The sequence below is a fragment of the Chamaea fasciata genome, unplaced genomic scaffold (genome assembly GCF_029207755.1).
Source record: "Chamaea fasciata isolate MVZ Bird 193981 ecotype frontalis unplaced genomic scaffold, bChaFas1.0.hap1 SCAF_23, whole genome shotgun sequence".
NCBI classification, from domain to species: domain Eukaryota; kingdom Metazoa; phylum Chordata; class Aves; order Passeriformes; family Sylviidae; genus Chamaea; species Chamaea fasciata.
The window spans coordinates 5621816-5888552 of record NW_027094108.1 but is presented as its reverse complement, the minus strand read 5'-3'; the positions used below and the strand labels follow the sequence as shown (position 1 = coordinate 5888552).

The 266737-nt window shown below is 53.2% G+C and overlaps 4 protein-coding genes across 5 annotated transcripts; all 4 read right to left on the bottom strand.

Moving 5' to 3' along the window:
• Positions 1-57382: 57382 nt before the first annotated feature.
• EPHB2 (EPH receptor B2) lies at positions 57383-184844 on the bottom strand. Of its 2 annotated transcripts, none has more exons than XM_066203155.1 (16): positions 184760-184844; positions 145562-145626; positions 140692-141376; positions 100748-100903; positions 99434-99769; positions 80026-80150; positions 73856-74018; positions 72675-72783; positions 71552-71619; positions 69380-69502; positions 68776-69023; positions 67918-68133; positions 64454-64603; positions 61013-61206; positions 60060-60215; positions 57383-58687 (listed from the first exon to the last, which is right to left on the bottom strand). In XM_066203155.1, the coding sequence occupies exons 1-16, from the start codon at positions 184842-184844 to the stop codon at positions 58579-58581; spliced, it is 2988 nt and encodes a 995-aa protein (XP_066059252.1). In that variant the 3' UTR covers positions 57383-58578. The 2 variants fall into 2 exon arrangements, with proteins under 2 accessions (XP_066059252.1, XP_066059255.1); XM_066203158.1 differs by having other exon boundaries at positions 71552-71616; positions 184760-184832.
• Positions 184845-209502: 24658 nt separating this feature from the next.
• Positions 209503-212266, bottom strand: C1QB (complement C1q B chain). Its single transcript, XM_066203004.1, has 3 exons — positions 212182-212266; positions 210840-210999; positions 209503-210192 (listed from the first exon to the last, which is right to left on the bottom strand). Exons 2-3 carry the CDS (start codon positions 210997-210999, stop codon positions 209624-209626), a joined length of 729 nt encoding a protein of 242 aa, XP_066059101.1. The 5' UTR covers positions 212182-212266; the 3' UTR covers positions 209503-209623.
• A 915-nt stretch (positions 212267-213181) lies between these two features.
• Positions 213182-215514, bottom strand: C1QC (complement C1q C chain). Its single transcript, XM_066202984.1, has 3 exons — positions 215463-215514; positions 214365-214554; positions 213182-214148 (listed from the first exon to the last, which is right to left on the bottom strand). Exons 2-3 carry the CDS (start codon positions 214543-214545, stop codon positions 213592-213594), a joined length of 738 nt encoding a protein of 245 aa, XP_066059081.1. The 5' UTR covers positions 214546-214554; positions 215463-215514; the 3' UTR covers positions 213182-213591.
• Positions 215515-216621: 1107 nt separating this feature from the next.
• On the bottom strand, positions 216622-218667 carry C1QA (complement C1q A chain). Its single transcript, XM_066203006.1, has 3 exons — positions 218585-218667; positions 217709-217879; positions 216622-217587 (listed from the first exon to the last, which is right to left on the bottom strand). The coding sequence occupies exons 2-3, from the start codon at positions 217869-217871 to the stop codon at positions 217019-217021; spliced, it is 732 nt and encodes a 243-aa protein (XP_066059103.1). The 5' UTR covers positions 217872-217879; positions 218585-218667; the 3' UTR covers positions 216622-217018.
• Positions 218668-266737: the final 48070 nt, after the last annotated feature.

The following is a 266737-nucleotide window of genomic DNA, read 5'->3' as shown; positions in this document are numbered from 1 at the left end:
ACTTGATCTTGGAGGGCTTTTCCAAGCTTAATAATTCCCTGATTCTCTGAGATCCAGCACCATCCGTGGTGCTCCTCCTGCCTTGGCTCACAGGAGTGTGTGGGTTGTCTCCAGGTGAGCACAGGCTGACTGAAGGGACGTGAGTGACAGCAGAAGAGAAGAGCGTTGCTTGTACAAAGCCCAAGGCCCAGGTGACTTGGCAGCAGAAACCTGTCCCCCAGCAGCTCTGGCAGCCAAACACCACGTTTGGTGTCTGTGCTATTCCTCATCCTGTTATCCCAACAAACACACCGGATCCACCAGAGGCCCCAGACAAGGAAACACACGCAACAGAAATCAATCTCACCTAAGACTTACTGAGGGTGAGGCAAGAAAAAGTCTGAAGAAAAAGATCACACTGCAATAAATGTTGATTTCTGGGTCAAAACTACTGCCCCAAAACCTCTTGTCCTTGACAATCACGAGCACCCAGGGAGGGATTGTGAGGACGCAGCAGCTGACACCCTTTCTCTGCTGCATTTGGAACGGGTGTCAGCTGCTGTGTCCTCACAATCCCTGCCTGGGTGCTCTGGATTGGTGTGGAAAATGGATTTTGGACAACAATTTATTGCAGTGTGCCTCACCCACGCACCGCATCCTGGTGTTTGTACGTGTGCATGTGAGGAGGGCGGGGGGGGCAGGATCAGCTTTCTGGGAAGTTAAATTAAAGCAAATCAAACCCTTTTCTGCTTCCTGATGGTTTCTCACGAGTTTTGGTTCACTCACCACTGTTAGTCCAGACTCTCCCCTTGTGGGACAGAACCTTTCTCCTGCATTCCTGCAAAAGCTCCTCGGGGCTACTTTGCATGGCTGGATGGAGAGATTTCCTGCATAAAGAGCTCTGTCCCTCTTCCCTGAACACGGGCTGCCTGTCCCAGCTTGCATGTGAATCTCAGGGAAGATGTATTTCTGCAACTGGTTTCTGTGCAAAGTGAAGGATGAGAAGCCCCAGAGCTCCCCAGGGGTTAGGAAAAGGCCCAGCTGTCTGATCTGCAGGTCCTTGGCAGCACAGGGGGAAGCACTCAGTCCCTAGGGAAAAAAAAAATAAAAAAAGAGGACAGAATTCTCAATTCCAAACTCCTGTCTGCCTTTCTCTGCAGACAGCAAGTGTCTTATGGGAGAGATGGGAGACAAGGACTTGGGGAGCAGGGAGAGAGACAGAGGGCTTGGGAAGGAGGGAAACACTGCCAAAAATCTGTGTCTGCAGGCGGCAGGAAGGGACAAGTTGAGACCTGAGGATAACTCATCATTTTCTGTGGTAAGCTGGCAGGTTGTGAAGGGGCCAAAGGCTGGAAGTCACAGAGCTGGAGGTGTTTAATTGTGCTTCCCAAAGCTCCAGCAGGGCTCAGTTCCCCGGGGAGCTGGGTCTGCTCAGCCCAGGTCAGCAGGGCTTTATGTGTGCCCTCACCACGGTGTCCATCACTGGAGAAAACCTATCTTGGGATTCCAGGATGGCTTGGGATTCCCTGGTGATGAAGTGGGGCCATGGGGATCCATGTCATCCTCCCTCTGCACCCCTGAGCACGTGATTTTGGGCATCTGAACCCTCCTTCCTGCAAGATCCTGCACGTTCTGCTTTGTTTCTTGTGTACAAAAAGCGCAAGGGAGCTGATGGTGGCAGGAGAGTCCCCAGCAGCAGTGTTGTGATTAAATTACAGTGAAATCCAGCAGATTCCTGCTCTCCTGTGCCTTCCTCCCTCCCCTCAGGGTCAGAGGCAACCAATGAGTGGAGTTCAGCTACAGGGACAGACTGTGGCATCCCACCCAAATTTCCTGTCCAGAGGCTCCAACTACGCCTTGTCTCCTCCAGAGAGCAAATTTCTGTGCCCCAGAGGTGGCACTGGGCACAGAGCAATGTCCAAGCAGCAGCCAAGGCCTCCTCCCAGCAGGGCCTCACTAAGGGACATTCCTGGATGAGCCCAGTGGCTCTGTGGCAGGAGGGAGCCCAGGAGGACCTGATGTGGAAAATTCTGCGGAATCACAGAATCCATGGAATGAGAGAGGGGTTTGGGTTGAAAGGACCTTAAAACCTATCTCATCCCACCCCTGCCATGGGCAGGGACACCTTCCACTGTCCCAGACTGCTCCAAGCCACATCCAACCTGGCCTTGGACACTCCCAGGGAACCAGGGGCAGACACAGCTTCTCTGGGCACCCTGTGCCAGGGTCTCCCCCTCCCTTACAGCCAGGAATTCCTTCCCAATATCCAACCTAACCCTTCCCTCTGTCCATTTGACACCATTCCCCCTTTTCCTGTCCCTCCATCCCTTGTCCCCAGTCCCCCTCCAGCTCTCCTGGAGCTCCTTTAGTCTCTGGAAGGGGCTCTGAGCTCTCCCTGGAACTTCTCCAGGCTGAGCACCCCCAGCCCTCCCAGCCTTTCCTCATAGGAGAGGTGTTCCAACTCTCACCTCACATCCCCTTTCCCTCTCTGGACTTACTCCTTACTTATGGAATAACCCCAGAAGCCAGAGCAAGGGGCACAGTGCTCTCTGGAGGAAGAAGAAGAAGCAGCTGTGGGAAGCTCTCAGTGGTGGTAATCAAGAGAGCTGAGCCCCAGTCATCCCAGTTCTGTCACTAAATCCTCCCACAGTGCTGCACAGCACTGAGGAGGCTGGAGGATAGAATCAGAGGATGTCAGTGTTGTCAGTCTGGCTGCGCCCTGGGAATGTCACCTGGAATGTTCCCTGGCATAGCACAGGGTGCCCAGAGCAGCTGTGGCTGCCCCTGGATCCCTGGCAATGTCCAAGGCCAGGCTGGATGGGGCTGGGAGCAATCTGGGATAGTGGAAGGTGTCCCTGCCCATGGCAGGGGATTGGAGTGAGATTAACTTTGACCCTCCTTCCAACCCAAACCAGTCTGGCATTCTGTGATTTTATGATTCTGTGCTCCAGCCCCAAACACCCATTTTCTCCGTGCTGGGTGATTTTTGACACACAGTGATGGTTGAGCACAGTTGGTCACCAACTGCTCACCCAGTTAAACGGGAGCCAACCCTGGCTTTTGTCTCTGTGCTGAGCTTCACCCCTGGAGTGGGAAAACACTGACCTGTCACACGATGGGCTTGAGGCATCTGGAAACTGCATTTTCAGGACAGGTCAGAGCACTCTGATAAAGGCCACCTCAGCCTTTCCCACTGACTCAGATGCTCCTTATTGTGAAACACTTCCCTCTTTCCCAACACCGCAGCCCCAGCCAAGAGGATCATGCAAGAGCCAGGGAAAACACTGAGGAAAAAACAGGGTGTAAGAGTTTGTCTAAACAAGTTCCCATCACAAATCCTGCTCCTTAGTTCAACAACAGTGAAAAATAAAAGACAGAATTTCCTCCAGAGGTGAGATGATGGTGAGACATCCTACTGCTCACCACCACTGTGAGACCAAGGGAGAACAAATCCCTTGAGGACGGATGGGGGGGAGAACAGATCAAAATTCAGCTGTTGCCCAAGACCAGGAGACTCAGAACAATGGCCTGCAGTTTGGAACAGGTGAATATCTCACCCAGCCATCAGTGCTGCCAGCCAGGGCTCAGCACCAGAGAACAGGGAAGACAAATAATTCCTGTTTACAGCAATAAAGAGATCAGTGCTGAGTAGGGAACTGCATCCATTCACACCTGGGCATACCCAAATGCCCCACTAGGGCAAACTGATCGCTCAGGTACAGGTGATTTCTTTCCCAGGCAGCCCAAAAAAGCTGCTCAGAAACATTTTGATGTGCTCTCAATTACTTTTGGAGTCAATTGATGAGGGCTTTGGGTCAGCTGGGAATCTGTGGGAACTTTAACAGCATCACTAATGGCAGCAGAGGGGCTGGAGCATCCACTGGCTGTGAGTGCTGCTGCTCCTCCTGACCCTTTCTGGTCACCGTCCACCTGCATTGTGTTTGCACAGAACTTCAAAATCCGCCCCCCCCCTCCTGTACAGGCCCTTTAAACTTCCATTTAGCCCTGAATATTCCCCCAGACCTCACTGTGTTTCTTGCATCGAGTCAATCCCACCCCTTCCTGCCTCGCACAAATTCTAATATTCATCACAGAGCTCAGGAGTGCCTTATGGCTTAATAAAATCTGTCTCAGTCAAGGGAAAAGATTTAGACAGGAATCAGCTCACTCAGCAGAGGAAACTGTTCTAACAAACTCATCAAGCCATTTCCCATAGGAAACCAGTTCCAAAGGCACGTTGGCAAGCAGCAGCCTAAGACAAATGGAGATCAATTTGCTGGATAAATTGCACGTTGCAGACAAGAGGGTGACATAATTGTGGGTTTTCTTCTTGTGACAGGTGAATTTCAGACCCAGGGCACCTTAGATCGTACAAAATCATTTGTTAAGGAAATAAAGTTTTATGCCAGCTTACCAAACCCTAGACAATGTGCTAAAGGGGGAGGATTTGCTGTTGGATGCCTCAGAGCTGCAAGGAGTTAATTTATTTATAAGTGATGCCTTGGGAAGGCTGACCTGGAACAGACTGGACAGAGCTGGAGAATAAAGTAGGGATTTACTGAATGACCTTTAGGGTACACCTTGGGCAGGACAGGGCCTGGTCAGCTACACCCAAGGTGGGCTAAGAATGGCCACAAAATGGTCGCAAAAATGGCTCACTGGTCACGAGATCTTACATTTTTATAAGTTTTGGTCCTTTTGCATATTGGGATTTAATTGTCCAATTACAGCTTCGGTTTGGGAGGTCCCATCTTTGTTCCTCCCTTCACCCCACCACTGTTTGTGCTTTTGGGTGTGAAAGTTGTCCTTGGTGTGCAGCAGGAAAAGGATTTGCTTTGTCTCTCTGCTCTGTGTAGAGCTGAGTGACACTGACTGTGAGCTCAGAGCTGCACCCATGGGCAGCACAGAATGTGAAAAACATGAAAGCTGAAACTTCAGGCATCATCAGCACCCCCTCTGCAAGGGACTCAATGAGGGTGTGGAAGGTACCTCACCAGTAATTCACTGTGCACACAGTCTGGAGCTGCCCAGCACATCGCAGTGCTGCCCAGGTCTGGGGGGTGAGGGCTGGGAAGGGATGGTCTCGTGGGGAACCTGAGGGAGCTGTGATAGCTGAGAAGCAGAGGTTTTGCCAGCACTGGGTTTCAGCCCATGTTTTTTGGTCGTTTGTAAATTGGTAATCAGTATTAATGTTTACTGGAGCTTTCTGTGAGTGCAGAGGCTGCTGAGCCATCAGAGCACCCTGGGGTTCTGCTCATGGCACAGCCCTGGCTCTGCTGGGCTGCTGCAGCAGCCAGTGCTTCCCATACCTGATTGTCTGTTCACTGGTGAAGCTCAGGAAAATACTGCACTTGGCAGTACCACTGATGATTCTTTGGTTTTACTTTTACAAGGAGTTGCCCAGAAAAGTTGTGGCTGCCTCATCCCTGAAAGTGTCCAAGGCCAGGCTGGATGGGGCTTGGAGCAACGTGGGATAGTGGGAAGTGTCCTTGCCCTTGGCAGGAGGTAGAACTGGATGGGTTTTAAGGTTCCTTCCAACCCAGCCCTTTCTATGTTTCTATGAATGTGTTATTTCCAGCCTTGCTGCCTCTCACATAATCAAACTGTAAGTTTAAGTCACTGCTAGAGGCAGCACAGAAATTCTGTGTAAGTACCTGAAAATCAGGCACTTATCTCAACAAATTTCCCCTGTGGCTTTCTGCTCGTGCTCTGCCGGTGAAATTTTCTATCCCTGTGTTTCCCTGACATGTTTTCATGCACAGCCCCTGCTACTCCAGCTCTTCCCCTGGAGACAGACCTGCAGCCCGGGGGACTCTCATCCCCAAAGGACTGAAGAGGGTTTTTTAGTGGGGAGCTGGGCCCTGCAGCCCTGGCCCTCAGTGCTCCTGCTCTGTCCCTGCTGCCAGGGCTGCTGGCACGGGCACCTGCCCCTGCTTGAGTGGCACTTCAGCCACCAAGTCCCCAACAAAGGCGGGGTCACACGTGGTCACTGTAATTAAGGTCTTTATTTTCCAACACGTTTCCCTGTCAGCCATGCCCCTGAACTTTTGAACTTCCCTGTCACTGGGCTGGGACTCCTGGGGATGTCTTGCTGCCACATTTTTATCCCTCTGTTGTGCCCACTTATCCCCATCACCTTGGTGCTAGTGGATACCCAAACCCTCCAGCTGGTGGCTTTGGGCAGTGAGGTGGAAGCCCTGATCCTGGTGTCACACACAGACACAGACTCCTGGAGCTGTGCCTGTGATTTTCATATTCCTGGGATTACCCTGCATGACACAGGTCCAGTCTAACCCTGCCCTGCATCCATAGGATTAAAGGCCCCTGCACGAGGCTGCCAGAGCTGCACCTGGGCACACCTGGTGTTCCCATTCCAGATTTTTCCCTGCCAGTGACAAGGACGTGGCACTTTGCACTGAACAGGTTGCCCAAGGAAGTTGTGGAACTTCCATCCTTGGAGATAACCAAAAGTCATCTGGAAATGGTCCTGGGCAACTTGGTGGCCCAGCTTTAGCAGGAGACATTGGACTAAAAGACCTCCAGAGATCCAAATGATTTCCAGAGATTCCTCCCTGCCCCAACCATTGTGAGATTCTGTGATTTTCAGCAACCACGAGTGGCCCAGTGCCACACGTGACAAATTCAGCTGCAGAGCTCAACACCACGGGGTGCCTTTGTGCTGCAAGTTTTCTTGGGCTCAAAACACCCTTAGGTAGACTAATAAAATAATAAATACTACCTAGTTTTTAAAAATATACATAAGTTGCAGATGCTGAGAGGAGGTTTAAAGAATATTTTATTCTGTTCTTGCATCCACCCCAAGGGCTCCACTCCTGTCTTGGGAGTTGTGTGGCCATCTGGAGTGTTCCTGCAGGACAGCAGGGTTGGAAGTCAGACTGAAGGGTGTCTACACATATCACTCATCTGTAGACTTCTCAGAGACGACCAGAAATAAAATATCTCCTTCCAAGTCAACAGTTCAGCTCCAGCAGAGTGAGGTGAATCCCCAGATTCTGTTGGGATTCCGCAGTGCTCCACTCCTTCCCTGGACACTTTGTTCTGTGATCTGGTCTCACACTCTGAGCACTGCTGGAGGAGGATACTCTAAGTTCATCCCACCTGAGGCTGCCATCCTCTCTGCAGCCTCCCTCCAGGTGTTCACACCCACTGGGAATACCCCCCTGAGCCTTGAACAGTCCCAGCTCTCCCAGCCTTTTGCCACAAAGAGGCTTCAGTCCCTCCAGCATCTTCATGGCTTTTTGTCGGACTCCCCAACATGTCCATGTCTCCTTTGGGTTTTCCCACGAGCACAGGGGCTGAGCTCTGGAAGGGAAGTTTCTCCCTGGGAACACAGCAGTGCCCTCTGCCATTTCCCCCTCTGAGCACAGATCCAGCACCCCTGGGCTCCCTGCCAGGGCCAGCACTGGCTCCGAGGGGCCTGGCACCACCTGCCCGGGTCCCTGTGGTCACCTGCACTGGGAGTCCTTCCCTCTCCCTCATGGGGTGCATCCTGTGAGCAGTGCATCCATTTGTGCAGTGTAACCCATGAGTTATGTGCCTCGCAGCTCAATGCATCCTGTGAGTAATGCAGCCCACTGCATGCAGTGCATCCTGTGAGTACGGCATCCTGTGAGTACTGCATCCTGTAAGTACTACATCCCACTGTGTTACTATGAGTAATGTCACCTGTTGTGTGCTATGCAATCTCTGAGTGATGCATCTCACTGTGTGCAGTGTATCCTGTGAGTAATGCAGCCCACTGCATGCAGTGTATCCTGTGAGTAATGCACCCCACTCTGTGCAGTGCATTCTGAGTAAGGCACCTCACTGTCTGCAGTGCAACCTCTGAGTAATGCATCTGGCTCTGTGAAATGCATCCCATGAGCAATGCACCTCACTGTGTGAATGCACTCTGAGTAATGCAACTCACTGTGTACAGTAAAAGAAATGCACCTCCCTGGGTGGTCTGCATCCCGAGAGTACTGGCCTTCCTTGTGTACAGTGTATCCTGCGAGTACCAAACCTCCCTGCGTGCATCCTGTGAGTACTGGCCTTCCTTGTGTACAGTGTATCCTGTGAGTACCACACCTCTTTGTGTGCATCCCTAGAGTACCACCTGTGTGCATCCTGTGGGTACCACACCTCCCTGTGTGCACTGTATCCTGTGAGTACCACACCTCGCTCTCTGTGTGCATCCCTTGGGTACCACACCTTGCTGTGTGGATCCCTTGAGTACCACAACTCCTGGATTTATTGTACTCTGTGAATACCACAACTCCTCTGTGTATTGTATCCTGTGAGCACCACACCTCGCTGTGGGCATCCCTTGAGTACCACCTGTGTGCACTGTATCCTGTGAGCACCACACCTCACTGTGGGCATCCCGTAAGTGCCACCTGTGTGCACTGTATCCTGTGAGCACCACACCTCGCTGTGTATCCCTTGAGTACCACCTGTGTGCACTGTATCCTGTGAGCACCACACCTCGCTGTGTGCATCCCTTGAGTACCACCTGTGTGCACTGTATCCTGTGAGCACCACACCTCGCTGTGGGCATCTCTTGAGTACAACTCCTGTGTGCACTGTATCCTGTGAGCACCACACCTCGCTGTGGGCACTCCCTGCCATCCCTCCCGACGGAACGCCATCATTCCCGGCTGCTCCACTGCCGCAGGAGGCTGTGCAACCCGGCCAAGCCGGGCAGGTCCCTCCGCCTCCCTGCGCACCAGGAATCCCCCCGTGCCTCCGCGCAGGGCTGCGGGCCGGGAGGAGGGGAGGTGACTCCGGCAGCTCCTCGCACCATCCAGCCCATCCTCCAGCCCCGGGATGGAGCCGAGGCACCAGCCAAGCCGTGCTCGGAGCCGGCTCCTCCGTGGGATTCCGGCAGACGGAGTCCTCCTGCCTTTGGTGTGACAAGTCCTGCTCCCCCCTTTCATCAGGACGCGCCTGGGTCAGCGCTGTTTCTCCCTGCTCAAAGGCTCCACATCAAAGTCAGCCCGTGGGTTCCTCAGTTTCTTTCATACACCCCACAATGGCCTTGTTAAATCACAGAAACCATCGCGGCTTTTCTCCTTTCTTTCCTTTCTTCCTCTATTATTTTTTGAAATAATCTTTTCAATTGGGGGGAATTGATAAGGGAAGGTGGTTGTTGGGGGAAGGAAATTTCTTCCGTAGCATTTCTTTAGGAGTCTTGCTTATCAAAGCACTGGAAAAGAAGCACCAAGGAAAATGCAAGCAGATGGATGAAATGCTTTTCCTTTGATATATATTTTTGTTCATGTAGCTTTGGAGATGTGCCTTTGATTTTCTCATTCTTCTCCTATTTGCCCCCAATTTGAATCCACAAATTTCAGCTGGGGAACTGGCCAGAATCACCCCAATGACCCATGGAATATCCCTTTCATTTCTCTCGCCTTAAACTCCCACGTTACAGGATCAGAGAAAACGGTTAAACCCCAAATTCCCATATTCGTGCTGGGTCCCTTGAGCCCACAGGAATGTGATACAGCTCCAAGAAGGCCAAATAATCCAGGGGCTCACACTTCTGGTGTGAAATGTGTCAGTAATTTGGGCCAAAAGGGGCACATTGGGTTCTATTAAGTCATCTGGGTGTTGGTCAATAAATCCTGCCAGCTCCCACTCACCCATGACAACCCTGCCCAAATTCTCCAGGGTACCACCTGCTTCCAGGCGGATCTCTCTGGAATTTGCCATCCTTTTTTTTTTTTTTTTTTTAACTTTCTCAGAGTTTTTCTCCATCCTGACATGAAAGTTGAGGTTTTCTCTAGGCTGTTACTGCCACTGCACCTTCCACCACTTCAAGTTTTCAGTCTAAACTTAGCCTGTGAATCCATTTCTATCTTTCCTTGCACGACTACCATCCAATTGCTTAAAACATCTGCTCTCCAGGCAGTCTGAGTTCCCCAAAATATTTACAGAGAGTGATCTGGTCTCCTTCAGATCATTATTTTGCTTCTGGGCGATGTCTTCCAGTCTGCTCCCCTGAGTGTCAGTCCGGTGACAGCCATCCCAAGGGATGTCTCCTGGGTGGGAGATGCACTGGGAATGCTGACGGGCTGGACAGGAATCCTCACCTCCACCGATGCAGATCACAAAAATAGATTTATGTGCAACAAAAAATGTTATCTGCCCTTCCCCCAAAGGGCAGCACAGCCCCAGCTGTGTCAGCAAGAGCACAGCTGGAGGGACAGCGTTGTTCCCACCTGCTCAGCATTCCTGGGGCTGCATCTGGAGGGCTCTGAGCAGCTTGAGGACATTCTGGAGAGGCCAGAAAAGCCTGAAAAGTCCAGTGGAGAGTCACTGAAACATCCTGAAGTACTGAGTGTGTGATGTGGGAGGGGACTGGGGCTGCTTGGCCTGGCTGGGGAAGGTCTGTGGCAAAGGTTTGATCAAAAATCTCTGGCTCTGGGAATTTTCAAAACTCAACTGGACAAGGTAATGAGAAATCACAGAATCAGAGAAAGGCTTGGACTGGAAGGGACCTTAAAGATTATGGAGTTCCAACCCACTTGCCGTGGCACCCCCAGTACAAAGGTTGCTTCAAGCTCTGTCCAACCTGGCCTTGGACACTTTCAGGGATGGGCAACCACAGCTTCTCTGTGCAACCTGCTTTGACTTTGGAGTTAGCCCTGGGGTCAGATCAGGATGTTAAAGGTCCCCAGACAGTTTTCCCTCCTTTCTGTGACTCCAAGAAAGTCAAAGCCAAGGTTCAGGGCACAGTGTGCTCCTCAGCCTCTGCAAATGCCCCTTCCCAGCTCTGGTTCACCACCATCTGTCACCCCGAGTGTGCCTGGCTGGAGGTGTGGCACAGCTCCAAAGCTGCTGTTTCATTCCAGCTGTACAGCCCTGGGCTGCAGGAGGGGAAGGAAGGATTGCACCAACCCTGGTCATTTCTCATCCAAGTTCAGCCAAAGGAAGGCACCAGGTGCTCACCCTCTGGGAACAAGATTCCCTGTTTCCTACAAGATGTGCTGTTTGCATTCCTCTCCTGAACTCTCCCAGCAGTTCCTGCCAAGGTTCCTGTGCCAGCAGGAATTGCCATATCATGCAGAGACTACCCCTAGTTCTGCCTACACACCACACCTTTGCCTGACCCTGTTTTCCCACCTAATAGGAGAGGCCATGCTGGGAAGAACATCCATCTCTTCCTCTGCTTCCAACAGTCACGCCAAAAGAGGGAGCAGATGGACTGATAGCAAAGGTTGGGAGGGGACACGACAAGAATATTCTGTATTTCTGTGCCATCTTGGGTCAGTTCTTGTGTCTGCACACATCAAGCTGCTGCTGGGAGCTCGGGGGTGGGGATCCTCAGAGCGTGTCTGAGGGGTCTGTGTTTAAAATCAGGTATCTCCAAGGTTGTGAGGCACTGCTGGATGTGGCCTGAGAGCAGAACAGTGTGCTCAAGCTTTCAGGGGGTGGGGGGATGTTGTCACCTCCTCTGCTCATCACTAACTGCCTCCAGCGTCCCGGCGTTCCCACCTGCAGGAACACTGCAGGAACACGGCCTCTGGCTCTCCGAGTACAGCCCCAGAGACTGGTCTGAATCCAGACTAGCTCTGTTTGCTCAAATATGCCCTTGAGCAATTGCTCACAACTTGTCTTGGCCGGGGACCAAGCCCTGTGACAGCACATCCTGATCTCCCATCTCATCCCAGCCCAGACCGGTCCCAGCAGCAGAGACACCTCAGTGTGCACAGCCTCCTTCCCTCCCTGCCCAGCACCCACCCCAAACCTCCTGATTGTTATGCCTCCTGATAACCTGCTGGTATCAGAGGAGATCTGGTGTTCTCAGAGGTACACAAAGTATTTCAAAAGTAAAGAACCACTGGAGAAGGGTTTGGCAGGAATTTCCCAGCCCACCCAGACCTTTCTTCTCCAGGGCAGGAGCCAAGCACTGGTTTTCCCATCCTGCTGTGGCTGTTGCGCTCCCACTGTTGTTGCCATTCCCAGTGGGTGCAATTTGCAGAGTCCCTGCAACTGTCAGCAAAGGGATTCCTCAGGCTGATCCCTGCAAGGGCTCCATGCCAGGGTCCATCCCCTCCTGGCACAGGCAGCATGGAGCAAGGCCAGGCACTTTCCTGTCCTCAGGGTCTGTGAAGGAACAAGAGAGCTGGAGAGGGGCTTGGGAAAAGGGCATGTATTGATTGGGCAAGGGGGTAGCAAAGGGGTTACTGCAGCCTCCTTGCAGTTCTTCAGTCCTTCCTGGGCTCCCTGGGGGTTAGTGGGGTCCCTGTGGGAAGGGATGAGTGTGTGCCCCTCAGATGCTCACAGTGCCTGGCCCTCCACAGCTGGCCCGTGGCCATCCCTGCCCTGGCTGGGGCAGGAAGCAGCTGCATCGCTGGGCCTGGGCAGGGAATGCTCTTCCCAAGAGAAAAAGCTGGTATTTCCAAAATTTTCCCCTACACACAGGGAACCTGGTGGAGTTTGCCATGCAAGAGAGCAAAGGAAAAAGTTCAGTCACAAATAAGCAAGACCTAGTGATGCTCCAAGGGCTGGAGTCCCTCCAGAGCCAGGCTGGGAGAACTGGGTGGTTCACCTGGAGAAAAGAAGGCTCCAGGAAGAGCTCAGAGCCCCTTTCAGGAGAGCAGGAGAGGGACTTGGGACAAGGGATGGAGGGACAGGACACAGGGAATGGCTTCCCACTGCCAGAGGGCAGGGATGGATGGGATATTGGGAAGAAATTCCTCCCTGTGAGGGTGGGGAGGCCCTGGCACAGGTTACCCAAAAAAGCTGTGGCTGCCCCATCCTTGGAAATGTCCAAGGTCAGGTTGGACAGGGATTGGAGCGCCCTGGGGTAGTGGAAGGTGTTCCTGCCCATGGCAGGGGGGTAGAACAAAATGAGTTTTAAGGTTCCTTACAATGCAAACCATTCCATGATTCTCTGTTTCTGTGATCCAGGAAAGATAGCTGTGTGGGATGGGAGTCACAGTCGCCTCATGGGGAGTGTGGGGGTGGCACAACCTGCCAGTTGTAAGCACAAACATGGCTTAAATTCTTGCCTGCCTGGATTTAAGACACCCCCCTGAAGCTGGAGTTCTCTGCTGCCAGGGCTTGGCTCTGTGCCTCACTCGAACTGAGCTGAGATGGGGACAGCGCCCAGCGCCTTGTAGAGAAGCCCAGTGGGGAGAATATGTGAAAGAACACCAAAAAGCTGTGTGTGATCCCCAGATCCAGAGCTGCCCTTCCCCAGGACAGGTCCAGCTACAGGGAGGGTGCTCTGATGGGGCTGGTGCAGAGCTCCCTCGTAGGTGCTTTGCTGGCAGGCTGGGGATTGACAGTCCCACTGTGCAGGGGGATACAGGCACACACTCCTGGGATGGGTGAAATGTGAGTATACTCCAGCAAGGCTTGGAAACTTTCAGAAGCAGAGGAGACAGCAGTGGGCTGGCAGCAGGACGGGAGGGTGGAGGGGCTGCTGCCAGAGAAGCTCATGTATATTCCCTTTTCCAGAGCTGGAACACAGGCTCCAGCCCGGCCACCCCTGCTGCTTCAGCAGACACAGGCACAGAGCAGAGGAGGCTCTCCTGCCCTCGGACACCTTCCTGGGGAGAGCACCATCAAAAGCAACTGGATTTTTGTGCTCAAATAGCATTTCCTATCAAAAAGGTTTCCTTGATTATTTCCCAGCAAACTGCAAACCTTTGCAGCAGCCCAAACATCACAGGAGGAGACTGAGGGACTGGCTGTGAGGCCAGCTCAGGGCAGCCCCATCTCCTCGGTGCTGAGCCTAAATTGTTCCTCTCCCAGCACCAGCCCAGAGCACGAGGGAGCACTTGGGAATCATCAAACACCCCCTGCCCTCCATCCATATTCCCGCACCTGATCCAGCTCCTCCACAGCAGTGGGGACAACACAGAGCTGTTTTGTGCTATTTATGTGCCATGTGCCTCAGTTTCCCAATTTCCTGTATGCTGAGGAGCAAGTGGGATAACATCCTTCTGCTCCAGGAGATAATGAGGAATGGGCACACAGGACTCCAGATCTCCAAACAAGGCATAATCAACAACTTTGTTTGGCATCAGGGCTGTGCTCCAAACCTGGGAACAGAAACTCCTCTGCCTTTTAGAGAATCATGGAATTATTAAAGTTGGAAAAGTCCTTTAAGATCCTGGAGTCAAAGCATTCCCCCGGCATGGCCAAGGCCATCACTAGATGATGTCCCCAATGCCACACCCACGTGTTTTTCCACACTCCCCCACTGCCCTGGGCAGCCTGTTCTAATGCCTGACCACCCTTTCTGTGGTGAAATTTTCTCTAATACCCAACCTCATCCCCCCTTCTGCAGCTTCCTGACACCTGCTGAAGATTCCTTGTGGTTTAGAGCCTTTTTATGGAGATCTCTCATCCAAATGAAGAGGAGACAGGAAACAGGATGAGATCTCTCACAGAATCATTTAGGTGGGAAAAGCTCTCCAGGACCATTGAGTCCAACCATTATCCCAGCACTGCCAGGGCCACCACTAAGAAAAGATGACATTCCAGCAACACAGAGTCTTTCTCCTTCCGGAGTATCTCTGCCTTACAGCAAAGCTCTGGTTCTCACTCACTCTGGGACTGGTTTTTGAAGCAGATCTCTGGAAATCTCCAGTGGAGGCACAGCATTAGAGAAACCCAAATTATCCATAGACAGGAGTGCTGGAGAGACACCTGGCAGGGTGAGGCAGAGCAGAAGGGCACAGGTATATCAGTAACAGCTGTGGGAAAAGGCTGGGGAATGGCTGTAAACAAATTTATTCTTCGTTCTCACTGACCATGTCTCCTGAAAGGTTAGGATCATCAAATCTGGAATATCCTGAGCTGGAAAGGAACTCACAAGGATCATCAAGTCAGCCACAATTTGCCTGACTGAGCATCTTGCCTGTTATTAAAGCTCGTTTTTTTTTTTTTTACCCTTATGATTCCCTGTGATGGGTGTAAGGAGCCAGGGACAAGATCCAGCAGCAGTGTATGGAATTGCCAGTCCTATGAGTTGGCAGGAATTAGGGAACTGAGACAGTGTGGGCAGTGGATCAGCCAGTGGAGAGACACACGCAGGAGCAGAGTGAAGGAACGTGGAAGGAGAAGTTACCAGAAGAATTCCCTGGGAAGGACAGAGGATCAGAAAACTTAAAGCCTAACCCAGAAAATGAGGAAAAAAGAATAATTGAGCAAGAAAGAGGGAATGCTCAAAGTAAGGAGAGCCAGGCACGTGCAGTGCTCAGAATACAGGGAAATCATGTTGGCAGGGGTCAATATTCCGGCAGGAGCCTGGGCAGAGCTCTGAGAATTCAGCATTTCTGATTAGAGAGGAGCACGGGCTCATCTCAGGTTTGGCTTTGCAGCTCATCAGCCACGGAGGGAGAGAGGGAAGGGGGGATGAGGAGTCAGGGGTGGGAGCCCATCTCCTGCACTGGGACCGTGGGCATGGCTGGGGAGGAACCACCTTGGCCCAGGAATAGGAGAGCTTCTCACACCTAATGTGCTTGCCCAAGGTCTCTGCGAAGGTGTCAAGGTGAATATCAAATGGTCCTGAGGAGCCCAAGGAATTGGGCTAAGGATGCAGTCGCCATGGCAACAGAGTGGCTTTTGGTCGACGCTATTGAGTGATGTGTCACATTCATAAAGTCACAGCGCTGAGGCTGCGCCTCCCAGGAGCCTTTAAACAACCCAGGATGGAGCAGAGAGAGCCAGGGCTGGGAATGGGAATGGGAATGGGAATGGGAATGGGAATGGGAATGGGACTGGGACTGGGATTGGGACTGGAACTGGGACTGGGACTTTGTCTAGAACTATGGCTGGGGTTGAGGCTGTGACTGCAGCTGAGGCTGGGGCTGGGGCTGGAGTTGGGACTGGAACTGGAACTGGGACAGGGGCTGGAACTGGGGCTGGGGCTGCTGACTCTGATGGTGTTTGTTTCTGGGCAGAGGCGTCCTCAGTTTACCTCCTTCCACATGAAGGCTGGCAATTTCCATTGTTATTCCACACTGTGACATGAGGAGAGGTAGGGAAGTTCAAAAGCCAACAGATGGATCCAAACCACAATGTCCTATTTTACCTTCATGCCATGACCTCGCTCAAGATTAACCTTTAGGAGAAACCTTCCTGAAAACAGCTGAGCAGAGGCATTTTCTTCTGTTAGCAGGAGGTGATAGAATTGTAGAATGTCCTGAAATGGAAGGGATCCACTGGGATCAGAGCCTAACTTCTGACCCTGCACAGACACCCCAAAAATCTCACCCTGTGCCGCAGAGCATTGTCCAAACACTCCTGGAGCTCTGGCAGCCTTGGGGCTGTGCCCATTCCCTGGGGGGCCTGGACAGTGCCCAGCACCCTCTGGGGAAAGAACCTTTCCCTGAGATCCAACCTAAACCCCCCTGAGAGAGCTTCAGGACATTCCCTCAGTCCTGTCACTGTCACCAGAGCAGAGATCAAACCAAGCGTCCTCAGCTACTCCTTACAAGGATTCTCCTACACCCTTCCCCATCCTTGTGGCTTCCTTTGGACACTCTCTAACAGCTGAAACGATACTTTAATGCACTTACCATGTTTATATGTCTCTGAGGATTCAGGTGCTGGTTCCCTGAAGCCCTGGTTTCATTCACTACATATAGTCCAGAGCCTCTCTGAGCTGCAGCAGAGCCCAGCCCTGGACAAGTGAGCAGCCACACCCAGAGATCCTGTGGCACATCCTCCAGCTTCCCTGGATCCCAGCTGGGGAGCTGGTGCTGCTGGGCACAGATCTGGAAATGCAGAATATGTCTACAGCACAGAACTGAGCTGAACTCATCCCAGAGATCTGTTGTCAAGTCTCTGCCCTTTGGATTTTATGTTTTTTTTTTTTTTCCTTGCCCAGTAAATGTCAGATGTAAAACACCTAAACACTCCGAGCAGAACCTCAGGGCATAGTTTTATTCCAGCAGGTGCCACATAAGAGATTTCCCTCCTACGTGTGCCATTACCTGTGGATTTTATGCTCAGTTTCAAAACACATGTATTGATGCTCCTTTTCCAGTTTCAAATGCTCACAGAGAATGAGGGTGGTGGGGGGAGGTACTTCTGTTCTCTCTTTCCCAAATAATTGTAGTGATCCCTCCGGATCCCAGCAGGGATGTAGGATTTGCCCTTTGTCTCTTGGGCAGGTGCTCTCATTGCAGGATACGACACAGCTGTACGTGTTTTATAAGAAGACAGAGGTCTAAGTGTCTAAACATAGGAATAAGTTTCATGCTCCAAATCCCAATTTCACAAGTTGCCCAAGTGCTGCTGTTGGATAGACACGTGAACTCATGTGGAAGAAACTCCACACAACCTGTGTCATTGCCATCTCCAGCGCAGGGCCGTGGACATCCCTGTGCTCAGCACCATCCTTGTCACAAACCCTGCTCTCTGGGCCTGGACTTGTCATTTTCACCTCAGTGTGTGCAGGTCCCCCCAGCTCAGCACTGCAAATTCCATCCCTGGAACTGGGCTGCTGCTCCTCAATTTGGGAAGTGCTGCACACCACAGAGCAGGAGTCCATCGTGAATTTAGCCAGAAGAACGTTGTCATGATGAGGGATGAGCGTGGAGGAAGAAGGAGTTGGACATTAATAACAGTGGACAAGACTTGTCTGCTTTGATGGATGGTTCTAGTACCAGGAAATCAAAACAGATTTAGACTGGACTTGGGATAATTTGCGAATTGGGCCAAAGCAAATGAACCCACGAGCACCTTTTTGTTTCTCTGTGCCCTCAAAACAGCATTGCAGAAACATAAAAACAAACCTCTTTTCCCCACCTGGATCCCAAATCGTTGTTCCAAAAGACAGACCCCCTTTGAACAGGTGTCTGTGGGGTGTTCGTGACAAGGTTTTGATGGGGAGAGCTCCATGGGAGGGCAGGGGTTCCCTGCAGTCTGTGCAGGACCTGCCCTGGAGCAGATGGAGGCTCCTGGCAGGAAGCACAACCTGTGGAGGAGCCAGGCCAGAGCAGAGGAAGAGAATGAGAGAGAAAGGAGCCTCCACATTCCGACTGCAACCCTGTCCTGCACTGCCTGTTCTGTAGTGAAGGGCTTGGGAGGGACCTTTGGTGGCAACAGCAAGGGCAGAACAGGACTTGGAATGAGGTCAGCCAAGGAAAGGAAGGAGGAAAGGTCATTTCCCTGTGTGGGTTAATAATTGTATTTCTGATTCCCACTACCTGAATCAATAAATTAAAAATGTTTTAAATATATATATTTAATGGTTTTATATATAACTTGGCACTAAAATATTTCCCCTAAGCTGAGTCTGTTTAGTCCACAATAATGAGGCTCTGAGCAACGAGATTTAGTGGGGGCCATCCGTCCTTGATGCTATTTGAGGTCCCCTCCAACCCAAACCATTCCATGATCTTCCATCTTTATTTCAACCTACGAGTTTTCTTGTTCCTGATCTTCCAAACCCTCTCCCCTCCTGCTGCAGGGAGCAGGGAGTGAGCAGCTGGGCAGGAGTTCGGCCATTTGCTGGGACCAACACACCAGTGTCCATTCCTTACCGGAGGTGTAAGTCTGCCAACATAAAAATGTTTTCACTAGACTTTGTCAAGTGTTATTTGCTCCTTTCTGCCTGTAGCTGCTCATCAGTGTGTAATTAATTAATTACCACTCCAGCCTGTGGTTCACCCACCACAGGTGTGAGCTGTAACACCCAACTTGGTTTCAGTTCTCTGGTCCCAGAGCTGACCGCGAGGATGACCAGCAGAAAATCCTACACAGCTTTTATTGGAGAATTAAACTTGGAAATGCCAACTTGGCATTTAAATCATAGAATCCCAGGCTGGTTTGGGTTGGAAGGGACATCAAAGCTCATCCTCCTCCACCCCTGCCATGGGCAGGGACACCTTCCCCTGTCCCAGGTTGCTCCAAGCCCCACCCAACCTGGCCAAAATCTAAAGCTGTGAAGATTGCAGTAATATCACATGCAGGAAGTTTTTCTACCACCAAGGCTATTCATTCAAAATCAGTCTTCTAAGAGCACTCTATTAGAGACAAACAATCCTCTTTGCCAACAATAATCTCATCAATGACTTAGTGCTCTTTAAGCTGCTTTTTCCCGAAATACAGCACAAAACGCACACACACACAGACACACACACACACACTTTTTTCGTCCTTGTTGAGCAATTCCCACCTCACACTGGATCTGTGTCATTACCAGGATTTTGGTTTCTAATGTACTCAAGAAACTTCTTTACTCTATTGATTGCAGCTGTGGATTTTTCACTGAGGACCTTAAACCCCTTTATCAATTTTCCGTTCTGTTAAGTGTCTCCTTCTCAGAGATTGTCAGGTATCACCCCCTCCTCCTGTTATTTAGAGCTTTTCTTTTTCAATAGTTCAGCCCATATCCCTGGGAGGTGGGGACTCAAGCAGCAGGAGCTACTGTTGCTGGAAAGAAAAGATGGGCCCCGAGGAAAGCAGAATGTGGGACAGACAGATGGGGCAGGATGGAGGGGGGTGGTTTGACTCAGATACCTTGAGGGTCTGGGAAGAGAGGAAATGGATGGGTGCCTAAGAGATGAGATTGCTCTTGGCAGCATCACAGGCTGGGGAGCGAGGAACTGTGACAAGCAGTTTACAAATGTGAGCCATGGGTGGTCTCCCCTTGGTCTGCAGCTGTGCTCCAGAGCTGCTCTGGCCACTTGGGAGCTCAGCAGTTTATGGGGTTGGTGACATGTTGTCACTTCACTGATCAAGGCAACGCCGGCCGGCCGCAGGGAAGGGAGACAAAACACGGGGAAGGAGGAGAGGGAATGGAGAGAGATGCTCAAGATGCAATAAAATCAGTGTTGGACACAAAGAAAGAAGACAGAAAACCACAAAACACTCATAAAGAGGAGAACTATCCAGAGGTTTAAAGGAAGTAAAGTGAAGCACGAGCAGCATGAGGTGTGAGAGGGTCTGGGAGAAAACACAGCTCCAGTAGTGGTGTCCTTCCCATCCCCCAAACATTCTTCAAATTGGGAATAATGTATGCCCCCATCTAATGAGAGAATGAGGTGAGGAACTCCTGCACAATCCCCTCTGCCCTCGCTGGGTTTCTGGAGCACAGTCCCTTTCCCTGCCTCACAAAGGAATTGTCTTTGCAGCCCATCGTAGACAATGAGAAACCTCAGCCCAAAGCCAGAGGAGCCATTGCAGCGCTCTGTGCAAAATGTGGAACACATCCCTGTGGATCCCAGAGCTCCAATCCCGCTGAATTCCCATACTGAGCTCCAATTCCCATACTGAAAGATGGAATTTATGCTCCAAGGCCAGTGGCTGTCTTCTTCCCTCATGTCTTCTCCTCCTCAGAGCCACAGAATCCCAGACTGGTTTGGGTTGGAAGGCACAGCAAAGCCCTTATCATTCCATCCCCTGCCATGGGCAGGGACACCTTCCACTATCCCAGGTTGCTCCAAAGTTATTTGATCCAACCTGGCCTTGGACACTTCCAGGGATGGGGCAGCCACAGCTTCTCTGAACATTCTTGTGGTGCTCCTCTCTCCTGCACAAATCCCCTTGCTTGGTCAACTTATGTTGCTCACCTTTTCCCACCACTGCCAAGCATCCCTCTGCAATTTTCCTTACAAGAGATTATGAGAGGAGCACCAGCATCTGAACCTGTCAGAGCGGTGGTGAGCCCCTGATCCAGCAAAGCAACCTGTCATAGACAGACACCTCTGGCCAGGAAATCCTGCTTGGAATGTGGCACACCTGGAACCGAGCCAGAAACTGTGGGTCCAGAATTGTTCCTGCTGCCCATTTTGCCTGGTTCTGCACAGCTCCACACACAGTGAGTTATGCAAATAATACCTTCAGCTACTTCTTTTTTTGTGTTTTCAGACCGTTTATCCACAGTTTTAAGCATAAGATTGTGGAAATGGGAAATGGCAAAGTATCATTTGGTTCACGGTACATCTGGATTCTGCACATGTTGCTCCTGTCTCATTTTTTAGGATGAGGACCCACCCCAGATAACAAGGGGCAGGACAAGAGGAAGTGGCCCCAAATTGTGCCAGAGGAGATTCAGATTGGATAACAGGAAAGTTTTTTCCATGGAAAGAGTGGTCAGGCATTGGCACAGGCTGCCCAGGGCTGTAGTGGAGTCACCATCCCTGGGAAGGTGCAAAAAAATTGTAACTGTGGCACCTGGGGACCTTTAATGGTGATCATGGCAGTGCTGGGGCAATGGACTTGATCTTAGAGGGCTTTTCCAACCTCAGTGATCCCATGATTCTGCAAATTCCGGAAGACTGCAAATACAGGGGATAGCTAACCCTCCAGGTGGGAAAACCACACACAGAGAGCTGTATCCCATCCCAACTGGTTGGGTGTGCAGGGGGTTTGGTCTCCTTCTTTGGCTGTTTAGTCCCTAAACCCCTGTGCATTTTTAAAAGTAGGACAAGGAAGAGACTTGTGCAAACAAAAGGTGCATCTGGAGAGAGGGAAGGGAAGAGGAACAAGGAAAACATTCACCCAGTCCATAGGGGGAATAATAAAAAATGTAATTGTCCTTTGCAAGCAGAACTTTCTGGGGTTTCTTTTTTTAGGTCTGTGTTGATTGTTTCAGGTATTTTTGTGTGGATTTTTGGTTGGTTGGTTTGGGGGTTTTTGTTGCTCTTATCCTGGTTTGGGTTTTTTTTAAATTTTTTTTTTTTCCCCAAAACGATGAATCTGACCTTGAAAGAACTTTCAATCATTGAAACCAAAGCTATGGAGCTGTGAAAGGAGCTGCTAACCAAGAGCAAAAAATATTTCCACACGGGTTTTCAAGCAGTTCCTGAGGCTGCTTTTCCAGTGGACTTTGCATCAGCCCTTGTATCCGAACCAGCAGCAATTACCAAGAAGATTAGAAAGTTGCCCATTGGTGTCAGGAACAGCAGTCCCAGAGAAACAGTCTAATTAAGAATCAAATAATCCAGCATTTAGATAAACGCAGAGTAGCTTGATTGGGTCAAACCATCAGAGCTACTGAAGGGAGAAGCGTGTCTTGTTAACCTGGAAAAGTTAATAAAATCCGAGAGCAAGGTGACCCAAGTGCGTGCCATTTCCTTGGATTTTTGAAAAACACTTTTTATGAGGTTCCTCATAAAAGACATAAGGAAAATAAATAGGTATAGGAGACAGGGAAATGAGTCATAATAGCTGATTTCATTAAAAGATACAAATCAAAGAACTGCAATGGAAGTTTGTTCTCCAGAGGAGCAGAGGCAAGAAAAGGGTTTTCTTGGTGGGTTTTTTTCATAGTCTTTAATTAAATATTAAAACCAATGTTAGTTATATTGTCAATGGAAAACATGAATTTAAAATATATGAAATGCCAAACATCCAACTGTCTTTTGTAACAAGGCTGTGAACTGTCCATAACTTTCAAATGGATTTCCTTGGTCCTTTTCCATAAACACCCTAAGAAACTTTTCTATAAATCAAAACCAAAAACAAACCACAGAGATTTTATCTGAGAAAGGATAAGAATAAGGAGGATTTTTTTTTTTTCCAGTCTGCCTGCCAGGTCCAACAACCTGATGTTATTCTGGGCTGGAATATCCCTGCTCAGAAAAAGTTGTGGCAATCACTAAGTTTGATGTCTCCTTCTGGTTTCTGGAGCTCTGAGGAATGAGGACATTAAAAAAGTTCAAAGACACACACACAAAAATGTCCTGGGTACTGTAGTTTCTTGTGGGTTCATCTAAGCTAACAGAATATTCTGAATATTGGGAAAAGAGGAAAGAAGATGTGTGATTATCTGCACTCTGGTCACTTACGGAGAAAAGCAGGATTCAAAGAGGAGCTGGTATGTGAGTGTTTCCTTTTACCTTCACTGAAGATGGTGAGATGTTGAAGCACAGCATCTTTTATGGCAAATAATGAAAGCTCAATGAGTCTGAATTATTTTAGGTATCCCATCCAGGTGGGTGTTGTGCAACTTTTGTTTTTGGAATTCCTGGGGGGGAAAAAAATGCAACAAAACCAAAACAACAGAAAATAATCCCATAATGGTTTGGGTTGGAAGGGACCTTAAAATTCATCCCATTTCCACCCCTGTCATGGGCAGGGGCACATCCCACTATCCCAGAGTGCTCCAAGCTCCATCCAACCTGGCCTTGGACACCTCCAGGGATGGGCAACCACAGCTTCTCCGGGCACCCTGTGCCAGGGCCTCCCCACCCTCACAGCAAAGAACTAGGGAATGACAGATATATCTGAGAAATGTTTCAGTAGAAATTGGGCAAACATGAGGCCCCTGCCTTCTCCATGAAGGTTGTCAGCACTGTGATAACCATTCCCAGGTGTCAGACGTTTCCCGAGACAGGAATAATGACAAATGGTCAATGTATTTTCATATCATATAATAATAGACAAATCCTGGGTTGGAAAGGACCCATGGAGATCTCGTGGTCACCCCATAGCCTGAGCAGGTCTTTAAAGACCCCTCCTGCTGCTCAAGTCTTATCCAGTCATGTTTTGACCTCCCCCAGTGACAGAGATCCCACTGAACCTCTGTGCCAGTGCCTGGCCAGAGTTTGCTTCCCCACTGGTGCTGGCAGGCAGAAATGACAGGGATTTAGAGAAACCAGAGGTTTGTGTGATTGCATGAAGTACCTGCTGCTCCTGCCCCCTTTGCAGTGATGTTTTTACAGCAAGTCTTATGTCTGAACTTCATCTGCAGTGTGACTGACACCAGAATGGTCCCAATATTATTAGTTGATAAAGAGGACTTGAAATACGATAAAGAGACTGGTAACTTCCTCCAGTGATCTCTGGAGAGGTAACACAATTACAGATCCAAACCCATACCAAACCAAGCTTCAGCTGAGAGGGAACCAAGAGAATGGAGCAACCTGGGATCCACCAATGAGCGAACAAAGCCTTCCACAGGTGGCAGATTTTCAGACGTTCTGCTCTTGAGGGATGGACCACAGGAGAGCTGGTGAGACACTGCCCTGCTGCCCTAGCACCAGGAGTCACAGTGCCTGCCACGGTGTTTCTAATCAAGCAGCATGAAGGAGAGGTTTGTCAGATCTCCAGTGACAGTGAGGGAAGGCACAGCTGATAGATCAGACTGATTAAAAGCTTCTTTTTCTCAGGGCACAGCTAATGATGCCGGGCTGCAGCAGTTTGACTGTAGGAATTACACTCAAGATCCCTGCTCGTTGTTTGTGGGGTGGGGATGCCTTGGAGGAGCCTGGAACCACATTGTGATGGTGCTGCATGGACACGTCCAAACCACTTTGAGAGACAGGGATGTAAAGGGACAGGGAGACAGGGACAGTGGGAGGAGAAACCGAGGCACAGAGGGATGAAGAGCTTCCCGTCATCATTCAGGCTTTCAGCTGTGAGCTGAAACCATCCAGGTCTCCAGTGCTCTGCCCACCCAGCTGGGAGAATGGACAACATCCCACCTTTGAAGAAAAATTCCAATTCTCCTAATTCTTTGGCCATGATTCTGGCATTTTAGGGCTTAGATGCCTTTTTTTTGTTTTGTTTTCTTTTTGTTTTTCTTTTTTTTTTTTTTTTTTTTGTGCTAGTTCTGACTGGAAAAGGTGAACATTTCTTATATCCATTCTACATCAAAATACCATTTTCATGGTCATGTTTCTGGTTCTTTGATACTATTCATGGTGACCTGCACTGGAAATAAGAATATAACAGACCATGAAATTGCAAAAGATCGCACAGGATTTCAGAGCTTTGCTAGAAAGCTGAGGAAAATCCTTCCCTGTTCCAAACGAGAAGAGTATGAAAAGATAAAATTTTGAATGATGCTCTAAAGCCAATGGCAATTTAAGGCTAAGAAATCGTATTTCAGAGAGGATGGATGGTTGGAGAGATACCAGAACGATCTCAACACCCCTCCTGTGAGGAAAGGCTGGGAATGCTGGGGATGTCCAGCGTGGAGAAGTTAAAAGACTTTAGAGCCCCTTCCAGAGCCTAAAGTGGCTCCAACAGAGCAGGAGACGGACTTGGAACAAGGGCCTGGAGTTCCAGAACAAGGGAGAATGGCTTCCCACTGCCAGAGGGCAGAGTTAGATGGGATACTGGGGTGAAATCCTTCCCTGTGAGGGTGGGGAGGCCCTGGCAGTCATGAGAGTAGCACACATGAGGGCCTTGTTTTCATGAGGTTTCAATACCTCAGTAGAGTCTCCTGAGCTCCACAAGGCCCCACTGCATCACCCTGGAGCGTTGTTTCCATGAGGTTCCATACCCTCACTATGGTATCTTTGGTTCAGTGAGGCTTCTCTGAGCCACATTAGACCCCTGGTTCTGTTGGGTTCCATGACTTCACAGTGGTCTCCCGGGTTCCAAGAGGCCACGCTGTGTCACATTAGAGGCTTTGTTCCAAGAGATTTCATGGCCTCACCATGTCTCCTGGGTTCCATAAGGCCTCCCTGTGACACAGAAGAGGTTTGGTTCTCTGAATGAGCAGAACCTCACAGCATCTCCTGGGTTCCATGAGCACCCGCTGTGTTCATTTAGAGCCTTGGTTCTGTGCAGTTCCACAGCCTCACTGTGGCTTTGGGTTCCATAAGGCCTCCTCGATGTGTCACTTTAGCATTTTGGTTCCTTGAGATTCCACAGCGTCAGTGTGGTCCCCCTGTGCTCCATGAGGCCCCACAGTATCACTCCAAAACCTCACCACAGTCTCTTGTCTCCTGTGTCATTTGAGCCTTGGTTCCACTGGGTTCCATAACCTCACAGCAGTCTCTCCTGCTGTCCCTGAGTAGTTTCAAATTTCAGCCTCAGTTTTGTTGTTCCATAAACCTCCTTGGGGTTGCCTGGGCCCCTTTAGATCCCTCTGTGTCATGCCAGAGCCTTGGGTCCAAGAGATTCCATGGCCTCAAAATGGTCTCCAGGGCCCCACGAGGCCCTGAGGCTGCCCAGAGAAGCTGTGGCTGCCCCTGGATCCCTGGAAGTGTCCAAGGCCAGGTTGGATGGGGCTTGGAGCAACTTGGGATAGTGAAAGGTGTCCCTGCCCATGGCAGGGGGTGGCACTGGGTGGGCTTTAAGGCCCCTCCAACTCAAACCATTAAATGACTTTAATGACTCTGATTTCCGGGAGGATAGATGGGCAGAACGAGGCCTCAGGCGGTGGCCATGGTGTGGACTGAGGAGATGTTGGTGATGCCTTGGGAAGGCTGACCTGAAACAGAGGCTGGACAGAGCTAGAGAATAAAGTAGGGATTTATTGAATGACCTTTAGGATATACCTTGGGCAGGACAGGGCCTGGCCAGGGCTACACCCAAGGTGGACTAAGAATGGTCACAAAATGACTGACTGGTCACAAGGTCTTACATTTTTATAAGTTTTGGTCCATTTGCATATTGGGGTTTAATTGTCCAATTCCAGCTTCAGGTTGTGAGGTCCCATCCTTCCTGTTCCTCCCTTCAGCCCACCCTTGTTTGTGCTTTTGGGCCTGAAAGTTGTCCTTAGTCTTCAGCAGGAAAAGGATTTGTTTTGCGTCCCTGCTCTGTGCAGAGCTGAGTGACACTGACTGTGAGCTCAGAGCTGCACCCCTGGGCAGCACAGAATGTGAAAAACATGAAAGCTGAAACCTAAGGCATCATTTGTCCCTGAGCACAAAAGCCAAAGCTGAGAAGTGAACCCAAACCCCGTAACTGTTAAAAGTGACACTTGGTGGCCGTGTAAGGAAGACTCAGCCCTGAGGGACACTTTGAGCTTCTCCTGCACAGGACTTTGCAGCAGTCACTGCTCTGAACCCCAGAGAGGGTCATTCTGGAAGGGACCACAGTGGGGTCCTGTGGTCGTCCTACAGCACGTGACCCAGGATTTTTTCAGATGAAAGGCTGGAACAGAGGATGGAAGGCTCACAGATAATGGGAACCTCAGGGATGTTGGAAACCAGTGGATACAGGAAGGTGTCAGCAAGAAGAGTGTGGGGAAATGAAATCCCGAGCTATGGCAGGGGCACAACAGGGCCAGGGGGGAAGGCTGGACAGAGCAGGAAAATTTTAATAGCTGCCTCTGTAGTCCCAGCTCCAATCTAATCATGATTAGTCCCCTGCAGTTATCAAATGCATGGGCATTGATGGGAATTATGGGAGCCTTTAATGTCTCAAAAATGGATTGAAAGGTAATTACTGCTTATATTGGCTCAGGTATTTTAGGTGATGGATTTCTTTGCAGAAGTCAAGTGTAACACTGCTTTAAACCTCATTCCTGTGTGGTTATAAAAGTAGTAAAATTTGAATAAAGTGCGATCTTGAGCTGCCTTTTCTCACTTAAACTTTCAAATTGGGCAAAAGTAGGTCTAGAATGAAGGTCTGGAAGCTTAGAAAGGCAAACTTTGAAATCTAAGGAAATGAATTATTGAGTCTCACTAAGCAGCTCTGGGGTCTGTGAACAGAGAAGGCACAGGTACTTAAAATTCAAAATTCAGAAGGGAGAGAGAGCAGTGAGAAGAGGAATGTTTGAGAGGTTACAAACTGAAAAAGAAAGTTAGAATGACCAAAAACCCACCTCACATAGGAAATTAAAATTAATGATAGTAAATGGCACCTAAGCCATAGAAGCCAAGGGGAGCCGAGAGAAAATTAGGACAGTTGCACACTTGAGACAAAAATAGATCATAAGTTACCTGTTGCCAAGACTGAAAATCTTATTTACCATAACTAACAGCAGCACCAAAGTGATATCAAGGGCATTAACAGAAATCCCAGGGTAAATTAGGGCGGGTGACGAGGCCTGATGTCATCTGAGAGAAGCCACAATTTGGCCTGATTCAAGCGAAAAGTAAAACACTGATTTCTACCTGGACCAGTAACAGCACTGTCTGAACAGCAGATCGAGCCAGGACCATGGATAATGATTATGGAAATCAGGGATGGTGTCTGTAATGGGGTAACAGATAAAACACCTCTGTCAAGAAGAGGGTGAAGCACGGTTCAGACAAGTGTAGGCTCTTAGTTGTAGTCAAAGTTATGGCACAAGAACAGATAAAACCAGGGGAGCAGGGAGAAATGTAGAAAGTACAAGATAATTTAACAAAGCTAAATTGTTTCTGGATAATTTAGCAGCATTTCCTGGTAGGATCAGTGCTGCCATGCATAGGACATACATGAACTAAATCCCTCTCACTTTCTGTGAGATCTTAATGAATTGGCCATGGATTTGGGCTCTGGAGCTGAAAGTGAATAAAAGGAGTCTGCAAGTGTTCCCTCTGAACAGGGAATTACCACAGAAGGGAATGGTGGTGGAATTTGTGGGGGAAAGTCTCCTGGGAGAGATCTCTGCAGAGAAAACTCCTCTTAGGGCAAAGCTGATTGCAAGAGGAAATCTCTTTGGTAAAGACTAAAAATTAGGTCTGAGCTTCATGGCTGGAATGTGACAGCAAACTGGGAAGTGTTTCCAAGACTGGCAGAAGAACCGGATCTCACTCTGAAGTGGGTCACCTTTTGAATGGGATGACATTCAGGAGCACAAAGCAGACTTGTGTCTTAGAGCATCTCAACCAAGGCTGTCTTTTTGGATACTTGCTGTAAAACAGGGGGCCAAGAGTTAAGAAATAAAAATGCATGAATTACAGGCATAAGGAAGGTGGAAAAATTTTAAGCATTTATAGTTTGCATGTGGCTTTTCATTTTTAACACTGGACCAACCAGCTCTGACACTCATTCGAGTCTTCTTGTACAGTTAAAGAATCCCAGAATGGTTTGGGTTGGAGGGACTTTAAAGCCCATCTCATTCCACAGGGAGACACCTTCCACCAGGTTGTTCTGTCCCTGGTGTTCATCATTCCTCCAGGGGGAAATGCTCATGTGACAGACACAACGTGAATCCCATGTATGTATCCGTAGGAACTGAGAGGTGGGTCTGCAGCGATGGCTGGAGGTGGATCATGAGCCAGCCTGGGCTGGAATTAGGAGAATCTTCCCACTTCAAGAGCAAAGTGCACCATGGGTGTCAAGTCAGCATTCACCTAAAATCCAGTGGCCAGTTCATCATGCCCCAGTGGCAAATGTTGGGATCAGAGTCACAGAGAATTTCCCAACTCCCTCAGCAGCTGCAGATGTCCCAGAGCAGTCAGTGAAGCACCTGGTGTTCTTGCAGCACGGTCTTCCATTACATGGCTAAAATATTCTAAGAGCATTGGCCAAGAAGGCCAAGGGCACTCAAACGGTCCCAGCTGTGGGGTGGCAGCAGGACCAGGCAGTGACTGTCCCCTGTGCTGGGCACTGCTGAGGCCCTGCCTCGAATCCTGGGTCAGTTCTGGGCTCCTCATGACAAGAAAGACACTGAGGGACTGGAGCATGTCCAGAGAAGGGAATGGATCTGGGAAAGGGTCTGGAGCACCAGGAGCAGCTGAGGGAGCTTCTGGAGAAAAGGAAGCTCAGGAGGGACCTTGTGGCTCTGCACAGCTCCCTGACAGGAGGGGACAGCCGGGGGGGTCCGGCTCTGCTCCCAGGGAACAGGGACAGGATGAGAGGAAATGGCCTCAAGCTGTACGAGGGGAAGTTTATATGAAATATTAGGGAATTTTTTTCATTGGAAAGGGCTGTCAGGCTCTGGCACAGGCTGCCCAGGGCTGTTCCTGAGTCACCACCCCTGGAAGTGTTCAAAGGGTGCGTGGCACTTGGGGACACCTGGGTTTTGTGGTGGTGCTGGCAGTGCCCGATGGTCTTAGAGGTCTTTTCCAGCCTTAAGGACACTGTGATCCTGTGAGTTCCTCCTTGAGGGAACCTGGAAGTAATCCTGCAATCCCTGTGTCTTGTGGGACACAGGCGGTGTGGTTGTCCCTTCCCTCTGCATCTCTTCATCCTGCTGTGGATGCAGGACCCCACCTGCTTCATGTGGAACAGTTAGTTCCTTTTTTAATGAATCACGGTCCTGTGGCTTCCTCTGTGACATATATGATACCAGGGAAGCAGAGCTCCTGGTGAGGCTGCTGGCAAAGATGGAATAAAAAAAAATTCATTTTGATGCTGTGGCATTTTCTGAAGCTTTTATAATTCACCATCGCTGTGAAACTGCTACGGGAGCTGCTCTGCTCAACCCATCAACCCAGAGAAAATGCTTTTCCCTCTTGAGTCACATTTGGTGTCACGAAGCAGGAGCAAATGTTTGAGTGAAAATGCTCACAATAATAGAGAGGTATTTTATCTACTAGAAAGAGGTACAAGGTGGTTAGGCGATTATCAAGTCCTTAATGTAAAAAATGCTTTAGATAGAGGGAAACTGGCAAAAATGGGAAAATTACTCTTTATCAAGATTATGAAATGCTTTCCATTAAATGGATCCAACATATGCTCCTTGTTCTACACAATCTATCAGATTTTAAGGAAGATTTCTTCTAAAGCTAATAAAACCATTTTTGAAATATTCACTCTGCTCATTTGCATTTGCTTACAGAAAATTGTGTCTACTGTAAAGACAGCAAAGCAGTAATTATTTAAATTAGTTTGATAGATGTTTAGTAATGCTTTGATTAAAATATCAATTTTAGATACCAGTAAGTTTGTGAAAAGCACAGCGTTTAAATGATAATGAATTTTTCTTCAAGAAATAGTTTCATTCTGCACAAATGATTTGGAATGAAAAGCCCTTTTCATATAAAAATTTCAGGCACTCAAACAATGGAACCAGAGCAGAACTGAGGTCAATCTGGTGACCCAGCTGGATCATTATAAGCCAGAAAAGGGGCCCATCTCTGTCAGATGAAATATGGGTGGATCCCCCTCCACAAGAGAAGAGTTTTATTGTGTGGGTGATGCCCAAGTAACACCAACTTGCCTGGAAAATTGTCCTGTGGGAATGGCAGACTTTGCTCGGGGTTGAAGCTGAAGGTCACTGGCAAAAGGCAAAGCCAAACCAGCACATCCATGGGAAAAGCCAAGACTAGGCCACCCTGGGGCTTCTGTTCCAGCCTACGAGGGATTGGGGAGCCTCAGAATCAGAGAGCAGGAATTTGTGGGAATCTGTAGCCTGTTGGTGCAGCTCTGCACATTCATCTCCCCAGATAAATATTCATCTAATCTCTACATCAAAATATTCCACAATCTCCCCGCTGACTCTGACCTAAATCCTGTTATGCAAATGAAACTGAGTCGTTTCTGTCCTATCCATAATGGGTTTGGAACCAAGGCTATTTGTGTAAATCAGCTCTTCCTCTGGATAAACATCTCAAATCCTTTTTCCCCCTCCTTGTAGTTCTCTATCCAACTGGTCTGCATCTCCCCCAGCTCCCTAAACCAGCAGCATTATTCCCACTGTGATCCTTCCCTTTCTGAGCACAACGTGATCACCACTGCACACGCTGAAAGAAAGGCACAGAGATATTTACCCAGAGCAGCTGTGGCTGCCCCATCCCTGAAATTGCCCAAGGCCAGGCTGGATGGGGCTTGGAGCAACCTGGGATAGTGGAAGGTGTCTCTGCCCATGGCTGGGGGTGGAATGAGATGGATTTTGAGCTCTCTTCCAACCCAAACCACTGTGGGATTCTATGCTTCCATGATTCTGTGATATATAAATGTTATTTTCCGCTGTGTTCTCTTCCAGCAGCAATGTGTTCATCCACCTTAGGACCCATTACTGCTTCCCAGGCCTCTTCTACAGTGTTGTCTCCAAGCTTCATTTTTTCTGCCCAAAATGTTCCGGAATATTGATTCTTACCTGAATCAATAAAAAGAACTGCATGTTGAATTGATGTGTATCAAACCACACCTACATTTTTCAGGGCCTTTTCTCACCTTCTCAGGGTTTTTCTGAATTTTAAGCTTTTTTCCCCACCTTCAAAAGGAGTGGGCAGAGGAAGAATATATGGTGACACTGGCTGGCTGAAGATAAATTCTCATTTGGAAAATGTAAGGCTTTGGTGGGAGATTTTAACTGCAAATGGGCAGCCAGGGGTAGATTTTGTTTCTGGATTAAAATGATTATGATTTGAAGTTCAGAAATGTTGTGAGTGACAAACCAGCAGTGACCCCCTCCTCCCACCTGGCAATTACTTTAATGTGGAGGGACATAAGTCCTGTTACCTATTGCAGCCTGAGCAGTCAGCCTGGGAGCAGTAAATTAGATGTGGATTTCTATCTTTTCTCAATAAAACTGTGCTTCTGAGACAATAAATTTCTGAGTGAGCAGGAGCAGTAAAGGTGATGTAGGTGTCTGCTGCACTAATGAGCAACATGCCAGGCTCTGTGCCATGGTCATGAAACCAGGCAGGGGTGCACCACGTCCTCACTAGAGATTTAGTGCAGCAACCCTCAGATCCTCCTAAACAAAACCCAAAATGGAAATATTTAGAACTTAGTAAAGGATTTTTTGCTAACGAGACTTCATTTAATTAACAAATCTGTGAGCAGGGCTGATCTGCTATGAGAAAATCCCGTTTGGCTCTCAGTGTGCTGATGCTTGCTGTCGGGTAGGAACACCAGGGAAGTGAAACAAGCCCACAGCCAAGCTGCAGTAATCGCTGAAAACTGTCTCAAAAACTGTCTTTGCTGAATTTAATTTCCCTATCTTTTTCTCAGGCAGTCTCCCACACCAGTTTTCAAATGAGGGCTGAGCAATGTTTCACTGTTTGGTCCTCCACAAACCAAGCACCTTCAGCCTTTCTTTCACTGCACAGCTAAAGGCAACCTTGCTGCATCAGATTGCACCAAACAATTGTGGAACAGAGAGGAGCAGACAGATGCTAAAATGAAAATAATTCAGCAACAGCAAAGCCGTTCCCATTGCCATGAGCTCCTCGTGAACATTGGGAGTTTGTGCCAGCAGCTCATGTCTGCACTCTCCCAACCACAGCAGAGTCAATCTCAAAAGCCTTTCAAGGGGAAATGGCTTTATGCTGATAAAGGAAAGATTTAGATAGGATATTGGGAAGGAATCCTTCCCTGTGAGGGTGGGGAGGCCCTGGCACAGGGTGCCCAGAGAAGCTGTGGCTGCCCCTGGATCCCTGGCGGTGTCCAAGGCCAGGTTGGACGGGGTTTGGAGCAGCCTGGGCTAGTGGAAGATCTCTCTGCCCATGTAAGGATTTGAATGAGATGAACTTTAAGGTCTCTTCCAACCCAAATCATTCTGTGGTTCTAAGAGATATCAGTGCTACACCATCCTCGCAAATGGCATCATCATGGAAACTCTAAGAGATTAATCACTGCTGTGTCTCAGAGATCATCTCCCACTGAGTTGTCCTGGTTTATTTTTTCCTAGTGAGCTTTGCATTCTCCAGAAAGATGAGTGCAGATATTTTATGACCAAATCCACAGTCTCTTGTTTCAGCTGCTGTTTGAAAGGCAAATTGGCTTTAACAGGCTCATTAACACAGCTGAGGAGACGAAAGGAAGTCCAGCTGCTGATGGAGGAACAGACAACATATCTCCTCTTGACCTTCAGCCCCCTTCACTCCTCCACCCTCTGTCCCTGGAAAAATCCCCACCCCACCGTGCCATGGTGTGAATCAGCACCTTTCTCTGGAGCTCTCCAATTAAGATTCAGCAGCGCTTGGAGAGCAGCAGTCGGCCCACACTGGACTAATTAATTTTTCCTGCCTGAGTAATTACAGTCCAGAGGTGACCATGAAAGCCAAGCAAATCAATTTGTGTTTTACTGAGATCCTCATCAGTCATGGAGCACTAACCAAGAAGAAAAAAAAATGACCAGGGACAGAGCTGGCCCCTGAACAGCAACCAACAAAGATTGCTCTGACACTGCTAAACTTCAGTGCTGGCAAACGCAGTCTTCAAAATATTTTTGTTTTGTTTTGGTTTTTTTGGGGTTTTTTTTGGCCCAATCACTCTGCTGCTCAAAAGTTTAAACTCCATCTCCCTCACTGGCATTCACACTCCCTGCAACTGGCTCATTCCAGCCAAAAACCCCTCAAAGCTCAGTTTATGAAGATGAGCACCATCGTTTTGCAAATGTCTCAGCAAGTGTTGGGAGTGACTTTCCCACTTTCCAAACAAAGGCAATCTGCTGCTCTGCTGAGCCAGTGCGGTACCACCAGCAGCTGAACCTATCTCCCAGAAAAAGCTTTCCCAAATGTGCCAGGGATGCAAACAGACAGCTGTCTCTACACACCACTTGTGGATACACTTGTGAAATGTCTTGCTCAGCCATAACAGAGAACATCCCAGAGAAATCTTGTCTCCTGAAGCCAAAGATTCCCATCTAAATTTTTTCACAGAGTTCATGCGGTCCTAAATGAGCGGTTCGACTGGTGGTGTGATGGAGAAGATCCAGTTTTTCCTACACTGCAAAGAACTGGGACACAGAGCTCTCCCAGGGGTGTAAGGATTTGTGGACTGGAGCTGTCTCACCTGGGATGGTGCAGGTGGAGTGGAAGTGCCAGCTAAGAATGACCTTTAAAGTCCCTTCCAACTCAAACCATTTTATGGTTCTGTGATAGGACTGTGGGATTCTTCTGCCCAAGCCAAAGCAGGTGGAGGAGTCCAGTGGGCTGCACGTGTCCCAGAGTCGCTCCTAAACATCCACTCCATCTGTGTTTTTGTGGCCAGCTGTGGTAAGGGCAGTCCTGCAAACACTCTCCCTTTGTCCTGAAGTCTGTCTCAGGATGCCTCAACCCCTGATGGAGTCAAATAAGGAGTAACACCAGCTTATGCAGGGAGAGTCACTGTGGAAGTCAAATGTTCCAGCTCTTCTCTGAGAGATGCAGCACCAGCAAACACAGAAGCAACATCCAACTAATGCCCCTTTTTCCTGAAACACCTGGGTACCAGCAGATACCTGCAGACCCACCAATGAACATTGCTGCAAAAAGATTTGTATCAAGGGAGACATGAAGGCCCCTGGAGAGTCAAATGCCATGGTGGAGCCTATGACCTGTGTCAGATCCAAGTGCAACCCCTCAAGCTCAGAAAGGGCTGGGAGGGCTCTCTGAGGCACATCACAGAGAGCACACAGAGAAGGGAGCACGAGCCACCCTTTGTCCTGGGGATATTTGGGTCTGCCTGGCTGCAGAGATGTTCTTGGTGATCTGACAGAAGCTGAGGTGTTGCCCAGACAACATCCCTGTTACTGCTGGTGTCCCTGTTGCTGTAACTGAAGGAGGGTTTTTTTGCAGGTATTATGACCTGGAAGTAGAAATTTAGGAATGTGTTAGCCCTAAGGAACAGCACAGGCTTTTCCTGTGCAGTCAAGAACACTCACAGAGGGAGAATGATTTAGAAGCTACTGAGCTCCCAGTCAGAACTCTGTGACATGTGGATGATAGTGCAGACAGTAATCCCTACTTCCAGTACAGTGGTCAAGGCACATTCACCTGGGTCCAGAGGACACTGCTGCTGTGTTAAAGAAGATCTGATTGAAAAACAGGTGACACACTGCAGAGACAGCCAAGTTAGAGATACAAGGTCTGGGTATTTGCATAGGATTGCATTGGGGGAGTTAAAAAGAGAAGCGTAAAAGGGAAGATGGGATGAAATGGTAAATTTGGCACAAATGTGGCAGTCTGGAGTTTTCAGGGAGAAAGAGGGGATCGGAATGGGAGTCAAAGTGTTGGAAGGGGGTGGCAGGACAAGGCTTTGTAACACCAGAGGTATGAGTAGCCAAAGGAAGGTTTTGATGATCAAAGTTTTCGCCTGTCATGGGGATTAGGCCCACCTGCAGTGCAGTGGAATGGGCAGCTACTGGTGTCCAAAGTGAACCACCTCATCAGCAATGATTGGCACTGCCCTTGCTGTGTTTAACACCACTGAGAACTGGGCTCCGTCCTCTCAGTAACAGCCTTGGGGTTACTGCAGCTGCTCCTTGGAGTCCCCCTAGTTAACCCAACCCTGCCTGTGGGCCTGGAACCTGGATCTGACCCTTTTATCACCCTCTGCCCTGCCCCTTTTTTTTCTCCATAGCCTTCTGGAAGCTGGAGAGAGTCCCCAAAACTGGCCGCAGTAAGTCCCATTTGTCTTCCCCAGCACTGATGAGAGAGGAAGAGACTTCCCTTAATCTGCTGGGCACAACCCTCTGATGTTTCCCAGGCCATGGTTGGCCTCATCTGCAATAGGATCAAGCTCTTGGCAGACATCCCACCTGAAATCCACAGCTCCATCAGCAGGACCTGTGACTTTTCAGCAAGACTGAGAGAATCCAGTGCTGTCAGACAAGGGAGCTGGCCTGGTTCAGACTCTGGGATGTTACAGTGTATGGGCAGACCCGAGCAAGTGGAGAAGGCTGCTCAAGTGCATCTGGCTTTACCTTCTTTAAAATAAATGTGTGTGTCTGCAAACATGTCTGGGGTGGTGTGGCATGAGCCTCACTCCCAACCCCTCATGCAGGGGCAGATGGTTGTCTCTGCCACTTACTTCAAGGCTTTGAGGGTGCTCAGATGTGGCATCAGCTGCATGTTTTATTTGAGCCAGAAGCGGAGTGCCTTTGGAGCTGTTGTGCACACAGGACAATGCAATTGCTGCCAGAGGCTTTCCAGGATGCTCCTGTCACAAACAATCCTGCTTCAGCCACGTCCATCAGGACTAGCAAAGGTCAGTGGCAGGGGTCTCAAAGCCAGGAGGAGAACAGGATGGAGTGGGAAGAACACTTCTGCCCCAATGCTGAACTCCACATTCCCCTGTCCAACAGGCATTGGGCAACATTGCCCTGACAGATATGGCTGGACAAAACCTGCACACGGACTATTTAATGAAGAAAATGGCATTGGCTGGGGAGGAGCCTCAGGTTTGTTGCTGAGGTCCCATAATGAGGCTGAATGATGATCAAAGTGACCATCAGGGGTTCTCTGCCCAGATTTTTGTGGTGTGTTGGGGATTGCTCCATTCCTGGAACTGTCCAAGACCAGGCTGGATGGGGCTTGGAGCAACCTGGGAGAGGGGAAGGTGTCCCTGCCCGTGGCAGTGGCTGAAACAAGATGGGCTTTAAGGTCCTTTTCCAACTCAAACTGGTCTGGGATTCTATGATTCTGTTTAAGTCTGTGACCCATCATCCAGAGAAGCCACCTTCTGTAAAAAGCTGATCCTGTTAACTACACTGCAGTTGGCATTTGGGTTTTTTGTTGTTTTTTTTCCGCCTGCACAGAAGCTAGTTGGGGTTTTATTTGGCCACCCAAAATGATGGCTTTTTTCCAGAACGGACTTTTCCTGCCAACACATTTATTTTTAGACATAATTGCTCTTCAGTTCCTCCTGATGAGTGTGCTTTGAGGAAACACTGCCTTTGGAAGGGCCCGAGCCCCGAATTCAGCAAGAATTTGCGGAGAGGGACGGAATTGTTGGGATTTTTCGCCGTGCTCTTTCTCCATGCTTCCTCCCCATCATGCCCGCTGCTGTCAAGGCAAAGACCTTGTTGTTTTTTTTTTGACTCTCCCAACCTCAGCAAAGCGCAGGCTGAGGGACCCCGAGGCGCTCTTACCGCGATCAATGGCGCACCAAGAGCTCTTTGTCCTCCAACGCAAGCGGCTCCGAGCATGGCAAACCCACCCCGTGGCTCATGGAAGACGGTAAAAAACGCGACAAATAATTCATCAGCGTGGTCGTGTGAAAGCCAGTTGGCGGTGACAATTACCAAACTTGCACCCCAGAACAATTACCTCTCGCTATAAGATAAAAAACCTCCCCAAAATTCGCCCACCCCTCGCGCCATGGCGCCAAGAAGATGATTCCTCTTGACGCGCTGAACTTTTGAACCCGATGGAAAAAATCTTGTTTTTTTTTACGAGAGAGTCATCCAAAGTTCATTGCCCTTTCTCACATTTGCACCACCAAAGGGACATAAGGAAAAACATCAAGTGTAATATCCGTCAATGTTAGTGAGGCATTCAGAATATATCACCGATGCATAAATAACCCCCATGAAACTCTAGTGGCAGGGGGAGGTTCTGGAAGAACGGAGATACACAACAATATTTAATTATAAACTGCATCAAAATGATTGTCTTTACTCATCAAAGAGCGTCTCACAAGCATTCCTTTGGTTCAGATGTGAGCCTGAAATCCTGGGTACCCCCATCCAAAAGCTCGGGATTTTTCTTGGTTGACTGGCTACTTTTTCCTGCCAAAGCTCATAAAAATCCAGACACCAATTTGCTTAACACGAGGGGTGTGAAATCCCCACTTAGGGAAGGTGAAGTTAATTGGAAAAGAAAAAAAATCATAAATCCAGGCCGCTGAGCAGTTTGAATTGGCGAGCTCTCCTGTGACCTTGATTTGTTGTGGTTTTATTTTCCTGAAATGTTTTTCCCAACACAAGTTGGGTGGAAAAATCCACTGGAATCACCAAACATTGGGGTTTCCTACCTTTTGTACAGAGCAGCGGGTGTGTACTCTTTGTGTAAAGCAAAGGCTCATGGAAAAATCTTCCTGGTAGGAGCAGCAGGAGGAAGTGGGTGGGAGGAACCCCAACCCTCTCTAGGGATTAAAGACTTGGAAGCCTTTTGTTCTCTTCAAAACATCTCCCACTGTCTGTTCTTGACTTGAGGCTGTCGGGGTCATCTGATCCTTAGTGCAAGATCCGTCCATGGTCAACATCCTCCTGTACTCCCCTCCTCAGCCTCCCTGGTGCTGTGCCTGTGTCCGGAATCTCTGCCCCTCTGTGGTCTCTGTGGTGTAGAATCACAGAGTGGTTTGGGGGCACCTTAAAGATCATCATTCCCATTCCATCCATGGGCCACAGCCCTGCAGCAGCTTTGTCTGAGAGTCTCCAAAGTCGCCCACCACAGACAACGTTGGAACCCAGGGTGTCAAGCAGCTGCTCCTGCCAATACCTGTGTGTGGGAAATGGATTTGTAGAGAATTCTCAAGGCCTGACACAAGGCTCACATAATGTACGTCTGTATGTAAACTTTGAGATAAGAAATGCTGACTTAGAAATGCCATAGAATAGGATGGACATTGTTAAGAGAGAAATAAAACTAGAAAAAAGTTTCAAATGATGGCCTTGCAAATAAGACTAGATACTTTGGAGAAATAGAATTATGAAAGGTGCATTGTATTAGCACCCATGAGTGGTAATTTTAGATGATTGGCTTTAAGGCATCAACAGCATTGTGGGGCAAAAGCTGATAGGCCAAGAAACACTTATAATGTTTTGTAATTAGGAAATAGTTTGGCTTCTGATTGTGATGGCGTGGATTGTAACATCTGTATTGTCTCACCCTTCACATGAGACTGAAAATAAAATAAAAGTTTTTAAAATACCTCTCAGTTGCCCCATCTCTGGGTCAGAAAAGGGCATAATCCAACACCCGTGCAAAGAAAATTCTCTGGAGCACTCCCACTGCTATCCCAGGAATTCTGTCAGGGATGACCTACAACATGAGCAAGGAAGAAGTTCAGGCTCACAGGCCCAGTGTTGTCTGTGGTGGGAAACTCCAGAGACTCTCTGACAAAACTGCTGCCCACAAGGCCATGGATGGATCTTTGAGGTTTCTTCCAACTCAAACCCCTCTGTAATCCTACATCACAGACACCACAGCAGGGCGAGATTCCAGTCACAGACAGCACTGGGGAGGCTGAGGGAAGCCCAGGAGCATGTTGGTTGTGGTCTTGCACTAAGGATGAGCTTACTCTGACAGCCTCAGGTCTAAAACAGACTGTGGGAGATGTTAATTTGAAGAAAGCTAAAGGCTTCTTAGTCTTCAATCCCTGGAGAGACTCTCCTGTTCCTTTCAGACACACACATGGTAAATAATGTGGGTAAAGCACCGTCACATGGGACTTGGAGGAAGCTGGAATTACTGCACCCCCATTTCTGCACTGCTGCTTGCACTGTTTGCTGAGGGACCCCTTCCCTGCTTCCACTGCCAACAATAGCTCCTACTCCTGCCGCTGAAAATGCACATTTGCTCTTTGTGCAACAACTTCCCTCCCATGAACCTGTGTGGGAATACAGGGGGAGAGGGAAAGGAGGAAAGAAGCTGTCCCAGCTGGAGACAGCCCCACGTTGCTGTCTTGTTGCCAGACCCAGTTCCCAAGTCTTGTCAAAATATATCTGGATGGGGAATGTAAAATACAACATGGAACTCTTACCCACAAGGTGTGAATATTCCACCCTCTGGGAGTCAGCCACCACCTCCACAGCTTTCAGAGGGAGAGTGTCAGTAAAAGGGGCAGGGAACAGCTCCAGGCAATATTTCCTGTGGGAGTATCGATGTGCTGGCTTGGGGATGTGATCAGAAATCAGAAATGTGGGGTCATTAAAACCTCACACTATCATGAGCTTTGTGTCAGTCCAGACCAGGCAGCTCTGAGAAGGATCTGCTGTGGGAGAGAGACCCCCAGCACATTCATGGAATCAGCCTGGAATACCCAGCGGACATTCACAGCTCCATAATGAAGACGGGCAATGGAAAAATGGGAAATATAAAAGGATACAAATGCAGCAGGAAGAAAGCTGAGGCTCAGTGTGGAACACTAAATTGTTGGAGAATTATCTGGCATATGTGCAACAAGCAAAGCACTGAAACGGAGATGCTGTGCTTGGATAGGGATGTACAGCAGAAGGCACGGGAAAGGGGACACAGAGCTTTGAATGAACTGAATATTTTGATATATAGAGCAAGACACCTCAAATCATTATATCTAATTGAGAGTGGCAAAACAACTGAGCAGGAGATTTCCAAGTAGGAAAACCAGCTTCCTTCTAAGTGATACGGAATGCGACACCTTTTTTGGTGTTTTGAAAAGTTGCGGAATTTAAGTTAGGGAGGAAATAAAGTCAGAGCAGCCTCTCCTCCAGACACCAAGGGAGCAGAAAAAAACCAGAAATGTACAGAAATAATTATTTCCTGTCTTCAGGTATTTTAGACATCTTTTGTTTATTGAAGACCAAGTGCAAACTCAAACTTTCCATGAACCAGTGAAAAAATGAATTAAGTGTACATCCTTCCAGTGAAAGAAATTAATTATTGCTTAATCTTCCTCCTCTTTTCCCCCTCCCCAATAAACAGACATAAAAAGGACATTTTAATCTGAACAAAAGGGTTTCCCATATTTGTCCCTCCTGCCATTTTCACTCCACCGGGCTGTGCTGTCCATGTGGATTTATTGTCATGCCACAGATCACTGAGACTCGCTGGCTGTTACCAGGGTTTGGAGCATGTTTTCTTTGTAATCATCCACTGCCATTTTCTACACCATCCCTGGATTTATGACATTATTTATTCTCTATAAATTCCCATTGCTTTTTTTTTTTTTCCTAACAGCAATTTCATCCTTTATTTCCCCCCAACAGTCGCCCAGAACTGCAGGAGGGGAGGGCACGACTGGGGGCTTGTTGTACTCAATAAATGCAATTACTGACACTCCCCCAGCACACACACCTCCATTTGTGTCCGGGTTTGCTGCTAATAACACATTTGCAAAGGAAAAAGGAAGAGTTCAGGAAGGATGGAAATAAGAAAAAAAAAAAATCTCATTGTGTGGCGGATCTTTTCAACCAGAAAAAGACGGGATTTTTTTGAAGTCCAACTAATCCTCCTCCATCCATTGCACAGAGAATCATTTGCCTGACCAGCCAGACCAGTGACTGGTGACATTTTCACATGAAATGATCCTACCTTTGTTCAGAATAATATCTGTAAGATATTTACCTTTGGAAAACAACAAGAAGAAATCACACTTGGAATTTTTAGTTAATTCTACTCTTACTCGTGGGATACGTGAGTTTGTGGAACCAAAAAGGGTAATTTTCAGCCTCGTTAAATTCCTCAGGGATCGGGTGCATGGTTTTATTTTTTATTTTATTTAACGAAACCAACAAAACCCAGCCAAATAAAAAAATATCATTTTGATTGGATCATCCTGCCCTCTCCCCTTCGTTTGGTAAATGAACAATTGATTATTTCCTTTCTGCTGCACGACCACTGACACTGCATTTATTTCCCTCTCTGCAAATCTTCCCATTGAGAGCATTCCCAGCTCCATAAATTCTCATGAATAATGTACTAACCAGCATAAATATGACACTTTCATATATGTGGCCTGATCTGATTAATTGAGATCCACAACATCCTATTATCTATGTTATCTCATCCTGGCAGTTGATATATATTAGATTGACCTGAAATACACTTTTAATTGATTTTTATCAACAAATTCGAAGAGCTGTGGTTTGATTTTACTGTGCTTGTAGTGAGCCTGGATCTTCACTTAAGTTGAGCTGCATTTCATAAGTTAATGGATTTTCCATTAAGATCACAAGAAAGAACCTTATTTAGACATTAAAATGTTAAACAAAGCATGGCATAAAGGACTAAGAGGGGAGAATGCAAACCAATACTGTTAAAATTCTTAATATAATAAATATACATCAACAATGACCAGAGGAAGTCTGACACAACAGAAAATAAAATTAGTAATTGTCAGAACTGTGAAACAGCTTGGCTAGGAATTTAAAAAAAAAAAAAAAAAAAACAAAACAAGGAAAAAAGTCCAAATTCAGTGCCAATAATCAGTGAAAGTGTGGAAGGACGAGGTTTGATAGAACACTTCCATTCTTCATTTGAGTCCCTCTCAAGAATAATATTTGTTTCTATTTATCTGAAGGCTGGTGGCCAAGGAATGAAGCCCCAGAGCCTCTGGTTGGAGTTGGGAAAGGGTCATTTCTGAGAGGGGGCAGCAGCCCCAGGACTCACCTGCACAAAGCCATGACTGCCCCGGTCTCACAGTGCCTGGGAACATATGGGAATTCACATTCAGCACATGGAAATTGCAGATCCCCTTGCAGCTGTGCCTGGGAAGACCTGAGGAGTCAAAGTTTTCATTGTGTTTCGTCACTAAAAGTGCACTGGAAAGGAGTCACAGCTCCTAAAGCTGCTGGTGGTTGTAGGAAGTTCACGTGCACTTGGTCTGTCCCTGAGCTAAAACCTCCTGGAAAAGGGTGAGGTCGTGGTGGAAATGGCCCAGCAATGAGGCAAGATGCTCCTTGTATTTGATTTGGCTGCTGAGTGCCCTGAAAGCAAAGAATAAATGATAAAAAAGGCTGGGGGAGAACAACCAAAGCCTCGGTGAGAAGAACCAAGGCTCTCACTGACTTCTCTTGGTGGCAGAGGGATGGGAAGCACAAGATAAAGGCGTGCAGACCCAGAGTAAACTGGAGAAAACATGAAAATATTGGATGTTAGGAAGGAATTCCTGTTCCTCTGAGGGTGGGGAGGCGTGGCAGAGGCTGCCCAGAGCAGCTGTGGCTGTCTCTGGATCCCTGGAAGTGTCCAAGGCCAGGTTGGGTGAGGCTTGGAGCAACCTGGGACTGTGGAAGGTGTCCCTGCCTGTGGCAGGGGGTGGCACTGGGTGGGCTTTAAGGTTCCATTCCAGCCCAAACCAGTCTGGGATACCATGCAGCAAAAAAAGTGTCAAAAGCAAAATAAGAAATGTGAAAAGCAAATAAGGAAATATACAAGAGGGGAGATAAATATGCAAAGAAGGAACACTGCAGACAATGGATAAAATGCCTTAAGAAAAACGCCTTGTATCTAATAATCATTGGAAAATCAACTATTATACAGGAGTCTGCAGACCAGAAAAAGCCAAGGAAAGAAAGCACAATAGAAGCAGTGCCTCAAAATATCAGATTTTATACATTTATGACACCAGCACATTCCAAAAAGGCAGACATATTTTTTTTTACAGCTCTGACTAGCAGCAGATAAGGAAAAAAACAGGCAGAGGCATACAAACAAGCAGGAAATTGCATGGGAAGTTGACATCAATGCTCTGTGAACGAGCAGAGCTACAAAGACTTCACTGCATTGTGCCGAGGGAGAAAGCAAACCCAGGGCTAAGCAAAGAGAAATTAAAATTTCATGCAGGGTCTAAGGCAGTGCAAGACACAAACACACCAGAAACGATATTTATCGGCCAAACAACACAGGAATCGTTACTTCCAGCAGTAAATTAAAGGAATGCTGACATGAAATCAGAGAGAAATATTCCATACAAACCCACAGGAGTGAAATGGGTAAGCAAACATAAAATATTCAGTCAGGATGATGCATCTGCCGGCAAGGGAGAAATCGTTTCTGCTACCCAGAACTGCAGATCCTGGTGTAACTTCAGAGCCAAGAGCTCCAAAATGGAACTGACCCCCTACACTTCCTTTTGCACAGAGAGGACCCTGAGTGAGGCTGTGAAAACCTTGACCTGGCAGGAACTGGTGTCACAGAGAGCATCCACCACTGCAGCTGTGGCACAGGGGGCCTGGGAAACCCACCAGGAGCATTGCCAGGATCTTCCCGGGGAACTGTGGGGGTGGGAATGCGCTGAGAGAGGTGCCCAGTGAGCTGGTGGCTGCCCCTGGATCCCTGGCAGTGCCCAAGGCCAGGCTGGATGGGGCTTGGAGCAGCCTGGGACAGTGGAAGGTGTCCCTGCCTGTGGCAGGGGTGGCACTGGATGGGCTTTAAGGTTTCTTTCCAGCCCAAACCATTCTGGCATGCTCTGGTTCCATGATTATTCTATAATTTCGTGCACCATGTGTCAGCACGAACACCAAGACCCTGAGGGTTCACCAGCAACTGGGAAGAGGAACTCAGTCAGGAGCACAGGAAAGCCTCTCCAAGCTGAAGGCTGACCCTCAGGCTGGGCGTGGTTATGAAAGTTCAAACTGACCCCAGCAATGCCTCCCTGGCCACCAGGCTTTGGACTGGGTGGAGCTGAAGTCCAGCAAATCAAGGTTCTCCTGGGGCAGAAATCCAGGTGCTTAAAATTCTGCACAGTTTTGGGGATCATGATTTAGCCTTCTGGGGCCTGGGCTCACATGTGGGTCTCAAACAGGGATTGCTGAGACCTAGAGCTGGATCTCCTTCAAATTCACTCTTTAGGTCTCTATAACTTCTGGAAATTGCAGCCCTGCACTCCCAGGATAGATTCTGATTACACAGCAGTTTCGTCTCAGTGTTATTCCACTGATTCCCACTGAGTTCTGCCTGACTTGCATCAGTGTGATGGGAGGGAATTCTCAACTACTCAGCACTCACTGCTGTGTCTTCCTGGGGTGTAGCAGAGAAGCTCGTGGGGGGATTTGGGGCTGCTGTTGGCACCAGCTGGTTTTCAAAGCAGGGCAGTGGCTGGGGGAATGGATGGTAGGGACCAGAACAGCAGTGTGCTGTCACCTTCCCTCCCTGGAACCGGAAAGGAAAAGCTTAGAGCCTGGGAAGCTTAAATTTTTACACCAGATCCATCCAGCTGAGATTTCTTTTTAATGGTTTGCTCTGAGAGCAAGGGAGCAGTCTGGAAACAGCTCAGTTTCACACTTGGACAGCAGCAATTCCCCTCCCCAGTGTCACAGAACCACGGAATCATGGAATCTTCAGAGCTGGAAGGGACCAACAAGGATCTGGGAGCCCAACTCCTGATCCTGCGCAAGACAACCCAATGATCCCACCCTGTGCCTAAGGGCTTTGTCCAAACACTCCTTGATCTCTGTGCCAGATATTTTGCCCGTAGCTACATGAAAGACCCGTTGCTCTGTTTTTATTACAAACTTAGAGTACAAGCGTTCCACCTCCCAGAATATCCTGCGAAGTGTCACCTCTCCCAGGCTTGTCAAATGGTTGTGGGAGCATCCCTGTATTGTTTCTTTCTCCACTGGGTGCAGATGGAGGAAGGCAGCTGGGCAAAGGGAGTGACCTGATGCTCACGTAGGGCTGGGAGAAGGAGTGGGGAGCTGAGAGGGCTCATGGTCCAACGGGAGAGCCAGGAGGAATTGCCTGCCCCAGGCCAGCCTGGCACCACTACTGCTGAATATGTGGCTTCCTTGGGAAGAATTGCAGGTGTGCACAGAGCAGCCCTTGGGAGCTGATCCTGACCCCATCATCTGTTCAGTAGGTTTCCAGCAGAGGTTGGGTCTTACCCCAGATAAAGACAACACTGTTCCCTCATAAACTGAAGCGGCCAGTAGGGTGGGAGGTGAGCTTTAATTTAATTTAAGGCAATTAATGCCTTTACTGCCTTCCTAGAGCCTCCTCTTGTGCTTGTTCTGCTTGTGGGCTTGGGGTCAGTGTCAGTGTGGCTGAACACCAGCTGCACCCACTTCCCTGCAGGTCAGAATGACCTGGTCCCTCTCAGGGATCCTTTTATTCCCAGTCCTCCTGCTCCTGTGACTTGTACCCCTTGCTGCTCAACCAGGGCTCTTGGGAAGAGCTGTCCCTGCAGGAAATAAGGCTCCCTCCCTCCCCAGACACCCATAGGGCCTTTCCAGGACCCCAGGGGAAAGGAAAAGCATATTCCCTGCTCAGCTGCACCCAGCTCTGTGGTGCCAGAAGGTCGGGGCTAGCTTATGACCAAATTAAAGACTTGCTGGGCTCACTGGTTTCAGTCCAAGGCTTCCCATCCATCTTTCCTGCTGGAATTTTGGGGCTGTTTGGGCTGATCCTGAGCAGAGATCAGAGCTGGCAGGTTCAGGCCCTGACCCAATGTCTTAGGTTGCAATGCAATATTTAACCAAAAGTGTGTTATCATCTGTTGAAACTGGTTGGGGAGGTGTTTTTCTCTTCTATGACCCACTCCTGGTGACTCCAGGGTGGGGTGGAGGGGCTGGGTGTCTTTCTGTTAATGGGCAGCTGTTAAACCAGCTGGGGCAGTGTTCTTTATCTCTTCCAGGACCCATCCTCCCTCCAGGGGATCTCTGCTGTTCATGGGCATCCAGGCTCACTGCAGGGCTGATACAACTCCATCATCCCACTGGGAGAGGCTCCACCCAGGGGGAGGAGCCCAGCATTCCCACCAGGATAAAACCTGGGATTCAGAACACCAGCACAGCCTGTTTGCACTGGATTCCCAGAGGGAGACCGGACCCATCTCAGCACCACTGGATCCTTCTACAGGATCATCTCTGCTCCAACAGAACCACATCTGTCACTCCAGGAGGATTTAATTAGACTGCTCCCAACACCCTGACCAACAGGGGGTCAGATTGTGTTCTGACTCTGTCAGTGCTGGGGTTTTTTTTGTTTTTTTGGGGGTTTTTTTTGTTTGCTTTGTTTTGTACTACTACATTTTTATTTTTTAATATTCCTGGTAAAGAACTGTTATTCCTATTCCTATATCTTTGCCTGAAAGCCCCTTAATTTCAAAATTATATTAATTTGAAGGGAGGGGTTTTCCATTTTCCATTCCAAGACAAGCTCCAGCTTTTCCCTGGCAGACACCTGTCTTTCCAAACCAAGACACCCAAAGATCCAGGAGGACCCCGAGCTCCAGCTGCACAGAAGCATCTTAAAAGTGCAGAAATATTTGCCTCAGTTACAAACATCAAACTCAAGCTTCTCCTGACAAATCCATGCAGAAATCCCTTTTTCCTTCAGAAAAGAAGTAGGAGGGTGACAGAAGCAGACACGCAGATCTGTGACTATGAACTAAATTATTGATGTTCTCTTCATACGAGTTGAACTCTTTATTGCAGCTGAATGTTGGATTATGACAGCCAATGGTCTGTGCAGACTGTTCACTGCATTATTTATATCAGTCATCTGAGCTACACCTCATTCTCTTCATGGGGGCTCTTTTAGGGTGGGAAAATGACTGCAGAGAAGAATTTGTGGTAATTAAAATAAAATCAAATTCATTTCCATAGGACTTGATCCTTTCACTCATTTACAATAATCCGTTACATATGTGATTTTTTGGTTTGTTTTTGTTTGTTTGTTTTTTAGGTTTTTTTTTTAGTTTTTACACACAGGATTGTGAAGGGAACGAGATTCCCATGAAAACAGCTGTGATTTACTACCAACACAAGGTTCTAGCTGGGGGTTAGTTGCTTAGACACTGAAATGCCTTGAATTTCCTTTTCCTCTTTACAATTGCTTGTCAATCCATTGGGCATTGATACCTCCATGAATAATGAAGAAACGGAAAATCATCACTGAAGTTCTAAGCTAAAATGCTCCAACAATATAGCAAACAAAATAAATTTGCAGCAAATTTTAACTAAAGAACAAGGTAGTGACAAACAGAGTGGATAATTTATTGCTACACTTGAGGGTTAATTATTCAGACTAAATGGTTTAAGCAGGGTAACAATGATATCTGTTTATCTTGCAGTCATTTACCAGGCACTAAACAAGTTCTGGGCATGTTTTCCCCTTTCTAAGTAATCAATATCTCTCTTGTTTCTTTACCTTCATATTTACACCCAAGCAGGATTATTGAGAAGGGGAAAAGTTGGACAAAGCACATAGTAAGGAAAGCCACAAGCAAATGCTTCAAACTTTACAATTCACATTTATTTTGAAAAAATGTTTTGTTAAAAATACTCCTACAAAGGCATTGGAGCAGCAGGTTTCTGTTTCCTTTATAAATACATCTGATTTATTTATTCATTTATTTATTTATTTATTCTCAGTAACATTGAAAGACATCTGACAAAGCCAGGGAAGCCCTGGGCTGAATGGAAGACACATCCCTGTGTAACAAGGACCTGCACACGATCTCCCCATTCACAATTAAAAAAAAAATAATAATACAGGTACTGTCATGAAAAGTGTTCTGTTGTCCTCAAGGTCACGGCCAACACAGGGGAAGAGCAGGAACCCAGGGCTGGGGACACCCTGGAGCCCAGCTGATGGATCCTGGGACTGGTGGCAGGGGAGGACAGGACACAGTGTTGACATCCTTGTCTTTGGGGGGGCTGAAGGACTCACCCCATTCCCCCATCCCACTCTCCAGCTCCTTTCAGTGCCATGACCATGAGGTCTGACGAAGCCTCCTCTCCCTGCAAACCTTCCCTGTGCCATTGGCAGCTCCACAAATCTTCCAGGGAAGGACATTTTCCAGCAGATGCTGTCACATCACGTCCCCATGAGCAGGTCACAGGAACCAATGCCCTGATGGACAAGAGAATTCCCTGCCACATCTCCCCTGCTCCCTCACTGCCACCTGTCACCTCAGTCACCCCTCCCTTCCTTCTGGGACCTTCTTGGGTTTTGGCATCTGAGCTAGGAAAAGATCTTCCCTGCAATGAGTGCTTTGGAATGGGAGCACGGACAGCTACGTTGGCTCTTCAGTTCCTCAGAAGCCCATGGGTAGATGATGGCACAGGAAGGAGGTTTGGATACCTGTGCCTGGCTCATCCTGAGAAGTCTCTGAGCTCCCAAACTCCTGTTTCCTGCTCCCCAGTGCTCTCAGACTATGTCTTGGGGAAGTGAGAAGAGTCACACCTTTATTTGGGATGTGCTTGGAAGCCCCAGGCTCATTTATTCAGCAAGAACTGTGACACCTCAGCTTTGGCTCCAGGGGCTGGAACACCCCCAGGCTCCCCAAACTTCAACCAGGGCCTCAAAGCACTCCCTGGGCAGACTGAGCTCACATCAAACTGCATGGCAGGGAGCGACACAAGGTCAGCGAAACCCTTCCAAAGCAAACCTGGAAATACAAATGGAGTTCTAACACTGATGGATGTGCTCCTCCACCTGTGACAAGAGCAGGGTTGGAGCCTTTTCCCTGAACTATCCCAGGGAACACAGGCCAGGGATCCTGACACACCAGACCTGCTCACATACAACTTTCTGCTGCTTCATCCAGGAAGATCTGTGAAGTGAAGTGGATGTTTCCAGAAAGAAAGGGAGGCAAAGGGGGGAATTTTTTCATGGGAAGAGATGTAGCTAAGCAGAGGTTCCCTGCAGAGATGTGCTGAGCCAGCTCCAAGGAAGGGAATCCCTGGTGATGGCCCAAACCTGAACAAACCATCCAGCCCTTCCATACTGGGGAGGGGACAGAAGGCAGAGAAACAGCAGAGAGAGGGAGCTGAAGGTGGAGGCAAAGCAATGAAAGGAAAGGGTACAAGAGTCACAGGGTGGAAAGTGAATGCAGAAGTCACTGGAGGAGGGCGCCCAACAGAAATCTCCACTGCAGGGGCTGCAGATCCACAAAAGAAGAAGCAGATGCAAGCCCCCATCTCTGATCCTTGATTTCTCCCCCTCCAGCTCCAGCAGGATGGCGTGTGCTGTGATGTGGGGTCTTGCAGGACCATCCTGAAGAGGGGAGAAGCGAGGCCAGGACTCAGCCAGGAGAGGCTGGGTGATGCAGCAGAAGCCCACAGCCTACACCAGGGATTGCTCTCCTTGTCAGGGCATCCACAGACTGCAGCTCCTGCCCAGTGTCTCCGAGGAGGCTTTCCTTCCTCCCCTGCTCAAACTACGCTTTTCCCTGCTCAGATCCCACTGCTGCAAGGGACAGGGATGAGCACACTGTCATCTGTCTGTCCCTCTGCTCATGGCTGATCCAGGCAGGGGGAGCTGGGCTGTTTCACTTGCCTCTGCTGTTGAACAGCCTGAAAGAAAACTCTGGAGCTTGAAGGATGGATGGTCAGTGCTTCTACAGACCTGAGAAGCCACACCTGATGGCCTCACCCTGAGCAAGTCCTCACCCCAGATGCCTGGAGGATTTTGGGAACTCCTGCAATCTGAACTTGATTTCTCTGTATTTCTTCTGTGGAAAGTCTGGCCTGGGCTCTAGGACACACCAGGAGGTGCTCAGGTAGGGTGGGAATGGACACAGTGCTCACTGGGAGCTGAGCTGGCCAACATGAAACCCACAGCCCTGAACCTTGGCCACCTCGCATGAGGGTTGGACTGTCCTTCACTAAAAGCTGGGATTTTCCTGTGATCCCAATGCTCCTGGGATCCTAGACACAGCAGCTGGGATTTTTAGAGGAAAAAAGAACCATCAGAGAGCTTATAAACCCATCAGTTCCTCCTGGAGATCAGAGCCCAGGTCAGGCCAAGCAAGAAGCTCAAGTGCACCAAACCTGTCCCTTCCCTGGTCCCCTACAGGTCACAGGGCTCTGCAGGAGCCAGGAATACACAGCCAGGGACCCTTCAGCTCCAGCCTGACCCTTCTCCCACATTCCTGGGCTGCTCTGCAGAGGGACAAAAATCCCTGCCCATGTCAAAGAGCTTTTCCCTCGTGCCATCAAGGCAGACCAAGCAACGAAGCGTTTTAATGTCTGGATCTAAGTTGTCCCAGGACATAAAGAGCAAATTCATCTTCAGAGCTGGGCCAGCACTCAAAACCAAACCTTGCACTTAATCCCTGCCTGGATCTTGTCCTGGAGCCCTCAACACTCAGTGCCTGCTCTGGGGCCCCCCTGGGATTTCCCTGCACTCCCCCAGCCCAGCCCTGAATTACTCCATTGCACCACGAGCTTTTTGCCCATTTTAGAAGCTTGTCCCAGTCTCCTTTCCTGCATTTTAACCCTTGAGGCAGCTCTGGCATGTCAGTTTGGACTCCTGGTCAGATTCCCAACCAACCAGCAGGTCACAAGGCTGAGCCAGCCTACGCAGAAGGACAAAGCTCATTGTCAGAAACCACCCCAGAGCAGAGGAAGGACAGGGATCTCTCACACCCAGCACTCCGGAGGTTCTCTGGGTCATGAAAGGAGGTTTGAGGTAAAAATGCTTCCACAGAGAGCCCCCACATCCAACACATGATGGATCACCCAGCCAGTCTCCCTTTTTGTGCTTTTCCAGCTGTTTGAGGCACTGATATCCCACTGCAGCTCTGAGCCCCAGAGATGCCTTGGGATACACAAGGAATTGGGAGGAGGAAGCAAGTGGTTTCGTCTGACATGGGAAGCCCTCGGGCTCCACGCTGAAATCCTTCCCCAGAAAGAGTGAAAATGGAAAATCAATGATGCTTGATGGAGTGTTTGGGCTTTTAAGAGATGTAGAATGTGTCAGTCCCAAGAATGCAATCGAATAAAAGAATTTCTGCAGGAATCCTGTTATACACCCTGTGCCCCCAGGCATCCGTGACCCAGAAAAACTGGAAGAGGTATTTTTGTGTCAAGAAAATTATTCTTTTAAAAGTTTGTCCAGTCATCTTTTGAATCCCAGAATGGTTTGAGTTGGAAAGAACCTTAACGCTCATCCAGTCCCACCGCCTGCCATGGGCAGGGACACCTTCCACTATCCCAGGTTGCTCCAAGCCCCATCCAGCCTGGCCTTGGGCACTGCCAGGGATCCAGGGGCAGCCACAGCTGCTCTGGGCACCCTGTGCCAGGGCCTCTCCACCCTCACAGGGAAGAATTCCTTCCTCAAATCCAATCTAAATTTATCCTCCTTTGGCTAAAAGTCATTTCTCCTTTTCCTATCAATCCATCTAGTGCCAGGTGTCCATGTTCCAGCCATGAGTTCCACCCTCCAATCATGTGCCAAGGAATATTCTACTTCCCCTGCCTTTGAGTTGTTACTGTCAGAAACAGGGACTGCTGCTTTCTCACATCTTTCCTGATTTAAGGGCATGAAATTTTTATCATTGTGGTTTACCTCTGCCAGAATCAAGAATCAAAATCTTATTTATCATTTATACCTCCCACAGACTTCTGGCTGTTACAAAAGCCCCGATCTGGCTGCACCTATCTGTACATTTATTTCTTCATTTCTGTGTATCCCTTTTGAGTGGAGGAGAACAAAAGCATCTCCAGCATTTGCAGAGCCAGCACATCAAAAATTCACTGGCTCGTGACCTTGTGTGAAGGCTCCTGAATGCCAATATTTGATGGCAATCAGAGATTTCACATTTATTCTCCACCAGCAAAGGCCAAGCCAGGCTGTGGGTTTGCCACACCATCTGTCCCAGACTGGTGATTTTATCAACCTCCATCTCCCAGCCCAGCCCACTCAACCTGGAGTCAGTGAGCTGGAAGTGCAGACCAAAGGCAATTTGGGGAAAAGAGGGATCTGACTGCCAGCTTCAGCCTCAGGTAGAGTAACGTACTGCCCCCGGTCCTCATGGAACCCTGGGATGGTTTGGGTTGGAAAGGACCTTAAAGATCATCTTCTTCCAACTCCCTGCCATGGGCAGGACTCCTCCTTGAACCCCTTCCATTAGTTTTTCCTAACACAGCTGTTTGGCTCTTAAAGACAAAATTTATCCCTTCCCTCCCAGACTTAGCTGGAATAACCAAAGGATATGGCACAACATCTGTGCAAGAGCTCCAGACTGACCCCAGAGGTAGGAGCTACAGTTGAAGCAAGTGAAAAAAGTCCTGAAGTTTACTGGAACAAAAGAGCTGGAAATGGATCAGCCAAGTGTTTGTTTATTCTTTTTTTTCATGAAGGCAAAACGGAGTTCCTGATAAAAAAACGAGGCACAGGAGTTGTGGTTGGTTTGCAGGGATGGCAATGGGGACACTGGGATGTCCCAGGGGAATCAGACAGGGAGACAGAGTGGCACTGCTGCTGCACTCCTGCAGAGCTCACTGAGGAATTTCCTGCAGAATTTAAAAAGGAGGGAAAAAAGGGAGAGATACTGCTGAATAAGTTTTAAGACAGCAGGAATGCAGATTCAGAGAAAGATTTGTGGGGAGAGAGGACTTCTTGCTTCCAGTCCCAAATTTCTGCAAATAACATTTGTCAGTGGAGTTGGCAGGAGTTAACACAGGGACAGCAAGGAGGAAAATTCCAGGAAATATTTGAAGAGTGCAGAGAGTTTTCTAGGAGAGCAGTGGAAGATTGGAACACATATGGAAGCAAACACAGGCCAAGGTTGTGTCCTGTCTTTGGGAAGGGCAAAGAAATACAAGAAGCAAAGACATCCTGAACAACTTTAAATAAAAAAGGCCAAAACGTGACTCTAGATTAAAAAAAAAAAAAAAAAAAAAAAAGTCGAATCCTGTATGTGAAGAACTTGCAAATATGTAACATTTTTGAGGATGGAAAAAGACCTACATTAAATCAACCTCGAGTTAGACATGCAGGAAAGATGATTTACATTAAAACAATAAACTCCACTAAACCAAACCAGACAGCAGTGACACTTCCAGTACTCTGGATTTGTACATTCAAGGCAGTCCCAGATTTATTGCATCATCAGAGGATACAACTGTTAACAATGCAGCAGAGTTCAAGCCCTGACTCCAGGATTCATATAAATCAGCCTGGAAAATATAACAAGAAGTTTCCTCAGCTGCTCAAACCCTCCAAGAGGTTCTCTCTACAGGCTAATCCGCAGCCTGGGTGATGAGTCCTGGGAAAAGAACCTTTCCTTTAACCCAGATTCCAAGGACAGCTTCAGGGAGTGTGGGAAAAGCCCTGATGAAGGTCCCTCAGCTCAGCTCAGCTCAGGCCAGGCCAGGAGGGAGCTGCTCTGGATAGTATTCCAGCAGCCAGTGAAGAGAGCAGGATGCTGCTTTGGGAAAGGGATACCAGGAGCCAGCAGCCCCTGTGGGGCTGATCTTGCGAGGCAGAGCTCACAAGGATGAAGCTCTGCTGTGTCCCCAGGTCCTGCAGCCCCTGCCACGGCTCTCCCTCACTCTGACCCTGCTGTACAACTGCAGGGGAGCCACGGCATGGATCCCAGCCCACACTGGGATTGGAGCTCTAAGGGAACCCTGCAGCTGTGCTAAGCCCTGGGACAGCCCCTTTCACCTGGATCACATGGAAGCCCCAACACCGATTGCTGCCTTTGGAAGCTACTGCTTGGCAGTGAGGGTGTTATGGGGAGCAGAAGCTCCTCAGCTGCTGAACAGCACAAATCTCCACTAATTCATGAAAGGCAGCTCTGAGGGTTTACCGGGGAGGAGAGCAGATCCTCTGGGGAGGGGACGTGCAGCTCACAGTGCCCTGTTTTGTGTCCCCACAGCCACAAGGGCAAGTGATTCCTCATGGCAGTGCTGCATCGTTACAGCTTTGCTTTTCCTTCTTCCTTCACACCCCTGGGCTGTAATTCCAGCAGATGGGCTGGTGGCAACAGCTGGAAATGACCCACAAAACACATTTTGAGCTTTTACTGTCCACACATGCTTTGCTTCCTCTGCTCTGCCCTGTGACGCTCTGCAAGATTTGAACGTATCACTGTCCAACCAGCTGAGAACTTCCAACCTGCTCAGCATTCCCACGGAATGCCATCCACAGGCTGACCCTCAGCAGGAGATGGGAATGGGAGAAGGGGAGGGCTGGGAGGTAGCTTGAAAGGTAGAGGGGAAATGTGAAAATTGCAACAAGCTGCCTGAAAAAATCTCCATGTGATGATTTCTGTTAAGTACCCACACATGCACACATGCACATGCACAACAGCATTTCACAGTGTCAATGTTAGCAAGTGCCTTTTCCCCTTTTCCCCTCGGAACACGCTGAGTTTTCCATTAGACTCCCATTTCAGAGCAGTACATTGGAGACCCATGAAATAAATATGTTATTGTCACTCCAGTGCTTCTGCCCTCGCTCTGCAGCATGTGCCAGAGGCGTTTACAACCAAAGCACTTGACAGGAACTTGGTTCCTCGTGCTCCCAGGAGAGCTGAGGGATGCAGAAAACTGCAGAGTTTTCTGGACCATGTCTATTTTAGTCCAGCTCTCCATTAGTCCTACACAGCCAAGCACAGATGTCACAGCCACGGCTGGTATAAACAGATGGGGAGGTGTTACTTTTAGTACCACCGCCATGTGATTTTTGGTCAGAAGGAGACAAGGATGTGCTTTCTCTGTCCTGCAGATGGCTGCCACAGCCCTGGGGGCTGTGGCACTGGGACCTGTCCTTCACAGTGGGCTGGGTCTAGCAGGTAGATGTGTCTGAAGCAGCCAGCAAGGAGATTCAGTGCATTGAGACTAAATGTCTCCAAATGAAGAAGACCTGAAGTGCCCTTCCAAGGCCTGGGTGGCTCTGAGGGGATGCTGCCCGGGCACTGCTCCTCCCTAGTGTCTGCAGGAATGCAGGGGGTGGCAGAGAACAGTCAGGGATTGTCTGGGGAGGACAAGCGAGGGGCATCATGTGCTCCTTCCACATGGCTGCCCCACGGGAATGTGCTGGTGAGTTTTGTAGGCAGAGCTCTCCTGGCAGAGCTCTGGGGCACGAGGTCACTGCTGGCTGTGGCTGGCCAGTGGCACAGCACCGTCCTGGCCTCACCCTGCACTGCCACCACACAGCCTTGGGGGCACAGTGACAAGAGCTCCTTGTCAAAGCACAGCCACCACCATGTGGGACAGCACCAGGGGAGGCTCCCACACCACACCCGGGAGCTCCTGGCTTCCCTGTGTGCCCTCTGCAAACACTCCCTGTGCTTTAGCCAACTCCAGTGATTTCTGATGTCCTCTCAAAGCTGAGCCCATCACCTGACCAGCAGCAAGTGCTTTTTGGGTGCAAAGGCATTGCAAGCATCCCTTTGGCTACACAGGCTAAACCAGGCTGGATTTAGGGCAGGGAGCTGACCCATCCAGGTACCACCTGCACACCCCACGCCCACAGCCCCTGCCCCTGGCTCCACACCCCTCTGTGCCACCTGCCAGCCGTGCAGGGAGGTGCTGGGGCTGTCACAGGGGATGCCCTGTGGGCACTGAGCTCAGGACAGGACCCTGGCACCCAGCACACTCCTCCTGCCCTGTTCCCATCACTACAGAGCTGCAAATCCAGGGCTGGGCTGGATGCAAACACGAACACAACACTGCACTGGAGAGTTTTGGATGAACAGGGGCTGCAGGGACAATTCCTCCACTGAAAGCCCCTGCTGCTGGAGCACCAAACCCTGGGACAGGGCAAGAGCTCAGGAGAGAAGACGTCTCACTTGTAGGGACTGCTCTGATGCCACTTGCAAGGGCTTTGTTGTTGGATGTGGCCTGGCAGTAGAAAATGCTAGAAGTATTTAATAAATGGCCTCGTATTTTACAAGCAGTCTGGGGAGATGATGTCTGGCCACAGAGGTCTAGACAGCTTGGGATTTTCATCCACAGCAGACACACTTCCTCTTGGATTCGGCTCCTGGAAAATACAGCCAGGCAGCTCCCAGTGAACGTGCCTTCAACACTCCTCACTGCCAAAACCAAGAGGAGGAGCCCAGGAATGGCATGGCAGTGGCAGACAAGGGCTCGTAAACACCAGTCCTGAGGCCATGACCAGGACAGGGGTGGGAAAATGCCACGTGTGGAACGCTTCAGAGGATGCCAAGTGGTGTTGGGCAGGGAGAACAACCTGATTCTCATCTGCACCCCCCTGCAGCTGGCATTCACACATCCCAAAGGCCTGGTCAGTAACTAAAGAATTTATTTCAGTTATTTATAAACTCATTGATTGACCATCCAGCTTCAACCACAGCATTTTGGCTCTGGAGAGCTGGGATTGGAGTTTTTGCTGTCCTGGCCTCTCTTTGATGTGAGGGGCTGAGGCTGTAGCAGGGTCCCCAAGGCACAGAGCCCACCTGCACAGCCTGGCACTGCAGGGACCCTTCCCCACCTGCAGACAACACAGCCCCCATTCCAAAATGCCACCAGCTCCTCTGAGAGGCCTGGGCTTGCCCTGCCTTCCCCATGCACCAATCCAACACCTTCCTCAGCAGCCAGACATTGCCAAAGGGCTCTGAAGCCAGCTGTGGAGTCATCATTCCCTCACAAAACCCATCCACCCTCCCACCTTCTCCTCCCAACCCCCCCGTGATGCTGCTCACCCCCGAGTTGAGCTGGTGGCCGTCTCACCTTGGCAAACACCTGGAACGCCAACAGCCACAAACATCTCTCGTGCCACGACCAATTGGAAAGAACAAATAAGCAAACGGGAAGGAAATGTGCATATAAAAAACCTTTTTCTCCTGGCATATGGTCAATAAACTGCAATTTTTCCTTCCACAGGGAAGGGATTTAAGTTCTTGGATGATATGATGCTTGGATATGTCATTTCTTTTTCGTTTTTTTTAAAAAAAAAAAAAAGACCCAAACCCCCAACCAACCGAAAATTTCCAACCCCAGACTCACAAACTGGTGTTAACAAAACAATGCAAAAGGACAAATCTCCCAACAATGACAACCGAAAAATAAAGGTACACGTCAGCATTTGTAATCAAAAACTACTACATACTGTACTTGGGAAGTCTTCTGGGAAAAGATCATTGGCATCTAGAAAGGATATCACTAAAAGTCTTGAGCAATGATATGTATGAGACACGATGCCATTGGAGGGTGGATGGACGGACCCTTTAGGAAAACTGTCATTCACAAAACTGCTCCATGACAAGAGAAAATAAGAGATGTAAAAAGGATTGGTTCTCCCCATCCCCACCCCCCCCAGGCGTTACAGATTCCTTCTCATTTGTCGGAAACAGCCTCCTCTAGTCTTAGTTTATTTGTTGTGTTTTTGATTTGTTTTTTGTTTTGTTTTGTTTTTTTTAAAAAAAAGTCTTCAGCTTTTGAAGAAGTCCGTCAGTTTCTGAGATGCACTTGGTTCCACAGCACCAAAGAGCTTCAGCTCTCCCCTTTTGATCTCCTCACAGGGGCTCTGGGGAAGGGCCTGGCTTCCCAGAGCCCACAGGAGGAAGAGATGTGCTTCTCGTGGCCTTTCCTTGCATTCCTCTTCCTGGAGAAGTCCCACTGCTCCAGAGGTGCCTGGGTCCAGCTGCAGCAGCCTTGTGCAAGAGGAAACATGAAGCTGCTCTTTTCTCTTCCTTTGGAGACTCCCATTGGTCTTGGAGCCCTTTTCAAGAATGCAATTGCTTTATTATTATTTAAAAATATTTTGTAGTTCGTTTGTTTTTTTTTTTTTTCAAAATAGTTGTCTCTTTTTTTTGTTCCCTTTTTCCATTGCTTAAATTCTAGAAGCTCTTGGCGACTTCTCATTGTTGAGGACAGGGTGTTCCCTCCTGCTGCCTGATCCTCAGAGCAGCTGCCTGTCTCTGGTCCATGCAGAACACTCAGGAACTGGAGCTTGGACATACAGGGGCAAAGGGGAGCAGGGCCTCGAGGAGGAGGAGTGGGAGGACAGGCAGCTATCAAACCTCCACAGACTGGATTTGGTTCATCTGTGCTCTCATCACCTGGATACTGTTCAGAATTTTCTTCTGGTGTCCTGCTAAAGTGACCCCGACTCGCAGAATGTCCCTTTGGGAGGAAAGGAAACAAACACAAATATCAGGGGATGTTTTCTCACAGCAGAACAAGATCATAGATGGCATTTAAAATTATCTTCAAGGCCCCTTTCAACCCAAACCATTCTGTGGTTCTGCGATTCTGTTATTCTGTGATTCTGTTATTCTGTGAGTCCATGAGGTGTGTAGGGAGCTGAAGTATCCATAGATTTCTTCCATGAATACAACAAACAGATGCAAACCCTGTGAAACCTCTACTCTTTCACTTTTTCTTGCTTGTTATCCAACCTTTGCACTTTCTACCTACCTGCAGCAGCCTCAGAGTCCTGAACCTCAACAGAGAGTGAGAAACCAAATGCCACAGGCTCTGCTCTCTACTTGTGAGTGAACGGATTCTGACTCACTGGTAGATTTAAGATGTGGATTTAAGCACCAAATCCAAAAACCTCCCTGGCCACCAGGCTCAGAGACATTGCAGCCCTTACAGACAGCTCTAATGCTTTCTGAGGGTTTCTACAGATACCTGCAACCAGCCACAAATCTTTCAGCAGAGGCATCAAAGCCCCAGCCAGCCCCAAGGGATTTCAAAACTGACCAGAAGTGGGATTTCAGCTGCCTGATTTCTCTGAAGAACTTGCTAAGAATTTGTCACTGCAGGATGACTTCTGTAGATGCAGGACATTTTTAGTGGATGCAGCACAAACTTGAAACCACCCCCCACATGGGGATCTTATTGAGGTGTGTGAGGCAGGCATCTGCTGGATGTGGCAGAGCAATAGGATGAGAGGCAATGGGAAGGAATCAATGCCCAGAAAGATCCACCTGAACATAAGGAAGAACTTTACTGTGTGGGTGGAACAGGCTTCCCAGAGAGGGTGTGAAATCTCTTCCCACAGACATAATCCTGAGTGAGGAGCTCTAGGGGACCCTGCTTGAGCAGGAAGGTTGGACTGCATGACCTCCAGTGGTCCCCTTCAACTGTAACCACTCTGCGATTCTGCCTTTCTTAGGCAGAACTTTGCACCATGCTTGTCTCCATCGATGCATCAGCCATCCAAGAGGACTGCAGAGTTCAGGAGTGCTCTGGAGAATTGTCTGATGCCAGCCTGGAATCTCTGTTTGTTCCATGTGGGGGTTTGGACACCCTTGGTGGGGTGTTCATTTTCACAGAGTGGGAGTGGGGAGAGGAATTCTGCAGGTGAAGAGTGAGAGATAGAGATCCAGACAGATCTGGAGACTGAACAGATTAAAAGTGTCTCCTCAAAGCAACAATTCTATAAAAGCAAAACTACATCATACGAAAATAAAATCTAATTCAATACCAATTGTTGCAAAACTGCTGAGACTTTCCCTTGTGCTTTGGGACTCAAAGCCTGGGCACTTACTCTACAGTCATCTGAGATACTACATCAAAGGTGGTGAAACCAGCACTGGCAAAGCTCTCCTTGTACTGGCTCATCTTGATGGCATCCAGCCACTCATCCACAGTGTTGAAGCTGGTGTAATCTGGGATTGTGCGGTCAAGGAGGGGGAGGTTCATCCTGAAACACAGAAATGGGCGATGACAGACCAAGCACAACCTTCCCTGCAATTTCCAGCAGCTGGAGGCGCTGGATAAGCATCACTCACAGTGCAGGCACTGCCCTGTGTTGTGGAATTCCCCCCAGAAATTGATGTTCTGCCCAGGGAAGGACTGTGCTGAGCATCAGGGAAGCTTTTCTGGATCAGTTCATGCAGGAGAGGCAGGAACCATCAGAGATGATGGGATGCAGCTTTAAATCCTGGCTGCACATGGGGAGAAAGCTCATTCTCATGTAGGATCAGTGCTTCCCACAAGCTGGTGCAACCCACCCAGCCCAGGGAAACTCCACACTGCCTCAGGGGGCTTTATCTGCTTCCAGTGCAGTGGGACTGCAATTCCAGAACAATCCCACTGCCTCAGCCTCCCCATGTGCACAAAACCAAGGTGCTCCTCTAAGTGCAGAGTGCACTGTCCAAGAGCTCCCTGTGCTCACTAGAGCTGCCCAAGGAGAAGGACCCTGACATCTGTATCCAAGCCTGGCAGTGTCCAAGGCCAGCTTGGATGGGGCTTGGAGCAACCTGGGATAGCGGAAGGTGTCCCTGGCCATGGCAGGGGCTGGAATGAGATGGGCTTTAAGGTCTCTTCCACCCCGATTTGTGATTCTATAATCTTTTAATGCTCTCCCTATAAAGGATCAAACACAGGCCAAGCCCTAAAGTAGCTCCTGGGAGGTGCAGGGATGGTGCCACCAGGACCCAGAGGACACCAGACCTGTTCGGAGGAGCCAAAGGACAAGAGGAAGACAGAGACATGTACCCAGAGGAGAGAGGTGCCATGGCTTTCAGGCTGTTGGGATTTCGGATCATTTTATCCAAGGTGTTGACAATTTGTCCAAATTTGGGCCTGTGGTTTCGATCCTTCTGCCAACAGTCCAGCATCAGTTGGTGAAGGGCATTTGGGCAGTCCATGGGTGGTGGCAGCCGATAGTCCTGCTCGATGGCATTTATCACCTGCAGGAAGACAAAGAGGCATCAGTACAGCTCTGAAAACACCTATTTCATTCATAAAGTGCCTGTTCTTGGATCCTGAGGGTGAATGACACGACTGATCCTGCAGCCTGTGCTCACTGCTGCCGTCTAATCTCATCCCTGTCTCACACTTTAATTCCAGCCCTCAGCAGGTCAGGTGAGGTGTGAGGTGTCCTGGGAGGTGACACCAGCTTTGCTCGGCCATCCAGCCTGGCTGGCTGATTGTCATGAGCAGTCTCCTGGTCTGGGGAAAGGAGCATCCCTGCTGCCCTGACAGGATGTGTGATCCCACAGCTCCAGGCAGGGCAGTCAGAGAAGGGATCACGCTTCCCTTGGATCATGCTTCCAACAGCTTGTTGGGAAAACATCCCCATCCAAAGAAGGAGGGTGAGTTACAGACAGGGAGTCTGTCCCTGTGTTTTCCGTCCTCCAGTGGTGTTTTGTGCTCCTGACACAAACCAGCTCGTCCAGGTGACAGGGTGGTGCCATGGCCTGGGTGTGCTCAGTCAGTAGGAACAGCTGGATCTTCCTGCAGGCCTGTGCAAGTGCAAAACACCATGGGGAGGACTCAGACCCCAGTCAGCAGAGCCAGGCCCGGGAGAACTTGGTTGCAGTGTGCACAGAAGAGCTGCAGCATGCTTTGCCAAAGCCACACTGCAGCTCCAGGCTCATCCAAAATGGATTGGGAGGGGCTGCAGGCACTGTTGTGTGTGGCCAAGGTGCTGGGAAGGCTGACCTGAGACTCAGGGCTGGCACTGCTGCTGCCAAAATTGGCCAGATGGAAGAGTCCTCCCCCAGCTCTGCTGCCCTGGCTGGACACAGTGGTGGCCCTACGGGGCCTGTGTAGGTCTGACCAGAGGTAACTCCTCTACAAATCACTGACAGGAGGCTGGAGCCAGGGAGGGTTGGTCTCTTCTCCCAGGTAATAAATGGCAGGACTAGAGTAAATGGCCTCAAGCTGCACCAGGGAAAGTTTAGATTGGATGGCAGGGAAAAATTTCTTCATGGAAAGGGTTGTCAAGCACTGAAACAGGCTGTGCAGGGAAGGGGTGAAGTCCCCATCCCTGGAAGGCTACAAAAGGTGTGTGGATGTGGCACTTGAGGGCATGTTTAGGGTGAATGTGGCAGTGCTGCGTGGATGGTTGGAGTCAATGATCTCAGAGCCTCTTCCAGCCTCAAGGATTCTGCGGCTACTGATGTGCTTTGTGCAGCTCAGGGATCCTCCCAAGGGGTGCTGAGCCCCAGCCCAGCTCCCTGGGTGTCAGCTCTGCCCAGCACAGCCCCAGGGGAGGTGCAGGGTGGGCACCGGCCCCACGCAGGCACCAAGCACTCATCTCTGTTCCCTGCTGCCATCAGCCACATGGAGCGGCAGCCCCGGCTGTCCCCGTGTCCTCTCCCGGCAGCCGCCCCAGGCGCTCACACCCCAGGGTCAGGAGGGTAATCTGCCCTCAATATCCGCCACGCTCCTCCACAGCAGGACCAGCTGTGCTTAAGTGCTGACAGCTTCTGGGCCACGGTGTCCTGCGGCACGGGAAGGGGGAGCAGGGGCTGGGGACAGGCACAGCTCTGCCATCCCCGGCACGGCGATCGGCGCTGCCGCGGCACGGCCGCTGCGGCAGGAGAAACCAGCCAGGGGAGAGCTCCAGGAGAAACCAGCCAGGGAAATGCTCCAGGAGAAACCAGCCAGGAAAGAGCTCCAGGAGAAACCAGCCAGGGAAGAGCTCCAGGAGAAACCAGCCAGGGAAGAGCTCCAGGAGAAACCAGCCAGGGGAGAGCTCCAGGAGAAGGACAAAGGACAGGGAAGTAGAGGGACACCTGGTGCAGGACATGCGTGAAACTGAGGTGACAGTGATGGTGTACCAGGAAGGGAGTTGTCCTTGCTGAGAAAGGCAGACCCCCAAGTCCCGTCCCTCTGCCTCCAAGAACTGATGAAAACATTTTCCTGGTGTGGCAGAGCCAAAGGTTCTGTGAACAGCCAAAGGTTCTAAGGCATCATCCACCTGCTCCAGGCTTAGGAATTCATGTGAATAAATTTCCCACCAGGCATTAGGGAGGAAATAGTCCCACTCTGGAGAAACCTGACGTGGCACGGATGGAGATCTACTGAGGTGGGAAAGGTCTGATCTGCCATAGGGACAGGAGAAGGGACAGGAGCCAGGTGGGAGTGTGGCTCTCACTCTCTCCCTGTAAGGCAAGGCCTTAGGAGCCCACAGGATGGTGGAGATGGACGTGAATGTCTGAGGGCTTCCAAGGGATTCCCCAGAGGCTCCTCTGAGACACACTAGAAGCCAGGCAGACACTGCAAGAGCCAGGATGAGCTTCCTGTGTCCCCAAGGTCCACCCAGGACCTTCGTGTTACATCCTGAGTATTCATGAGGTGAGGAAGGGCAGCTCTTCTGAGAGATGGAGATAAAAGAGCCCTTCTGTCACCTGCATGCAGGTGCAGCATCCTCACAGAACCCACTGCCACTGGCCAGGTGGGCTTTGAGCCCCAGGTACCACACCAAGAGCACCAGGGAGAATGGAAATGGCATTGCTGTGCTGAGGGCAGGGACTGCAGCCAGGAGCCATCCTGGCAGGAAACTGCTGGGTCCCCAGGAGCAAGGAGTGCAGGTAACTGACCTGAATTGGAGCAGAGGAATGCAATATTTAAAATTGAGCACGTTCTGAAGTACCTCATGGTTTTGGTTTCTAGCTGTGTCGAAGTTACTTGGCTTCTTACAGACCACAGTCCAGGCTTCCCATGGGGGATTTGATGACCATCTAGTGGAAGATGTCCTTGATCATGGCAGGGGGTTGGAATGAGATGATCTTTAAAGGTCTCTTCCAACCCAAGCCATTGTGTGGCTTTGTAACAGGCTTTCCTGGAGCGTCTGTGATCCCAGGAGATGAAGCTCTGCTCCAGAGGCTCTCACCTTAGGGACATCTCCTTTCCACCCACCTGCTCCTTCCCTTTCTCAGCACCTGCCAACACCCCTGGGGTGCTCCCCTTAACTCTGTGCAGTGGGTGCTGAGCCATCCCCAGTCTCTGCCACAGCAGCACCATGGGGCCAGAATAAATCCCCAAATTATTCCCATTACTGCTTCCAGAGGTGTTGACCTTGGACACATCTGCCACAACAGAGAAGGCTCTGGACATGCCACAGGCTGGGGACAGGCTGTGGCCGGGCTCTGGCCTTGCAATGCTCCCCATTGCAGTGTCTCTGCCCCTGGTTTCCCCAGAACTCACATCCTGGTTGGTCATGTCCCAGTAGGGCCTCTCTCCATAGGACATCACCTCCCACATGACAATCCCATAGCTCCACACGTCGCTGGCCGAGGTGAACTTTCGGTACTGAATGGCCTCAGGCGCCGTCCATCGGATGGGGATCTTCCCCCCCTGCAGGATAAAAACAGGGCATGGTAACAGAGAGAGCAGCAGCAACTGAAAAATTGCAGTGTCCACAATATTTGCCTGTGATGCTCTGGTAAAATCCCAGAAGGAAGGGAGCACCGGACTGTCTGTCCCTCGGGGTGGATGCGGATTGTCCAGCCATGCTGGAAGCCTTCAGTGATGATGATTCTCCCCATTTGGTGACCTGTCCCAACACCCTCCTGAGGAAGGAGCTTTTCCTGTTGTTCACCTTGGACCTCCCCAGCCATGTTTTTGTCCATGACCCCTTATTGCATCATCTGGTGCCACTGCAAAGAGTTTGGCTCTGTCTCTTCATTACTGCCCTGAAGGTCACCTAGAGGTGTCTCCTCAGTCTCCTCTTCATCACCTTAACCAAGGCCAGATCCTTCCTCCTGCCTCCTGCTCCAGATCCTCAGCATGACAATGCCCATGGTGCTAACAAGGGTCTTTGGCAGAAAGTGAACCCAAACTGATCTCACTCCATCCTTTTGCTGTCACCTGGCTACCTCCAGAGCAGAATAAAGGGAATGGGAACACCTTCCTCTTCAGCCTTCTACAGCTTCCACTCTTTGAAGTCAGCAATACACCATTTCTGGGCTGAGTCGTGGTGTCCCAGTCTGTCTGTGGATACACACCTGATCCAGCAGGTTCTGATCCTTCAGCATGGGATGGGAGGTCACTGGTGGGACATGGGATGGACTGGGTGGGCACTGGGGTCTCTGTCACCCAGCCCTGGGGAAATCAGGAGTCTCCACTCCCACTGAGGAGTTGAGCACAGGAGTGGCACACACAAATGGGGACACAGGGACTGAAGGCTCTGCTTAAGCCCTTCCTGCCTCCTGATTTTCTACCAGCTGCTTTGGACTTGAGCCATCCACTCAAGGGACCTTCTGAAGGGAAAATCTTACCCTGTGCTAAAAAAAAAAAAGCAGAAGTGTCTGTGTTTTGTGGATGTGAGAAGATTAAAAAACATTATATTTTGTCAATGAACAACTGCCATGCCTTATTAAGGGTCTCCCAGGACTTCACAGTACTCAGCCCCAGTACATGCCAGAATAATGAAAAAAGATAATGTTCCTTAATCTTCTCACAGCCACAAACCTCAGACAAAATATGTTTTCCACAAGAGGGGAAGATGAAGCAACCCATATCAAACAGGATGTCCTCTCCATCAGAAAGACTCTTGACAAGAACTCCTGGCAAGCAGTGGATTATAAAAAGTGGCTAAAATGAAGTCCTAAAGTAGAAATTAGACTTTGGAGGATTCTTGTGGGAACTCACTTCAGTGAGACCTCTCATCTCTGTGGGGTCTCACCTGGAGCTTCACCACTCTGAAGACTTTTCTTAGGTCCAGCATGAAACTCCCAGGCCAGAGCTTGTGGCTTCTGCCCACCCATGGACACAAGGTCACTGGGAGAATGACTATAAGAACCATTTTGCAGAGGAAGATACTTCTGATACAATAGGTGCACATAATCTGTCATTATGGCTAATAAATGTCCTGCTACAGTGCCCACAGTTCAAGGAGAATAAATTAGGGATGACGAATTTATTATTAGAGAGAAAAGCTACAGGCACAAAAGCAGGGATAGAGAACAGTGGTAAACACCATGCATTTAGTGAACAAAGGGAAATTTAATTGACTGCAAGGAACACGTTGTGAAAAATAAATGTTATTAGTGTTAGTAAAAAACCATTGATGGCTGTGTAAGATGGACGAGTTGATGTCTGGAGCTACACGGATGAGAATAAGCCCACACATTTTTAGGTGTTTGTCAGGTATTCAGCTACTGATAAAATTAAGTAAGAGCTATGCCAGGCATCTCAGCACTGCCAGCTTCGAAAGACCCAGGAGAGGTGATTTCCTACAGGTCATGCCCAAGCTCTATCACCACTGATTTCCAAGAATTCCTGTCGTGGGCATTGATCATGATGCACTGTGCAGAGCATTTCTGTGTGGTGTTTATGAGAACTCCTGGCTGGGCTCTCACTGAGCAAAGACAAATAATCCTCAGGTCCTGGGGCACCTTCTGCAGCCTGACACGAGCCTTGAGTTCTTGGTGGCACTTGTGTCTGTGGCACCAAGGTGTTCCTGGGAAGCTGCTACATGAAGTCATTTTTAGGAGTGTTTTTCTGTTTAATTTGGATACTCTCTGGAAGATCAGTATCTAGTATCTGGCACCCACCCACACTTCCTACACTTCAGTCTGTCCTTCCTGGGGCTAAGCCAGTGAGATGATGTGAGGAAGCACAGCAGGGCAGCACGACTGGACAGTGGTGGTAAAAACCCCAGAGTTGCTGCCCTGGCAACAAATCTGTCAGGGCAGTGTCTCATCTCAAAGGATCCCAGGTGAATCACACAGGGAGGGTGTGAGCACGACCCCAACCAAGGGCTTTTCAGGGACATGTGTGTGTTTGCAGACATGACTGGAGGAAGGCTCAACTATGCACAGGAATGACAGGACCTTGCAAGGGAAAATCTTCTTCAGTTTATTTCATTGGTCTTTCTCATCTGGGACCTTTCCACTGCTGACACCCTGAAAAAGTGGTGTGTCACTCCCTGCTGTGTCCTGACGTGACTTTATGATGTTTGTGTCCCTAATCCTCTGTTCTGTTTGTTGGCTATCGTATTCTTCACCTTTCAGACTGGTTCTGAGAGTGAAGGGAGGGACAGAAGCACAGAGTTTGTTTGCAGAAACTGCTCTTGCTCCTGCACATTCTGCTCCTGGACTGTGCTGTCTGCAGCACAGACAGACAGCAGGGCAGCGAATCTCCTGTTCTTTTAGTTAGTTTTAGCTAACTGAGGCAGAGAAGTTTCCTGGACTGTTTTTTTTTCTTTTTCTTGGGACTGTTTGAACCTGCTCTGGACTGAAAGACCCAGAAGAGCACCAGGAGTTCATACCTGCAGCCCACTGGGGCCCAGGACGGCATTTTCCAGCACCAGGGGGACTGATAAAAGACTGGGTGAGCTGAGCTACACCCACGGCAGGACTTTGTTTTGCTGTCTTTCTTCAGAGCAGCGAGAGGTTTTGTTCTTTCATATTATTCGTTCTTTATGCTTGTGGGCACTTTGTTTGCTAAATAAACAGTTTTTTCCACTTTTCTCTAAGGAGATTTTTTCCCAGACCAGCTGGAAGAGGGGCCACTTGGGTTTGCTTCCCAGAGTGACCCCATTCGGAGCTTTCCTCCCAAATCTGCCCTAAACCAGGACAGGCTGTCAAGGGCGAGATCCCCCCTTTCCCTCTCCCACTGCCTCCTTCGCCCCCTCTTCCCCTCCCTGGCTGGGGGAGCAGCATTACCAGGGCACTGGTGTAGGTGGGGTCGGAGGTGTCGTCCTCCAGGAAGCGGGAGAGGCCGAAGTCGGACACTTTGCACACCAGGTTGCTGTTGACCAGGATGTTGCGGGCAGCCAGGTCCCGGTGCACGTAGTTCATGTCCGCCAGGTACTTCATGCCCGCGGCGATGCCCCGCAGCATCCCCACCAGCTGGATCACCGTGAACTGCCCGTCGTTTTGCTGAGGGACACAGGGACACGGGTGACCAACAGGAGCAGATTCACAGCCCCTTTGTGGCCAGGAGGATCTTTCCACACCCGTGGCAGGATATGCCATGAGTATGTTCCCTCCCAGGGAGGGTGGGGAGTGCGGAGCTCACAGGGGTTGGGAGTCACCTCACACATCCCAAGGGTGCCACTACGGCAGCTGATGTCACCCCAAAATGCACCCACCCTGCACAGGACAGCTCAGAAGGGACAATCTATTCCTACTGACCAGGTTACTTCCCTTCAACAGAGTCAATCACCCACTTTGAACCCAGAACTAGAAATATTCAGACAGAGCAGCTGGAGGTGGAGCCCTGCTGGGTTAAAGCTGAGTTAGGCTGTGCCTCCATGGGTGTCCATGGGTCAGTGTGGATGTGCACCCGTGGGCAGGCAGGCACAGCCTCTGGCGAGGATGAGTGGGCAGACACGTAAGAAATGACTGCCCTGGTGCTGTCACCTCCAGCTCTGTTCCCAAAACACAGACCTCTGGACTATGCAGCAGCTTCCCCTGTGACAGGGGACACCAGGCAGGGAAGGCCACTGGGAAGGAAACCTTCCCCCCTAATCCTCTCTGTGCTAGCACAGCCTCTAAAGCTGCACATCCCAGATCTCATACCCGCAGGAAGGAGTCCAGTGAGCCATTCTCCATGAACTCAGTGATGATCATGACTGGAGAGCTCTTGGTGACCACCCCCTCCAGGTGGATGACGTTGGGGTGGTCGAACTGCCCCATGATGCTGGCCTCACTCAGGAAGTCCCGCCTCTGCTTCTCCGTGTAGCCAGACTTGAGGGTCTTGATGGCCACAAAGATCTCTCTTTTGCCTGGAAGCTTGAGATGCCCGCTGCACACCTCGCCAAATTCCCCTGTGAACACAAGGTAGGGCCTGTGAGCCTCCCCTACCTCTGCGGTGCCCCCTGAGGGACACCTGGCCCCAGCTGTGTCTGCCCTGCCCGTCCCTGAGCTGAGCACCCACCCCCTGACCCGTGTTCCCTCCCTCTTCACCCGTCCAGCTGCACTCATCTGTCAGAAGCACAGATGGGATTATATGCACCTGGAAACTGCTGGTCTTGCTTCTCCTGCACTGGTCTCCCCTGCTCCTTCTAGTCCAGCCTGGGGCTAACTAAGATCTTAGTGGCATCAGGCTAAATCCTCCCAAATCCTGGCACCATCAAGGAGTCCGTGCTGCTGAGGGCCAGCCAGCCATTCCCAGGTCACCTACCTGCCCCAATCACCTGCTCAATTTTGACACAAGAGATATCGATTTCTTTTGCAAATTCCCTGACAGCCTCATTGGGATCTTCGTAGGTGAAAGGATCGATGTAAATCTTCATCCCTGGAGTCACTGCGTAAAGGTGAGGGAGAGAGTCAGACAGATGGATGCAACTGGAATGGTTGGCATCAAGGAAAAGAGAAAACTGTTTGAGTGACAGTCTTTTTACCTCAGCAAGCTGCATAATCAAGGCACAGACAGAGAAGAAACAGTTTGAGAAAGAACATGCAGAGCCATGTTTCACAGGACTGTTGAAGCTGATTTCAAAGAACACTGGCCCACAAGTCATTGCTGTGGCTACACCGTGAGCCTGGACTACAAACTGCAAACAGACTTCTCTGTGGGGGATCTGTGACCTTCCAGGAGCTGTGCAAGCAGGAGGGACAGTCCAGTCTGCCCTGTTCCCTGGGAGCCCCAAGAGAAGTAGTGGGACACACCAGGAAAATCACAAAGAACAGGTTCCTCTTGCCAGGCTGAGCAGGGGACACAGTGACACATCATGGGGAAGGCAGTGGCCAAGGGACCTGGTGAGGCTGGACTGCTGCTGCACATCCCAGCCACCTGCACTGTGGGACAGCTCTTACCTGCACTTGTCCCCTTTCTACACTCATTTTCTGGCCCCTGGCTCACTCCAAAATGGGCTATTTGGAGAGCAGAGCTCACAGCTCCCTAAACAAGGAGCCCCACACAGCACCAGACTGTGACTCCCAGCTCCAGGATGCTGGGTGTATTCAGGGGGTTCTGCAGTGCTCACAGGCTCCCCGGGCCGTGGCAATTTGCTGCAGTGTCTGCACAGCAATCACTGCTGGGGACTGAGCAGGGACTGAGCCCTGGCCAGAGGATTTGGGTGAGGAAGGGGCTAAAAGGCACCCCAGGCTATATCAGCTCTGCGGCATCCTGTGCCACCAGGCCTGTTCCAAATGGTGCAGGCACAGTCATTAAACCATCCCAGCCTGGAGCTGTCACATCCCACACCAGGCCCCCGGAGAATGTGTGAATGTGTGTTTGCAGCCCAGCCTGACAAACAACTGAGAGCTGCATTTACATAATGTCTCCTGAAAAGTGTCATTTTTCCGGGTAAGTGATAGCGAGGCAGCCAGCACAGGCTGCTGGGGCACAGGGCTGCAGCTCTGACTTTTGGGACTTGTTTCCCAGGTAAAAGCAGGAGCAACAGTGAGTCCTGAGTGGAAACACTACTGGTGTTTTCCATGCTCTGAGCAAGGCCTGGATTTGTACAGGAACAAGGTATTAAAAGGGCAGAAATCCTGAAGCTGCAAGTAGAACAGGAGGGAAATCACAACCAAGATTGGAATAAAGCAAGATTAGAGCAACAGGTCTCTAGTGAGGGGGGAGAAAGGAATTTCAGGGACATGAAGGCAGGGGTTAATCACAGAATCATGGAATGGTTTGGGCTGAAAAGAATCTTAAATGACTTCATCTCATTCCACCCTCTGCTATGGGCAGGCACCTGCCACTATCCCAGGTTGCTCCAAACCTGGCCTTGGACACTTCCAGGGATGGGGGAAGAAGGATGCACTGGCGTGAGCAGGATGTGCAGTGAGGCTGAGCAGGAATGCTGCATGTCAGGGAGTGACCTGCACAGGGATGTTGGAAGAGGGAGGCTACAAGAGGAGGCATGTTAGGTATTGTATTACATACTTATATATAGATTTATCTCATGTCTTCTGGGAATCTGGGAGCACTGGGATGGGCTCTGGCAAAGGTCTGTGGGTTCCTGCAGGGGGACAGCACTCTGCAGGACAGGGATGGGTGAGGGAAGGGGTCTCACTGCTGCCCAGGAGATGGGCAAAGCTCAGGAGCTGGAGCAGCAAGACGTGATATGGTGGCAGAGGCTGCGGCACAGAAGACAGTGATGCTTCAGGAGGTGTTGGCTGTCACAGAGGTCTGGAGAACACGCTCAGGCACCTGCCAGCATGCAGGGCTGAGAGAGCAGGGCAGGGATCAGTGTCTGGGGGGGATCTGGAGCTGCCCTGCCCACACACACACACACACACACATGCACACCCTGCCCACAGCCCTCCCCACAAGGCCCAAGTGAGCAGGAGCACGAACCGAGCAGCGAGGGGCCCCCCAGGGCCGGGGGAGGCCCCCGGTACGTACTGTGGCCACTGGTGTAGTGCTGCAGCTTGTCCGTGTACTCCGAGTCTGCCCGCTCAAAGCCCCGTCTTCTGGAAGGGAAGGGAGACCTGAGCACAGCATGGGCCCCTTAGGGCTGGGGAAAGGAGACCTGGGCACAGCATGGACCCCTCGGGGTGGGGAAAGGAGACCTGGGCACAGCATGGGCCCCTCGGGGTGGGGAAAGGAGACCTGGGCACAGCATGGACCCCTCGGGGTGGGGAAGGGAGACCTGGGCACAGCATGGACCCCTCGGGGTGGGGAAAGGAGACCTGGGCACAGCATGGGCTCCTCAGGGTGGGGAAAGGAGACCTGGGCACAGCATGGGCCCCTTAGGGCTGGGGAAAGGAGACCTGAGCACAGCATGGACCCCTCGGGGTGGGGAAGGGAGACCTGAGCACAGCATGGACCCCTCGGGGTGGGGAAGGGAGACCTGGGCACAGCATGGACCCCTCGGGGTGGGGAAGGGAGACCTGGGCACAGCATGGACCCCTCGGGGCTGGGGCTGTGCTGAGGGGCTGTGGAGGCAGGTGAGCCTGCCAAGCCACTGCCCTGGAGGGATGTCCCTTGAATGGAATGTGAAAAGCTCATCTCAACCCTCCCGGGAGAGATAACCCTTAGCTGAGGCTGTTCTCTCTGGTCATGGTGAGATTCCACGGCGCTCTGATGTACCCATGTAGGTTCTTTCTAACCCATTGGTCTGGCCCCTTTGGTACCACCCTGGATTTCCCCCGTACGTACCCCAGAGTTTGCCCGGTTCACTCGCAGGGTGTGGGATAATAAAGGGCACCCTGTGGAATCACCTCACAGCACTCCTGTCTCTCTGTCCCTGTGTCAGCCTGGGATCACCTCACAAGGCAGAGCTGAAATCCCTGCTAAGAGCTGATCACTTGCAGCCACAGACTGCACCTTGTTGAGGTTATCTGGTGGCCTGAGCACTGCCCAGACCCCTGGAGGGCTGTCTCTAGTGAGACCTCTCTCTGGGAAGGCTGCGGCATCCAGGGTCGGACCCACAGACCCTTTGGCTGTTCCCAAGGGGGCACCTCTGTCCCCTCCCCGTGGCATCCCCCTGTCCCCAGCGCCCCGGGGGTGTCTCAGCCTGCCCTACCTGCTGCACACGATGCCAATCACCACCACGGCGATGAGGAACACCAGCCCTGCCGCCGAGGAGCCGATGATGAGCGGCAGCTTCTCCTGCACACTGGTCTGGTACTCAGCTGGGGAAAAGGGAACAGGTTACTGTGGCACAGCACGTGCCATCCCTCACAAGGTCATGGAAGTCAGAGGACAGCCCTGAGCACAGGCTGTGCTTGATTCCTGGCATGGCTTTGGTCTGGGGCAGTCAGGACTCCCCTCTGGTTGGGGGACGTGTCCCAGAAGGAAGGTTGGATGGAGCAGTTCCTTTTGGGAGGGAGGTTTAGTCCTGTGGAAGCGTGCTGTGCCTTGTCCTTGGCCCCAGGGCCAGAAAACTGGCTTGGCCTGTTTTATTAAGCAGCACAAATTTAGAAAATTAAGACATGGCTCTCTGCATTTGTCATCAGCAGCTGTGCAGGTAGAAAACATAAATTTTGCTTCCTCTACATCCAGCTGAGCAGACACATCCCCACAACAAAAAAGCTGGGCAGAAACTGGGGCTTTCCCTGCGTGGAACAAGCACCCAGGCTGTAGCAGTGCATTTCCACACCCAAGCAAGTGTTTCCAAACAAGGAAGAGGGGTTCCAGTTTCACCCCTAACTTTTAAGAAGCACCAGAACTTTCTGTGTTTCTCTCATGATCATTGGCTCCATGCCAGCACAGAGGCACCTGCTGGTCTCTGTAGCTGTTCTTCTGAAGTATAGCTGGTTTCTAATGGGCAGCAAGCCAAAAGCCCTCCTAAAACATTAGTATTTATGAAGGAGCACAGAGGTGCTCAGGGCTTTTTGGGGTGCCTTAGCCAGGTGTAAGGGCTTCCCTGCACCTCAGCGCGCTTCTGTTTTGTTTCTGTATCGTTTGTTATTTCTCATTTATTAAAACCTTTGCTTCACAAAACACACCTGAAGAGCCCTCTCCCTGCTATTATTAAGCCACTCTGGGAGGTTGCAGGTCAGCCCTCAGGACCTGATACATCTTCATGGGGCTCATTAAACACTGGCCTCCTGTAAGGCTGTATCACCAGGCTTCTCTCCAGGTCTGGAATGTGATTTGTCAACACAGCCTTGAGGGGACTGACAGCAAGGGGACCAGCTGTGTGCCTATCTCCACATCTCTCCAGACCCTGAGTCACCTTTACAGAGGCAGCTGCAGGCTCACCTTCAGTCATGGTCTGGAAATACATCTTCCCGCTGTAGCGGCCGTAGCCGGCCACGGTGCGCGCCCGCACCTGGAACACGTAGATGGTGCCAGCCTTGAGGTTCTGCACTGCCACGGTGTTGGTGGGGCTCTTCACTGTGGTCGAGTTCAACTCGCTCAGATCCTGCAGAGAAAACACAAATCTGTCATCAGAAACATCAGTTCAGGATCAGGCGCTGCTCCTCTGGAAGGAGTGAGGGCAGGAGACCACGGTGGAGAGAGCACCGAGGGCTGAACAAACAGCTCTGTCCTCCTGGCAGGGAGACACACACTCAGGGGTGTGGGTGGGCTCCACCACCTCTCAGGAAAGGCTCTAAAGAAGGCAGTAGCTACAAAACTCAGGTTGCTTCTCTAAGTCTTGAGGTTACTGGAGATGGGAACTTCTTCCCTCTTCTGAGCCTTTCTCTTAGCACTTTTCTCCTCTCCCATCCCCTCCTGCTGTGCCTTATCCAGCCTCAGCACAGTCCATTTGCTCTTCCCCAACTCCCATCTCCCTTTGCCAGGAGGTAAAGCCCACCTGAACACTGGGTTTTGGGTTAGGGATCCAGGGGCAGCCACAGCTTCTCTGGGCACCCTGGGCCAGGGCTGTGGTGGTAAGAGAGTGACCTGGCAGGAATGTGCTTCTTCAAGGCCAAACCCCGGGGTGGAAATGCTGATGGCAAACCCTTCTGCAGGGAGAGCAGGGGAGCTCTGCGTTACATGTAGGGACGTGGACCAATAGGACAAAGGGGAACAGCTTCAGACTGAAAGAGAGCAGGGCTAGATGAGATATTGGGAAGAAATTTCTCTCTGTGAGGGTGGTGAGGTCCTGGCACAGGGTGCCCAGAGAAGCTGTGGCTGCCCCTGCATCCCTGGCAGTGTCCAAGGCCAGGCTGGATGGGGCTCGGAGCAGTCTCACTGGGGTTATGGAAGGAATCCCTGCCCATGGCAGGGGGTGGAATGAGATGGGCTTTGAGGACCTTTCCAGCCCAACCATCCTACGACTATATGAAACACCTGGGGGACCTCTACTGTTAACACGATTCAGGAACACTTTTCCCTTCTAAAAACCACAGTATCTGTTTTATACATCTGGACCTGGTGCTGAAGGTCCCTGGTTGTCACTGGGGTCTCTGGTAATTAGACTGATGACAGTGAAAAGCTCAAGTACAGATACACACAGACCAAGGAACGATGAGCACACAGCAAACTCATGGCCTCAGCTCTCCCTTGGACCTTTCCCAGGCAGGCAAGGAGAGAAATAGGTCAGGAAATGTTTACAGTTTTAGCGCTCAAGGGCTTGGATGAAACCTCCCAGGCCCTTGGAGGGCACTAACAACATCACAGTTGTTTTAAAATCATTTGTCCAACTCTTTTGGAGAACCTCATCCCTGCTCCTGGAGGACTTTAAATGGAATATAATGGCCAAGCCTACAAGGTGGTTGATAGCCTGGGAAATTGATGTCTGCCTGGTTGAGGAAGGTGTGCCTGTGATGTGCTCTCCTTTAAACCCAGACCACAAGGAAAAACCATTTACACCTCTCCACCCTCATTTATCAAACCTATCCTTTGTCCTTGGCATCACCTCTCCAGAACCTGCACATTCACCTCAAACACTTCTCCCCTTTCACCTCTCTGTGTTCCTCCAGCAGGCCAAGTGCATCCCAGGTGGTTTAAAGCCCAAGTTCAAGCAGAGGTTTGTGCTGTTTGGAGTTTTTTTTTTTCCCCTACTGATTTTGTTTTGAGTTGGAAATCCTAATTCAGAATAACACTCTGGTTTGATTTTGAGTCCTCATCTGGTTCCCCTTCCCACGAGTCAAACTGAAGCTGAAACCAAAGTCTGATCAACAAAAAAAAAGAGTCTCTTGAAACACGGGTAGGCTGTGAGACACCCAAAGGATTTACAAAAATTGCTTCTAAAAAGTCACATTAAAAAAAAAAGAAAGTAAAAAAGCCAAGAAAAAAAATGTCAGCTGAGTGGATTTGGCAGAGTTCCTGTGAGCCTGCACAGTGGCATCTGCCACAGCCCTGGGGGCAAACACAGCAGGACACGCCAGGGCTGGGTGCCAAACCATCACACAGCTGCATTTTGGGATGCCCACACGTGGGAGCAGGGTGCTGCCAGCCCCACTGGGGCTGCACCTGTGGGACCCACAGCCCTGGGACTCTCACAGGGATCCACCACTTGTGGGGACAGCCCGAGAACATCTGTGCCCCAGCCAGGTGTCCCTTCAAGTGGGACAAGGGGAAACGGCCTCAAGTTGTGCCAAGGGAAGTGCAAGCTGGATATAAGGAAATATTTCATCAATAAAAGGTTTTCAGGCATGGGCACAGGCTGCCCAGGGCAGTGGTGGAGACCCCATCCCTGGAAGTGCTCAAAAAACGAGATGCTGCACTTGGCAATGTGGTTTGGTGGGTGTCGGGGTGAAGGCTGGACTGACTGATCTTGGAGGGCTTCTCCAACTTTAATTATTCTAATTATTCTAATTATTCTCTGAGTGTTTGCCTCTCCCAAACCAGTCCTGGACAGTGCCCAGTCCCAGTGTGGCCCTGGGCAGGCACTGGGACTGCAGGTAGGCTATCCCAGGGCTCCCTGGCAGCGTTTCCTCCCCATCTCCTGGAACTCCCAGTTTCTTGGGACAGAGCTCCTTTCAAGGATTTGGGCAGCACTGGGTAAAGGGGCAGCCCCACCTCAGGACAGATGGGAAACATCAGGCAGCAGTTTTGGCTCCAGGCTCAGGGATTTTGGTGTCCAACACTGCAGAACAGACTCCAAAAGTCAGAGAATCATGGAACCCCAGGATGGTTTGGGTTGGAAGGGACCTTAAAGCCAATCTCGTTCCAACCCCCTGACATGGGCAGGGATGTCCCCTCAGTCAGCCTGGGAGCAGCATCCTTGGTCCAAGCCCTGGGGACACCCTGTCCCGGGCTGCTGGGCCCTGGCCAGAAGCTCCTGGGCACCAGGAAGGCTCCAGTTCCACCTGCACTTCCACCTCCACCTCCACAGGTCCTCTGCCCCACCCTTCATCCCCCAGCCAGCCCATGCCCCTTCTCCAGCACTGGCTGCAGACATCAAAGGGCTCCTTTGCCTCTGAAAATCTTACACCAGTGACCAAATTGGGCTGAATCTCTCCAAAGAATTCCAAAATGGGTGACTTGGAGCATCATCAGACCCAACCGTTTTGCATAATGAGGAGGGCTAATTACTCTATGCAGTGCTTGACACTGCAGTGGGTCTCCCGTTCCCACACTCTGGGATAAGTCTGGCAACTTTGGATAAAAACTGCTATGCCCTTTCTAAATGAAGACAACGCAGACTGTTTTAATAAGAGAAACGTTGGCAGGTGCCTCTTGGAAGTGAAAAAAAAACCACATTAAGGCTGCAGAGAGCAGCCACGTCAGGCAGTGTTTGTGAAACAATCTGCGTGGATTTGCTCCAACTCCACGCGAAAGAAACTCCTAATGTTGCCTTTGTAGAGGCATTTTTGATGGCATCTAAGAATAGCAGTGTTATAAATAATCTGTGAAAGGGAAACAAAAATCCACCTTTGTTTCAGGTATTGTGAACAGTTCTTTTCTGTCAACGCTAAAATGAATCCTTCTATTTTTTAAAAAATTTAATTTATGTCTTTATATAGAAGAGAAGCTATTAAAAATGAAGAGTCAAGGTGCTTTTTGTATATAATGCGTATGCTGCTATTCTTCATTTGAGCTGTTTTCATGAAAATAAAATATAATTTTCTACTGGGGGAAAAAAAATTCCACCAGAAACAACCTAACCAGCTCCAGAGATCTTTGCTGAGCATTCAGAAGCACATGGGACAGTTTGTAATGAAATATTTGGAAGGAAATCACCTCTGCACAGACTGGCAGTGAAGTGAGAACACACCTGGGATGTGTCACACACCACATCCAACTGCTGGATTAATGGGAAGCAGGGGAAGAGCACGGCAGAGCCAAGGCCCTGCATTTTGGGATTGATTCCAGGGATCCAGGAAATGGCTTTTGATTGCAAAAGTCAGCACTGCAATGGCTGGACTAACCTGGGACTCAGCTGTGTCCAGCAGCCAGAGCAGGACCCAGTGTCCCTGTGCACAATCAAACGTCAGGGTTGAGGAGATAGAGCTGGGCCTCCTTCAAGCCAAGAACCAGCGAAAAGAAAAAGGTTCCACGGGGTTCCAACGATTCTGCCCCTCTGCCCTGCTCTGGTGAGACCCCCCTGCAGTGCTGCCCCCAGCCCTGGGGTCCCAGCACAGGAAGGATGTGGAGCTGCTGGAGTAAGTCCAGAGGAGGCCACAGAGATGCTCCAAGGGCTGGAGTCCCTCCAGAGCCAGGCTGGGAGAGCTGGGGATGTTCACCTGGAGAGGAGAAGGCTCCAGGGAGAGCTCAGAGACCCTGCCAGGGCCTAAAGGGGCTCCAGGAGAGCTGGAGAGGGACTGGGGACAAGGGATGGAGGGACAGGACACAGGGAATGGCTTCCCACTGCCAGAGGGCAGGGATGGATGGGAGATTGGGAAGGGATTCCTGGCTGGGAGGGTGGGGAGGCCCTGGCACAGGGTACCCAGAGGAGCTGTGGTGGCCCCTGGATCCCTGGCAGTGTCCAAGGCCAGGTTGGATGGGGCTTGGAGCACCCTGGGATAGTGGCAGGTGTCCCTGCCCATGGCAGGGGGTGGCACTGGATGAGCTTTAAGGTCCCTTCTGACCCAAACCATTCTGGGATGCTTCCATGGTTCTCTGAGATACCAGGACAGGGAGAACCTGAGCCCAGCTCTGCCCTCTGTGCCAGGCTTAGTGCTCCATGAACAGCACCGCCTGAGCGTGGGGCCACTTGTCCCCATCATCAGGGACATGCTGTGCCCTGACTCTGACAATGGGACAGGCAGACGTGGCTGCCTGCTAAGACTGGCCACCAACAGCAGCACCATTTTTTAGACAAAAATTCCCTTTATTTACAGCCTCCCTCAGAAAACTGAGCAGAGGGAAGAAAGAAAGAAAGAGGGTGAGAGACTAAGATAAAGGAAGAGGAAGAGGGTGTGCTCCCTGAGATCTTCTGCCTCTACATGGAGGGTCCCCAGGGAAAGGACCCCTTTTGCTCCCCAGATCTGTCTTGTTATCTGCTCATCCATCTTGCCATGTATTCTGGGATCATTTCCAAGGGTCAAAATAAATGGCTGTGATTTATGCAATATAGGTCAGGACCTATTTAACAGCTTACAAAGGAGCCCCCCCCCCTCCTCCCGATTCTCCCTCTGGCTCTCGGTGATGAGAAAATAGGTCACAGGCAGGCAGTGGGGGGGATTAATCATCTCTTCCGGCAACTGCTGGGAAAAATATTTTCAGTTCCATTTAATCATAAAGCTTTTTAATTAGTTAGTTTGCAATTTATAATGTATAGTTTGTAAGCTCTTGTGCAAGGGGGCAGATTCCTGGAAGGAGAAGTCTCCTGCTCTCCATCTCCCCTGGGTTGCAGAGATGAAGTTCAGCCTGGCAGGTCCTGGGACCAACTTTCACTTGGTCCTCAGGTCTCTGAGCAGCCACTGGTGGGATGGGCACCCTGTCACAGTCCAGACTGAAATCCCTCAGCTTGCCTGGACAGGGAGGTTATGGAAGGAGCAGGTTCCTCAGGGATGTTAGAGCCAGAGTTGTGGGACCCCCTCACACTGACTCCATAGTGGACCCTCCATGGGAGCATGGGACACCTTCTCCCTGTACAACATCCGGGCTCAGGAAGCTGAAGAGATGCCAAAGTCACCTCTGGTGTGAATGCACCAATGGACAGCACTCCAGAAGATCTCCAAGACTAGACACCCACTGAGGGTGCTGGGACTGGATGTTCCCTGTCATTCCCATTTCCTGCTGATGCCCCAGCACACAAAAAGGAAAAAACAGACCCTGGGCCTTGGCTACCCTGCACTCCCTGCAATGGGTCCAGTTGCCACCAGCTCTGTGGAGGTGACAGGAGAAGCTCCTGAATGATTTTCTACACTTGGGCCACTGGAACCATCGCTGGACCCCAAGGACTGACGGCCACTGTCACCCACATGACCAAATGCAGCAAGAGGAGTCTCCCGCTGACCAACCACTGGTTGAAGCTCTGCACCCCCTCCTCTCCCCAAAAGCTGTGGGTGACCCCTGCCAAGGTCCCCCAGTACCTTCTCATAGTACTGCAGCTCATAGTCCAGGATGACTCCGTTGGGCTGGTCAGGCTGGGACCAGGAGAGGGTGATGCTGTCCACGGTGCGGCTCACCTGGTGCATGATGGACACGGCAGAAGGGGCTGGAAAAGAGAGAGAGAGAGGGGGGAGAGAACAGTCAGACACCTGCCCAGGTAGGACCCTAACCCTGGCAGGAGGTGGGCAGCTGGGTTATTGCTGTTTGGAGCTCTGGAATACACTTCCTGCACTGGGAGAGTTGTCCAGGGGTCAGGAGATTTTGGATTTTGCTGTTTGTAGAGAGATGTGAGGGGAGAAAAAAAATGGTTCTGCTGAAAACATGTAGGACAGTGTCTCAAGCATGAAAATGGCAAAAGGAGCCCATAGCTGGAGCGGGCACAGCATTGTTCCACCGGAAAAAAACCCACCAGCCCCACACCATGCACTCCTCCCTGCCTCCCTTGGGGAAATGGGTGTTTTTTTACTTTTCCATTTGCATAGAGCAGCTTCCCAAGGCTCAGGCAGGCTGCGGCTGCAAGTTGCACATGCCAATCACGGGAGGTGCATCCAGCAGCCCGAGCAGGCAGCACAAAGCTGACCTGACACGCTGACAATGGAGAGGCGCCCACTCCCCCCGGCCCCGCACACAGCCCGTCCCACCGGGCACAAAGGGCACTGCCAGGCCCCGCACACAGCACAGCCCCGCTGCCACCGCCCTGGGAAACTCTGACAGGGCAGGTGAGCCAACAGCCCGGGCTGCTTTCAGTCCTGTGGGATCGGGAAACTCATCCGAGTTTTCAGCTTCGTCCTGAGGGGCAGCTCCCGTATCTGCTCTGGGACCAGGGACAGCACCCAGGGAAGGGCTGGAGCTCTGTCAGGGAGGTTTAGGTTGGATATCAGGGAAAGGCTCTTCCCCCAGAGGGTGCTGGGCACTGCCCAGGCTCCCCAGGGAATGGGCACAGCCCCAGAGCTCCAGGAGTGTTTGGACAGGGCTGCCAGGGATGCCCAACGTGGGATTGTTGGGGTGTCTGTGCAGGGACAGGAGTGGGACTGGATGATCCCTGTGGGTCCATTCCAAGTTGGGATATTCTCTGATTGTAGGTGCTGACAGCAGAGCAGCTGACACCCACGGGTGCCTGTGCTGGCTCCTCTCCCCACATCCCAGAGCAGTGAGCCCAGCACGTGTCCGTGCATTCCCCATGCCCAGCCTGGCAGTGCCAGCACATCCCTGTCACTGCAGGGCCATCCCAGAGCTCCCCCGCTGCCAGCCCAGCCCTGCAGAGCTCCAGCTGCAGTGGAGCGTCAGCCCTGGCACATCTGCCAGCACAGGCTCACCACTGCAGCAGCTTCAGGGCACAGGGGAAGCCTCAGGGGTGGGAGAGGAGGGGAGAGTGGCAGCATGAAAGCTTCCCCCGTCACTTGCATGCCAGGCCAAATGGACGCAGAGAGGTTTGCACTCAGATGGGCTTTTCCCAAGTCCAACCCTTACGATATTTCATGGAAGAACAACTCATCTGACAGCTCTGAGAAACAGCCTGGAGGAGGAGCACCCAAAGGAAGGCACCTCTCACCCAGCTCCAGGCTGGCTCCCCTTGGCATCAGGGGCAGTGACAGGAGCTGTGCCAGCTGGGATTGCAGTGGCAGGACCGTGGTGCTTGGATGAACGTGGCCCCAGCATGTTCCTGCACATCACAATGAATTAACACTGAGCAACTCCTCTCCAGCACACCAACAAAAGCCATTTTTCTGATCCACTGTCTGCCTCTTCGCTGCTGCTTTTCTGACTCAGAGCACTGCAGCTCTCAGGATGTTTAATATCTGGATGCCAAGGGGCTGGGGCTGGGTAACACAAGATGTGCCACCACACTGCTGCACCATTTTCATGATGGGGATTAGCCTCAGCAGTGATGTTGAGCTCTAGTTTTGTCCAGGAGAACAAAACCAGGACAGCACAGAACTTCCATCCCTGGCAGCGTTCAAGGCCAGGCTGGATGGGGCTTGGTCTGGTGGAAGGTGTCCCTGCCCATGGCAGGGGGGTGGGACAAGATGATCTTTAAGGGCCCTTCCAAAGCAAACCATTCCATGATTCTAATAAATCCTGAGGCCAGTCCTTCCATCCATTTCTGCTTAAGCAAAGCCCCATTACCCAACAGTCTGAAACCCTCTGTGTCACCTCAGCCCTCCCCTCCCGCCCTGACATCCCTGTCCCACTGCTTCAGGCCACATCTTTCCAAACTCCTGGGAATAGTTTCTCATGCTGGCATGAAGATAAAACACGGGTAATGTTTCTGGAGCCTGTCAGCTCTTGCCAGAGCTCGCTGCTTCCTTGTCGACACAGATTCTGTAGGACATCTGTGATTTTCAAGACAAACATCTCTGTCTCTGGAGACAAGGCTTAGAAGGAAGATGTGACTGTGCTGCCCTCGTGGCAGAGACGGCACTGGACTGAGGGGAGTGATGTCTTGGGAAGGCTGACCTGGAACAGAGACTGGACAGAGCTAGAGAATAAAGTAGGGATTTATTGAAAGGCCTCCAGGATCCACCTTGGGCAGGACAGGGCTTGACCAGGGCTACAACCAAGGTGGACCCAAAATGGTGACAAAATGACTGACTGGTCACAAGATCTTATATTTTTATATATTTTGGCCCATTTGCATATTGGGGTTTAATTGTCCAATTCCAGCTCCAGGTTGTGAGGTCCCATCCTTCTTGTTCCTCTCTTCAGCCACCCTTGTTTGTGGTTTTGGGCCTGGAAATTGTCCTTGGTCTCCAGCAGGAAAAGGATTTGTTTTGTGTCCCTGCTCTGTGCAGGGAGCTGAGTGACACTGACTGTGAGCTCAGAACTGCACCCCTGGGCAGCACAGAATGTGAAAAACATGAAAGGTAAAACTGAAGGCAGCAGGAGCACACAGCCCATGGTGTCTCTGCCACCTTGCTCTGGGAACTGACCCCACATTTACACACTGGGCCTTTCCAGGCCAGGGGCCGTGTACAGCCAGAGCTGGCCCGCCACAACACTGGGATGTGCCAACATCCCATGATTTAGGCACAGGTTCAGTGGCCTTGCAGCTGGAGAAACTCCTCAGCTCCAGGTTCCTCCTGGTAGGAGTGAGGTCTCTGGGATGTTCTTCTTCCAGTTCCACGCACTTGGGAGTACAGGACTCCTCCAAGGCATCTCCTGCCTCTGCTCAGGGAGATGTACAAGACACCAGCTACAGCAGGACGTGTGTGACTCATGTGCTGCTGGTTCCTGGTGAACCTGCTCTTGTCTGGCTCAGCAAAAGACCCAAATGGATGAGGTGGGGCTCATCTAACAGGCTTAATGAGGCAAATGTGCTGCATGGTGGGAGAAGGCAGGTGAGATGAATGACTACAGCAACCTCAGCGCCTTTCCTACACCTGGGGCCAGGGAGTGGCTCTGGAAGGGCAGGAACCTCCCCACCGCGTGTCCTCAGTGACTGCTCCTCTCATCAGACACCAGGGGAGTGCACAGGAATGAAACCACAGGAAGGCCTAGGTCAGAAGTGACCTCTGGATTTTTCAGGCGGAGTAATTTCAAAATCAGATCGTCTTGCTCACGACTGTGTCCAGATGAGACCTAGTGGACCTGATCCCCGTGGATGGGACAGCCCCAGGCTGTGTGAGCAGCAGCCCCTAGCTGCCTTGCTCTTGTGGGGCAGAAACTTTCCCTCACATTCCACTGGGATTTTGCTGGTTGTGTCTTGTAGACGTTTCCACCATTCTCTCCCCTGATGCCCCTCAGCCCCCTCCTCTCCAGGCTGATCAGACCCAGCTCTCAGCTGCCCTCACCTCTCATGCTCCAGCCCCAGGCTAACCTCATTGTCCTGCTGGACCTACTCCACCTTGTCCATGATTGTGATGCTGGGAGCCCCAGAGAGGACACAGGACCCCAGACGTGGCCCTGAGACTGCTGAGCAGATGGAAACAATCCCTCTCCTGGATTTTTTTGCTAACAGAGCACAGCATTCTGCCATGCCACGAAACATGGTCCTTGTCACACCCTTCAGGCCAGGGGAGGGCCCGGGGTGCACAGTGAGGCTCCCAGTCCTGTGAATCAGGGATGGGCTGGTGCTGGTTGTCTGAGCTTGAAACCAGTTGAGAGGAGCCAACCAGACCTCAGAGTGACTTTTCCAGGTGCAGTCAGCAGGAACAGCTTCAGCTGGCTCCTTACACGATGCCCAGGCACCTGACTGTGCCCTGTGACACACAGATCAGCTATGGAGAGTCCCCACTCTCAGAGCCTTGATCACCCTGTGATGTCACCATGCAGGTGTGAACACAGGAGGATTTATCTCCATGGGGTCTCCAGGGGTAGGTGTGTCCCAACAGTGCAAAAAAACAAACAGACCTTCCTTCATTCCACAGCTGATGGGAACACTGCTCCTGACTGAATCCCTTAAGCCTCAATGACATTTGATTTCACAGATTTCACAGAATATTCGGAGTTGGAAAGGATCCACAATAATCACTGAGTCCATCTCTGAAGAGAATGGTCCATATGGGGATCAAACCCACACCCCTGGCAGCACCAGCACTGGGCACTGAGGCAAACCCAACCCCTGCAGTCCTTGAAAGGCACTTTCTGCATCCTCTTGATCAGGGACGGCCTCAGATTCCTCAGATTCCTCACAGTGGAGCCCTGTGGCTTCTCCGAATTGCTGGAGAAATAAACCTCACCAAAACCACCGCTGGAGTGTGAAACAAGCTTAATGAAAATCCACTAATGCACAAAGCCAACACGTCCCGCAGGGTGACCCCTCTGGGGCAGAGGCTCGGCAGGGATGCCAGTGACACTTCCGTGGTCACCACCCCGAGCCCCTGCACGGCCGCACAACACTGCTCACAGCCAGAGCCCTGCCCAGGCTGAGCTTGGGGTTTTGGCACTTTATCTTAATCCAGGGAGCTGAGCTGACTTCTGTGGCTCGGGGCAGCTCTGCAGGATCAGTGGGGGGGTGCTGACAGCTCGGCTGCTGTGGCTGCTCTGCAGCACACACAGGGCGCTCCCTGAGCTCAGGAACTGGAAACACTTGGCAAGGAGAGGGTTCAGGAGGTCCCCCCCATCCTCAGGTCTTGCCAGCAGAGCTGCATGGCCCTCACCTCCCTGAAGAGATCAGCCCTGAGCTTTGCCAGGGCTGCAATGGGCAGAAATCCATCTGTGTCCTGGGCTGATCCCACGGCGCGGGCAGCAGGTTCAGGGAGGGGATTCTGCTCCTCTGCAGGGCCCTGGAGAGACCCCCCTGCAGTGCTGCCCCCAGCCCTGGGGTCCCAGCACAGGAAGGACATGGAGGAGTTGGAGCAAGTCCAGAGGAGGCCACGGAGATGCTCCAAGGGCTGGAGTCCCTCCAGAGCCAGGCTGGGAGAGCTGGGGATGTTCACCTGGAGAAGAGAAGGCTCCAGGGAGAGCTCAGAGCCCCTGCCAGGGCCTAAAGGGGCTCCAGGAGAGCTGGAGAGGGACTGGGGACAAGGGATGGAGGGACAGGACACAGGGAATGGCTTCTCACTGCCAGAGGGCAGGGATGGATGGGAGATTGGGAAGGGATTCCTGGCTGGGAGGGTGGAGAGCCCCTGGCAGAGAGTGCCCAGAGAAGCTGTGGCTGCCCCTGGATCCCTGACAGTGTCCAAGGCCAGGCTGGATGGGGCTTGGAGCAGCCTGGGACAGTGGAAGGTGTCCCTGCCCATGGCAGGGGGTGAAATGAGATGGACTTTAAGGTCCCTTCCGACCCAAACCATTCCAGGATTCAAAGACACCTCAAGACACTGTCCTTTCAAACCAGGCTGGCTCACTGTCACAAGATGGACACAGCCAGGCAGGTCTCAACTCCCACTACACAGCCTATATTCCATGAAGGCATCCTGATGGAAAAACTGGGATCTTACGTCCTGCTTGACTGACTGTCCCCCAGGAGGGCTCAAATACCCACCGGGGAGGAAACGTGTGGTCCCAGTGCGGTTTGGCAAGGGAAGCAGCAACGCCACCAGGCTGTCTTTGACCTTCCCAAAATGAGTGTAGCAGCTTCAGCCTCACAGAGGCCAATGCCTCTTGCACCACGAGGTGGGGCTGGCCTGTGCCAGGGTGGGGCTGATCTATCCTGATGCTCCTGGTCCAACACCACACCAGGGAAGGGAAGCTGTGTTAGGTGAATCCTTAAACTTCCAAAGGTGGGGCTTCCCTCAGCAGCCCCTCTGTATCAGCACCCTTAAGTCTTTCTGATTAGCTCCAGATGAAATCCCAATTTCTGGTCATAAACCACATTCCTTCTCTGCTACATCCCTGTAAATGAGCCCCACCAAGTCCTGCCTCCCAGGCACTGTAGCTGAAGCACATCCAGCATTTAAAACATGTCTTCTAAAGGAAAAAAAAAATAAAAAAAAAAAAAAGGAGAAGAGATCACAAGTGATGGTCTGGGCCCTGATTATGGGGCTGAAGCCACTTTTATGAAAAAGCTTTTTTTTTTTTTTAAAAAAAAAAAAAAACAAAAAAAGTGCTTTTGCTAAAGATCCCAACCAGGCACAACTCTCTTTTCAGCTTTACATCTTTGACTGAAAGCATGTCCGGGTTTCCCTGGGACAGAGCTGCTGCCTGAGGATGCTGTGACATGAGGATAACACCTCCCTGGGCACAGAACCAGGGAGCTCCACGGCTCCAGAGCAGCACCTCACGGCTACTTCAGCAGCCTGTGCTAAGGGAAACCAAAGCCCAGGTGGCACAGATCCATTACACAAAGGCAGCTCAACCAGCACTGATCCTCCACAAGAGGCTTTGGGTTCTGTAAATAAGGATTTGCCTGATCCCCTGTAGGGATAAAGCAGGGTAGTTGGTTGCACCATGAAGCCTCAGGTTTGGCATAGCCAGAATTTGACTTTCATTCCAATAGTTGTTTCTTTGGGACTTGCTGGAAGAGATGAAAAAATATTAAGGGAAAGAAGGGAATGGAAGAAAACGAGAAGGAACAAAATACGAGTTTTCCAGAAGAAACAATCTCTTTTTAATCACAGGAAAACCTGCAGAAGGTCACACCAAACCCAGGGCAGCGCAACAACACAGCAGTTTAGCAGAGAATTGGGAAAAGCTCCATAACACCCAGGTCTGAACATCTGCACAAACCCAGGCAGAGTTAAAAATAGCTGGAACACTTGTGGTTGACCCACTGAGTATGCTACAGACACACCCCCTGCCTCCTTTGAGGACTTCAGATGATGCTGAGCCCACCGTGCCTCTGGGGAGGTTTCCCTCAAGGCTCTCTTTGAAAATGCCCCTTTTATTTTCAGGTTAAGATTTATGGACTCCAATTTCCAACTGCAGGAACTTTTCTGGGTTTTGTAGCTAAAATGAAGGAAGAGTCTAGAAAAAAGAATATTGTCGTCATGGAAGAGCTGAAAGATAATGAAAGTATTTCCTTTTTGTCCATGGAGAGCTGGAACTGGAGGATCTTTAAAGTCCCCTGCAACCCAAACCTGCCAATGATTCTGTGATTCCTTTCTGTTATCCAAGTAGTTTCCTGAGCACTTCACACATTTATCACCCTGATGACTCCCTCCTCTACCTTTTCCGATTTTTTTGTTAATCTCCTTTCCAAACATAAACCTCAAAACTGAGTTCAGTACCCAGGATCCATCTCTCAGCTCCCGAGACAGCATCCACCTCCTTGCTGAGGTTTGATATTCCTCTGAGTGTGTCCAAGGTGACACTTCCCTGCCTCAGCTCAGCCCTGCACAGCTGCTCTTCCCTCTCCACTGGGCACCCCCAGTGGGTATTTTTGGCTGTGCCCCCCAGCTCAGGGAAGGGAGGAGGCTGCTCCGGCATTTTCTATCATCCCAGTTCTGCTGGGAGTGGGATGAGATATCCTCGATGCATCCAAAATTCACGTAATTGGTAAAACTCTCTCTAAAGCTCAGGGAAATTCATTAGGAGAGAGCTGACAAAAAGCAGCAGGGGGGCATCACACAATGAAGAACTGTTTTGGGGCAATGAGAAAGAAATTGGCCCATTTTCTTCCTTGCTTTTATGTCCCTGAGTTGATTTGAGGGTTCTTAAGCTGCTCATGTGTTTGTCTCTCCATCCACCCCCACAACATCACAACTCTGAACAGCTCCAGGAGCCCCAGGACACCTCCTAGGACATCTTCCTCTTTTATTCAACAAGAGCTTCCATCTGGGAGCTGTTCCTTTCTCCCAGCCCTGCTTTTACAACACCCTGAGGTCACCTCCTTCTTATCCCACCTCTATCTGCCTCATCCCTGGCAGTGTCCAAGGCCGGGCTGGATGGGGCTTGGAGCAACCCAGGATAGTGGCAGATGTCCCTGCCCATGGGAGAGGTGGAATAAAACCATCTTTAAGGTCCCTTTCAACCCAACCCAGTCCGGGATTCTGTGATTTTATGATTCAGTATATCCTGGTTCATCCCGTCCCAAAGGACCCATCAGGGCATCCTCGTCTAACAGGCCAATTTTCTGTGTCAGGTCCTGACTCCTGGGCCACCACCACTGGCAGTGGATTTAAAGGAGGTCTGGCCCCAGTGAACCACATCCAGCTACACACTGCACAAATGCCCGTGGCACTGCGGGGTCACTTTGTAGCCTCGGTGCTGCTGTGACCTGTGGAAGGTCACACTGTGCAGGCTGGGAAGCTGGACCGCTGCTGAAATGGGAATAAAATGGGCAAAGACACTGCCATTAGCCAGGGCAGCACTGCAGGGAGCAGCCCAGAGGCTCAGACTCCTCTGGCAGCATCTTCTGGGAGTGTCTGGTGGGACTGTGTGGCTCCAGCCTGCAGGGGGGACACCAGGATCTTTCCACAGCTTCTTTTTCATCGTCTTTAGACGCCCACTCTGCAGCCAGCCCCTCCTCACCTGCCAGTCCCAAGGCTCAGCCCCTACTCCTCGCTAGAGGTCCTGGTAAAATCAAAGCCTCCCGTTCCTCTGCGAGCTTAGCTGGGAGAGTTCAGGTTACAGGCAGCAAACCCCCTATCTCTGATCACTTTAATTCCACTAACCCATGTCATGTCAGACAGAGTCAACATTTGCTCTGGAAAACACTCAGGACGCAGAGAGAGCAAAGCCAGCCTGGCCCGTGGCCTCTCCCCGGCAACACTTTGAAATGACCCAGGGGAAAAAGCGAGGTGAACAGCTGGGAGCTTTCCAGCATCTCCTCGGAGCCCTCCTGACAGATCTCGGGCCCTCGAGTGTCAGGTTACCGGACGGCTGCGAGGGGGGGGGAAGCTGCTTTTATTCGAGGAGGGTCAGCAGGGAATTGTGGCATTTTCAATTACCCCGAGCAGCAGCGGCTGTGATCGGGGTCAGGATTAACTGCCTGACCCGCGGCTGAAGACAGAGTGGCAGGGAAATGCACCGTGATGCTGCCAGGCACCAGCCAGTCCAGAGGCCACGGGACAGGGCAGGGGATGGGGAGACGTGGGGGAGAAGGTTCTCTCAGAGCAGAATTTCTGCCGGAGCATCTGGCACGGGATGCCTGGGACCGTCCTGCCACCGTGGCTAAGGGGGAGATTTGGAAAATCTTGGGGGAAGGTTCCCTCTCACTGCCTTCCCCCAGGGACTGAGTGGGACTGGGTAACCCAGGCAGCTCCAGGGGATGGGGAGCAGGATTCCCTGTGGGTGCAGAGCAGGGCATTCCCAGCACAGCGTTCCCACAGCCCCTGCAGGGAGCTGCAGGTGATGCCGTGAGCAGCCAGGACAGTGCTGTGATCAGTCACGGAGCAAGGGCTGTCCTGACCTTCAATCCACAGGGCTTGGAGACCTCTGGGCTGGGATCCAGGCTCCAGCAGTCTGCGAAGCTGTGTTTGAAGTGGCAGCAGCACGCAGGGCCTCTGTGCAAGGCTTCCGGCAGAGCCAGGTGGGGCACGCACAGGGCTGGGGGTGACCTCCGTTTGTCCAGCATGGGCAGAGGGGACAGCCTGGACAGCTGACCCCCACATTCCCAGAGAGCTGGATGTCTCACGCGACTGTCTCACCTACAGGACACCTAATCCAAACCATCCCTGCCCGCCCCACGGCACCCCAGTCCCACAGTGTCCCCAGCAGGTGACTGTCACTGTACAATGGTCCAACTGTCCCCACTCCAGGTCCCACCACTGACCCCAAGGCCCCAGATTTTGGGTTCCTGTTCAGCTCACAATCCAAACACATCCAGGATCGAACTGAAATCAGTTTCTCTGGTTAAAACCTCCCTCACATTTTGCTTCTCTGGGTAAAACTCTCTCCTGCCATTTAAGCCTCACAGACTTTCACACCATGGGCCCTCCTGGAGAATGTGTGTCAATTCAGACGCCTTTGTCCAACACGAGCACTGAATGCACCACAGTGAGGATGAGGAAGGGAAGAAGGGAGTATTCTCCTGCCCTGCCCTCCCTGGGGATCCTGGTGACCCTGCTTTGCGTGGGAGGTGAGGCTGGGAACCTCCAGAAGTCCCTTGCCCAGCCCCTGTGTGTGTGACTCTCCTGCTAAAAGGGTTCACTATTCCTTGGACTATTACAACATTTGTCCCCCCAATTCCTTCTCCAGTTCTGCTCCTGTGATGACGTGTTTAGGAGCCACACACCTTTGGAACCAACTCTCTCCAGCAGAAGCTGAGGAAAGCAAGGGACGGCAGCACCGAGGCTCTTTATTAAGCAACATTTGCCCTTAAAGGAGTAAAAATTCTCAGGTCTGGGATATTCCTGGACTTGCTGCAGCTCTGGAAAATTGGTGTTTCACAGTGTGTGAGGTTTTTGTTGCTGAGGTTCTTGGCAAGGTGGCCCACATCGCTGTGTCAAGTGTCTGGAAAACTTCCCAGTGGGCCCAGCCTGCAGCTCCTTGAGTCTGTATCTACAAATGCTGGAAAATCTTAAAAACATGGCAAAGCAGCCCAAAGCTGGTCCTGGCTGCGGCCCCACTTGAATCAAGGCAGGCTTTGGTGTAGATTACAGCCTCTAAAGCAGTTGCTAATGCCACAAGCCCAGCGACTTGGCCCGGGCAGCCGAGGGTTTGGCCGTGTTTGAGCTCTTTGTTCAGTGGGGTTTGCAGTCCCATTTGCATGTGCCACCCAGCCTGAAGGGCTTTGTTCCCACACGGAGGAGCTGCTCCAGAGGATCCTGGCACCCCCACAGCGCTGCCAGGGCAGCACTGGGGTCACACAGTGCCAAGGGTGCCCCCACCTCCTGCACCCCTCTGCACGTGGAGGACTCATCTGCTCCAGGTCATGGCATGTCCCAAAAGGCTCTTGGGAGCAGGAACACGGTGGGAGCCAGACCCCCCCAGGCCTCCAACCTGCCCCCCAGATTTTCCACAACACAATATTTTCCCCTGAAGTGCCAATTAACCGCAATGACAACTGTCCTTAGGAACAACCTGACTTCAAAATTTCAAACACAGAAAGTTTCGAGCTGTGGTTTTTGAAGGAGTGATGTCTGCTGCACAGCATCCATGGAATCCCAGAATGGCTCACGGTGGCAGGGACCTTTCCATCCCCTGCCACGGGCAGGGACACCTGCCACTATCCCAGGGTGCTCCAAGCCCCATCCAGCCTGGCCTTGGACACTGCCAGGGATCCAGGGGCAGCCACAGCTTCTCCGGGCACCTGTGCCAGGGCCTCCCCACCCTCCCACCCAAGAATTCCTTCCCAATATCCCATCTATTCCTGCCCTCTGGCAGTGGGAAGCAATTCCTCCTTATCCTGTCCCTCCATCCCTTGTCCCAAGTCCCTCTCCAGCTCTTCTTTAGGCCCTGAAAGGGGCTCTGAGCTCTTCCTGGAGCCTTCTCCTCTCCAGGTGAACCCCCTCAGCTCTCCCAGCCTGGCTCTGGAGGGACTCCAGCCCTTGGAGCATCACTAGGTCTTGCTAATTTGTGACTGAACTTTTTCCTTTGCTCTCTTGCATGGCAAACTCTACCAGGTTCCCTGTGTGCAGGGGGAAATTTTGGAAATACCATTTTTTTCTCTTGGGAAGAGCATTCCCTGCCCAGGCCCAGCGATGCAGCTGCTTCCTGCCCCAGCCAGGGCAGGGATGGCCACGGGCCAGCTGTGGAGGGCCAGGCACTGTGAGCATCTGAGGGGCACACAGACACTCATCCCTTCCCACAGGGACCCCACTAACCCCCAGGGAGCCCAGGAAGGACTGAAGAACACCGGGCCAGGAGGCTGCAGTAACCCCTTTGCTACACCAGCCAGCCTCCCCACCGCCCCAGGGCTGTGTTTGCCAAGGGCAGCAGGAGAGGTAAATCAGCCATCTGGAACACAGGAGGAAAAGGTGAGCCCTGGAGCCTTCCCCTCAGCTCCCAGCAGAGCCCAGAGCAGGGATGGTGGCACACTGGGGGAGCCCCTGCTTCAGCAGAAGGGACTTTCCACCCCATCCATCATGCACAGACTTGTTTCCTGACCAAAGTCAGCTCCAGATGCACTGGAATAGGTTCCTGAAGCTCCAGGCAGGTGTGGGAAAAATGATCCTCAGACTCATGGTGTAATTTATGCGAGAGGGAAGCCTGGGAGTCAGCAGGAGGAGGAGCCCACAGAGACGGTGGCGGGAAGGGAAGGGCATCTGCTCGGGAAGCTCCAGCAGTGCAGCCCATCCCTGCTCTGCCAACATCCCCCCAACTGCCCATCACAGGAGTGGGAAGAGGCTCCTGAAGTGCCAGCAGCTGGCAAAGCTCCTTCCATCTGCTGCAGATGGTCTCCAGTGGCAGAGGAGAAGGGATTTGGGCATGGCAGGATCCCTTGTGGGCACTCGCTGCCGACTGCTCCGGGCTGGGGGGATGCAGTGAAGGCAACAGGTTGGGACAACAAGTCAGGGGAGGAGGGCAGCAAATGCCAAGCCACATCATGTTTTGGTGGCAGTCAGGGTGAAGATGGGAGCTGTGGGTGAATGGTAGAGAAGAGAAGAGGGAGAGAAGACAGATGACAGAACCAGGATGGTGACACAGGTCCATGGAAGGCAAGGTCTGGGTGTTCACTGGGGTAAGGGGAGCAGCCATGGGGATGTCAAGGGTTCAGGAGCTTTAGAGCCTGGGACAGGCCAAATTGTCACAGAAACACAAACAGTGAAGTCCACAAAAGATGAAACCTGGGATTTAAGTGACCTCAGGACAGCAGCCCAGCAGATGCTCCAGCCTGCTCTGTCACACAGGGAAACAAGCTCTGTCCTGGCTCCTCCATGTGAGAGATGGCTCCAAAGCTCAGGAAATTTCTGCTTGTCCCCCTTTTGTGTCAGCTTTCTGCACAAGAACTACCCTACCAGGTCTTGAAACATCAGGAAGTATGAGACTTCTTCTCATGGACCTCAGTCACATCAGCTGAGCTGAGGCTTCCCCACTTGGGTCGTTGTGGTCTCCCATTCATGCAGCTCCTGTACAGACTTCAACAAAACCACTTCCAGCTTGCAGTTTTCCACATCAAACGTCTTACTGGTGTCCTGACAGACAGAGCCTCCTGTATTTCCTTGTGATTTCATTGGGAAAAAGAGCAGCGAGCTACACAGGCTCATGGACAAGAACCTGATGGGCTGCCTGTCTCTTGATGGCTCAAGACTAGCTCCTTCTTCCTGAAAGGAGTTCTAGCTAAAGCCAGGACTGAATTGGAGGAAAATTCCCATCCCTAGAAGTGTCCTATGCCAGGCTGGACAGGGCTTGGAGCAGCCTGGTCTAATGGAAGGTGTCCCTGCCCATGGCAGGGGGTAGAATGAGCTGAGCTTCAAGGTCCCTCCAGCACAAACCAGACTCTGGGATTCTGGGATTTGGGATTCTGGGATTTGAACTGGTGTTCAGGCTGATCTAAAACATCTCTGGGCTAGAACCTTTGAAACTTAGTCGAATGAAGAGCAATGGCCATAAATCACAGCTTGGGAGGGTCAGGTTGGACATGGGAAGAGGTTCCCCCCCCAGGAGGGTGGTGCAGATCTGGGACAAGTCAGTGGGACCACGGGGAGAGCTCTGCCTTTGGAGATAACCAACAACTGTCTCCCCAAAGCCATGACTTCCCTTATGTGCTGCTGGCAGGAGCCCTGAGTGGAAAGCTGGATGAGGAATCTGAGATACTCAAATGTTACAACCTCCTGCCTTTTATTTTGGAAGAAACAGGAAAGTGGAGTGTCAAAATCTTGTTAAAGTTCAAGGCCAGCCTGGATGGGGCTTGGAGCAACCTCTGCCAGTCAAAGGTGTTGCTGCCCATGGCAGGGGGAGGAACTTGATAATCTTTAAAATCCCTTCCAACCTAAACCATTCTGGGATTCTATTATAAACAAATACTCGGAGCTTTGAAGCTCTGGAAAGCTCATTCCATCCCTTTGAGGTAATTTCTGCACTTTCCCAGGTTCTGGTTTCACAGACAGTAACTCTTGGCTGCAGCTGGACTCAGCTGAGCAGCACAGGGGAGAACAGGAGGAGCCACTACTCCTGCCTGTGTCCGGAGCAGCACGGGCTCTGCTGTGCCTCCCTCACAAGAAGGGAGCCATCCTCTGATGCACAGTGAAAGTGAGAAGATAAAAGCAAGACTCCCTGTGCCCCAGGCAGTACAACTCTCCCGTCCCTGTCTAGCTGGCAGCATCACTAATGTGACAAGCAAACAGCAGGCTGGGATGGCTGGTGAGAAGGTCTGGTCCTACGCACCCCATCCCTTCACCTCGCCTGCTCCCTGACCTCTCTGTGCCCCCTGCTGCCTTTGCCAGCAGAGCTCTGGGACCGTGGCTGCAAGAAAATGGTTTGGATTGAAGGTGAGGGAGAAAAACAATCCTTTCTGGTTCTCTGCACATCCCGGGATCTGTCTCACCTGTGCTCCGACACTCGTGGATGAATTCCTCAAGGTTTGTAACAGGATCAGGCTCAGCCCAGTCCTGGAGACCCCCAGCAGAGGAGGGCCACGGCCCATGGACTTGCTTTGGGCTCTGGTCACCTGTCCTTGAGCTCATGGGCTGCTCCAAGTCCTGTGGGGACAGCCCTCCCCAAAACCCTGCGTGCCTGGGACACAACCTGGGCTGTGACAGCCACTGAAATTCAAACCCTACTGATGGCTGGCCTGCACCTGGGACAGAGGTGTGAGCTGCACTTCTTCCTGGCCAAGAGACCCAGAGAATCATGGAAGATTGGGAAAGACCTCCAAGACCATCAAGTCCAGCCTTTGACTGAATGCCACCAGGTGCACTAACCCATATCACCATGTCGTGACACACCGCTGTAAGATGCCATCCAGAATATTAATGCAAATAATCATAACAACTTTTCTGGATCTGTGGAGTGGGGAAAAAAATCATCCTGATGGGTTTATTGGGACAGTGGATCTGTTTCCTTCATCACACACTCCTTGCATTCCCTCTGTAAGGGCCATTTATAGCTCCTGGCTCTGTCTGCAGCCAAGAGCCTCTGACATCAGCACTAATCCTCCCTCCTTATCCCCTGTGACAAGAGTTGCTCACAAAAGGGACACATTCCCAAGAGCCTGGATGCTTTCCCCCACCACTGGGAGCTCTTGAATTTGTCTCTGGATACTCCAGAGCCCAAGGCTTCTTCCTCCCTCCTCAGGTCACAGAAGCCAGTTACCAGGAAGTGCCCTTCCCAATGCTATTAACCCATCCCTGCCCACAGAGCCCTTTCCTTCAGCTTTCCCAGGGCACTCAGCCTGTCCAGGGTGGGGATGGAGCCTGCAAATCCTCACAGCACCAAGACTCTCCCCACCCCTCCCCAAAGAAAGGCCAGAAATTGTAGTCAGTGGCTGCCAGCAAGAGCTGGTGCCTGCCATGGCTCTCAATTAGTCAAGTGTCATTATCTGGAGCCCCGGGCCAGGCTCAGCTCCTTGACCCCTTGGGATGCTGGCATGGCTCTCAGTCACCCTCCTGGCACGGCCCATTTGGTGAGGAATGGCTGGGAAAAGGCTTTTGGTGGCACCCAGGCTCTGTCAGGGTCCCTTTCAGACAGGACTGTGGCACATGGAGAGTCCTGGATTTCTCTCCTGAAGGGAGGCTGAGCTTTGGGGGATGCAGGGTGTGAGAGCAGGAGCGGAGAGGTGAGATGGAGATGCACAGTGTGGAGCTGGAGGTTGAGGAGGGCCTGCTGAGAAGAGCAGAGAGAAAACCCAGCCTGGGCTCAGAGGGGACAGAAGGTGGGCAGGTGGACCATGTTTTTGGGGATCCAGTTTGCTGGAAGGGGTCATGGCCACGGGATGATGGTCACCAAACCGTCACCCACCCTGTGCCACCCACCTGGCCCCACTCAGAACCTTCCTTCCCTCTGGCAGCTCTAGAGGGGTTGTTTTCTTACTCTTACAGGAGATTTTTCCTGTGACCATAGAACGGGTTGGATTGCAAGGGACATAAAAGCTCATCACCCCCTGCCATGGGCTGGGACACCTGCCACTAGCCCAGGCTGCTCCAAGCCCCATCTAACCTGGTTTTGGGCAATTCCAGGGATGGGGCAGCCACAGCTTCTCTGGGCACCCTGTGCCAGGGCCTCCCCACCCTCCCAGGGAAGAATTCCTTCCCAATATCCCATCCAGCCCTGCCCTCTGGCAGTGGGGAGCCATCCCCTCTTGTCCTGGCACTCCAGGCCCTTATCAACTGTGGGTGCTGAAGAACTGCTGACGCCTGAAGGGTTTGGATGCTGCTGGTGATGGGGCATCGCTCCTCAGCCCTGCAGCACAGAGGGTCCCCAGCAGTCACCCTGTGCCCCTGGGGGAACCAGGGGGGTTTTCCTTGGTCCCTGCAGGGCTGCAGAGCCCCGAGGGGTGGTGGCCACTTTGCTTTGCCCAGCTGTGGCAGGAGCACAACCCCATCACACATTCAGGATGGAGCCCCAGCTGGCTCCCCCAGCCAGAGCCAAGGCAGGGGGAGGCTCATCCTCCCTCTGCTCCCTCTCCTCTCCCCCAACACCCTCCATTCTCCTGTCCCAGCTCTGCCTTTGTGTCTGCAGCTTCTATTACCAACTGCTAATGATCTACATCAAGGCTGCCAGGCGGTGGGGAGTGTAAGAGAAGAATTCAGAGCCTCTAATTACAGAGGAATTAGCAAGCAGACAGTTAGTGTTTAGTGCTAATGAATAGATACATTAAGAGAGACATCACACAGGCTGAGAAGTGTGAGCCCTGATAATAAAGGAGTGTCAAACCAGGAAAACACAAGGAGGAGGATCCAGGGGACTGAAAAGGATTTGCCTCCGACTCAGCTTGCTGGTTTTGCTCAGGTGGGAGCAGCCACGGGTGATACATGAAGGTTCAAGCACAGCAGAGAAATGCAAGTAGGAAATATGAGCATCAAATTATTAATCCACTGTACAGGACCACGGTGGGAGGGTGCAGAGACCCTTCCCAGCTCCAGGCAGCATTACAGCCACCCCATCTCCATCAGGAAAAGGAAGCTGGTCATCCAGACCCACTCCCCTCTCCTCCCTGGGGGCAGACCTGTCCCTGCTTGGAGCCAAACCAGCTCAGCCTATGTCAGACCTGCCCTCAGGGCTTCAAAACCACCCTGGCCCGGCTCCTGAGCTATCTCCAGATCAGAGGGCACCATAATGGTTCACCCAGACATGTTTGCAGCTTCCCTCTGTCCTCAGGCTCTGGAATTGATGCCCAAGTGATTCCCACCTGCCCGGCTGCTGTTTTCCCCCACCCACTGTTCCCAGCAGCCAGAACACACCACGGCCCCCAGGTAATTCCCTCAGTGCTGCCAAATTCATCTCTGCGGGTCAGGGGGTGTCCAGGGCAGCTTCAGAGGGACCAGAATCTCTCCTGCTCCAAGCAGGGCTGTGCCTCACTGGCATCCTTCCATCCCAATCCCTTTAGGCCAAGCCCCAGCCCCAGCCTGTGCCCAGCTCCAGATGGCTTCCAGGTGGGCTGGGAAAGCAGCCCCCGACCAGCAGCTCACTGGGGCTCCTGCCACCAGCACAGCTTCCAGGGGGCTGTTGGGGACTCTCCTGGGAGCCTGACCAGCCACTCTGAGCATCCCTGCTCCCCTCAGCAAAGCCACCCTGCGCAGAGCTGGAGACCAGAATGAAACCCAGCCCTGTGCTTCAGCTGCTTCACCGAGTGACTCTGCAGTGGCACAAGAACTGGAGCAGATGCCCAGACTGTTATCCCAAATATCCATCTCCCAGCCCCTCTTCTGTGCAGCTCTCCTCTGCTTTCTCTCCTTCCCCTGTGCTGGCTCTCTCTGCAGTCCAAGCAGCGACTGCAGCTCCTATCAAAATGCTGGAGCTTCCTCACCTTCCCTCCCCAGGAACCAGGAATGTACCACACTCTGATGGTGTTTGCAATGATGCAAAAAGCCTCAGACCCAGTGCTGGAGAGTGATGCTGTGACACCAGGGGACAGTGCCACCAGCTGTTCTGCTGCCACGATGGGGAGGCAGCTCTGCCTTGGGGCACACTCCAGCTTTTCACTGAAATAAGGGATATTTTCACACCCAGGGCTTGGGATTCACTCAGGAACCACCAAGCACTTCCATCACCACCAACATCCCGGAATAAACAACACGTCACCCCACCTCTCGTCCCCTCCCAGGCCACAGGGGCTCAGCCAGCACTGCTGACCTGGGGTGACTTTATGATGCTTGTATCCCCAGCTGTCTGTTCTGTTTGTGTTGGATATTGTGTTCTGTACCTTCAAGACTGGTTCTGAGAGCAAAGCAGGGAGAAGAAGCATGGAATTTGTTTTGAAAACAGCGTTCACTCCTCTGCAGTCTGCAGCAGACAATGGCAACAGACCGGCAACGGGACAGAGATCTTTTTTGCCTTTAGTTAGTTTTAGCTAGCTGAGGCAGAGGAGCTTCCTGGACTGTTTTTTTTTTTTTTTAAATTTTTCTTGGGACTGTTTAAACCTGCTTTGGACTGAAAACCCAGAGAGCACTGGGAGCTCACACCTGCCCCCACCGGGGCCTGGACCTCCGGAGGGACTGATGAGAGACTGAGCTGAGCGACCCACAGCAAGGACTTTCTGAATTTACCATCTCACTTCAGAGCAAAGAGAGGTTTTATTATTTCATATTAACCTGCTCTGGACTGACAAACACAGAGAGTCACTGGGATCTCACACCTGCAGCCCACCAGGGCCCAGGACGGCATTTTCCAGTGCCAGAGGGACTGATGAGAGACTGGGAGAGCTGAGCTACACCCACAGCAAGGACTTTCTCTGAGTTTGCCATCTCTCTTATGAGTGGCAAGAGGTTTTACTGTTTCATATTACTCATCCTTTACGCTTGTGGGCACTTTGTTTGTTAAATAAACATTTTTTTTCCACCTTTCTCCGAGGAAGATCTTTTCCCAGGCTGATTGCGGGAGGGGCCGTTTGGGTTTGCTTCCCAGAGGGACGCCATTGGGGCGTTTCCTCCCAAATTTCCCCTAAACCAGGACAGCCCTAAACCAGGACAAACACCCAGAGATGCTGCCCACCCCACCACGGCGTGAGGAGCTCGACATGGGCCTTACCAGCCTGGTTGGTGGTGATGTTCACGGAGGCAAACTGAGGGGAGAAGGGGCTCTGGTCGGTGACGCCGTTGACAGCCTGGATCTCGAAGGTGTACTGGGTGTGTGCCAGCAGGTCGCTGATGTAGATGCGGGGCTCGGTGAGGCCCAGCTGGCGCGGGGCGAACTGCACGTTGTCCCCGCAGCGCGTGCAGGCGCCCCGGCCCGCCCCGCAGCTCTTGCAGATGATGTTGTACACCAGGTCCTCCCGGCCCCCCGAGTCCCGCGGGGGGCTCCACTCCAGCATCAGGGACGTCTCGTTCACGCTGGAGATCACGGCCTGCGGGGCGGACGGGATGGCTGGAAAGGGAGCAGATGGGAAAGCGTGAGATGGTGGCACCCCCTCCCCATCCCCATCCCCATCCCAATTCCCATCCCCATCCCAATCCCCGTCCCTGTCCCCATTCCCATCCCCATCCCATCCCCATCCCGGTCCCCATCCCCATCCCACCCAGTCCCCGTCCCCATCCCCGGGCAGGACCCTGCATAAGCTGAGCTGGGTGCCTGTCTTGGTGTGAAGGATGTTCCCAGCAGCCAGAAGCAGCTAGCCAAGCTGGACATCCAAAGGCAAGAGGGGGAATGAAACCAGTCCTCTTACCCCATGTTGGAATCCTGGAGCCTGAGAATTTCAGGCTTTCTGTGCTAAAAGGCACTGACCTTCAAGCAAGAATGACATTTCACCTGAGGCTGTGGAACAGGCTTCCGAAATTGAGTGATGGCACTGGGGTTGTGGGTGTGGAGTTTGAATAGTATTGTGTGATCTCACAGGGTGAAAAACTTAGATTTCAAGGGTTTAGTATACAGTAATATATATGGGGCAAGATGGAGGATTTAAGGCCTTGTCTGAGTCCTTCCTCACCTTCTTCCTCTTGGTTTTGGGTGGTATTTTCTAACTGGGTGAAAAAGGTCCGCATTGCAGGCCTTGGGTGGTCAATTATTGGGTCAAAAGTATAAATAATATAGGTGTCACCTCGTTATTGGGTGATTAGCACTTAAATAACCTTGGAAAGAGTTAGAGGCACCTCCATTTTCTAACTTGCTAGTTAAGAGCTCACGACTCGTGAGACTGTAATATAGATAACAATAAACACTGAGTCCGAACAACTGCAGGCTAATCTGACTGTGTGACCGCCCTAGCAAAATTCACCCGTTAGTTTGTTAGCTGCCCAAAACCCCACTGGGACAGACACCTTTGTCAAGCTCCCCTTGGTGCTGTGACTGAGGACCACCTCCTTTCCCCACCCCGTGGTGCCCTCCCAGCTGCCCAGCCCCACGTACTGGTGCACGGCATGTCCACGGGGTCGGCGTCTGCCCGGTAATATCCGTTCCGGCACACGCAGTTCGTGGCCCCCTCCGAGGTTGTCCGGCTGTTGATGGGGCAGTGGACACACCCCTCATCCCCCTGGCTGGCCTTGAATGTTCCCGAGGGGCAGCCTGGAAGAGAAGGAGAGCAGTGGTGAGCAGGGAGAAGGGGGTTGGGGGCGATGCCTGGAGCTGCCAAAACAATCCCTGGGGCTCTGCAGAGTGCAAAGGGAATCCTGACAACTGGAGACGAGCATGGGAGAGAAGGAGCAGCTGGTTGGAAGGCCCTGAGGAGGCACCTGCAGAGATGGGTCCCTGTGTGGACACCTCTGTCCCCATTCCCCAACCATGAGTGCAGAACAGGGATTGTAGGAGTGCAGAGGGGATTTTTAGCTGCTGCCACGTAAGAAGATGTGAGTGGCTGTACCAGGTCAGACCACGGACACCACCATCCTCCCCCCAGTAGTGACTCTCAGGGGGGTTTAGGTTGGATATCAGGAAAAGGCTCTTCCCCCATAGGGTGCAGGGCACTGCCCAGGCTCCCCAGGGAACGGGCACAACCCCAAGGCTGCCAGAGCTCCAGGAGTGTTTGGACACCACTCCAGGGATGCCCAGGGTGGGATTGTTGGGGTGTCTGTGCAGGGTCAAGCGTTAGATTTTATCCCAGTGGGTCTCCTCCAGGTCAGGATATTCCACGATTCCATGACCACCCAAGGAGCAGGGCATGTGTTGCCCACAACATTTCACCACTCCTTTCTAGGACGCAGCTCCTTGCACTCAATACCCCACGTGGGTGTTTCTCCCACTGTGCTCCCCACTCCTTTTTTTATTCCCTGTAAATGTCCTGCATCTGTTTTACCCGTAAAGAGCCCTGTGCTGTAACCACACACTGCAGGAAGCAACTGCTGCTCTCTGCTTCAGAGCCAAGCTGCCATTCCTGATGCCATCCCACATTCCCATTGCTGATGGACGCTCAATCACCATCCGCCTTGCCCACGACCCCTAGAGTTGTCCAAATCTCTGTCATGCTCCACACTGCATGACAACATTCACTGCTTTATTATCTTTTTTCAGCAATGCTCATATTATTTTTTAACCACCACTGAACCGGCTGCGAAAGCCCCAAGATCCGAGTTGTGAGGGACATCAGGGCCAACTCCCAGCTCACCTCTGTGCAGGTGGGTGTGAATTGGTCCACTGGAAATGCCCCTGCCCATGGCAGATGGTCTTTAAGGCACCTCCAAACCCAAACCATTCTTTGATTCCACCATTCCATGAGCCTGGGGTTGTTTTCTCCCATGTGCATCACCTCAAGTCTTTTTGAACTCCAATTGCCTTCTCATTCCCTGGCCATGCTTTCTCATCGGGTCCTTTTGCAACTCTCCCCAGTTTTGCCTTCACGACTTTGTAGATGTGGCACTTGGGGATACAGCAGTGCTGGGTTGATCCTAAGGGGCATTTCCAACCTTAACGATTTAATGATTCAACGTTACAAATAAATTGTTGGTTCTGCTGAGCAGTAACAGCGGGCTGGGCTCTCTCTCCAGGGCTCTGAGCCTCTCGCAGGTGAAGAAGATGCTCCATGAGCAGCAGCCACTCAATCCCACGTGTGTCCAGCCCCACAGGGTGGGCCAGGGGGACACGGGGGCTCTACAGCAGATGGTGGTGAAGGCTGGACCACGCTGTGATTCAGCACTAACAGATCCAGCACTCATGGATAAAAGCCCTCAGCACCAGAAAGTCCCTTCCAAGCCCAGAGATCATCATTGCCCAAGGAAAACCTCAGCTAGGACTGTTCCTCTGTGGTTATTCCTGTTGAGACTTTCTGCTGCTGTTCATTCTTACGCGGCCTGAAGAGCCTGGGGGGAGGCAGGTGGTTCCTGTGCTGAAACAAGTTTAACAAACTTCTCCTTCAGTTGCCTGCCAAAGCTCCCAGGAATGAGGCAGATCAGAAAACAGCCTGGGAAAAACATTCACTGGGGTTGCTGTGAGCAAGAGCCATTGCTAAGAAGTAGCTATTTTTTATTGGGGAAAAAAGGAAAAGAAGAACGTGGTTTTTGTTGTTGGGTTTTTTTTTTTTTTTTTTTTTCAGTTTTCATCTCCTTTCCTCCAGAACTATCCTGAGTTTCCAATGAGAAAAGCACTATAGAAAAATTCCATCAGCCCTCCTGATTGCACTGTTCCTCCTTCCTCTTAAGGTCAAAGGAGCTGGTGAAAAACAGGATCCTCCTCATGTTCCTGGACCTTTCCATGGATCCCTCACCCGTTCAGTTCCATTCCCAACCCACTTCCCTCGGGACCAGCCCACCTCAGAGGGTGTTAAGCTGTTGGGAGAGGTGATGGCTGGGCACTTCTGCATTCCCCAGAAGTGATGGGGACATGGTAACAGGCATCCTGCACTAATACCAATATTTGAGACACACAAAAGACCAACACATAAAATCGCTCTCATCTGACAGCCTGGGTGAAATGCAGGGTCATTGCAGCGAGGATGGTTTCAGACAGGAGCCTCCTTCACCTTCCTGAGGATTATTTTAAGAACAGCTACTTTCCTATCATGCTTCTTCTGCATCAAGACAGAGAGACATCTGAAATGTGCCCAGGCTGTGGAATGCAGTGACTGCTCCAAGGGATAAAAACATTCCCCACATTGACCCTGGCATGGGTCAATGGCTGGAGAGGGATAAAAACTGAGGCTCAGTGGTTGTTGCTCAAAACTGCCGAGCTGGGACACTGAAACTCTTTGCATGAGCCACCGAAACACAGCCAGGAGTTTTGGCAAGTGCCTTCCTCCCCACTAGGTCCTGCATGGGATAAAATAATCTTGGAAAAATCAGAACTTCTCTGAAGTTAAATGTTCTGAAGTTATGCAGAAAGACAGGAAAATTAGTGAAATTTGATGCGAAGTCCTTTTTTTAATTGATTTTTTTTTCTCAAGTAATGACAACCTCCAGAAGTAAAATAAATGAACATTGTGTTCAAAACTGTTCTGCTCCCTCCGGGTCTTCCCCTGGGTGAGTAAACAGATTTTCTTTAGGAATCTACCCAATTTCTTGTTTCCAGAGTAAACTGCAAATCAGAAGTGAAATCTTCACAGAGGGGCTAAAACCCCTCCTTGCCTGAACCATGGGAATGTTCTCACCATGTGCTGGAAGCATCACAGAATCATGAAATACCCTAAGACGGAAGGGATACAGAAGGATCATCAGTGCGACTCCTGGCCCTGCACAGACACCCCAAAAATCCCACCCTGTGCCTCAGAGCAGTGTCCAAACACTCCTGGAGCTCTGGCAGCCTCGGGGCCGTGCCCATCCCCTGGGGAGCCTGGGCAGTGCCTGAACCCTCTGGGGGAAGAACCTTTCCTCATGTCCAGCCTGACAGAGACATGAGGACACCCCAGTTTTCTGCCCTGGGGGGTTGACAGCAGCTTTGGGACATTGCTGTTTTTCTTTAGGCTTGCAACAAGGACATCCCTAGAAATTCCTGCTTGGAATTGAAACAGTGAAAGCACATAAATTTCTACTTTCTTCCAGCATCTTTCATCCCTGAAGGGCAATTTTGGTGCCCGTGGCTCTGGCTCCATCACTGCAGCAGTTTCCTGCACCTCCAGCAGCACCAATGGGATGCTGACAGGGGTTCACAGGGAATACATGGACCTTGAACAGATGAGGAGAGGCCACACCTCGAGTGCTGTGTCCAGCTGTGGCCCCTCAGTTTAGGATGGACATTGAGACACTTGAGCACATCCAGAGGAGGCCACGAGGCTGGTGAGGGGCTGGGAACACAAACCCTGTGAGGAACGACTGAGGGAGCTGGGGTTGTTTATCCTGGAGAAAAGGAGACTCAGGGGTGACCTGATCACTCTACACCTCTCCGAAAGGTGGCTGTGCTCAGGTGGGGGTCGGTCTCTTTCTCCAGGCAGCACTGACAGAACGAGAGGACACAGTCTCAAGCTGCACCAAGGGAAATACTGGCTGGATATCAGGAAAAAGTTTTTAATGGAAAGACTGATAAAATACTGGAATGGTCTGCCCGGGGAGGTGGTGGAGTCACCATCCCTGGATGTGTTTAAAGCAGACTGGATGTGGCACTCAGTGCCAGGGTTTAGTTGAGGTGTTGGGGCTGGATTGGACTCGATGATCTTGAAGGTCTCTTCCAACCTGCTGATTCCGTGATTCTGTGAATTAATTGCCTCTCTGCTGCACAGATCCATGGATGGCTGCCCCACTGGGGTACAGCTCTGAAGGCAGCCTGGAGGACTGGCTGTGGCTCCCTCCAACAAGGCTGGGGATGCTGAGCAGCACTGGGGCTCCTTGTTTCCCACTCACTCCCTCCCAGGGCATGGAAAGGTGGTCGTGTCTGAGGAGACACACGCTTTGGTCATCACAGAATAAACTGAGCTGGAGGGGCCCCACAAGGATCGTGGAGTCCAGCTCCTGAAGGGAAGGGAATGCCATCAGAAGGACCCACAAAGGATCTGCCCTCCCTGCAGAGGACCACACCAGGATGTGGGAGGCAGGGCCGCCTCTGCTGCTGGCACCAAGCTTCCAGTCCTCCTGTCCCGGGGCAGCTCAGCAGGGAAAGGCACCCCATGGCTGAGGGAAAGCCTCTGGCCAAATGTGCAGGAGGGGCCGCACAGGGGTTCCCTGTTCCTTCGTGTCTCACTGTCTCTCTCTAACCAAATGTTTAATTAATTCAGTGCGAGCTGGGCAGGCTCCAACCAGGATGCCCTGGTCTTCAGAATCTACCCCAGGCCCCTCCTGGAACCAGCTCTGAGCAAACAGCTCCCTCCTGCAATAAAAGTTCCTAAAATGGCACCTTCAGCCCCTGCTGAGGACTCTGAGGAAGGGAGGATTCTCCTCGCCCCCTCCCCTGGCCCTGTTTCTCCTGGCAGCAAGGATCCCTGAACTCCAGCGAGGCATTTTTAAAGGCTGATGGAAACCAGGCAGCCCTGGCTGTCAGGATCTGCCAGGAGCCTTAAATCCCCAGCCTTATCTCCCCACGGGCTCCTTTCTCCCTGCGGGGCCGGGGCTGGGGGCTGGCTCTGCAGCTTCCCTGGTGCTGCAGGACCCAGGGCTGGTCCCCTTGCCCTCCTCTGTGGGTTTGGGGGGTCCCTCTCCACGCTGTTGGGATCCCTCCTTGATGCTCTTGGGGTCCCTGCCTGCTCCCACTGTCACCCTCCTCACCCCAGAAACCCCACATGGGTGCCTTGGCCCCAAACCATAGTGCTGCTCCCATGCCGACTCCACAGAGAATGAGTCCCACAGATATGCTCTGATGGAGAGTAAGGAAAACAATGTCCTGGGCCAAGCCAGGAGGAACATGGCCAGGACATTGAGGGAGGTGTTTTCCTTTCCCTTGTCAGGCACTGGGAATGCTGCCATGGCTAGGTTAGGGTTGACCAATTCAAGGGTGATATGGAGAAGCAGGAGAGGCCAGTGGAGGGTCACTCAGGTGGTCATCCCTGGGGCACAGGGCCAGTGGAGGGTCACCCAGGTGGTCATCCCTGGGGCACAGGGCCAGTGGAGGGTCACCCAGCTGGTCATCCCTGGGGCACAGGGCCAGTGGAGGGTCACTCAGGTGGTCATCCCTGGGGCACAGGGCCAGTGGAGGGTCACCCAGCTGGTCATCCCTGGGGCACAGGGCCAGTGGAGGGTCACTCAGGTGGTCATCCCTGGGGCACAGGGCCAGTGGAGGGTCACCCAGCTGGTCATCCCTGGGGCACAGGGCCAGTGGAGGGTCACCCAGCTGGTCATCCCTGGGGCACAGGGTGTAGGAGAGGTGGGCAGAGCTGGCCGGGGTAACTGGGGATACTGGGGTAAGGGGGGGTCTAACTGCACCTGCTGAAGACAGGCTCAAGCACCTCTCAGGGTCCCAGACTCTGCCAGGCAGGACAAGGACCACAACTTCAGACAGCTTATTATGAAAAGCCACTTCTCCAAAAGATGGTGCTGATGAGGGAGAGGGGTGGTAGAGTTCCATCCTTGGGGTGGATGGAGCAGAATTCCACGGCTGCCTTGAGCTCATGCGGGTCAAGGATGACCACTGGACACGAGAGCCCAGACCCCCCCTGACCAGCACTTCTGGCTCTCTGCTGTTGGTGGTGGTGGGGGTATTTGATGGAATCATGGAATGGCAGGATGGTTTGTGTTCCAAGGGACCTTAAATCTCATCTCAGGTTCAGTTACCTTCCCCTGTCCCAGGCTGCTCCAAGCCCTGTCCAACCTGGCCTTGGACACTTCCAGGGATCCAGGGGCAGCCACAGCTCCTCTGGGCACCCTGTGCCAGGGCCTCCCCACCCTCACAGCCGTCCAATTCCTTCCCAATATCCCATCTTAACTTACTCTCTTCCAGTTTAAAGCCATTTATGATGTTCTGTGCAGAACCATTATGTCTCACCAGCTCTGAATTTCCCCCTTTTTCCTCCCATCAACCATACCCCACTTGGAAGATGAGGTGGGTGCTGCAATGACATTGTCACTTTTCCCATATTCTGCTCCATTTTGCCCCTTGCACCTTGCCTTTGCTTTTCAATTCTCCATCCAAACAGGGCTCACTTTGTCTCACCTGTAAATTTGTCCCTCCTCTGCTCGTTCCTGTCCCCCGTCCCTCACCTGATGGGGTTTGTCCCCTGAGTGAAAGGGTGGCCTTTGGACAACCCAAAGCAGCAATGCTTGGGGCCATTTCCAACTCTCCCCTGGTGTCCCCAGCCTGGAGAGCGCTGCAGGGAAAGGACTCAGTCAGGCCTTGAGGAGGCAGGTGGTGACACCAAAGCCCTTTGGCCACTGGAGCTGGCTGCCAGCTTGGAAAGAGCCAGGAGCTGGGACCTGTAGGTGCCAGCTCTCTGCACTCTCCCTTCCTGGGGCCACATGGATCCTCTGGTTTCCTTAGGGATAAATTTAATTAGCAGCCCGTGCTGTTACCTCATCCTCAGATAAGCAATTAATGCCACTGCCAGGTGCTGTCACTGCCAACAGCTCTGACAGCATTTGGAGAGCAGGGGAGGGAAATACAGCAGGGAAAACAGGGTTAAATGAGATTAACTGGAGGGGAACCTCCATGATGTGGATTACAGAATTGTCAATAAAGGGAATGGTCCCAATGCAGATGTTCCTGTTTAACCCCATCATTCTCCATGGGGCACGAATGGAAGTAAGACAGCACAGGCTGCAAAAGCATCTCCTGGCTTCTAGACACATCCCCACTGACTGGGCCAGCACCCTGCACCTCACCAGCAGCTCCAGGAGACCACCTGGGTCCCATCACCTGCCCACAGGCACTGCTGCTCTGGCCTCACAGCTGGAGGTGCCAGCACTCCACACCCCACATTCCCTGCAATGGTGCTCCCCACCAGCCACCTCAGCTGCGCCCAGCTCCATCCCAGGCTGCCTCAACTCCCTCAGAAGTGCCCTGCCAAGGGCTTCACCTCCCTGCGCACCCTGCTCATGGTAGTCTAAGAGCTCACAGCTCGTTCTCAGCATCCTCTGCTGTGTCCCTTGGTCCTTGGGAAGAGGGGCAGTGCTGGGACAGCGTGGGGCTGTGACAGGACTTTAGTGCTGGGGGGTCACAGAGGTTTGGAGAGGACAGGACAGGACAGGACAGGGCAGAGTGATGGCTTGCTCTGAGAGCTCCCCAAAACCAGACACTTTGGAAGGTCTTGCAAGGGGCAAATATACCCCAACCTCTGGCCAGGCTGTCCTCAGCCCAAAGCTCCACAGAGCCAGGCCAAGGATCAAGGATCAAGGATCCAACCTCTGGACACCATGAGACAAACCAACAGTGCTCATCACACACCAAATCCAGGCAGGTACAGCTCCCTGCTCTCCTGAGAGCATCCCCAACCTTGGGCAGGACCAGCCTCATCCCAGCCCAGGCAGCTCTCCCTGTGCTGTGCTGCAGCAGCAGAGCTGAGCTCTCACGTGGGAGAGGCTTTGTGTACTGGGGGCTTCCCAGCAAACCCCCCCCTGCAGGCTCCCAGGGTTCACAAGGCCACCTCCCTTCCAGCACTGCTCCCAAGTTCAAGCATCTGGTGAGCCCAGCACACCTGTGGGCAACACACCTGCAGGTTCCCAGCGCTGCTGGGGGGAGGGCACATCCATCAGTGCTGATGGGAGTCGCTGTCACAGAGAAACGCCTGGAATGTCTCACCTGCCCTGTCAGCCTGCTTCAGCCTCCCCAGCCCGCCACGGGTTCTTAAAGAGAAATGGGAAGTTCTCTGTCCCAGCCCGAGCATGTGGGACTGGGATGTCACCAGCGTCCTCATGGTGCAGATGGAGAGGAGCATAATGCAGCATTTATCCTGTCAGGGCCGTGCATACACAAGGGGAGAGGACTTCCCTGTGCCTGCTTGGGGACAGTCTCCTCTCCCAGGAAACAAGCAAAACAACAAGAGGAAACGGCTTCAAATTGTACCAGAGGAGGTTTAGACTGAACGTTAAGGAAAATTTTGTCATGGAAAGGACGGTCAGGTGCTGGCACAGGCTGCCCAGGGCAGTGGTGGAGTCACCATCGTTGGAAGGGCTCAAAAAACATGTGAGTGTGGCAGCTGGGGCCATGGGTTAGTGGTGGCCCTGGAAGTGCTAGTTTAATGGTTGGCTTCGATCTTAGAGAGCTTTTCCAACCTCAGTGATTCCATGTTCCTCTGGTTCTATCCCAAGGAGACCTGGATCTGTGTGTCCATCGTGCTGCTGTAGACCAGGGGTGGCTGCAGCCCAGAGGCTCAGCTCAGTGCACACTTCCAGAAGCCTCCGTGGGAAGCTGAACTCTGAAACACCCCCTGAAGCTCAGGGGTGAGTTCAGAGCTCAGCAGCACAGTGCTGGTGGCAGCAGATCCCTTCAAACTCCTGCCTCCTGCAGACTCCAGAGGAACAGCCCAGGATGCAGCTGCTCCAAGGCCAAGCTCAGTAGCTCAGTGCTCTCCTGAAGCAGGACATTCCCCACCCCAGGAATGCCAGGTGATGCTGGCCCAGGAGCAATCCCAGTGCCAGGCACGGGGGGAGCAGGACCCTGCACAGTGCCAACCTCCAAACCTTGTCTGGGCAGCTGGGCACACACAGAAGGGAGCAGAGCTCCAGGGACTGGACAACAGCAGTGCCTGGGAGCCCTGGGGTGACCCGCATGGAGCAGGGGAGCACTGGGGCACTGCTTTCATCCCAGCACAGGAGGACATGCAGCTGCTGGAGTGGGTCCAGAGAAACAACAGAGAAGCTCTGAAGGCTGGAGCTTCTCCAGAGCCAGGCTGGGAGAGCTGGAAGGGTTCACCTGGAGAGAAGAAGGCTCCAGGGAGAGCTCAGAGCCCCTGCCAGGGCCTAAAGGAGCTCCAGGAGAGCTGGAGAGGGACTGGGGACAAAGGACGGAGGGACAGAACACAGGGAATGGCTTCCCACTGCCAGAGGGCAGGGATGGATGGGATATTGGAAAGGAATTCTTGGTTGGGAGGGTGGGGAGGCCCTGGCACAGGGTGCCCTGAGCAGCTGTGGCTGCCCCTGGATCCCTGGCAGTGCCCAAGGCCAGGTTGGACATTGGGGCTTGGAGGAATCTGGGCTAGTGGAAGGTGTCCCTGCCCATGGCAGGGGTGGCACTGGATGAGGTTTAAGCTCTCCTCCAATGCAAACCATTCTGGGAGTCTACAATTTTATATTCTCATTTAAAACATGCTGCTCAGGCCAGCAGCACATCCATTCTCTCCCGATGTAAACACTGAAGCGCTGCAGACTCACACAGTGACTGCTCTGAGCCAGCTTTCTCCAAGAGGTCTCCTAAAGAATTTAGGACCTTCATATTTTGTTACTTTGTTTGGTCTTGTTTAATTGTTTCCCAAAGCTTCTGCCTGGGAGAGCTCTGCCTGGGGAGGGAGGCGATGTTAACCATTACAGGAACACTTCCCAAGGATTTAAGGCAGGGAAAGGAACAAACTAAGCAGAGAAGTGGTGACATCAAAGTCGCACTGATGGAAAACCCCTAATCCCATAAACCCTTCCTGCTTTAATTGGTGTTAAAACAAAGATAATCTTATCTCAGCCCTATAAAAGAAGGGATAGGATGTTCTTTCTGAAAGTCTCTCTAAAAGCCCTCGTAAACTTGACAAACATTCCATGTTTCCAGCCCGAGGAGCACAACTTTAATCCTAAAGGAAACAGGAGAGCAAAAAGGGAGCTTTTCCTGCACAAGAGCCCTTCAGATGTCCCCAGTGCCCTTGGTGCTGGTGCCAATCTGGGGTCACAGCCCTGTGGGGATGCTGGGGACAGGCACAGCCCTGCAGGAACAGACACAGACTGGGGGCACTGGAGCAGGCACGGACCAGGCAGTGTCTGCACATTCCCAGCCCTGAGCAGAGCCAGGACCAGACCTGGGACAGATTTGTGCCTCCCCCTCCAGGTTCTCCAAGTGCATCTGGGGCTGTTCAGTGTTTTTCCCTGTCTCGTCTCCACTCCCTTGTCTCAGATGTTGGAGGAGCAGTGTCAGAGCCTGAGATGGGGGTCTCTGAAGGAATCCCCACCTGACCCAGCAGCCCCAATGGCCCTATTCCCAAATTGCTCTGCCCTGATTTTCCCCAGCACTCCACCCCACACACCCTTCCCCATCTCCAGCAGTGCCCTGCAGATCCCTCCAGGTGCCATTCCCAGGGCACAAACAGCTTCTCCAGGTGGAGCTGGGGGTGGCCAGGAACCCTTGGAGTGGGAGTGGGGCATGTTTAATCATCACATTTTAATGCTGCTTAGCACCCCAGTTGCGACGAGCTCAAAGTGCCAGTTGGTTTGGAGCCAGCAGCCACTTTCCAGATGACAACACCGCTCTGTGTCAGCCCTCGGTGCCGAGCAGAACTGGCAGGAGGGTGATTAAAAATGGGCCGGTGTGGTGGGGGAGCTGCACAGAACCTTTCCTTCCTGGCCTGCAGTGAGTGGAGAAGCTGTGGGGAGGCAGCACGCCCTGGGAAGGGCACACACTGTCCACCTGTGCATCCCAAAATGCCCTGAAGGAGGCTTTGGAAAGGCAAAACCCAAGGAGAACCAACCTTCCTCCAAAAAAAAAAAAAAAAAAAAGGCTCCCAAGTGCACTGGCAATGAAGGGAAAAGTGCAATTCCTCCCAAGTGCATTGGCAATGACGAGCTGTTCCAGACTGGGCTCCCCAGCACAAGGAAGGACTCCGGGGACGGCCACCAGGATGCTGGAGCACGTGATGGGCAAGGAGAGGCTGAGGATGGAGGTGAGCCTGAGAGAGAGAAGGCAGAGGAGACACCTTGCTGCTGCCTGCAGGGTGTAAGGAAGGTGGAGCCAGACCTCAGGAGGGGAAGACTCCAGCTGGCACACGGAAAATTCCAGCTTGACACAGGAACGTTTTTCACCATGAGGGAGGTCAAGCACTGGAAGAAGGGACCAGGAGCACAGGGATCCACATCGTCAGGGAGGATTTTCTGAGCTGCATTTCTGTCCCTCCAGCTGCCTACAGCCAACTGAGCTCCCACTTCTCAAGGTCCAGTGTTGGATTTTACCTTTTTCTGACCCAGAGATGGGGCAACTGAGAGGCGTTTTAAAAACTTTTATTCCATCTTCAGTCTCATGTGAAGGGTGAGACAACACAGATGTTACAATTCACGCCACCACAATCAGAAGCCAAACTATTTCTTAATTACAATACATTATAAACATTTCTTGGCTTACCAGCTTTTGCCGCACAATGCTGTCGATGCCTTAAAGCCAATCATCTAAAATCACCCCTCGTGGGTCCATCTTTCATAGTTCTATTTCTCCAAAGTATCCAGTCTTATTTACAAAGCCATCCTTTGAAACTTGTTTCTAATTCCATTTCTCTCCCAACACTGTCTGTCCTATTCTATAACATTTCTAAGCCAGCATTTCTTATCTCAAAGTTTACATACAGACACATACTATGTGAGCCTTCTATCAAGCTTTACGAATTCTTTACAAATCCATCTCCCACAGTGCAGGAATCATCTGTAGGAGCAGAGTGGGTAAAAAATTCCCTTTTCCCTTTGCTGAAGCAATCCCAGTTGGAGCAAGGAGGAGCCCCTTGGTGCTGTCACCGCCACGGCTCAGGGGCTGCAGTGCCAGCCTGTGACTCCAGCTCTGCTCCATCTGTCCCTGCCACCTCGGATTCCCTCACGTCCCAGCAGCCACACTCCTGGTGCTCAGATGTTCTCAGGGCTTTCCCCAGCAACCTGAGCTGCAGCAGCCCCACCCCACAGCGAGCTGGAGTTGGAGCACTGTGCGTGTTCCTGCAAAGGGAACTGCAAGGATGACCCAAAATCGCTGTGTCTGCAGGCACCCAGTCTGCCAAAAACTGGAACAGCCCCCTCATGGCTGGGATCATTAGGGATCATTAGGGCTGGAAAAGCCTTCTGAGGTCCTCGAGTCCAAGTGCCAGCCCAGCACTGCCAGGGCCACCACCAAGGGCCACATTCACAGATCCACTGAACAATTCCAGGGATTGGTGATGCCACCCTGAGCAGCCTGTGCCAATGTCTGATCACCCCTCCTGTGGAGAAATTTTCCTTAATATCCCAATCTAAACCTCCCCTGGCACAGCCTGAGGCCGTTTCCCCTTGTCCTGTCCCTGTTCCCTGGGAGCAGAGCCCAATCCCCACCTGGCTGTCCCCTCCTGTCAGGGAGTTGTGCAGAGCCACAGTGTCCCCCCTGAGCCTCCTTTTCTCCAGGCTGAGCCCCTTTCCCAGCTCCCTCCCAGTCTGGTGCTCCAACCCCTTGACCAAGGAATCCACAGAAGGAAGTGTAAATCAGGAAAAACAATATGGGGCTGTACAGTGAAGTCTGAGAAAACCACTGTCACCTGCAAAGAGCAGCTTGAACCACCCTGCACATGAGAACCGCCAGCGTGGCCGTGTCAAGATCACGCTGTGCCAGGGATGTGCACATAAGGAAAGCTGAAGCAGGGCTTTTAGACATTATTTCCTAGGAAATCTTTTATAAAGCCTCCCTGTGTTGCACGAGTGTAATGACTGCCACAATTCATGGCTGAACAAACACCCAGGAGCAATTCCCACTGTCTGCATTCCCTGTGCACTCCATGTGTCATTGGGCTGTAGTGCTCGTGCAGCACTGAGGGCTGTGAGGGATCAACATCAGAGGGAGGAGGCTGAGCCCTCGGTCCCCAGGCCCCCATTCCACTGATAACTTTCTCTAAAAGGATGCTCTGATGAGGGAAAAACAGCAGCAAATAATTATCTCCCTAAATCCATCAGGAGCAGTGCTCAATGGAGGGATCTGAGAGCCGAGCATGCTGCAAAGCAGATGGGAAGAGGCAATTTTCAACAGCTCATAATTCCCATTATTTGGGTGGGTTTTGCCTGCATCCATCAAAATGCACCTTCCACATGTGAAAGCTTTCTTCCAGCAGATTTCATACTTCCAAACTCCCAGGCTTCCCAACTCCCAGACCTTCCTAATCCCACTGGAAGGCAGTGCAAGGAACTGGAGATGGGAAAGATGTGAGGTCGCTCAAAGGGAAGGGTGGGAGATGCTGGCTGGCGTCAGGTGTGTGAAGGTTGAACCCAGCCCCTGCCTCTGTGCATTTATAACCCTCTGTAAATCAGATTACTTCCCTATTTCCCAGATTTCCAGGGCACTCCCACTGCACTCCAGGGCTGGCTGCCAGTCCCGGCATGAGCGTGGAACAGATTCCCAGAGATGCCAACAAGGCCATCGAAGACAGAGAGTCCAAATGACCCACTGTAAATAATAACCAAAATAGCCTCAAATAAAGTCGCTGCTGCTGCCCCCAGGAAAAAAGCAATTTGTATTTTTACAATAAAAATTAATTCTGAACCAAAAATGACAGTGAAGGAGTAAAAATGCATCTTAAAAAGTCATGACCTGGCAGCAGTGGCTTTAAATTAGTCAGCAGGAAATACAGCAGTTGGTAAAAGCAGTGGAAAGAACAGGGCCCTTAAGATTAACAGCAACAAGATGGAAATCAAGGACACAAGAAAAATGAAGCCACAGCCAAGAGATGGGAAAATCCCCAAATACAGGAAAATCATCCACTGTGCCACAGAAGGAAAGGGATATTTAATCATAGTGTGAGCATGGAGAGGGATTGTTTCATAACCAACGCTTCCCTAAAATTTTCCATTCCTCCTGAAGTAGGAGGAATATCAGCTCTGGGCTCCCAGAGCAGGATTAGATAACTGGGACCCAAGAGCTTTCAGGCTCAGCCAAGGAAACTCTATGATGCTGCTGCTGGTGCTGATGAGAACCGGCTCAGTGAGGCCATTCCAGGGAAGCAGACCCATGGATCACACCGTGCCAAAGGATCTCCAAGGGCAGGAGCTGCTCAGCTCTCCTGGCCAAGGTGATGAACTGCCAGGGGTGAAAAGTGCAGCAAGTGACTTGAAGTGAAGACCCCCTGGTACATTTTCTGGGTGTTGTTTGGCTCTGCAGAGCGGGCTCAGACACTCAGAGCAGCCTCCCAGCCCCGTCCTGCACAACGTGTGCTTGGCATTCTGTGCCACAGGGAAAGCAGGATGGGAAACAGCAAGGGGGATGCAGAGCACAGGCTCAGGGTGAGGGCCCAGCATGGAGCTGCAGCAAGGGGTCTCAGATGGAGAGGACCCTCCACTCTGCTCTGGTGAGAACCCCACTAGATGCTGCCTCTGGCCCTGGAGTCCTCAGCACGGGAAGGACGTGGAGCTGTTGGAGCAAGTCCAGAGGAGGCCACAGAGATGCTCTGAAGGTTGGAGACTCTCTGCTGTGCAGCCAGGCTGGGAGAGCTGGGGATGTTCACCTGGAGAGGAGAAGGCTCCAGGGAGAGCTCGGAGCCCCTGCCAGGGCCTAAAGGAGCTCCAGGAGAGCTGGAGAGGGACTGGGGATAAGGGATGGAGGGACAGGACACAGGGAATGGCTTCCCACTGCCAGAGGGCAGGGATGGATGGGAGATTGGGAAGGAATTCCTGGCTGGGAGGGCAGGGAGGTCCTGGCACAGGGTGCCCAGAGAAGCTGTGGCTGCCCCTGGATCCCTGGCAGTGTCCAAGGCCAGGGTGGACAGGGCTTGGAGCAGTCTGGGATACTGGAGGGTGTCTCCGCCCATGGCAGGGGTTTGAATGAGATGAGCTTTAAGGCCCTTTTTTACCCAAACCATTTTGGGATCCTTTGAAGGCAGAGAATGCCCAACACCTTGGATCAGGCCTGGGTGATGTGCCGTGAGAACCTGCACAGGCAGCGTGGCACAAGCAACAATTCCCCTCTGCAGCCGCGTGAAAACACAGAGACCTTCGGGCTTCTCAACCCCCAGGCTGCCCAAGCATCAAATCCACCTGGCTAAGAGGGGTCCCAGCAGTTCTCCAGGGACCTTCCCTGCCTTTTCCCCAAGGTCAGCTCCCCTCAAAGCCCATGGCAGGGCTGGGGCTGACACCAGGATTTCCTCTGTCTGCAGAGGAGAAGCGGAACGCGGCCACGCTGCCTCGGCGGGAAGCAGCTGGGGTGTTTGGGAAAGGGGCTGTGTGGTCAGAGCAGGGTTTTCTTCAAAGCAGGAGGCTCCTGGAGCAGTTCCAGGCTCTGGGAGCAGGACAGATGGCAGAGCCCTGCTAATCCAGACTGGCAAGCCAAGCCCAGCCCAGCTCAGCTCCCTGGGACTCTGCCAAGCGCCAGCTCCCGCCTGCAAGGCCCCACTTGCTCACACAGATTAACCCAGTCCCGAGAGGGTCCCGTGGGGAGACACTCCTGTTTGGGAAGATTTGAGCTGTGATTGATGAAGGATGTGGGACTGGAGCAGAGAGAGGGGAGCAGAGCCAGGCTGGATGCATATCCCAGCCCTCTCCTGCTGTAATCCTCACCAGCGGAGTGCAAACCCCTGAAATTCCCCAACCTGACACATCCTCATCCTTCATCCCAGCAGGAACGTGCTGCAGAGCAGGGATGCTAACAAGGAATTGCCTCATTAGTAGGGGAGGACCTCGCTGTTCTCAACAGCTACTTGTAACGAGGGGGTTTTAAGGCAGAGGTTGGATTCTTCTCCCAATAACAGTGATGGGACAAGAGGAAATGGCATCAGGTCATGCCAAGAAAGGTTTAGATTGGACATTGGGAAAAATTTCTTCATGGAAAGGGTATTGGACCAGGCTGCTCTGGGCAGTGGTGGATTCATCTTCCCTGGAAGTGTTCAGAGGTTCAGATATGGTGCTCAGGGACAGATTTAGTGGTGGACCTGGCAGTGCTGCATTAATAGCTGGACCCGATGGTCTTGGAGGACTCTTTCAACCTGCTCCTGCTTCTTTTGGCTGTATCTGCACTACTGCAGAGCCTGGCTTTCCACAGAAAGGCAATGCCATGGGCCAGGACACACACACTGACTGCAGGCAGCGTGCAAGGCAGGGCTCTGCTTGGCAGGACAAGGACCAGGAGACCCTGTTTGAGCATCAGCAACTCTGCCAGGACTAAAGACAAGCTCCTCCAGTATCTTTAGGGTGCTTTGACTCTTCCCACCTCACCTCACTGGTCCTGGGTTTCTCTATGAGGAAAGGCTGGGATAGCTGGGGGGGATTCACCTGGAGAGGAGAATGCTCCAGGGAGAGCTCAGAGCACCTGCCAGGGCCTAAAGGGGCTCCAGGAGAGCTGGAGAGGGACTGGGGACAAGGGATGGAGGGACAGGACATAGGGAATGGCTTCCCACTGCCAGAGGGCAGGGTTAGATGGGATCTTGGGAAGGGATTCTTTGGTTTTGAGGGTGGGGAGGCCCTGGCACAGGGTGCCCAGAGCAGCTGTGGCTGCCCCTGGATCCCTGGAAATGTCCAAGGCCAGGCTGGATGGGGCTTGGAGCACCCTGGGCTAGTGGCAGGTGTCCCTGCCCATGGCAGGGGTGGCACTGGATGGTCTTTAAGGTTCCTTCCAACACAAACCACTCTGTGATTCTCTGACTGGTCCCTCCAAGCCATGAGAAGCAAACCCAAGCAGGCACAGCTGTGCCCAGGGAAACCCTGCCCCTCCCCGTGCTCCCGAGCAGGGATCAGCACACCACAGAACAGGCTGCACGCACAAAGCAGAGCAGGAGAGGGCTGCAGGCAGCTCATGGTGTGTCCCTCAGGCCACAGAGCCTGTGTGGGGGCACAGGCTGGGCTGGGGCTGTGCCCTGGGCACTGCTCACCCCGGGGAGCCCCCGCACACAGAGCACAGCAGGGCCCTGTGCTGGCCACCACTGCCCTCCAGTCCAGCCCAGCACAGGCAGTGCCGTGCTACTGGAACCCAGATGCTCCCAGGACCGCTCTCGCTGGTCTAGAGCTGAAAATTAAATTAAAACCGCGACAGGGACAGTTAATTAAAGCAGATTAGTGCGAGACTAATTAGGGACGCTGACACTGCAACCATCAAGCCCTGTGATGTTAATTAGCTGTTCATTAATGTCAGCTCCCTGTTCAGTACAGAAATATGAACTGCTGATCTCCTGGGCTTCACGTGCAGCAGAGCACACGGGATCACCCGGTCACCTCCTCCGGGGGCACGTCCTGCCTTGTCACCATCCCACAGAGACACTGTCACCAACAGCAGTGTCACCCTCACCTCCACTGAGACCCTCACCACCGACAGCAGGACCATCACCACCACCAACAGAGAGACCCTCACCACCAACAGCAGGACCATCACTACCACCAACAGAGAGACCTTCACCACCATCTCACCACATCTCACCACCAGGGAGACCCTCACCACCTCCCAGCACAGAAACACAGCCACCAAAATGCTGTCCCCACCCTGTGCCCCATAGCCAGGAGGTCCCATCCCACCCCACCACGCCCAGCAGGACCCCCCAGCACCCCCTGTGAGCACTGGCCAGGTCCCCCATGGACACCATCCCCTGTGTCACTGTCAGGGAGGCGAGTGGTGCCCAGCACCCACCCACAGCACCCCCTAAAACTGGCACCCACTGACTTCCACAGGATGGACAGATTGTGTTTCTCCTCATCCTGAACACTGAAAAGGTACTAGGAGATTAGAAGGCTTTTCCATCCTGAACAGTTCCATAATTCTAAGATCACTGAGTCCAACTGTCAGCCTCGATCTGCTGTGTTCACTGCTAACCCATGGCCCCAAGTGCCACATCCACACGGTTTCTGAACACTTCCAGGGGTGGTGACTCCATCACTGCCCTGGGCAGCCTGTGCCAATGCCTGATCACCCTTTTCATCAAGGAATTATTCCAAAATCCAGCCTGAATTTCCCCCAGAACAGTCTGAGGCCATTTCCTCTCATCCTATCCCTGTCCCCTGGGATAACAACCACAAGTTGAAGGGATAAACACACGGTGTAGGGATAACACACACAGGTTGTAGGGATAACAGACAGATTGTAGGGATAACACGCACGGGTTTTAGGGATAACAAACACAGTTCTTAGGGACACACACACAGAGTATAGGGATAACACACACAGGGTTTAGGGATAACATAGACAGGTTGTAGGGATACTTACACATGGGTGTAGGGACAACACAAACAGGGGTGTAGGAATACACACAGGGGTACAGGGATACACACAGAGGTTGTAAGGACAACACACACAGGGCTGTAGTAACAACACACGTCTGTTGTTGGGATACATACACGGCGGTGTAGGGAAAGCACACGGGTGTAGGGATGCACACACAGGTTGTAGGGGTACACATAGGGAGGTGTAGGGAAAACACAGGTTTTAGGGATAAAAAAGAGTTGTAGGGATAATACAGGTTTTAGGGATAACACAGAGGTGTAGGGATGCACACAGAGGTGTTTCAGATACACACAGGTGTTAGGGATAACAGACACTGGTTGAAGGGAGCTCACACAGGCTTACAGGAGCACAGAAGTGGCTGGGGGAGCCCACCAGTAGCTCCTGGCCTGCTCCCACTCACAGTGCAGCACGAGCCATGGGTGCAGTGTACCTCACTCTACCCCCAGCCTGCTGACTTCAGCCCCCCGTGAGCTCTTTGGCTCCCTAGTATCACCCCATCCACAGGACCTGCTGGCCCCACACAGCCCCAAGAGGGTCCTGGGGACGCCAGAGTGCTCCTGTGCCCAGTGACAGTCGCAGTGTTGAGTGCTGGCCTGTCACCCTGACACGCAGCTGCAATGGAGCATCTCCCAGTGATATTCCAGCTGCTGGGCTGCACCAGCCCCCAAACCTTGCACAGCCCTCAAATACAGCCACACTCCCCACCGCACACCCAGAACCAAGCTGCACCTTCACCTCTCACCTTGCAGAACACAGGAGGGTAACTCACACCTTCTCTAACCCGTGTGCTCCTCCAGCACCACAGGAAACTCTCTGGATCCAACACCAGCACCCCGGGCTACTGGAGGGCGTCCCTGCCATGGCAGTGAGTGGAACAAGATGAGATTTAAGGTCCCTTCCAACCCAAAGCACGCTGTGATTCTGTGTTTTAGCCAGCTCTGGAGGAAAAAGGTGTCTCCTGTGGCTGTGCAAACTGGTGATGGGTGGGAGCCAAGAGGGGATGTCCTGATGGGAAGCAATCAGACTCCACTGCTCCTCCTCCCCCAGAGCGTATTTAGAGCTTTCAGAAAGAAACAAAACTTGTTTATCTTAACGCTAATCAATTTATGGCAATCAAAATAAAACCCATTAGGAGCCATTCTCCATTTGAATTTCAAAGAGGCTTCTGACCCCAGGAGGCTCCCAGCTGATTGATTAGAAATTTCTGACACTAATGTGTGTCTTCGAAGGGTCCAGTGTGGCTTTAATTCCTCTCTCCTGAGACGCTGATTGTGTGTTAACATCTGTCAGCCCCTTCCTGCACTTAGGGGAGGGGAAATTCATGAGCACATGGAGTTGCCTGGCACAGCTGGGGAGAAATCGGCGTTTGCCGGCTTAAACAGCTTCCAGGAATCCCTTGGGGCAAATAATTTGCATGATCCTTCTCTCCTTGGGCAAAAAAAAAAAAAAAAAGAGCTGGAGTGCACCAAGAAATGAAAGCAGAGTGGGGGCAGAGTGGAGGGTTAGAGCTCAGGGCTGGGATTCGGCTTTTGCATCCCAGCTTTGCCCCTGACTCCTTGTGTCCCTTAAAGCCACTGGAAACACAGGATGGGTTGGGTTGGAAGGGCCCTTAAAGATAATCTTGTTCCAACAACTCTGCCATGGGCAGGAACACCTTCCACTCATCCCTGGCTTCCTCCAGGAAAAACCACAGATGGCACAAGGGGAAAAAAAAAAGAAAATTTCAAACCCAAGACACACATTGTTCCCAGGCTTTTCTTTTTAACCATATCCCCAGCTGGGAAACTACAACGTTCACCTTTGGTGGGGAGGAATTCATATCCTTCAGGGGTATTCCGTGACCCGAAGTAGATTAGGGGCAGTCCCTGGGAAATCCTGCTCCCCCTCTGTGGAGAGGAAACAGGGGAACAGCAATGAAACATATAAGAGAGGTGATTTTTGTCTGGAGAGGTGAGTTCTGTCTGGAGACAGATGCAGAGAGGAGCCTTCATTCTCCAGGATGGAGTACACGTGGTCCACCAGTGGTTCGCAAAGTGGTGATGAGCACACCTGTCCCCACCTGGGGACAGAGTACTGAGCTCCTGGTCCTGCCATGGGGTCCTGCCCAGCTGGGGAACATTTCCTGCATGCGCAGGCACCTACCAGACCTCCTGCCTTGAGGGCAGCACCCTGCTGACCACAGAGCCCTTCCCTGGAGCTGGACACACACGGCTGGGCAAGAAAGGGCATTTTTTTGGTGGGGAGATTAGAATAATTGACCCAACAAGGGAGGGGTTTGACCCATCACCCCAGAGCTCTTTGTCTGATGCAGAAAAGCTGAGGGTGGTCGAACACTCAGGCTCAGGATCCGTCCGTGGAGGGGATCCATGGGGGGACGCAACACGGGAACAGCGTAATCCCCCACATGCTCTTTCATCTGCACAAAGGAAAGGGGTGGAGAAGGGCTGGGAGGAGAAGGGGTAAATCTGTTCCTGCAAGGGAAGCAGCCAGAGCAACAGCCAGGAGCTCCCTGCTGCCTCCACCCCCGCTCCCACTGACATCCATCCATCCATCCATCCCCCGAGCGGCTCCCAGGGATCGAGCAGCTCTCACTTTCAGCAGATTAAAGCAGCTAATCTGGTTAATGAAGGCAAATCAGCCCGTGCTGCTGCTCTTCCCTGCAGCAGGGCGGGGGGTCACAGAGCACGGCTCAGCTTGGTGGGGATGCTGAGCCGCTGGTGCTGCAGCATCCTCAGGGCTGTCACTGTCACTGTCACCTCCCCGGCGGGAGGACAAGGGCAGCACGTGTGACAGGAGGCACCCGGGGCTCGCAGGAGCCTTTCACCTTCGCCCCATCGCACCCAGGTGACATTGGCAGGTGCTGGGTGCAGGACGGGACACGGAGAACGGCTGCGGGTGGGGTGGACGTGCTCGGGCAGGGCAGGGATGCAGCAGCAGCGGGGCTGGGGGGGAGCAAGGGCTGGCCTGGGATGCTGCTGAGGGTGTGCATTACACAGGGCACGGGAGGAACTTTAGGGTCCCCTCCATCCCAAACCAGCCCATGAGCCAAAGGAGGCTGTGCTGGGGATTTGCTGTCCTCGGGCCCCACGGCAGCCCAGGAGGCAGCTCCAGTCTCTCCACCCAGACACCAGGAGTGTTGTTGGGATGGTTATGATATATAGAGGGATACCATAAAAGTCTAGAAGGCTCTTTTATTATGGTTGCATGCTGGTTTTTTATGTAGTTTTTTACAAACTTTGAGGGTCATTTTTAATTGGTTAATAGCTCTTTTTTTGTTAATTATTTTATTGGTCAGTAAAAGACATTTTACTCGTTTATTAAATTTATTTATTTTGGGGCTGTTTATATATATATTTTAATTGATTTTTATGGCATAAATTTTTTGTTATTATAGGCGTACTTATTTTTTACTCTTAGAATAGATTCTCATTCTTAAAATAGCTTCATATGGGAACTTACAGATTGCTTGTTAGCAGCACTTAGAAGAAATGACAGGCCAGCTTTTTACCCTATTCCTACAAGGGAGGAACCATTGCTGCCAAGGCTGTCACACCCTGGGGACACCTCCCTCCTCCTCCACCAGCATCACCAGCTGGGCAGCCCAGTGCCTGTGGTGTCCACAGGGGATGGGAGGCATGGGAAGAGCTGTTGGCAAGATCTGGGTGCTGCCAGCAGGGCCAGGGCACAGAGGACACTGGCCCTGCTCTCACAGGCACTGCTGGGTCTTCTCAGTGCCCCTGGGGCACAGCCTTGCACAGATTTGGGGTTCAGGGTCCTGCCCCACTCTTTGGTACCCCAATGGCTGGTCCTCAGCTAAAGCCCAACGCTCAGCAATGAACCGTCTTGTCTGACACGCTCAAAAACGTGGAGAAGTCCCTCATCTCATTAGCCTGCTCTAGTGGTTAATCACTTAGAAACACATGCTTAATTTTTTAAAATTTGTTTAGCTTTGGTTTAACCCTACTGGTTCTTGTTATCTCTCCCTTTGGCAGATCAAAAGCCCTTTAGAGGCTGGGCTTTCCTCTTGGTAATCATCTCACCTAATCTTCATTGTGAGAAGTCACTGAGCTACTGAGCTTTTCAATCCCCACTGGAAGGACATTTTCCATGGCTCTTGGAATGACATTTGGCTCTCCCTGCAGCATCCTCCGGGTTTGTTTTTCATACCCCACTTGAACCTTGCAGAGCAGGGTGCTCTGCTCACCTGGAGGCATTTTTGCTCACCTGGAGGCATTTTTCTGACCTCAGGCTACAGGACACGCAAATTCTGCATTAAAATTCTTCATCTGAGATGTGGCTGGGCACGACCCCCGAAACTTCCTCGCTTGCTGTTTTATCAGCAGAGATTTTCCACTCCCCACCAATTACAGCAGGTCTGGGTGCTGCTGACCCATGCTGGGACCCTCTGTACCCTTGTGCACCTGAAGATCACATTTAGGATCACAGAGTAGTTCAGGTTGGAAAAGTCCTCTGAGTCACTGTTGCCACACCAACAGTGACTCCACCACCACCCTGGGAAGCCTCTTCCCGTTCACAACCCTTCCAGTGATGAAATCTTTCCTAATATCCAATGTAAACCTCCCCCGGCACAATTTGAGGCTTTTAGCCCTCGTTCCACCACTTGTAACTTGTGGAGCAATCCCAAAAGCTCGAGCTGATCCCAGCACCCTACCAGGGCTTGCTCAGTCTCCACAGCAGAGGTGCTGCTTAGGTCAAGTTGGTATCATGGTCCTGGCACAGAGGCATCCATGGGATCCCAGCAGGGATGGTGGGAAGGCACCTCTGAGGTCTCCAGGCCGCTCTCCAGCTCACAGAAGGGCTCAGTCCTAAGGGCTCAGGGCAGCTGCCTGCAGCCAAGCCTTGGAAATCCCTGAGGATGCTGATGCTCAACCTATCTGGGAACTTCTCTGCTTTTCCAAAGCCCATCCTGAGCCTCTCAAGCTGCAGCTTGTGGCTGCTATTCCTTCCTACAAGGCCTGGCTCCTTCCTTTTTTAACAGCCTCACACAGAGCTGTGGCTGTGCTGAGATCCCCTCTTGGGTTTCCTTCCCCAGGTTCCCTCCACTGCGCTGAAATCAGCTCGGGCCAAGCTCCAGCCAAAGCAGCAGTAGCAGTTCAAGCCACATCCCTCCACCATTCCACACACACGTGGTCCATCCCTGCTGCTCAGGAGGGAAAGAACCTCCTGAGACATTAGACAAAGGCCTCTGGCAGCCCAAGAGTGCTGAGATCTGGAACAGGGGTCAACCCGTCCAAAAATCCCCATCCAGCCTGAAAATGCTGAGCTGGAATGGACCCACGGGGATCATCCAGTCCCACTCCTGGCCCTGCCCAGGACACACCAACAATCCCACCCTGGGCATCCCTGGAGTGGTGTCCAAACTCTCCTGGAGCTCTGGCAGCCTCGGGGCTGTGCCCATTCCCTGGGGAGCCTGGGCAGTGCCCAGCAGCCTCTGGGGGAAGAACGTCTCCCTGATATCCAACCTAAACCCCCTGACAGAGCTCCAGCCATTCCCTCGGTCCTGTCACCGTCACCAGAGCAGAGATCAGTGTCCGCCTCTCCTCTGCCCTACAGGAAGCTGTAACTGTGGTGAGTGTCCCCTCAGCCCCCTCCTCTCCCAGTGGCATCCCTCAGTCACCGAGGGTGACCCCACTGCACAAGGCACGGGTGACACCCCTACCAGGCAGGCACAGGCTGAGCTGGGTGCCAAAGGTGTCAGTGCTGCTGGTGCTGAACAAGGAGCTGCCCTGAGCCCCCCAGGGGCTGGGGCAGGGGGTGAGGAGTGACACGGGACAGCCTCCTGGCGTCCCCAAATCGGCCGGTTCGGGGTTTGATCTGGGTGTGCCAGAGCTGCAGTCACTGGTGCCGAGTGACAGGAAGATCTCCAGGTGCTGAATGAGCAGGGCAAGAACACGGCAAATGAAATTCAGCGGTGACAAAAGGAAACAAATGCACTTGGGGGAAAAGAGCCCTAATTATACAAACACAATGATGGGCACTAAATTAGCTATTAACATGCAGGGAGGGGATCTCGCAGCACTAGAGATAATGCTCTGAAAACATCGGTTCAAAGCTCATCCATCATCAAAAAAAAAAAAAAAAAAAAGAGAAAATGTAAGGAATTATGAAGAAAGGAGCCCAGTGCAGAGTAGGGATGTCATTAAGCCACGCGTGGAGCCACGGCTCGAACATGATGGCAGTGGTGGTCACCCTGAGACAAGGGCGTGAGGGAGCTGATAAAAATGATTAGGGACACAGAGCAGCCTCCGTATGGGGAGTCAATCAACTCAGAGCTCCCACGTGAGAAGAGGCCACTCAGGGAGGGATATAAAGCCATCAGGAATGTGGGAGACATGAATGGGAATGGATTGCTTGCAATTTCATACAGCGTGCAAGGACATATTTTTTAACATGGTGCATAATTAAATTGCATAACTTACTGCCACAGGCACCCTGGGCACTGGAAATATGAACAGCACGGCAGGGGACAGGAAGAATCATCACTCATCCACCCCTTATTTCTCTGCTGTCTGGCCAGTACAGAACTCTGCAAACCAACCAACACCAGGGTGTTCCTGGAAAGGTCGTGTTCAACCCTCACACATCCTGCCCAGTGTGGGGACCTCTCCCTTGGACACCTCCTGGATATTTCTGGGTCTGCTCAGACCCAGAACTGCTTGGTACCCTTTGGATGATGCCTTAAGTTTCAGCTTTCATGTTTTCCAGATTCTGTGCTGCCCAGGGGTGCAGTTCTGAGCTCATAGTCAGTGTCACTCAGCTCCCTGCACAGAGCAGGGACACAAAACAAATCCTTTTCCTGCTTAAGACTAAGGACAACTTTCAGGCCCAAAAGCACAAACAGCGGTGGGCTGAAGGGAGGAACAGGAAGGATGGGACCTCACAACCTGGAGCTGGAATTGGACAATTAAACCCCAATATGCAAATGGACCAAAACTTATAAAAATGTAAGATCTCGTGACCAGTGAGCCATTTTTGTGACTATTTTGTGACCATTTTGTGACCATTCTTAGTCCACCTTGGGTGTAGCCCTGGCGAGGCCCTGTCCTGCCCAAGGTGGATCCTGGAAGTCTTTCAATAAATCCCTGCTTTATTCTCCAGCTCTGTCCAGTCTCTGTTCCAGGTCAGCCTTCCCAAGGCATCAGGGACCTCCAGCTACCAAGAGCTGCAGCCAGCAGCTTCCCAGGAGACACGAGCTGGTGGATGTCCACACTCCAGCCCCACACACAGCTCCTGGTGAACCACGTCAGCAATGCCAACACCTGGAACTGACTGTGCAGGGGCTGCCAAACAAGGAGACTGCAGGGCCAGGGACAGATGCCATCACCCCATGAGACCCTCAGCACTACGGAGACTGCACTGAGGAGCCTGGACTCTGTCCCTGGAACCCCAGCATCCCAGGATGTCACACTGTGGAGTGTGAACTGTGTCCCAAGGCTCTCAGCATCCCATGATGTCCCACTGTGAACCATGAACTCTGACCCTGGAACCCCAATTTCCCATGATGTCCCACTATGAACTGTCCCTGGAACCACATTTTCCCAAGATCTCCCACTATGAACTGCCCCTGGAACCCAAATTTCCCAGGATATCACACTATGGACCAGACCGTGGCCCTCAGCACCCTGTGATGTCCCACTACAGAGCGTGGACTGTGTCCCTGTCACCTCAGCATCGCACACACACGAGCACAGCAGCAGGATCTCTGCACTGTGAGCCTGACCCTGCCCACCCACCCCCTGTGCTAAATCACAGCGCATTTAAACCTGTCCTAGGAGGCTGCTCCAATCCTCTGCTGGCCTCCCAGAGCCTGTTGAGGAATAAGAAACCACCCCCAAAACAGATCAAAGATGTCCACAGAGAGGCTGTTTAAGGGGAAAAGAGCTTCTGGGCTTCCCATTTGAGGGGTATGTTTCCCTTCATGCTCAGCCCAGTGATTAGTGCTCACCAGGGAATCGGAGCTGCAAAATGAATTTGAGAAGACAGAGCAGTGTCAGGCTGTTAGAGGCTCAAAAAGGATCTTGGCTCCCCTGAGCCCCACGGCTGAGCACTTACCATTCACATTTAACAACCCAACTGCTTCCAAGGCAGGCAGAGGCCTCCCCCCTTTGCCTCCCCCTCCCCGAGGACACCATTAGCACCTGGAAAAGGAGAAGCCACGGCCTTGGCAGGGCTGGGCTTGGCCCCGGCGCTGGGGCTGCACAGAGCCAGGGCTCCCAGACAGCGCCGGGGGCTCGTATTTTTGGAAACAGCATCCCAGAGGGCTGCAGTGGATGCTGCTTGTTCTCCTGCCAGCCCTGACTGTTTTGGAAAGTTCGGTTGAGCTCCGTTTGGCTGCCTCTTGAGTTATTCAAGCCCAGAAAAGGGGGTTGCTGCTTACAGAGGGGGCGCGGATTTTTGGGTTTCGGGTGAGGAAGGCCAGCTTTGGGCTGGCCGGGCAGCTCTCGCAGGAAGGCGATGCAGAGTCCCGGCTAGCTCAGCAGGGTTGTTCCTTCCAGGAGCCGCCAGGGCTGCACCTTCCCCACGGTCCATCCCCACCTTCCCCAGCCTGCGCTCCCTCCACGCCGCTGTCCCCGGCAGGCGGAAGGCTCGGCAGGAAAAGCTGGACAGGAGCGGGCAGGGCTGCTCCCGGCTGCCCCACGAACCACCCCAGGAGCCCGGAGCACCCCCTCCTCTCCCTCAGCTGCTTGCCAGCCGAACGCTGATCATAAAGAAACCTCTGTTCGTCTCCAGGGAAGCGGGACTCGGAGAGGGGCACAAAGCCTCCCGCAGCTGTGTGTTTGCAAACAACCCAGCTGAGCTGTGAAGAGGGGCTGAAAGCAGTAATTGTCTTTAATTAAAGGAGGTTGGAGGCATCTCAAGCTTTGACAAAAGACATTTCCAGTCTGCTCGCAGCTCCGGCACCGAGTGCCGCCGCAGCCACAACCCGGCCGGGGGTTCAAAGGCGGCGGGTGACACTGGGGACATCGGGCCATCAGCGCCGGGAGGCAGGTGTGGCAGTGCCAGGGCAGTGCCACACACCCGCAGGGCACCAGGGAAGGACACGGCCACACTCCAAGGAGGATGCGGGCAGGATTTCATACCTGGGACCCCTACAGTGCTTGGCACCAGATGTGAGCCAGATGTGCCTGTGTGGGGACCCAGCAGCTGCCTGAGGGATCCCACCACCCTCCTGGTGCACCTGGCCGAGGTGACACCCGTGTCTGTGTGCAGAGGTGTCACCTCAGCCCTGCTGGGGTCTCAGCCCTGTCCTGGTCCCCCCCACTGCACACAGCCAGGCCACAGACCAGACACCAAGAGTGTTGTTGCTGCAGCTCCTCCCGGGCTAATTAACGAACCGTGCTTTAGTGATCTCCCTGCACTGGCACGGAGCTCTGTCACGGTGCTGTGTCCTTGCCAGCTCCTGTTGGGCTCCCCAGGTCGGCCCACAGCCCGAGCTGACACACACCAGACCCTCCCCTGCGTGGATGCTGACCCCACAAAGCCCCTCCCAGGGCCAGCCCTTGCCCCCAGCCATGCCCTGAGCACCAGGGACATCACAAAGTCTCCCTGAAGTGCAGGTACCACAGCTCAGGGTGGTAAAATGTCCTCCTTCCCTCCTCTCCTCCATCCTCCGCGGCTGAGGCTCCCCAGGGAGGGCCTGCTGCCCACCATCCTCTGCTTCCTCCCTCCCACCTTTGCTTTTGGCCTTCCAGCACATCAGCATGCAGGAAATCACGACTCTGGTTTCCATGGAAACACCATCACGGCAGGGGGGCACCCCCAAAACGTACAAAACAGTCTGTCTGGTGCTGCTTTGGTGGTCCCACGTGTCCTGCTACCCCACCCCTGCCTGGGCAACCCTCTCCTGAGCTCCCACAGCCCTTCTGAGCCCTAGGGTCAGGAAACCTGGGATGGAGGGAGGAATTCTGCTGCCAGGGAAACATCACTGCCTCTCTTCTTGCTTGCCCAGAGCAGCTGTGGCTGCCCCATCCCTGGAAGTGTCCAAGGCCAGGCTGGATGGGGCTGGCGGCAAGCTGGGGTACAGGAAGGTGTGTTGGACATTACCAAGACAAGGTGTCCCTGGATGAGGTTGTTTAAGGTCCCTTCAACCCAAACCACTCCAGGATTCTTCAGGCAGGACTGAGCAGCAAACCTGCACCTGGCTTCACTGGGAACCCTGTGCTCAGCTCTGCACACTCTGCTCCAACTGTTTTCCCACGTGTCCCCTTTCCTGACGTGCTCCATGTCTGCCCTGCACCTGGAAGAGCTGGAAAACCAGCCCTTGGACAAGAGTAAATCCCCACCACAGCTCCTGCAAAGGTGCAGAGAGCCAAATAAACCCAAAAGCACGTCCCAGAGGACCCACCCTGCGTGTTGGGCAGGTCCCCATGCGAATATTTTTGCCTGGGAAATCCTGGAAAGAGCAGCCACGCTCTAATTCAAGAGACACAAAAACAAACTGGGATCACTTCCATCTGTGCCAGACAGCAAAACTTTCAGGAAGAAAAAAAAAAAAAAAAAAAAAAGAAGGAAAAAAAAAAGAGACCAGTTCTAATTATAGGGTATCATGAAGACACACACAGCTCAGATTTGTCACTCTGTTTCCAGATTAGCTGTACACATGGTGACAACGTGAGTGAGCACCGGGCAGAGTGGCATTCCTCTCCTGCTTCAGAATCCCCTCTGGAAAGCAGGAACGCCATGCAGAGTGAGCACTCACTGAGGGTGAACCAGAGCCTCCTGCCATCTCCTTTTATAGAATCCCTATGGCTGGAAAAGCCCTCCAAGATCATCGAGCCCAATCATGAACTCAGCACTGTCAGATCCACCATGTCCCCAGGTGCCACATCCAGCTGCTGTTTGAACACCCCCAGGGATGGGGACTCCACCACTGCCCTGGGCAGCTGTGCCAGTGCCTGACCACCCTTTCCATGAAGAAATGTCCCTAATACCCAACTAAATCTGCCCTGGCTCAACTTGAGGCTGTTCCCTCTTGTCCTGTCCCTCCCTGGGAGCAGAGCCCGACCCCCCCGGCTGTCCCCTCTTGTCAGGGAGTTGTGCAGAGCCACAAGGTCCCTCCTGAGCCTCCTTTTCTCCAGGCTGAGCCCCTTTCCCAGCTCCCTCAGCCTCTCCTCATCAGACTCACGCTTCAGACTTTTCCCCAGCTCTATTCCTGTCTCTGGACTTGCTCCAGGAAGGTCCTCAGGCTGGGATTTGCCTGGATGGAAAAGCAAGCTGGAGAAAACCTGGAGATCATTATTTTTCCTACATCGCCTCCCTCATCTCTTACTCTTCAGTTGGTGCCATAAGTTCACTCCCAGGGTGTAAATTGAGAGTAAAACCCCACCATTCCTGCCTAGATCCATGTGGGAGCTGTGGAGGTGACAGGATGGCAGTGCTCACTGTCCCCATACCAGGACAAACAGCACTGCAAGGGCAAAGGAAGGCAGACTTTAATCCATCATCGGGGTGCTCTGTAGGGAAAGGGGATGAGAAGCTCCTCTGTCTATGAGTCATTCCCCAAATGTTTCTTCTATTCCTGTTTTCCCCGCTTTTCCTCATTCTGTTTTATTAATGAGGCTGCACGGATGCACAGAAAGGCTCAGAATTAATTCTGCTCACCGTGCTGCAAGGAAAGGTCTGCAGCAGGAGTATTCCCACTGGGATAAACCCTCCTGAGCTCCCTGCCTTCAGCCCTGGGAATCCTCTGGGTGATGGCTGGCATGAGGGAGCAGCTCTGGCATCCACTGAGGAATCACCTTCTCCTCATCCTCCTCCCTTGAGATCCCTGAGAGCCAAAGGTGCTTCTGTAGGATCCCAAACCATCCAGGTGGGAGTGAACAGGGAATCTGCCAAAACAATCCTCTGGGATCCCGGTGACAGCAATACGGACAGGCACTGCAGGACTGTCACCAGATCACGAGATGAGGGATAAGGTAAAAGGAAGAGGAGGGAAAGGGGCAGAGAAAGGCTTGGAAAAAAACAGTTGGTTTCCACTGAAATGTCTCAGGAGAGAGATCAGCCCCTCAGAAATTCCAGGTTAAGGGTCTGATGCCCAGCAGTGTCCTGCATCCTGCCTGTGCCACACACGTGGGCATGTGGGGCCACTGCCTGGAGCCCCCATCCATCCATCCATCCATCCATCCATCCATCCATCCATCCATCCATCCATCCATCCATCCATCCCAGGGGGATTCAGACACCCTGCCCAGCAAGGGCTGTCCTGAGGGGCAGGCACAAAGGGGAACAGTGTGATGTGAAGCACTCCCTGCTGCCCAAGAGCCAGCACAGCCCCTTCCTGCCTCCCCCTGGAGCCTCCTGGAGAGGCTGGGCCATAAAAAGGCAGATCTGGGGCACTCCATGGAGTGTGCTGCTCCTGCAGCCACTTCACAAGTCGCTGCAGCCTTTTCCAAAGCCATCCAGGCTGGGAGAAACGCCACGGGGAGCAAAGCAGGAGTGTCACTCTGCTCCACGGGCTCCACTTTAGGCTGCACCGGAATTCGGACTGATCTGGAGGGTTTGGGTATTTTAAAAGCTTGAATGACAAACCCTTTCTCACGTGGCCATTTGTTATTCACTCTGCTCCTGTTCCTGTCCAGCTGCGGGTGTAACAACCACAGGACTCTGGGGATCATCATGTTTTGGAAGGAAATTGCTGGCTGTGGTTTCTGCCTTAACAATGGTCTTGAACACAGGGTATCTGTGAGCTCCAGAAGCTCCAATAGTCTGAAAGTGCCAAAAAGACTCTAAAAGTAGGAAGTTGTCATGGTTGAAAACTGTCAGCACCCAAATCCCAAAGATATTCCCTCAAAATGCAGTTTGAATTTGCTCCTGGTCATAGGAGTTATTTCCAGCCTGTGGATCTCCAGGAGGGCCCTCCCTTCATGGTGCAGGGACGCCCATCCCTGGCTGCTGCTGCAGCATCCCTGTGGTGCCCACAGCCCTTCCTGGAGCTGGGCACCAGCCCAAGGGCCTGGGGAGAAGAACCTCACACTCAAGATTCCCACGGGCCAACTGAAAACACCAGTTTCTGCTCAGGTCTCTCAGGTTTCTGACACAAGGAGCAAAGCCAAAATCCCTGGGTTACCTCCAAGGACTCCATGAAGATGCCAACACCTTAGCAGGTGTCATTTCAACATGCTGAGGAGAGGAAGATATCTCAGTTTTTGAAGATCTTGCTGCAGAAACCTGGAAAGGCTTCACAGGTTGTCACAATGTGTTCACACAGGTCCCCTTCTGGGTGCCAACACACAGAGCTGCTGGCTCCAGCTCTGACCACAACCTTTTCCTGCCTCTCTCTCTCCCAGGCTGCTTTCCAGACCCAGTGACTTCTCCTTTCCTGCTCATGCTATTCCCTGTTCCCCATTTTCCAGTCTTCAAGACTTGCCATCCTGCAAATCTCCAGTTTCTCTGGCACTGCAGTTTCCCCACTACCTGGACTCCAGCAAAAGCATCCAAGGTAGATGGGCAGGGGGCTGCTGCCCCAGGGGAGGAAAACCCAGAGAAGTCAAGGAGGTGGTTCAGAGCCTCTTCTGATCAAGCTCTTGGGGAGCATCCAAAGAAGGTCCTCAGGAATGGGGAAGGCTCTGGAGGGGGAGGCAGGAGGTGTTAAAGTTCCAACCACCCCCACAAGGACTGGGCATCACAGTCACCAAACTTAAGGTCTCCTTCAAAACGTGACAGTAAAAGTGCATTTTCCTTGGCCCAACCTAATTAAACCTCGTTTGAAGTTTGGTGTGTGTGTTAACAGAGCCATTGTGTGAGCTATGAACACTTTGATTCCATTTCCCAACCTTTATGGGGACTTTTCTGTACACTTCCCAGTGACAGATTATGTTTCTAAGGCATATGGGGAACAATAACGAGTTTCCCTGGAGCTAATTAAGCTAATCATGGCTTATAGATTAAATTCCCTGTAAGGTTTTTACCTTGTGTGGCTAAAATCAAAGAGCTGTGATCCTACTGAGCACATCTGACTCATCTGACATCAGAAAAACTCTAAATCAGCGCAGAGAATGTTGGAGGGTATTTCCCAAAATTAAATGTACAACACAATCTCTTGGCTTTGGCCCAACCTGCCGAAAAAATTTCAAATGAAAAAGAAAAAAAAATCCTCAAAAGCAGTATTTTCTCCAATTTTCCTCAAGTTACACACGAGGAAAAATGTTCTCCTCTTGCCCCATAAAAATCCAGCACTGTGAGGAATTCAAGGAAAAATCCTCCTTCCCCCCTCAAGATCTCTGAGCGCTTCCAATCAAAGGAAAAAACTAATGGCAAAAAAACCACATTGCCTTCATTTTATGGCAATAATGAGTTAAAATCCTGGAATCCTGGGCCTGAATCCCAGCTATTCATTCCAGCTCCTATTAATGTTTACCACTTTTCTCAGAAAAAAAAAAAAAATAAAAGGGGGGCGAGGGGGAAGGGGAGGCCAATGAAGGAGAGAGGAATAAACGCTGCTCTCCCACTGGTGCTGGCACAGGATGCTGCCAGAGCTGCTATTCCCTGCTCACATGGGTGTAGCAGCACCAGGAATGTGGTGTTTGATCCAAAATGCTGTTTCATCATGTAAAAATAAGCCAGGGGGAGATTTTCTCCCGGGTACACATCAGCTCCAGGAAAGTTCCTGAGTGTCCCTGTGCCCCAGAGGGACAGAGGGGTCACCATCCCCAGCTCTGCTTTCACCCACCTCCCCACATCTCCTCGCTGATCTCAGCACAGTGGGATGGGGGGAGCAGCCTGTCCCAGAGTGGGAAGAGGGGCAGAGACCATCCCTGCAGCTCTCTGTGATCTTCAGGATCCCTTCCAAGCCAAACCATGGTGAGACCTTGAGCAGAGGGATGAAGGGGCTGGGAAGCAGCAGCTGTGGCAGACAGAGGCAATGCAAAACCCCACCACGTTTAATCTGAGGAACTGCCATCATTTCCATCAGGAAACTACTGCTGGGTTCTGCTGGACCTGAGAGCTCCATCCTTTCCTCCAACCCAAGGGATTGGGGACCTGCCCACACTGATAAATGAGAAGATGGTGTTCCCCTCTGGGCTCCCATGCGCTGCTCAAATGCCACCTCGTGCATCCTGCTGAGTTCTTCCCTAGACCATCACAGCAGGGCTGGGAGAACTCTGCAACCTCCTGCTGCTCAAAATCCACTCTCACATCCTGGAAAACCTCATCTCCTCCCTTCCTCAGTAGAGAAAATACTTCTGTGGAAGGTCTCAGTCCATTCCTTGTCTTGAAAGCAAAATGAGAGAGGAATTCTCATTCCCGTTGTTTCCCAAGAAGGTGCAGCTCCTCAGAAGCTGCATTTCCTGTTCCAGAGTGAGTGGTCCATCTCCCTCCTCTGCTGGCACATCTCTTGCCCCACTCCTGGATCATCTGTGACCCTCCCTGTGAGATCAGCATCTCCTGGGGCTTCACACCGCCAGGAAATCAATACCTCAGCCCCCTGTCTGACACCCCCTTGCTCTGCCAAGCTCCCCCGGGTCCCATTCCAACCTCCCAAAGGCCAAACTCCAACAGGAATGTGCAGGGGACAAGCACCAGGCAGGTGTGGAGTGGCTCCCAGTGAGCAGCTGCAGCCTCCACCACAGCCCTAATTGGATTCACAACATGGAGAGGTCAGCAAGAAGAATCAAAGCCATGGAAAGAAAGACTCTGTATTCTTGCCTCCCAGACAGAGAGGGAGGAGAGGGAGAAGCCCCAAAAGCAGTATCCAACAATGCCACCGAGCCCCGGCCGGCTGGGAGCATTCAAATTGTCAACAAGGCTGTAGAAAAGGCAGACAAATTCCTGTTTTGTACTTGGGAAGGAGCCAGGTGATGTAATCATCTTCGAGGATGATGGTGGAATACTTTCCATTCCAGCAGTAACTCAAGATGTTAAATAGCAGCCACTAAAGTTCAACATGGCTAAATCAGACTGTCAGGGCAGCCCCTAGCTCAGGGGCTGTAGGGAGAAGGGCTGATGGGCTGGGCCACACTCAATGCTCCCTTTCCACACGCCGTGAGGCAACAGGGTGTTTCAGAGATGGAGGAAAAAAAGCTATTTGCTAAATGAGGCAGTGGTGGCTATTTTAGGATTTCCAATGTCAGTACCAGTCAAATAAGGCTGTGACAGCTCCAGGACTGGGTCAGCTAGGGATTAAAGGAAGGTAGGGATAGTGGTGCCAACCTGTGTGCACTTAGGGAAAACAGATTAGGGCAAATTAGCCTTGTACGGGTTTTTGATGCAATTACAAGATTGACTGGGGGGGGTAATGGCATTAATGCCACACACCCAAACCTCTGCAGAGCCTTTCCCTGGCTGACACAGGGGCTATTTTGGTTCTGAAATCAGTGGCTCCACCGACACTGTGGGACATCCTCGATGAATTAAAACTTGGCAGGCGGAGCGCGGTGCGGCCACAGATCTGAGCCCGGCTGCTCCTGCTGCAGCCAACAAATGTGGTTCGTGCTTCTGGGCTGTTTAACGTTTTTATCAATGACCCAGGAGAAAGCCCAAAGTGTTCCCAATAAAGTGAGCTGTTGACATGGAAGCTGTGGTGTGGTAAACGCTGAGAACGATGGGATCCTGATACAATCCTGATGCCCTGGGGAGCTGGGCACAAGGAACGTGCATTCCAGTACAAATGTGTCAAATCACACCTACAGGGACAAGGACACAGCCCCAGTTCTCCCAGTCCCACAAGGAAGGATGAGGATCCTTCAAAAGCACACAGAGAAATGCCACTGCCAAAAGCACTGTACAAAGGGGGGGATGTAGCAGAGGGAATCTCAGCATCCCCTCTGGCACGCAGCTGATTGCCATGAGCAGCCTGGATGTGGGGAACTGGATCTGCCAAGGGAAAGGATAAAGCAGTGCCAAGGGCTGGGACGAGCCAAAAAAGTTGCTGGAAACCTTACCAGAGGACCAGGGGCCAAAGATTATCCTTAAACAGGCACAGGGAGCACGGAGGTGTGGGGATGGATGAAGTTCTCCGAGGTGGGAGCCAGGCACAGTAGAGTAGGGAGGCACGGACAACCTCTGGAAGCATTTAACAGGCAGTTCTCTGCCTCTAGAAACATTTCCAGAACAATTGGCTGTATCTGCTCCAGTTCAACCAGGAATGCTTCCTGGAAGAACTCGATTACCCCTCGAGCCTTACAATTTATTGGCTGGGTCCAGCACTATCAGAGGAGGCCCAGACCCCAAACAGGCACAGAGCCATAAATAGCCTCTTATCAGGAAAACATCACATCCTTGTGGGCTGTGAGTGTGAGACAGCTCGGACAGGCCCTGCTCCGGCACATTGGGAAGCTGCTCTCAGCCCTCAGCACATACTTGGCCCCCTCCAAATCCCAAGGACAGCTTGGCTGCTTCCCACCCTCTGTGCTGGAGGGATGGCTCAGGGGTTGTCACACGTGCTTGTCACGCCTGAGCCCGTGTCCCCCGTACATGGTGGGGTGGTGGCAGGTCTGGACATCAAAGTCATGGCAGGGGAGGGGACCCTGCTGAGCCCTGGGGCTCCCCTCAGGGGAGACCCAGCTCTGTCTTGAGCTGCAAAATCATAAAATCACAGAATGGTTTGGGTTGGAAGGGATCGTAAAGGTCATCTAGTGCCACCCCCTGCCATGGGCAGGGACACCTTCCACTGTCCCAGGCTGCTCCAAGACCCATCCAGCCTGGCCTTGGACACTGCCAGGGATCCAGGGGCAGCCACAGCTGCTCTGGGCACCCTGTGCCAGGACTTCCCCACCCTCCCAGCCAGGAATTCCTTCCCAACCTCCCATCCATCCCTGCCCTCTGGCAGTGGGAAGCCATTCCCTGTGTCCTGTCCCTCCATCCTTTGTCCCCAGTCCCTCTCCAGCTCTCCTGGAGCCCCTTTAGGCCCTGGCAGGGGCCCTGAGCTCTCCCTGGAGCCTTCTCCTCTCCAGATGAACACCCCCAGCTCTCCCAGCCTGGCTGCAGAGCAGAGGGGCTCTTGTCCTCAGAACATCTCTGTGGCCTCCTCTGGACCCACTCCAGCAGCTCCACATCCTTCTGATGTTGGGGACCCCAGAGCTGGAGGCAGCACTGCAGGAGGGTCTCACAGAAGTGAAGCAGAGGGGCAGAGAACAGAGAAGAGAGCCAAGGAGAAGACAGCTGCCAGCCTGAATCTGACCTGGTTTCTCTTCTTCCCATTAGGTCACCAGCTCTCCTCCTCCTCAGAAAGGCCTGTGACCCCAAGGGATGACACCAGATGTCTCTGACAGCCAGAGTGTGTCACCACCACCTTCTGCAGGGCAAACCCACCCCTCGTCACTCCAGCACGACCAGGACTCCCGACGCTCGGTGCCTTACGAGCACAACAAAGAGAACACCGGGGATTCCCTGCCGTGATGGAGAGGAGCTGCAGGAGGGATGAAGGGCTGAACCGCTGGGAGCAGCAGCCATCAGCTGCTGTCCCTGAGCAGGCACAGGCAGCGTCCATCCTCTGCCCAGGCAGCACAATGGCTCTGCCTACGCCGAGGCTGAGCGGAGCCAATGGATACGGGAGGCAGAGGGAGAAACGCTCATGTGCTGCATGGGAGGGACGGGGAGGGGAGGGGAGGGGGGAGGCGCAGACAAAGAACAGGGAGATGGAGAGAAAAGACGCAGGCAGGGAGCAGAAGGTGAAGCAGGGAGGACGCGGTGGGTGTGGAGCCCCTCGCCGGTGAGGAGCGGGCAGGCAGCCCCTCGCAGCGCCCGGCGGGAGCAGCCGGCCAGGCCCAGCCAAATGAAAATCTCTTAACCACACAGAATTGTTAACTGCCCCCAAATCCTTTTGTGCTGGGGTTGCGAGCTTAGAAGAGCTTAAGCTGTTAGATGCATGAACTTCCTCCATAAATATCCCTTGTGCACGCTGCCGCGAGCGGGCTGAAGCGCTATTAGCCAGATGAAAAGCCCAGCAGAGAAAATGAGCAACTCCTTCCAGCTGCACAGAAGGATTGTCCATTCCTTGGGATGCCCTTCTCCACCTGGACCCCTCGGTGGGGCAGGACCACGGCCCCCCCACGCTCCCTGCCACGTCCTGTTTGTGCGCCTGAGCGTGTGAGAGAACTTCACCCCGAAAGCCAGCTCGGATTTGCTTTTGTTTTGCTTCTGGAGAGGGGCCCAGATTCCCTCCCACCCCTGGAAACACGAGCAAACCTGCCAGCCACATGTAGGAGGGAGTCCTCCCTCCTAACCAGGCGGCTCTGCCGCTGCCTCGGCGGGGAGCAGGGGCAGGGACCCGGCGGGAGGAGGGCAGGGATGCAGGGAACATCCCGCAGGTCCTTCCCGAGCAGAGCTGGGGCCACCAGCCCCTTCCCGGCCCTTTGTGGGGCTCACTGGGAGGGCTGCGAGAGGATGGGGATGCCGTGGCTGTCCTGCCAACTCTGTGTCTGGCTCTCCTCCCAGTCCCCACTCCTCTTCTTGGGGCTGCCAGGGAAAAATGGAGGGGGTGTCCCAGTTTGGCACAGTCCAGCCTTGATTCCACCCCACAGGAGAAGGGGAAGGGAAAGAAGGAACGGGGAAGGCAAGGGCAAAGAGGGAAGGGAAAGAAAAGGAGAGGGGAAGATGGGGATAGGAAGGGGAAGGGAAGGAGAAGAGGAAGGTGAAAGGGGAGGGGAAGGGGAAATGGAAGGGAAAGGGGAAAAGGGAAAAGGGAAAAGGGAAAAGGGAAAAGGGAAAAGGGAAAGGGAGGCAGCCCCGGAGCCAGCTGCCCCATGGAGACGATGGGCTGCCGGCCACCGCGTGATTAACGAGGGCGGGGAGCGCGGGGCCGGCGCTCGCCAGCACCGGCTGCAGAAACAGCTGCCGAGGTACCGGACCTCCCAAAATCCTGCTGCTGCCCAGACAAAGAGGGGACCGGCCTCTCCCTCCTTCTCGCTCCCCCCTCGGCCCGCTCGCCCCTGTTGTGCTCCCCTCCAGCCCTGCGGGGACAGGGCTCTGCAGGACGGGCCCCGGGAGCCCCGGGCCGTGCCAGGGCACTGCCCTTTGGTTTCTTCTCCCCAAGAAACCCCGGCTGCATCAGAGCAAAGCACTGCGCAGGGCTGGCTCTGCTCGGGTTAAAAACAGCCTGAGACGGAAAAGCCGCCATGAATCATTGGGGCTTTCTGGTGTTGCCACGGCTGCTTCACTTGGGAGTTGTAAAAGCCCCGTCTGCCCTTCGAGGCAGGGATTAGCCGGGCTCAGCTTCCAGCAGTACTTCCTCGCTGTCCCCATCCCCATCCCTGCCAAGGCTGGAAGACACTTGATCTGCCCGAGCTCGGTGGGAAGAAGCATTCAGTGGCTAAGTGAGGAGTAGCTGAAATCATGGATATTAAATGATCCCCACAGCACACCAGGACCTGGATTTTGGTGCACGAGCAGCCCAGCCACCAGCAGCAGACATGGAGCCCTCTCCAAGGGGACCATACAGCCCTGCAGTCCCTGCTGAGCACAATCACATTGTCCATTCTGCTCTCCAGCGTGTCTGTCTCCCACTACCAGCACCTTCCCCGTGCTTGGTTCTACTCAGCCACCCCTTCACAGCCAGAAGGGAGGAGACACAGCCCCTCCCTTGGCTCTGCAGTGGCCACAGACATATCTATAATTGATCTCAGAAGCCCTGGCTCTGCTTGGAGTGTGCTGATGTGACTGGAACCGCAGAAGGATTTGGATGTTCAGCCAGGACAGGGGGAAAAAGATCCTGTTTGCCCAACTCTGTGGTTTGCTCCATGCATGGCACAGCTGCAGGTGTCCATCACACAGCTCTGGGGTCCCCCACCTCCCTCCCAGCAACCCCAGAAGCTTCTTTCTCAACCTTCCCGAGCCCATGTACGACTGGACAGGAGCACAGACATCAGCTCAGGGAGCGGGTGCTGAGCCTCTGCCTGGCCTGGGACCACACTGGCTTCATGGTGCTCAGCTGAGCTCAGCAGACACTCACTGAGTCTGCTCTGAACATCTGCAGGGGCAGGAGAACATCTCCAGAGGCAGGAGAACATCTCCAGAGGCGGAACATTTACAGGGCAGGAAACCTCTGGCTGTTGAGGAGCACAGGGGTCAGGTAGCTCTGAACAGGCCATGACCATGTCCCACTGTAGACAACTCGCTCCCTCCCACTGGCCCTTTTGAGGCCCTGCATTCCCACTCCCCTCATCCAAGAAGAGATTCAGCCCACGCCAAAGCACACAGCAAAACCAACAGCGTAACAGCCCCAGTATTTTGGGAGGCGACTGCAGGCTGGTGACATGCACCATACGTGTGTGCCTCCAAAAAACTGGAGAGCGTGCACCAGCAACACGTGCCAGCCCTGAACCCAGTGGCTCTGGGGACCCGGAGGTCACACACAGCCTCTGCAACAACGAGCCTAGGGCAGGGAGTGAGGAGCTGGGAAAGGAGTCAGCCTCCACACGTGCCCAAAGAGGTCCCTCCCAGGTGGTTCATGCAGCTCCCAGATGCAAATCCCAAGTGCCCCCAGCAGCAGAGGTGAGCCCCGTGGTTACCTCTGCAGACGGTGCCGTTCTCCACCGACTCGTACCCGGCCCGGCACATGCAGCGGCCGATGGGCACCAGCCACTCGCCGTCCCCGTTGCAGTACAGCTTGATGGGCACGTCCACCTCCTCAGCGTTGGCAATGCACGTGCCCCTGGCTGCCACCAGCGAGGTGCTCTCTGCTCCCGACAGCGTTTCCTGGAAGACGGCCCCGTTCTGGATGACGCGGGGACATTTGCGGTAGAAGACGCGGACGGCGATCAGGGACATGCAGCCCCCGTAGTCCTGGAAGGCCAGGTAGAAACCATTCTTGGAGACGGGCCCAAAACTGCGCACCTCGGTGTTGATCTTCATCACCCGCCCACCTAAGTCCACCTGGGAGAAGCTCTCGTCGGCAGCAATGGTGTCCACCTTCATCCACGGATTCTCCATCCAGTTCGGAAAAGTCTTGGTGGCCGAGTCAAAGTCCGACTCGAAATAGTACAGGTTAAAAGTCTCCTTACAGGAGCCTGGCACATTGGGGATGCTGCTGCAGTCCCGCACAGAGAATTTCATCTCCACGTGGATGCGGTGTGCTCCTCTCCTCCGGATGTACTTGGTCCTGAGCCAGTTGTTCTGGCTGGACTCAAAGACGTTGCACACCTGGTAGGTGCGGATGGTGTTCATGTTCTCATCGTACCCACTCACCTCTTCCCACTGCGGGCAGGACACAGACAGTCAGGGGGCTGCACTGCTCCCCACCCTCCTCACCTCTTCCCATCCCCACCGTGTGCCAAGCAGGCTCTGTCAGCACCGGCTGCCCCTCTCTGTGCCCACCCCATCCCTCAGGCTGTCCCAGAGTGCCCAGCACCTCACCCCGGCACCCCCCTGCAGGTGCCCTGGACCTGCTCGGGCAGGGCTGGACCCACACCGTGCCCCAGGCAGGCTCCACACCGTGGGGACAAAGGGGTCCCTCAGGGCCACCTCACTGCCACCAGCACCACGCCTGGATTCATGGCCAAGCCTCTCTGCAGCTGGTGGGACAGCAAGGCCACTGCTCTGCAGAAACGGTTTCAGTAGGGGCTGTGCCCATGGCCACGGTGCCTCTGGCAAAGGAACATGGTGCCTCTTGCACAGGGATTCCCACCAGTGCCACTGTGGTCACAGACACAGCAGACAGGACCTGCTTCCCCATAAGCCATAAAACCCCCTGGCTGGCTGCAGCCAGTGCCTCTTCCCAGGGACAGGATGGGACCCTGGCCAATCCTGCTGGGCTCCCAAAAAGGGAGGTGCTGGGTAGGTCCCACTGGAGCCCTTATCCCTGCCCCCTCAAAGGTCAAATGCTTTGGGGTTCCTCCAGCAGGTGCTCAGGTCCTCCCAGCCCCAGCTGTCCTGAACTGGATCTGTGGGATGCAGACATGCCTGTGAGCTGTGCTGTGACAGCAACATCCTTCCCAGCAAGACAGCTCAGAGCTGACAGATTTCCCCATGGGAAGCTCTGCCCAGCTCCCCCCAGCTGACTGACTCTGCCAGCTCTGGAGGAAGCTCCGTAGAATTACAGAAGAGAATATCCTGAGCTGGAAGGGACCCACAAGGATCATCAAGTCAACTTCCTGGCCCTGCACAATCACCCCAACAATACCCCCCTGTGCTTGAGAGTGGTGTCCAAACACTCCTGGAGCTCTGGCAGCTTCGGGGCCGTGCCCATTCCCTGGGGAGCCTGGGCAGTGCCCAGCACCCTCTGGGGGAAGAACCTTTTCCTAATACCCAGTCTAAACCCCCTTGACACAGTCTCAGCTGTCCCCTTTGGTCCTCACAAAGCTCAGGGCTGCTGTGACATCTCCTGGCCTTCTCCAGCTCTTTGCCTTTTTCCCAGGCTGTTTTTTCCTCAAATCATCCAGCACTTGTTGTCTCCATTCTGTGTAGGCTGGGGCTGCTTCTGAGTGGGGGATGCAGGACATGAGCTGCAGTCTGTAACTGGCCACTGCTCCTCTGTGAGGAGCACCAGCACGGAAAGGTCTTTGTGGGAGAAAAACCCTCAGCTCACAGAGCATCAGCCCCTGCCAGAGTGCAGAGCATCTCCCTGCAGTCCCATCCCCACCCAGGGTACCCTGGTGACGCTGGCAGCAGGGACCAGAGTCCTGCTGGCGTGTGACACAGTCCCTGCCAGCTGGAACTGCTCCTTCTGAATTTGTCCATAAACCTGCTCAAGTGGAAGCCGAGCTGTTTCCTATGGATGTTACACCCCAAGCACAACCCTGCCCTGGATGCAGGATCACAACACCCAGGGCAGGGCAGCAGCACAGCCCAGATCCAGCACCAGTGCCAGCACCAAATCCAGGGAAAATCCTGCAGGAGCAGAGCACCCCCAGCCCCTCAGGTTGTAAATGGGCTCACAAGGGCACCCAGGACTGGAGAGGGAGGCTCAGGAGATGGGAGACAGATTGCTCCTCGCACATCAAGGCTCACAGCCCAACAGAAGGCTGTCAGGGAAGATCCCCAACAGCTCCAACCACTTCAGATTGGCAGTGGCTGTAAATCTGCTGCCAGGGCTGGGGGACGAGAAGAGCATCCTCGCAAAACACAGCCGGAGCATTTGCTTTGTTTTCCAGAAATAAATTTGGTGCGTTAGTGGAAAATTGCAGGATCTCCCTGCTTTTCAGGGCACTGGTTGGGAGGGGGGTGAGGGAATCAAGGACAAGGCATGCAGAAGCAGTTCCTTGTCTTGCCCTGCCTCTGACATGGCTCTCCCTCACCCGGAGCACTCCAGACACCCACCTTGGCAGCCACCAAGACCAAGGGACCCCCCACCCACACCTGCCCAGCCCCCAAGGAGGGTAAGGACACGAGCCCAGAGAGCTCAGCCTCGGTCAGGCAGGAGCAGCACACGGTGGAATGAGGGTTGGGATGACCAGGAGATGCTGCTCCAGGGCTTGGGGACATCTGTGAATGGCACAAGAGCTTCAGAGCCAGACATAAAGCAACTCTGGGCTTTGGGGTCTTTAATAATCCCCAAAAAGGAGCACAGAGCAGCTTCTGTCTTCCAGGTGATGCTGGCTGCACCCAACGTGGCCAGTCACGTCTGAGTGGGGTGCACTGCCTTGTCCTGCCCATGGATATGAGGCCATGAAGGCGCTGCAGAATTGTCACCTGCGATGAGCACAGAGCAGAGCACTGCGTGCCACATCCCCCCTGAGGGCCCTGCCCAGAGGTGGAGGCAGGAGGTGATCCCACCAACCACTGGCACCGCACTGCACTGTCCAGACGAGCATGTCCACCCTGATGAGGGACCTGGGAGCACCCTGGGGGCCGGGCTGGGATCCCCCAGCATCCTCCCCCATCCCTGCCACGGCCAGCGGCTGGCTCCACACTTCCCTTTTCCCAGATGGGAGAGACAAAATCAACCCCGTGCGCCAGCCCCTGCGCTTCCCCGACGCTTAATTAGAAGCCTCTCCCTTTCTCCGGGCTCTCTAATTAACATGCCGGGAGCTCAAAAGGAGGCAGCAGCACAATAACCCAGGGAGACGGCTTCCAGCAGGCCCCGGCCTCATTACGGCCGGGCTGGGGAGCGGGAGCAGGGCGTGCTTCACATATGGAAACACGGCAAACAAGAAAGGCTGGGCCAGGAGAGAAAAAGACTTGACCTCTGCTCCCCGTCATTGTGTGCCCGTCATCCCCCTCGGCGGGCACCGGCGGGGCTGGGGCAGCTCTGCCCTTTATCATGGTGATGGGCCCGGCCGGCAGCGCCCAGCGCAGCCACGCCGCTCCTGCTCCCTTCATTCTCCCCACACCGGGCTTTTCTTGGCCGGTTCTTTTCTTCTCTTCTGCCAAGTCGGCTCGGATTGGGGGCATGCTGTCAGCCCGGGGGGTGAGGGCCACGGAGACATCTTCATCCAGCCCCTGCGGAGGGTGGATGGAAGGCAGGACGGAGCCTGAGCCACCGCTGCCATGCACGGGCATGGGAGGCATCCCCAGGCTTGGCCAGGCTGGACTGGGCCACCCAAGTGCAAAGGAGCAGGTCTGGGGGTCTGTGGCTGCTGCTGGTCACCGCAGCAGAGGTGGGCAGGATGCTCTGAAGCACCTGGATGCCCCACGTGGGACACAGAGGTGGCTCCACTCTGGTTTTGTCCCGTGAGCAGATGGGTGCAGAAATCACAGAATGTTCTGAGTTGGAAGGGGCCCACAGGGATCACTGAGTCCAGTTCCTGACCCTGACCCAACAATCCCACCCTGGGCATCCCTGACAGTGCTGTCCAAACTCTCCTGGAGCTCTGGCAGCCTCAGGGCTGTGCCCATTCCCTGGGGAGCCTGGGCAGTGCCAGCACCCTCTGGGGGGTGAACCTGATGATGATGAAGCCTTGCCCAAGCTCTTCTTTAAAGGAACTTCTTCAGGGTGGTCTTTAGATGTGTCTCAGGGTCCACCTGGCCCTGGTAAAGCAGAGAGTTCTGTTGAGCCAGCAAACATCTCCCCGTGGGATGCCAGGGATGCTGGACAGTCCTTTCAGGACCAGAGCCTAATGCCCTCACCCTGCTACAAGTGACAGGCAAAAGAAAAGACAAGTGAGACACTGTGGACAAACGAGGGTGGCCTTGGCATGTTGTTTCTTGCTCTCCTCATTTTTAGGTGGCTGCAGGCCAGCTCTGTGGAGAGCATGATTCCTCTAGCACCACACTGGTTTGACTGTGTGGGGTGGGAATTACATCCCACCAACACTGGGGTTTTTGGGGGGTATCATCTCCTAGAAAACTACTGGAAACCCCAACTATCACCTCCTTTTGTGCTTTTCCCACATGACCAAGGCACTTTGCATCAGTGCCTGACTTTCGCTGGGCCAAGCCTGCCACATTGACGTGCAGAAGAGACCCCAGAGCAGCTCCAGGCCCCCAAAGGTGGTGCCTTACCCCTGATGGAGGATGCACTGTCCAGCCCAGCTCTGCTGTCGCCGTTGTGGAGTCCATCAGTGTCTCTGTGGAAGGAAGGGGAGACAAGGAGTCACTGGATGCTGATGAAAGGACTGAGGATGGAGACAGGGAAAAAGGTGGAGAGGAGCTAGCCCTGGGCTGGAGCCCATCCCACACTGAGCCTTTTGGCCACATCTCCACTGGGGACCCAGGTGTTGGTCCCTCCACCCAACTGCTGCCTGGGCCCCGTGCAGAATCACGGAATCACAGAATGTTCAGGTTGGAAATGACCTCCAGGATCATCAAGTGCAACCATCAGCCCAGCACCACAACCATGTTCATCGTTAAACCATGTTCACAAGTGCCACATCCACACATTTTCTGAACATCTCCAGGGATGGTGACTCCACCACTGCTCTGGTCCAATGCCTGGCCACCCTTCCCATGAAGGAATTTTCCCTATCCAGGAATAGGTGTTAGGGAAGGAATAGGGAATATAGGAATAGGGAAGGAATATCTAATCTAAACCTCCCCTGGCACAGCTTGAGGCTGTTTCCTCTTGTCCTGTCTCTTGCTCCTTGGGAGCAGAGCCTGGCCCCCACCTGGCTGCCCTCTCCTGTCAGGGAGTTGTGCAGAGCCAGAAGATCCTTCCAATCCTCTTTTTCTCCAGGCTGAGCCCCTTTCCCAGCTCCCGCAGCCACTCCTGGTGCTCCAGACCCTTCTCCAGCTCCATTTCCTTCTCTGGATATGCTCCAGCCCCTCAATGTCTTAATTTTCATCAGGGGCCCAAAACTGACCCCAGGATTTGAGGTGGGACCTCAAGGTGCCCGGCACAGGCAATGCCTCCTGCTATGAATGGGGACTCTTCCACCCACCAGCCAAGCTGGATTTTCCTCCTCTCAATCCCAAGTCCAGGTACCCCCAGCCCAGTTCTACCCTTGCACATGAGGAGCAGTCTGAGCAGGGATCCTCCACCACCTTCTAGTTTCCTTTGCCAAAAGCAGGGTATTTTTTTTCTCAGCACTTTGCACAGTAGGGAGAATCCTCAGAGAAGCAGCAGAATGTAGGAAGGAACGACACTTTTAGGACTTAAAAGTACTAAAAAATTAAACCACTGTTAAAGCTGGTTTTCCAGATGATTTGGGTTGAAATAGGTCAGGTGGTGCTACCACCAACCAGCACAGACAAGTCCTCCTAAGCCATGCAGCAGCAAAGCCTCCTCATCCTCACTGCAGCTCATGATGCCTCCAACCTTGGAATTCTTTTCATCCCAAATAGCCGTGGGCTGGTTTAACTCCACTGATGGCACAAGGAGAGGTGTTTAGGTTATGCTACCCCAACACCTGGGCCAACGTCAGCAGGTGAACGTGCCAGCCAGCCCCATCAGAAATAAATGGGACAGACACCCGGAATCATGGAATCATGGTTGGAAAAACCATCTAATACGGTCAAGTCCACTGCCATGTTCAGCACTAAACCATGGTTCTAAGCACCACATCTACACACTTCTTTAACACCTCCCAGGGAGTGCTCGAAAGTCTTTTTTTTGACACTTCCATGAATGGTTTCCACAGTCTGGGTAACTCTCTGTCCTCCAGGTCTGCAGCTCACTGCAATACGGGGATTTTTCTGCACCACACCCAAGGCCGACAGTTTAAGAAAAGAGGACAATATTCCCAGGTTTAGGAAATGCAGTTCAGAAATTCTGCCCAAAGGCCTCAAAACACCGAGGCTGGACACGAGGAGAGTGCGATGGACAGGGCAGCATGCGGCCAGTGACTCTGAGCTGAGACCATGGTGATGCCCAGAGAGGAAATTCTGTCTCTCTGCTCTGCAGGGACAACATGAAACTGCCCCTGATTTCAGCACGTGGCCTGGGGATGCCAACTTCACTTGCAGGGATGCTGGGAAGTGTCCATCCCATACACATTTAGAGTCCCACAATGGCTGGGGTTTGGAAGGACCTTCAAAACCATCCAGCCCCACCCTCCTGCCATGGGCAGGGACACCTTTCACTATCCCAGGTTGCTTCAAGCCCCGTCCAACCTGGCCTTGGACACTGCCAAGAGTAGTCCCAGAACGGAAATGGAGAATCACTGGATGTAACCATGACCCTCTGCTGTCCTTCTCCCCACCAGAAAAGCAAGCGTTCAGCCCAGAACCCCCCAAGAGCATCTCCACCTTCTCCACTTTCACTCCACTGAGCAAAAACAAAGGAAGAAAAGCTCAGCCTCGAGCAGATCCATCCCTGAAGAGCCAGGCTTGGATGCAGAGGTGACAACTCTAACCCTGTGACCTCCCCTTCCCCACTGGCACCCCAAAAAGTGCCTGGGCAGCGCTGTGCTCCCTGCACCTACCCCTGGCAGTAAATCCTCCTCAGACTGTGGCTTGTTCATTACTCCCGGTTCGAGCCAGCGGTTTCCAGCTCACAGGAAACCAGGATTTCGAAATTTGGTTTTATTCCAAGAGTAAAAAAAGCAAAAAAATAGTTCTTTTTCAGTTTTTCTCACTAGGAAGAGTTCTGGAAAACAGCTAATCCCGAAATGCTGTGGGTCAGATTTACGAAATTTCTTTTTAAACTGAATATTTGTTTACATGGGTCAATAATAGTGTTTACTTTATCAGAGGATCTGCCTTTTTCATTAAAACACCAGTGGCGTTTGATCTGAAAGGAAAACAACATTTTTCACCCAGTGCTAGCAAGAAGCTTTAAAAACCCCCTGAATTTGTTACTTTATCTTAACTATCAATGACAGTGGTGCATAGTAAGTACATTAACAGCAGTGACTAAAATGGAAAAGAAGATATATTCTAAGTCATTACAAATAATTCCCCAAATAAACTTCGTATTTTGAAGCATTTTGCATTTTTAAATGCCTTTTACTTAATGAAAACTCGGTGCAGTGGAAATGCCGTGCTCAGTACACCACTGCCCCCACCTCCTTATCCTCAGCTGAAGGATCCCCTTGGAGTTCTGCATCCATTCTGGCTGGCCTGGAATGGATAAGAGACAAAGAGGAGAAGAAATTTGCAGGTTTTAAGCAAGTTTTTCCAATTGCAAATTATCTTCCCATAAAAAAACACCAGATATTCCAATAATTTTAGTCTGGATTTACACCATTCAGCTGCCAGCTATTGGATTTCCTTTTCCTTCTACAAAGACTCTGCAGTCCAAAACCTTTCCCTCTTGTGGCGCTCACGGGTGGCAAATGATCCATCTCCAAGACAGCTAAATTAGCTCAGCTTCCTTCTTCTTCCTCCCTAAACCAGGTTCCTGTCTTTGAGGCTCCTGTTTGTCACCCTTCATTGTGCAGGGGGTCCCAGGGCTGTGGTCCCCATGGCACACAGCTCTAACACTCCAGTGTGCCCCCTTTGGGGCAGTTTTTGCACCAAGCTGCTGCCCAGCTGAAGTCCTTTTGGAGATGGGGTCACACTGAGCAGAGAGTGCCTGAACTATAGAAAACTGGGAATGACTGTGAAGCCAGCGTGAAGCACAGTGACCCTGCAGGGTCAGCACAAGTGGATGTGAATCAGAATTGCAGAACCACAGAATGCTTTGGGTTGGGAGGGACCTTAAAGCTCATCTCATTCCATCCCCTGCCATGGGCAGGGACTCCTTCCACTGTCCCAGGTTGCTCCAGGCTCCATCCAACCTCGAATTACAGAATCATGGAATAGGCTGACCTGGAAGGGACCCACAGGGATCATGGAGTCCCATTCCTGGCCCTGCACAGGAAACCCCAACAGCGCAGCCTGTGCCTGAGAGCACAGAGCATTGCTGAAATGCTCCTTGAACTCAGACAGGCTCGTGACCGCTGCCCTGGGGAGCCTGTCCAGTGCCCAACCAACCTCTGGGTGAAAAACCTTTTCCTAATATCCAGCCTAAGCCTCCTCTAACTTAGCTGCAGACATTTCCTCAAGTCCTATCACTGCTCACCAGAGTGAAGAGATTGGTACCTGCTCCTCTGCTGCCCTTCAGGAGGATGTTGAGGAGCACAGTGAGGTCTCCTTCCAGTCTCCTCCAGGCTGAACACACCAAGTGACCTCAGCCACTCCTCATACAACTTTCCCTCCAGAGCCTTCCCCGTTGTGCCTGACCTGTCAGCCAGTTTCTCACCCACTATGTGATGTGTTTGTCCAGCTGGGGGCTGGACAGTGTGTCCAGAAGGATCCAGTCAGAGACAGTATCAAAAGCTTTGCTGAAATCAAAAAAGATTCCATCTCCTGGCTTCCCTTGATCAGCCAGGTGGGTTTACCCTGTCACAGAAGGAAATCAGGTTTCATAAGCAGGGTTTCCCCTCATGAAGCCATGCTGGCCGTGACCAATGACTACATTGTCCTCCAGGTGGTTTTCAGTACTTCTCAGAATAATGCTCTCCTTTGATTTTACCAGGCAGTGAAGTGAGACTGACAGGCCTGGAGTTTCCAGGGTCCTCCTTCTTGCTCTTCTTGGAAATTAGGACAACGTTTGCCAACTTCCAGTCAGCTGGGACCTCTCTGAAATCCCAAGACTGCTCAAAAATCACCAAGAGAGGCTTTGCAATGACATCAGCTGCTCTTTGAGGATCTTCGATGAATCACAGAATCCCAGAGGAATTTGGTTTGAAAGGGACTTTAAAGCTCATCTCATTCCACCCCCTGCCATGGGCAGGGACACCTTCCACTACCCCAGGTTGCTCCAAGCCCCACCCAGCCTGGCCTCGGACACTGCCAGGGATGGGGAGTCTGGGCAACCTCCCTGGGCAACCTGTTCCAGGTACTCATGGACACTTCTGAGTGACAGGAGACTCCAGGCCCAGGGACATCATTTGGACAAAGTTCTGCCACAGGTACGAGCTCCACACGAAGTGTGGTAAGCCCCAAGGCATGGGAACCCACCATCCTCCTCAGGCAGCCCCTCCACCTGCAATTTCCTCCCGGCTGCCCTCTGTCCCTGCCACTTCTGTGCCCACGGTGACCCGTGGTGGGCTGTCACGGCCACACCTCCCCCAGCAGCTTCCCTGGTCCTACCTGGGGCTGCCCCGTGCAGCACACAACAGGACCAGCTCCTGTGCTGGGGACAAAAAACACAGACCAGTTCCAGGATGGTGATGCCTTAAGTTTTAGCTTTCACATTTTTCAGATTCTGTCCTGCCCAGGGGTGCAGCTCGGGGCTCACATTCAGTGTCACTCAGCTCTGCACAGAGCAGGGACACAAAACAAATCCTTTTCCTGCTGAAGACCGAGGACAACTCGTAGCCCTGGTCAGGCCCTGTCCTGCCCAAGGTGTACCCTTAAAGGCCTTTCAATAAATCCCTACTTCACTCTCTAGCTCTGTCCAGTCTGTGTTTCAGGTCAGCCTTCCCAAGGCATCAATGGACAACCCCAAGCCCAACTTAAAGCCCTGACCACCACCTTGGCCACCTCACTCACTGTCACAGCCACCCTCACGGTGCTACCCCTGCTGGTTTGGCAGCTCCAGGTAACAGGGTGAGGGGCTGATGCCTTGGCAGCCCCACAGTGATGCCCGTGGCACCCAGGACATGCAGCAAAGCCCTGGCAGGGGTGGGAGCCTGGCCCCTGGCCCACCTCTGGCGGCTGCGATAGCTGCAGCTCAGCGCAGCACTCCCTGCACAGCAGCGTCTCCTCAGTGTTGTTGTTTCTGTTCTCCCCTCCTGCGTGTTTATCTGCAGCTTCACATGCTGCCCACGGCATTATAAATAAATCTGCAGCTGCTCCAAAACCAGCAGACGCAACTCTGGCCCGCTTCCCACCGGGAACCGCGCTGCTCCCCACGGGACACTCACACACCACGGCCCGTCCTAATCACTCCGGAGATGTTTTCTCCGAGCAGCTTCCTGCCTGTCCCCAGCACTGCTGCCTGCTCTGAGGGCACGCCGTGGCTCTGGAGGGACATCTCCAGGCACACCATCACCCCCAGCCCACCACTTCCAGATGCTCCAAGCCACGCCAAGGCAGCGTCAGGCAGAGGACCTGCTGTGACAATACCTGGGTGGGGGGTCCTGTGCTTCCATTGGGTCTTCTTGCTGCTCAGCCACAAGTGAGATGAGTGTGGGGTTCTCAGCTGCAGCAGCTTTTCCCATCTGGCCAGATCAGGAATGAGAGTGGTGGACAGAACTGGGAGGGGAGGACAAATCTGGGATCTGCTGGTGGCAGGAGTGGGCATGGGGAGTGGCAGGACCAAGGGACAGCAGCAGAGGCTGGAGGTGAAACAGATTAATAGAGGAGCTGTGCAGGCTGCAGACACACTCCTCTCCGTCCGGAAAAATAACTTCCATGGAGTTTTGCCAGTTCAGACCAATTTAGAGCATCTGGACCTGAGTTTCTCAGAAGTCCTGGCAAATGCTTCACATTCACAGGCTCCAAGCTCATCCAGATAAAGAAACAGCTGGACAAATAAATAGCCCCACAGATAGCTGGAGCCTCCACCCTCATTTTTCCACCCACAACTTTTTCCCTTCCCCTTTCACTCCTCACGCCAGCTCCTCTCTCAGGGTAGGACACTTGCCAGGATTTTAATCCTGCTCCAGTATTATCAACACAGGGGGCAAGCTTCTCGTGGACCCTTGAGCTACAGCCAGTGCTGGATGTGCAAAGCAGGCAAGAAGCTACCAGCCTGCTCTGATAGGTCAGGGGAAAAGTCATCCTAAGGCAGAGACAGTGAGAGACCACTCCTTGTCACCACGTCCCTTACATGACCTGGCAGCCCACCTAAAACACCTCATCAGCTCCAAGCTGGAGGGACACACAACGTCAGAGCCCACGCAGGTGGAGCAAGACCAGGATCTGCACTGGAGACACCACAGGTCAGGATGAACTCCTCCACGCAGGAACACGTGCTCCTGGAGCCACGGACCCATCCTGGCCTCAGGCACAGCCACCACATCCCGGGGCAGGGGGGTGGCTGATGAGAAACCCGTCTGTCCCCGCCCGAGGAGCCCTGGCTGCAGATCTCCTTTACCCTTCCCCAAGCTGAAAGGCCCCTCTCTGCCTCCCGTGCATTACTGGAGCCTGATTATGATATTTTTGCCAGCGAGAGCTGAGAGGGGCTGAGCAAAGCCAGTGGCCCTTCCCTGCAGCCCTGAGCTTTGCTTTGCCTGGCCGGGGGCCAGCGGAACAAGCTGAAACCAAATCCCCCCCCCCGGCCGAGCCGCTGGCGCGGGAACAGCTCGCTGCATTGTGAGCCCGCGGCGACGGGAGACTCGGGATACTGCTCTCAGGGATCCACTTAAACTCCAAGAGGGAGAGTGATTGATAGGGAGGGAAAAGAGGAGGCTGACTGAGCTGGGATGGGGACCCCAGCACGCCCCAAAGGCCACCCCGAGGTCACAGTGCTGTGACCCCAGCACTGAGGTACCTGCTCGTTCAGTGCCTTTCCCTGAAAAATTAGGTCCAGCCAGACTCAGAGACCTCAGGATTAGGATGATGTCCATCATCTCCAGCACACAGAGTGCCTCTGACCTGCCAAGCGGGATGCAGGCTGATAGTCCATGGAGCAGGGAGCGCTGCCCCCAGAGATACCACACAGCACTGGCCGGGGAAAGATGTGTTCACTTCGGGGGAGTCATGGAGCCTTCCTGGCTCCTCAGTTCCCCAGGACATCAGTCACGGCTCCGGCAATCCCCGTGAGACAGGAGCCAGCCCCAGAGCCAGCAGGGGAGCAGGGGATGGAAGCTGGTGGGGCTCAGCAGAACCTGCTGGGTCACTCTCACGGGGTGGTGCTCAGCTGCTTGTGACACTCGGGGTCAGGACTGGTGTCAAACAAGGGGATGGTCCCAAGGCCCTGCCCTTGGCACGGCATTTCAGCAGTCCCAGGTGAACCCCCCCTGCATTTCCATGAGGGAAATTCCATGAGCTGGGCTATGCTTTCCCCTTCCCACCAAAATCCCTCCCTTACTCTGATTACCCACACCTTGTCTGGTCCATCCTCAGGAGACCAAACCCAGGGCTGGTGTTGCTGTGCAGAAAGAAACCACTGGCCTTTGGCTCCCAGCCTTTACCAGAAAATACAGAAAGCTGGGCTTGGAGCAGAGCTGCACCTGGCCATGGGGAGGACCATGGTAATGGGTGAGGCAGGAGCCAGGGCTGAGCACACTCACAGCCCAAATCCAGCAGCTTCCAGAGCCTCTTCCCAGCTCCTCCTCTCCCTGTGAAGGCCTGGCTGTGCAAGCACTGCCCTGCAGGGTGCTGACTGCTCCACTGCTGGGAAGCTCAAAACAAGCAGAAGCCAAACCCAACAGCCCATGGGGTCCTGCAGGTCACCCCAGCACGTGTCCTGCTTCCCAAGCACTCAGCTGACCCTGAGCCCATCCAGGACTGTCCCTCCCACCTGCCTGGCTGGCAGGAGAATGAGAGCTCCAGGTGTCAGCATGGAATTGTGATTTTGTGATCTCTCGGCCCCTGTGAAGAAGCAGGTGAGGCTGGATGTGAGGCAGGACCACTCTCCACCCGGCTGCCGCATTATCCCACTCATGGCTGCAGATGCCTCCTGCCTGTCCCAGTTTCCCCACACCAGCTGCTCCAGAGGGCAGCAGAATCAGGATAACCCCAGCAGAGCTCTCTGGGAAGCTGCTCCGGCAGCACCAGGGACCCACTGGCAGCATCTGTCCCGAAAAGGAGCTGGGACTTGTAGGTGGTCTGAGTTGAGGCCAGGGCAGGCTGCTGGGAAGAGACAACGCAGATGCCAAATGGCAGCGAGCAGAGGCCCTCCTGCTGCTGCTGGGAATGCAGGAGCCACACACAGGAGACACAGATGCAGGCGTTTAACAGCCACTGCTACTGTCACTGCTGATGGCTCTCCGTGGTGGCACTGACCCCACAGGCTGTGAGATACCCTGAGGGAGGTTACCCGGGGTAACTGTTGCATCCAGTCTCATCCGGGCCCAGCACAGACTAAATTCCCCACTAAAGCTTTTTCCAAGAGGATGGAACAGGGCCATGTCCCTCCTGAGAGCCTCCAGGTCTCTCTTCCTCTCTTGGGGATGGACACAGGGGTCGGACTCCCATGCCCAGAGGCTCCTTCTAGAGGTGCCCCAGCCCCAAAGGAACCATCAGCCTCCACCATGCACTGCCCTGGTCCAGCTGAGCATGGCACAGCCACGGGGGATAGACACTGGTGTCACCTCTGCTGCCCAAACACAGAGCCACTGCCACTGGTGTGCAGGGGCAGGTGCCACATGCAGCTCCTGGGAAAAGCTGCTGTATCCCATAATAACCTCCTCCCACCACCGTGCCCTGCAGCCACTGGCACAGGGTGTAATGCCCAGGGTGCAGGGCAGCACTGCCCAGTCCCCTGTGACACCCACAGCCACCCTCCTGTACTCCCAGCCCCCTGTCCTGTGTCCCCAGGCACAGGTGACCTCAAGGAGACCTGGCATGCAGCAGGAAGCCTGGAGAGCATCGCTGGGTGAGGAGCACACCCTTGGCTCCCGGACAACATCTCCCTCTCCTCACTGACCCCTGCCCATCACCTGGTGTGAGAGCATGGAGGGGACCAGGAGAGGTGACACAAGCCCAGGGCATGGCTTTGTGGCCAGCTCCGTCCCTCCCCCCCTTGCGGCCACCCCCAGTCACACTGGGGACACTGAGCACAGCCAGTGCCACCTCCCAGCACCGCTGGCACTAAATGAGGTTTTGTCACCCTGCTTGGTGGCACAGGCTGCAAGCAACTCGTTCCCAGCAGGCTCCAGAGTCCTGCTCAGAACCCCAACTGAGTATCCTTAATGGGCTTCAATTTTAATTTGCTTTTATTGGAAAACACAGATGGTGACCCCCCTGCCTCCCCGGCCTGAACACACACAGGGTAATAGCATTTACAGGGAAGATGTTATCTCCAAGCAGCCAAAGCTGCAGCAGAAGCCCCACTGCCCTGCAGTGACACACAGCTGTCCCCCACAGCCCGCCTGGGCCACCCTGAGGCACCAGTGGGGACAAGCAGGACCAGGGGCCAGGGAAGAAGAACTGAAGAGCAGCATGAGTCTCTGGTGCAGCCAAGCCTCTCAGCTTGACCTGGGCAACTCCCTCTGTGAGCAGGTCTCCGCAGAGCAGCAGCAGGGATCCCAGAGCAGAGGGATGGCCAAAGCTGCTGCCAGCACTGCTGTCCCCCCAGGCAGAGCCTGCAGCCCACCCAGCAGCTCCAGGTACCCCTCACTCCAGCCTCCCCCAGCAGGAAGTGCATGTCAGAGCTCAGCGTGGCTGTGGGGAGGTGATGGCAGCGCAGGGACAGGCAGGGACAGGCAGGGACAGGCAGTGCTACTAGGCTACACCTGCACCAGGGATCCCCCAGCAAACAGCAAATACCAAACACCTCTGGGTTTGTGCCACCTTAACCTGGGCACCCACACTCCAGAGCCTGATGCTCCTGCTCCTCTGGCAGGTGCCATGCAGAGCCAGGCCCCTTGTGCATCCCCCACAAACCTGAGCACAGGGTGAGCTAGGATGCTCTCCATCACACACGCTGGCTCTGTGGATCTACCTGACACTCCTACTTTTGCCTGCTCTTACTGACAAGCTGGAAATGTGCTTCTGGTTGGCAGTTCCAAGCAGGAATGGCTTGGGAGGAGCTGCTGCCTTGTTTTTGTCAAGCATGGCAGGGATCCTCTGGGCAGCAGGGGGGCTTCAGCTCAGACTCCTGGCTGGAGGAAGCTTCTCCTCAGGACGGATGCAGGAAAGCCCAAAACTCCTTCAAGGAGCTTGGCTTCCCTCCAGTCCCTCCCAAGACCAAAGCATCTCCTCACTGCCATCCTTTTCCATCTCCAGGGATGCAAATCCTGCATCCCCTCCAACCCCACCACAGCAGATAAAGCCATGCAGCAGAGGAGGCAGCAGCTGTGCGTGGTGGGAATTTTTAGTGAGAGGCAAATGTTTCCTTCCTTGGGAAAATCCCATCTTCAACACCTCGACATGGACAGGGCCTCCCTCCTCCCCCCTTACACACTCATTCCCGCTCAAAAGAGGTGGGTTAAACTGAGGGATGCTCTACTGGTGGGTGCCACTGTGCTGGTGGTCCTGCTTGGGCAAGGGATGTGCTGCATCCCTCCCATTCATCCATCTCTCCATCCATCCATCCATCCATCCATCCATCCATCCATGTGCTGTCCACCAAGCAGCTGCCTCCCACTGGAAAAGCAGCAGCCCTGGAGCAGGCAGGAGATGGGCTGTGGGACGACCAGGAGAGAGAAGCCCCTCTGCCATCCCCTGCAGGGGCTGCAGCAAGGAGCTGGGAGATCAGGGACTGGCACAGGAGTGGGGAATGTCCACTCTGGGATGCACCTACAGCTCTGCAGGCCAGCCTGGACAAGCAGCTCATGAATTCCAGAACTGCTGTCCTGGCCCCACAACCTCTCAGCCCTTGCTCCAGGATGGGGCAGGGTGAGAAGCTGCCAGCCAGAGGTCTCAGATGTGTCTGTGTGGCTCCTGGAGCTGGAGGAGAAAACATCCTGGGGTCCAGGCTGCCACTGGGATGGGCCCCTGGAGACCCCAAGGCTGGTGGAGCCTCATTTCCTTCACAGAAAAATGGATGTGAGCAAAGCTCACCACGAGCAGAGGATGAGCACTGGAACAGGTACAGACAGCCAGCCCTAATCCTGTTCCACGGCTGTGGGAAGGGATTTTTGCATGCATCAAAAAAGAAACACACCCGGAGGTGGAAAAAGGGCAATTTCCACAAGTTGAAAGGCATTATTAGCAAAAATTGATCGGGGGGGAAATGTAAACAAAAACAATGAAGAGTAATTACGGCTTATGGCGGCTTTGCCAAAATCTCATAAATCTGCGATCATAAAAGAAGGCGTCTTGAGTTCAAAATTATCTTGGCTTGGAATAAAAGGAAAAAAATTGCAGTAAAAATAAACATATTGTATAAATTAAACCCAGGGGAAGTTGGCAGCAGCGAATTAGCAGCTCTAAGATGCAGACAGTTGCGAAAGGATGTATCAATGAAAAAACTGACTGCCAGGAGACAGAAAGGAGGGAAGAAAAAGAATTTTTAAATACACCAAAATCAAACACAGCCAGAGCTGGGGAAAGGCGAGTCCGTGGGGATGCTCAAGTGTGAAGGCAGCAAACACTGACACCCCAACCCAAACAAGGGCACAGCCAGGAAGGAAGAGCAGCCGTGGCAGCTCCGGGGACCTGCAGGAACCAGACACAGACACAGCTGAGACCCCTGGCTGGCAGCATCCCACTGCCCCATCCTGGAGGTTGTGGGGCCAGGACAGCAATTCTGGAGTTGTTTCCTGAACAACAACCCTTTGTTCTCCAGCAGTAAGGTGCTGTGGTCAGCAGAGCCCTACAGACCCGTGGGGCAAGGACAGCCCAGGACCAAGAGGTTCCCTCACCCCTCCCAACACCTTGTGCTGTGCACCAGCAGGGACAGGGCACTCCCACGATGGGGAATGATTTTGTAGCATCCTACAGGGCTGGTGGAAAGGGGTCTTTGGTTCAAGCCCATCTCCACCACGAAACTCGGGCAGTTGGGGCTCTGGGAGAGCTCTGGAATGAAATCCCAGTGCCTCAAGGACTTGCTCCCAAGTGATGTGGACACATCCAGCTGCTCAGCAAACCCTTCCTGGAGCAGGAGGATCCTAAAGCACCACGTGCTGCCTGCAGAGAGGCCAGGGTGGCTCTGCAAGCACTGCTGCAGAATCCATCCTGGTCCCCCAGGAATGATCACCAGATCCTGGGAGGAGAAACAGCCCAACGGCTCTGTGGAAGCCACAGCAGTTACCAGACAACTCAGCCAGCACACTGGCAGGAGATAAACCAGAGAGAACCAGGGCATTAGCCAGGGTACAGAAGAGCAGAACGAGCATCAGGGAGGGTGGATCCAGTGCTGAGAGCTCTGCAGGCCAAAATCCAGGGGGTTCACACCCTGCAAGCTGCACTGGAACCTCCCTGCTCTGCATCTCCAATGCTTTGTGGAGGTGCAGCAATGGACACCCCACCTTGAACAAGCTCTGAGGGTAAAGGAGCAGAGGTGACAGATGTAGCCTTGAACTGCGGTGCCTCTGCATCCCTCAGCATGGCTGGGCCCACTTCCTATAGCACAGACACAGGACAGCAAGGACAGGCCACCAGGAGTGTCCTATGGGCAGGAGCTGAGCGGGGGGAGGACACACCAGGGTCACTGTGCAAGGTCCCTCTGTCATTGCTCAGTGGAGGACGTCCCTCTTTCACTGCCTTTTCTCACTGTGGGTAAAAGCCACACCTGTGCCAGGAGGAGAGACTGCTCTTCTCCAGAGGCTGCCAGGGAGACTGAGGCACAGAGCCCCCGGAACAGGCTGGGGGATCAGTGAGCTCAGAGCTCCCCGTCCCCTTGCCACCATCAGCACCACTGGGGCCTGCCAGCACAGGACACCGAAGTGCCACCGCAGGAGCTGTCACCGCCTGTGCCCAGAGACACACCCAGCCCCTGCAGCTCCTGCTGTGACAACACCTCCTTGAGCCAGGCTGTGTCTGCACCCTCTCCCTGGCACCCCAAACCCCCAGAACTCATTGCATGGAGGCATCTTGGGGACTTCGGAAGGATCCTCCAGTTGCAACCCTGCTCCCTCCCCACTCTACCAAGAGAGAGCATCCCTGCATCCTCTGAGGATGCAAAGGGTTCACAGACAACCTCCAACAGCTCTGCAGGGTGTTTTGCTGCCTGAGCCTCACGGAAGTACCACCCTTCCAAAATTCAGTTTGCAGGGTGACCAAGGCATTACCTGACATCAGCCTTGACAAGGGAAATCAGGTGAAAAGTGCTGTGCAGTGAATGCCCCATCCCCCAAATCCCCTACTCAGCACGAAGCAGCCTCCATAAATCAATGTCTGCAGGAGGAAAACACGTGAGGGAGCAGCAAGTTCATCCTCCCCTTGCTGCTGCACTCCCAGTGATCCCTGAACCCCACAGGTGTGATGGAGGGATCTCTCCAGGGCTGATGCCCCACACACTGCTCACGGAGAGACTGTGACCTGTGGGGTGTGCTTGAGTACCCAGGGACACACCCAAACCTCAGGGGGCAATACAAGAAGAGGACACATCTCTTCTCCCATTTCCCAGCACCACGCTCAGTGCTCTGGCACCTCAGCACCCCCAGCCTCTCCTGTGCTTCCAGGACATGGAGCCCCTGGGAGCATCCCACAGGTCCTGCTGCTGTTGTACAAGGGCCTGAGCCAGGGATGCACAGGAGCACGGGGATGCACAGGGAATTTGTTGCAGGAACACATGCAGCTTGGGCTGAGTGGCCACACTGATGTCCTCAAGACCAGGCAGAGCAGGAGGCTGCACTCAGTTCCCTGTGTGGGCATCTCTGGCACCACAGCACGTCCCAAAAACACTGATGAGCCACCAGTGCCAAGGAGAACCCAGAAGCTGCAGTGTCACCACAGCTCAGATGTGACCCCTCCCTGTCCCCGGGGCAGGGTGCTGACAAGGTGAGCACAGCCTGGGGCTGCCAGGCCTGCAGGAGGTGCCTCTTGCCATAACACACCCCAAATGCACAGGGCAAGGCTCCCCAAACCCCATGTGCTTGGCAGGCAGAGAAGGGGCACCAGCCACTCCCAGCTCTGCCAGGAGGGTTGATTTAATCAGATATTGAGGAGAAATTCTTCCCTGTGAGGGTGGGGAGGCCCTGGCACAGGGTGCTCAGAGCAGCTGTGGCTGCCCCTGGATCCCTGGAGGTGTCCCAAGACCAGGTTGGACAGGGCTTGGAGCAGCCTGGGACAGTGGAAGGTGTCCCTGCCCATGGCAGGGGTGGCACTGGATGAGCTATCAACCCAAACCATTCGGGGACTCTGTGTCTGCAGCCCATGGGACTGCAGCAGCCTGGGCAGTGGAAAACATGTCCTGGACATGGGGTGAAAAACACCTCCTGGATCCCTGAGCAGCAGTCCTCTCTCCTGCAGGCGATGCAGCACTCCTCTGTGTCTCCTGATTTATCCTGCCTGGAGAGCAGAGGCCCCAGGGCCGGTGGGATGCTCTGGGCTGCTGGCCCCATCCACCTGCTCACACTGCCCAGGATTTATAGATGGATAAAAATCCCTTGGCAGAGTCTTTGTTTACTTTGCTCAGAGAAAATAATTAACTCTTAAAGTAGTTCTGGTGTCCCTTCCCATGGCAAGGGAGTGGAACGAGCTGAGCTTTAATATTCCATCCAACCCGAACCATTCTGGGATTCTCTGATTTAAGGAACTTGGTGAAAGCTTAAAGCTGTCCCACTCCAAGCATGGTACACACTGTAATACTCCCCGTATCACAACAGGGCAGTGCCAAGCCTCAGCTCCACACACTCACTGTCCCCAGGCCACGATGTCCCCAGGCTGGGACTGATCCCAGGGACAGTGTGCAGGGGAGGGGGCAGGGAGAGCATCCCTGCAGGAGTCAGCTGTGACGGCTCTGGAGAAGCAGCTGGCTTCCAGCACGGAGCAGCTGGGAGGGTGTGAAACAAGCCCATCCGACCTCCTGGTGCCTTTCACCCCCCATAACTTCTTTACCTGCAGATATCACGGATTTGCTCAAGGTCACTCTTGTGACAGGAGCTCCCCGAGCAAAAATGTTGCACTACAGAAACACAGGTGACAGGAGGGGACATGCAAAGGGCTCTGCCAGCACCAGCCAGGTGGGTACTGTGAGGTAGCACCTGGGATGGAGCTGGGCAGAGCTCCCCCAGCATTCCCTACAGGGATGGCACAAGGCTGGCAAATTCCCACCCAGTGCTGAGGGAAGCGCTGGCTTTGGCCAGCCCTGCCCCAAATCAAGATGTTTCTGCTCTCTGCAGGGCAGAGAAACATCAGACCCTGGAAAACCCCACCCTGGGGACCCCCAAACACACATGGACCAAACAGCTTTACCCCTCTGTGCTACAGGGCAGGGGAGCACCGGGCACTGACGCCCCAGGCAGGGGCAGCGGGTCCCAAACCCCTGTGGCCAGGAGCAGCCACAAGGACAGGGAACAAAGGCAGTTCCCAGCCCCATCGATCCCCAGGTCAGATGGGTGAAGGGGGAACATCTGCTCCCACCCTGCCCAGTTCTGCTGCAAAGATTTCCCTGGGGTTGTTCAGGCAAAGGTGAATTTTCAGAGGGAGGCAGCCAACACTGCTGTTAAAACTCCCAGCATGGAAAGCCCCAGGCCCAGTTTGTGCCCGTGGGGAGGGACCAGCAGCAGCACAGGGGAAGTGCCAGTGATCCCACAGTGATCCACGTCATTGGAAGATGCCAGAAGGATAACCCAGATCCAGCAGCTTGTGTCCAGGTATCTCCAGCCTTCCACCTGAAGTGTCCAAGGCCAGGTTGGACAGGCCTTGGAGCAACCTGGTCTAGTGGAAGGTGTCCCTGCCCATGGCAGAGGGTGTCACCCAGGCTGCCTGGCCAGAACCTGCCTGGGATGGCTGGAGATGGAGGAGCACCAGCCAGAGGGAAGAGCCTCGGGGCTCAAAACCAGTTTATGAGAAATTAGGCACCTTTGATCTACAGATTCGAGCAATAGTGAATCAACTCCACCCCTGGGTGATCTGCTGTACAGTTAATTAGACACGTTATTAAAAATATGCTCCTCTACCAGGCTGAATTAGTCTGGCATCCAAGCCACAGAGTCCTGCCCTGTCTAATTAAGCAGACCTTCCCCATTAACAGTCCTTGCTCCAGGCCCCTACCAGCAGACAAGGCAGCAGGCACTCCTCAGCCTCCTGAATAAGGCCAACAATGGGCACACCTTGAGTCATGACCGTTAAACTGGTTTATTTTTATTTCGATTCTCCTTTGGCTGTGGACACCAGGAACAGATTCGGAGGCCCCCAGGGCTGGCCTGGGGATCACAAGGACGGGACACGCAGGTTTGTCCTGGCTCACCAGCCAAGGACCTGATCAGCTCCTTCCCTCCAGGAGTGTCCCATTTCCCAGGTGTTCTCTGAGCTAGAGATGTCCTGGTCATGCCCCACAGCTGAGGACCACACCGAGCTCCCAGACACACGGTGGCCATACTCAGACCCACCTCTGTTCCCTGATGTGCCCAATCCCCTCAGGTGTAACCAACCCACCCCTTCCAGCCTTTACTGCTCTCCCAACACTGGTACAAGATGGCAATCTCCCACTTGGGAGTATTTTCCTCTGACCGGCCAACTTTAAGCCCCTCCAGGACACACCTGTAAATCCATCTCCTGCTGGAGCACGGCGGAAACCCCTCCTCACTCCTAATGCCGCAGAACTGCACATTAAAGGTGTGAACCCCCTGCTTACCTCTGCAACAGCTCTCGGGGTGACTCATCTGTTCCCTGCTTTGAAAGCTCCAGGTGCTGCCCACGTGCTTTTCCCCAGGCTGAAGCCCTGCGTATCCCACATCTCCATGGAATCCCCTTCCTTGCAGCCAGCCTGAGCTGCAGCTGGATCCTCAGGGCACCTTTGTGTCCCATGATGATGCAGAGCACATCCTGCTGCTGCCCTGTGCCCCCAAACCCCACATCTGAACCCAAGGGAATGGCTGAGGCTGTGTCAGGGGGTTTAGGTTGGAAATCAGGAAAAGGTTCTTCCCACAGAGGGTGGTGGGGCATGGACCAAGCTCCCCAGGGAATGGGCACAGCCCCAAGGCTGCCAGAGCTCCAGGCACAGGGTGGGAATTGCTCAGAGTGTCCTGAGCAGGGCCAGGAGCTGGACTTGATGTTCTTGTGGTTCCCTTCCAGCTCAGGAAACTCCACGATCCTGTGAGCCCCACATCTTCACTGGTAGCACAGAGCAAGTACAGCCCCCCTTGGGGAGCATTTCTGTGAATTTATTTTTCTCTTTGGTTCACAACCCCGTGGGGTTGCAGAGATGACTGTCCCCAAGCCAGCAGCTCCACCTCACAGGAGACAGCCCAGACGCCCAAGGGCCTCGTGGGGACCAGGCAGGCTGGGCCACCCTCCCCTCCACCCTGACCCTGCCAGCTGGGAGCCTCCTCCTCGCTCCACAGACTTTCATTAGAAACACACAGACACCAACGGCTGCAAGTGGAATCCATTACACAGCATTTAGTAGGAATCATTTGTATTTCACAGCCTGCAATCCCCCCAGTCTCACAAGGAAAAGGCTGCTCATGGCCACGCTGCAGTCAACGGGGAGGGACCAGGTGGGAGCACTCCCAGACCCGGGATGGACCTGCTCCCACACCTGGTCATCATTCACAGCCACATCCTCCATGTCCATGTGTGAGATGCTCTGGGATGTGGGAGGAGGCAGCTCTGCTGCCGTGCAAATAATCACCCCCGTCTGAGTCAGGAGATTTTGGAAGCTGGGATAGGATTCCAAATCACCGCTCCAAGGAAAAAGAATCATAGAATCCCAGAGTCATTTGGAATTGGAGGAACCTTAAAACTCATTCCATTGCCACCCCCTGCCATGGGCAGGGACACCTTCCACTATCCCAGGCTGCTCCAAGCCCCATGCAACCTGGCCTTGCACGCTGCCAGGGATCCAGGGGCAGCCACAGCTTCTCTGGGCACCCTGTGCCAGGGCCTCCTCACCTTCACACTGAAGAATTTTTTCCCAATATCCAACCTAATCCTACCTTCTGGCAGTGGGAAGCCATTCCCCCTTGTCCTGTCACTCCATGCCCTCGTGAACAGAACCTCTGATGTTTCCAGTGTTTGGTGTAGTGTTCTGGTGAGGAATTCTGGATGTGTGCAGACAGTTCCAGTTGCTGCACACAGAAAGGTTGTGAGCCATGCCTTACAGACAAATAAACTTTTGGATTAGCTCCTCTCCCACCTCCTCCCGGGTTGTTCTTTCCCCAGCCCTTGGTGACAGGATCTCTGGGGCAATGGGGATCCATGGCCAAATGGGACTGGCACCAGCAGGCAAAGTTATTTGTGTGCCACCAACACCTGGGGCAGAATGAGAACCAAAAGCATGGTTTAAACCCTGAACATGGCCATTCCCAGAGACATGCAATTTCATAAAGGAAAAGCTGGAAGTAATGAAGGGAAAACACAGCCCTCACCCACGCTCAGCGACGTAGAAGGGATCTCATCCCATAAAAAAGAACAGTGACTCATCCCATAAAATGAGAACAGCAAGTCACTCCGGGGTGGACACCTTGACCCACGAGAGACCGTTTTAAAATATCAGTGGTGACTTTGGATGTTCAAGTTGGATAGTAACAGATGATTTAGGACATTGCTTCTCCAGGAGGGCTGTCCAGCCCTGAGTCGGGCCACCAGGGACTTGGGGGATCTCCAGCACTGGAGGTTTCCAGGAACTGGCTGCCCAAATCCACAGTCACCTTGATCACTGCTGCAGCTGGGCCAGGGGGAACTTGGGGACAGGGAACCAGAGCTGGACATCTGCTCTGATCACAGATGGAGCTGGTATGAGCTGGATGCTCTTCTAGAAGGTGAGACACAGCACGACCCCAAATCACTGCTATATAATGATCCCGGCCACGGTCTCATTAAACACCCAGTGCTCCCTTTTTCTGGCAAATGGAATTACAACTGCAGCTCTACATTTTACCCTCAGGAAGGGGAACACAGGCTGGGGACCACATCATTCCTACACATCTGCACATTAACCACCTGAGGATGTGGGAGCCCCCACAACCCACTAACAACACCTCTCCTCAGCCTAATCCGGGATGTTCATCTGTTGAGTATCAGAACTTTGGTGGGGGAAAAATTAGCATTGCTTCCTCTTTATTGTGTTTTGGAGCAAAAACCCAGCAGATGCATTAAGCCAGCAAGGCAGGAGGAAGGCAGGGGCTACCTGGACTAACACCAGGCTCAGGGACACAAGCAAGTCTGTGCCTTGGCATTCCACCCCGAAAATCCAGAGGCTCAGCCACCCTTCAGTGGTGCCAAAAGGACTCTCCCTCCCTAAACAGCAGCAGTGCATTGAGACAGCAGGGCTTGCACAGCCCAAAACCAAGAGACACCTGGAAATATCTGCCAGGTGCCACCTTCACAGGTGAAGGCTGGTTTTGCCAGGGCAGTGGGTCCTTCTCCAGCAGCCAAGCAGGACGTGACTCCTGTTGATAAAGGTCATTGCGCATCCTTTTAAATCCACCATCAGTAGTTTTTCCTCAGCCCTAAAACATCCTGTTAGCTCACTTGACACCGTGCCTCACCCGAGGCTGAGGAAGTCCTGGACTCCCCTCTCCCATTTCAGCAGGAAATCTGGGCAGGGCTCCTGAGGAGGAGGATGGTGAGAACCAGGAGAGGGGAGTGCAGGGTGACCAGCATGCCTGGCTGAGCTGCCACAGCAGACTGCACTGCCACCTCCTCACACCACGTCTCCTCCAGCTCCCTGCAAAGGGTGGGATCCCCCCCCACCATCACTGGTACACCAATCCATCAGCTGGGACTGCTCTACACTACAGGCCTGGAGCAGCTGAGGGAGGTGGGAAAGGGGCTCAGCCTGGAGAAAAGGAGGCTCAGGGGGGACCTTGTGGCTCTGCACAACTCCCTGACAAGAGGGGACAGCCGGGGGGGGGTCGGGCTCTGCTCCCAGGGAACAGGGACAGGAGGAGAGGGAACGGCCTCAGGTTGTGACAGTGGAGGGTCAGGTTGGATATTGGGAAATTTTCTTTGTGGAAAGAGTGATCACACACATAGGCACAGGCTGCCAGGGCAGGGGTGAAGTCACCACCCCAAAAGTGTTCAAAAACCATGTGGATGTGGCACCAGGGGACATGGGTTAGTGGTGAACACGGCAGAGCTGAGTTAACGATTGAGTTTGGTGACCTGGAGGGCTTTTCCAACCTCAGTGATTCTGTGACTCCGTGAATTGGGAAGCTCGGCAGGAGAGGATGCTGGAGTCGACAGTTCACACAGGTTCAGCTGAGCCCCCACTGCACCAATATAAATCAAAACGTGCTCAGGACATGCCTGTCACGACGTGCAATGACACACGTGATGGAAAGCCAACCCGTGATGACCCAGCTCCCACCACCACGTGTGTGCCTCTCCCCTGCCTGCAGACACTGCTACCTGTCAATATCTGTCACTGCTCCACTGCATCACACCCTGCCAGCACTGAGGACAGGCTCATTACATAATTTTAATGCACAAAGTGCATGAAAGACCCTGAGGTCTCCGATTTTGGACCTGATAATGACACGGAACGAGGGCTGAATCACTGGACTGGAAGTGTGGAGTTGCCCCAGCACTGACGACCCCAGTGTGTGTGGGCTAAGGGGAGAACAGGCCAAACCTGAAACGGCTTGGCTCGTTGATCCAAACGTATCCATTTCCAAAATCCCATCAAATTTACAATCAGAGTCAACCAGGAAACAGGAGCAAAAAGAACAAATGGAAACCAGAGGGGTCTGGGACTAGATCTTTAAGGTCCCTTCCAAGCCAAACCATTCTATGATTTAGTAAGAAAAGTTTAAACTATATTTTATAAATATATATATATATATATATATATATATAAAGGCAATCCAGGAAAACAACAACTTCAACCAAAACCAGCCTCAGAGGAACAAAGTGTTTGTGACAAACACACACACAAAGGCAACGCATGAGAAATGGAAGGAGAATAAGCCCAATCCATATTTTATTGTGACTGGCGGGAAGTGAATAAAGGAAACCTCTGGAAAAGCCACATCGGAAGACAAGAAAAAAGTTATGATGATGTTCTTTTCAGCACACGGGAAAAATGCTAAGTAAAAATGTTAAAATTCATAGAGAATTTTCATAGAGAAAAGCATTGAGACAGCCCAGGGCTGGAGGTGCTGTCACCGATTCAAGCCCTGCTTCAGTCCTGCTCCACTCCCAGGGTGATCAACAGGGTTTTTTTTCACTCTACACACGGCCAGAGCTTCCCTCACTGCAGTTCCTGGTGTGTGGAGGGTGGCCGTGGTCAGCCAGTTTTTGTGTCTTTATTAGGAAAGCGGGATGTTATTCCACAGCCCTCCAGAGGACAGGGCTGCTTCCTCCCTTGAGTAACCAGGATTCCTTAGCTCATACATAACTAACGAGCCAGGGAACGTCTGGCTGTAATTCCTTGAAAATCACACACGTTTGCAAGCTTTTAGCAAATAACTGAGACTTCAGAACAGATGCGACAGGGCCACGTGGTGACCTCGGCTGTTTTCTGCACAGACAATGGCCTTGTGGAGGTGGGAACAGCCCCAGCATGGTTTATCTTCATTTCTGCCCATTTCAGTGATGGCACTTCCACAAACAAGCCCAAGGAACCACGATCACATCAAATTCCTGCACGACACCTCCACGACGGACGTGAAAAATCAAACTCTGGGACAAGCCACTGTCAAACTGGGAGAAAACCGCAAGAAAACTTCACAGCCTGGTTCCTGTGCTGGTCAAGGTTTGCAGGAGTAACTGGGCAGTGGAATAAACCTGGGGAGCTCTTTCCAGCTGCTGTTTCCGGAGAGTATCACCATTCCCTCTGTTGCCTCTCCACCAAAATAGATGGAGCTCAATGTCACAGACCTCACAAACTCAGTGGACATTTTCTGGACAATTGTGGACATTTTATGGACACTTTACAGGGATGGCCCCATAGACCAAGGGATCAGAGAAACACCAGGGCTGGAAAAACCCTCCAAGATCATCAGCTCCAACCACTAACCCAGTACTGCCAAGTTCCCCACGAACCCACGTCTGTCCCCCTGTGCCACATGCACATGCCTTTGAACACTTCCAGGGATGGTGACTCCACCACTGCCCTGGGCAGCCTGTGCCAGGGAAAGCTACCTGTGCATTATATCTGTGTGGGGACGAGCAGCCAGCTGGGGTTAAACCACGACAAAAGAGAGAGAACTAACAAAATCCAACACATTTCACAGTGACAGACCCAAGAGACTCCAAGGCTTAACAAGCAGGAGCCCATGAGAGGATGCCTGGAGAAGAAGAAAGCTGGGAAGTCCTTGAAGACACTGATGCAGAGCATCTCAGAGCAGAAGGATCACGTCTAGTGGATGCACCAGGATTACAACGTGAGGGAACGGCAGGCACTCAAGGTCTCGCTCGGTTTGAAATCACTTCTGGGGAAATAATGAAAAAGCTGATGTAATCCCAATCATAAAGAATTAAAGAACAGGAGTATAATTAGCACCAGTCAACATACTTCTACAAGAAACAGGTCTTGTCAAACAAATCTGATTTCATTCTTCACTGAGATTACAAGTCTGATGGAGAGAGGAGCCATGTAAAGGCAGGGGAGTGTCTGAGTGCTGGAATCAGGAGATGTGAGGGCAGCCTGGGGAACAGAGCCACTGCCTGTGCTCCAGATCAAAAAACATGCTAAAAAGGAGAGTAAGAACTGATTAGATGGCAGGTTCCAAGCAATAGTTCCCAGTGCTGGGCCTCGGTGGGCTTCACAGGAACCAGCCCTGTGATGCCTTGGAAAGGCTGACCTGGAACAGAGACTGGACAGAGCTGGAGAGTAAAGTAGGGATTTATTGAAAGGCCTTTAGGATCCACCTTGGGCAGGACAGGGCCTCGCCAGGGCTACACCCAACGTGGACTAAGAATGGTGACAAAATGACTGACTGGTCACGAGGTCTCACATTTTATTAAGTTTTGGTCCATTTGCATATTGGGGTTTAATTGTCCAATTCCAGCTTCAGGTTGTGAGGTCCCATCCTTCCTGTTCCTCCCTTCAGTCCACTGTTATTTGTGCTTTTGGGCCTGAAAGTTGTCCTTGGTCTTCAGCAGGAAAAGGATTTGCTTTGTCTCCCTGGTCTGTGAAGGGAGCTGAGTGACACTGACTGTGAGCTCAGAGCTGCACCCCTGGGCATTGTTACATGAGGGGTCGCTGGTTGGAGACAGAAAACACGACTTGAGTCCTCTTGATGATAAGACAAACAGTCTGTTTGATTGTTTGGAACTCTCTTATACAGGGAGCTCAAAAGTCCCAGCTCAAGACACTCATTGGTCTGGGTCTTAGCCCTGCCCAGCTCCTTGACCAGTGATATCTTACCAGTGTCTGCTTTTTGGGCTGACTGTGATTGCCTGAAGTCTCTGTATGAGTTCTTTTATTCACTCATGGACTTGTAGAACAAGCCAGGTTAGCCGAATTGGGTTTGCTATGACCAGATTTATCTCGTCTAGCTAACAGGTTGGCTGTGACACAGCCTTAGTCAGCAGGAGGGAGAGGGATGAAGGAAAGCACTGCTCAGGTGGGTAATGCCCTTGCAGCCTCGCAGAGCATTCTCAAGTGAAGGATACGGGATTCACCTCCCCTGGCATTCACCATATGAAAAAATAATGCTCCCACTTTAATGCAGTTGTTAATTTTCTCCAGGTAGTAACGACAGAGAGAAAAGGGCCTCTGAGGACAGGCTGGTGATCAAGAGCAGCCAGTCAGGCAGGTGAGCTGAACTGCCCTCAGCAGGATACTGAGGGGGGGGTTGCTTCCAGCTGACATTAGAAATCCTGTTTTTGCGATAATAATTGTTCAAATCATCTTCAAAGAAAATTCAGGGAGGCAAAAACCTTAAAATTAATTAAACTCAGCAGTGAAAAAGCACTGGAAAGCCTGGTCTCCTCCAGCAACTGCCCCTGGAGCTGGTGTGGCTCAACAGATGTAAGCACCAGCCAGGAAAAGCTCCAGATGGTCCCAGTGGCACGGTGGCATTGATCAGGGACTGCCCCTTGTGCCCAGCTCTGGCACCACAGCACGGATGCAGCTCCCACCCGACAGATGTTGGCTGTGTACGAAACAACAGGATGGCTTCAGTCCCTTTCCAAGCAGGCAGGTGTCACCCACAGCCCTGCCACCACAGCTGGGACCTCCTGGCAGCCAGGAGGGTTAGGGCTCTCCCTTCTCTTCATTGCTGGGAGAGCTGGAGCACAACTATGGCTTTAAGGTTTCCAGGAGAGAGAGGACTGTCCCAGGCAGGAGCATCGACACTGTCCCACAGATCAGCAGCCCAAGGAATGACCAAGGTGTGCACACCTGCCTCAACGATGCAGCAGCCAGGATAAGGAACACCCTTGGCACCACTGAAGCCTCGCACCTGGGTACCCATCCATTCCCTGCCCCTTTGGCTCCCCAAAGGATGAACAAAACTCAAAGCACCTCAATGAAGTCCCACGGATGGTGTTAAACTGTTAGCCCTTCTGTGGCTGGCATCACACGTGAAGGGCACGGTTGAGGAAGGTGAAGGTGAGAGCACATCTGCAGCTACAGAGACCACTTGGTCCCCAGACCACGCTTTGGGTTTTTTAGAAGGTTTGGGGAGCTTTAACTCTGCAGCATTACTCAGCTACCGCAGAGACAAGACAGGCCTGAAGTGTGCTGGGCGATGGGAGAGGGAGTCCCACATCCTTCCCCGCCCCAAGACCAGGGAAAATTCTCAGACACCCCAGCAAACAGCAAATCCCTCTGGAGAAAGCCCTGAGTGATGGAGAGGGAGCAGCTGCTGTTGCCACTGCCTCCTGGGCTTGTCACGGCTGCCTCTCACCCGCTGCTCCCCAGGCAGATCCTCTGACATCCAACACCGCCTCTGCCAAGCCAGCCCAGTTGGGTGCCCCCACTAAAGCAAGCAGAAAACCCATTCTTTGGGGGCTGCTTTGTATCACTGCCTCCCCCCCAAAAAAGGCTTAGTCAAAGCAAATGCCAGACCCATTAAGTGCAAAGGACCTCACAGCCAACACAGGAATGCTGGGGCTTGATGGACTGTTTATAGAGTCTTTTATAGGAAGGATGGGTAACCTAATCCCAACTACAACATTTTTTATGCTGCTCTGCGAGGGTTCAGCTGTGATTAAACTGTTGGCACGGTCCCATGGCACATAAAACCATGGAGACCAGCGTGTCTCATCCACACCAGAGCCATGCAAATGCAGGCAGCAGAAGTGCTCCAAGTATTAAAGGCTGGCGAGCCATGCTGTGGGGCATCCCCATCCCACTGGCCTCGTGAGCCTGAGACACCAAAATAAAACATCTCCAGTGAATATTTACTCCAGCTGCAACCCAGAGCCGGGAAAAGGGCAACCACCCCTGCAGGACTTGGTCTGAATGCAGGAGGTGCAACAAAACCACGCTCTCAGCAGCAGGCTTCAATGCCTTCCTCTCCCACAAGCAGCTCCAGGAGGAGCACGGAGCCCTCCACCACCCTCCTAAAACACTGGAGAAATCCCACCGCAACATTTGCAGCTTGGTTAAAACACTTGATTTTGAGCCAGCCTCACTAAAGTGAGATGTTCTAAGCCGTGGATCACCTGCTCCTCTACCAGGCTGATGCTCCATGGCTGTAGCTAAGACCACAGTCCCCAGCACGGGCAAAGTCCTCTCTGGGAGAGGACATCCAAATGTTCCAGCAGACATTGACCCAGGAAACCAAGCCCACTGGGGCCAAACCACCTGGAGGGCGGGCAAATTTAACTGTCTAAGAGGGAAACAAAGCTTTGGAGGTGGAAAGATTGGAAGGGCGGGAAGTCTGAGCCCAGGCTTGGCCCAGGGTCACACCAACCCCGTGCTGGAGGACAGGCAGGTGTAGCAAGGCCAGGCCCTGCTCCAGACCCTCTTCTTGGCTGGAAAGGGGGAAAAAAAAAGCCAGGGGGGCTGTGGGCAAGGGCAGAGCTGTAACACATTGTTGAGGACAGCACAGGGGATGTGTGTGCAGTGTCAGACTGTGATCACTTGATGCTCGACCAGCAGGGTCCCCCTGGCACTGCTCGTGGGTGGGATTTCTTCAGGCAATGCGAGCATGGAGTTTGCTTTGTTTTATTTTTATAGAATTGGAAGAGAAGCCAGGTTTGCCTTCTTATTATTTTTATTTTTTGGCTCTGTTGACTCATCCATCAGTCTGTGGGTTCACCCTCAAGACACTTCCCTGATGGGATGCATTGTCCCCCTCAAGGCCACCACACACCCACCCCAGGTGGGCTCTCAGCACCCATGTTAGCCCACAGGCCTCTCAAGAGCCCTGGAGCAAACACAACAGCAGAGCATGGACTTCTGCACTGAACAAAAACCAGCCCAGAACCCCTCAGTGAGCATCCCCACCACGGCAGCCAGGAGAGGAACGTCTTCTCCCCAGGCTTCTTCTCTGGGATGGGACTTGGGCAGCAGGTTCATTTGAGTGCAGGGCGAGTGCATGGCACATCCCTGCCACCAAAGGGAAGGAGACTGCAGGGCATTCTCATTACCTGAGCCTGGGCACTCACAGGGCTCCTCTCTCCGCACAGACCCCGACACGCCACCAGGCGAACGGGCACCTTGATGGTGGCACACAGGGTGGGCACGTCACCGCAGCCCCACCACCTGCTGCCACCCCCGGCAGACCCAGGGAGGACTGAGCCTTTCCCCACCCTCTGCCCACTGAGCAGTTCAGGGCTGGTGGGCGACACACCCAGGCCTGACCTCACAAATCCCTTTTTTTTTTTCCCTTCTCCCTCTGAAGCCCACACACGGAGGACCTCCCAAACACACAGTAAAACACCAGGTCAGCTTTCCAAGGGCTCAGCACCCACAAGCAGGAGCTCAGGTCATATTTACGCCACCCAAATTACAGGGCAAGGTTTCTACTGGAGGGTGACCTGCTTGGTCACAAAACCCCATGGGCAGCCCCTGCCATCCCATCCAAGACACCACAGGGATGTCTGGGCTCCACTGGTCCCAAACGTGCTACTCCCAAAGCCACCACAGCCCCTGGCAGTGTCCCCTACACATCCCTCGCTTTCTAGTCCAAAATCCAGCTCCCCTCCCTGCAGCCCCACCTTTTCTCATGCAGGGACCAACGGAAAGTGGGAGAAGCCAAGCAGCCCCGTGGGACCCAGCCCAGAGAGACTGAACTTCACCCCCAACCCCCCAGATAAGGAAGGATGGGCTCCCGGAACAGCCAGGGATCAAAGGCAACGCCGCAACCGTCGCGTTGGCTCGCTCAGCTTTTGGCTTGTGCCCCATTTTCCTGCCATGTGCACACCCAGGAGCTGTGTCCTGCTGGATGGGGACAGCCACTGGCTCAGCAGCCCAGAGGGACCAGCCTGGCAAAGCCCCACCTGCACACGTGTGCACCTTCTGCCTGTCCCACAAACCAGAAACTCAGGAGATGCACCCGGGCACTGCTCAGAGCATCAGCAGCCTCCTGAGTGGTGCAAGGCTGAGCCAAAGCTGGGAGCAGGGGCCAGGGGAGACACGGGAGCAGCTGACAGTAAACTCAGCATTTCCAGAGGATTTGCCTGCATCAAAATCTGCTGCTCTGAAGCCAGAACAGGTGTCAGTCACACCAAAATCTCATGGCAGCTATTCAATGTGATGGCATAAATTTGACATCAGATAAAAAAAAAAAAAAAACCCAAAAGCGACATGAGCAGCTCCTCTACTCTCTATTTCACCTACAGCCATGGAAAAAGAAAGGTGAGGAGCCAAAAGGAGGAGAAAAGCAGGTGTATCAGGGCTGGTTCTGTGCAGCAGCAGCACAGCCACACGAAGCAGGCAGCTCCCCATCACTGGGGGTGCTCTCAGCAGCCCCAGGACAAAGCCACATCACGATTCTCACCCAGCTGCCCCAGGTGGGCTCAAAGCAGCACCCACCTACCCCTGGATGGCTCCATCAGCCCTGAGCAGGCCTTGTCCTCCCCCCCCAGACTAGTGAGCAGCCTGCTACCCTGAGCTCTGCACCGGGCATGACACGGAGCAGAGCCCACGCTGCCTCTTCAACACCTCCCACCAGGCAGACACCACCCCCTGCTAATGCTGCCAACATCCTAATTAGCACCTTCCCCGTGCCCGCCCTGCTCCCGACTGCTCTGCAGCTGTCCCCACTCTCAGAGGCTCACCAAGGGTGACAGGGACGTGTCCTGGAGGTGCTGGGCACTGTGTCCCCTCATGGCAGCCCCTGCTCTGCTGTGAGTCTGTGTCAAATTTCCACACAGGATCACACACACACACCCCCGAGTTTACCCTTCCCCAGCCTCTGGGACCATCCATTCCCTCTGCAAGGCAGGCAGAACAAGTGGGGCTTTCTCCAAGTCTCATCGAATCACAGGATGCTTTGGGTTGGAAAGGACTTTAAAGCCCATCTCCCTTCAATCCCTGCCATGGGCAGGGATGCCTTCCACCAGGCCAGATTGCTCCAAGCCCTGTCCAGCTTGGCCTTGAACATTTACAGGGAGTGGACAGGGCATGGACAGGGCAGCAGCAGGCTCGGCCTGGGGAATGCATTTGCCCATCCATGCACTTGCCCATCCATGCATTTGCCCATCCATGCATTTTCAGCTATTTCCATGGCTGGAAACTATCACTGGTGGGGCTGCCCTGCTCTGCCTGACCCAGCCCCTCCGTGCCCCATGCCAGCAGCCAGCCTGGGGGAGCTGACACCTCCATCCCACCTCTCAGCATGCTCCAGCACTGGGTGATCAATACCCTGCCACCAGCCATTCCCCACATCCAGGCACCAGCTGCTCTCTGCTCCCCGGGCAATGAAGATACAACATCCCCAGCTCGCTTTCCCTCCCAGAGCAATGCCCAGGGAGCCACAGGCCTGCTCCCATTTACCACCAAGGTGTCACAATGGGCATGCAAAGGCTGGGCACACGGAACCAGCGCTCAGACACCTGCAAGGGCACTCTGCAAGCAGCCGGGGGGGGTGCTGGGATCCTGCAGGAGAGATCCCTCAGAAGAGACCCACAGGAAATGCTTTCCCCAGGCAGGCATGCCTCAGTTACCTCCCTGCAGCCTGGCCAGCCCCATCCCTGCAGGCTCCACCAAGCCCGGACATCTTGTTTCACTCCATCCACGCTGCTCCCAGGTCACGCATTTCTCCTGCTCACTCTGTCCCCTGATACCAGACAGGCTTAAAAGTAAAACAAGGCCAAGATTTATGAAGTGAGGCTCACGGTGAAGGTTTCTGAGCCGCAGTTGTGGAGCCTGGAAACGGGATTACCAGCAAAGCAAATCGTGAAACGCGACCATGACCTCGGCACGGCGAGACGTGACCCTCACGTGCTCCAGCCCAGCTCGCTTCCAGCACATGGTGTGCGCTGCCCGGGGGCTGCCTGGCCAGCACAAACCTCCTGCTGATGGCCCACGGCTTCTCTGACCTCCCCTGCACAGCACCCAGCTCATTTGGGTGGCCCAGTGCTGATCCTCAGCAGACTGAGGATCTGCCACACCTCCCCTCAAACCAGCTGCACAGGCATTTGTCAGACCAGAGCACTCCCAGCTCTCCTCCAAGACCATAAAGAGCTGCTTTGGACACATCTCGTAATTCCATGGTGACTTTATGGCAGCCTTCCAGGGGCTAAAGGGGCTCCAAGAGAGCTGGAGAAGGGCTTTGGTCAAAGCATGGAGTGACAGGACAATGAGGAACGGCTGCCCACTGACAGAGAGCAGGGTGAGACTGAGTATCAGGAGAACATTCCTCTCTGAGAGGATGTTGGGGCCCTGGCAGAGGCTGTGCAGAGCAGCTGTGGCTGCCCCATCCCTGGCAGTGTCCAAGACCAGGTTGGACAGGGCTTGGAGCAACCTGGGATAGAGGCAGGTGTTGCTGCCCATGGCAGGAGGGGAACTGGATGAGCTTTAAGGTCCCTTCCAACCCAAACCAGCCAACGATTCTGTGATTCCAGGACCAGGCCCCTCCTCCTGGGGCATCACTCCCACCCAAAAGCCTACTGCCAAGGCAAAGCTTGCAAGAATGATGGATCTCATGAGAAAGCCTGAAGCCAAACTCACAGAGGCATCACCTGGGGACAGGGACATGCAAGGGATGGGACCCAGTATCAGGGAATGACAATGCCAGCTCCATCCAGGAGTACCCACCACAGCCACCAGCACGTGCCTGGGAGTGGAGAGCAGTGGAAGCAGGCAGATATGGGTCCTGGTAGGACACACACACACCTGTCTTGGGTGAAACCAACCACACACCTGGAGGCCCCTCAGCAGCCCATTCCTGCCTGGTTTGTCCTCAGACATGTCCTGTCCCACCTCCAGCCTCAGCAAGCAGCCCCAAGTGTGTGGGTTCAGTGGCCACTTTGCAGGAACTAGTGGCCTCCTGGGAGACCAAGGAGCATCCATGGATTCTCTGTCCCCTGCTCCAAGGCAGATGCCCCAGTCAGTCCTCCCCTGCCCTGAGAGACTCTGGGATAGGCAGAACCTGCACTGTCTCACCACGTGCTTCCCACCCACAGCCTGTGCACCAGCACTGCACAGGATGGAGATGCCTTCTCTCTCCTCTATCCCTCTGCTGAGGTTGTTCAGGCTCACAGAGGGTCCTGACAGGAGATCTGGAGGGTCCAGCCTCCTCTCTGACCCTCCTCACCCTCCCTGGTTCTCCTCTGCCTCTCAGCAGAGCAGTGCTGCAGGAGCCTCCCAATGCAGGTCCCTCCAAGCCATGACATGGACATGCAACCAGAGCTCACCAGGCTCCAGCAGGGCTCCACATACTTTGGGGACACATTGAGGAGCTGGGATGACACTTCCCATGGAGCAGGACTCACCTCAGCCTGCTGCTGGACAGACAGAGCCCAGCTGGGCACAGCCAGGGACACAGCTTGTCCTTCAGCCTGCTGCAGCTGGGTGTCTTTGTGTCCCCAAGGCCTGGGTGGCAGCAGAGGGGATCCCAGACCTTCTGCCTGCCCCTCCCCTCCTGGGCTGGGGGCTACCCAGGAGCCCAGCCCATTGTTCCCTTTGTCTGGCCCTAGGAGCACCAGCCTGAGGTGGCTCAAGGTGTCCCCTCTGCCCAGGGACACTCATACAGCTCACGGTGTCCCCTCTGCCCAGGGACACTCACACAGCTCAAGGTGTCCCCTCTGCCCAGGGACACTCACACAGCTCACGGTGTCCCCTCTGCCCAGGGACACTCACACAGCTCACGGTGTCCCCTCTGCCCAGGGACACTCACACAGCTTGGCCACATTCACCATCGCCAATCTCCCCAGCTGCTAGCCCGAGCACCACCCCTAGCCCAGCCACCAGCCCCCTGAGGTGAACCCAGGGCCCAGGGAAGCTCCCCTCCTCCCTAGTTCCAACCAGGTGCTCTTGGCCTCCGAAACTCCGAGGAGGGCAAAGGCAAGCACCAACAGGCATTTTGCAAGGGACCTTCCCCCTGCCTGGCCATCCAGCCAAAATCAAGAGCCTGTGGAAGGTTAAAGGTGTTCCCAGACACAGAGGGTTCACCAAGACCATGAGCACCCTGGACCTCCCCAGCAGTTTGCCCTGGAAGCTGCAGATGATCTTGAAAGCCAAAGTGGGAGCTGGGGGCCAGCAGGACATTCGGTGTGGGAGCCCAGAGAAGGCACCTTTCCCTGCTTCCTTTCCAACAGCACACCTGCCACGCCAGGCTGAGCCAAAGGGGCTCCTGCTCTCCATCCCACCCCCAGCAGGATGCACAGGGAGCACTCCAGAACCAAGGGCACCCCATGCCCCTGGTACCCAGGATGGGGGAGGGCTGGGCTTCACCCCGCCCTGCCTCCACCCTCCATCATTCCTGCTGCTTGAGAACTCCGGAGAGAGGAGAAAAAAAAATATAAAATAAAGGATCATCACCCTTTCATCACCCTCTTCTTTGCACCTCCCACAGTCCAATGCACCTCTGTGCCCCCTCCCTCCCCAAGCTGCATCTCTCCCGGAGCCCCCCTCCCCTGCTCTCCTCCTGTACAAGCATCTTCACTCCCTTTCCCAGTTCAGAGCTGATGCTTTCAAAGAGCCATCCACAATGACTTTAAGATCTCTTTCTCAAAATGCTAATAAGTAATTTAAAGACTGCCACTGTGCATGCATGGGTTTAGGGTAATTTTTTTTCCATGTGAATCCCTTTTCATTCATCCCTGACTACATTTAATCTGCCACTTTATAGCCCGGCTATCCAGTGTCATGAGAGCCTTTTGCAATATTTTCAAGACAACTGTTGTTTTTATCATCCTGAATAATTTTGTATAATCTGCAAACACTCTTTGCCTTCCCATTCCCACCCCTCTCTACTTTATGAATACATCACCCAGCGCAAGCCTCACGCTGACCCCGTCCAGTGGGAAAACTGACTCTTTGTTTCCCCTTCTTTAAGCAGATTTTAATCCATAAGAGAGCCTTTCCTCTAAAATTACTTCTCTGGAGTCTCCAGGATCACCCAGGGAGATCTTCTTAAAGGATGCTCGTCCCGTTTACTCTGGCTCGAATATTCATTTTATTGACTTATTGTAAAATGTGAGTTCTCCTGCCATCCCTTCAGAACAGTCTCCCAGCCCTGCCCTGGGAAGCAAAGCTCCCTTCGGCCACTTCGGGGTGACACTGAAGTCATCCCCCTCCTCCCCCAGGGCTCCATCCTGCACATTTGACTTCCCAATATTCATTTGTTGAGGGGAAACTTGGGGGATAAACAATTTCTTCTCTCAAGTTATTTTTCAAACTCCTCTCAGCCTGCCTTATATGGCTTTACATCCACCAAACCACAGTTTCTGATTTTTTTTTTTTATTTTCTCCTTTTAGATACCATTTCCACTTTGCGAAGAACATTTTTTTACCTCCAATGACCTCCTCCAATTTGTCATTTAATCAAGTTTGGTTGGTTTTTGGTTATTTTTAGGAAACTCATGTTAAGTGGCTGCATGAATTTATTCTGAGGTTTAATTTAATTTCCTACATCACAGACAAGTATTTTCCTACTTCAGCTTCTCCCTTCAGCCAGCTCTTTCACTTTGCTTTACTCCCAGATCATTACTATGTGGTGTTTTTAAGTGCTGGTTGCTTGATGGATGCCATGGTCTGACTCTGAAAGAGTGGAAAGAACATCTTTATTGGATCAACTGATAAAGCTTCACCAACTTTTGGAGCTCCCCAGCCCCTCCTCGTGCCCTTCGGGAGGATGGAGCAGATCTAAGGTCTTGTGTGTGGTTGCTCAGGTCTAAATCCAGAGTTCTTCCTCTTGTGAGCTCTCCAAAGAACCACAACGGTTCTCAGCCACTAAAACTATCATTTCTGAATGTGACATTTAGGGAGGCACAGACCAGCCCCAGTTACAGTTGTGTTTTCTGCCCTCATGGCCTGCTCCATCTCCCCTGAATGCTTGGCAGTCAGTGCCACGCTTCCTGTCAGACCCGATACTGCTCCCTTCATCCCAAGCAAGGAAATTCAGGGATGGGTGAACAGCACAGCATGATCCTCACTTACTCCTGTCCCTCATCCTGATTATCTCAGGGGGCTGGCCTGCCCTGCACAGCCACCCCTGTGTCTGCACCCTGGCACAACCTGCCACCTCCCCAGCGCCTTCCTGAAACATCTGACATTGATATAGAGACATTAACAACATATCCCTGCACATCTCCAGCCACCTCCTGCTGTCACCTGGCCTCCAAGGGGACCCTGCCCTCCTGCAGCATTCCCAGTGACCCCGCTGCATCCCTGGGTACAGGCAGGGCTGCGCCACTCGGAACCCCCTGCGCTGCCTCTCCCTCCCGCCCAGCCCCTTATCACAGGAGGCCCCATCCTTTCCCTTATCTAACGGCTGAACTTTTGCCTCTGAGGATCTCCCCACTCCCCCCAACCCAACCAGATCCAGTTGGCAGCCGTGGTGTGCCCCAGCCTCTCTGTAAACCAGTATGGGAGGGATTGCAAACCTGGGTGGGAGTTGACACGGCTCCTCCTCAGTAAAAATGGGATTTCTGCAGGATGGGAACCCCACTCCCAGCCAGAGCCATCCTCATTACTAGCCCATTACTCATTACTAGCCCATTACTCATTACTAGCCCATTACTCATTACTAGCCCTCATTACTACCCCAGCAGGGCTGGTGTGTGGGGAGCAGGCACGTTTTGGGGCAGCAGTGGAGGGTCAGGCTCTCGTTCATCCCCAGCCCCAAAGCGCTCAGGCTTTGGGAGCTGTCACAGCCTGCACTATTTACCCAGCTCCTCGGGCACTTTTCTGAGCGCCCACCCCTCTTCCCAGCAGCTCAGGTATGTGCACACAAAGGGCCCTGACTAATGCAGGCAGGTCTTGTCTCCAAGGGGACTGCTGCTCCCATCCCTGGGGACAGCCCCAAACCCCTCGGCAGCAGCCCCCTCACACCCTCTCTGGGGTGACCGGAGAGAGAGGTGGACATCAGTGGTCACACCAACCCTGAGCCCGTGTCTCCTACAGCCCTTGTCCCCTACAGCATCTCCTCCCTATGTTTTTATCACCCAGAGAAGCTGGAAAGCCAGCAGGGATTAAGAGGACTGCTGCTCCCGCCTGGAAAAGCCACAGAACAGAGCAGCAAGGCGAGCAACATGGACGTTTAAATGAGGCACCGATTTATTTGGCCTCCAAAAGGTGCCTTCCCTTTTGCTGCCCCTGTAATGCAAAGGGCAGGTGGGTGCGAGGAATGTGCCTTGTCAAAAATTAACCCAGGAAATGGAGGGGAGGGGAACGGGGCCAGGCCAAAACCACAGGCTCTGCTCTGCTCCTCATTCCTATTAGTCCCAAAGCATTTGCTCCCCTCCCGGTCTTAGGAGAGTGTTTGCAGATCTGGAGCTCAAGCTCACAGGAAGGATCAGCTCTTGACAGATGCTGTGTTTTCCCCCGGACCTGCTGTTCTGCCACATCCCTTGCTGGGAGGCTCCTGCAGTTCCCATGGTCCTGGCACACCTGGAACATCCACCTCCACGGACCGCCAAGGTCAGAGCAGTGCTCTGGTGGGACCATAACCCTGAAGGGACGGCTCAAGACTTCCCCTATGGAGACTAAAAAGATGGATACACAAATGGCTAAACCAACCCTGTGTCCCTGGCATCTCCCCCCACTCCATGTGGAGGTGCTCAGCATAGGAACAGGAGAAGAGCCTGTGTTTTTACACTGCAATATGTGTAATTCACTTGAGTGAAATTAAATATACTGGATACTACAGAATCGCAGAATATCCCAAGTTGGAAGGGACCCACAAGGATCATCCAGTCCAAATCCTGGCCCTGCACAGAACCCCCAAACAATCCCACCATGCGTCTGAGAGTGCCGTAAATATTATGTATATTATAAGTCACTGTCAATTACACAGAAACACTGAAGTCCTGTCTCCAGCTTGCTTGGAAGATGGGCAGGGATGTCCGTGTCCAGCACCTCACCCCAGGAGAGGATACAGCCCTCCTGCCCCAGCACCCCTCCCCAAGCCTGGGACTGGGCTCAGGATTAGGACTGCCCGGCACAGTTGATGCTCCAAACCGAATCCCCTCACCCGTGATCCTGTTTCCCAGCAAAACTCATGCTGGGCAATTCTCCACCGCCCACTGGAGGCTGTCGCTGCCTCCGTGCTGCCCACACCCTCACTGATAGCAGGGCCATCTCGTGTCTCCTTTCTCATTTTTGGCACGGGGCTGGCCCTCCTCCAGCCCTCGGGAAGCTTGCCAGCGCTGCAAGGTTTGTGAAAAAGTTAACTCCACCGAGGTGAGGAGCACCATCGGGCTGGTTTTCCCTCCTGGCACATGAGTTTAGGCAGGCTGTTGATTTTAAAATACCTCCGTGTCCTTCCCAGCTCCCCCCAAAATACCTCAGGAGCGTCAGTCCTGCGATCGGCGCGCAGCCTACGCAGCAGGAATACAAAGCAGGGCCGTTAGCGATAGCGGCGTTACCAACCGGTGTGGGATCCAGACACTTCCAGGACTCCTTTGTTCTTGACTTTCTGGTTTGGGTTTTGTTGGGGTTTTTTTTCTCCCCCCCTCCACCCCCCGAAAAACACACAAAAAAACTTTCCTTTGAGAAGCCTGAACTTTCTCAGCTGCAGACGCGTTACCTTCCAGCCGCCTTCACAACTATAGGCAATTCCTAACCTCTGCTTTATGTACGTTGTCATCCACCTCCCTGTTTTCCATATTGATTTATGTTTTACGTTCTTTTCACATTTCCTTTTAACAGAGCCGGTTTTAACCAAACAGCCTTCCCTCCCGAGCCCGAGCCATGCATTCTGCTGGCCAGTGAGCAATCAACTTCCAATTTCCATGCACACTCCTGTTTATATTTCCTTCCCTATTGGCTTTGTTTCTAATTAAGGTTTGTTAAATGCAAGTGAATATATAGCGCGCAGAGAAATATAAAGCATGTAGATAAATAAACACCCCACACACAACGGCACTGACTAAGGCTGCGCTTTCAACCACGGATCCCAAAGCACTTTGTCATGTTCATTAACAAAACCTCGCGGCTCCCTTGGGAAAGACGCTCGGATTATTTTACGCCTTGTAATTAGGAAAACTGAGGCACAGAGGAGACAAGTGAAATTACCAGCAGTACAGAAAGGCTCTGTGACAGAGCTGAAAACAGGACTCGAGAGGCAGGATCCTCCAGAATTGTGGTTTTCCCCCGAACAAGCCTTTCTGCCCCCATTTTGGCCCTGGGAATACGCTGGGGCTGGTGATGGAGGGCGCTGCCACCACGGAGGTTCCCCGCAGCCTCGGGAACACGGTGGGTCCAGCCACCACCTCCATGGCCAGCAGCTACTGTTGGGTCTGTCTGTCCACACCGAAGGGATCCTGAGCATTCAGAGGTGCAGGTGGACACCACATCCAGGCACTCTGGAAGCGGTGGGAAGAGGCAGTTCCATTAAGGAAGGAGCAGAGGCACGCCCAAGGAGCAGCATCCCACACATTTTCACCTTGCCAGCTCTCCAGAAGCCTTTTCCTGGAAGGCTGGATTAGGGAGCTGGCTGCCCACACCAACACTGAGAGTGACAATCACAGCTCCAGCACACACAGAGGGCAAAAGGCGACAGCGGGGGCACGGGGGGACCACGCCAAACCCAAACCAACACGGTTTTGGGAACGGCCGCTGGAAGCTCACTGACCATCTCCCTGGGAGCACCCCTATCCACGGAGGAGCACACCTGGGAGCAACCATCTCAGGTGGGTGAAACACCCCACCTGCATTGGCCAGCCTAGACACACTCCCCATCCCTTGGCGCTCACGCGTCCAGCGCCCGCCGCTCCTGCCATGATGGTGGGGAAGTCACTCACGTTCCAAGAACACGCACAGGAGCGCCGGGAACCGGCCACTGACCCACAGCACCGCCCAACAGCACCTCTCGGGCAGCAGGAGCAGCGGCGTGGGGTGGAGATGTCACCCCAATCCCTGCCCATGCCACGCGTGGCAGCGCCAGCTTCTCGTGGTCAAGCGCGTGTGGACCCTGCCGGCCAAGGCGTTGGAAGTGTCCAGCAGAGGATGGGGCCAGACATTCTGCACGGACACGTATGCTCTCACAAACACGCTCATCACCCCAACCCTCCCCCCCATAATTAAAACCATGCTGGGCTCATTTGAATAGCAGAGCTGGCGAGGGCTCTCCGCTGCAACGTAAATAGTCCTATTTATGCCAAGCTCCCATATTGTAAATATCACGATGTATAGCTGGCCAACCCATGAGTCATCTCCCAAAACTCCAACTTAATAAATGGTGCCTCATCCATGTTCCAGACAAACACCGTCCGAGCGGCTCCCACCGCCGCCCGGCACACGCAGGGCCAGCAGCGGCCACCCAGCCCGCCCCAGGGAGCCGGAGGGACAGCGGAGCCACCCGGCCCCTCCAACACCACCCTTCCACAATGGACGGGCATCCCCGGACCACGCCGCCCCAGGACGAGCCGGTTCTCGGCCTGACACCTGGCCCTCGCCCCTGCCCAACCCAGTTCTCTGTCACTTCCCAGGGTTGTCCACGCAGCGGGCGGGTGGGAGCCGGCAGGAACGGCCGGGATGGTTTGAGGAGCAGGAGAACGAGTCTCCCTCCCCTCGCACAGACCCCACCGTGGGGCTCCCCGCCAGCGCCGTCCCCGCACACCCAGCCCTGGAGCTCCCCACCTGCCGCCTCGCACTGCTTTGTCTGAGCACCGGGGACCTCGGCGGGGAGCTCGGCTCCTCCTGGGGACGCCGGGAACGCCACGGCGCCAACGGGGAGCCCGGCCAGCAGCTCCGGAACGCCGGTAAGGCCTGGCCGAGGGGCACCCCAAAGACTCTCCCGAGAGCAGCGGCGGGCACGGGGCGGTGAATCCCGGGCATCCCTGGGGGACCCTCGGCGGTACCCAAGGGATGCCCACCTCGGCGGAGGGATGGCGGGGAGAAGGGCGGCCAGCCTTCGGGAGGCTCTGGGGGCGTGCGGGGGGGCACACGCGACACACCAGGCTCCGGTGGCGACACCTCCAGCTGGGGTAGCACTTCCCCAAACTTCGCCTCCCCTCCGAAAGGGCGTGCGGCGGGGACGGGTGGGGGGGGGAGGCGGGGGGCAAAGTGCCACCCCCCAAAAAACCGGGGAGAACCCGGAGGGGGCTCGCCCTACCCCGCAGGGCCCCCGCCCCCCGCGCCCCCCCCGCCTCCTCCCTTACCTTCCACGGCGGCGAGCAGGGGCAGAAGGGCGAGGGGCAGGCAGCAGAGCCACAGCGGCCCCATGGTGCGCGCCGGGCCGGGCATCAGAGGCAGCGCGGCCGGCGCTCCATGGAGGCGGCGGAGCGGCGGAGCGCAGAGCCCAGAGCCCCTCGCTGGGGCCGCCGCCGGCGCGGGCACGGCCGCGGGCACGGAGCGCTCCGCCGGCCCCGCCGCCGCGGCCGGGCCGAGCCACCGCCGCCGCCGCGCGGGGGACGCCCCGCGCCGCCCGCCTCGCCCCGCCCCGGGGCCGCGCTGCCCGCGGGGGCGGCCTGAGGGGGCGGCCGGGCTGGGGGGGGAGCGGCGGCGGGGAGCGGCGGGGGCCGGCGGCGGGCGGCGGGGGGAGCGGGCGGAGAGCGGGCGGCGGCTCCCCCCGGGCCGCCGATGGTTTCTCCCGGAGCTGTCGATCATGCAGAGAAAGCCGTGATTTCAGCCCAAATCCGCCTCGCCGGGGCTCGCTGCGCCGCCGGCACCGGCGGAGGGGCGGAGGGGCGGGAGGGTCCCCGGGGGATGCCCCCGCCGCCGCCCTTCGAGCTCGGGCCGGGCATCTCTCCCGCGGGGCTGAGCCCCCGCCGCTGCCCACAGGAGCCGGGGGGCCGGGGCGGTGAGGAGATTCCCCGTCCGGAGAAGGGGACGCGTGCAGCAGGATTAAAAAAAAAAAAATAAAAGAGACAAAAATCCAAGGAGTTGCTAAATCCTTGTTGTGGGCAGCCCTGAGCCCCCGCACCCTTCTCCTCCCCCATCCCCCTGGAGCCGGCCCCGGTGAGGAGAGAACAGGAATCCCCCCACTTCCCACGTGGAGCAGTTGTGAGTTGGTCACAAGCCCCATTGACACTGCTGGGGTCAAGCAGGACCTTCCCAGAAGGTGCGAGGTGAGACCCAGCTCCAATTCTGCATCGCAGCATGCTACGAGCCCCGACTTTTCGCGATGCCTGGGAAGGACATCTGCCGTGTGGGCACCACACCCTCTTCAGGACCTGGCAGGGAGGCTGGGACCAGATGGTCTTTAAGGTCCATTCCATCCCAAACCTTTCTGTCAATCTATGACTTGTGACTGCTACCAGGACTCTTTGCCCCAGGAGGTCCCTCTCCCACCACCCTGACATGTCCTCCTCACCCCTCTATATCCACATTGTACCCAGCAGTGCCCCCTGCTCATCCCCCATAGCTGTGTGCCAATTGCTGCTGGTTGGGCAGAAGGTTCAGGTGCATCCTGCAGGAAGCACTTGTGTGTCCTGGAAGATCCTCCTAGGGAGGTCACACCCGGCACATGGATCTCTACACAAGATGTGCCAGGTTCATAGGCCAGGAGCTGAAGACCCATTGGACTTTGAGGATGGATTCCTGTCCCTCAACTCACCATGGAAGGACATGGAAAAAACAGTGTAGGCTCCATCATGCTTTTCCTTATCCCGTGGTTGTATCAGCAGCTTGAGCACCTTGGGTTGTCTGCCTTGACCCACCCCAGGGAATGATTCCACAGGAGTGGTTAGTGGACATCACAGCTCCAAGATGATGTTGGCCACATAGATGAGCCAAATGGTCCTCCCAGCTCAGTGTGGCCAGCTGCAGGCTCTGAGCTGCTTTGGGAGTTCCTGTCACTGCAGTTGTTGCTGCTCATCCAGGCTGGCCCCACATCTGACACGAGAACCCTGTGGCCCATCTCCATCATGTGTGGAGAAGCTTTCATCTTTAGAAGCTCTTTTGGGGTCACTCTTGCACTGAGGAAGGAGGCTGAAGGCCGGGACAGCCACTGGCCTTGCTGCTCCTTCCTTCAGACGTGTTCTTCTCCAGGGCAAGGATCCCAAGGATCCCCAGCAGTCACCCACCATTCCAGCACTGTACCAGGCTCCCCCGCTGGCAGCCTCCCCTCACTCCCTGCTGCTCTGGAGCATTTCCCATCAGATGTCTGAAAGCACTCACCATATCCAAACTCCTCATATCCTCATTTCAATCCTCCCAGATCCCAGGGCTGTGTCCCCCACGGATCCATCGATTCTCCAAAATGGAAGCCTGGAGTCCAAGAGCAGCAGCCCTGTGTGTTTGCCAGTGCCCACCCAGACCTCAGGATTTTCTTGAAGCTCTCCAGGACTGCACTGCCAGACACAATGGGAATTTTGTCCCAAGGAACAGTCACTGGAGACCTTCTCTCTTCTCTTTTGAGCTCCCCCTTAGGCTGTTGCTGATGGAGATGGACCTTGCACTACGCAGACTTGACTGGCTACTGCACTGACTTTGAAGTTCTTACACGCTCCTTGGAGTCTGGTTTGTGCCCTGAAGATGCTCTTCAGAGCCAGTCATGAACTGTGAGCACTGGTCCCACCTCACACCTTGACTCTGCTCCCAGGAAGGGCTTTCTATGACTGTTGCATCTCTTTGGCATCCATGGGAAGGCCTGCCCAGGTTCCACTGCCGCCCTCACAAACTTGCTGTTCCCAGTGCAGGCATTGTCACCAGTAATCATTCTGACCCAAATCCCACGAGCTCCTCTGGTCACCATGCCACAATATCTGAGCAGACCAGCAAGTGCCACAAAGCACCGTGCCATGACAAGTGACTCCAGACCTCCTCCAATGTCCTCCTCTGAACCTTCCACTCACTCTGCACCAGATTTAGTGGCTTTGGTGGAGGCTGGCCACCGTGCAGCCTCACTGCTGTCCTCAGCCACACTGTGAGCTGATGCTCTCCTTGCTGCCATCTGCTGACAAGTGGCCTTGGCACTGTGTCACATGGACATGGCCACCACGATCAGGCAGCTTGGATGTGGCCAGCTTGGGAGTCAAGTTACACTGATTTTGCTGGTCCTTGCTGCACACAAATAACCCTCGGGCAGCACTGCCACAGGACACTCTCACAGGACTGCAGAGAGCATCAGGTACAGCCTTGATGGGAGTGACAAAAATGGGACAACCGCCGCTCCAGCTGCACCCACATGTTGGCTCACATCAAAAGATGATTCCCGGGCTTAGAGAGCCAGGAGAGATGACATCTAGGGGACATTAAAACAGGTTTGATGGTGACACATTTAATGCTGCATTTTCAGTTCCTGATGCAGAAAGAAAAAGATCATTTGCATGTGAAGCCCTTGGCTCATCCCACCTGGAGGAGGTGGCTCCCTCTCATCCTCTGTGAGGTTGAAGAGGTGCAGCAGGTGACAGCTGGGAGTCAAGGGAGGCACAAAGGAAAGCAGCAAGGGGTGACACAGAGCTGTCAGGCACAGACTCAAGGCTCAGTGCAGTCGTCTTTGGTGATTCCAAGGAGCCTCAGCTATCAGAAGGATTCAGGAGATGCTTCTTTGGTCCAATTTTGGTCAGTCTCAATGCCCCAGCTGAGGGAGAGGGAGGTTTCTTTCGGTGGGAGAGATGGGGAGTGAATCCCATGCTGCCACCAAGAGTAAATCTGCCTGTAAGGTCCCATCAAGAACAGACAGGGAGCTGGTCCAGGGCCAGTGAGAGGTGCCCTGCAGAGAATCAGCATCCTTGGTCCTGAATTGGCACCCTTGCTCACTCCTCTGCATGCAAGAGGAAAGATTTCCAGCTCCTGGCTGAATCCCTTGGGCTCCAAGGGACTTTGAGCTTCCAGGGGCAGATTGGGAGGAGGAAAACACGAGCATATTTTTACAGAAATTGGAGTCTCCCTACAGCAGAAAATCCCATAAAAGCAAAACCCAAGTGAAAAGCAGCTTCAGCTGTTCTGGCTCTGGCTGTGACGGGCTTGGCCCCAGGCCAGTGAGTTAATTCTGCCTATTAACTAATAGTATAGTATTGTCGGTAAAGATTCATTGCTAAACTTATGTTTTTAAGATATCACTTATCATTTAAACACTTAACTCCTGATCCCCGAACATGTACAGGCACCATGTAGCCCTGCAGCCATGCTGCAGATAACCAAAGCCACCGCTGGCAGGGGAGGCCGGGCAGTGTTTAACCCTTTTTCCCCCTCTTTGTTTGAATGATAAATTGTCCGGAGTAGCACTTTCCAGAGGAGAGCAGGCCCTCCCACTCAGGGACCTCTTATTATCACCTACTTAATGTTCCCCAGCTCGGCAAGGATGGAGGAACTGTTCCCAATAGGGGATTTTTCTAACCTCTGTGAAGGGTGTGTGAACAGCCAGAAACCCCATGGATATCTGTGATTGCAGCCTGTCACCACCAAGGGCCTCCCTCTGTCCTTCCTTGCCTTTCCCAGTCACCCCAAGTGCTCTCCAGGCTGGGGACAGGCAGGTCTGGTCCTTCAGGGAGGAAGGGTGAGAGCAGCAGGGGCTCCCCACCTCCAGGCTGAGCCCCGGGTGTTGCCCAGCGCCTTTCAGCTCAACATCCCCACTCATAAATCCACAGTTTTCAGAGATCTCAGACCTCTCCCATCATCCCAGAGCAAACCAGCACCTTCACCAGCTACACCAGCTACCAGCCACCACTCCTGCAGGCGTTACCTGCAGCCCCCGCCCTCCCCACCCCACCGGGGACACCGTGGGGAGGTTTCTCTGCACAGAGTTAAATAAATATTAACCTTTTACATCCCTGCACCTTCGGTTAGGGTACCTGGCCCTGGATGGCCCGTGCTGAAACGTGACACTGGACAGCCCCACCTCACCCAACCTGTTTATCCTGCTTATTGCAGGGGACCTGCGGAGGGGGAACCAGCGGCTCCTTCTCCCCTCCTGTTGTCTCCTCCGGCATTTCTGAGCTCTCCGCATCAGGGATTTATTCCTGTCTGTACAAACACTGAGCTCCCTGGTACCCAGGGCGGGTGAAACAGAGAGGAGGAAGGTCAGAGGATGGCACTGGGCAGCCGAGCATCATCAGCCGAGTGCTGGGACCCCCAGGAACGAGGCAGAGCCACAGAAAAGCTCCAGGTGAGGATTAAATCTTTGGGGAGGATCAAGGAGTGCAAGGTAACCCTGTTTTCTGTCGCTGTTGCAACATCTGTAGTCTGAGGGTTTAGAGCCTTCAGCTAAATTAAGAAGGAAAAGTCAACTGGTGGATTGCGGTAACGATTTGGAGAGTTCTCCGCTCAGAAAAATGAATGAAACTTTTGAATGGTAGCCATGGGAACAAATTAAAGAGAAGAGGCACTTTTGAAGCATTTAAAATAGATTTGGAGCTGTAGAATCGAGGAGGAAATTTGGGCTTTTTTGTTCAACAGCTAATTTGAACTCAGGTTCAGAATTGAAAGGAACTTTTGGAAAAATAAAGTTCATAAAAGTATCTTCTTGGCGACTGCAAACACGTCAGGTCTTCTTGAAAATTTGGTTTGGGTAAATAAGCAGGACCATAGAGAGGCAGGAAGGAAAAAAATTATATTAAAAAAGGCAATTTTAAATAAAACCATATTTTATATGTCTATTTTTATAAAAGCAAGGATTTCCTAATTTATAGACTTTTATAATAATTAAGGTTGGAAAAAACCTCCAAGATCATCAAGTCCAACCTTCAACTGAGTACCACTATGTTTCCAGAATGTAGAGAAATATGACAATCAAGTATATAAACTATTACTCGGTGTTTCAAAAAAAGACACTTTAAAAGGCTATTTAGATATACAGCGAAGAAAAGGTGGAACCAGCACCAGAATATCATGTTTTATGTAGAAACTTAATCCAAAATACTTTACAGCCATGAGGCATGACTGGCAGAAGATGGGGTTTGTATTCTGGAAAATATTTTCACTTTAGTCCTTGGTTATAGCCAGAAATAAAAATGCTAGGGAATAAATCTGCCCAGGAGATAACCCGTGATGAAAAACTACCAGGCATTGTTACCTACTGATGGGGGTAACAACATAAAAGGATGCTTGATTTAATTGCTGTCATTTGTAAAGGTTTGCAAAAGAAAAGGATGTAACCCGAGCTATTTTGTGGCAGGGAACCCAGGGTCCAGAAGTCTTCCAGAAAACAGTTTTAAAGTTGTTCAAAGGAAGGTGGAAAAGCTGAAAAGTCAAACTCAGGTCTTTGTTAATACTATAAAATTACAGGGTGGCATCCTTGAAATTGAGAATGCTGAAACGGCATTTAATAGGAAACTGGGGAAACCAGGGAGAAAACTACCTGGGTTTTGTCAGTGCTGGTGTTAAATATAGGAGCTTTACAAATGCTTATGGACACTATGAAAAAAAATACAACATTATGTGTTACATTTAAGGCACTCATGAGCAAAATCCCCCCGGTGCTCTGAGGTGGCTGAGGTTTATGAGAAGGTAAATACAGGTTCAGAGGCAACAGCTTGGTGTGAAAATGCTCTTTCCTCCTCAGAGGGGCTACAGAAAGACAGACCTGGAGGAGATAACCACATCTCCTTAAACAGCAGAAGGGTGGAAAACACACAAGTTGTCACTGCCAGGTTGAATGGGGGGGTCCTGTGTGGAAGATGTCCCTGTTCACGGCACAGGGGTTGGAACCGGGTGATCTCTAGGATTGCCTCCAACCCAAACAATCTGTGACTCTATGGCTCTATCCAGGTCTTTCCAAAGGGAAGCAAGCTGCAGGAGTTGTGGTGGCAGGGAGAAAGCAGAGCTGTGTGCAGCAAACCCCTGCCAGGGCCTGGGGATGAAAGGTCAGGAGTCAGTGGGAGCGGGGCTCGTGCTCTGTGGTTAGCATTTCCCGTTCTCTCTTTGGGTCTCGGAATATCCACATCATGAAGGTCTGGGCTGAAATGTGACTGAACTGGAACAATTCCTGGAGAGTGATAACAAATGCATGCACAGGCTCCTGATGCTGATATTGACTGGCTTACCTTTTATTTTATTGAAGATTCATGAGAATATAATTTCTAGCAGCAAAGTGTCATGGAATCATGGAATTATAAAATGGATTGGATTGGGAGGGTCCTTAAACCACATCCCATTCCACCCCCTGCCATGGGCAGGGACGCCTTCCACTGTCACAAGGTTGCTCCAAGCCCCATCCAACCTGGCTTTGGACATTTCCAGGGATCCAGGGGCAGCTTCTCTGAGCAGCTTGTGCCAGGTCCTTACCACCCTCACAGGGAAAGCATTTCTTCCCAATATCCCATGTAACCCTTTCAGTGTGAAGGCATCCCTCCTTGTCCTCTCTCTCCATGCTTTGTCCAAATTCCCTCTCCAGGTTTCCTCCAGTCGCCTTTCAGGTGCTGTGTGACAGTGGGGCTTCCCTGGACCCTTCTCTTCTCCAGGCTGAACACCCCCAGCTCTCTTGCCCAAGGACATCTGAGGGATGAAGACGTGATGTGGTGAAGAAGCGCAGGGCTACAGGGGCAGCAATGTGGTGGGAAGGGACAGGCAGCACTTATGATGCACAGGCACTGTGGAGGTGGTGGGCACATCTTTGAGGAGACAGAGGCAGGGGCTTGTACTCCAAATGTGAGCAGGCTTGGGGGGTCATTTTGGGGCTGGGCAGGGGCAGGGGACATGTCCCTTCAGAGCTTGAGGAATGCTGGCCATGGCACAGGAGCAGGACCTGCTCTGCCTGTCCAGCTCTGGCAGGGAGTGGGAAGAAGCACTGCCCAGGTAACTGTCTTGGGTTGCAATATGTAACCAAAAACATGTATTTTATTTTCCTTCTGTTGAAACTGGTTGGGGAGGTGTTTTCTTTGTCTCTTGTATAACCCATTCCTCAACTCCAGAGGGGAGGGGTGGGTGCCTTCTGTTAATGGGCAGCTTTTAAAACCAGCTGGGGCAGTGTTCCTTATTTCTTCCAGAGCCATCCTCCGTCCAGGGGATCTCTGCTGTTCATGGGCATCGAGGCTCACTGCAGGGCTGATGCAATTCCATCATCCCATGGGGAGATGCTCCACCCAGGGGGAGGAGCCCAGCATTCCCACCAGGATAAAACCTGGGATTCAGAACACCAGCACAGCCTGTTTGCACTGGATTCCCAGAGGGAGACCGGACCCATCTCAGCACCACTGGACCCTTCTACAGGATCATCTCTGCTCCAACAGAACCACATCTGTCACTGCAGGAGGATTTAATTAGACTGCTCCCAACACCCTGACCAACAGGGGGTCAGGGCATATTCTGACTCTGTCAGTTGTTTCAAGGATTTTGTTTTGTTTTCTTGGTTTTTTGTACTACTACATTTGTATTTTTAATATTCCTAGTAAAGAACTGTTATTCCTATTCCCATATCTTTGCCTGAAAGTCCCTAATTGCAAAAATATAATAATTTGGAGGGAGGAGGTTTACATTCTGCATTCCAGGGGAAGCTCCAGCTTTCCCTGGTGGACACCTGTCTTTCCAAACCAAGACATTAACCAACCTGGAGGGAGCACAGCTGCCCCTGGGACAGCCTGTCCTGCTGCCCTTTGGGTTGCTGCCCTGGCAACATGAGGGAGCTGCCAGCAGGAAGGTGCTCAGGTGACTCCTGGCACCCTGACATGGCACTGCTGGGATGGAGCAGTGATGGTGGAGAGGCCGTGGCACAGGTCGCTGCCAGGAACACCAGGGGACAGGGATGGTCACAAAGGACATCCTTTCATCCAGCCCTGCAGTGTGGCCCATTGAGGAGGCTCTTTGCAGATTTCCCCCCAAGACTTGGTCCCTGCAGCTGCTGGGATCCCATTGGCCTGCTGGAATCAGCATCCTGCCTGATCCCTGTGGAATTTCTCCTTGAGTGCTCCTTTAGGAATTCTCATAAGCACCTGGGACTGCTGATTCCTCCTGCGCTGACTGAGGTGTCCCTGCTCCTGCAGGGACCAGGAACACAGCATCAGGGCTGAGCCCTCACCATCCTGTCCTGGCACCAGGAGGGGATGGGGTGCCTTGAGGGGTGCTGTGGTGGCCATATGAAAAGTCCCTGGGAGACACAAACCCCATGTATTAGAGGGCAGCTGAAGACCCCTGGGTAAGTGCTGTCTGCCAGGGGAAAGTCCATGGGGCTTCTCCAAAGGGGAATCCTGCTCCACAGCCCTTCAGAGCCCTCCAGAGTGGCCGAACACACAGTCAGTGCCATCTGTTCCTGGCATCTGTTGGGGGTTCCAAAGGCTTTCCTTCAAGTTCCTTGCCAAAAGTTTTTTAAGGAAAGCAGGAAGCCTGGGGGTCTCAAGGGAGTTCCTTGTCATTTTAATTGCATAAGAGATGTTTGCAGAGAGGAGTAAGCAGAGGGAGGTCACCAGCTTGTCCTGCAGGGTCTGAGTTGTCACATCCAACAGCTCCAGGACTAAGGATGAGCAAGGAGGTGACAAAGGATAAGTGATGCCATAAAGAAAACGACTATAACTTCACCTGCACAGTGACAAGGCTGCTCCCTTCTCTGTCTTCTCCCAGGAATAAACCAAAGCCATCAAATGACACTTGTGTGAGGTCCAGAGTCTAAAAGGTTGGGGTTTAGGATCAAAGGGGGTGATTCTTCACAAGGATGGGAGGTGAACTGTTGATCTCCCCAGAAAAGCTGGGGACACAAAGCTCAGAGGGATTCAGGTGCAGGCTGGAAAAGTCCTTGGAATGGAGATCCAGAAATTTAGAACACGCAGGGAAGTCCATGGAAATTAAAATAGCTGGAAAGTCATCAGTACAGATCTTCCTGGACTCCTACAGCCCCCCAGCCTGTCCCCTTCCTTCTGTTAAAATCCTTCCTGGCCCCTCGGGAGATGTTGTGGATGCTGGAGACTTGTCCCACAGGCTACACCAACCTCTGCACTGAGGCAGTGCAGGGGCTCCCTGCCATCAACGTGGCACCAGTGCAGCATGGGGACCTCCAGCTCATCCCTGCCCGTCACCTTCACGCATCTGAGCGGTCTTTAATTTGGGTTTGCTTTGCCTTTTTGCTCCCTCGAGGTGTGTTTTGTTCTGTCTGGAGAGCTGGGAATGTCAAGAGCCGGAGTTGCTGTGCCAGTGCTGGGGTGGGGACTCCAGCAGGAGCTGGCACAGGGCCCTGTGGGAGGGAGCAGGAGGGGAGCAGGAGGCAGCTCTGAGGGGATTTGATGGGTGCTCCAGCCCTGGGAGCACAGCAAGCACAGAACCTTGGGATGTGGAGGCAGGGAAGTGTTGGGCTGGCGCTGTGCTGAATGCATCGCTCAGCAGGAATACTGGGGAGGAAATAAATCAGTCCCTGATTTACCTGGGAGGACAGATACTTCTTCTCAACTGGTTTTTAATTTGGACTCAATTTCCAAGCCCGGCTGTTCAGATGTCTCTGAGATAAGTGATCTGTGCAACGTCTGAGTCAAACAGGATTTTCCTTCTTCTCAGACAGCAAAGCTGTGCTCTGTAAGTGGATGTTCCAGCTAATGAGGTGTTAAGTGTAGAGAGAATCGCAAGTACTTGAGGGCAGGATCCAGCTGGTAGTAAAACCAACAACCAGCACCAAGATTGTCCTCAACTTCCAGGAACAACTTCAGACAATAAAACTGCCCTGAGGGCAGGAGCCAGGGAAAACCAGGGAAACATACCCACAAAAATACAGCCATGTGTCCTGCTACAGCTGCATCGTGTGGCTGCACATGCTCCCTTTCCTTGGGCCAGTGGAGGATGACAAGGGAGAGACAGCAACGGTGGCTTTCAACTGGCAACCAAGTGGGAACAGCCCCAAGAGTCCTGAAATTCGTGTTTGCTGAAGAAATTTCCACAGAAGATGCAGTGAATCCTGTCAGGGAGGTTTAGCACAGGTCTCTGCTCCCAGGGAGAAGGGATGCTCTCTGGGCCTGAGCTACTGTGCCTTGAAGTGTCTGCAGTGCTGAGAGGAACAGGGTGAATGTTGAAGCCAAATTTATCATCTGCCCATTCTGTTTGGCTTTGGAGCAGTCCAAAAGCCCAGCTGCACACACACTCAGTAGCTCTGGTGGCCATCCCTCCACAGCAGAGCCACCTCCATCTGTCCTGGTGCCTCTGTGCAGAACAGGCAGCCCTGGAGCAGCAGGACCACCTGACAAGGACAGAGGGGATGCACAGACTCCACAGTGACCTGGTCTTCCACACCACAGAACCAAAAATCATGATGATTTTCTCTGAAAAGGACTTCCTTAGTGTTCTGCTGAGTACACAGGCTCAGCTGGCACGTCAGATGGACACCAGGGTTAGGGAGCAAGCCCATGAGGAGGCTGGAGAAGACCAGATGGGGCAGAGAAGCATCAATGTCCTACAGATGCAGAGACAGGACACATAGCTTAGCTGTCTTAGCAAGGGACCTGAGCAGGGAGGATCAGAAATATGTAGGAAAAACACAGCAGGTTCCCTAAAGCAGATGTCCTGCTTTGGACATTCCAGGTGGTGCTGAGAGGTCCACAGGACCTCATGGCAGATGGTAGAACACTGTCAGCTCCAACACTCACTCAATATAAGGAAATTTGGGGTTGCAGGAAATCCCAGGGAGGGTTTCCAGGACCTGCCACCTGCACCCTGACCTAGTGCTGATGACACTGCAGGGTGTTGGAGCAGAGGCCCCATAGAGGTTCCCAGATTTATGGGTATCTCCTGAACTGACCTTCTCTGGGACACAGGTTGTGCAGCAGCGAAAAGAACAGCCTGAAAGGACATGGATGTGGATGTGGATGTGGATGTGGATGTGGATGTGGATGTGGATGTGGATATGAATCTGGTTTAGTGGACATGGTATTCAGTCAAAAGTTGGACTTGATGATCTTGGAAGTCTTCTCCAATCTTCATGATTCTGTGATTCTGTGATCCTATTGCTGTCCCACTGCAGCAGATGGATCAAGATGTATCTCTGGAGCAGGACAGATCTCAGGAGCAGGCATGGGAGAGCTGGGAGAGAGGTTCCAGCACCAGGACCCTCACTGCCATCCAGCATGGGACAGCACTTGCTATTAGCTGGGGAAGGTCACCAGGGGATGGAATAACACAGGACTGGCAGCAAGCCAGCATCTCTCACAACACCAGAGTTTATTTTAACAACAACAATGGCAGCAGCCCCACTTTGCTGGAAAATACCTGCCCAGAGCTGGGCTCCTGCATCCTCAGACAGAGCCAGGCATCCTGCGGGAGCTGAACCGTGTTATCGGCCCGAGGGGGATTATGCTGTGAAAACGGCTCGTTGGGGATTGTATATTAACAGGATATGCTCGGCTGGTTGACAGGAAGCAATAAAGTAATTTGAAAGAGACTGGGAGAGAGTGTGTGAGTTCCTGCGTCTGTGTTAAATCATGGCTCTAGATAAGCAAACAGCGGCCCCGGAGCGGGAGGAGCGCTGCCAACAGGGACACGGGCGGTGCCAGAAATCTCCAGGAGCTGCCACAAGTCCATCTCAGAGGCAGCATGGAAACCACTGGGATTGTAACCACAGCTCTCCCATCCCCTGCTCCGGGCTCTGGTCCTGCGGGATCGTGTCCCTGTCAGCCCAGGGATGCAGGAGAGAATCCCTGGGCAGCCCAGAGACGCCTGTGGCTGCTCGGAGGAGCCCATCCCACCCACCTTCAGGAGCTCGGGGAAGGAGCCGCTCCTCCCAGCAGCTCCGGGCCTGCCAGAGGAAGGGGAGGAGAGCCAAGAGGAGAGAAATACGTGCAACTGCAAGGAACGAGGCCGTGCGAGCTGCCGAGAGCAGGGCGAGGCTGAGGGGAGAGGGGGACTGTCTGTCGGGAAGCATCAGGCGCTCTGCGTTGGGCACCTGGCGGGGATCGGAGCGCCTCGCTCGGCTCCCGCCCGGGGGAAGCGGATGCTGCTGCCGTGTGTGAGCGTGTGTGAGTGTGTGTGAGTGTCAGCCAGAGCAGCACCTGGCACGCCGGCCCCGCTCAGCCTCCCACATCCTGCTGGAATCACACGCGGCAAAATGTCAGCAGCGTTTATTGCTCGCAGAGAGGCTCTGCTGGCCTCCGACGGGGGCTGTTTGAGGTCTTCTGATGCAATCTCTGATTTTTTTTTTTATTTTCGTCAAGGATACACTTTCACACACCGTGTCATTGCCCAGAAGCTCCCTGCCACAGGATGTGAGATCCACGGGATCAACAAAATGCGTCCGGTGCGTTTGGTGGGGACTGAAGACACTCTAAGCACTCTCTTCAGAGTAATAGAAATAAAAAAATCACGTATGCTGCCTTCCACCAGAGGCAAAAATATTCCAACCCAGAGCCTGGGTGAGGGTTGAACCTTTTTTCCCATGTATCAAGTGCTCCTAGCTGGGTGATGGGCAGGCAGTGGGATGGGGCTTGGAACAACCTGGTCGAGTAGAAAGTGTCCCTGCCCCTGGCAGGGAAGATGGAACAAAATGACCATTGAGGTCCCATTGAACCCAAACCATGCTGTGAATCTCTGAAAGCTCCCTTGACGGTGGTTTGTGTCAAAATCTGTGTCTCACCCTGAAGCACCTCACACTGCCCTTGTCAGAGGGGATCTCCTGGTGCGTAGAGCACTGCCCAGTGTGCACTGGGCACCCCTGTGCCTCACCAGCACCTTCTCCAGGGCACGAGTCCTCACACTCCTGCAGCTGCCCTGGAAGCTGAGGCCATGATGCATGTGGACACCTGCATGCATTGCAAAGTGACTCCATGCCAGCACCTTTCACCAGCATGTTTACTGCATTCCTTGGGGCATCAGAAGCCCTTCCTGCTGAGGAGAAAGTGGTGGCTGGGACAAGGGTGAAGGTGACTGGAGCAGAAATGGCCAGTCAGAGGCTGTGAGGTGGTGCCATGTCCTCCACATGTTCCTCATTTGCTTTTCCAACATTCCCTCCCTGATCCCTGCACTAATGCTGGATCCCCAGTGGAGTCATTGATGATGTTCCTGCACCCCTCCTTTCTCCCACGCACCTCACAGAATTTTTGGAAGATCCAGGCGGGACAAACACAACTTGTTCCCTGCCTGTGCAAGAACTGCTCCAGCTGGCTCCTCCAAAGGCAGCCAGGCCAGGCACAGCTCCGAGTTATCTGATGGTCACATGCAGCAGCCAAAGCCCTGAGCCCTTCCCACAGACCTTTCCTGCCATAACTGGAAGGGCCTGGCCTGTGCTGGGGAGCCAGCTGGCACCTGCCTGGCTGCGTGGGAAGTCCCCAGAGCCTGAGATGTCACCAGAAGCTCAGGTGATGTGCTGTGCAGCCCTTCCCACGGCGTCACTCAGCAGCCTGCTGTGGGTGGCCCAGGGTGCCCTGCACCCTCCTCTCCCTGGCTCTGTCACTGTTTTGTGTCTCACACTGTCTCACCTTGCAGGGCCTCACACAGACTGTCTGACCTTCATCACCAGCTTGGCACCAGGAGTTACCTGACCTGCTCCTGAGTCATCTCAGCACGCAGCAGGGAGCAGCAGCCTGCAGAAAATGGATGTGCCTGCTGCCATCCAACCCAATCACAGGGCTTGGGAGCTGCTTTGGAGCTCCCTAGGTGGGAATTGGCTCCCACTGCTTCAGTCCTGCACGTTTGGAAGCCTGAGGGACCCTGATGGGACTGCCCAAAGCAGCCACATCCCAACCTCAGCCCCACTCCTGAAGAGACCTAGGACACCCTGATCCTCTTTGCCTCTCCAGCATTTTGTCCTCCTTCCCTGACACCCCCACCCAGCTGCAGGAAAGGGATCATCTCCCAGTGCATGACCCAACCACCTCATGGCAGAATTGGAAGGGCTCCTGGAGCCAGGCCACCCCAGAGGAAGGACCACTCCCTGTCCTGGACCTGCTCCAGGCTGGAAGGAGAGACAAGCTGCCTTGGCTGCAGTAATTAAATCCTTTGCCCAAAGGAGAGAACATCCCATCCTCCCCACTCCCCCCACAGTGCTGCAGTGTGCAAGTCCCTGGTGTCACCAGACAAGCACATCAGTCATCCCCCAGGTGGGTTAGGCTGGACTTAAGTTGCTTGGGCTCTGTTCCTGCTGTGTCCAGGACTAGGCAGGGCTCCCAGCTCCTCTGGGTCAGCTGTCCAAAAACCTCCCACCACACTGACCTAACCTTTTGGATCTGCAGAGCCATGTCTGAGCACCTCAGCCGGGCTGCTCTGAGCCTGGGGGATCAGGGAGAGAATTTCTGGTGTACACTGACCTGCTTTAGGCACATCCTTGTGCTCACCAATGCACAAAGGCTGCAGGATGGGCAGGAAAAAGAAGATGCAAACCCACGGGAGACAGGACATTTGCCATCCTGCAGCACCAAGAACTGGGTATCAGTGTGTGTTATTTACTGAGCCAGCACCTCCTCCCAGGAAGGGACAGGTGTTTCCTCCAGACCAGACCAAAATACCCCTGGCTTTTTGGGAAGAAACTCGGCTCCTTTTGGCTTGGCTCAGCTCGTGTGGGATCAATTACCACCATGAGCTCATTGGCTGCCCACCTGGCCGGGTCACCTCCATCCTTCCGCAGCCCCACCTGCAGCTCCCAGCAGGTCTCCATGGTGAAGGAACCTCCGTGGAGGATGTTCCTTTGTGCCCAGGGTGGTTCTCCAGCCCGGAGGCACCGGTCTCTCTCCCTGCCCACCCTGCTCCCATCTCCTCCCTGGGGAGCCAGGGGGGTTCAGGACTCCCACAGCCCCCCCAGCTCTGCCCCCCCGCTCCCCCATAACCCCCAGAGCCGCATTCCCCCCGCCTCCGCACGGGCATGGCTCGGCCTTTCTTCCTTTTCATCCCTTTTCTCCCTCCCTGAATGCGCTTTGCTTGCTTTTGGCGGTGCGGGGCAGGGAGAGCCCCTCTCCCCCCTCGCTCCCGGGGATCCCCCCGGCAGATGGGGCCGGGATATGAATGTGCACACACAGCGAAGCCCCTAAGAGGATTTGCTGGTGCCCCTTTCATTGCGAGCCTTTGTGTGCTGCTCCGCTGCGGTGGGACGCCCCCCGAGTTCTCCCCCGGCTCCTCTCTCTTCCACTCCAGAAGAAAAGAAAGTGCCTATAAAGGCCTTGTTTGTCCGACTTGTTTGAGAGGAACATATTGCTGTAGGTGCCGCGGGTCCCGGCGTGACAGCGTCGCCCCTTTGAGAGCGGGTGACGAGCGGCTCCCTCCTGGGAGGGTCGGAGCGGGCGGCTTAGCCAGGCGCTGGGAAAAAAAAAAAAAAAAAAAAAAAAAAAAAAAAAAAAAAAAAAAAAAAGGTTTCAGTTGCATTTCAATGTCCATTGAACCCTGAATCCAAGGCGATGGTTTTTCCAGAGGCTCCGCAGACAGACAAAGCCACGGAGGAGGAGGAGGAGGAGGAGGCTGGGAAGATGCTTCGTGTCCAGCAGTGGGTGAAGGACCTGCTAACCCCCCAAAATCCCGTCCCGGAGAGCTGAGCGGGGCTGGCAATGCTGCTTTTCCAATGACATCTAGTGGTAAAGCCAGGGAAGGAGGAAAACGTCAGGCTGGGGTTTCCCGGCTTGAGCGCGGCGCCTCCCGCTGCGGCATTTTGCCCTTTGTATGGTAGCAGACAGCCCCCAGTGAAGAGGGGAGCGCAGACAAGCTCCACAACAGCCTCGGCAGCCCCGGGATGTCGAGCAGCCCACCCTGAAACCTGCTCTGGCAGCTCCCTGGGCCTCGTCTCGGATTTTCAGGGGCCCTGGAGCAGATGTCTGGGCTGGAAATGGAGGTACACAGCAGCACACCCACCTTGTCCTCTCTGGCTCTGTGCTCTGTTCCCAGGTGTGCTGCCAGCTGCTCAGGGACAGGTATGTGACACACAGGGCAGCCCTGAGGAAATCTCCAGGGCAGGCAGAGTGCTGGCAGCCACAGGCAGTGACCCCAAAGCACAGAGTATGGCAGCAGGGATGCTCACAGGGTGTCTCACTCCAGTTAAGGGGGCCCCCAGGACCTGTGGTGGTCCTGACAGGGGGTGATGGGGTGGCTGAGGCTAAATAACAGCCTGGACTGCTCACTGTTTAACCAAAGTGTGTTAAGATGTCAGGAAGAGCTTCCATGTGTCACCAGACCCTGGAAAACCCACTCTGGAGAGCACAGCTGGAGATGTTGGTCGTTAATGTCACCACTGCAGCATTTCAGAGCCATTTCTTATGGCTCACACCAGGGCACCCACACTGCCGGACCATGAGCTGCTGACGGATGTTGTCCCAAGCCAAAAGGGACCTTGGAGCCTAAATCCTCTCTTGTACAGCCTCTTCTGCAGCAGATCGCCTTGGCCTCCCTGGCTGCCCAGAGAAGCTGTGGCTGCCCCATTCCTGGAAGTGTCCAAGGCTGGGTTGGACAGGGCTTGCAGCAGCCTGGGATAGTGGAAGGTGTCCCTGCCCAGGGCAGGGGATGGAACAAGTTCTGCCCCAACCCAAACCATGTGGTCATCCTGTGACTTGGCACACAGGGCATGCAGGAAGGATGCACCTGAGGATGCCTCAGGCAGTGAGAACTTCAGGACCACACTGACAGCAGGGCAAAGAGAGCAGAAATACGGGTGCAGGAGGTGGCTTTGGTGGTCCTGCAACGAGGCAGAGCAGCTGGAACCTCCATGGATTCTCACAGCTTGTGCTCAGAGCCTGTGCCACACTGTGAGCAGCCAGATGTGCAGCTGAACCCAGCCCGTTGGGCTGGAGGGTGATCTTCAGCTGGAGGATGAAAATTGCAAAAGGAAACTTGGGAGGACATTCCCTGTCTCCTGTGACAGTAACTCCATCCCCTCTGAGCAGTCCTATACAAAAGAGATGCCACAGCAAAACCAGGATCACGGGAGAGCCCACCCACCTTTTAATGCTGGGAGAGAAATAATGAGTAAAACCCAGCACACAAACAGCTTTTAAATGAAATGTGTTGAATCCGGAGTCACAGAGACCAAAATGGGTTAACAATAAATTGGTGATGTTTCTGTCTTCCTGGGCTCAGGGTGCTCAAGTGCACTGCTAGAGGTTCTTGGGATCACCAGTGCACAATGTTCAGGCACATCCAATGTTCCTGTACTCCCTCCCAGGGAAATGCAGGATTTGTCCAGCTCCCTCCCAGGGAAATGCTGGGTTGTCCAGCTCTCTCCTGGCTCCCCTGGAAATACCATTGATGAGCCATTGCTGTTCCCATCACCCGGATGACTACACGTGCCAGCATCTCCAGACAAAAGCTCTCCTGACCAGCTCTCCTGGCACTTCATGGGGACAGAAGGGAGCACTGGGCACTACCACACAGCCCCTGGGGAGCTGCCACCCAAGCCCTTACCCCAGAGCTCCAGCCCCTGCTCTTTCTGAGGAAGTCAGGGCAGCAGGCTCACAAATATTCCTTGTTTAAAAACCAGATGGGAATTCCAGGTATGTGCCCATGCATGTTGCAGGCATTTCCCTGGGGACCCTTCTCCTGCACATGGCAGTGTCTTCCTCTGCTGTGGGCTCCAAGCTGCCTTGTTTGATTTTTTCCCCCCTCTGTATGTAAATGTCAGATTTTAGGGCAGAGTGAAGCTGTTGAGAGCAATCCTGGCCTCTTCCCCCGCCCCGATGCGGCCAGCCCCACCTGTGCATGGCTCTGGCCCTGAGTGCTGGAAGCGTGCTGCGTGTGCCCTGCACGGTGTCTGTGTGTTCTGTGCCCCGGGTGATAATTAACGCGAGCGTCCAGCCCTCCTTGTGTGAGGCACGTGGGTCCATTTGTGACAGGATGGGGCTGGGGGCTCACCTCAGCCCCTCAGCCTCTCAGCAAACTGAGGGCTGGAAGCCACACACAGCTCCAGCCAGGCGGACAGGACGGGCTATGGAACAGAGCAGGGCTGTTCCCCCTGCGGGGAAACTGAGGCACTCCGGGGAGGGTGTGGGTGCGTCACTGATTTGTCCCCAGTCACTGATTTGCCCCCGGATACTGCCAGGAGCCAGAATTGGAAGGAATAAACGTTTGCCTTTTTTTATTGGAGAAAACCTTTGGAGAGGAGAGCAGGGATGTACGAGGCTCTCCCAGACCTGCGTTGTCACAACTCCAGCGTTGGTTTGGGGATTTTGCCAAGAGCCCGGCGCATCCCAGAGGATGCCCACCACGGCAAAGCATCCCCATCACGGCAGAGCATTCCCAGAGCGACAGAAGATTCCGATGGCATCAGAGCATTCCCAGAGTGACAGAAGATCCTCAGCGCAGCACAACATCCCGCATGGCTCCTGGCTTAGTGCGTGGGGGACAAACCCGAGCTCACTGCGGTGCATCCCTCAAGGGGTTTAGGACACGCACGGGGCCAGGCAGGCCCAGGCCGTGCTCCCACCCGTCCGTCCCGCATCTCTTCCCGCATCCCCTCCGAATCCCCTCCCGCCGGGGCGGTACCGGGGAGACGCCGCTCGGAGCCGGGCGCAGGAGGGCGGGAGGCAGCGGGAAGCGGAGCGGAAGGAGCCGAGCCCCGACGTCCAGGCGATCTGTGCCTGGAGCTGAACCAGGCCGGGCTTCTCATCCCGCACATCCCCATGGAAACCTCGGCCCCGCCGCCCCGCCTCGCACCCGCGCACGATTGTAGGTCACCGGTACCCGAGCAGGTCCGGGGGACCAGGGGGGCTGTCCGGGAGAGGGGGGGCTCCCCGACACCCGGGGGCACCTGCCGAGGCTGCCACAGCTGCGAAAGAAGGGGCTGAGCCCTTCCTCCCACCTCCGCCCACATACACCCCTCTCCGCAGCATCAGGAATCCCCGGCAGCATCCGCAGGCAGCATTCCCGGGGGTCATTCCCAGGCAGCATTCCCGGGGATCATCCATCCCCAGGCACCATTCCCGGGGATCATCCATCCCCAAGCAGCATTCCCGTGGATCATTCCCGGGGATAATCCCCACGCCTCTGGATCCAGCCACGGGAGCATCTTTGCCCCCTGGTCCAGCCCTGGGAGCCTCGCAGCCCCTCGATGGACCCCGGGGTGCCCACCCCGGGGGGCTGCAGCCGCGGGATCTCCCCCACCCCACCCCGGCTCCGTGGTCTTTCGTCTCCCGCGCTCCCCGCCCAGCACGAGTCCCCTGAATGCTCCATTTGAAGCTAATTCCGGCTGAAATCTGGTTTGCTTTCCAACGCTGCTGCTTTAAATTGGAGAGATTGACCTTGGAGCAGGAGGTGACATGCAGATGCACATCAGCAGCCCGTCAGAGCGGCGGCGGGGGCCGGGGGGTGCGGAGCCGCCTCGGGGACACGCCAACTATTTTATGAGTAATTTAATATCTGGAACACAGACTTTTCATTCCCAGAGATCTGCTGGGGAAAGAAAGAGCCTTTCTGCAGCCCCGCGAAGGCTGTTCCTCATAAGGAGGCAGAGCAGAAAAAAAAGGGCTGGGATTTAACTCCTTGGTGGCCAGGCAGCGCGGAGCCTTCCGGCTGCCGCTCCCTGCGGAGGGCCGGGAAAAGCAGGAATTCCCTGCGCACCTCTGAGAGGGAGACACGCCAGGCTGTGTTGCTCCAGGCGAAAGAATCAATTGCTCCTTCCCTAACAAATTCAAATGCAAGCCTGGATGAGGATGGGGGGAACAAATTTAACGGCAGGCCTGAAGTGGGATTTGGGGTTGGAGCTGATGTATGAACTCCCTACCCTGTCCCAGGCTGGTTTCTGCTGGATCAAATTCCACAGGGATCTCCCTGGGGTTGGGACCACCCTCCAGTGGAACCAGTGCACCCAGTGGACCCACGCAGGGAGCTCTGGTGACAGTGAAACCACCGTGTGTGCCCTCAGTGTCCACCAAGGCTGTGAATTGCTGCCGTGTCCCCTTGTGATGCCTGTGACATCCCAGCAAGCACAGCCCAGCGCCCTGCCCAGCAATGCCTCTGCCCAGAGCATTCCAGCACCTCAGGGATTCCCATACGGCTCCTGCCTGATGTTATGGTTTGGAGAAGGGGAGGGAAGGAAGAACACAAAAAAATCCCACAATATTTCACTCCCCAGCTTGGCCCAAAGACAGAGAGGCGGTGGAGAGCAGCCGCCAGCCTGGCAGCAGCAGCTGTGGCTCAGGGGCTGGGAGGCTGAAGGGAAGGAAATGCTCATGGGCTGCTCAGGAGGGAGCTGCTGCCAAGGGAAAAGCCTCCCTGCATCGAGACCAGCGTCATGAGCTGCGTGGGAGAGGAGCTGTTTGGAGGGGCTGGCACGGGAGATCCAGGGGCCCTGATGGGCAGCCTGCCTGTGCCTGGTGCTGCCAGCAACGACCAACACCAAACGAGGGTGGTTTAGGATGGGCTTTTCCTGGTTATAGCAGGTGCTGGGGACTCCTGGGCTCAGTGCAGACAGATCAGCACCTCTGCAAGCTCCATGGTGTTAGACCAGCCCGTGGCACTGACATCCCGGGCTCCATCTCGCTGACAAACAACGTGCTTTGATTCTTCCAGCTCAGCTTCATTTCCATGAATACCGACAGGCACACCCATTTCCCACCACACCGGATCCTGCCAGGGCCCAGCTTATGCCAAGACTGGAGAGAAAGGCACAGAGAAAACCTCCAAACCCCGAGTTAGGTGATGCAGGAGAAACCCCCGTGTGATTTTCTTGCTGGTCCCTATTGCTCTGTGCCTGGGAGCAGGAAGACTGTATTTTAACAGCTCTGTTGGTGTCTCTGTCCACAGCTGTGCTCCCAGGGCTCCAGGGATGCTCACAGGGTGTCTCACCCCAGCTAAGGTGACCCCCAGGACCTGTGGTGGTCCTGACAGGGGGTGATGGGGTGACTGAGGCTAAATAGCAGCCTGGGCTGCTCACTGTTCAACCAAAGTGTGTTAAGATGCCAGGAAGAGCTTCCATACATCACGAGACCCTGAAAAACCCATTCTGGAGAGCACAAGGTTCCCTCCCTGTCCTGCTCAAGTGGCCTCCAGCACCCACAGACCAAAGCACCCCACGGCTTCTTGGCAAAACACTGACACCTCCAAAACTCCTGAAGTCACCTTGAAACACCTCCTGCCCCAGCTTCAGCATCTGCTGAGCATCTGGTGGCCACAGCCCTGCCCTCGGTGGCCACAGGTGAGGGTCACAGCAGTGCCTGGTGATGGAAGGGCTGTGGCTGGGCCCAGGGCAGGGACTGCAGCTGAAAATAAACCCCAAAGGGAGCAGCAAGGAGCAGAGTGTGCAGGTCATGGGACAGCTGCAGAGCACACACAGACAGAGGGAGCAGGCACAGGGCAGGGGGGATTGCACAGGGGTGGGTGTGCACAGGGAAATGTGCTCAGAGCTACAGGGATGTGCTCAGAGCTCCAGGGATATGCTCAGAGCTACATGGATGTGCTTAGGGCTACATGGATGTGCACGGAGCGAGGTGAGTGTGCAGAGAGGGGTGATGAGAACACTCAGCACAAGCAGGAGTGTGCCCAGAACCCCAGGCCAGCTCTGTCCGTGCTGGCTGAGGACAGATCCTGCAGGTTTATTCCCAGGTGCTGCCATGCCAGTTTGAAGCAGTGGGCTCAGGCACCCATGGGGAAGGTGTAAGGAGTTCATTAAATATAAAAATCGGCCCTTTCCTGAGTGACAGTGACCATGGTGCTGCCCTGAGCCACGCTCACCACCCACAGCTCTCCTGTTAATGGTTGTGTTGTTCCAAGATTGTCCTGTTTCCATGGAATAATGAATCCCAGACCAAAGAGCAGGGCAGGAGGTCCAGGAGCAGGGCTAGGTTGGTCCTGCTGCTGCAGGGAACACCAGGCAGGACAGGTGGGACTGCCTGCACAGCACCCGTCCACCCAGCCGCTTTTGATTTTTCCCACTGTGGCCCTGAGCAGCACAGGAGCTCTGGTCAGTCCTGATTGCTGCGCACAGGAGGAAGCAACCCCAGCTCCTGTCAGGGTCCCATGGCAAGAGACATTTTGGCTCTGGCCTCAGTGAGTGCTGTAGCAGCTTGAGTGGAGGGGGACCCTCCAGCTGAGGGGGTGCAGGCTGCAGCTTAGGGGTTTCCTGCAGGGTCAGGAATGTGCTGCCCACCCTGAGCTGCCTGGGAAGAACTGGAGTGCAGTGTTGCATGGACCAACAGCAGCCCCAGCACCCTCTGGGCCCCTTTACTCATCCATTTTGCATCCCCAGGGGGTGTGAGTTTAGTGGCAGCCTCAGAGGAGCAGGCGGTGCCATCCCATGGGCCCACTGCCAGAGGTGGCATTGCTGGTGCTGGCTGAGACCCACGGGGTGAAACGATGCCCTCTGCACCTCTGGGCAGCAATTCCCTCTTCACTTTCAGGCAGCAATGCCCTCTGCACCTCTGGGCAGCAATTCCCTCTGTGTCTTTGGGCAGCAGTTCCCTCTGCACCTTCGTTTCCCAGCTGTGTAAACACCATGAGCTGCACTTACACCCACTGGTACCTGCAGGAGGAGGAGGAGGTTTGAACCGGGCTAATCCTGCCCGCTGTCTCCTGGCAGACCTGTGGGCACAGCACTGAACCCACGCAGGGTTTCCCCTACGGCTCCTGCCGGATGTTACGGTTTGGAGAAAGGGAGGGAAGGGAGGACACATAGAAGTCCCCCAGTGTTTCACTCCCCAGCTTGGCCCAAAGACAGGGAGGCGGCGGAGGGCAGGCACCAGCCTGGCAGCAGCAGCTGTGGCTCGGGGTTGGGAGCTGCGGGCACCGCTGAGCCCCCGGTGCTGTGAGCGCCCCGCCGGCCGAGCGAGGATGCTGCGGCTGCCAGGTGAGCGCTGAGCCGGTCTCCGGTGCCACCTGCCGGCAAATCGGCCCCCACAGGAGCCTCCGAGCGGGTGACAACAGCCCCGCTTGCGTCCCGTGTCCTGCGCTGGGCGGGGACACCGAATATTCCAACATACACCGGACGTCTCGTGTTTCGCCTGCGGAAGATGATGAACTTTGGGGTTGGGATCACAGATATTGCGGAATTCTTTCGTTAGATGGTAGCTGAAGGGAAATATGGGGCTCAATCCAATGTTGTGCTTATGCTTATTTTTTTGCTTTGCTTGCTTTTAGTAGTGCGAATTTGCCAGGTAGACAGCCTGAAACAAATGTTTGGGTGGCTTTAGCTAATGCATCAGGTTTAGATGCCGTATGTCTGTCCAATACAGCCCCAGAAAAGCCATTTTCCACCTGTCTCGTTGGTGTGCCAGTGGATGCTTGGCCAGTTCCAGAGAAGATAGACAGAGCCATTCAACATATATACATATTCAACATGTATACATATATATTGGTATACGTTGGGGCCTGAACACACAAGCAAACCTGAAGAGCTCAGGGGTGATGCTCCATTAAACCCTGTCCATGTCACACTCACATCCCCAGACCTTTTATCATCATCCTTTCCATCCAGACCCTTTCAAATCCCAGACAAAAATTCCTTCATGCCCCATGTCCATGGGATGGGCTGGGGGCTGCAGGTGACCCACCCACGAGGCTGCAATGCTGGATTGTCACCTGCCCCAGGGCCAGGGGTGTCCCTGCGCTCCTCAGCTTGAATTCATCTGCACATTCCTCGGACCACAGCTCTGCTGTTGATAAGGAGCAGGCTGGGAGGGCTTGGCTGTGCTCCAGGATGTCTCAGTTCTGCGCTGGGTTTGGGGGTTGTAGTGGGGTGTCCTCCACACCACCCCCATCATGGCATCCAATTGCTTGGCCCACGCTCACCTGCCCCACCCTGTCATGAGCTCTGACAATCTTCTGTGGGTATTTCTGTCAGCAGCACTCCCCCCCAGAAAAAGTCTAAGGGAAGTTGATGTCCCCAGACGCTGCCACTGTCAGGACTGTCCAGTACAGCACCATCTCCAGCATCTCCTGCCTACCACCAGCACCCAGTGGCCCAAATTTTCCCACTGTGTCACTGTCCTGCCCCCTGCTAAAGGCTGAGCTGCTTCTCCGTGCTTTCCTAACCCTGGAGTGGGACCCTTTGGGTGGCCCTGGATGGAGATACTCAGCCTGGTCTGCAGCAGGAACTGCCCGACTTGTCTGGCTCTGCCAATGAGCCCGGCCTGTACCCAAGGGGGTGAGAACCAGTGCCCTGGTTATGTGAAAATTATCATTTGAGAGGAAAAAAGGCAAATCCTATCCAGAAAGGGACTAATAGTGCGAAGAGCTGTCATTTATTGTGCAAGAACGGCAGCAGAGTGCTTCAAGCACCAATTTGGGAGCAAAGAATTTCCAGGGGAGTCGTCATCTCTGCAAGGAACTGCTGCAGCAGGCTAAGCCTCAGGGGAGATGAGGAAGCCAGAGAAGACGCTGTCGGACCCCTCCAGCCCCACCAAGGAATTCTTCTCCGTCGGCTCCAGCCACACAGACTCGTCCATGGCCAACTTGAGCACCACCCCACCCGTGGTGACCTGGAAACTGCCCTGCACGAAGTCACAGAAGGTCACCACCTTGTCTCCCCTGCTGGCAGCCCGGCCCTTTTTGATGTTGAGGCAGAGGTTCCCGCGGGAGGTGACGTGGTAGGTGAAGTAGTAGGTGCCGGGCAGGTGGCAGGTGAAGCGGCCGTAGCGGTTCTCGTAGTGCCCCTCGGCGTTGGTGACGATGCGGTCGAAGCGCACGGGCTGATCCCGCCGTGGGTAGGAGCTTATGCTCCTGGTGGCCGAGAAGGCGGACTTGTGGGTGATCCTGTAGTCACCAGGCTCTCCCGGGGGGCCAGGCGGTCCCCTGGCACCTTTTAGGCCCGTTATACCTGGGAGGCCAATAGGACCGATCTTCCCGGGCTGTCCCGGTGGTCCCCGGTGTCCCTCCTCCCCTCTCTCTGCCACACCCTGGCCGGGGGGTCCTAGGAAAGAGGAGGAAGAGTCATTGTGGTCACAGCTGAGCCCTGTTTGTCTGCAGTGAGGGAGCACGAGCAAGGAAACTGTGCTCTGTGTGTGTGGGCCTGATATTTCTGGGTCTGAGAGATTTCAGCCTGCTGGCAGCTGCTAACTTTTTCCCTAGGAAAAATTTCTCAAGAAAGCTTCTTCTCAAAACAATCTCGGCAAACAACTCTCCTTCCTCAAAACAATCTTTCTGCAGGTGATGTTTTGCTGTTTCTCTAGTTTAACCAGTGGCATTAGAGAGGTGTCGTTCCTATTCGCCAACCACGTTAAGTCTGTATGGGAACACCTTATAAAAGGTAGCAAGGATTAGACAATAATTTCTTCTTTTTTCTATGCTCTTTGCCTTCTGAAATATTTGGAGTCTCTCATCTTTCTTTCATGCCCTCCACGACAGTGTGGGTCAGCGGGGACTCCTGCCCAACAGGCAGGTGTGACACCCTTGCTGTCACCCCCCTCCTTCCCCGGGTTCCTTGGGGTGCTCCCTCATCCTCACCCGACAAGACCTCAAAGAACTGGTGGGAAATGGGTTGCTTTCCCAGGACCATGTGCCTGGCACTGTCTTTCCCTGCTCTTGGCATTCACAAGACAAAGTGAATCTCTTCCTTACCTTGTTCACCCTTGGGGCCGTTCACCCCGTCCCTGCCATCGCTGCCAGGCTGTCCTGGTAATCCTGGGATGCCCGGGACGGTGCCGTAGGTCCTGCAGAGAGTGGCACTGGCAAGCTGCCCTCCAGCCAGGCAAATCAGCATGGCCCACGTGGTCCACATCTGTGGAAGCATGGGACGGTGTCAGGGGGCTTTCCTGGGTACTGGGAGGGCTGGGGAAGGCAGCTCTGAGATATGGTGACTGCAAACAAGTCTGGGTAACACTGTCAGGGAGGGAAAACATCCTGCTGCAGAGCCAAATCCACTCTCCTGCTGGCCCAGGAGCAAAGGACCAGAGCCCTCGGGCAAGACAGGACTTGTCAGTCTCTCATCACCCTTAAATCCCCAGTTTACAAGTGCCCACAGCTTCAGCCACAGGAATATTTGGGACAGGTTATCTCAGAGATCTGATGTCCAACGTGTCCATGCTGCTCCCTTGCAGGAGAAATTCCCCATCTCATCTCAGGACCTCACTTGCAGGGTAAAATCCTTACCCAACCAGAGCAGTTTCGTCATCTGCAAGGGAATGGGGCTTTGCCTTCCACCAGCATGTTTGAGGGACAGCACTAGTCCTTGAAGGTGGCAACGAGCCCCCAAACCTCCCTCCTCCGTCCCACATGTTGCCCTTGTGTCCTGTCACACAGCTGCTCAGTCCCAGAGGCATTTCTGCATCTAACAGCCCTCACTGGGACAGTTTTGTGTTTCCATCCCTGGTAAGCCATCCATTCCTTCTTCCTGCCCTCCTTGCCCAGCTTCTTCCCCCAGATCCTGGTGTCGGTGCATGTGGATGAGCACTGGGGATTTGGGGGCTTTATCTGGACATCACAGCCCCCCAGCCACAACTCCCCCACCTCAGGTGGCTTTTCCCAGCACTGAAGCTCTGGTGCCAGCAGGACAAAAGGTTGGTGAGTTGGATCCTCCAGCCACAGCCGTTCTGGTTTGAGTGTGGAAGGTGCAAGGACCTATCCACAGGCTCCCAGCCCAGGACCATCAGAAGACAAGAGCTTCTCAGGGCAGGAGAGCAACCCCAGGGCACTTTCCAGACTGATGCACCTCTCAGGCCCTGATCACCCTTCTGGAGCTCTGCCATCTCTACTTTCCTTCTTCCAGGTGGAGCAGGAGGGGTCAGGGTGCCATCAGGGACCTCCACCACCCCCAGCCCAGCACCTCCACCCCCCGTTTCTCTTCTGCCCCAGGCCACAGGGAAGTGCCAGCAATGCAGGTGACTGTCACCCTGCTGGAGCTGGGCTCCCCACGTGCTCCTGCCTGCAGGGGGGGGAACCTTGGGCTCAGTCTTGCTCTTACCTTGAGCTCCTTGTTGGTCAGGTGGGGAGATGCAGCAGGACACCCTGGCGTCCTGGGCAGAAATGCCCGTGAGGAGAAGCAGAAGTTTGCTGGAAGGGTTATTGTGAAAGGATCTGGGGCACATCCCCTTTTTATGTTTAGCTCCTGTGCTTTCTCCGTGGCAGTTTCAGATCCTCCATAAATGCTCTTGTCAGCTGAACAGAACAAGCCATCCCCAAATAACACCCTGAGTCCCTCCAGAGCCAAAGCTTTGCCCTGCAGGGTCCCTGGGTCCTGCTCAGGGGTGCAGGCTATGGGGAATGCTGTTGGGAGCTCCAGATGAGTTTAGGGTAACCCATCAGAGCTGCAGAAATGTGCACGCATTCAGCCAGCACCCCTCAGGCTGCTCTGCACACTTCCAGCTCTGCAGGTCCAGGGGATGCTGCAGGGTCTCATCACCTTGAGTCCCTGCCCCTGACTCTCCTGGATGTTGTGCATGGGAAGCGGTTTTACCATGGGAAAAGCATTCCCAGTCCTGCTTTGGCTGCTGCCTCATGGAGGTGAAGCACAGGATGTTCAGACAGGTGACTGCCTGTTCCACCCTGCAGTGGATGACACCAAGAGAAATTCCTGTTGGGTTTTGCTGGGCTCTGCAGCCTCCACAACCACAAGCTCCTTTAGTCTGGCTCAGGAAAGCCGGAGTGCTTCCCCTGCCCCATGCTGGTAGGGACCCCAGGGATATCCCAGCCATGGTGTTGGGGTTTCCTTTGCACCCTGTGCCCCTTTGGAGGGAAGGGGAGTGTCAGGGCCCTGTTTGGAGGAGCCTTGATGCCCTCTTGGTAGGGGCTGTGTGGGGACAGGGGAACCATCCCATTCACGGGTGCCAGGCCCTGTGCAAAGCCAGGTGTGAGTGGCTGTGACAGTTTCTGAGGCTTGGGGACATGCTGATGCCACGCAGATGGCCAGGTGGGTGCACACCACAGAGAGGTAGGACACGGAGGAAACAACACACTACACCAGGTGCACTGGGGAAGGTTTTATTGACACTTTCCACAGCCAGGCCATGGCAAAGGGGTTGCTGCAGCCTGTGCCAGGACACCTGGCTGAACTTGGGGCAGGAAAAACAGAGACCTCTGAGGTAACGTAGGGTTGGTAGGGGGGATCCACGTGGCAGTGCCAGCTGGACCAGGGGCTCAGCACCATCACTCTGGGTGCAGATGCATCCAGATGTGCCCAGTCCCCCTGTGCAGGCAGCTACCAGTGCTCAGCCCCCAGACTGAGGGGGTGGGTCTGGCTGCTGGGCTTGATGCAGAGAAACTGGGAGACGTTTCCCTGCAGAGAAACTGGGAGCCTCAGGAAGACCCAGCAGGCAGCAGTGTGTTCAGGGCAGGCAGAAGACGCTGGGGTGCTGAGGGGGGCCCTGCTGGTGCTCTAGTCTGGGAAGAGCAGGAAGCCTGAGAAGATGCTGTCGGAGTTGGCAATGCCCACCATGCCGTTGTAGTCGTTCACTCCCAGCCACACCTCGTCTGCAGCAGCCAGGTGCAGCAGCGTGCCCCCCGAGCTGACCTGCATGCTGTTGGTCTTGTGGTCGCAGAAGCTGGCCATCTTCCTCTGGTTTTTGTGCAGGATGACGCAGAGGTTGGCCGTGTGTGAGCTGTGGAACACGAAGTAGTAGACCCCGGGGAGCCTGCAGGTGAACTTGCCCGAGGTGGTGTCGTAGTCGTTGTTGGTGTTGGTGATGACGTTGTTGAAAACCACGGGGACGTTCTTCAGGGGGTACTGGCTGGTCTGCCTGGTCACTGAGAACGCTGACTGCAGCTGCTGCTTGAAGCTGCCTGGTGGTCCCGGGGGTCCAGTGTAGCCCTGTTCCCCAGGCGCTCCCATGGCACCAGGGGCCCCAGGAGGGCCAGCCTTGCCTGGAGGGCCAGGGCTGCCCCGTTCCCCTTTCGTGCCCTTGGGCCCCAGCTGGGTAGAAGAAGCTGGGATACCTGTGAGGTGGGGGAGGGTGAAAGGGAGTCAGAGTCAATGGCAGGATGTGGGGAGAGGCTTCTCTAGCCCCTTCCCTTGGCTGGGAGAGTGCTGTTGCCTCTTTCACCTGCCCACAGAGGATGCTCTCCACATCCTGCAAACCAGACCTCTGTGGCAGAGCAGCCACAGAGGACTCTGCGCCCCCCTGCAAGAGGTTTCCCTCCTTGCTCACTCACCTGGTTCCCCTTTGGCTCCCTTCAGCCCATCCCGGCCATCCCTGCCTGGCAGACCCGGCATGCCTGGCAGGCCTGGAGTTCCATAGCAGCTGTGAGTGTTTTCTACAACCACAGCAGAGCCCAGGTTCAAGAAGAGGAGGCTGAGGGCCAGATAGAGCTGCTCCCAGAATCTCTTCTCCATTTTGGTGTTCTGTAGCACAGAAAGGGAAAGAAAGTGCTGGAGTGAGAAGCCATGGCAGGGTGGCTGGCAGGACATGGAGAAAAGGAGACTGGATGCACCGGGAATGCCTGGATGCCATGGGTGTGTCTTCAGTGTCCCACCTGTACACACTGCAGGACAGTGGGGGGGTAGATATGTGGAGATGGGGCCCAGGCTCACCTCCAACCCCAGGGCAGCCCCTGATGGCACGACGTGAGTTGGGCTTTCAGTCTGGATGGAGCCATGAGGTCTGAGGTCCCCATGGCCAGCCCCAAGCCCTCTGAGTCCAGTGTCCCCAAACCCTGGAGATGCACACACCACTGCAGACTGTCACCCTGTGTGGATGCTGAAAGCTGGCCAGAAAGTTAGAAAGCTTCTGGCCAGGCTTTCCCAGGCAGTGCTCTAGGGGAGATGGGAGAAGACATTCTAAACAATTTCTAATCCCTGCACCTGCTGCTTTTGTAACTTCTTTACTTGCAAAATGTTTACAAGGGGATGTTGGTTTGAATGACCAATCATGTTCAGCGTATCGGAACAGGGTATAAAAAAAGGATGTGCCTTTTAATAAACATTGCTAAAAGCCCTCCAAGACGATTTGGGTTATATCATTATTTCAGCCATCCCAAATATAATAATGATAACCGTGTGCTGCACCGAGGCTGGAGCTCCCTGCACACAGCTGATCTCCCTCCTCCTCCAGCAGCAGCCTCAGTGTCCTGGCTCTGCCCATCAGGATCAACCCTTCCATCAGCTGCTGTCTCCATCACACACGCACAGTGCCTCTGTCTCCTTCCTCTCCTCCTCCTCCTCCTCCTCTCATTCTCTCCCTCCCCAGCAGCGTGCCATGCTGCAGGACCCCCAGTCCCACCCTCCAGACAGGACCCTGCAGCACCTCTTACCTGTGGTGGGACCAGGGCAGGGGACCCGTGCTGCTGATCCTGCCGGGCGCCGGTCACTGCCAGCACAGCGTGGAGGGCGCGGCTCCCTGACACCCCCGTGGAGGAAGTCACAGAGTTAGGAAAGGATAAAGGGAAGACAGAACCCCAGCTGTTCCCAGCCAAATTTCACATCCTCCTGCCCGATGGGTTCTGCTGAGCCAGCACTTTCCTGGATGTCCAGCGAAACCTGCGCGGGTGCCACTGCAACAGGAAGGGTGGGAAAGACAGAGGTGGGACACAGCTCCGAGATGTGCCACTGCAGGGAACAGCCCTCCCCAAATCCCCTGCTTTCACTTTTCCTTCCCTTGTTTCTGAGCAGAAGGTCAGCTTGGGAGCAGAGCCTCAGGCCAGCTCACGTGGGCTGGAGATGATTGTGGCACTGAAGGGCTGCTCCAGGTCACTGCCTGGCTCTGATGGAAGATGCTGCACCCCTAAACAGGACTGCAAAATGTTTCCTCTTGAGAGTGTCTGACCTGTACCCTTCCCCATGCCCCACCAAGTTCTGATGGTGCTGGACTCGGTGAGGCCCCAAGACCCCTCAGTGGGCTGTTGCCCCTCACATGTGACCCAGCCCACTCCTCACTGCTCCAGGAATGGGGATATTTGAGTGCTCGGTGTTTGTGGAGCAGCTCCCCGGAGGAGCAGTCCCGGAGTATGGCATCTGATGCTTCCTGACCAGCCCAGCCTGCTGTACCTCCCTCTCATGACACCCCAAAACCCTCACAGCTCCACCACCATCACCCCATAACCCCATCAGTGCCCCAAAGGGTCCCTGTCCCTCCTTGCCAGAGGACCACAGCTGCCTTTTGCCTTCCTGGGAGAGTTTGGGTGTCAACGTGGGACCATGTGGATGAGGTGCAGGATCTACTTGCCTGTGTTTTCCCCTGCAGGACAGCTACCTTGGGCTCAGCAGAGAAGGACACACGGCCCTGTCCCACACGTTTCTTATTCCTCCCTGGAAGTGTCAGCTCTGATTGGACACTCAATTCCCTCCTGTCCCTCTGCCTTTGCAGCGCCAGGGACAAGCTGGAATCACTTCTCTCCCGGGGCAGCTTGGGAAAGGGTCCAGGATATTGATGGTTTGGGGGAACATGCATGAGTAGAAAAGAAAACCCAAGGAGCAGTGGTAAAAGAAGCATTTATTTATACCGATGGGGAGGTGGTGACAGGGTGTGTCCCAGTGCCAGGAAGGCTTTTGCAGTGGTTAGTGGAGCAGAAGCAGTGGCAGGCAGTGATTTCCCACTCAGCAGCAAAGAGCCACAGCTGGAGACAACTGGGAGTGGAGCTTGAGTGCCCAGGAGAAGGGGTGAGAGTCCACAGCCTCCAGGACAGCGCGGGCAGGCTCAGCACGGAGGTGAGTGCTGCAGAGGTGACACACAGCTCGGCCAGTTGTGACATTGGTGGAAGCACACAGCACTTCTGGATGCTCAGATTGGAACCACCCCCACGTGCTGTGGCACTAAAGCGCCCCACACACCCCGAGGGGGACAGACACCCTAGGATGGTGTGGGAGTCCCTCAGGCCGTCCCTGGGGACACCAGGAACCCGCTGAAGACGCTGTCGGCCTCGGGGCCGCTGTAAATGGAGCTGCCCTGGGAGGGGTCAGTGGTCAGGGACACCTGGTCACCCAGGGCCAGGCTGAGCACGCTGCTGCCCGAGTTCACCTGCAGGATGCCCTGGCTGTTGTTGTCGCAGAAGCTGACCACCCGCAGCCCATTCTTGGTGATGGCCAGACACAGGTCCCCGCTGGACACCACCTGGAAGGTGAAGTAGTAGAGCCCGGGGATTTTGCAGGTGAACTTGCCATTCTGGGCGTTGTAGGAGTTCTCCTGGTTGGTGATGACCCTGTCAAACACCACGGTGGTGCCTGAGCGGGGTGGGGACAGCCTGGAGGCGGAGAAGGCGGGACGGGATTGTTCCAAAACATCGGCGGCTGTCCCTTTCTGCCCCCGTGGCCCTGGTGGCCCTACAATCCCCATAGGGCCAGGCAGGCCATGTATGCCACTCGGGCCTGGGAGGCCAGGAACCCCTGGTTCACCATCATCCCCTTTGGGTCCCCTGGAGTTCACGCTCAGCCCTGGTCTCCCTGGGGAGAAATAAGGAGGAGAAGGAGTTGATGCACATCGGTCTGAGCTGCTCCCACAGCTTGGGATGCTCCTACCAACAGGAGGAGCAACAGGCCCCCAACATCCCTGGCTTCTTCTTACCTGGCTCTCCTGGTTCACCCTTCTGGCCTGGCCTCCCATCCCGGCCGGGGAGTCCCGGGGAGCCGTTCTTGCCGTCGGGTGCTTTACACACTCCGTCCTCCAGCAGGGCCATGCCCAGCACTGCTGCCAGGGTGCTGGCTGCCAGCAAGAGTCGAGCCTGCATCCTGCCTCCTGCAGCACAGGGATGGAGGCAAACACACAGGTGAACCTTGGTCACAGATGGGCAGGTGCCCTCGTCACATGCATCCACTGAATTGCCCCGTGTGGATAACCAGACACCATCTGCAGCGGTGGAAATAAATTCCTGGAAGGGTTTTGAGGCCGTGTGTTCTGAAATCACTGATGTCACTGAAAAATCTCTAGCATGTCCATGGCAGAGCTCTGGGATTGAAAAGCCCAGGACATGGAGCATGGCACAAACCCTTTCCTCCGTGTCCTGGGCATGGGTGGAGGCACCACAGATGCCTGTAGAGGATGTTTATTCCAGTTTGGGGGAGCAGCACTGCTCTGTGGGGCAGTGGTCCCATGGGATAGAGAGCACAAGGGACGAAAGGATGCAGACACACGACAGCGATAAACAGAAAAGGGAAAAACAGCAAATGGGATGCAAACCTCCAACGTACAGAGCTGGGAGAGGGACAAGAGGACCCCAAAATCTGAGCCTGGGGCAAGTCTGCAGAGCCCAGTGATGTCCACAATCACACAGAGCAAGGACAGATTCCTGCAGATTCCTCTTCCCCCCACATCATCTTCTCCCTGTTTTTCTACTTTGAACCCTCATGGAGGGGGAAGTGAAGAACGAAGGAGGACAGGGAGCAAGGACTGGAAAGTGGTGGCAGAAGAGGAGAGTGTCCCCGACTGTTTGTGGTGACTTACCTTGGTGCAGGGGCTGAAGACAGAGCAGTGTGAGCAGCAGATCTGCTGAAAGCTCTTCTCTGGGAGCAGGGAGGAAGAGGAGAGGGGAGGGAAGGATGAGCTTGCACGTGCTGTGGTTTGCCTAGCTGGGGAAGGGATGCATTAAGTTTCACTTTCTCTGTAAGAAACTTGTTCCTCTTTCCATGCTGGACTCTGGCTTTCCTGGAAATAGCTTGGTCAGGAAGAGTGCAGCACCACTGGGTGCCCAGCCTGGCCCAGCAGCAGGGGCTGGTGGTGACTGGGCACAAAGCCACACGACTGGAGGGTGCCCGCAGGCTGCTGAGATGGCAGGAGGGGACAGGGGATGGGGGTACCAGGTGTCACAGCCACCCAAGGGATGCTCAGGGCAGCCCAGGGATCACCCTTGGAGGCTTCTGCTCTGGGTGATGGGCAGTGTCTGTCACTGGTACCCAGCTTTGTCCAGGTGCTGCTGAGTGCTGTCCCCTCCAGACGCCCAACAAAGGGATCAGTGCCTGTGTGGGTCAGCTGGGCCCTGAGTATTTTGGTTGGATATAGGGGAAGATTCCTCTCCCAGAGGGTGGTTGGGCACTGCCCAGGCTCCCCAGGGAATGGCCATGGCCCCAAGGCTGCCAGAACTCCAGGACTGTTTAGGCAATGCTCTGAGGCACAGAATGGGGTTGTTGGGGTGTCTGTGCAGGGCCAGGAGTGTCCAGGTGATCCCTGTGGGTTTCTTCCAACTCAGGATAGGCCATGGTTCAATGATCTCCTTCCTGCTGCCCTCACTTCAGTGCTTTGGGGACCTGGTGTCTGGAGTAGTGTGGGAAATGGATTTGTAGAGAATTCTCAAGGCCTGACAGAAGGTTCACACGGCGTGGATCTGTATGCAAACATCGAGATAGAAAATGCTGACTTAGAAATGCCATGGAATAGGACAGACAGTGTTGAGAGAGAAATGGAACTGGAAACAAGTTTCAAATGATGGCCTTGCAAATAAGACTGGATACTTTGGAGAAATAGAATTATGAAAGGTGCATTGTATTAGCACCCATGAGTGGTAATTTTAGATGATTGGCTTTAAGGCATCAACAGCATTGTGGGGCAAAAGCTGATAGGCCAAGAAACTTTTATAATGTATTGTAATTAGGAAATAGTTTGGCTTCTGATTGTGATGGCGTGAATTGTAACATCTGTATTGTCTCACCCTTCACCTGAGACTGAAAATAAAAGTTTTTAAAACACCTCTCAGTTGCCCCATCTCTGGGTCAGAAAAGGGCATAATGTGACAAAGAGTAGAGTGGGAAAAGATGAGGGTGTGTGGCACTGATGATACTCTCAGTCCCCTTTGGGGAGCTGTGCCTTGCACCAGCCAGATCTGGGCAACCCCAGGAGCTGTGGGTGGCCTCGAGATCTGCCATGAGAAACACCAGCACCTCCTGTCAGTGGGTGCAGGGAATCAGCCCAGGGGTTCACATTCAGCTCTGCTAAAAAAGAGCCCCGAAATGCCACCAGTCCCCAAACCCCATCACATCAGGGACGAGAAGTGCCACGGTGACTGCAGCAGCTGAACATCCTTGGGACCATGGGGACCAGCCAGGCCACCCCATGGGGGACACAGTGGGCAGTGAGGAGGGGCCTTCTCATCCATATCCCCTTGAGGGTCCTTTCAGCAGTCCTGTGGCAGCTGCCCTGACCTGGAGCTGAGGCTCAGGGGAGGATATCCAAGGAAAGAGGGTGATAAGCAGACCTGGGATTAGGTCAAGGGGGGCTTTACAAACCCCCTATCCTCCCTGCCTTTTGCTTCCTGCATTCCCAAGGGAGGTGTTGCATCATTTCCAAACCAGCTGAAAAAGGCCATGACCAAAACTCAGTCCAGAGACCTTTGCCAGCACAGATCTGTCACTGAGTTGGCCTTTAATTCATTGACTAGATGCCCGCTTAATGCAATATATTACACGTCTTTAATCAAAGTGTCACCCCACAATAAATCAGATGCCCAGAAGAAATGTGATTTTATTTTATCAGCAGAGTTCCCCTATCAACCCGACCTGTAACCGTGTCAAGAGAAGATGACAGGTGAGTTTGAAAGGACCTACGTTCCCCCAGATGGTGTTTCTGGGCAGTAATTGTATTTCTGTCCTATTGTCCTTTCTTAATACACAGCCCAGATTAGACCACTCCATCATTTCCTCCAGCGTTGATTGATGGCTGTGTCCTCATGCTCTGTGTCCTTTGTCTTCTGCTGTCCCCTTAACCCCATTTAAATGCTGAATTTCAGGGGCTCCCTGAGGGTTCCCAGCATCTCCTGGAAGCTGGTGTTGGTCCAGGTGTTCCCTCCCCCAGGTCCATGAGATTTCTGAGGAGTGTTTAACCCTGCTCACTTGACTTTCAGAGTTGCTGTGGTCAAGCCAAGCCTTCCTCTCCCATACTCTGAGCATCTCCTCCTCCTCCTTTGGATCTGCAGCTGAGACATCCCAGACTGGTTTGGGCTGGAAAGGGACCTTAAAGCTCGTCTTGTTCCACCCTCTGCCATGGGCAGGGACACATTTCCATGTCCAAACTGGCCTCGGACATTTCCAGGGGCGGGGCAGCCACAATTCTCTGGGCAACCTGTGGCAGGGCCTCTCTGTTGTGACAGGTAAAAGAATTAGAAAAGCCTCATAAAATCAGGCCTGCTCTGCTAAATTGCCAGAGTTCCGCTGTCACCTCTTCTAAGTGATTTGCAAGTTCCCATGCGAAAACAAGCTTGGTATGAAAACTCGTATGAAAGAGCACAACTACCTGTTCCTGGGACATCAGAGAATAGGAGAGACTCGCCATGCAAACACGATGCTCTTAAACAAATAAACTCTTGGTAGATGGAGGAAGAGATGCTTCCGTTCCCCCTAGAGTACACCTGAAAACCATCATCTTAAACACTGGCTCCAACACCTCCCCACCCTCAGAGGGAAGGATTTGTCCCCAAAATCCCGTCTGACTCTGCCCTCTGGCGATGGGAAGCCATTTACAGTGACAGCCGTGGCTCCGGAGGTGGCGGCACCAGGGTGCCGCACAGCGCGACTGCCAGCACAGGAATGTCCCCAGCCTGGCACCCTGCGGCTGTCCCCGTCCCACCGCCGGGAGCAGGGGGACGCGGCCAGCCCGGCAGCGAGGGGACAATGCCGCGAGATGGCACTGCTGCCTCAGCCACCGCTGTCCGAGAGCTGCTGTCCCTCCCTGCCCCTGCTGTCCCTGCCACTGCTGTCCCTGCCCTGCCCACAGTAGGGACGGGATCGCCCCCAGTGTCCCCAGTGTCCCCGTGGGATGTCCAGCTGCACAATGTCCACTCAGACACCTCTGCCCAGCACCCCGTGGGATGTCCAGCTGCACAGTGTCCACTCAGACACCTCTGCCCAGCACCCCATGGGATGTCCAGCTGCACAATGTCCACTCAGACACCTCTGCCCAGCACCCCGTGGGATGTCCAGCTGCACAGTGTCCACTCAGACACCTCTGCCCAGCACCCCATGGGATGTCCAGCTGCACAATGTCCACTCAGACACCTCTGCCCAGCACCCCGTGGGATGTCCAGCTGCACAATGTCCACTCAGACACCTCTGCCCAGCACCCCGTGGGATGTCCAGCTGCACAATGTCCACTCAGACACCTCTGCCCGGTGTCCCTGCGGGTCCCACGTGGGGGCTGGGATAACCCATCTCCCCCAGCAGCCCCAAACCCCCTTTCCCCAGGGTGGGGGCAGCCTGGCCCTCCCTGAGACTGTGGGACAAGAGGGGTTTGCTCGGTGAGGGCCAGGCTGTGGCAGGCTCCAGCATGGCTCCAGCATGGGGCAGGGGCTGAGATGATGGAGGGGACCCCCAGATGATAAGGAATGTGGCCAGGCCCAATGCAAAGATTACCTGGAACAGCCAGAGGATGTGGATGCTCCTTTGAGCCCCAGGTGTCACAAAAACATCCCCAAAGAGGACGATGCCTTAGTATTTGGGCAACCCAAGCACTCACAGGTGAGCAACCCCATGATTTAGGGCACCTGTTATGGCCTCTTGGCCCTGCTGCACACGCAGGAACTCTGCCCCAGATGATTTTTACCTCGAGCACTCTCCTGCTCTCTGCCTGGGCCATGCAGCAGCTCCTTCACCTCTGGCCGCCCTCCCAGCTGGGGCTGCCAGGGGAGCTGGGTCAGTGCCCTCCCGCCCCTGCAGCCCTCGGCGGAAGGGAAGTGACCCCTGCACAACCTCCCCACGTCCCCAGTGCCTGCAGGCACACACGAGCTGCTGACAGCAGGCACCAGGGAGAGCTGCTGCTGCTGCTGCTGCTGCTGCTGCTGCTGCTCTGCCTCCCCTGCTGGGGATCCCCGGGGTGCCGAGGCTGACAGGCAGGAGCTGCCAGAGGAGGATAAATCAGGCAGCTGGCACTTACCTGTCACTGAGGGGGAGGCAGCGATGGAGAGCAGCAGTGCTGGCAGACACCACACACCCCTCTGCTGCCAGTCTGCAGCATCCCAGCCGGCCACCTGCACCCGCTGGGCGTGAGGACAGCTCACAGCATCCACCTTTCTGCAGCCACTGGTGGCTTAATGGTGCCTGAATAACCACCCAGGTGGGTGTTGCAGCTGCTGAGCTGGGCTGTCCCAAAGAGAATCAGAGAATCATAAAGCGAAAGGTTTGGAAAAGGCCTCTAAGATCTTGGAGCCCAAACATTAACCTACCACTGCCAGGTCCATCACTGAGCCGTGCCCCCAAGGGTCACATCCACACCTCATAAATCCCTCCCGGGATGGTGACACCACCACTGCCCTGGGCAGCTGTGCCAGGGCCTGGCAGCCCTTTCAGGGAAGGAATTTTCCCTAATATCCAACCTAATCCTCCCCTGGCACAACCTGAGGACATTTCCTCTTGTCTTGTCACTTGCTACCTGGGAGAAGAAACTGACCCCCACCTGGATCCATCCTCCTGTCAGGGATTTGCGGAGAAAGATGGTGCCCTGGAAGGATTTTGTGGGGTGTCAGGCGTAACTTGGGCTGCAGAGCCACTTTCCACACCGTGTAACACTGGGTGGCACACTGCCACACGTCTGAAATGTTCTAATTGCTGTCCCAGGGGATGAGTGATTCCTATGATGGATGCTTGCACAGAGCAGGTGTGAGGAAGAAACACAGGTATGTGGTTTAAGAGCCAGGATTTCAGGCTCCAGCCCTTGCTGGCTGTCTCCTGTCATTGATGCACATCTCTGTTGGCCCACGGGATGAGGAGAGATAGATGAGTGCTGAGCAGCCCTGGGCAATGCTGGAAAAGCTTGTCCCATCCCTCTCTCTCTTGGTCCCTGTTAAGGATGTCAGGGCTTGTCATTATTTGACATCTATTGGTTAATTTGGCTGATTGTTCCCCATTCTTTAATGTATCCGTTGTTTATTTATTCTCTGGTGTAACAAGCAGTTCCAGATTGATCACTTTGGCATGTAAATGAGCTGCTCTAGTGCTTGTCACTGAAATTTGTAGATTGGGGGAGTTTGCAATCAAACACAGCCGGAATCTAAATTACAGCATTTCAGGCAGTAATAGCAGGGAGAAGGCAGGAAGGATGTGCCATAAATAAGGTGGTATCAGAGCAGGGTGCCCCGAGCTGTGCTGACAGCACGCCAGGAGCCCCAGGGTGAGCAGCAGGAGTCCCTGCCCTGCAGAGCTGGGCTGTCCTGGCAGGGCTGGCTCCTTCCCCAGGGGAGAAGGGCAAGCAGAGGAAGAAAAAGGCTTTTGGGAGGGTCTGGCTGGGCACCAAGGGCTGCTCAAGAGCCCAGCGTGGGGAAAGTGTTTACAGGACTACAGGCTGCAGGGAGCCCCAGGACTCTTGTGTAGGAAACTGATTTGATTGCCACCATGGATCGTGTTTGGCGTCTTCCCACCTCCATCAAGAGTCACAGGATGCATCCAGGATGAGACTCTGTCCATCCCAAGGTCAGTAAGAAAGATCACACCAGGTAAGTAAGGGATCAAAGCACCTTAGGCCTTCCTGCAGGCAGTGGGCACAGCTGGGATGGGATCAGGGAGCCAACCTGGACCTTTGCAAGGGCAGGGGAGAAGAGCCTGTACCCTTCCATGCCAGGGCATCCCTGGAATGAAGTCCTGGCAGGGAGGAGTGATGTCCAGCGGGCACAGGGCTGTGGATCCAGCAGAGCTGCAGAAAGGCCCTCACAGATCCCCATTCCAGCTCCCTGCTCATGGCAGGGCTATTCCAGCATTAGATCAGGATGTGGCTTTGCCTACCTGAGCCTGGAAACCCCCCAGGACAGAGATCTCCAGTGACCTGCCTTAGAGCTGGGCCACACTCAGGCCAAGAAATGTTTCCTGGTGTCCATCCCAAATCTCTGAAAGTCCCCTGTGTGCCCACCATCCCTAGTTATGTCATTTGGCACCACGGAGATGTGTTTGGCTCTGATTCCTTGCAATTATTCCCAAGCAGCTGCAGCAGAGATCAGCTCCCACCTCACCCTCCCCTTCCCCTGGCTGACAGCGAGGTGGCCTCCCCGCTGCTGATCAGAAGGATGAACAGTTTCCCTTGGATTGGCCACAATCCCCTGATGCAGCAGTTTGGCTCATCTGTGCTTTGCTCACATTCAGCCTGGTGCCCACTGATTCCCACCCCAACCCTTCCCCACTCCAGCAATGAGTCCTGAGCCTGTTCACCCCTTAAGGAGAGTCCATGGTATCTCCTACACGCCCCTACAGGTTTAAAAATTGCTTGAAGTGCCATTTTTACAAGGCAGCAACAACAACAAAAATCCCAATTCTTGTCCTTCCTTGATGCTTTGTGCTACGGCTCCAGGAGAAGAGGATCCGAGAAACATCCTGGACATGGTGGGGTTCCCTTCAGATCTGTGATGGCCATACTGGGGGGAGGCACAGGGCGCCCCTCTCTGGACCGTGGGTTTTGGTGCCTCAGTTCTGGATCTGTGGGGTTTGGACACTTTGGGGCCATTAGGCCATGGTGACACCATCAGGAATCTCTCCACCAGGCAGGGATGTGATGCCTTAAGTTTCAGCTTTCAAATTTTCCAGATTCTGTGCTGCCCAGGGGTGCAGTTCTGAGCTCACAGTCAGTGTCACTCAGCTCTGCACAGAGCAGGGACACAAAACAAATCCTTTTCCTGCTGAAGACTAAGGACAACTTTCAGGCCCAAAAGCACAAACAGCGGTGGGCTGAAGGGAGGAACAAGAAGGATGGGACCTCACAGCCTGAAGCTGGAATTGGACAATTAAACCCCAAAACGCAAATGGACCCAAACTTATAAAAATGTAAGACCTCATGACCGCTCATCCATTTTGTGACCATTCTTAGTCCACCTTGGGTGTAGCCCTGGCCAGGCCCTGTCCTGCCCAAGGTGGATCCTGGAGGCCTTTCAATAAATCCCTACTTTATTCTCCAGCTCTGTCCAGTCTCTGTTCCAGGTCAGCCTTCCCAAGGCATCAGATACACTCGTCCCAGTGGATTGGGAACCATCAGGCACTGGTTTGCAGCAATGTTGTGCTTCCCCACTGGGCTGGTATGACCAGCACAGATCCTCCCTGCACCCTGTGCCCAGACAGATCCTGAAAGCCACTGGAGCATCACACCCCCTTCCCAGACTCACCTCCATGCTGTGACCTGCTTTCCCTGACATCAGCCCTTGAAAATGCAGTGAAAGTTTCCTGCAGGTGAGTGTCAGTGTTAACTGGGTCATGGCAGCTGGAGGTCTGTGCTGGCAGCAGCCAATTACACCTCATTTCTGCTCAAACTCCCTTTCCACGGGGGCTTTTCTGGGAGCTCAGCTCCCCTCCAGCTGACCTTGGCTGCTGGATCGATGTGAGCTCCCAGGCTCACTCGTCTCGTCTGCCCAATTTGGAGGGCGGCTGATTGCTGCTCCCGAGGCTCTGATTGCCTCTGCCCTGGCCCCAGCGTGTGCCTCAGGCTCCAGCAGCCAACCCTGCACTCAGCTTTCCTCAGGAATACCCCAGCAGGGCCCAGCACAGCTGGGGTGGAGGTTACCAAGGCAGGGAGGTGTTCAGCCTGCTTTAGTTCCTGTGCTCTGGGAGCTGCACACCTCGAGTGGAGGGAGGCTCTGCCCATGGCAGGGGGCTGCAATGAGGTGGTCTTCAGGGTTGTTTCCAATCTGAGCCCTGGTCTGATGAACACACACCTTCAGTAGCTCTGATTTTGGCGGCTCTCTGGCTCTGTTCCCCAAGCACAGGGCAGCAGTGTCTGTATCCTCAATCCTGGGATGGTTCACACACTTCTGACATCCTCTCAGGCACTTCCATCGACCCAGCAGCTCCCTGCCCTGCATGGACACATCCCAACCTCGGCTTCTGCTGTGAGCTCACCCTCCTCAGCCACCTCCACTGCTTCCCATAAGGACACAGCCTCTTCCCAGCTTGGGCAGGCCCTTCCACTTGCAGTGGGATGAGCCACTCAGGATTCACTCCCATCCAAGCCCTCTCCTGGATGCAGAGGCCAAACCCTTGTCCTTGCTGCCAACTCAGAAGGAAATCACTCAACGCCCCAGAAGCTACTCCAGACTCCTCGTGTGGGGGCAATTGTGTGGCAGCCCCAGCACTGACTCCTTGGCCTGGAGTTATTCTTCATCAGGACTTTTAATTTCAGAGCTGCAATGAGGGATGGGAAGAATCCCAGCTTCTAATTAATTACTGACTTCCCTGTAATTGATGCAATTTACTGCCAGTGTGTCTGGTTTATTGCACTGTGGGGAAGGTCACTCTGAATGCTGTTTTTCCAAACACCCCAGCAAGTGGCCCAAAGTCCTGGAACAGCTCCACACTCCACATCCTGAGGGAAGTTTGCGCTGGTGGCAGAGGATGGCTGTGATCCTGTGGCCTGTGTGTGTCACCAGAGTGGGGAACCACAGAGACTCCTGGAAAGTGGCTGCCTCTGGACAGTGGGTGCTGGTCCTCTGCACATTGGGCAGGAAATGTTCCTTGGGAGGGTGGGGAGCCCTGGCACAGGGCGCCCAGAGCAGCTGTGGCTGCCCCTGGATCCCTGGCAGTGTCCAAGGCCAGGTTGGATGGGGCTTGGAGCAGCCTGGGACAGTGGAAGGTGTCCCTGCCCATGGCAGGGGGTGGGACTGGATGAGCTTTAAGGTCCTGCCGACCCAAACCATTCTGGGATTCCATGATTCCACGATCTGACGGACACAGAGGTCCCAGCATGAGGCTGATGATAGTGACAAGGTGATACATGCACGACCCCACAGCTGGGATTCCTGTGGCATTTCACGTGACAAAATGAGTGCATTTTTATTTCCAGGTCAGATTCATCCTGTAATGGGATGTATTTGATTGCATTAGCCTTCATGAGGAGCATTCAGGGCTGGGCAGCGGGATCTCTAAGGAGCTCTAATCCTTCCAGTAATGCCTGAATTTTTTCAATTTAATAAACCTGGAGAAGTCAAATGAAGCCCCTCATTTGCCACAATGATGAGTTTGTGCCTCCCATTCTCAGTCCTGAGCTGGATGGATCCCCTAATTCCCCAAAAGCCCATTTTATTGGGATGTGTGTCCCTTCTCAAGTGTCTCCTACTCTGCTCTGATGCAGCATCCCCTGGGCAGATCCATATCCTTGCACTTGGAGCCGGATGTGCCTCACCAGGGCTTAAGAGGGGATTTACTGAGCCTTTCAAATTGTATCCCCCGCTAATTAACAACCGGCTTTCAGGTTCGGAACATGCACTTAAATAAACTGCAGAAGTGCATTTCATTAATCTTAATTAATGATTTAAATACTTGGAAGCCTCTGCACAGGCTCTGTGATTGATGGCAGCTCTGTCACCCTTCTTGGCATCCCCGTCTGTACAGTGGGGACAGGGACAAGGACCTGTCCCTTTTCCTGCTGCCTCCAGATCCCGGCTGGGCACCACTCTGGAAGGTTTTAAGTGCTTGATCAGAATGTGAATGAGTGACAATCGTTGTTCTAGACGGGACAGCTCCCCTGAATTTAAACTCTGTGTGTTTGGGTGTGCAGCCACTGCAGCAGAGTGTGCCAATAGCCAGGGCTGGTGGAAAGCAGGCTTTGCAGAGCACTGTAAATAAACCACCTGATTTCTGCTGCCTCCTGACTGGAGTCAAGCATCTTTATTTTGTGTCCTATTGCGACAACCTGCTTCAGTTCTCACTGAGACCTGGCTCCTCCACAGCAGAATCCCTGTTCCGTCTCTGGCCATTCCCTTCTCCTAGACAAAAATCAGGAAGGGATGCTCCCTTGCTTTCAGGAACTGATAAAGTCACCGTGGATCGTGTTTGGCGTCTTCCCACCTCCATCAAAAGTCAATGAATGCATCCAGGATGAGATTCTGTCCATCCTAGAAACAGTAAGAAAGATCACACCAATGTGTGATTAAATAAATAAGTACTAAAACAAACAAACAAATAAACAGTAACAATAAATAAAATGTATTAAATGAAATGAGTATTTAACAAATCAATCTATTTTTGGAAGCTCCACTTCCCTGAGTGATTACATTAAGCATAATACTCGGTTTCTGTCTAAAAGAGGTATATTTTTTTCCCATCTGGTGAAGGAAGGACCTCAAAAAACATCATTAAAAGGCTGCTGCCAGTTTAGACATCAAAAACCTGGGAGTGACAATCCAAAATCAATAACGGTTTTTAATTCAGACCTGATCTGAAGCTGGAATAGGCTTGGGGCAGAGCATGTGGTTTACCAGCACCCCCAGGTGTTGGAATTCTGGAAGCTGAAAATTAGGGGTTTAGTATATAGTAGTATATGTGAAGCCATACAGAGGATTTTGGGCGTTGTCTGAGTTCTTCTTCTTCACCTTCTTCTTTCTTCTTCATGGGTTTGGGTGGTTTTCTGTAATTGGGTGAAAAAGGTCTGCATTGTGAGCCTTGGGAGGTCATTATTGGGTCAGAAATATAAATAAAAAAGGTGTCACTTCATTATTGGGGGATTATCGCTTCAATAACCTTGGAAAGAGTTAGAAACACTCCATTTTGCCTCATTTAACTTGCTAGTTAAAGCTCACGACCTGTGAGACTGTATATAGATAAGAAATAATAAACACCGAGTCCGAACATGAAACTGTAACTCCTGTGTATTAATCCCGGCTCTAACACAAAGAAAAAAAAAAAAAACCCTCGCACCCAAGGTGCCACTGAGAAGAGTTTCTAAATTTCTGGGAGGCTTAGGGACACCAGACTATGGATGTCATGTAGGGTGGCAGCATTTCCCTGGTGGCTCTGGGGTGCAGACATGCCCTGAGCAGCAGCTGTGACCTTTTTTGGCTGGGTGGGGCTGAGGATTCCCTGGTGCTGTGCCTCTGACAGCCTGGCCCCCCCGGGCTCTGCTGCAGCTCCTCACTCTTTATTAAATATCACACTTTGCTGAAGATGCTGATTAATTTCTAATCAAATCTCTTTGCTAGTGGCCGTCTTCAAGGCCCCAGGGCTGCACGCTGAGGGTCCTGTGTCTCTGGCACCTCTGAGGTGGCATTACTGCTGTGCCCCTGTGCCTCAGCCACACCCTCAGCAGAGCCCTCAGACAGTCAGAGAATCCCAGACTGGCTGGGGCTGGAGGCAAACTTAAAGCTCATCCCATTCCACCCCCTGCCATGGGCAGGGACAGCTTCTGTTGGAATCCTAGAAACTTAGGATTTGGGGTTTTACTGTACAGTAATACATGTGAGTCAAGATGGAGGATTTTGGGTGTTGTCTTTGTCCTTCTTTGCCTTCTTCTTCCCTCTTCTTCATGGGTTTGGGTGGTTTTCTGTAATTGGGTGAAAAAGGTCCGCATTGCAGGCCTTGGGTGGTCATTACTGGGTCAGAAAGATAGATAATAAAGGTCTCACTTTGTTATTGGGGGATTATTGCTTAAAAGACCTTGGAAAGAGTTAGAAGCTCTCCATTTTACCTCGTTTCCCTGGCTTGCTAGTTAAGCTCACAGCTCATGAGCCCGTAAATACCGTAAATAGATAAGATATAATAAACATTCCAAGTCTGAACTTGATGTCTTCGTTTCCCATGTTATTCATCCTGACTTTAGCAGAGAAGAAAAGAACCCCAAACCCTTACAAACCTTCCATCATCCCAGGTTGCTCCAAGCCCCGTCCAGCCTGGCCTTGGACACTTCCAGGGATCCAGGGGCAGCCACAGCTTCTCTGGGTAACCTGTTCCAGGGCCACCCTCACAGGGAAGAATTCCTTCCCAATATTTAGTCTAAATTTCCCCTCCTGCTGCTTTCTCATCCAGCTTTACAGGGTTTCTGCAGGGTAGGAGAAGATGGGAATGATGACTGTGACCCACCCAGGGGAAAGCTGGCCAGACCTCAGGCTGCAGGGAAGCATTCTGAGGTATCTGCCTCAACCGGACACCTTCCTTTCATTACTGTCCATGAGATATTTGCACTGCCCTGTGCTCTCAGGTGGCCCTGCTGTGTGCACCCCCAGAACCCTGTGGGAAGGCTGCAGAGTCCTAAAGGGTCCTTCATGGGGTGGTCCCATGAGAGGGACATGGGGTCATCGTGGATCAGGCTGTTCAGTCTGGAGGAGTGAAGGGAGAGCTCAGAGCCCCTGCCAGGGCCTAAAGGGGCTCCAAGGAGAGCTGGAGAGGGACTGGGGACAAGGGATGGAGGGACAGGACATAGGGAATGGCTTCCCACTGCCAGAGGGCAGGGATGGATGGGATATTGGGAAGGAATTCCTGGCTGGAAGGGTGGGGAGGCCCTGGCACAGGGTGTCCAGAGCAGCCGTGGCTGCCCCTGGATCCCTGGCAGTGCCCAAGGCCAGGCTGGATGGGGCTGGGAGCAATCTGGGATAGTGGAAGGTGTCCCTGCCTATGGCAGGAGTGGGACTGGATGAGCTTTAAACCCAAACCATTCTGGGATTCCGTGATCCCTGCAAAGGCAAACTCTTCCATCCAGTGCCCAGGATCCAGGCTCTGGGAGGAGGAGCTGCTGCTGCCTGCTCGTGCTCAGGGGGGTGTATTTGGATCAGATTGAGGACAGATAAATCATCTGCATTCAAAGTGCTTTCCTTGTGCACAGCTGGCTCACATGACAGATCGGGGAGTCAGGGAGCTGAAGGGGGAGGTTTATTATCCCTGAGATTAGAGAAGTGTCTGACAAGTGCTTACTCCGACAGCCAGGAGGAAAGGACCCCTGTGTCAGTGAGCAGCCACAGTGGGGACGGGCACTGCTGGGACTTGCTTTCCTTGCAGACCCCAGGGTTTGACAACACGGAGGGGCCAGGGAGGAGCTGGAGGATGAGGGTGGTGCCTGTGACACCTGCACACGGCTCCCAGCCTGCGAGGGCTGTGCTGGCCATGCTGTTTGGTGACATGCATGACAGGGCTGTGTCCCCTCTCTGTGCCTGCTGCATGAGCACTGAGGCACCTGCCTGCAGCCCTTTCTCTGCCTCTCCCAAACCTCCTCACCTGCTGCCTCCACCCGTCCCTGCCACCCTTCCCTGCACAGTAACTCCTGTGACAGATGCAGACAGCACTAGCCAGGGAGGAGAGCCAGCTCCAGCTGGGTGGAGGAGCTGGAAATAGCCTTTTGCTAACCATTTTTAGCAGTTCATTTGGAGATGCATTTTGCCAGCAGAAACTTCAGCATGCAGTTTATCCCTCTTAGGGGAAGGCTGTTATTAGTGCAAAATGAATCAGCGTGGCTGCAGCTCCTCGGCAGCTCTGAGTGCAGCAGGAGGGATGCAGCAAGCACAGAGAGAGCCTTCAAAATGCCATTATTAATTCATGCTCGCATTCATTGGAAGAACACCTTCAATTGTGGCAAATTCGGCTGCTTGGGCCACTTGGTGCAAGGGGCTTGTGGGAAGGAGCTTTGGGAGTTTAAGTGCAGGCTTGGCCTGCAGAGACAGAGTGGAATGGCACTGGGTTGACTGGGACCCTGGCAGGGATGGATGGTGGCCTTCAGGTCCCAGTTTGCAGTTACTGGGCACAGAGGAGTCATTGTGACCCTGTAGACAGGGATGGCTCATGGACATGGATATTCACAGAACATCTCGGATTGTCTCCTCCAGCCTTCTCATCCTCCTTCAGCATCCATTTCATGGACTGCACCACATTAAAAATAGTGTTAAACAACACCCAGTGCCCCCCGGTGCAGCCCCCGTCCTGTGGAGGTTCCCACTCCGTAGGTAGGGCATCCTTGTACCACGGATGGATCCTGGTCCTCTGCTGACCCCAATCCCCTGTCCCCTGGCTAAGGGACTAGTGCAGGGCACAGCAGGAAGGCTGCACATGTGTGATGGGAATGGGAGGTGTGGCAGGAGCTGTGGCACCCAGACACACAAACACTCTGTCAATGCAGGTACAGCACGGACAGGCACCCACTCCCAAGCACAGATGTTGGAACCCTGGAGGCTGAAAATTTCAGCCTTTCTGTGCCAAAATGTGCTGACCCTCAGGCAAGCACCACGTCTGACTTGAGGCCTTGGAACAGGATTCCGAGATTGAGTGATAGCACTGGGGTTGTGGGTGTGGAGTTTGAATAGTATTGTGTGATCTCACAGGGTGAAAAACTTGAATTTGGGATTTTAGTATGTAGTAATGTATGGGGCAAGATGGAGGACTTTGGGCATTGTCTGAGTCCTTCTTCTTCACCTTCTTCTTCTTTCTTCTTCATGGGTTTGGGTGGTTTTCTGTAGTTGGGTGAAAAAAGTCCACAATGCAGGCCTTGGGTGGTCATTATTGGGTCAGAAATGTAAGTAATATAGGTGTCATCTCATTATTGGGTAATTAGCACTTAAATAACTTTGGAAAGAGTTAGAGGTGCTCCATTTTACCTCATTTCTCTAACTTGCTAGTTAGAGCTCACAGGCTCATGAGTCTGGAAATAGATAAGAAATAATAAACATCCAAGTCACAAACTGTGATTCCCGTGTATTAATCCCAACCTTGGTGGAGAAAAAGAAGCCAGACCCATCACACATAAATACATCACTTACTGTTCTCTGCATTTGTCACTGAGGATTATAACTCAAAATACAGAGGGGTTTTGTATTTTTAACAAAAAATGAGCCCAGGGGAAACGTGTCCATGGCACTGAGAGGGTTTGGTGCAGGTATTTCGACAGCTGACCCACAGTTTGTCTTCCTGCCTGACTCCTGCCTGCTCTGCCAGCAAGCCTCGATGGACAAGCTTTGGAGAGAAAATTTAATGACAGCTCAGGGATGCAGGCTTGCCGACACTGGGGCTTGGTGAGGGGCAGGATTTTGGACAGTAGCAGTGGGGTGTCCATGCTCACCCTCTCCAGGCCAGCCGTGGAGGGCACCTTTGCCCTTTTCTGCCTGGAGTATCGCCCCAGCAGCACTGGGGGTGGTCCAGCCTGGTGCCCCATTGCCAGCTCCCAACACAAAAAGGAGCAGGATCTGGAAGATTTTCCCAAGAGGTGGTGCCCAGCAGGAGCAGGGTGGGTTAAGTGACACCAGAACTGTCACAGGGAAGAGACAGCACATCCCAGCCAAGCCCAGAGTGATGCAGCTGAGGAGAAAGGGAGGAGAAGGAGGAGGGGGTGGGAAACATCCTGCATTCCACTGGGGCTCAGACCTGCAGCCCCATAGACTTTGGGGCTTTGGGAACATGAGAGGGATCTCAGAGAGGAGGGAAGCTGGTCAGAAAGGCTCAGACCTGCAGCTGCAGCAGCACTGGGCACAAGGAGATGCTCCGGACCCAGCAGAGCGGGGCTGTGAGGATGACAAACCCTTCCAACAGCACGGGCTGATTGGAATATTTGCTTTGTTTTTCCTGGCCTTTGCTGAGGTACTAATGAAGTGCTTTGAGGCACAGCAGCAGCGAGGCTGTTGGAGGGGGCTGGCGCTGCGTGCTCAGTGTTGTGATCCATTATTTACAGCAGAGAGGCAGACGTGTGCTCAGCTTCCCAAACAGGCATTTTAACAGGGCCAAAGGCAAGGGCACACACGGGGAGAGGAGGTCACAGCTGCCAGAGGGGCTGTGTCCAGGACAGCAGGGCCCCGGGAAGGGTCACCAAGGTGCTGTTGGTGTGGCCACCAGGGCAAGTGAGGTGCTGGTGTGAGTAAAAGGTGCCACAGAGGGGAGTGACCTCCCTGTCCTTGTGTCTGACTGAGCCCCTGGCAGGATGGGAAGTGGCCAGTGGCTTTCTCAGTGTCCAGCAGAGGATGTTTCTGGCGCTGTGCTGGGCGCTGCAGGCAGATGGGCTGGTGAAGGTCACAGACCTCCAGACTGGGGCAGATGTCAGGTATTGCCTGAGGTGTCACTTAGACACCAGCAGAGGTGTGATCTGAGACGCAGCTGTGCCATCACCACCATCCACAGCACAACCAGAGCAAAGCAGGTGCTCATTCATAAAATGGCACCAAAACATGGTCAGGAAGAGGCTCCAGGACCTGAAACTAAAAATGCGCCCAGGGGAACAAAACATACCATGGAAATACAGATATTCTTATCTTCAGATCCATTTGCTCCTACACACCACTCTCACAGGTGATGTGAACTCCTGCTTGTGATCCCACTGCTCCTGCTCCTTGTGCTGCCACATAACAGTTGAGGGGTTCTGGTGCTCCCAGTAAAAGGAGGATATGGACCTGTTGGAGAAAGAGAAAGGCCCAGAGAAAGGTCACAAAGATGTTCAAGGGGCTGGAACCCCTCTGCATCCAGGCTGGGAGAGCTGGGGGTGTTCACCTGGAGAAGAGAAGGCTCCAGGGAGAGCTCAGAGCCCCTGCCAGGGCCTAAAGGGGCTCCAGGAGAGCTGGAGAGGGACTGGGGACAAGGGATGGAGGGACAGGACACAGGGAATGGCTTCCCACTGCCAGAGGGCAGGGATGGATGGGATATTGGGAAGGAATTCTCCCTTGTGAGAAGACTGCACAGGGTGCCCAGAGAAGCTGTGGTTGCCCCTGGATCCCTGGAAGTGCCCAAGGCCAGGCTGGATGGGGCTTGGAGCAGCCTGGGACAGAAGAAGGTGTCCCTGCCCATGGCAGGGAATGGCACTGGATGAGCTTTAAGATCCCTTCCAACCCAAACCAGTGTGGGATTCTTTGATTCCTGCCCCAGGTCCGAGCTGACAGTGGACAGGATGAGAGACCAAAGAGGCAGGAGAGAGGGCAGCGAGTGAGGGCAGGGAACAGCATCACTTGATCCCTGTGGCTGGATGGATGCAGGGATTCAGGCTGTGCAGGGAAACTGTCCTAACCCTTTATCTTCCCTGTGCAGCTGGAGCCTGTGTGCTGTGCTGGGTGCAGGGAAACCATCCATGTGCCTGTTTGGGGCTGGAGCCAGCACTCAGGATCAGGATGTCACCTCCAGGGTGATGTGGGTGACACTGATCAGTGGCTGGGGAGCTCTGGCTTGGCCTGAGTGTTGGCTTGAGGCACCTGGAGCTGCATCACCTGTCCACAGAGAGGTGCTTTGCAGTGGTGGAGCCCCTCCTCTGCCACCAGAGAGGATCTGCAGCCCTTCCCTCCTGTGACACCCGTGTGCAGGTCTTCCCTCTCTCTCCTGTTTCTTGCTGCCTGAGCTGAGCAGAGCTCCAGGTCTCTGCACAGGGATCCAGCACAGCTCTGCTTTCATGGTGAGCTAATTCTGGAGTCACTAATTTAATGATGATTAATGACAGGTACACCACCTTTTCCTTCCTCCTTTTATCGATTGGGGAAAAAAACAAAACAAAACAAAAAAAAACTGGAGCAGAGACGAATATTAATTAATTCTCTCAAGTGGAGGGGAAAGTAATCAGACTGAAATCAGATTGAATTTGGGACTCGTGGGTGAGCAGGAGGATGTGCTGAGTGATGGAAATGAGGGATGCCCCAGCCTGGCTGGGCTGGGAGGGACAAGGCAGCTGAGCAGATTGCCCTGGAAAGGGGTGGCAAGACTGGATGTAAGGAACAGGTATCCAGGCTGGACCTGCCCCCCTGGGGCACACAGCCAGGCCCCACACTGATGGGAGTGAGGTGATGGGAATTTGGTGCAAAGCCTGGCACGGGTTTGTCCTCATCTCTGCCCTGCCTCCACTTTGGCTCTTTCCTACAGGCAGCATCACATTGCACCTCTCTGCCAGTGTCCAGGGCCAGGCTGGACGGGGCTTGGAGCAGCCTGGGATAGTGGAAGGTGTTCCTGGGCATGGCAGGGGTGGAATGGGATGAGCTTTACAGGTCTTTCCCAGCCCAAACTAGTCTGGGATTCTGTGATTGTATGAGCATCCAAACTAGCTGGGCTGCCACAGAAAATCACGTTTTGCAAATCTCTGTGATCGTAGATTGTTTTTGTTTCACCTGGGAATGCCAGAGAAAGGCTAATCAAGGCTGGGGAGTCAATCTGCCAAGCATCTAACTGTTTTAAAACCACACATCCTCCAAGAACATCCTTTTCACCTTGAGAAAATATCTCCTCCCCTCCTTCCCTGCAAATCAGTTCACTGGCAGGGCAGGGCTGAGCCTCATGGCTTACTGAGGCTCAGGGCTCCAGCAATCTCCCAAGTATTTAAGCATGACTAATTGGCTTGTGCCTACCATACAAGGGATTTAAAACCTGTATCCTATTCAAGCACTGGTCAGACTCACAACTGCCTAATTTCCAAGAGCATGCACACTCAGCCATCAGACAGGAGACATTCCAGAGTGCCCTTTCCCTTTGCAGCACAGTGCAGTGTCACCTCACATTAGGACTGGGACCATAAATCCTAAACCTGTGACCCCAGTGAAGCAGTCAGTGATGCCGTGTCAAAATCTTTTGACACGATGCTTCAAAATAGGAATCTTAAAGAAAATGAACCAAATTAAATAAATGCAATTAAACAGACATTTTTCATCAGAAGAGAGGTTGCTGACTGGGTCCGCTCCAGGATGTGGGCAACCATGTGTTCATAAAGGACCAGAGAAAGTTTTCTGCCGAAATCTCCAGTTTGGGCAGGGCTGTGTGGGTCAGCAGTGAGGGCTGTCCTCAGGTGGGCTCCCTCCAAGCTCTACAGGGGAGTCCAAGGCAAACACAGTCTTTGGAATGGTTGGAAAGAGACACAAGAGCAAACCAGCAGTCTAATTACTGCTCCTGCAGTAGAGACTCATTTCAAAGAATCAAACCCAATATGCAAATGGACCAAAACTTATAAAAATGTAAGATCTCGTGACCAGTCAGTCATTTTGTGACCATTCTTAGCCCACCTTGGGTGTAGCCCTGGTCAGGCCCTGTCCTGCCCAAGGTGGATCCTGGAGGTCTTTCAATAAATCCCTACTTTAATCTCCAGCTCTGTCCAGTCTCTGTTCCAGGTCAGCCTTCCCAAGGCATCACCTGTGCCACGGTGGGTTGGAATAAATGAGATTGAAGGTCCCTTTCCAAGGCAAACCCTCTGGGATTCCACCATTCTGTAAGCCTAAAGGAGAAGTCTGTCCCCGAGGCTCTGGAAACACCAAGAGCACATCCCAGCCCTGCCCTGAGCTCTCGGGGGTGGCCGATCCCGCCTGGCTCTGTGCTGCCTCCTGTGCCCGCAGCATCCTTCCAGCACGGAGGGCTGTGCCTGCAGGCGGGGCTGCCTCCCACGGGGCAGGGAAGGCAGAAAATGGAGATGTCTCTAACTCATTCCGAGGTTATTTAAGTGCTAATCACCCAATAACAAGATGACACCTATATTATTTATACTTTTAACGGAATAATGACAACCCAAGGCCCGCAATGGAAGAAGAAAGGTAGAAAATGGAGGTGCCTCTAACTCTTTCCAAGGTTATTTAAGCGTTAATCACCCAATCACGAGGCGACACCTGTATTATTTACATTTCTGACCCAATAATGACCACCCAAGGCCCGCAATGTGGACCTTTGTCACCCAATTACAAAAAAACCCACCCAAAATCAAGAAAAAGAAGGTGAAGAAGAAGGACTTAGACGGTGCCCAAAATCTTCCATATTGCCCCATATATATTACGGTGTTCTAAAACCTTAAACTCTTAAGTTTTTCACCCTGTGAGATCGCACAATACCATTCAAACTCCACACCCACAACCCCAGTGCCATCACTCAATTTCGGAAGCCCGTTCCAAGCCCTCAAGCCAAATGTGGTTCTTGCTTGAGGGTCAGTGCCTTTTAGTACAGAAAGGCTGAAATTTTCAGCCCCCAGGGTCCCAACAGAGCCTGGGGACAGAAGAGCCCTGCTTTGTCCCCGTCACCCTGGCACAGCCTGTCCCACAGCCCCGCTGCTCCCCTCGGGGCTCGGCTCCCTGCAGCCTGGGCGGGAGGAGTTTGTAATTTATTATTGATTGTCAGCGGTGGGGAGTGCTCTGCAGGACGCTGGGGACGCGGGGAGCCTGGTTGCCTCTGCCCCAGGTTCTGCAGCAGCGCCGCTTCGTGATAAAAGTTTAATAAATTGAAAGACACAGTTTCCATTCCATTGGTAATTAACTTCTGCTGCTGTGTTCCCTCCTAATTGTCTCTATTACTCCAGATAAAACTGGAGATCAATAGAAACCAAAGTCTGGAGGCTGGGAAAGTTGCAATTAATTAATTATCTCTCTCTTGCATGCATCCTCCATCTGCTGGTAATCAAATGAGACGGGCTGGTCCTCACACACACCCTGGGCCCTCCACGGCTGCTGGAGTCCCCTGGGGGCTGAGCAGTGTGTCCTGGAGCAGGGAAGGCAGAGGGACAGCTCCCACCGTGCCCTGGCATTCCTCCCGGGCCTCTCCAGGGTGGATTCCCTGAGGGACCACCCCGCCTCTCCCAGGGTGGGGGCTGCTGGTCGTTCCCTCAGGTTCTGCAGTTTGTGCTGGGACACAAACACCTGGAAACACCTGGAGGGCGATGGTGTGACGCGTCTTCTGTCAGGGCCTGTGACTGTGAGCAAGGCTGGGAAGAGCCAGAGCATTTCTCACATGGTCCCTGAGAGCCTGCAGCAGTCCTTGGCACGCTCCATGACACATGGACTGAGCCACCTGTCCCCAGAGCCAGCTCATCTCTGCATCCTCTGCACAGGCTGGAGTATTTCTCACACTCCTATTTCTGCTGCACGCAGAAAGTGATTTTCTGGGATGCTGTCAGCTCTCCCAGCAAAAGCTGTGTCTGCTGGAGTGTGTCCAGAGATGGGAGCAGAGCTGGGGAAGGGTCTGGAGCACCCGGAGCCACTGAGGAAGTTGAGGGAGCTCAGCCTGGAGAAGAGGAGGCTCAGGGGGGAATTTCTGGCTCTGCACAAATCCCTGACAAAAGGGGACAGCCGGGGGGGGGTCGGGCTCTGCTCTCAGGGAACAGGGACAGAAGGAGAGGGAATGGCCTCAGGCTGGACCAGGGGAGGCTTAGGTTGGATCTAAGAAAGGGTTTTCAGGCACTGGCGCAGGTTGCTCAGGGCAGTGATGGAGTCACCAGCCCTGGAAGTGTTCAGAAACCCTGTGGATGTGGCTCCTGGGGACGTGGTTTGTTGGTGAACGCATCAGTGCTGACTTGATGGTTGGACTCGATCTTAGAGGGCTTTTCCAACCTTACTGACTCTGTGATGATTTGTGGTTCTATACTCAGCAGTGCCCTGCTGTGAGCCAGGACAGCAGCAGGTCACATCTGCAAGCTGTGGTGACATGGTGACCAGGCCCCTCCCGTGTCCTGTGTCCCTTGGGGCTCTGGCAGGGGACAGCTGCTCCTGAGAGTGGACACTTGGTGGGGAGTTGTGTTTATTCCAGTCCTCAGGGAAAATCACGCCTTCCCCATGAAGGTGAGCACAGCAGAGCTGTGTCACGGCCACCATCCATCAGCCACAGACAGATGGGGGCTCTTCCTGGCCCAGACACAGGAGCTGAGTCCTGCTTCCCCACTGCCAGGCGCTCCTTGGAAGCTGGAGGATTTCTTCCCCTTGTGTACCAGTGGGTGCTGTCACCTTTGCAGTGTCTCTGACCACGGCAAGGGGCTGAGGTGATCTTTAAGGCCCCCTCTGACCCAAACCTGTCAGGAGTTCTGTGATTTTATCGTTCTCCGTGCTTTGAATTGCCCGTGTCTCGGGGTGCACAGGGAATCCCTGCAGGGGGGCTGGTGCATGAGCCCCTGTGTCCCCACAGCCCATCAATATTCCCCTTGAGGAACAGCTCTCTGTGGTTTTCATGTCATTTGCTGGGCTGTGGGTGCTGCTAAATCGAGAATTGAAGGAGAAGCACTCGGGTGTGCTGCGCTGAATTCCAACACAGCCTTTCCCTTCCAGCAGTGCCAAGGACCTGCCCCAGCCCCCTCCCAGCACTCGTCCATCACAGGAGCCTTTGCAGGCACAAAGCTTCTCTGGGAGCCTTCCCAGTGATGCCTTCAGTTTTACCTTTCATGTTTTTCACATTCTGTGCTGCCCAGGGGTGCAGTTCTGAGCCTTGCATTCAGTGTCACTCAGCTCCCTTCACAGAGCAGGGAGACAAAGCAAATCCTTTTCCTGCTGAAGACCAAGGACAACTTTCAGGCCCAAAAGCACAAACAGCGGTGGGCTGAAGGGAGGAACAAGAAGGATGGGACCTCACAACCTGAAGCTGTAATTGGACAATTAAACCCCAATATGCAAATGGACCCAAACTTATAAAAATGTGAGACCTCGTGACCAGTCAGTCATTTTGTGACCATTTTGGGTCCATTTTGTGACCATTCTTTGTCCACGTTGGGTGTAGCCCTGGTCAGGCCCTGTCCTGCCCCAGGTGAATCCTAAAGGCCTTTCAATAAATCCCTACTTTTTTTCTCCAGCTTTGTCCAGTCTGTTTCAGGTCAGCCTTCCCAAGGCATCACCATCAACAGCTCCATGCCTGATCCACTCCCATGGGTGAGGAGAAAGGTTCAGGAGTTCCTTTGCTTCCATCAGTCTCCAGGAGACAGTCTGTGCCCTTGTCCTACTCTTGGGGCAGACCCTTTTAGACCAAGTGAGTCTTTGGGTCACCCTAAGCTCTTCATTTTCCTTTGGTAAGGTTTCCCCAGCAGCATCAAGGGGATCCTTCCAGGTCTTGTGGGTTTATTTTGGCATCTCATGAAGATGTGGGGTGCAGGGAGAAGCTGGCTGGAGTTTCAGTGTGCCCAGCCAAGTCCTGCTCTTCTCCAGCTTCTCCCACGGCACCTTTCCTCTTCTTTAGGCCTTAAACATCTTCCACATATTGGATTGCAGGAAATATCCCTGGGGACACTGGCTGCAGCCCCACCTTATTCCACCTGTGATTATGACTTCTCCTCTTTTGTTGCCCACCCATTCATCCCTGATTGCTCCATCCAGGCCCCTGAATTCATCCTTTGCCCTCAGAGGTTCCTACACCAAAAACTACCCTCTCAGAAGAAAACAAGGGGTCAAGGGACAAGAAACCAGGAGTCAAGGAGAGACTGGGCTACCTGAACTAAGTTCATTCTGTGATTCTAATCACAAAATATCAGAATAGTTTGGGTTGGAAGGGACCTTAGAGATCATCTCCTTCCACCCCCTTGCAATGGGCAGGGACACCTTCCACTAGACCAGGTTACTCCTCATGGATGTTTGCTCCAAAAGCACATTCACTGCACTTGGACTTGTAAAATATCAAGGAAAATAAGACATTTTTTGCAAAGCTTGACAGGTATCAAGGAAGAGAACTGACAGCAGGCAATTTCTCTGGGGAAAATCCCAGGAGAAAGTGTACAAAACCTATAGTACAGAGGGAAAATAACAGCATCTCTGGCTGGGGGAGCTTCATCCAGACCTCAGTTACAATGACAGATGTGTCAGGCCTGACTGATCTTAATCTGTGCATCATTCCAGCTGTTTCAGTGCTCTGGCAAGGAAGACAACCAAGAGACTGTGTTAGGGGAAAGAAAAGAAAAATTATAAAGGAAAAGATGGTTTCTGGCCCTGCAGGTGGCCAGCAGGACCTGACAAAGAGATGCTGGCAGGCAGTGATGGAGCATCCCTTTGAGCCTCTCTGGGGGATGCTGTTATTCTGTGTGTGATGCAGACCAGCATTTCCAGCCCCAGGTTGACTCCTTCCTTGACCCTTTGCTTTGGAATTAATCCCAAACCTCTTTGTCCCCTTCTCCCTGCTTGGGAACTCATTCCCCTTTGTGTGTCTGCGAATCTCTTAATTTCCCGTGTCACCGTGGTGGCAGGCGCTTTATGCAGATTCCGTGTGCTAACAGAATTGTCTCTGAAATTGGATAATCCCTTTCCATATTTAAGAGATGGTGATCTCCTCCCTCGACCCTGGCTGCGTCAGGCCAAGGTCCCTGTGTGCTCCTCCACTCCCCAAATCCTCCCAGCGCTGCTGCCAAGTGCCGGAGCTGGAGATAATGATGTGAGTAAGATCTTAACACCGCCTTGTACGTCCCTGTCTCTGCTCTGTCTGGTGCATTGTGTGCCCACATTAGCCACAGACTATTGGGAATCAAATTAGATTAGAGGGAAAAAGAGATATCAACTACCCTTGATCTCCGAGGTTTGCAAACCAATTGTTTGTGACTAAGATCTTCACTAAGCCTGATTTGAGAGGCACGTATAATTTGCCTGGAGTGAAACAAATTAATGGAAAAGCCTCTCAAATGAGGTAAATCCATTTTGGGCTCTTGGTCATGGTTGTTAGTCCATAACTGCCTCTGCTATCTTTCAATATGATAAACCACACTTTTAGGCTACTTTATAAACCTAGAAATGAAAGGAGCGTTTAAAAATCTGTAAAACTTCTGCACTGCTGTATGTTAAGGAGGAGAAATGCTCTTTTAAACACTGCACCACAGCATTGCAAGGTGTGAAACATCTACCATGGTTAAACTGAAAAGTGAACCAGTTTCACAGAAATTAAAAGAAAAAAAAAGTACAAGTGCAGAAAAGAAACTTGTGCCCAGACCTGGGCAAATTAAGTGTCAAACCATTATGAATGGGATTAAGTATTTTTATAAGAGCAACTTGTTAGCAGCTCAAGGGCTAAGAATGCAACTCCCCCCACACATCAGGAGGTCAGGTGGTCAGGAGTGTCACCTCTCCTTGGTGACATTCTAATCGAGGGCAGTGGGAGCTCATGGCTCCACGGAAAAATAAAGTTAAACCTTTTCATGATGTTCTGAGGACCCTCTGATCAAGGAGATTCCTGCACCACAGGGGCTTTTCCAGGGGATAAACACGAGAAACTGCCTCAAAGAGGCATCAGAGGAGGTGTTGGAGCAAAATGTGCCTGAAGAGTCGCAAACAGCCAGGACTGTGTGGGACTCAGACAACAACTCCAGGAGAACCAAATCAGCTACAAGCTCCAATGTATAACCTCAAGTGGGTGTTGAAGGTGACACATGTGGCACTGAACCACACAAAATTCTCTGTGGCCACCTAGACAGCATATGGCCAGTGGGTCTAAGTGTCCCACCAAGCAACTGGGGCAACTGCAGCAAGGAACAGAATTGACACCTTGATTAACAGAATTTCTTTAAAAAGCGCCTGAAATTTTCTGTAGAGGGGAGTCAGGTCTCTGAGACTTTGGAGAGACCTTTGAAGTGGTGATAAGGAATGTGGAAGATGATGCGGACAGCACCATGTGCTTAGATCTCTGTGCCAAGGAACCTCAGGAGAGACTCCTGTGCTGAGGGGCCATGGCTCAGCCCTGTGCACTGATAATGAGCTCGAAGGAGAGAAAACCAGAATTGGGATGAGATGTCCAGTCTCATGATGGAGGAGCTCACCATCAGGCCCAGGAATTCTGGCAGAGTCCCAGGCTTGGTAGCACGTTTGTAACAACCAAAGGAGATGGTGAAAGCTGAAGCAGCAACACAAATCTATTGAGAATGTTCAGATCTGAAAGGGAACATGAAAAGCTGCAAAAAAAGGAAAATAATGATTGGCAGGGAGATAAAATGGCCGAGTCCATGCCCCAGACACAAAGTCATTCAGATGGAAAGGAAACCCAAGCTGAATGCAATAACAGGCTTCAAACTAGAGGCACACAGAAAGAAACCTGCAACTATGTGATGCTCCCTGATCGTACCTTGAAAGTGTCCAGTGGCAAAGGGAAATTCATGAAGTAAAATATTGAGAGCAACAGGGGAACTTTGCTCCAGCCCCAGTGACCTGAACAGCACAGGCAGTTCTGGCCTTGGCACCAAAAACTGATTTCTTTCAACAGAAGCAGGGCCAAAGGAGAGAGGTGTGATGGTGGAAGAGGCAGACAGGTACACGAGGAGAGATGGAAGGGGTGGGAAGACAGGCTCAGGGAGAGGGATGCTTTGGAGATCTGTGCAGTCCTGCTGGGTGTGGGACAATGAAGGGCTGGCAGCTGGAATTGGGAAGGGACGTGGAGGATGGATTTGGAGGATGGATTTCTGCAGGATGGATTTGCTAAGGGTGGGGTGCTGGCTCTGGGCGTCCCTGCACTGCCAAGAGCTGTGCTGCTGTGGCCACCTGCAGTGTGCAGCAGCAGCCCCAGCCCAGGCAGAGCCTGTTGGCTTCATGCTGGTCCTGGACTCAAGTGCTGCATGAGGGACAGGCTGGGCAGGCAGCCACAGCCTCCTCAGTGCCCCACCAGGAGCTGGGAAGGGGCTGGGAAAACTCACACTGTGAGCAGGCAGCAGGCCAGCCAAACCCAGCGCTGAGTTCGCTAGAAAATTGATTCCCTGAATTGCTCCTTTGCTGCAGATAATGAAAATTAGAGAAGGGATTGTGAACTGCTAACAGGAGAGAAGGGCTGATTTGTTCTGCCTTGGGTTTGATGGAGCTTGCCAAACCCACGGAGCCTCCACTCCCCTCCGGGTGACACCAGGGTGCACCAGCACCATCCCAGACTGGCAAAGACATTTGCAGGGCTCCACATGAGAGGGGTCTGAGCTGATCTGAGCAGCTACTGGCACAAGACAACTCCTCACAGGCTGCAAGAGATCCCTCAAGAACCTTCTTCATGGATCCTGATCTCCCTTGGAGCCAGGGCCCACCCACTGGGACACAGAAATATTCTTCCTGTCCCTGCTGTGCCCACAGACCCTGAGCTGGCCAGGACAAGGTGCCAGAGTGGCACGGGAGGTGCTCCAAAATTTGGGCATCCCCAGTGGCCTGTACAAACCTGCCCTAGTCCTGCCTCCCACCTCTGACTTCGTGCACTGGTGTGAGCAGCAGCTCCACGTCTTTCAAGTCATAGTTGTGAATGTTACTTTAATTCCTAATTTGAAATCGTGTATCTTTTGTGCTCCTGGTTCCCTTCCCTTCTGTCAGCTGTACCCCATCCCTGCTCAGCCTCTCTGCTCCCCTAAACAGGGGTGTTGCTGCCCGGCTGTGCCCCTGAGCCCTGGCTTGCTTTATCCAATGCCCTGTCTCATCTCTGCAGGCTTTGCCAGGCACTTCACCTTCTCTAAGGCAGGAATTCACTGTCATGGCCATTTTCAGGTCTGCTGTGCCTGTGTCTTCCTCTGCTGCTCCTCTGGCTGTTCCCTTCCTGCCTTTGCACTCACCCCCTCCTGCCCATCTGCTGCCAGGCTCTGAATTCTCCTTGTTCTCTGTTCCCCCAACCCCTGTGGACGTTCCCCTCCTTTTGCCTTGCACCTGAATCACAAACCCCTAATTACTCCCACTGTGCTGCCCTCCTCTGATCTCGCTGTACAACGCCCTGCCCGTGCCTTCTTCTCTTTCTTCCCAACACTTTCTCCTTCCCTCCTCATACTCTTCCTCCCCACTGCTCCTGTCAAATATTCCCTTCAGACTCTGGGGGTTGTGAAGGCTTTGCTTGGCCGTGCCTCTCCCTTTGGGCCCGTCATTTTGGGACCACCCTTGCTCCGTGCTGCCCTGTCAGTGACGAGGCTGGGGCTCATTAGGCAGCAGCCCCACTGCCCTGTCGGGAAATGCCCCATAAAGGACAGGCTGGGCCCTGGCAGCTGAGCTGCTGGCGGATACACAGCGGATTGTGGAGACAGCAAAGCCCTATTTTTGTTTCAGTGCCATGAATTGATTCCACTCAGGGCCCTTTTGTGCTCTTTTCCCTTTCCCACCACCCGGCCAGCATCTCCCTCAGTGTTTGTGGAGTCCTGTGGAGCAACATGGTCCCTGACCTGTGTGGGGATGCCGTGGCATCCCTGAGGATCCGAGGCCGTGGGGCTTAGTGCCAGCTTACAATGAGGCAATTAATTTTCACAGCTGAAAACCCTTCACAATTCATCTCGTTCTGAAAAAAAAAAAAAAAAAAAAAAAAGAAAAAAAAAGTGCTGATAAAGCCACAAATTCCACAAGGAAAAGGGTTATCTTGACAGTAGGCCTTGTTTGCTCTCCTCCCGTGCAACTCCCCCGCCTCTGACAGGGCAGAGCTGCATGTCCCCTGGCACAGCAATTGCAGCCCAGAGGATGCTGAGGACGTGTCTGTGGGAAGCAGCGCCTGGCCCCACCGTGCACTGACAGCACTTGACATTTCCCCTCGGTGCTGGAAAGCTGCAGCTCGCCCAGCCAGACCCCTCCCGTGCTGCCAGGAAAGATGAAACCTCCGCAGCAAAACCGGGGCTGTTTGTTCACAAACACTCTGTTTTGCGAGGGAGCCGAGCGGGGAGTGGGGAAGGGAGTACTTGAAAAGCAAATGAACTTATGTTTTATGCTTTTTAAGATGTCTAACAGAGTACAAAAGTTCATCTTTAATAGGAGGGCAACACAGAGTGCTTAGAGCTGCGGTTTGACACAGATACAGAGCTCAGAATGCCTTTGAAGTATCTTCTGATTCCTCATTCTGCCTGAAGTAACTTTAGATTTATGCAGCAGATGGGAAATAGTCCCTCGTTACGTGGCTCTCCACTTCAGCGCTGACTCTGAGATAAGGCAGCCTCGCTGCATCTGCACTCCTCAGAAGCTCTCTTAGTGCTTTTTTAGTCTTCAGGGGCCTGAGTTTGTAGTTTGCATATTTTTCCCTCCTGTTTTTCCTCTAAAATTAGTCTTGATAAGTCCAACACGTTGTGAGACTCTTCAAAGGAGAACGAGGAGGAGGAGAAGAGAAGTTTGTCTGTGGAGTAGAGGTGATTCGTTTCAACGCTGTTTGAAAAAACAAAAACCAAAAAAAAACCCCTCCAACTCTGTGTGTTTGGAGGGGGGGAAGAGCTTTCCTGGCAGCGCTGGGGAGCGGCCCCGCGGTGACCCCAGCCTCGCACACAACGGCTTTGAAGGAGGCACTAAAAAAAAAAAAAAGCTTTTCAGTGACTCTCACTGCTGCAAAACCACACCCTGAACCTCGGCGAGGTCCCTGCGAGGGGAGCTGCTCCCCGAGGGGGCTGCAGCGAGAGGCCGGAGTGTGTGCCAGGGCTGGGAGGGAGGATGCTCAGCCTCGCTTTTTCCTTCAGAGCTTCGTTTATTTAACACCTCAGGAGATGCCACCAGTCCTGGCAGAATGTGTGACCTTGTTGCTGTGGTAGTTCATTATAAAAGGTAATGACTCTGTTTTAAGCAAGGTTTTTTTTTTCTATAAGCATATCTTAAAAGAACAACACAAAGCGCCCAGTAAAATCGTATAAATCAATGGCATTTGAAGACCTCTTAAAAGGAAAACTTTTTCAGGAAAAAAAGAAGTTTTGTGGGGAGAAACTACCAGTCCTGACAGAAATTATGGCCTTGTTCCTTTGACAGATCGTTGTGAAAAGCGGCAACTGTATTTCACATTACAGATCTTTGTGTGAGTTTAACTGTGTTTAAAAAAGCGCAGTTACGCGGGCTGCTGGCGCTGCACAGGGGCTCACTGACAGCCACAGCCGCCTCCTTGTCTCAGGTGTGGTGTCAGGAAACCTGAGTGTGGAAATGTCCCCTGAACTTGGAGGAAACTGGTGGATAGGAGGCCCTGAAGGATTTAAAAAAGAATTTGTCATCACTGCTGTCTTGCCCCCTTTTGTTTCCAAAATACGTCCTAATGTAGTGAAGAAAAATCCCATCCAGGAGCTGTTGACAGGGCCTGTCTGGTCACTAAAGGAGGTGGCTCCGTCTCTATCTCCTTCCAAGGTCTCTTAAGAACAAACTGTCCAACTAAGAAATTACACCTAATTTTTTTTTTTTTTACTTTCAACCCAAGAACCAACCACCCATGGCTGGTTAATAACCCACCACCACGCAATGCTGATTTTTCTACCCAATTACAGAATACCACCCAGACCCGTGAAGAAGAAGGTGAAAAAGAAGAACTGGCCACTGCCCTAAAACCTCCATCTTGCTTTATCTGCATTAGTATATTCTAAAACCTTAAACTCTTAAGTTTTCCACCCTGTGATATCGCACACTTCTGTTCAAACTGCACACCCAAAATCCCAGTGCTGTCACTCAAATTTGGAAGCTTCTCCAAGGCCTCAGGTCAAATGCAGTGTTTGCTTGGGGATCTGTGCCTGGCAGCACAGAAAGTCTAAAATTCTCAGTGCCCAGGGCTCCAACACTTGTGGGCTTCATTTTCCCCTGGCCTTGGGGCCAGCCTTTCTCTGGGGGTTCAACACTCCCAGCCCCACAGCTGTTCCTTGGAAGGGAGGCAAAGCCCCTGACTCCCTGCCTTGCATGGAGCTGCTTCCACCTGTTTGAAACCCTTCCCCTGCACCACAGCCTGGAAAAAAATCCAAAAAAAGATTCTGGTTCTCTACAAGTCCCTGTCAGGAGGTTGGAGCCAGGATAGGGCTGGGCTCTGCTCCCAGAGAACGAGGGATGGGATGAAAGGAAATGGCCTCAAGCTGTGCCAGGGGAGGTTTAGATTTGATATAAGAGATTTTTAATTTTTTTTTTTTTCCACAGAAAGGGTTGTAAAACATTGCAGGAGGCTGCCCAGGGCAGTGGTGGTTTCACTATCCCTGCAAGAGTTCAAAAGACGTGTGGATGTGAGACCTGAGGTTCAGCGGCGAGCACTGAGGTGGTTCTGGGTTAATGGTGGGACTTCTTGATCTTAAATTCCTTTTCCTTAACGTCTCTAGGATTCTATGATTTCCATGCACTCCTTAGTTCATTCAGCATGGACAGAACAAGGCTGACCAGTCCTGAGGGCTGGCCCATCTCCTGGCAACTGCTGCAGCTCCCAGCAAAGCCCAAGTCAGGGCCTAAGTCAGGCCAGCCTGACTCAGGGTGCCCTCCCCAGAGGGCTCTCCCTGCTCCCAGAGGTGGTTTGGGGCACTCAGGTGCTCTCTCAGGGACTGGGTTAAGCTGTGCCTAGCAGGTGCTGGGTGGGGCAGAGCCACGATGCCGTGACAGCTGTCACCAGGAAAGCTTGTGTGTTATATCACAAAGTACCTGCAGTAATTGAGATTGTGCAAACACTGTTTATCCTGGCAGGACTTGCAGCTGTGATGGAATTGGCTTTGTTTCCAGCTTTGAAGTTTTCCCCACTGACCAGATGCTGAGGGCTGTGTTGTTTACCCTCCTGCATGAAAGGCTCCTTTCACACACAGCTTGGCATTTCTGCTTCTTGCAGGATTCCCTGGAATGCACCACGCTGGAGCATTGCCCTCCTCAGACCCTGCCCAGAAACTTCCCAAGTCTCCAACGTCCCTGCAGGGACCCATCCAGGCACAGGAACCCTCTCCCTGGGATGGGGCTGCAGGAGCAGCTCAGCCTGGGCAGCCAAAGGTGTCTCACAGCCTCCTGAGGCTCAGTCACCACTGCAGGGGCAGGTGGGGATGTTTAGGGGGAGGTGCCTGACACCCCTCTGGAGCATCTGCTGCTGGCCCTTCTCCTGGGGTGTCCTGCAAAAACTCCAGGATATGTCTATATAGATATAGATGCCATGTATATTTATATTTATATTTATATTTATATTTATATTTATATTTATATTTATTTACTATAAACACACATATATAATATTAACATATGGCATGACATCATGCTCAGCTGCATACCCTGGGCTACAGGACCAATCACAGAATCCCAGAATGGTTTGGATTAGAAAGGACCTTAAAGCTCCTCTCATTCCACCCCCTGCATGGGCAGGGGCACTTTCCACTGTCCCAGGCTGCTCCAAGCCTCATCCAGCCTGGCCTTGGACACTTTCAGGGATCCAGGCACAGCCACAGCTTCTCTGGGCACCCTGTGCCAGGGCCTCACCACCCTCACAGGGCAGAATTTCTTTCCAGTATCTATTCCTAATTCCTAATATCTATCCTAACATCCTAATTCTTAATATCTGGGATGGGCACTTTGCCTATTTATTGCTGCCCTGTTCCAGCCTTCTGCCCTTGGAAATTAAAATCTTTGGAATCCACGTCAGCCCAGGTACCCCAGGCATCGCTGAAATTGCCTGCGTGAGCGGGGAGAAGATGAGGGGGCTCCTGTAATTGGGACAATTCCTCTCTCAGTCCATCTCCTGTGATGTTTATGCCTCTCTCTTTGTCTCAGGTGTTCAGAGCTGGCTGATCGGCACAGTATTTATGACTTGTTTGTACAATAATTGTTGCTTAAGATAAATGATTCATAAAGTCCTAGCACAGTCTTGGAAACGGTGTAAACAGGGAGAGCAGCTGGAGGACAGCAGCGGGATGCTAATGAGGGACCACCGTGGGGAAGTCAATGCAAAGAGACTGGGGAGGAGGGGGATTAATGCAGCCCCTGATGCTGAAAAGCATCCAGTGCTTGTCTGCAGCACAGGGCAGAGCCCAGGCTGAAATCCTGAATCCAGAACCCCAGTCCTGAAACAAGAGGTCTTCAAGAGTCCCTTTGAACCACGAGGGCAGGAAGAATCCGAGTACCAGAGCCAGAGTGGGCAGGTCTGAGATGGCAGGAATGAGCCAGGACACAGAGGGGACAGGGCTGGACAGGGAGAGCCCTTTGCCTTTCCATGGGGTGATGATACCTGTGCTGGAGCTGGGGTGTTCAGCACATGTAAATATTCTTCAGAGTTGTCTCCAGGTGCTGCCCTGGGGCTGGTTTCTCCCAGGTGTTGCCCAGAAGAACGTTTTTGGAGACCTCTCCTGAGTGCCCCCACTCCCTGGGCAGCCAGAGGAGAGCAGTGAGGCAGAGGCAGGTCAGATGCCTGTCCTCAGGTGGCTCTTGCCTCCTGTCAGAGGAACGTGACCCCCCACACACCTGGGGACATGGGTTAGGGGAGAAAATGGCAACGTCTGGAATTTGGAAAAGAATTTGGAATGTTTGGAATGTTTGTTTGACTGGTTGGAGTCGATGATCTCAGAGGGCTTTTCCAACATTAACAGCTCCACCATCCCGTGAACACAACTGCTCCCTGCAGGCTGCATCCCACTGCCACCCTGTGCCACCGGAACAAGTCTTAGGAGGGGACAGGAGGTGGCAGCAGCTCTCGGCACTGCCAGCACCCCTGTGGGAAGGCCAGACATCCCAGCCCAGGCTCTCTCAGCACCCTCCAGCCTGCAGCAGGGGTGGGACCTGCTGTGAGGGGATGGACACACTGCTGGGGGTTCCTGCTGCAGGCAGTGCCACCTCCCTGTGCCTTTGGAAGGACTGGAGCTGATGCTGAGCTAGAGGAGCATCCATTACCCCAAGGCAGCACTGGCCTGCAAATCCAGGACTCAGCTGAGCTTCCAGGGAACCAGAGAGCCCAGGCAGCCGCCACAATTTAGCCTGAGGAGAAGGGACTAAGCATCATGCCTAGTGCTGGCTCTGCTGAACCCCAGGAGCTGTGGGACAAATGAAGAAAATGACAGAGTAGAGGGAAATTAATAGAGCAGAAAATTTGAAATGATGTGGAAATAATTCCCCCAGCTTAAGGAGAGCTCCTTGTATGTTTAATTTCAGAATGCAACTGTTTTCGTGTTGCTAAATTACAGTATCAAAGCGAGGCGCCCTGCCTGGAGCTGATGGGACATGGGGACATTCCCATGCCTGTGGTGAGCTCTCCCACCTGGAGCAAAGGAAGGGCTGGGGTGACCTATGTTAGCCATAGGGTAGGGGGCAAGGAGCTGTCGTGGCTGTTTTGGAGAAGCCCAAGTGCTCCTTGTCACCTCCATGAAGATTTGTCCCGTTAACCTTTCATCCTTAATTTGGGGCTGCCAGGAGCAGTTGAGGGGGAGGGCAAGGGGGTGTGAGGGGCTGGGAGGTGTCTGCTGACTCTCCCCACACTCTGCTCCACCTCTGTATGCAGATTTCTGTCCACTCTGCTGTGCACAGCCAGGCTGGGGAGCTGGGGGAGCCAAGAGGGATGGAGGGAGCTGGCTGCAGTGGAAAGGGAGGAGAGGGACATCTGGGTCTCTTGGAAGCCTCCTGAATCCATCCGTTGTGGGGGTCTGGCCCCATCTGATCTGCAAATTCTCCCACCTCCTGCATCCACCTGCAGGCTCCATGCTGGGTGTTGAGCCACAGAGGGGCAGAGCAGCCAGGACCCAACTGCCTCTGCCAGGACCTGGAGAACCCGAGTGAAACTGTCCCTGGGCACATCCACAGCCCGGGGATACAGAAAGCAGAGACTGCAAGGCCCCAGGGAAGAAAGAAATCCATGGCAATGGTGTTCCCTGCACGCCAGCCCAGGCCGGGGATCCCCTGCTCAGCCACGGGCTCACACTGCCAGTGAGTGCCTGGGGAAGGGGGCATAGGGAAGACGCTCTCTCAGATGCTGGAAATCTATTGGGAAGTCCCCGAGGAGCTTCAGGGAGTGAGGAATCAGCTTCTTTCCTGACAAAAGAAGTTTTCAAGGTGTCCTTTAGGCTTCAGAGCGCAGAGTGAGATTGATCTGTGCTCAGCCCCCCAGAGAAAATCACCAGTCTGGGTTTTCTCTTTCCTCACACATAAATGGGCAGGAGCTGCCCACATGTCCCTGCCAGTGGAGCCAGGAGCAGGTAGCCCCGGGAAGAAGGGAGAAGGGAGACACACCTTCAGAGCCACATCCAGCTCTGTTCCCCCTCTCTCTGCAACAAACACACTTGGCTACAGACTGCAGACATGCAGGGTGTGAGGGGCATGGGCAGGCACAGAGCCCGGGGCTGTGGGCAGAGGAGCAGGTGTGTCCCACCTGGAGACGTGATTTCCCCGGGCAGAGTGCTGGGAAAAGGGACAGCAGCTTTTTGCCACTGGAGCCCTGCAGCCCTGTGCATGTTCCAGTGCAGCCTCCACAGACGTGCAGCCCTGGTGGGACACTCCCAGTCAGCACCCTGGGGTGGCAGCTGCCGTGCCCACAGCACCAGGCATCTGCACAGAAAATGTTCATGTGTCACAGGAGTGCTGCAGAACGCCCCGATGCACATGGGCTGGGCTGGAAGGACCAAACCGAGCGGTCTCTGCCCTCCTGCTGAGTTAGAACGCTCCAGGCACTCTTTCTAATCAAGCTGAGTGGAAGTTTCAGTCTCCCCGGGAAATCCCCGGGCTTCCCGAGGCTGCAGCCACAGCCCAGTTCATCCCTGCCTGCTCTAGTTTCCTCCTGCTCAGCGCTGCGTGTTCCCCCAGCGCAGGGGGCTCGGTGAGAGCTGCAGAAATTCCACTTTTGTTACAGCAGATGGAGTCCAAACCGTGGGAGAGGAGAGGAGAGGAGAGGAGAGGAGAGGAGAGGAGAGGAGAGGAGAGGAGAGGAGAGGAGAGGAGAGGAGAGGAGAGGAGAGGAGAGGAGAGGAGAGGAGAGGAGAGGAGAGGAGAGGAGAGGAGAGGAGAGGAGAGGAGAGGAGAGGAGAGGAGAGGAGAGGAGAGGAGAGGAGAGGAGAGGAGAGGAGAGGAGAGGAGAGGAGAGGAGAGGAGAGGAGAGGAGAGGAGAGGAGAGCTCACACCCACAGCCTCAGCACCATCAGTCAACTTCGGGAGCCTTTCCCACGCCCTCAGGTCAAGTGGTTTGTTTTTTGTTTTTTTTTTTTTTTTTTTTTTTTTTTTTTCTTGAGAACCACTGCCTGACAAGCACAGAAAGTTCAAAACTCTCAAGTTTCCAGGCTTCCACCACTCTGCCACAGTTGCCTGCCCAGCAGAGCCCCTTCCCCTGCCCGAGCTGCCTGCGGGATGCCGGCTGGGAGAGGAGGACAAGCCCTGGGAGATGCAGGGCGAGCGTGTGTGTGTCTGTGTCTGTGTGTGTGTGTGTGAGAGCAGCGCTGGCCGCTCGCTGTGTTGTGGCAGCAATAGCGTGTAAAGCGCTGTCTGTGCGGGAGGAATCGCGTGTCAAGTGCTCCCCGGGGCCGCGGGATCGGGATCCCTCCTGCTGCCACACCCGGGGCACGGCAGCGCCAAGCGGCTGCGGGAGCATCCCCCGCCGGGCAGGGAGGCAGCGCCCTCGGCTTGGGCACGGCCAGGCTCCCCCCCAAACTGGAAATATAAAACGTTTGTTCCTTCGTTGTGTAAGAGAAACCATCGCGGTATAGGGGAAAGGCTTACTATCGCGATAGGAAGTAAATTTTTAATTAGAAAAATTTGCTGTATTTGGATCTGAGTTAAGTTATATTTCAGTATTCTGTGTGTGTGTATATATACAGAATAATATATATAAAAATATAATCTATAATAAATTATATCCATAATATATAATATATAATATGTAATATGTAATATAGAATATAGAATATGTAGAATATATAGTTTATTTATATATATAATATATATAATTTAATATATCCTATATAAAAGATATCTTCTATATATAATATATTATATATAATACACCATATATTTATTATATAAGGTATATTTTATATATTATATTTTATATATTATTATACAAATATTTATATAAAATATGCATTTAATATGTGTATAAATATAGATATATAAAGTAATTTCTGTATGGTTTAGTTTAAATTTAGGCCCTGTTAAGTATATGTTAAGTCTAAGTTTAAGTTTTATTTAGAAAGTTTAAGTGATGATCGATTTATATCCTATCAATTTAAAGTTTTTTACATGCAGGTTCTATAAAGTTAACACAATTTAAGATTCTTTTACCGAAATCTATTCCTATTAAGTTTGAGTATTGTTTAATTTAAAGATTATCTTATATGGTAAGAATATAATACTGTGGTAGTTTTCTGCACAACGAAAGGATGAGTGGCTGCTGTCTTCCCTTCAGGTCCTCTAACTGCAATCATGCTCCTGCTTTGTAGACATGTGGTGGCTTCCGTATCTGCAGGGGGGTCTAAAGGTGTCACTAAAGTCCAGTCCTCTGGCCAGCACAGATGAGAAATCACTGTTACCTCCACAGGATATTTGTAACTTTGATTGTTTCTTTGTTATGGATTAGACTGCGAGTTAATTATTGCTGTTGGCCCCGTTGTTCTTTCTGGTGGTGGCTGCGTTCCCTAGAGCTGGGCTGGAGGAGTCCGGGAGGGATTTTACATTTACATCCAGCTTGGAGCAGCACTGATTGGCAGGATGCCTCCCCTTACCACATCTAGGGCAATGGTGGGGTGATCTTGTGCCTCCTGCCAGTTCTGGGCAGTATTTACTGGGTTTTTTTGGTGACATGCTCCCAAAACCCACCCTGCCAAGACAGGGGATGCAGTGGGAGTGGGAGGTAAGGAGTGGGGCCGTGCATTTAGACTGCTCATCTCAGCTCTCATCCTGTCACGACTGTTTATTTCAGCAGACTGGCTTGGACCTGTGGTGTGTGGGAGGTCATTTTTGACCCTCAGAGTGTGGGCAGGAGGGCATGGAAAGCCCTGTGCCCTTGGCTGAGGGCATGGAGAGCTGGGGGACAGGATCCCCCCCGATAAAGATCAAAAACCTTGAGCTGCACCCAATGGTCCCAGCACGTGTAGGCAAAGAAAAAAACCATCCCTGGAGCCAAGTGACGGTCTCTGAATGGCATTTGTTGAAGGTCAACAAGCCAACCTGTGGGAAAGGTCAGAGCTTTTCCCAGAGCAAAGAAACCCTTGAGAGGATGGACTGGATTGCTTCCAGCAGGGAAAGAGGAAAATCACACAGTCCAGAGGGTTTGTGGTGCTGGGGCTGTTGTGAAACAAGATTCAGCCAAGGGTTTTTGTTGGAAGGACTCCCTGGAGATCCACAGTCCAGCCCCCAGCTCCAAGCACAGCTACTTCAAAAGTCGATCAAGATTGCCCTTGAGCTGAAAACCCTCACCAGCGCAGATTTTTTGGCCCCCACCAGCACCGCCTTGGAAATTTTACACATGAACACAATTGACAGCCCAGGTGCCAGTCAGGGGGTCAAAAGGCAGAGGAAAGTTTACATTTGTGCAAAGTTCCGGTGCCTTGGATGCCTCCTGCTTGAGAAGAAGACTACCAAGGTCCTGCCAAGCATGAGCCACGCTCTCAGGTGTGTGGATGGAGCTAGGAAGGAATGGCTGCTCCTGCACAAGGAAAGCTGAGGGGACTTGGGATGCACAGAGTTTCCAAATTGAAGGTACACATCAGCTCCAAGGTTACCCTGGGAAAGCTCAGGGACAGAGAGAGGCACAGCAGCACGGCAGTCTCTGCTGTGCCCCCTTCTCTCAGCCCCTCAGAGCAGCTCTGGGAAGCTGTTAGCACTCACGTTGTCCCAGATAAGTGAAAATTTGAACAGTAGGAACGTCCTTGCTAGGTACAATTAGAGCTGCCTGAAATAGCCTGGCAGAATTCTCCAGAGCCAGGCCTGGTCATTAGGAAAATCATGAGGATGTTACCGAAGAGAGAGCATTTATCAGCCTGTTTGGGAGCAGAACCTGTGTCCCCGGAGCAGAAGCAGGAGCTGTGTCCTTGGTGCAGGAGGTCTCTGGTTGCACACCTTGAGCTGCATCCTCCACCCCAGGCAGGCTCCAGCCACCTCTCCCTGAGCTGCTCCACATCTGACCATGCCCAGACCCACCACGGGGTGAAAACCCCTCTGTATTTGGCCTGGGAATGAGCCTTGGGAATGGCAGCTCTGGGAGAGGGGGGCAGGCAGGGGCCAGCTCACTGCAGGGCTGCAGGAGGTGGCAGGGGACAGCAGTGGCAGGGCCAGGGGCAGCAGGGAGGAGAGGAGGGCTGGATGCAGCAGCAGCAGCAGGCAGCAGCAGCAGCAGCAGCAGCGGGTGGTTAATCAGCCAGCTGCTTCCGTGACTGAGCTCCGAGCTCACAGCGAAGAGCTCCAGAGAGGGGGAAAAAAAGCCTTTTTCTCACTCATGAAAGAAACATCAGGGCTAATCGAATCCGGGTCCAGCCCAGCAGCACGCGACAGGCCACGGTGCCTCATTCATATTTCATGCCTTGCTCCACTTTGGCAACATAAAGCACGGTGCAAAAGGTAGGGGAGCCCTGCCTGGCATGGGGAGAAGGCCAGGAGGAATGGCCAGGGGTGGGGGGAGCCGAGGGCTGGACCACACCTGGGCTGGGGCTGTGGGAGGGACTTGCCAGCAAGCCAGTGATGTCCCAGGTAAGCTCGAGTCAGTGCTCACCCCTTTCAGGTGCTGGGCTCTGCAGGTCAACAAAGCAAGGGGGTTGCATGGGAGTCTGTGGCTGCTGGAGGCTTTTCCTGGCCCCTGGATTTGGGATGTTGCTCCTCAGTGCTGCTAGAGGTGGGTGAGAACCAAAGAAGTCCAAGCAGGTCATGGCTAGCAAGGTGAGGAGGAGGCAGCACCGATGACAACAACTTTTGTTTGCCTCCAAAAGCATCTCTTTATGGGCTTTACCCTTGTCTGGAAGAGACTGTGGGTTTCCCTGCTGATGTGAGGTGGGGTGTGGGGCACAGACCCCACCAGCAGGCACAGGGACACTGCTGGGGCTGGGGAGGCAGATTGCAGCACCCTCAGCCCATGGCAGGAGGTGCTGGGGGGCACCCAGGGCAGGGCAATGGAGCTTGGGCAGGGCTGGAGCACAAATCTGAATAGAAACAGCTGAGGGAGCTCAACTTGGAGAAAAGGAGGCTCTGTTACTATATATTTAACCCCCAAAATCTAAGTTTCCAGAATTCCAACACCAACCCAGTGCTCCCTTTCCACTGCTCTTAAATTCCAGTGTCCCCCCGAGTCCCCCAGCACCTCTTGCAAAGCTCTGGGATGTAGGGAAGCTTGAAAACTGTATGTGGATATAAACATGGTAGTGGATGTTCATATAGACATGGTAGTGAACCTGGAAAATTGAGAACAAATGCCGCAGGACTAAAGAGAAGCAGCTGGTACAGACCCTCTTGTCTTCCCCAGAGTGTTTCACCAGGCTGGTGGAGAACTGGGCCTGGTGCTGCTCATCCTTGAGTTGCTTCTTTTCACCCCAACAGCTTGTTCCTCAGCACAAGTCCTCCCCATCAAATCACAGACCCAAGGGGAAGTCTGGGTTGGAAAATACTCTTTACTCATTAAAGCTCATTACATTCCACCTCCTGCCACGGGTAGGGACACCTTCCACTATCCCAGGTTGCTCCAAACCCCATCCAGCTTGGCCTTGGACACTTCCAGGGGTCCAGGGGCAGAAACAGCTTCTCTGGGCACCCTGTGCCAGGGCCTCCCCACCCTCACAATGAAGAATTTCTTCCCAATATCCCATCTAAACCTAGTCTCTTTCAGTTTGAAGATATTCTCCTTTGTCATTTCACTCTCTGCCCATTAAAAAAGTTCAGGTCAGCCTTCCCAGGACATCATTAAAAGGCTGAGGATGAGATTTTGTCAGTGGTGGGGAGAGGATCAGTCTGAAGGCAGAGCTTTGCAAGGGCAGGGAGCTGTCAGCACTGGAGGGCTCATCAAAGCTCCCCGAGCTCCCCGAGCATTGCTCAGCCCAGCCACGTCTGTCTGTCCATCCTGTGTCCCCAGAGGTGGGTGTCTCTGACAGGCTCTCTGCAGAGAGAAAACAAAACCCAGCTCCCCCCAGCCCAGGCCCTCTCCTGAATACATGTGTGGGGAATGTAAAATGTGCTGCAGCTCTGCTTTTCCCAGGGAGGAGCTCTGTGCTGCCGTCCTCGTGCAGGAAGGGCACTGTCCCTGTCACAGCTGTCCTCCCTGGGCACTGCCCTGCTCAAAGGACACGCACAGGGACGTGAAACAGGACTCAGAATCTGAGCCTGGGAGAGATCCTGCCATGGGCAGGGACACTTTCCACTATCCCAGGCTGCTCCAAGTCTGTCCAGCCTGGCCTTGGACACTTCCAGGGATTCAGGGGCAGTCACAGCTGCTCTGGATGCCCTGTGCCAGGGCCTGCCCACCCTCACAGGGGAGAATTTCTTCCTAATATCTAGTCCTAATATCCTAATATCTATCAGAATATCTAACATCCTGATCCCTAATATCAATAATGGGCACTTGGCCTAACCCTGCCTTCTTTCATTTTAAAATCATTCCCCCCTTTTCCTGTCCCTACACGAGTACCGTGGAATCCCTGGCCAGCCCAGGTGTTTCCCCACGCCTCCCCCTGCCCTCCGGGAGCCGTGAGGAAGCTGAAGGAGAGGAGGTGGGAGGCTTTCAGAGGGCAGCTGAGCACAGGGTCAGGAGAGCAGGGGCAAGGGAAGGGTACGGAAACCAGAGCAGGTGAGCTCCGAGAAGTCCCGTGTGGATGCTGAGTGTGAGAAGTCAGGCAGCAGCGCAGTGTCTGTGGGAGACTGAGTCACACGGATTTCTCATACTGGCCTGAGATATTGTGGCCTGAGAAACTGGAAGGAGGAATTTAAACATTGGAGAAAGTAAAACCGTCCTTGCAGGTGTTGTTTGTCTCCCTTGCAGGTGTTGTTTGCCTCCCAGTTGTTTACTTGCAAGAAATGATTGCGGGGTGTTGTTCCTGACTGTCCAATGACGGTAATGTATTGGTTTGCTGTCCAGTGAAGTTTTGTTCCATCGGAACTGTCTATAAAAGAACATTTCAAAGAGTAAAGATCGCTCTCACTTGCTAATAACCCTGAGAGTCTGTGTGTCGTTTCTACCGCCGTTCCTGATCAGAGCAACAGTGCCGTGGTCTCTCTTACCCAGGACGGCGTCTGCGGGCTCATGGCGGGCTGGAAGCGGAGCTTTTCCCGCAGGGAGCTGTCCCAGGTCCCTGTCCCTGCCTTCTCCCGGCCATGTGCCGGCACAAGCTCAGGCTGCCGCCGTCTTGTCTGCGGAGGCACTGCTGCCTCCGCGCTGCCAGCCCCGGACAAACCCTGGCTGCTGCCTCTGCCACTCCTGCCTGGAGCCGCTCCAGGGGATGCAGGACAGGAGCGGCCCGAGGGGAGGATGCTGCCTGCTGCTGGAGTGCCAAGCTCTTGCTGCTGAAAAAGGTGGAAGGCGTGGAAATGTCTGGGAAAGCCGTGTGGAAACATTTAGGTGCTTTACGTGCAGGATTTATCAACGAGTTCTGCTACCTAGAGAGGTTTCACTGCCTGGGAGTTTCACAGGGTGGAGCAGGCCTGGTGAAGGGGAACTCAAAGTTCTCCTGCCCAGCATCATGGTTATCGTGTCACTGTCACATGTCCCAGGTCAGGCTGTCCTGCAGCACTGTGTGTGCCATCCAGGGATGCGGATGCCCTGGCTGAGCATGGCTGCAGTGCTGCCAGCCTCTCCTGGTTACAAACTCTTCTGCTGCCTCTCCTCTGCCAGCCCCAGCCCCGGGGCTCCCTGAGCAGGCCATCCCAGCCCACTGCAAGCACGGGGGTGTGTTGGTCACTGTCAGACACAGGGCAGGCAAAGCACCTTTGGCATGGGGGGTGAGAGCTGAGCTCAGAAAGGAGCAGGAAACAGAGGCAGGAACAGCACTGAGGAGACTCACACCTCCCCTCAGCCTGGGTGTCCCTTATCCCAACAAAGCCTGAGAGGACAAATAATGTCTGCGCCTATTCCCTGAAGCACCAGAGCATTGGTAAAGAACTGAACTGAAATGAAAGGGCCCGGAAAAGCAGGGATTCAGGTATTGATAGGAGCAAGGGCTGGAGTTTTTTGCTTGGTGAGAACAGGAATGTGCCCATGGCCAGAGAAGGGGCCACACACCAGCAAGTCCCATGTTTTCACCTCTCTGAGCAGAGAAGTCAAAGGTTTCACTAAAGCTCTTGTTTCCTTTGCAAAGCCTGTGCCCAATAAAGTGTTGCCTCTACTTATGAAAAGCCCTTTTCCACAGCAGGTACAGCTTGCCCCGGGCTCTAATTTCAGCCACTCTCCCACTCAGGCCTACGACTTCCCTGTGCTCCTTCCCTCCCGTTCCTCCTCCTGCCCCAGCCACATCTGCTTCACCCAAATCTGTCCTGGCCACCTTACTTTCCCCACCACCCATCCCTCCATCTCTCCTGAAAACTCCACTCCCTGGGCAAGGTGCTTTTGTGCAATGCTTACACCTCTCAGTGATGGAACTGCACCAGTGGAGCTGGCAGACTCGTGTCTCCTCTGAAGTACCTGGGGTCAAGGAGGCTGCTGCTCTGCTCCTGAGACCCTGCAGAGCCCAGAGATTTCCAGGTGTCCAGGTTCATCCCTCCCTGCACCCCAGCAGTGCCACATCAAAGAGCACAGCCTTTTGTTTAGGCCCTGTTTGAAGTTTGCTGCTAATTTTTGGTATGCACAGAGTGGTGTTTGGTTCCTGCTTGTTCCCGGAATAAATGCTCATTGCATTGCTCTTAAATGATTGGAGACCTCCAATTTTAATCTTTTATTCATAATCTTCTTCCAGCTCAGACACAGACAAAAACATGTAAATTCAAAACCTGCGAGAATTGAAAATTTCATAAGTGCTGTTGACCCTTCGCTGGCAGCTCTGAATGTGAGAGAAATAAAGGAATTGTAATGAGGAACCTAATTTTTGATAGCAGGTTTAGAGGATCCAGGCATTAAATGGGGTTCCACATGTTCCTGCTGGGTGCTCATGAGACGTGTCATCAGTCTGGCTGGGCAGGGACCCCAATCCTGCTGCTCCTGCCTCTGTGTCACCTCCTGCTTCTCTGTCACCTCCTGCCCCTCTGTCATCTCCTGCCTCTCTGTCACCTCCTGCCTTTCCATCATCTCCTATCCCTCTGTCATCTCCTGGCTTTCCATATTATCCCCTCTGCACTGCACAGGGATCATCCAGTTCAACTCCTGGCCCTGCACAGAACCTCCAACAATCCTCCCCTGTGGCTGAGAGCAGTGTCCAAACACTCCTGGAGCTCTGGCAGCCTTGGGGCCGTGCCCATTCCCTGGGGAGCCTGGGCAGTGCCCAGCACCCTCTGGGGGCTGAACCCCTCCCTGTTTTCCAGCCTTAAACTCCCCAAGCACATCATCTGCCACTCCTTTGGCTCCTCGATTCTCCTGTCCTCTGCACCATTCTGTGCTTGGCAAGGAATATTTCCTGTTGTCACCTGCTCAGTGCCACCCCCTGCCCGCTCCCTGCAAGGATCACTGTTCAGGACAACTTTGTGAGAGGAGGTTTGGAAGGCAGGGAGGAAACGAGACACATGATGAGTAATAAGAAATCTTTAAGAGTAAAAGTCTCTGGGGTCAGGCAGACAGCAGTGGGTTCTGGGGAAAATTTCACCTTCTTTCAGCATTAGCAAAATGAAAATACCTTGTCATGGCTGGGATTCGAGATCAACAAGTTCCAAAGCCTTTACCCTTTTCACAAGTTTTCCCTGTGGTGTGTAACCCCTTTGTCTTTTTTATCTCAGTAAACAAATTCTCGCTGCTTTTTTGTGTTTTGTTTTGTTTTGTTTTCTTCCTGGAATACTTGCAGATTGTCTGCAATTCTATTCTGGAAGGACCATCATGAACAGGAGATGTGCACTGAGATTTCCCAAAGCACAACTCCCAGGAGTTTTCACCCAGGAAATTTAGGAGGCTTTGTTGTTAGACAGGATATTGGGGATTTTTGACATCCTGTTCAGAAGAGGTGGCTGTACGAGGGCCCAACAAACTGCTGAGGGTGCAGAGAGGAGGATCCTGCTCACAAGCACAGCAAACCCTCAGGGGCTGGGACATGAGGGACATCCCTGAGGATCTGGGCTCTGGGGCTGTCCCCTGGCACTCCCCTCACAGTGGGATGTTCAGGGTGCATCCCATGGGCCGCTGGGGCTGCCTGGGATGTTCATCAGTGCCTGGAGGTTCTTTGAGGCTGCTTAGTCCGGGTTTGTACCCAAAGGAGAGAGAGAGTCCCCCTCTTAGGCAGGGGGTGACGTGCCATTGTCTTCCTCCTTTTTCCTGTCCCAGCAGGGGACTGCTCTGAGGGATCCCTCCTGATGTGAGACCTGCCTCTCTGCTCTGAGTCCTGCCCCACATCCCCAGCCCTGCAGAACAAGTCAGGGCAGCTGCAGACCTGGCTCATCTCTCCCCAAGCCTGGCTGGTGTGAGGTGGGGAGACACAGGGCTGGTGGCACTTCTGTCACCCTGGGATGAGCTGTGCCGTTATCTCAATCCTTGATGGTGGCTTTCAAGACATGACCTATGGGACACCTCAAAACCCATGCAGAACTTAACCCATAATCCTTCCAGGAGTTAAAGCAGCAGCTGGGGCTGATATTTCTATCTTACACCAGATTATCCTGAGTAATTTCCTTGGACATGATGCTAAAAGAGTGTTCTAAAAGCAAGGAGAGGAGGTGGTTTGGGAGTACAGCCTTCCTTGGCAGACGAAGCTGGTGTGTGATCAGACAGGAATCACATCAGGAAATCCGACGCCGAGTTCACCATCTGTCCCCGCCAGCCCCGGAATGCACCTGACCCCTGCAAAGCCGGCAGCGGCAGGCTGTGCGGGGGAGCCGAGGCTGCACGCCGGGCTCCGCAGGTGCTCCGCAGGTCCAGACTGCCACCTCCAGGCACACAGAGCTCACAGAGCCTCGCCTGCTGATGGCACAGCCGAATCTGCCCGGGCAGCTCCAGAGGAAACGCTTCCGACACGAGTTACTGCAAGCCTGGGGTAATGCCGGGGGTGAGCGGAAAAGAAAAGCTGTTTTACCAGGGAAAGACCAGCTCCCAGTGGTGCAAGACCGAATAAAATCCTCTTGGGGGACGTTTAAGTGGGTGTGGAAATCCTGAGGGCTCTTTTGGTTCAGGAAGGGGTTTATTTGCTGCTTCGCCTCTTGACCAGCCCCTTCGCCAGGATCCTCCTCCCAAGGGGATTCCTGCTGAGCCTTTTCTCTCAGCCATCAGGATCCCTGGGTGCCAGCCGTGGCCAGATGGGGGATGCAGGAGGTCTGTCATGGCTCTGTGTCCTGGAGAAGTGTCCCCAGAGACGGGCCTTTGCCAGGACTGCAGTTTCTTTAAAAATGACACAGCTGTGCCTCACCTTCCTGGGGCTGGGTGCAGGGTGATGCCTGGCTGTGAGGCTTTGACAAGGTGATGCTGTAGTGGCTGTGGGCCCCTCCCCACACAAAGCCATGCACAGCAGCCTGGCAGAGTGCCCCTGTCCCTGTTCCTGCCCCTGTCCCTGCCCCTGTCCCTGTGCCTGTCCCTGCCTGGGGAAGGAGCCAGGCACCAGCATCATCCATCCATCCAAATGTCCGTTCTGGAAAATATAAGAGAACCATGTGTGTTTTGCAGAGTGTGGACACTGGCTTCATTAATAACTGAAATACAGCAGTGCAGTGTGTGTCATCAGTGAACAGGTCCCAGCACGCCCAGGCTGTCCCACTGTGCAGTGACAGCACTGGGCCGTGAGCAAGGCACGATGTAGCTGCTGCCCCTGTCTGCGTGGTGTGATGAGGGTCTGAGCAGAACCTGCACAGGCACCTGGAGGGGCAGCATGAGGTGACCTTCAGAGATTCCTTCTACCCACATTTATCATGGAATGGTTTGGGCTGGAAGGGACCTCAAGGCCCATCTTGTTCCACCCCCCTTGTCATGGGCAGTTACACCTCCCACAACCCCAGGCTGCTCCAGGCCCCATCCAGCCTGGCCTTGGACACTGCCAGGGATCCAGGAGCAGCCACAACTTCTCTGGGTAAAGGAGAAGGGTCTGGGGGTGAGTCAGGGTTGTACTGATGGGAAATGTAAATACAGAAATGGGGTAGGTGAAGAGGAATGCAGAGCACAGGACTCGTAAGCTCAACCCTCAGCACAGGGGACACTGACCAGGAGCAGCTGGTCCAGCCTGGGGGCCAATGTTTCCATAAAGGAGCACCCCTGAGCAGTGTGAGGGGGCACCATGAGGAAGGAAGCTCTGGGTGGGCTGGCAGGATAACCTGAGAGTGTGCAGGACAGAGCCCTGGGCAGCCAGGACTGCGGCCAGTGAACCATCACACCTCCATCCTTGAAGCGTGGCAAAAGCAGGTGGGCAGGCAGGGACAGGTTTAAAGCCAGCCCCACCCTGTGCTGTGGGGCCCTTTTGCTTTCATAGGGCATTTCCTGAAAATGGTGCTTTCTTTGTCCTGCAGCTCATTTGCTGGTAATTCCTTCACTGAAGGGCAGCTGGAACACAGCTCAACACCTGCAGGAAGAGTTTTGCAAGCCCACCTACAACATAGTTCAGCTCAGACTTCAGGAGATGAGGGCTGGGGTTTTACTAGGTTGGTTTTTTGGTGTTAATGAAAAAAATATTCTGCATTTCTTCTAGAAAAAGGTAAGGTGGAGTCTAGGAAAAACTGCAAGGCACCCCCGAGGTTCAGAGGAGCCTTTGCACATGAGATATCCTGTGCTTGCACCACGTCCTGCATGAGATGCTCCTACACAGCAGTGACTTGGTGGTTTTGGGGAGTCCTTCCCCAGTCCTCAGCACCCCTCCTCCCCTGGGAGCCTACAGACATCCTCCTGGATCTTCCCTGTCCCTGTGGGCCCATCCCATGGATACTCCTCACTCGTGGGAGGCTCTCTGGAGCAAAGGAAGGTGGTGACCAGCTGAGCGTCTCAGTGCTGGTCCCCCTGGAGCAGCTGGCGTGTCCCCTGTCCTCACTGCACGCGGTGCCAGCTCTGTGCAGCCCAGTGACAACAACAGGCACGGAGATGGATCACGGAAAGAGGGAGTTTTATTGTCCAGGAAGAAGTGCACACTCTGAACATAAAAGGCAAACCCTGCCCCACCATCCCCACAGCCAGGAGCAGCCCAGTGGCCCCAGGCTGCAGAATCTGAGCCATGAACAACCTGGGAAGGGGCCACCTGGCAGCTCCCAGACGCAGATCCTGCAGCCCCCCTGGCTGGGGTTGCCCAGCAAACCCCCAGGACAGCGGTGTGGCACTGGTGTGACCTCTGCTCTCACCAGTGTGTCCGTGACAGAGTCCCAAATGTTGGGAAGAGAAGACAGGGCCAGCACCCAGCCCCCTGTGCTGCAGGGCTGGGCTGAGCTTCAGCACATGCTGGCTGTGGGGAGTGTGCCAGGGCTGAGTGCAGGACGCAGGGTGCAATACAAATGGAACAACACATTGCATCTGTCCCCCTTACAAAAAGCTTCCATAGGAAGAAGTAAAGTGCCCGCCATAGTCAGAGAATCCATCAGGACACAGGTGCCCTGCGTGGAAAGCCAAGCCAGCCCTGGACAGGCTGGTTCAGCCAGGATTATTGCAGCTGAGAAATGGCTTTAACCCACCCCCCCACCCCCCCTGTGCCCAAAGAGGCCTGGCAGGA

Bases quoted from the DNA above. Each gene is read 5' to 3' on its own strand.
- C1QC (XM_066202984.1), bottom strand. From the start codon at position 214,545: ATGGAGAAGAGATTCTGGGAGCAGCTCTATCTGGCCCTCAGCCTCCTC. The intron at 214,149-214,364 runs GTGAGTGAGCAA...CCCACCTCACAG, and splicing joins GGGAGCCAAAGGGGAACCAG to GTATCCCAGCTTCTTCTACC.
- C1QB (XM_066203004.1), bottom strand. From the start codon at position 210,999: ATGTGGACCACGTGGGCCATGCTGATTTGCCTGGCTGGAGGGCAGCTT. The intron at 210,193-210,839 runs GTAAGGAAGAGA...CCTCTTTCCTAG, and splicing joins CGGCCCCAAGGGTGAACAAG to GACCCCCCGGCCAGGGTGTG.
- EPHB2 (XM_066203155.1), bottom strand. From the start codon at position 184,844: ATGCCCGGCCCGGCGCGCACCATGGGGCCGCTGTGGCTCTGCTGCCTG. The intron at 100,904-140,691 runs GTAACCACGGGG...CTTCTCTTCCAG, and splicing joins GAACGGCACCGTCTGCAGAG to GCTGCCCCTCGGGAACATTC. The intron at 99,770-100,747 runs GTACGTGGGGCT...CTCCCTTTCCAG, and splicing joins CGTGGACATGCCGTGCACCA to CCATCCCGTCCGCCCCGCAG.
- C1QA (XM_066203006.1), bottom strand. From the start codon at position 217,871: ATGCAGGCTCGACTCTTGCTGGCAGCCAGCACCCTGGCAGCAGTGCTG. The intron at 217,588-217,708 runs GTAAGAAGAAGC...ATTTCTCCCCAG, and splicing joins GGGTGAACCAGGAGAGCCAG to GGAGACCAGGGCTGAGCGTG.